We start from the raw sequence: 284952 nt of genomic DNA on the forward strand, positions 1-284952 counted from the left end.
ACATCACTAGTCTAATTAAAATTTTGTTTGTACTGCCTAAAATACATTAAGTGGATGAAGTTCAGGAAAAAAAAGATGTATAGATTCAGGTATGGTAGTAGTTGTCTAAGGCAGAAACAGTTTTTCTGCTTTTGATACACACTGGGATGGAATAAATACTTCAGGGTGAAAATAACATATGGAAGAAGCCTTTCATTCATTCATTCCCCGGCCTTCAGCACATCTCATGGGTTTCATATGATGTAAATCAGTCCAACTTGCAGATGACCAAATACGTTTAGAAAAGGAGGATAAAAGATAGCCCTGAAGCCACTTGGACATGTTTCTGGAGCACACAAGGGTAACTTGAGCTACCAGTTAACATCTCATCCTCTCTTTTTCTTGGTTTTCTACTTAGCTATGTTGCATTGTAAATGTTTAGTTTGGAAAGGGAGGAGCAATGTTTTCTATTGTTCTTTACCTTCTACAAACGCAGCAAACAGCCAAAAGGCAGAATCAAGCGAGTCTACTAAGGGCATATTCCATACCTTCTCACTTTCCTCAGTAGCTAGAGGATAACGTTGAAGTTCAAGTTCTCACTCAGATGTACAGAGGAAGGTGAATGTGAGGTCAGTTTCCACCATGCCAGGAATTGGGAGCAGAGACTCTCAATGGTTCATTGTGGCAGGTGGGTAACCAATGAGCCTTTGAAGTTGACCCAGCAATGTTTTCCCTCTGCTTTCAGGGAGATGAACATTTTGCTCAATTAGAATGGAGGGTTGGAAGTGTCCAGCTGGTCTTATTTGGGTGTCAGAGTCACTGATTTCAAAGCCTTCTTCTCTCACTTGAGGCCCACTTGAGAGTTGAAAGGTATGAATAATATTTTTGATATTTTTGTCTATGGCTCTCTATGTGTTTCTCCCGGAAATAAGACATATTTGCTAAGAAGACCTATAAAGGCCAGAGGCTGAAATTGTGATTGCATTAATGGAAACTGATTAGAGAACTTCCAAATGGCCAAATCTTATTGTGACATTCACTCCTCACGTTGACATTTCCCAAAGAGCTACATGCAGAAAGACTGATAGCAACTGGGAAACACAATGACAATTATTACTTTTCAGAGCTTGGGTGAGAGCATATAGTTCATTCTTAAGGCCTAAGAAAGACACTCCCTCCCACCAGCCCCTCTTCCCCACACACCTCAGCTTCTCCTCAAAATTTGAACTATCTCTATTACAACCCATGGAGTGGAAGCAAGAAATCCAAGAGGAGCACCATCCATGGGCATGGTCTTTTTCCAGTCGATCTGACCATCGGTAAACATGGCCAACCAATACTTTAACTGACCTAACAGAATGGCAAACCATTCTTCCCTAAAGGATGTGGGAGAACCGGAGAGAGGGCGATTGGGAAGTAGGCAGAGAGGCAGAAGCATTTCTTCTCCTGTAACACATTCACTCCCTCTCCATAAAAATGTTCTATTTGAAATCCTATATAGAGAAGTTCATGAAATTGATTTGTCTTCCTTTAGTAAACCCTAAAGTAAAAACCCTTAGAAAAATGATGAAATAAGGTTTAAATATTTAACTATAGGAGAATTTTTAATGTTTCAAAAAATACAATCCTATGGAAAGAAAATTCGATCTGTTATAGCTCTATTTTTTCAAGCAGACTCTTGTAACCCTAGATCTCCTTACATAGACTGTAGGGCTAAATATACACATTAATTAAAAGAGTTTTCAAAGGCTACAGATTTAAAAGAAAGTATAAACTGAAGAAAAGGGATCAAAGAGTAGAAATGTGTTTATGGGAATGACATTAACTTAAGGAAAATGATTCTGAAAGATCAGAGATGGGAGGAGTGCTTCATGGGAACCAGTACAGAACCACAGCCCTGTAAAATCAGTACATTTGGGTAAATGCTCACTGAGTGCCTGAAGAAATAAACTCACAGATGGTGGCCACACTCTACTGGTCCATCAGCTTAGGGCACCTATTAACACATCTGGGCCTGCCAAGCAGAACTTTACAAGATCACTGACCCAAACATATGAAGGAGGTTAATAGTGGGATCTAGCAAAGGTGGCCTCCCCCAGAGTTCTCCAAGCCTGCTGTGTAAGAAATGCCTGCACTGGATAATGTGCAAGTCCAGAAAGTCGATGCATCCGAATTAACTGACTTTCTTTTTACTACTCTAGTGACTTTGGATCACATAAGGAAAGAACATACTTTGCAGTAAGAACCAAAACTCTGACAAAGAGGGCCTTGAATTCCAAGGATTCACAGGGCACTCTAGATGTTAGTTAGATGTTATAAATCATGACTCTATCATAAGAAACGGATCCCTCACATTGGGCTCTGCATCTAAGAGCACAATCTCAGTTGCACAGAGAAATTTCAAACTAAAATTAAACTAAACCGTTACTGAAAAGCTTTCTGTGTGGCTCTCTTTATCTTGCCTGCATTCTGTACTATCTATGTCAACTTCTTCAGATTTTTGTCCAGCTGGTACATTTGTGATAAGTTGGAACAATCTGTGCCATGAAAAGGGAGACTTTTCAAAACACTTTGTCAGAATTGTCCCATATCAGTGAGGAAAGTCTGTTTGTAGGCAGTATGTACAGGAGTGTGTGCGTGTGTGTCTTTAATCAAGACACTCTTTTCAGCAGGAAATTAAAATCTTCTGGGTAATGTGCTCAGAAAATCTATACATACTGAACACATATTTCAATATAAGAATGTTGTTGATGTCTCTCTGGAGCACTTCATTTGACCCCGTCACATAAATCACCTCTGAAATTGCTAGGAATGTAACTGTTTTCAGTCTTTGCAGCATCAGTACCCAGAATCATGTGTAGGTCAACTTCATGACTACCATAAATCTCCTCACAGCAATGGGAGAACCTGCTCTAGCCTTCTCAAGGGCAGAAATGTGGATCTCTAGCTGGTCCTAAGGCTTTTATTCCCATGTTTATCTCCTGGATGATGAATAAAAGGAGATATTCCTTAGAAGGAATGTGGCGATTCCTTAATAGAATTTCAGTATATTTGGCTAAAGCAATTTAAAAAACTACTCTTGCACAACTTTAAATTTGCAATTACTTTAAGAATTTAGATGCTACTGTGCAAATAAATGGAGAGAGGCAAAGGCAGAGAAGAAGTATTTACGTACTCCATTCATTCATTCAGTCAGTCAGTATTTCTAAAGCACTGCAATGTTCACAGAATTACTTGCATCAGCAGGGAGGAGAGTGAGAAGCTGGACTGCAAAGTAGAGCACATGGTCTGGAATACACAAGTCACGTTTTCTCTGATCAGCTGGAAATTATGGTCATTCTCTGCCAAACCATAACCACATTCTTGGGATGGAGAGGAATGCTGGAGCTTCCAAGGTTAACGTGTTAAAGCAGCCTTTTTTCTGGGAACAGCTTTTTGGTTTCCTTGTGTATCCTGGTTGAAACTGCAGGAAGAATTTGAAATGTAGACTAGAAATAATGCACAAAGGAAACTTAGAAATCTCAGAAGGAAGGAGAGATGAGGAAAGATATTGAGAAATCATTGCACTCCTTGCCTCACGGCAAGTCTATATTTATTACAGATTTAAAAAAACGTTATTATTGACTTTTCTTTTGAAATTTTGGGTAGAATGTACAGTGTTTTTGTTTTTTTGTTGTTTTTATCTGAGATGGAGTCTTGCACTGTTGCCAAGGCTTGAGGGCAAGGGCACCATCCAGGCTCACTGCAACCCCCTCTGCCATGTTCCTGCGATTCTCCTGCCTCAGCCTCCTGAGTAGCTGGAATCACAGGCACATATCACCACACTCAGCTAATTTTTTTGCATTGTTTTAGTAGGGACAGCATTTCACTATGTTGGCCAGACTGGCCTTGAACTCTTGACATTGTGATCTGCCTGCCTCGAACTCCCAAAGTGCTGGGATTATGGGCATGAGCCACTGTGCCCAGCCAGTGTTTTTAATTTTTATTTTTGTATTAAAAAATGCAAACATGCAACCTCCTTAGAGAATGTGAACCAGAGTGGGGGAAAATACAAACACAAGTCAGAAAAAAAATGCAGCTATTAAATTTACTATTAGCTGCTTTGCTTTACCTAGATTTTTTGAAAAAAGAAATCTTTAAAAATCATTAAAAAATAAGATTCTAATCAAAAGATGCTAAAAATGACTGAACTCTGGTTTCACTAAAGGAACATTATTATACATTCATTATTTTTCCTACCTTGTAGATTAAAACAGTCTCTCTAAGCCTGTAGCATCTTATTCCTTACAGATTTATAGACTGGACTTGCTTCACTTTTCTTGTCTTTGCAGACTATTTATTTTGAAATAAAAATCAGTTAACTTTCCATTTCAAATGAAACAAAGTAGGCTATGAAAACTGCCATCACTTAGATTTGGATCATAGGTCTCCATGACAGCTTGTACTTCAGAGAAAAGCAAAAGAGCTTCAAAAAGACATCAAGAGTGTGTATGTGGGGAGATGGGAGAAATGGTTAAACATCCTTAAAATTCTCCAAAATTATAAATGATGAGCTCCTGTCCTTTGTAGGGACATGGATGATCTGGAAACCATCATTCTCATCAAACTGATACAAGAACAGAAAGTCAAACACCGCATGTTCTCACTCATAGGCAGGTGTTGAACAATGAGAACACATGGACACAGGTAGGGGAACATCACACACTGGGGTCTGTGGGTGGGGGGACTGGGGAGGGACAGCAGGGGGTAGGGAGGCTGGGGAGGAATAACATAGGGAGAAATGCCAGATAAAGATGATGGGGGGATGAAGGCAGCAAACCACATTGCCATGTAGGTACCTATGCAACAAACCTGCATGATCTGCACATGTACCCCAGAAATTAAGTACAATAAAAAATATATTTTAAAAATGTCTTTAAGCTTTACTATAAAATAAATTAACATGTTTCTAATTTTAGCATTAAATAAGGCTGGTCTATTGAGTAGAACTATTTGCATAATGATGGCAAAAAAAAAATCAAAGTTTTAGGGAAGCAAAATTGATCTGAAATTTAAAATTCTAATTCCTGAGTAGCTTCTGACTAATGTGTCTGAATAAATCAGAGCTGTTCCAGTCTTCTTATTCAACAGTAGAAAAGGAATTATGGAGACTTTGGGAGAAATTTACAATATATCCTTGTGGTTTCTCAAAAATTTTCTTTCAAAATAGTCACATTGAGGGAGGAAGGCGAATATCCCAGTAGCACTGAGAATTTAGCCTGAAGTTGCAGGCTGCAAGCACAGAGTTTTTTTCTTTAAGTTTCCCATTCCTGTTTAATATTTATATGTATTTTGCATAAAATGTTAATCTCCCTTTAAAAATGTTTTACATGACTGGCCAATTATAATAAAATTATGTTGCCACCATATTAGTTAGGCTATAGGCAAAACTACTGTGTATAGCCTAAACTGACCCCAAATATAGTTGGTCAAACAAGATGTTTTATTTCTGTCAAGGGTATGTAGACAGTTGTGTTTTAAACGGACATTTGGGGACCCAGGTTCTTTCTATATTGTTGCTCCCTACCTCTTAAAGCATTAGCATTCTTGTATGCTCAAAGCTGACTCAGCTCAAATCTGGGTTTCAGTTAAGACAAGTCGAGATGAATTATCATTTCCACTCAAAATTCATTAGTAACACTTAATTCCATGGTTGCAGTAGCTGCAAAAGAGGATGGGAAATGTAATTTTTTGTTAGATGCCTGACAAAAACAAGATGTGTTGCTCTCAAAATATATACAACATCCATCCTATGACTTTTTGTGTTCCCTACCAACTACTTTACTCCTCTAGGGATGCTCCAGTTTAGGAAGCACAGTATAAAGCAGGGATCTGCATACTTTTTTTTTCTGTAAAGGGCTAGATTTTAGGTTTTGTGGGCCATATGGTCTCTGCTGCAACTACTTAACTCTGCTGTTGGTCAAAAGCAGCTACAGACTACATGTAAACAAATTTGCACAGCTGTTTATCTGTTGCAGTGTAACAAATCACTACAAAGTTAGAGGTTTAAAATGACATGGTTATCATTCTCACAATTACCATGAGTAGAGTTTGAGCACAGTTGAGTTGGGCCCTTTGTTTTTATTTATTTATTGCATTTCAGGTTTTGGGGTACATGTGAAGAACATACAAGATTGTTGCATAGGTACACACATGGCAGCGTGATTTGCTGCCTTCCTCCCCTTCACCTATATCTGGCATTTCTCCCCATGCAATCTCTCCCTAACTCCCAACCCCCTGCTGTCCCTCCCCTATTTCCCCCCAACAGACCCCAGTGTGTGATGCTCCCCTCCCTGTGTCCATGTGTTCTCATTGTTCAACACCTGCCTATGAGTGAGAATATGCGGTGTTTGATTTTCTGTTCTTGCGTCAGTTTGCTGAGAATGATGGTTTCCAGGTTCCTACAAAGGACACGAACTCATTGTTTTTGATAGCTGCATAATATTCCATGGTGTATATGTTCCACATTTTCCCTGTCCAGTCTATCATCATGGGCATTTGGGTTGGTTCCAGGTCTTTGCTATTGTAAACAGTGCTGCAATGAACATTCGTGTGCATGTGTCCTTATAGTAGAACAATTTATAGTCCTTTGGAATATATACCCAGTAATGGGATTGCTGGGTCAAATGGAATTTCTATTTCTAGGTCCTTGAGGAATCACCACACTGACTTCCACAATGGTTGAACTAATTTACACTCCCACCAACAGTATAAAAGTGTTCCTATTTCTCCACATCCTCTCCAGCATCTGTTGTCTCCAGATTTTTTAATGATCGCCATTCTAACTGACGTGAGATGGTATCTCAATGTAGTTTTGATTTGCATTTCTCTAATGACCAGTGATGATGAGCATTTTTTCATATGTTATTTGGCCTCATCTATGTCTTCTTTTGTAAAGTGTCTGTTCATATCGTTTGCCCACTTTTGAATGGGCTCCTCAGAGGCAACACAACATAGCTACAACCATCCGATCTTTGACAAACCTGACAAAACAAGCAATGGGGAAAGGATTCCCTGTTTAATAAATGGTGTTGGGAAAACTGGCTAGCCATGTGCAAAAAACAGAAACTGGACCCCTTCCTGGCACCTTACACTAAAATTAACTCCAGATGGATTAAAGACTTAAACATAAGACCGAACACCATAAAAACCCTAGAAGAAAATCTAGGCAAACCATTCTGGACATAGGCATAGGCAAGGACTTCATGACCAGAACACCAAAAGCACTGGCAACAAAAGCCAAAATAGACAAATGGGACCTAATCAAACTCCACAGCTTCCGCATGGCAAAAGAAACAGTAATTAGAGTGAATCGGCAACCAACAGAATGGGAAAAAATTTTTGCAGTCTACCCATCTGACGAAGGGCTGATATCCAGAATTTACAAAGAACTAAAACAGATTTACGGGCCCTTTCTTTAGAATCTCACAAGGCTGCAATAAAAGAGTCAGTTGGACTGTGTTCTCCTCTAGAAGCTTAACAGGGTTAAAAAAAAAAAAAAAAAAAAAGAAATCCACTTCCAGACTAATTCAAGGCTGTCTGCAGAATTTATTTCCTTGAGGCTATAAGGCTAAGGGCCTCAATTTCTTGCTGGCTGTTGTTCTCCCTCAGCCCCTACAGGTCACCCTCAGTTCCTTGCCATGTGGCCCTATCCACAGTCTCTCTTATAACATGTTTTCGTTGTTGTTGTTTGTTTTTTTGAGACAGAGTCTCACTCTGTTGCCCAGGCTGGAGTGCAATGGTGTGATCTCGGCTCACTGCAACCTCTGCCTCCCAGGTTCAAGTGATTCTCCTGCCTCAGCTTCCCGAGTATCTGGGATTACAGGCGCATGCCACAACACTCAGCTAATTTTTGAATTTTTAGTAGAGACCATGTTGGTCAGGCCGGTCTTGAACTCCTGACCTTGTGATCTTCCTGCATTGGCCTCCCAAAGTGCTGGGATAACATGGTATTATTTCCTCAAAGCAAAGAAGAAAGAAAGTCTTAAGAGTGAGTTTGGTGGCATGACAGCTGTGTTCCAATAAAACTTTATTTACAAAGACAAGTAGTAGCTCATGTCCATCGTTTGCTCATCCTTGGTACAATGAATAAAGGTAGATGGCATTATTTAAGATAAGAAGAAATCAAAGTTCACTGGGTAGATAAAAAGATTTCTCAGAGCCAAAAAGGTCCATGTGGAAAGGTACTCAAAAAAATATTTTTTCATTCTGGTCCCATAATACATGTCCCTCATTTTCTTAATAAAAAATAAAAGCAGAATTGGCATTGTGTTAGAATCCAGTGATTGTAAAATGGAGTTGTTAGAATGTCAAATAAGTTTAAAGTGAAGGGGCTTCATAGTAAGCTTTCTACAATTTTAACTAATTCAAACTTCACCTGGAAAAATTACAACAGAAAGCCTGGTTATTTTCTTAGTGATTATGAAAATGTCAGCTAATGCTTATTATATGATTGATATTCAAGAATTATGCTAAATGTTTAACACGAATTTCACTTAATCTTCCAAACACTGTTATTTAGATTATTATTCCTATTACAAAGAAAAGTGAACTTTCACAAACTTGCTTCACACACACACACAGACGCACAGCAGAACTAGGATATAATGTTTGCACTGTCCTGAGGAACAGATCATTAAATTTTACTTAATGTGTAATGATATCCTTTGAAGGGTTTTAGGCAGGGAGATGGTATAATTAATAGGATCAATGTTTTTAAAAAATTAGCTCTGTACAAAGACTGGACTGGAGGAGGGCTAGAGTGGAAGCAAGGTGGTCCATGGCAAAGTTGATGGTGGCTTGGACAGATTAGTGCCCTGGAGAAATGTTTGCAATTCATTTTGGTGGTAAAAATGAAAACTTGGTAAGAGAATAGCTCCCTGTCTACCTCTCTAATTATAGTGCACTCCGCTATGCCATTTGTTCACTAAGCTCTAGTCAAACTGATCTTTTGGTTCCTGAAATGCACTAAGCCTTTCCCATCCTTGGAGATGTTGCATGGAATGCTTGTCACTCTGTTCTACTACTGTGCCATCTTAACTCATCATATTGGACTCAGCTCAAATCTCACTCCTCAGAGAATCCTTCCTTGATGCCCCAACAATCTAAGTTTGGTACCATCTTTAATATTTTCTGAATAAAATCCAATTATATTTTGTCCCATATTTGTTCATTTATTCCATATTTACTTTTGACTAACACATTGCATTTCAAGAACTATGTTTATTTTGTCCATCAGTTAACATGGTAACCTAGCATACACAGTTCCTGCCACCGTATTCACCATACTCATCTGTGAATACTTGTTGAATAAATGCATGCGTGACTTTGAAGCCCTTACAATTAAATAATGAGTTACTGCCTCTCATATTTGTTGATTTTTAAAGAGATTTCCTTTTCAATCCTCCTGGAGTTATCAACATGACATATCTCAGCATGTCCCATCTCCAGCCCACTCTAAACCCACACTCTTCCATTGATCCCAGGTTATAAAGAACGCTGAGGGTGAAATGTATAAAAGGAAAAAGGGGCTGCTGAAGGTGGCTTGAGGCAAGTGAGTTCTCATTCACTGTTTGTGGGAGTACAAATTGGTACAATCCTTTGGAGAAACAATTTAGCAATATATATCAAAGGCCTTGAAATAAATGTAAATGTATTTTTGAAAATACACAAATGGTGTGTGTATTTGTATTATATCTGGTTTTTTGTTTGAGATGGGTTTTTGCTCTGCTGTCCATGCTAGAGGGCAGTGGTGTGATCATGGCTCACTATAGCCTCAATTGCCTGGCTCAAGCAGTTCTTCTGCCTCAGCCTCTCAAGTAGCTGGGACCACAGGTGCATGCCACCACACCTGGCCATTTTATTTTATTTTTTTTAGAGACAGGACTCGCTATGTTGCCCATCCTTGTCTCAAACTCCTAGGCTCAAGCAATCTGCCCACCTCAGCCTCCCAAAGTGCTGGATTACAGACATGAGCCACTGCACTCACCAAATGTTTGCAGCATTAGGTAGGTACTTCCAAGAGGTGAGATGGCAAAATGGAACAACTTTCTGTTTTGTTTTAATGGGCAACTACACACATACACACACAAATGACTTTGTAACCTGAATCCCCCAGGATCAGGTGATCCTCCTATCTCAGCCTCCTGAGTAGCTGAGACAACAGGCATGCACCATCAAGCCTTGAAAATTTTTGTATTTTCTGTAGAAATAAAGCTTGCCATGTTGCCCATGCTGTTCTCCAACTCCTGGGCTCAGGTGATCTCCTGCTCCTGCCTCAGCCTCCCAAAGTGTTGAGATGACAGTCATGAGCCACCACACCTGGCCTCGTTTTTTTTAATAATGAAAATCCTATTAAAGATAAAAATAAAAAATAAATCTTACTTTTGACATAGCAACTCTACTTCTAGGAATCTATACCAACATCATGAGAGATGTGGTCTATGGTTTATGTATAATTATATTTATCAGTCAGTTCCTTATGTTCAAAAATTAGAATAATCTACATGTCCCCAAATTTGGAGGATTATTTTGAGAAATACAAAGTATATAAAGTATAGCTCATTCAAATGATGATCTATTTGATATACATTCAAATTATGTTTGGGCAATAATGATAAGAAAAATGCTCATGCTGTGAGGCTACATAGAGCAAAGCATGAAACAGAATTTATGGCATTATTTCGATTTGTTAGGAAAGAAGAAAAAGTGAACAAGAAAGAGAAATGGATAGAAAACAGCTGTAACAAAATCTCTCAAATGGTCATTAAGGGCCATTTCTGGGTGACAGGATTCTGTAAGTTTAGATTAGTTCTTTATGATTTTTTGGTATTTCCTAAATAAAAATAGTCATGATAACTCATAGAGAAGAAATACAAATATAATTTGTAATAGATACAAAATTAGTTCCTTTTTCTAACAAGCAATTCTATTTCTATGCAGTCCTCATGTCACACACTCATCAAAGACATACAGTAAATTTATTTTCCAAGATTGCAGTTCCAGGCTCCACTAATCTCCTCATTCATCTTATTTTTATAAAAAAGTAACATGCACTTAATACTTTTTGAAAATCCCACGTTTTTTGATTTGTGCATCATAACAACAGTAACGTCTTAAGAAAGAAATAGTTATTTTCAACTAAATGTATTTCAGAAATAATTATCTTCTTAGTTGGTATTAGACCTACTTGCCCCTTCTTTCGTGTTTCTGAGTCAGACTTTGTTGAACTAGACTAATGGAAAGAATACTATTTGCCATATTTTTACATACGTTTAGAGATACTCATCAGGGAATATAAAGCTAATTCTTCTAGGGTGCATATAACGAAATACTTTCAGAAAACTTCATTTCTAGCCATATTTAACTTAGATACCTACATTGAGATTTCAGTTTGGCCACTAAACCAATGAAAACTTCTACTTATCTATATGGCTACTGTCAAGAAGGCCTATCCAATTCAATCTGGGATGATGTGTATTTATATGTACATGAGAAAAAGTCTGAAAGGATGTTTACTAGAATGTTCATAGTACCTCTAGGACCTCAGGTAGTTCCCTCTGGGAACTGGCAAAATGGAGGATTTAAAAAGCAGGAGAGATCCTACAAGCCATATGTAAAAACAAATCCCATTAGATTACAAACATGACTTCCAGATAGTCTACCAATGAAAGCTTGAGTTTAAAAACTTTTAAAATTGGCCGGGCACAGTGGCTCACGCCTATAATCCCAGCACTTTGGGAGGCCGAGGTGGGTGGATCACAAGGTCAAGAGATGGAGACCATCCTGGTCAACATGGTGAAACCCCGTCTCTACTAAATATACAAAAAATTAGCTGGGCATGGTGGCGCATGCCTGTAGTTCCAGCTACTCGGGAGGCTGAAGCAGGAGAATTGCTTGAACCCAGGAGGTGGAGGTTGCGGTGAGCCGAGATGGTGCCATTGCATTCCAGCCTGGGTAACGAGTGAAACGCCGTCTCAAAAAAAAAAAACTTTTAAAATCAATCAACTATGGAAAACTGTAATAGTTGTGTTCTGAAATAATCCAAATTCTCACTTCTTCTAACCAATAGCTGACAAATACATGTACAAACAAGTGTGGGTATAAATTCCATATAGTGAATATGTGAGAGACATTTAACAGTTGTAGTACCCAGATACTTCAAATAAGAAATATGCTTCAATTTCAGGAGCTTTCCTTATTTAAATATAGGACATTTCTGAAATCAAATTTCTTCATGTGAAGAGTCATGTTTGAATTTCTTTTTGGAAACAAGATAGATATTTCATCAATAAAAAATTCATTTTTTTACAGGCAACCGTATTTATTTACATACATTCATGGCATAAAATATACTATAAAAGTATAAAATAAAATAATGCATACTTCAACTAATCCTAAGACACAAAAATTTTATTGACAGAAATCAATTAACATATTTAGAGAAAAAGAATATAAAAGATATCTGATTTGAATAATGACACCCATTTAGCACTCATTACAATTATTTTATTCAAGACCTGATTCTGTCTCTGAAAGTATAAAGTGAATCATTACTAATTTGCAGTATAAAGAAAAGCACACAAAAATCTGGACTATTATTAAATCATTAAACTCAGAGAGAAATTGAAGTCGACAGAGAAGCTCAGACTAGAATTAACTGATACCATGCTACTATTTTACAATTTTTCCTATATTATTTCCAAAGCAAAATATACTCATCATATTCAAATAAAAATGCCAAAGTATATTTGATTGTAGGTGGCTATTTTCTTATTTTTATTCATGTAATTACCAAAGCTCTGTATTCTACTAAGGTACACATCTTATCTTGTATCCATGGACCTTCCTTGATACATTATGGTATAATCAAGCAGGTGAAAACTAAGCAGGACAGGCAAGAAAGCAACACTATGACAGTAAAAACAATATGGTATTCACTTTTGCTTCTTTTAAAGTGAAAGTGTTCTTGTTCTTAATAATTACTGTTGGCTCACAGAACTAAAGAAAGCATATTAGAACTTCAGTACTCTTAACAATGATCTCTCTTGGTTGTTATTTGTCTAAGAAGTGATAAGCCATATAATTTACAAAAAGCAAGGCACTGAATCCTTCAGAAAACACAACCTGGCAATCTATCTTCAATGCAAAATAATGAGGTGGCAGGAGCATGATGAAAAAAACAGTCTTCGAAGACATCATGTAAGGGAATCCAGCTGTGCTTGTATAGTCTCTAGCTATTTAGAAAGACAAAAAAAAAAAAAAAAAAGACATTAGTGAAGGAAGTGAAACTCATATCAAGTATTATTTAGAAACATGCAAATAGAAAGGAAAAAATGGCTTTGGTAACTATGAATATTAAATCAATTCACAGAGCAATAAAATTACCACTTAGAATATTTTTCTTTTCGTGAAGAATATTTTTCTTTTATGTGAAGCTATTAGAATTCATGTTTGAAAATTTAAGTTTTCAAATTTTCAGAGAAGACTTCTTAATACTGCTGTTTTAAGTATCTTCAGCTGTTTCAGTTTAAAATATCACTACATGATAATTTTTTAAATGAGACATAAGGTTTTATTGGGGGGCTTACATACTGGGGTGTGAGTACAGTGGTGGTGGGCTTAACAGGATAACCACAGGCATGGTCCAGTGGCAGTGGGCTGGGCAGAAGAACTGCCTACTTGATAAGATTTTAAAGTTGGGGGGTGGAGAGAGTACATTTTCCTTGATTACAAAATCAGTCTTCAGAAAGAAACATGAAATATACTCACAAATAAATCTCTAAAGGCATGTTTCCCTTTACCCTTGGACTCAGATATTAAAGTGTTTGATATTATATATATTTAAAGTATCAGCATGGCTACGAATCACAAAGTTCATTACTTAATGCTTTATATTAAAGCAACAATCCTACTGTTTTAATTAATTTTTTTTTTCTTCCTGATTTAGTTTTTCAGATTCTCTTCATTTCTGCTATGCTTCCTCTTGTGAAACATAAGGTGTTTTAAGGGAAGTTTAAAGAACTTAGTTCCATATTAGGAAATTTAAAAATAAGAATTAATAAAATGAAAAAACAAGATGAAAAAACCCCACATATTAAAAAATTATTTTAAAAATGTAGACCTTCTTATAGAAATCAAACAACTCCTCGTGATTGAATTCCACAAGAACTTTCTCCAGGCTCTGTAAAGAAGAAAAACAACAAAAAGAATGTAGTTGAACTCAATTTACATCACACTTTTTCTCTTCAGCTAACCTTAGAATATGCCATAAGATTGTTATCTGAGTGTTTTTAAAAAATGCTTACCTGCTTTACTCAATCTCATGATTCCTAGAACTCAAAAATGCACTTAATAACACTCTACTTTAGCAAAACGTCTCAACTCTACGAGTCATCTGTCCTTTAAGATGACTCTATAAAAGTTAATAAAGCATATGCCAGTAAGAGAACAATTTCATTATCTAATTTTTTCAAGACAGAGATAATACATGAGATTATATTTCATCTTTCTCAGCAGTCTGTTTGAAATCTAGTAAATATCATTACACAAAGACACTGGAGGCAGTATATCTGATTGAACTCATCCAGCCATTAATGCCTCACATCAGCACAGCTACTGCCTCCAAGCACTAATCTAGCAGTTGTGATCTTAACATGCTGAGTGTTACCTTCTTGAATGTACAGACTCAGCAAAAGTTCACAATTAACACAACAGTTTCAAAGCCAGGACTTAAATACACTCTTTCCTTTCACTTCACGTACATTAGAGAATCCTTTATGGGTGCTACAGATGCTTAGTAATATTGTGTGTGTATGTATGTATGTATGATGCTGTAGTAAAGTATGACATTAAATTCAACCTAACTCAACTCAATCCCATCTACATTTTTGGTTGATTCTGTACACCGAGGAAACAACTCAAACTAGTTGCTAAAGACTACTCAGATGTATTTATTTCAATCGTCCCTCTGGAGAAGTGAAAGTTAATGAGGAGAGAATGCTAAGAACAGGCTAACTGCTCTGATCACACTACTGTAATCTCATGAAATAAAATGGGCATCATGAACTAAAGTAGAAAACTGATGCAAAATTGAGCCACATAATTAATTGCTGTGGTCATTTCCAACATACTATTAATTCTAGTTCCCAGTTTCTATATTCACTCTTGTTTATCTGTTTTAATGACTTCCATTTCTATTTACAAAGCCAACATTTCAAACCAAATTATCTCCAACTAATTCCAGAAGGGTCAATGGGGCTATGTTCAAAAAACACATCTCACTCTTCATGAAGGTAAGTGTACAGGATCAGATTTCCATACTTCTTCATTTTCTCTTATATATCTATCTAAGTACTTAAGATTTAAAATGAATAAAGAAGTACATCTACTTTAAAGCCTATTCCTTTAGGAATGATATAAAACCATGAAGTTTTCATACTGTGTTAGAAAAATTCATTGGCTAATTGTTGCATATCATTAAAGCTCCAAAGATTTAATCAGCATTATCTAGACATACTATATGTCCTCCTAGCAGTTAAGGAAGGATGATGAACCTAGGTTTATCCTAAAGTTCTGAGAAAAGCAAGGCAAGTTCATTACTCTCACCTCCATCCAAAAAGACAGGAGGTAATGAAGGCTGAATCTGTATGTGAACAACTGATTTGATGTTACCCCTAAAGGTAGCAGTCAAGCCAGGTTCTTGTTTTCTATATTTTGCTTTGCTTTGTTTTAAGGTGGTGTTTCCTAAAATGTTACACTGGGGAAAGAGAAGAAATGTAACTTTAAAACACTTCTTAAAAGAACAACAGCTATAGTGGTAGACTAGGAAGCTACAGGCCCTCTTTCTACCACTAAGATACCAAGTTAACAATACATGGATCAGAATACCTCTGTGAGAGCTTTAGAGACCAGTTGAGAGGCTACAGCACCCACACCATTGTAAAACCAAGAAGCAATTCCAATGAAAGTGGCAGGAAATTTCACAATATGCAGTGCATCCGTGCATGCATGTGAAACAGTGGAGCAACCAAGAAGAACCCACCACCTCCCATACCAGAGCTCCTCCCTCAGGACAGAAACCAAAGAATGAACCATACATCCAACATTCTGGCTTTCTGGGAAATTCCCAAGAAACCAATTTCTGCCTCACTTAAAGAAGGGCACCCACAGGCCCAGCACAAGCATTTGGAAGACACTGAAAACAGAGTTGAGAGGCACATTATAGCTGCAGTTCCACAGGCAGGTGCCAGAGGTAGCAACATATGAGAAAACATTTGAGAGGCCCTAGAACTCCCAGGTGGGCTGATTAGTAAAGGTCTTCCCCTGCACAAACCCAGTATGCAAAGACTGGAGGAGGTAGTTGTCTTTCAAAATGGCCAGCAAAAATAAAAAAGCATACAAAACAGTAGGGAAATATGGCCTAATCAAAGGAACAAAGTAAAACTCTGGAAACTTAACCTAAAGAAACAAAGGTCTATAAGCTATCTGACAGAGAATTTAAAATAACTGTTATAGGGATATCAATGAGCTAAAAGAGAGCCAGGAGTGGTTGCTCACATCTGTAATCCCAGCACTTTGGGAGGCGGAGGTGAGTGGATCACTTGAGGTCAGGAGTTTGAGGCCAGCCTGGCCAACATGGTGAAACCCTGCCTCTACTAAAAATACAAAAACTAGCCAGGCATGGTGGTGTGTACCTTTAATCCCAGCTACTTGGAAGGTTGAGGCAGGAGAATCGCTTGAACCCAGGAGGCAGAGGTTGCAGTGAGCCAAGATTGCGCTACTGCACTCCAGCCTGGGTGATAAGTGAGACAGACTGTTTTGAGAGAGAGAGAGAGAGAGAGAGAGAGAGAGAGAGAGAGAGAGACAGAATGAGAATATGAACACAGGCAACTAAATAAAATCAGGAAAATGATATATGAACAATATGAGAACATCAACAAAAACACAGAAACAAACTAAAAAATAACCAAACAGAAATCCTGGAGCTGAAAAATGTAGTCACTGAACTGAAGAGTTTATTAGTGGTATTCAACAACAGACTTAGGCGGAATGAAGAATCAGTGAACTTGCAGACAAGTTATCTAAAATCACTGAGCAGAGGAGAAAAAAGAAGAAATGTGAAGAGATCCTAAGGGATTTAGGACAACATCATTCAGGTCCACATATACATTATGGGTATTCCAGAATGGAAAGTAAGAAGAGAAAAAATAAGAGAGCTTATCTGAAGAAAAATGGCTGAAAAATCCCCCAGTATGAGATCAGAAATGTACATACAGATCAAGAAATTCACGAGGTCAAGATATCGAGACCATCCTGGTCAACATGGTGAAACCCCGTCTCTACTAAAAACACAAAAAAATTAACTGGGCATGGTGGCGTGTGCCTGTAATCCCAGCTACTCAGGAGGCTGAGGCAGGATAATTGCCTGAACCCAGGAGGCGGAGGTTGCGGTGAGCCGAGATCGCACCATTGCACTCCAGCCTGGGTAACAAGAGCAAAACTCAGTCTCAAAAAAAAAAAAGAAATTCAAAGAACTCCAAGTATGAAAATCCAGAAAGAACTGTACTAAGTTATAGTCAAACTGTGTAAAGTCAAAGATAGAAACCTTTTTTTTTTTTTTCAGACAGACTCTCACTCCATCGCCCAGGCTGGAGTGCATGGAATGATCCTGGCTCACTGCAACCTTCACCTCACAGGTTCAAGTGATTCTCCTGCCTCAGCCTCCTGAGTAGCTGGAATTACAGGCATGTGCCACCACACCCAGCTAATTTTTGTATTTTTAGTAGAAAAGGGATTTCACCACGTTGGCCAGCATGGTCTTGACTTCTTGACCTTATGATCTGCCTGCCCTGGCCTCCCAAAGTGCTGGAATTACAGGCATGAGCCAAGATAGAAACTTAGGAGCAGCAAGAGAAAAGTGATTTATCACATATGAGGAAGCTTCCATAAGATTCTCAGCAAATTTCTCAGCAGAAACTTTGAAGGCCAGAAAGGAGTAGGATGATATACTCAAAGTGCTGACAGGAAAACAAAACCAAAACCAAAAACTATTAATCAGGAATACTGTATCAGGCAAAACAGTTCTTCAAAAGTGAAGGATAAATTAAGCCTTTCCCAGATAAAGAAAAGCCATGGGAGTTCATTACCTGGAGCTGCTCTATAAAAAATGCCAAAGGAAGTCCTTTAAGTTGAAATGAAAGGACAGCAGGCAACAAGACAAAGCTGTACAAAAATATAAGATTCTCTAACAAAGGTAAATAAATGGAAAAATACAGTAATAGGTACTACTGTAAATTTAGTATGTGGAATTTAAATGTAACCCCCCCCCAAAAAACCCAAGAATCTATGTTAATGTATATGTAATCTATAGAAATGTAATTTGTAACATCAATAACAAAGGGGGAAGTGGAGCAGTAAAGGAGAAAACTTTTGTATGTGATTAAAGTTACGTTGTTATCAGTTTGAAATAGAATGCTATAACTTTGAGATGTTTTATGGATTTGCAATGGTAACCACAAAGAAAATGTCTATAGAATACAAACAAAAGGAAGTGAGAAAGCATACTACTAGAAAAAATAATCAATGAAACACAAAGGAAGGCAGTGAAGAAGACACAGAAAGCAACTAACAAAATGGCAATAGTAAGTCCTTCTCTATTAGTAATTACTTTAAATGTAAATGGATTAAACTCCCCAATCAAAAGACATAGACTGGTTGACTAGATAAAATAACATATTCCAACTATATACTGTCTACAAGAGACATACTTTAGATCTAACAATATACATAGGCTGAAAGTGAAAGGTTGGAAAAAGATATTCCAAGTAAAGGGTAACAAAAAAGAGCAGAAGTGGCTACAACTAAAATCCGACAAAATATACTTTAAATAAAAAACCATTACAAGACACAAATAAACACATTATATAATAATAAAAGTGCCAATTTACCAGGAAAATATAACAGTTAAAAATATTTATGCAACAAACCTCATAGCTTTGGTGCATAAATACAGTAAGTTCTCACTTAATCTTGTGTATGTTTTTGAAAACTGCAACTTTAAGTAAAATGACAACAAAGCCATTTTTCCCCTCAACATTATGACAAAATGACATTGAACAAAATGATATTCTTCAAAAGCCTGCTGTACATTGTTTTGCTTCAAGATGCAGTTTCCAAGAACCTATCAACAATGTTATATAAGGATTTACTGTATTTATATGAACCTAAACACATGAAACAAACTTCAAAATTGAAGAAATTGACAACCACACCATAATAGTAGGAGACTTCAATATTTCACTTTCAACAATGAACAGAATAAACAGAAAATCAACAAGGAAACAAAATTTGAATAACCCTACAGACCAAGTAGACCTAACAGACATATAAGAACACTTCAATCAAAAATAGTAGAATATACATTGATAAGCACACACAGAACATTCTCCAGGATAAGACCATGCATTAGGCAACAAAATAAATCTTATATTCCAGAAGACTGAAATCATACAAAGCGTCATTGCATGCATGTATTGTATGTGTTCCACTGTAAAATGGAATAAAACTAGAAACCAGTAGCACAAGGAAAAATGGGAAATCTACAAATATGTGGAAACTAAACACATTCTTATACATTCAATGGGCCAAAGAAGTCATAAAGGGAACTGGAACTGGGAAATACCTTAGGACAAATGAAAATACAACATACCAAAATTTTGGGATGCGGTGAAACTAGTGTTAAAGGGTTAAGTTTACAGCTGTAAATGCACAACATAAAATATATATACATCTCAAGTTAACAACCTAACTTTACCCCCAAGAAACTAGGGGAAAAAAAACAAAAACAAAAATAAAAACTAAGGGCAAAGTGAGCAGAAGGAAGAAAATAATAAAGATTACAACAGAGATAAATGACATAGAAAATCAAAAAACAATATAAAATTTGGAAGAAATTAAGTTAGTTTTTTAAAAAGATCAACAAAACTGACAAGCCCTTAGCTAGATTAATTAAGAAAAAAAGAGAAGACACAAATAACTAACATAAAAAATGAAACAGAGGACATTAAAATGGATGTCATAGAAATAAAACAGTTATAAAAGAACACTATAATCAACTGTTTGCTAACAAGTTGGATAACCTAGACAAGATGGATAAATTCCTAGAAACAACCTATTAAGACTAAATCATGAAGAAATAGAAAATATGAACAGATCAATAATGAATAAGGAAATTGAATCAATATTCAAAAACCCCCAACAAAGAAATGCCCAGGACCAGATGGCTTCACTGGAAAATTCTACCAAACACTTAGAATTAACATCCATTGTCCTGAAACTCTTCCAAAAACTTGAAAAAGGGAGGTACTTCCAAGCTCATTCTAATGAGGTCAGTATTACCCTGGTTCCAAAGCCAGAGAAAGACACTACAAGAAAACTATAGACCAATTATCCATGGTAAGTATTGATGTAAAAATCCTCAAGAAAACACTATTAAAGTCAAGAGCACATTAAAAGGCTTATACACCATGGTATAATAAATATCATTATACAAGTGGTATTTATTTCTACAATGCAAGCCCGGTTCACCATAGGAAAATTGAGTAGTGTAATACACTACATTAACAGAATAAAGGTGGAAAAACACATAATCATCTGAATTGATTCAGAAAAGCATCTGACTTACGTCTGTTGAATCATTGCCATTTCTTTTTCAATCCATAATGACTTAGAGAAGACTATGGGGAATATAGCAGTGGTAAGTGTTTCATGTCTATATGAAGACAGTAAATACTCCAGTTTCCCAAGGGGTGGCCCAGGGCAGTTGTTTTTTGGGGTAAAAAGAATGGAGCTTAGAAGTGCAGGTTATAAAGGAAAGGGTGGTAGGCCAAGGATCAATCCCCCACATTATCATGTTTTGACATGCAATCCTGAGGAGTCCAGAAATTTTAAATTTAAATCTCTTTCCAAGATATCATGAACATATCTTATCAAGGAAGGAGTATAGAGCACAATTAAGAGTTTGGTAGCTTTTTGTGAGGCTGAGGTGGGAAGATCACCTGAGATCAAGAGTTCAAGACCAGCCTGACCAACAAGGAAAAACCCCATCTCTACTAACAATACAAAATTAGTCAGGTGCAGTGGCACATGCCTGTAATCCCAGCTACTTGGGAGGCTGAGGCAGGAGAATTGCTTGAACCAGGAAGGTGGAGGTTGCAATGGGCCGAGATCACGCCATTGTACTCCAGCCTGCGTGAAAAGAGCGAAACTCTGTCTCAATTAAAAAAAAAAGAGGTTGGTAGCTTTATTAATGACTTTCACATTTATACATATGATATGGGTTTCCATTTTTACTCTTGCTTCAGGTCTTACAAATATTAGGAATGAGTCAGATCAAAAGCTGCCCTGGAGCCATTGCCTTTTTAGGAGGAAAACACATTCAGCTTTCCTTAGGACTACAACTAGGAAGTCACAAATTTGCTTATAAAACCAGAATTAACTAATTTCATTTTTCACTTGTCATAAAATGTATGGAATGTTTTATCCATTAATTAAGTATATTTTCAAACAATTTATCTTCAGTTTAATGTCTGAACACAAATCAGTGGCAGCCCCCACCCAACAAAGATGTATGAAACGCATTAAGTTCAATGAGAGTTCAATTATTAGTATTTAAAAGGTGTTTCTCCTTGGATTGTCTGGCTCTACATATTTCGTCCTTAATTTTATGTACTTCTGGTCTTTAAGTCAACTCATAGTTCATTGCTATCTTTGTTAAGGGAAGAAGAAGAGAAAATAAAATTAAATTCAGACCTGTCATCTTAGTTATCAGTAGCAACTCTAACAACAGATTTCATGGAGGAAAATGTAGAAACTGCTGGTTAAAGTAGTTTTATAGGCTGAATCTGACAATGTGACAATGTATATAATTATCTATGTGCTTCCTGCCTATCACTGTCATTAGATAATGGAACTTGACTATTTGGCCTTACTTTTTCCTCAGAGTCAGAAAGATAGTCTGGAAAATAAAATGTAACATATTATGTCATACTGAATAAGAAGAGAAATATCTTAATGGCATAAACTACAGCTGTGAGATATGAAAATACATCCTCATCTTGTCATCCATAAACCAAAACTATCTTGAATTAAACCAAAGAAAGAATATCTGTCTAAATACAAATATATACACACACATACATACATACACCCCTTTAGATGGTACTGTGCCTAGTTTTTAAAAACAGCCAAGTGTGGCCATCATGGTGGCTCACCCTTGTAATCCCAGCACTTTGGGAGGCCTAGGTGGGTGGATCACAAGGTCAGGAGTTCAAGACCAGCCTAACCAACAATGGTGAAACCCCATCTCTACTAAAAATACAAAAATTAGCCAGGTACAGTGGTGGCCTGTAATCCCAGCTACTCGGGAGGCTGAGGCAGGAGAATTGCTTGAAACTGGATGGTGGAGGTTGCAGTGAGCTGAGACTGCGCCACTGCACTCCAGCTTGGGAAACAGAGTGAGACTCCACCTCCAAAAAAGAAAAGCCAAGCCAAATGTTTAACAAAAAAGTTAATGACATTACATCTCCATTCTTACAGAAACCAGATACAAGGATACTTTCATAAAATGCAAAATTGGTTTTTAGGTTAAAAGATTTTAAAGAATTAAATTTGCTGATCATCCTTTTTGTTTTCTTTTTTGAGATGGGGTCTTACTCTGTTGCTCAGGCTGGAGTACAATGGTGTAATCACAGTTCACTGTAGCCTCGAACTAACTCCTGGGCACAAATGAACCTCCTTCTCCAGTCTGTAAGCAGCTGGGACTAGAAGTGCACTACTGTGCCTGGTAAGTTATTTTTAATGTTTGTAGAGACAGAGTCTCACTAAATTGCCCAAGCTGGGCTCAAGTGATCTTTCCACCTTGGCCTTCCAAAGTGTTGGGATTACAGACATGAGCCACTGCACCTGGCCTTTGCTGATAATTGTAACAGAAAATCTTTCAAAGGAATATAATAAGTGGATATGTAATAAAATTATTTCTGGAAGGACTTTTTGTTGGTTGTTTAACAGCAGTATCAATGGATACTGCTATTATGCAGTATGACTAATAGGAAACATTTACCAGATTTGGTTAAAAAGTTATTTTGTGATGGCCAGATAGGCCAAGATATCGATATACATACATACACTTCCAGACTAATGAATAATTTTTAAAACATAAAGTTAGTAAATAAGGCAGGGTTTTTTTTTCATTGCTGTTATTGTTTTTGTTGTAGGTACAGAGAATGGTTGTTTTTGTAGGAGGGGTGATAAATTTGTACTGAGTCATCAGCAGGATTGCATGGTTCCTCTTGAGATAAAAGTATTTATATGTAAGATGTTTTGGAGGCTACTGCAAATGACACCTGCTCAAGTGAGAAGAATAAAGCAGTATAACATTTTTCTTAGGCTTCCATTCTTGGTTCTACAGAATCTTCTCTAATCTAACTTCCTGGTTTTCATTTCCACAAAACCTACTATATGCATGTGTTTATTCCTCGTCTATAAGCTGTGAGTTTTGGTTCCGATATGGTTTGAATTGTGTTTTCAAAATTTGTAAGTTGAATTTCTAACCCCTAGTACCTCAGAAAGTGACTTTATTTGGAGATAGAGCTTAGAGGTAATTAAGGTAAAATGTAGTCATGAGGGTGGCCCTCTCATCCAAATGAATGATATCCTTATTAAGAGACAAGGATACACAGTCAAGGTGGCTGAATAGGCACAACTCTGGTGCACAACACCCAGCGAGAGATGCAGAAATGGAGAGATCTCCTAGCTCCAACCGACATACCACGTGTATTTCAACGGGTCTGGTCAGATGGTGAACAAAGCCTAGGCAGGGCAGACTGAGGTGGGGAGGGGTGCCAGAAAGTGTATCTGACCAGTGAGTCTGAGGCTCCCCCTCTGGCACTCTGGTCTAGATACAGCACTTCCTCCAAAGCCTCAGCAATACACAGAACAGGAAATCTTTGCCAATCAAGTGCCGGGAATTACAAGCGCAGAGTTGAATAATAATCCAGGACATTGTCCTGGATTGGCGCACAGATCTTGAGCAAATGCATAAGCCCATAAGCTGGCTGGGAGAGTCTGTGGACTGAGCTATGGCCCCCTCCCAATGCCCGGAGAGAGAGGGAACTGAAAGCAGGAAGACAGACAGAGCAGCTGTGTGGGCCCCTCCCCCATGGCCAGAGAGAAGGAGAGCTGAAAGTGGGGAGACAGACGGTATGGCTGGGTGGGTCCTTACCCTCCCCCACAAACCCCAGAGTGCTGAAGCACTAACTCTGGCAGATTACACGGCCAGTGCCTCAGTCTGAGCTGAACCCTGAATGATCCAGCCCTGTGGAGGAAAGACGCAACCCACCATTAAAGAGGTGGGACTCGGCTTCATATTTTAACAGAAAACACAGGAAGCCTACGTAGCAACAAGATGGTGTTCTTCACCATCTGGAAGCCTCCAGGTCAGCAGAATTGGCGGGCATAACCTCCCAGTGTATACAAAAAAGACACAGGAAGCTTACTGAGTAACCTGAAGGAGTCCCTAGAAACCCAGTAGTGCCTCGACAGGCAGACAAGTGATCTCATCAAGCAGTTCCCTGAGATCAGAGCCAGGCAAATCCACAAAGATGGGAAAAAACCAGCACAGAAAAGATGAAACCATCAAAGACCAGAACACCTCATCTCCTTCAAGGGATCACAACTCCTCAGCAACACGGGAACACAACACGACCGAGAAAGAGTGCGACGAATTGACAGAAACAGGCTTCAGAAGGTGGATAATAAACTTTTCTGAGCTAAAGGAACACATTCTAACTCAATGCATAGAAACCAAAAACCTTGAAAAAAGGTTAGATGAAATGCTAACTAGAATAATCAGCCTAGAGAGGAACATAAACGACTTGATGGAGTTGAAAAACATAGCATGAGAACTATGTGAAGCAAACACAAGTTTTAATAGCCAAATGGATCAAGCAGAAGAAAGGATATCATATTGAAGATCAATTCAATGAAATAAAAAGACAAGGCAAGATGAGAAAAAAGAGTAAAAAGAAATGAACACAGCCTCCAAGAAATATGGGATTATGTGAAAAGACCTAATCTATGCTTGATCAGTGTACCTGAGTATGATGGGGAGCATAAATACAAGCTGGAAAACATGCTCCAGGATATTATCCAGGAGAACTTCCCAAGCCTAGCAAGGCAGTCCAACATTCAAATCCAAGAAATAGAGAACTCCACAAAGATATTCCTCAAGAAGAGAAACCCCAAGGCACATAATTGTCAGATTCACCAGGGTTGAAATGAAGAAAAAAATGCTAAGGGCAGCCAGAAAGTAAGATCAGGTCACCTACAGAGGGAGGCCAATCAGACTAATAGCGGATCTCTCGGCAGAAACCTTACAAGCCAGAAGAGAGTAGGGGCAAATATTTAACATCCTTAAAGAAAAGAACTTTCAACCCAGAATCTCATATCCAGACAAACTAAGCTTCACATGTGAAGAAGAAATAAAATCCTTTATGGACAAGTAATTACTGAGAGATTTTGTCACCACCAGACCTGCCCTACAAAAGCTCCTGAAAGAAACACTAAGCATGGAAAGGGACAAATACCAGCCACTGCAAAAGCACACCAAATGGCAAAAACCAAAAATGCAATCAAGAAAATAAGTCAATGAGTGGGCAAGAAAACTAGCCAGTAACAAAATGGCAGGATCAAATTCACACATATAATATTAACATTGAATGTAAAGGGCCTAATGCCCCAATCAAAAAACACAGACTGGCAAACTGGATAAAACATCAAGACCATTGGTGTGCTGTATTCAGGAAACTCATCTCACATACAAAGACATTCACAGACTCAAAATAAAGGGATAGAAGAAGACTTACCAAGTAAATTGAGAACAAAAAAGAGGAGGGCTTGCAATCCTAGTCTCTGATAAAACAGATTTCAAACCAACAAAGATCAAAAGAAACAAAGAAGGGTATTACATAATGGTAAAAGGATCACTCCAACAAGAAGAGCTAACTATCCTAAATATATATGCATCCAACACAGAAGCACCCAGATACAAAAAGCAAGTCCTTAACCACTGAAAACAAGATTTAGACTCCCACACAATAATAATGGGAGACTTTAACACTCCACTGTCAATATTAGACAGATCAACGAGACAGAAAATTAACAAGGATATCCAGGACTTGAATAGAGAGCTGGACCAAGTGGACCTAATAGACATATACAGAATGCTCCACCCCAAATCCGCAGAATATACATTTTTCTCAGCACCATATTGCACTTACTCTAAAATTGACAACATAATTGGAAGCAAATCACTCCTCAGCAAATGCAAAAGAATGGAAATAATAACAGCCTATCAGACAATAGCGCAATCAGATTAGAACTCAGGATTAAGAAATACACTCAAATCTGCACAACCACTTGGAAACTGAACAGCTTGCTTCTGAGTGTCGACTGGATAAACAACAAAATGAAGGAAGAAATAAAGATGTTCTTCGAAAAGAATCAAAATGAAGATACAACTTAACAGAATCTCTGGGAAAGTGTCAAAGGGAAATTTATAGTAATAAATGCCCATATGAGAAACAAGGAAAGATCTAAAATTGACACCCTATCATCAAAATTGAAAGAACTAGAGGAGGAAGATAAAAAAAAAACTCAAAAGCTAGCAAAAGACAAGAAATAACTAGGATCAGAGCAGAACTGAAGTAGAGACACACAAAAAAAAATTCAAAAAATCAATAGATCCAGGAGCTGGTTTTTTGAAAAAATTAATAAAATAGACCACTAGCCAGGCTAATAAAAAAGGAAAGAGAGAAGAATCTAATAGATGCAATAAAAAAAATAAAGGGGATATTACCACTGATCCCACAGAAATACAAACTACCATCAGAGATTACTACAAACAGCTCAATGCACATGAACCAGTAAACCAGGAAGAAATGGATAAATTCTTGGACACTTGTACTCTACCAAGACTAAACCAGGAGGAAGATGAAACCCGGAATAGACCAATAACGAGGGCTGATGTTGAGGCAGCAATCAATAGCTTATCAACCAAAAAAAGTCCAGATCCAGACGGGTTCACAGCCGAATTCTACCAGATGTACAAAGAGGAGCTGGTTCCATTCCTTCTGAAACTATATCAAACAATACAAAAAGAGGGAATCCTCCCCAACACATTTTATGAGACCAACATCATCCTTATACCAAAACCATGCAGAGACTCAACTAACAAAGAAAACGTCAGGCCAATATCCATGATGAACATTCACACAAAAATCTTCAATAAAATACTGGCAAACTGAATGCAATAGCACATCAAAAAGCTTATTCATCATGATCAAGTAGGCTTCATCCAGGGGATACAAGGCTGGTTCAGCATATGCAAGTTCATAAACGTAATCCATCACATAAATGGAACCAAAGACAAAAACCACATGATTATCTCAATTGATGCAGAGAAGGCCTTCAACAAAATTCAACAGCCTTCATGCTAAAAACTCTCAATAAACTAGATATTGACAGAACATATCATAAAATGATAAAAACTATTTATCACAAACCTACAGCCAATATCATACTGAATGGGCAAACACTGGAAGAATTCTCTTTGAAATCTGGCACTAGACAAGGATGTCCTCTCTCACCACTCCTATTCAATGTAGTATTGGAAGTTCTAGCCAGAGCAATCAGCCAAGAAAAAGAAATAAAGGGTCTTCGATTAGGAAAGGAGGATGTCAAACTGTCTCTATTTGCAGATGACATGATTGTAAATTTAGAAGACCCCACTGTCTCACCCCAGAATCTTCTCAAACTGATAAGCAACTTCAGCAAAGTCTCAGGATACAAAATCAATGTGCAGAAATCACAAGCATCCCTATATACCAATAACAGACAAACAGAGAGCCAAATCAAGAGGAACTCCCATTCACAATTGCTACAAAGAGAATAAAATACCTAGGAATACAACTAACAAAGGATGTAAAGGACCTCTTCAAGGAGAACTACAAACCACTGCTCAATGAAATAAGAGAGGACATAAACAGATGGAGAAACATTCCATGCTCATGTTTAGGAAAAATCAATATTGTGAAAATGGCCATACTGCCCAAAGTAATTTGCAGATTCAATGCTATCCCCCTATCAAGCTATCAATGACCTTCTTCACAGAACTGGAAAAAAACACCTTAAACTTCATATGGAATCACAAGAGAGCCCACATAGCCAAGACAATCCTAAGTATAAAGAACAAAGCTGGAGGCATCATACTACCTGACTTCAAACTATACTACTGGTACCAAAACAGAGACATAGACCAGTGGAACCGTACAGAGGCCTCAGAAGCAACACCACACATCTACAACCATCTGATCTTTGACAAACCTGACAAAAACAAGCAATGGGGAAAGGACTCCATGTTTAATAAATGGTGTTGGGAAAACTGGCTAGCAATGTGCAGAAAGCAGAAACTGGAACCCTTCCTGTCACCTTACACTAAAATTAAAGATTTAAACATAAAACCTAACACCATAAAAACACTAGAAGAAAATGTAGGCAAAACCATCCAGGACATAGCATAGGCAAGGACTTTATGACTACAACACCAAAAGTAATGGCAACAAAAGCCAAGATAGACAAATGGGATCTAATTAAAATTCAGAGCTTCTGTACAGCGAAAGAATCCATCATTAGAGTGAACTGGCAACCAAAAGAATGGGAAAAAATTTTTTCAGTCTACCCATCTGACAAAGGGCTAATATCCAGAATCTACAAATAACTAAAACAGATATATAAAACAAACAAACCCATTCAAAAGTGGGCGAAGGATATGAAAAGACACTTTTCAAAAGAAGACATATATGAGGCCAACAAACATATGAAAAAATGCTCATCATCACTGGTCATCAGAGAAATGCAAATCAAAACCACACTGAGATACCATCTCATGCCAGTTAGAATGGTGATCATTAAAAAATCTGGAGACAACAGATGCTGGAGAGGATGTGGAGAAATAGGAACACTTTTACATAGTTGGAGTGTAAATTAGTTCAACCATTGTGGAAGACAGTGTGGCGATTTCTCAAGGACGTAGAAATAGAAATTCCATTTGACCCAGCAATCCCATTACTGGGTATATACCCAAAGAACTATAAATTGTCCTAGTATAAAGACACATGCACATATATATTCACTGCAGCCCTGTATACAAAAGCAAAGACCTGGATCCAACCTCATCAATGATAGACTGGACAAAGAAAATGTGGCACATATACACCATGAAATACTATGCAGCCATAAAAAATGATGAGTTCATGTCCTCTATAGGGACATGGATGAATCTGGAAACCATCATTCTCAGCCAACTGACAAAAGAACAGAAAACCAAACATTGCATGTTCTCACTCATAGGCAGATGTTGAACAATGAGAACACGTGAATTCAGGGAGAGGAGCATCACACTGTGGGGGCAGTTGGCGGGCTCTAGGGGAGGGACAGCGGGGGGTGGGGAAGAATAACATGGCGAGAAATGCCGCTTATAGTCAGAGGGGGAATAGAGGCAGCAAACTACCTGGTTATATATGCACCTATGCAATAATCCTGCATGACCTGCACATGTACCGCAGAACCTAAAGTTAAAAAAAAAAAAGAGACAAGGATACAGATACATACAAAGGGAAGACCATGCAAAGACATCAGAGAAAGACAACCATTTACAAGCCAAGGAGAGAGGCTTTAGAAAAAGCCACATTGATTTTAGACTTCTAATCTCCAGAATTGTGAAAAAAAAATTTTCTGTTGTTTAAGCTACCTTGTTTATGCTACTTTGTTATGGTCGCCCTAGCAAGCTAATATAAGACCCATCACCTCTTCTGGGATAGATAGAAGAGATCTTTATTATAAGAGCAATGTAATGTCATTAGAGTTTTAGATATGAGTGATATAATCATATTTATATATTTAAGAACTCACTTTGGCTTTTATTTGGAAATGGATTAGAACTGGCTGAACTGTATGTGTAGAAACCATTTTGGAGGCTAACACATGAGTCCAGGCAAGACACAGTGACTTGATCAAATGTGATGGCAGCAGTGACACAAAAAAGTGAAAAATTTTGGGGTAATGTTCAGAGGTAGACAAGACAGCACTTGATGACAGATTTCAATTGGGATGAAGGGCAGTGAAAAAATAAAAGGAGTGAAAAGTGACTCTCAGGTTTCTGGCAGAAGAAGCTGGAGGGATGGAACTGAGATTAGAAACTCTAGAGCAACAGATCTGAAAAAGGAAAGGATCCAAAGTACAGTTTCAGATACAATTAGCTTGATATGTCTGCAAGATTTCCTTGAAAATATGTAAGTATGGAAAGCCAAAAAGGAGATTTAGGTAAGGGATAGATATTTGGGAGTCACTGATATCTTGATGATACTTAAAACCATAAAAATGCATAAAATTACCCAGGAAAAGAATGTATTTTTCCAGATCATATGGGACCAAAAAAAAAAAAGTATGAAAAGAGAGGTAGTCTGAGGCGGAGCCATAAGGAAATTCCAATATCCAGGGTGAGTTGGTGTTCAATAAATGTTGAATATCGCCAGCTTCATTAATGTTTTCTGCATAGTATTTTGAAATGTACAGTGGACATGCATTACATGAATCAAAATAACTCAGTGAGTATACGGGCAATACAACTGGATGGCATATTTTAAAATCCTCCATTTTTCTGTAAAACCCATTGAAGTCACTAATATTGTTAACTAAACATACAGAGACTGGAAGACTTACTCTCTTCTGCTTGAACATACAAGATTACAACTAGGAACTTAAGAAATCCATTACTTATATTGTCTATGCTGATCTCATGCATTAGTACCAAACTCAGACTTTCTGCACCTAATCTAAAAACAATGCAAAGTGAAAATGAAAGTGCAAAGATTAATATGCTGTCAGTTTTTTAAAAGAGAAGAAAGATATATTTATTCACCCATTCCTTTTTATTTTTAATTTGTAATCCTATCTATGAGTACCTGGATAATGTTGCACATAACCATTAGCAAAATTCCCATGGAAATAGAATTTAGTAAGATCTTCAGAAAGGTTTGACTTGATGAAAGCTGACACTAAAAATACCCTCTGTTTTCCCATTAGTTAGGAATTAGGAACACAATACATTTTTCAAGAGAGAAATGCATTAACCTCTTCACAAATTACCCAAGCAGAAATATCCTCTAAATAATACAGATATAAACAGATAAGAATTAAACCAAATTTACGTTGCTTAGCTTTCAACCTCAAATTGGCTATCAGAATTAAAAATGATACAATTATCTTTTCACCTAGAAAATCAGGAGATAGAATATTCCAGTAAAAGAAATACTACTAAATTCTTGGACAAGTTGAATGTGAAAATACTTTGCTGGGTATTTAAAGAGGAAGTTTTCTTTTTAGTTATAGAAATAAAAGGCAGAGATAAAAATGTAAATAATATTTCAAGTCTTACTGAATGAGTTTATATAACAAAACTCATTAGGTGCCATTTACTAAATATGTCTATAGGTATATTCTCTATAACTATATATAATTATAGATGATTGTAAATAAATTCCAGTATCACTATTATTATTTGTTGACAATCTTTACTAAGTATTATTGTTCCAAAACCTAGGGATATAATTTCAGCTCCACCACAGGCTAAACAAACCATGAAACTCTACTCATATGTACAACCGTTAGTCATTTCTGTCATCCACAACATTCAGTCATTCAATAAATATTAAAAGAATAACAATTGCTGTCCAAGAAAAGTGCTCACGATACAAAGATGAATGTGCCATGGCAAGGAAGAGACTCTTCACCAAAGAAAGATCTCTATGTTTGCAGGTTGCTGTTTTTAACTAAGCTGCCAAATATGGGAAGAATTGTACATGAGGCAGTGAGGAAGAAAGGGATTATCTTCTCATCTTTCTAACCCATGAAATCAATATTGGCAACCACAGGTTCAATAACTGATGTCATGATCAGCTCTGACTCAAAGGGCATACCAGCCTGAGAAGGTACAAGCAAATCATCTTAGACAGAGTGAATGAACAAATTTCCACTTTTCTGTGATGCAGCCTGACTACATTATCTCCCAAGATTCTTTTTAATTCTATGATTCAAGAATGCTGAAAAGTACACCTATGTATGCAAGTTAAACTAGTGAATGGAGGTAGGTAGAACCACAAAATGTCAGTAAGAAAACACTTCAGCAATATCCTGGCCCAATCCTCTTATTTAATAGATGAGGAAAATGGTGCCCCTATAGGTGAAATAACTCATAAAATATATAAAAGTGTAACATGTCATTGCTCTTTCCCTGCATTACTGTGGTAACTTGAGGTTGTTATAGTACTTTCACCAGTATATGAAGATGATATATAGGACCTACATCTTAATTAGTTTGCACAATTACTTCCATTCAATAACTCATTCTATACAGAAATATATAAAAGCTTTGCTGAAGGTTAACATTTTGATAAATACAGCTGATGGGATGTCACACTGTCTTACATAATAAGAGGCATAATGCAAGGTTAAAGTCTTCAATTTCTCAAAAATGGTCAAAAAATATAATCAAATCTCTTTGTATCTGTTACACCAATTAGACTAACAAAATTTTCACAGCCACTGTGCACATTTTACAAACGTTAATACAATACCATTGCCAAGTTTAAAAAGTTAGGTTTTGTTAAGGTTAAAATTATAATTCCAAACAAAAAAAGCCCAGTAAATATACTAAATAATGATCATTTTCACCTGAATTTCAGCTGATCTCTGTTGGGAGCTCAAGCCCCGTGATTCCAAAGACTTCATTAAAACATTACACAGTCCAGCATTTCAAAACCTCACAGGAATGTCCCCACTCTTTAAGAAGGGCACTGGGCAAACTGAAATGCTCGAGCTTACATCAAAGTTTTTGAGCTTACAAAAGACAACTGCAACAAATACATGGAATACACCACAAAAGGCATTTTCCCAGTGTTAAATCACTCAAATTATAACTTTATTTTTGAAAAGTATGATTTAGCAAAAGGATTACATATTTAAGAATATAAGCAGCAAAAACAAATTCTAAACTTCTTAGCATGGCGTTCAAGACTTCCAAAATCTGGCCTATGACTCCTACAGACTCATCTCTCAACATCCTTTTAATGCACTGCATGTGCAGGCAGTACGGAAGTATCAGTAGTGTTTTACGTACTGCTCTCTGGGTCTTTGTTCATGCTGTCTCTTGTGTTCTCCTAACAGTGCTTCCAATTACATGCATGTACATTCTGGTGCACAAGCAAACGCGCGCACGCGCGCACGCGCACACACACACACACACACACACACACACAAAGAGGGTGATTCATTTGGCTAGATCTTCTAGTATAGTGCAGTTCACATTATATCATTTTTCCTCTTAAGAAAAAAAGACAAATATGGAAAATATCAGAATAAGTGGATTTTGTCTAAAAGATTTCAATATTTTCCAATTATATTGTAGTATTTGTCCTCAATGATGATAGTAATCTTGTAAATCTTGTGTACTTAGAAAACATATGGGCTAAACAGTACAGTAGTTTAACTCTAGGTGTTTATTCTCTAGATTGCTTAAAAAGTAGCATTTCACACTTGAAAGTCCCCACCTCAAGCTGGTTAAACCAGAAGTTTTTGTGTTTTATACATGTTTAGCTAAAAAATATAACAGTTTTAGCTGTCAACATAACAAACTGTCTTTGACCAGAAACCTTTATTCAGTATAAAAATTCTACAAGAATGTGCATAAAATATTTTCATAAAATGTTTAATTAGATACATTCATTTTGGCTGTTATGACATTTGACTTGTTGTTTACATATTATATTTTCAGTTTGGCTAAAATACTACTTTGCTCTAGTGTAGATAAAATAATATGTTTGGCAGTCATAACATCTCCATATTTTCCTTCCTCTTGAAAACAGAATATACTATGCATGAGAAGATCACAAATGTGGAACCAATCAAACATACCATGGATAGTTAGTATTCATTAACTGCAATTTATTATGTAGGTGCTGATATGTCATTATGATTTTCAGCTTTGGTATTTAAATATTTAGCTATGGATGCTGAATATTATCAGCAAGATAAGAGATTTTGAATATGATTATTTGAAAATTTTCAAACAGTGAGAAACTAGGTTGAAAAGAGCACTGACAGCTAAAAACAATGAAACATTTTCTGTACTAAATACTATAGGTTATGCTATATTTTTCTAAGTATTTATAATTTATTCTAATGATAAGTACTTATCTGATTACTGAAACATTATATTTGTAATAGGTACATTACTTAACTTTTCAAGACATGTGTTACTATCTTGGCTGAGGGATTCTGGGTAAATTACAAATAACAAACTGAAATTCTATTGCTCCAGTGAATAGTTTTAATGATTATGAGCTCAACATTCAAATTTAGGTTTCTCTTTCCTTTATAAAATAAAGGAAAAGATTATACTGTATTAGATTCACAGACAGAAATTTAAATGATGCATGTGTACTTTCAAGAGTTACTATGTATTTGGCATTCTTAATTAAATAACCTAATGTAATTCACAGAGCAAAAGGTAAATAAAAACATATACGGGTTTAATTTTTTTCTATCTTGTGCTGTCACATTAGTCTTCAAGGAAAAGAGGACCAATGTATCACCTAAGTGAGTGTTAATTTGACAATTTAGTTAAATTTACACTTATTGTCAGTGAATGGAAGCTCTGTTTCAGCAAAATAAAGAGGCAAGTTCAGCGTTTACTTCAAGTTATGAAGGGCATTGAGTTTATCATGTAACCGGCAACTGAAAATCTAATGTTAACTGTAGCACAATAATAGGAAATATTCTGTTTTACCTCCAACACTTGTGGAACCAAATTCCTACAGACAGGCAGGTACAATAACTAATTTGATAGAGTATGTGGCTAACTTAAGGCAGTAACTATCCAGAAGAAAATTTAACCTCTAATGATGTCCCAAATACATGACAGATGAAAACTGGAGTTCATTTTTCCACATATATTGGCTCTCTACTAACTTAATTACCTGATTATGATTCACAAAATCTTCTTGGAATCAAGTGAACAAATGATGCATATTCTAAAAAAGTACACAGTTTAAATGAATTGATATATTTCTATAATCCTTAGTATATCTGGAGCTCATAAATAAGGTTTTTATTTTATGTTTGAAATATAATGTCTGTTGTGTACAACTGTGAATTCAACACAGTAACAGCTGATAGTCCAATTTGTACTATGATACCTGAATAAAGGATGGAGCATGGGTTTTATTTGTAACTTAGTAAAAATAACACTGGAGAATTTAACTTACATTTTTTGGCAACAGCTTTATGGAAATATTCAAGTCTCAAACAATTGACCCACTTAAAGTATATAATTCAATAATTTTTAGAATGTTCATACAGTTGTACAACTATCCCAATTAATTTTAGAACATTTTCATCATCCCCAAAAGATAACCTACTCTCCTGTCTTACCCCCTGCTCCCTCCTCTGCAGGTCCTAGGCAACCAGTAATCTTCTTTGTTCTTACAGATTTGCTTACTCTGGAAACCCTATCAATTTTGAATGGAATCATATATGTAGTCTTTTGTGACCAGTTTCATTCATTTACTATAATATTTTCAAGATTTATTCATGTTGTAGTATGTATTAGTATAAATTCTGTTTAGCAAGGTTTGTATCTCAATTTAAGCAACTGAATTATTAAGGTTAGATTTTAAAATATACAATTAAAAAATCATGTATGACATAAACAAATGCTTAAACATAATATATGATAATGCTACTAACATACTTTGATTTTCCTCTGACAATTAAGAAGATATGGCCAGGTGTGGTGGCTCACATCTGTAATTCCAGCATTTTGGGAGGCTGAGGTGGGTGGTTGGTTTTGGAAGACTGAGGTGGGAGTTCGAGACCAAGTCTGGCAAAATGGTAAAACCTTGTCTCTACTAAAAATACAAAAATTAGGCTGGCGTGGTGACAGGAGCCTGTAATTCCAAATCCTCCAGAGGCTGAGGCAGAAGAATTGTTTGAACCTGGGAGGCGGAGGTTGTAGTGAGTTGAGATAGTGCCATTGCACTATAGCCTGGGCAACAAAAGCAAAACTCCACCCCCCACCCTGCCACAAAAAAGATATTTCTGAATCATGCTCACATATTTATATATACTTATTTAAAATTAATTTTTATTTTTTTTTTCTGGCAATGTCTTACTCATACTTTAAGACTCTTCTGAAGTGTTGTCTCCTCTGCAAAACCTTGCCTGATTTCCTCTCCCCCTCCTATCTACTCATTGCTTGCTTTGGTGCTGTACAACACAGTTAGAATACCTCTGTTAGTACTTATCATGATATTTTTACAATGAAGGCTTCCAAAACATAGTGCGTTCCTCGAGGTCAAGGGTAGTACCATATATATATATATACAGAGAATATATATATATTCATTTTACTTCTTTACTTTCCCTCTAAAAGAAGCCAGGATTAAATCAGAATGGGGGATACTTATATTACTTAGAAGTACAGTGATTACGTGTATGCTCATTAACATAATGGCAAAGCAAATCTAGCCATTAGCAGCATATACCTTATGATTTGGGATCAGATGTTCTACATACAACAAAACACCATTGTGAAGTATGACATCTTTACTTCATTAATCTATTCAACTTTCTAATTATATATTTACTTTAACTGATTGCAAATTAAGCCATCAGATATACTCTGGTGCATTGATTTGTACAGAACATATTTTATGGATATTGAGACTAATTTCACTTGTTTTCAACATAGATTTACGAGCAACACACTAGAGTGTTGGGGTTACAGCAGTGATGAAGACAATGCATGCAATCTTTGTTTTCTTTGAGTTTATGAGTCCAACAGAGACAAATAAACCGAGGTCACAAAATAATGTAAGTGCCATAATAGGCAAAGTATAGGGCAAAGAGAATACATACTACACCTATATTCTGGAGTCAATAAAGAATTCCTAGTAGAACTGATATCTAATCTGATACCCAAAATACAAATTATTGGGAAAAAAGCAGGGTGGAAGATATTCATTCCTACCAGCAAAGAGAACATGAAAGGGAAAAGTAGACCAATCTACTAATAATTTAAATTTGTGATGATGGTGGCTTGAATTAGCCTAGAAGCAACAGAATATAACAGAAATACATAGATTTAAGAGCTATTTTGGAGTAGGATCCACAAAACTCTGATTCTTTCAGTGAAAAAAATGAGAATCGAAGATGAAACACAAGCATCTGCCTTGGGCAACTGAAAGATGGGTAGGGGCCATTCACTGAGACAGAATGGGGTTGAGGGAAGTAATCTTGAGGATGAAACTGAGGTTTGGAATTACGAGTTCAGTTTATGACATGTATTCTGAAGTATCTTTGGATAAGCATGTAGAAAAGACCAGCAGGCCATTAGATATACAAACCCAGTATCTGAGTTAGGGATCTGGGCTATAGATTAATACTTAAGAGTACTCAGGAGGGAGAAAAAACAGTCAGAAATCAGAGCTATGGGAACAAAGTACTGCCTAAGGCAATTGTGCCAAGAAGACCAAGAATAAATCCTTAAGGCACACCAATAATTAAGAGACTGCTTGAGAGGTAGGTTAAAACTAGAGGTAGGTCAGGGACACTAAAGAAAGAAAAATTTTTAAGGAGAGAGTGATTACAATGCCAACTGCTCCCAAGAATCCAAATGAGACAAGGACTGGTAAGTTTTTATTTTAGATTCAGTGATGAGAATGTTACTGATACTGGCAAAAGTATTTTGGTGTAATGATGGGGAAAAGCCAAGCCCAGCTGACTAGAGGAATGAGTATACAGTAAGGAAATCAAGTAAATGTAGAGCAGGAATTGATAAACTAGAGTCTGCAGGCCAACTGTGACCTGCTTTCAGTTTTTGGGCCAAAGCTGACCTGCTTTCAGGTTTTATACATAAAGGTTTATTGGAACACAGCCACACTCATTGTTTTATATACTGTCTCAGGCTGCTTTTGTGTTGTAACAGCAGAGCTGTATAGTCTGCAAGTTTTAAATATTTACTATTTGGCTCTTTATAGAAGAAAGTTTGCCAACCTCTATTGTAGACAAATGTCTCAAATTATTAGTTCTATTTACCAAAAGTGACCTAATACGCTTCCATATTTCTCGTGTTTACCATGAGACTTGCCAGTTAGAAAGGCCTGTTGATATATAAGTGGAACTAAGTAAAAATCTGCTATACTGAATACGGTGTAATTGCTCATCTCAAGGTTGAAATTTCAAGCCCTCTTCACTCTCATTTAATATACTGCTGTTTTACAGGAAAGGTTGGTGGCAGTTGCAGAGGCTGTTAGAGCATATCTTTGGGTAAATGAAATACATCACTTAGCTCATAATTACCTCCATTTTATGACATTAATAATGACCGATATCATCTAAAGTTCTCTAAGAGAAAATAAATGCAATTTTAAGATTGATACTTTAAAAAAAGTTAATTGTGCCTTCAAGTTTTCTCTTTTCTATAGTTTATTAATAATAAATGCCTTTTTCAAATGATAACTGTAGTTAGTTTCAAGTATTTTATTTTAATGAATCACTTATTCATATGAATTCAATAAAAAATGTGAGGGTCAGTTTTTAAAACTCCAGTTCATCGACAAAAAGAAGTCAAAGGCTTGGATCAGAAACATCTCAATTGGACTGTTCAGCTTTTGCTTGTTATATGTGGTCTTTGCCTGGAATGACTCACAGCATAACAAAGCTTCACAATGTGGTTTAATGTTTTGTATCTGTTAATGATTAGACAGGCTACATGCCTCTGTAGTTTAGTCATTAATATTAATGAGTTTTCTGACCTAAGCCAAGTTAATAAAACAAACTTTTAAATATCCTGTTTAAAAGTTCTCAATAATAATTTTGAACTTGAAATTGTTTTATAGAATTCTTTTATAAGGCTGGAAAATATACAAAGATTTCAAAGACATTTTCTATCTTGGATGGGGAAAAAAATGACAGAATGGTGAGACCATCTATCAAACATTGCTTTTTGATTACAGGTCACATATGGCTGCTTCAAAATCATAGATTTAATGGAATAGGGAATTAAGACAGATTACGAGGAGGGTTCTTCAAAAAGCTCATGGAAAATGTGTATTATGAAAAAACTATGCATGGATTTCACAATTCTTTTGCACCAAAATATACTAACTTTTCATAATATGCCTGAACAGGACCTAGTTTGAGGCAGTAAGAAGAATAAGATACTCATTTAAAAATAGCCCCTATCAGAGCAAAATTAATTCTTCTAAAAATGAAGCAAGAACAACATCAAATTTATGGTGAACTGTGGGGTGAAATGTGGTGAAATCATTGATGCTTTATAAAGACTTGATGGAGACAATGCCCCAAAAGAAATCAGCAGTTTACAAATGAATAACTTGTTTTAAGAAGGGATGAGACAACATTGAAGATGAAGCCCACAGTGATAGATCATCCACATCCATTTGAGAGGAAAAAAAAATCTTTTTCATGCCCTAAGAGAACTGAAAATTAACAGCAGAAACCAGAGCCAACACCACAGTAATCTCAATTGGTTCAGCTTACACAATTCTGATTGAAAAGTAAGTTGAGGAAACTGTCCACTAGATGGATGCTAAAACTCTTAACACCACCCAGATCAACTGCAGATAAGAACAGAGCTTTCAATGAACATTTAAATGAATGGGATAAAGATTCTGAAGGATTTTGTCCAAGAGGGGTAACAGGATATGTAATATGGCATCACCAGTATGATCCTGAAGACAAAGCACAATCAGAACAATGGCTACCAAGAGATGAAAGTGGTCTAGTGAAGAGCTGAGGTTATGGCAACAGTATTCTGGAATGTTCAAGTCATTTTGCCTACTCGCTTTCTGGGATGCCAAAGAATGATAACATCTGCTTATCATGGAAGTGTTTTGAGAGCATTTGCCAAAGCTTTGGCAGCAAAAGATCTAAGAAAGCTTCACTAGAGTCCTTCATCACTACGACAATGCTCCTGCTCACTCCTCTCATCACACAGGGCCATTTTACAAGAGCTTCAATAGGAAGTCATTAAGCATCCATCTTACAGACCTGATTTGGCTCCTTTGACTTCTTTTTATTTCTTAATCTTAAAAAATCTATAAAGAACACCCATTTTTCTTCAGTTAGTAATGTAAAAAAAGACTGCACTGACATGGTTAAATTCCTCAATTCCAAAAGAACTGAGGGATGGACTAAATGGCTGGTATTATTGCTTACGAAAGTGTCTTGACCTTGATAGAGCCTATTTTGGGAAATAAAATTTGTATCTTTTATTTTTATATTTTAATTCCATTTTACCTTGATCTTTTTTGAGGTACCCTCATATTTCATAGACGACTGAATACAACATGGAAACAGTTTAAATTTGTGTAATCCCTATGGGGTTACTAGTAATTTTTACTCTCATGTTAGATGTGCCTAACAAATATAAAACTGAGAGATTGGTGGTTATGAAAATATAACTCACTTATATCAGAGAGTTGGGAAAAAGTAAATGATTTTGTAAAAGTAGAATATTTGTATGGACCAATGTTATTTCTAGTAGCGTGAAACAATGGCCTAAACGTTTCCTTTTTGACATTTAAGCAAGGGCTGACTTAAATAAAAGTCTGCCAAATCTTGTAGAAGCAGCCAAGGCCTATGCTGCAAATCAGAACACTTCCAAGTAGACATAGGCTCCTTCTAATTGGTCCAGACTAATGTGAAACCAGTATTTTTAGTAACAGAGATTACTAATTCTCTTCTTAAAATATTGATCTTCCATATTGGGAGCTTAGGAGTAAAAACCATATTAGTCATCATGCTCTCAGTTTGGTCATGGTTTAGAATGTTAACCCAATTTGTGGAGAATATTTATACTTATGTAGTAGAAACTAGATTTGAGATAGGAAATAAAAGTATACAAAGTGTATTAAGCAAAATTAGTAATACACCCTAACTTCTACTTGGGAATGCCTATTAAAATGATTATGTGAATTAAATAAAGATAAAGAATTATATAATTGTGTCTGTGTGTGTATGTGTGTGTGTATATATATATATAAAATTTATGTATCATATTTATTTATTTATTTATTTGAGATGGCGTTTCACTCTTGTTGCCCAGGCTGGAATGCAATGGCATGATCTTTACTCACTGCAACCTCGGCCTCCTAGGTACAAGCAATTCTCCTGTCTCAGCCTCCCAAGTAGCTCAGATTACAGGCATGTGCTACTGCACCCAGCTAAGTTTTTTGTATTTAGAAGAGACGGGGTTTTACCACGTTAGTCAGGCTGGTCCGAACTCCTGACAGATGATCCACCTGCCTCGGCCTCCCAAAGTGCTGGGATTATAGAATTGTGCCACTGCACTCAGCCTAATTTATACTTCTTCTTTATATAATGGGAATGATTATATAAAGAAGAAGCTGTATCCTTTTTCTTTCTAGTGCCCATGCCACTACCTAATCTAAAGCATTCATTTTTCAGAAATCAGAATGCTAAATTTGCTGAAATTCCTTTTCTTCAGTGTCTCCATTCCCTAGACCATTCTAAATGCAGATGCCAAATTCAATTTTTCAAATTGCCACTCTCTACAAAAGATAGGCAATATCTTCTCCATAACCAACTGTAAAGTTCTGCCTGTTTTGTCTAGAAGTTAAAGCTTTCTATAAACTGCTGCCAGTCTAATTTTTCCTTTTTCAATTAAGAAATATTTAAAATGTTAAAATTATAGGAACCAATAAATGAATATAACAGATATCTCTGTAACCAACACCTGGATATAACAATGTATTAACTTTTTTGCTTTTGAAAAGCCTAAATAAAGCATCCAGTTAAAGTCTGTCATTCATCCCATCTCTTTCCCTTTAGTAAAGGGATAAAACCTTGGTGTAAATAAAAATGTAAAGCAGGAAATAAGAAACAATTAAGAAAAGACTTAAAAATATAAAAACATAACCCTTCATTACGTCAAGATAAAAGAATACTTTTTAAAAATGCTAACCATTTACTAACCTTAGATCAGGAGGTTTGAAAGTCAGAAAATAATAATAAAAATGGCAATTAATACATCTTTTCCTTTCCTTTCAAATTTGTGACAGAGGTGAAATTAACCTAGTTTCTGGAGATGGAATTAAAATATGCAGAAATGAGGTAAAAAAGTATATACTAATTCTCTCATCCTATATCTTATTCTTCTTAACAAAAGGTAGAGAAGACTGGCAAATCAGAGTCTGGGAAGGGTGCTTTAATAACCTACATGTATGCAAACCAAGATGGCTTACAACCTAAGCAACCAAAACAATTGGCAAAAATCAATGCCTTCTTTTTTCCATTTATGGAAAAGTTGGGGGAAAAGGGAAACTTAAAGAGGCTAAAATATTTGAGATGAATTAGTGTGGTATTTTTTAAAAAAAAGATAAGGGAAAACTATAAAATTTAAAACATACAGTTATACAAATATCATAAAAAGTAACATTACAATGCCTGAAAAAACATACCAAGTAAAAATATGGTTTGGACTAATCCAATTTTTCTAACTTGAACTGCATAATATTTTTTATTTTACTGCCTGAAATCCAAAAGTCAATATAACCTATAAAGTAAAATGTGAAAGTCATAAGGAGAAATCACACTGTATAACGACCTCGGTATAACTTGGTTCATAAGTTGGGGCAGGAAATTACGGGTTTGTGGGTGGCCCCAAATTTCTCCAAGTGGATTAGCTTTCCCCATAAAGGCTAGGGAGAAAATCTTTCCTCTAGAAATACTATAATCAAAAAACCCTATTTCAGTCCTTTGAAATAAAGTGAATAATAAAGTGTATTTTTATACAGGTTTTGTTTATGTCAGTTTTTAATAAACATAAATGTGGGGAAACATTCATGACAGTAAAAACAAATTTTTATTGTGAATGCAACTATCTTTTGTGGTACTTTAAATATTGTCAGGTTATAGAAAGAGACTTAAAGAGTGTAACAGAAGTAGTTCCTGTAGAAAGTAGGTTTACTATTGTTGCATCGACTCAGATCTATTAGTTCAGCTTACAGATAATGTCCTTTAAGACTAGATGTAAAAAATAATCCATAAAATATTTTATAACATTTTCATATGAAATAAATGTTAATCCTTAGCATCTCTGCCAGATTTCAGTTTGGGTAACTGCTTTCTATTGAAATATACCCCTTTAGTTAAAAAGAAAAATATAACAATTTAACCTTTAAAAAATCTATAATTTGGACATATGATTAATACATCAAAGATTATATAAACTTTCAATTTTAAATGAAAACACGAATTATATTCAAAGGTCTACATAAGCATAAATATTTTTCTTTTTCATATAGTCAAATTAACTTTGGGTACTGCATTTACCTCAAAACAATGCCTTTGTTCTCACTGCCCCCTCTAGTGAGGTCTTCCTCTAATTAATTTCACTTGACAAAATCCTGCCCATTCTTTAAGGGTCAGCTACATACTTCTTCCATGAGGCCTTCCCCATTTCCCAAAAGGAATGAAGCTCTCTCTGAGGGTCAGTGTCTTCCATGTTTGATGCAGCACCTAACACATACTGCTTTACACTGCGTTTTTTTTTTTCCTCCTGAATATGTATTATCACTTTTCTTTTTTTCTAGTAGGAATAAAGCTTCTTAAGGGTAGGATCTTGTCTTCATTTTAGTATAGCAAAATGGTTAAGAGTGTGATCTCTGGTGTCAAGCAGTATATGTTTTAAGCCAGTCTTCCCAAATCACTGGCTCTATGACCTTGAGCAAATTATGAAATCTTCTATGGCTCATCTTCTTCATTTGCAACATGGGATAATAATAGCACCTACCTGACAGGGATATGAGAACTTATTGCAAGTGTTTGCAATCACTGTCATCATCATAATTTTTTATGTTCCACATGTACGTAGCCCAGGGCCTTGAATATAATAGACGTTTAATAAATGCTTGTTAATTTGAACTTTTTTGAGTTTTTAAACTAAATGGAAAATAAAGCCATATGGAAAGTGCTGAGTAAGGAAAACAAAAACTCTCTTATGTAATGTTTTAAATAAGCAATAAGTAGATAAACAAATTTAAGCACGTCGAGTTATGTAAATGGCCCAATAAATTACTTTTTGGAAAGTGTGTAACATCACTGCTTAAATATAACCTAAATATGATTACAATTCAGAAAGCTATTCTCATACCTATAGGTTATCTGAGAGGCCCTTTACATAAATAATCAAGGTCAATTTCAACAGTACTATCAGAACTTAATGAAAAATCCTGACTTTTGGGAATGGTGAAAAAAAAAAAAGCCAATATGCAGAATATTATGCTCTAGCAGAGAGACCATGTGGAGAGTTGGCCTCCTTTCCCACATAACATTGCTTAGTATTAAATTGCAATTTCTAGCTTCCTTTAGATGTAATGTCTCTTGAACAAAGACCACCAATAATGCAAAACTGTGTTATTTTGTGAAGTAGACAAAAATGTCTGTAATAGAATGAGGCTCTGAAATTAATTTCACTGGTGACCAAATCCAGAGATTAAGCCATAATAATATCAAAAACACTTTCTCTACTCTTTCTTAATGAACACATAAAAACAAAATGAAATGTTAGCTACTCTGAATATAGGCAGTATCTGAGATTTTTAGGGCATAAATGTATTCATGGTAAGCTATATATGAATGCATATCATTTACATTGAATGGACTTGCTTTAAACATCAAATAATGTTCTGGGCTAAAAGCACTGACCATACTATGCATTACACCTATTTTTCAAGGAGCTCAAGACATTTTGCAAAATCTGACAAAAATGGTATCTGTCTCCATCAAGCTCCTATGGAAAAAAAGGAAGTGAAAAATTAGCAATATGGGATAGTGCTCAGACCTAACAGTCATAAAGGAGATAACAATGCTGAGTCTGTTATGTAAATAGGTGGGCCTCCGGTTTCTGTTTCAAATGAAGCCTTGACTTGACCTTTACATGACTTTGTAGTTAATGTTCTCTCATCATCTGATAAGAGAGGAGACGGAGTTGCAGAAAATAAAATCTTTGCATGCTAAGTGCTACAGTGAATGTAATAGTAATGTCAGGTGCCATGAAATGAATTGTCAAATTATAGACCTAGATTTTAGCGAAGGGATATCCTGACACTGAGCTTTCACTAAGCAGTAATTTTTGTAACTACTAAAGGGAATAAACTAAAATATTTAACACTTCTATGGCTTCATATGTATATTCAAAATTTGACCTAAATTACAGTTTAAGAAACCTGCAGAAGAGAACACTCTTTCTTCCCCTGTACTTTAATCACTAAAAATCCTCTAAGAAGAATGTACACCTGGGAAAGCAGGGCTAGGTGGATCCTATACAGCAAGAGATAGTTGGGAAACAAGACAGTTTGACTTGATTTAGGGGTCACTCCTTTAGTTAAAGGCTCTAAAGCTCTTGCATTTTACACAATAGGTATAAAGGTTCACACTCTGAATAAAGTCTAGCTCTCTTTAACTCTTAATCTTTTCAGGAAGTACAGTCAACAAAAGAGTCAAAACTCTGTAAAATATTTTAAGAGATTTATTCTGAGCCAAATATGAGTGACCATGGCCTGTGACACAGCCCTCAGAAGGTCCTGATAACATGTGCCCAAGGTGGTCAGGGTACAGCTTGTTTTTATATATTTTTAGGGAGGCATGAGACATCAATCAAATACATTTAAGAAATAAGTTGGTTTGGTTCAGAAAGGCAGGACAACTCGGAGTGGGGGCAGGGTCCAGGCTATAGGTAAATTTAAAGATTTTCTGGCTGACGATTGAGTTTATCAGATCTGGGAAAGGAATGTTTAGGTTGAGATAAAGGACTGTGGAGACCAAGTTTTATTGTGCAGAGGAATTTCTTAAAGAGCAGATTTCAAAGAGAGAACAGGTTGTAAAATGTGTCTTACCTAAACTAAAAGGGTGCCAGGCTGTTAGTTGATTATCTCCTGGGTCTGGAAAGAAAGAAAAGAAAACAAAGGAGAAAGGGGATTCTCTATAGGATGTGGATTTTTCCCACAAGAGACTTTGAAGGACAATTTCAAAGTATGGCAAGGAAATGTATTTTGGGGTTAAATATTTTTTCCTCATCTTGTAATGTTATGCCAGAATTAGACTGAAAAATAAGTCATGATACATAGGGTCAAATAAAACCCATTTGATGAGAATTTGTGGTTTGCAGGGCATGACACCCTAGACCCCTTAAGTAGGAATTTGGGCAAGATAAAAAATCAGAGCTTAGTCCTCAGCTCCAATTCAAAAGTATTTTAGTGTTTCACATGTTTTTAAAAAGTCCTCCAACAGCAAAAATATGAACTATTCATTTTCTAAAATACATGTGTATGTAAGAATTGTTTATATATTTGTGAAGAACTTCTACACAACCACAGATATTTTAAATCACGACAGCTAATATCAAACCAAATAACAAACAATTAAAAAATAAGCTTAGCGTGACAACCAATATAAGCCAATTTCAAACAATTTCATGCTTTCCCTTTGTAAGATTAACTATTTCATTATAGTCATTAAAGATATTTCCAAAGAACTGTTTTCAAACTTTATATACTTCTTACAAAAAGAAACAATGATGCCTGATAATATGTACATTGGCCATTTTAAATGTCAGATCGTAACATATTTAATGTAGAAATATTGCCAGATATTGTCCAAATGGGCCTAACTGGTACCTCAAATCATTTTGGGAATGAGTAATGAATTTATAAAAATTGTTTTCATTTTGCTGGTACAAAATACAAAGTCAAAATGCTTAGGCACTGTATTTTCTGCTCACTTCAGAGTAAAAACCCAGGAATACATACACTTAATAGCTAACACTTACAAAATAATTCACTTTTATAATGAGTAGAGTTATACCTTTAAAAATAATTAGCATACTTGAAAAACCCTGGCCCTAAATTCAGTCTTCAACTCTAAGAAAATAATATTTTAATTGATTGTGATGAAATCCAGGCATTTGTCTTGGTATAGTATTAGTAATTAAGAAACCGAAGAATTACGAATAAAACAAAAAACACATAGGCGCATCATCTGTAAATTCTCTTAGGTCTAATTTTGAGCCTTTAATGACTGTTCTCTTTAAAGTTAATTTCAAAAGGCAACACAAAGAAATTGGTGCATAACATTTATTAAACTTCTGTTGAAAACTATATTATTAACTGATAATTCAGCAGTTTTGAGGGATGTAGAAATTTTAACATAACTGGTGAGTGTGGGGCAAAAAATGAAAATATACAAAACCAGATCCAAGCAGAAAAGGATGAGAAGAGACACTGATCAGAATAGTATAGCATCTAAAGAGGAAAACTACCAGTTCCACCTTCTTTCATTATCTGTAAGCGGAAAAAATAATAAAAACTTACCTCAAAGCACTGTGTTAAAAATCATATGAGATATAATGTATTTAGAATAGTCAAGAATACAAAGTACTTAAGAAAAATTAACAAATTATTATTATAAGACTAAAGGGAAAAATATTTCTGAAGTCACACTTAAGAATGGCTATCCCCATCAAGCTACCAATGACCTTCACAGAACTGGAAAAAAACACCTTAAACTTCATATGGAACCAAAACTTCATATGCCTGCATAGCCAAGACAATCCTAAGCAAAAAGAACAAATCTGCAGGCATCATGCTACCTGACTTCAACTACACTACAAGGCTACAGTAATCAAAACAGCATGGTACTGGTACCAAAACAGAGATACAGACCAATGGAACAGAACAGAGGCCTTGGAGGCAACATCACACATCTACAACCATTTGATCTTCGACAAACTTGACAAAAACAAGCAATGGGGAAAGAATTCCCTGTTTAATAAATGGTGTTGGGAACATGTGCAGAAAGCAGAAACTGAACCCCTTCCTGACACCTTACACTAAAATTAACTCCAGATGGATTAAAGACTTAAACAGAAGACCTAACACCATAAGAACCCTAGTAGAAGACCTAGGCAAAACCATTCAGGACATAGGCATAGGCAAGGACTTCATGACTAAAACACCAAAAGCATTGACAACAAAAGCTAAAATAGAAAAATGGAATCTAATTAAACTTCAGAGTTTCTGCACAGCAAAAGAAACTATCATTAGAGTAAACTGGCAACCAACAGAATGGGAAAATTTTTTTTGCAATCTACCCATCTTACAAAGGGCTGATATCCAGAATCTACAAAGAACTCAAACAGATTTACAAGAAAAAAAACAAACAAATCCATTCAAAAGTGGGCAAAGGATATGAACAGACACTTTACAAAAGAAGACATATATGAGGCCAACAAACATTTGAAAAAATGCTCATCATCACTGGTCATTAGAGAAATACAAATCAAAACCACATTGAGATACCATCTCAAGTCAGTTAGAATGGTGATCACTAAAAAATCTTGAGACAACAGATGCTGGAGAGGATGTGGAGAAATAGGAACACTTTTACACTGTTGGTGGGAGTGTAAATTAGTTTAATCATCGTGGAAGATAGTGTGGCGATTTCGCAAGGGTCTAGAAATAGAAATTTCCATTTGACCCAGCAATCCCATTACTGGGTATATATCCAAAGGATTATAAATTGTCCTATTATAAAGACACATGCACATGTATGTTCACTGAGGCACTGTTTACAATAGCAGAGACCTGAAACCAACCCAAATGTCCATTGATGATAGACTGGACAAGGAAAATGTGGCACATATACACCATGCAATACTATGCAGCCATAAAGAACAATGAGTTTGTGTTCTTTGTAGGGACATGGATGAATCTGGAAACCATCATTCTCAGCAAACTGGCACAAGAACAGAAAATCAAACACCGCATGTTCCCACTCATAGGTGGGTGTTGAACAATGAGAACACATGGGCACAGGGAGGAGAGCATCACAAACTGAGGTCTGTCGGTGGGGGACTAGGGGAGGCGCAGCAGGAGGTGGGGAGGTTGGGGAGGGATAACATGCAGAGAAATGCCAGATACAGGTGACAGGGGGATGGAGGCAGCAAAACCCCTTGCCATGTATGTACCTATGCAACAATCCTGCGTGATCTGCACATGTACCCCAGAACCTAAAGTACAATTAAAGAAAAAAAAAAAAGAATGGCTAGCCAGTGGAACCAAAGGTCGAAGAGAGATCCAGAAGACAGAGAACAGAGACAGAAGCACTGAACCTACTGGTAAGATTTTAAAAAGAACAATTTAAGTTGATAAGTGAAGATACAAGTAGACCACTGAAAGTTAGTCTGCTCGATAGGAATGAGGAAGTCTGTACATATACAAAAATATGCAAAATAAAGACAGCAAAATGGATAAAAAGAAGCAGGAGTCAGATGTGTGGGTCATTAATAACCAGAAAGATGTAAAATAAGTGCACTGAAAAATTTCTAGTCATGTTAACATGGTTTTAGCAGTACCTAGCTGCAGGCTGCACTGACTAATTTGATAAAAGAGCTTTACTAAGTTTTGATAAGAATATGCATCTACATTACTCATGCCTTACCAAAAAACAAAAATAAGGAGAATCACCACCACCTGCAACAAGAAAATCCTCCAAAACCCATAGAACTCAGTGTTACCCTAGCAAGATTAGTAAACCTTAAAAGGAATTAGCAATGGTCACGTCTAAAATTTTCAGATTCAGTATCTCCATGAGTACACCTATGATTTCTGATTGCATCCAGCTTCTCTATTCAATAAACAGTGTAAACATTATAATCAACTTCTTTTTCATCAAAACTAGTCATACTTGCAAATTAGGTAGTACTGAGAAATTTAATTCATTATAGTAGTTTTCTTTGTGAAATATGTTTTTCCTCAATTTTGGATGCAGGTACACTTTTAAAAGAAAAGCAACAAATTTCCATAGGCTACTGATGTCTCTCAAGTAGGACTTGGCTTTACTAGAAAAAAGTAAAAGCGAAAAATAAAATCAAATTTGCTAAGTCTTCACAAGGCATACAAAAGCAATCATACAGATTTGTTACTAATTTTCAACATTTACAAAGAGAATATGTTGTTTCACAACTTTTTTCTATTTTTGAATAACAAAGATACAATCCTTATTCCACAAATAAACCCTAACTATATAAATGAAAATCTTTTCTTATTCTCCTTTAAACATCTATTAGCAAACTTTGTTTCAAAATACAATTATGAAAAATATGACAAATTCAAGCCTGGGGTCTAATCTTCAATTCAATTCATTTTCCAAAAATGTAATTAATTAAAATGAAGTTATAAACAAATCTCTGTCCATTCTAGAAGACAGTTAATTTGCTTGTACAGATGAGCTACTGCTTTGCAGGACCATTAATATAACACCTGATTTTCTCTTTTTGCTAAATCTTGCCTAGAGCAAGACAGTGAAGTTCTTTTACAATCTCCATTAAAGTACATAAGGGTTTACTTCTTTAACATTAGTAAGTTAAAATTTACAAGATACTGATATGCCATGGTACTTCTGAAAATAACATGCCTCTAAGTGGGTCAATATTGACTATATCAAAACAATCCATTTGCTACCATGAAATAAAAATATCACCTTACGCAAGTTGTTCTTAAATAGGATGACTAACAATAAGCATTAGCGAAGAAATTTCTCCAAAGTCGGTAGTTTCCACAGGGAAAAATAATGAATTGGAGACAGAGGCTACTGCTAAAAATAAACGCCCTCTATAAATTCATTAAACACCAGCAGCATTCAGCACATTTTTCTCCTTTTAAAATATGTTAAGCCTCCATTAAAATGGTTTCATCATTTATAAGTTTTCTTAATTTCAAAATCTGTATTTTTACATTTTACTTTATGAAAAAAATGGATAGCAAATGAGGACACATTTACCTCTTTCCCTTCCCCTCAAATTCTGATAAAATATATTTCTAAAAAGAAGAAAGAATGATAGTTCAGGAAAATAAGAATACCACTGCAGATGAGAAAATCTGAAGAAGTTCTATAAAAAAATAAATCAGAGGAGATTTTATTAGTTTATAGGCAAAATCAGATTGGAGAAAACTGCAGCTAAAACAAGAAAGCATGTTTCTGCTATAGAGACCCAGAGAAATTCAAAGCTCATGGTCAATAAATAATATAAGCAGGAGTATATTTTCCCAAATGTGATTTCTGACTGTGGAGAGTCCCAGATTAAAGAAACAGAACAATGTGGCAGCCAATTTATGGAAAGGTAGTCCTACACCCAGATGAAAAACTCCTGCAACTGGGATTACCCTGCCCAGCCATACCCACTTATTTTTTCCTACAGTAACTGGATGAAGGCTTCTGTAATGAGAATCTACATACCCTAAAAAGTAAAAAGAGATTCTCATTTGGACTCATAAGTAAATACTCTCCAGTCACCAAGACTGTTCAGTTTAGGATCTCAACTATTCAACAAATAACCCCAAATAACCAAACACTTGAGGAAAAATTAGCAAGAAAGTCACCAAACTTAACATATTTAAGAAATAATACTCAGCAGAAAAAAAGAGAGCAAAATGTTAAATATAATTGTCATTTTCAGTGAGGCTTGAAAAGACAGCACACTGACAAAAAGAACAGATTATTACAAAAAAAGAGTTCTACAAAATTAAAAACATGACTAACAAAATAATGACAATACAAAGCCTTAAAAAATGAACTGAAAAATTAAAGGACCTTGGAGATCAGCCTGGCCAACATGGTGAGATGCTGCATCTACTAAGAACACAAAAATTGGACAGGTGTGGTGGTATGCACCTATAATCCCAGCTACTTAGGAGGCTGAGGTGGGAGAAGCACTTGAACCCAGGAAGCAAAGGTTGCAGTGAGCCACGATTGCACCACTGCATTTCAGCCTAGACGACAGAGAGAGACTGTGTCTCAGGAAAAAAAAAAAAAAAAAAAAAAAGAAAAGACTCAGCTAAAGATCAAATTATTGAGCTAGAAGACAAAAACAAATGATTATTCAGAATCCACTGCAAAATGAGGAAATATAAAATAAAAGAAATGGAAGATAGATCTAGAAGTTCTAGTAGCTACTGACTAAAAGAATAAAACAGAACTGAGTGGAAAAAGAAATCAAAGAAATCAAAGAAATAAAAGAAGAAAATTTCCCTTAGCTAAAGGTAGATTCAGGTTTCAGACAAAAGCAGAGGTGCAGGAAGAGGCAGCTGAGGCAAAGCATTAATAACAGCAACAACACTGATGGCATCCCAGTGTAATATCAAACCCAAAGGATAAAAATTCCAAAATCTTCCAAAGAGAAAGAAAGATGAAGAGATGAAAAAAGGTTATCTACAGTGGTATGAAAATTATATTGATATCAGAATTCTTTTCAGCAATATCAGAAAAGTCAACAGAATAGTATTTTCAAAGATTTAAAGATAAAATTACTTAAACATAGGACTCTATGTCAAGTCTAATTAGCAATAAAGTGAGAGTTAATATACATTTTCAGTCATGCAAAGACAGGCTAGGTTAATACCTTCAGATACAATCTAAGAATTATTAAATGATCAATTCTAGTCAAACAAAAAAAATTCAATAAATGATCAATTCTAGTAAGACACACAAAAAAATCAATCTAGAAAAAAAAGATGTGAAATAAAAGTAACTTGGTGTCCAAAAAGCACTAAACTAAATAATTATTTATGCATAATTATAACAAGAAATAATATAAAATTAAAATACAAAAGTATTTTAGAATAGTAATAGGAAGAAAGAGAGTAAGTGTGCTATAGGTCTTGTCTAGGGGAGGAAAAAATATACTACAAAATCCTAACACGTTGGAAAATAATACCGACATTCAGAGGAGAAAACGTTTTGAATGTGCTCAAAATATAACTTTTATTCTTTATACTAGTAAATGTCCATGAATGGAAAAGAAATCCAATTTATATGCCTTTAGATTAAATATTAATTTGCTTTTCTTCAAATACACTCATATTTGTAGATCAGTATTGATATGCAAACATCATTTACCATTACATTATTCCTGGAGCTGCTGAACTCTCTTTAAAATGAATTAGACAAAAATGATTATAGATAGCCTTGAACATTCTATATTGCACAGAACCAAATAATGAAACTGGGTATGCAAAACTGTGATTCAAAAACCTTCAGTATTAATTATTGGAAAATTACTTCTCCCCAAATTCAGATGACCACAAATCTTTACCTTGTAGGCACATTATACAAAGTGGTCCACATATAAGAATCTTAAAATTTTCTGTAGCTCATGTTTAAATTAAAATCGATCTGAATCCATCATAATATTCTTCCTTTTGATACATTGATATTATTTCTTTCTGAAAAAAATTAACCTAATTTTGAAAAGAGCTGATTGCTTTAAATGTATTTACAAAAACGAGAAGTCTTAAACTAGTACCGTGACTTCAGGTAGAGGGTCCCCTGCTAAGAAAAATTCTGAAGGTCTAAATGAGCCTTACATTTACTGTGTATTCCTATGTACTCATGAAGAGCAACCAACTGTCAAAAAGCTGTTTTATCTTATTGTTTTGCTATAATGCCCTCCTGTGAATTTTCCTTTCATAAATTTCATATGAAAATAAACAAATATTTCTATACTATGGAGCACCTGGAACTGATTAGTAAAGAAGTTGAAAATATTAAGTTAGGAGAAAAACAGAAGCAGCCCATCTTTCTACTCAGGAGACAACAAGCTATATATTTAAAATCTCTGTAAAGGCTCTGTGCAAGACTTAGAAGTTGTGTTTGTAAAGGCTGAGCATCCCTAATCTGAAAATCTGAAATATGAAATGCTCCAAAATCTGAAAGCTTTTGAGCACTGACACGACACTACAAGTAGAAAATTCCATAAGTGACCTCATTTGATGGGTTGCAGTCAAAATCCAGGAACACAGCACATAGCTTATTGAGAATGTCTAGGCTCATCCCTAGAGGACCCATTAGTCCCTCAAATGGTTTCTAATGTTTCTTCTTATCTAAAAAAATAAAATACAGTGTAGAGTAACCTTTTAATAAAAAGAGCACTGTAGGTGGAGTCTGAAAGTCTGTCATTGTTTGTTGTTGCTGTTGTTTAACAGCTCATAAGGTATTCTGGTGATGCTATTATGCCGCTTAGTTACTCTGAACTCTTCACTGTTAAGTACGTAGGTGTGAGTAAGTGTAAGAAAATGGTTATCAGTAGCATACAAATTCAGAGTCAGGAATGTCCGTGATGTCAAACACCACAGAGTATCCACATGGCTAGTTGAGATAGTGATACCTTTGCTTTCTGATGGTTCAATGTATGCACACTTTGTTTAATGCACAAAATTATCTAAAATATTATATAAAATTACCTTCAAGCTATATGTTTACAGAATACATAAAAAGGAGATCAATTTCATGTTGAGACCAAAGTCCCATTCCAACATATCTCATTATGTATATGAAAACATCACAAAATACAAAAAATCCAAAATCCAAAACATTCTGGTTCCAAGAATTTTGGATAAATAATACTCAACCTGTCTATTGTTTCAAATGCCAAAGTAAGACAGAGATAAGAAAAATGCCCGTCCTTTGATCTATTTAAACATAACTCTAAGAATCATTAATCAAGGTTCTTCAGCTCTTAACTGTCATATACATGCAAAGGGAAAGGTAATTTCTATAGCACCCAAAATACAGTGTTACAATCTATTATAGATTAAAACCAACACCTACATTAAAATTCACTATAATCATGTCAATGCTTCTGTCAGACACAGAAAAATAATATTCTTCATATACTCAATAACCCCAAAATGAACTGAAGATGGATACTTCCATTTGAAGTTTCCACAAGATCAGTCCCATTTGGTGATCCAAAATCATTTTGGACAACACCATGGTTAACTCTCATTACACTGTAGATTCTATTCTTCTTCTTAGATATTCATTCAGAATCCAGGCACAGCATTTTCATAAAGTAAAATATTACAGACTTATCACTCTTGGGATAGTTTTTCAAATGCTTTTGGAAATTTTTTACAGAAGGTAATTTTGGTCATGCATTATTTGGGCTAATTTATTTAGCTGAGATTGAATACAGAAAATAGGTCAATATGCCTATCTATGAAATTTTAAGGAAATGAGAAAAATTAAAAGTGGATCTAACTGCAATGTTTCTGAACACTATATTCACTACTAAGTGGTTTAAAGATAAGAATTATGTTCTACTTATTGAGACTAACATCCCTCCAAGTTTTAATAAAATATTATTTATCTCTTACAGGCAAAAAAAATACAACCCAAAAGAGTAAGCATTCATGGGATGTATCTTTTTTGCCTGTAAGATATAAAAAATATATAACTGAATACGTATATTCAGTTAGTATATATGTATACTATTAAATAACAATGTTAACTTATGGTATTATTAAATTCAAACTAATATTATAAAACATAATGACTACCTAATTGTTCCTAAATTATATCCCATCAATATATCAGCAAATGTCTTCAGAGGAAAAAGTAGTTTCTGTAGACTCCTAAGACTGGACTACTACTCTTGAAAATACAGTTTGCTTTAATTTGTGAAAAATCTATATAATGGGGAACAAATAACTTAATGAGCAATAAACTGAAGATAAGAACATAATAGAAATATCAAGCATTTGAAATGACAGCTTCAGAAAACAATGCATGAGCATAATACTAAAACCAAGTTTCACCTATCTTCTTGCCTACTTAGTAGCATTAACTAGGAGCTCTGTGTACATGGGTACCTTTGGACACTGGCAAGCTTCGATTTGGGCAGGAACTTAAGTGAACTGTTAGGAAAACCAGCTGTCAAGCTGCAACCCCACCCCTCCAAAGCCAGAATAATGTAGGCTTGGTTGTGGTCTGTCAAGAGGCACAACAGAAACCTCAGACTTTCCCATACAATTCATTGCTTTCCTTCTGACATCAGACTGGTTTCTAACCTGGGCTGTAGAAGTGAAGCAGGGAAGCCAATTGTCCTAGTTTCAGTTATGGTCCTTTAATTGAGTCTCCTGTTTTGAGCTCTACACCTTCATCCTTGCAGATTCTCAGACCAGAGACTCTCCAGGGTTCAGGCAGGCTGATCAGTTCCCTCCCATTTTCTCTGAGCTGCTTGTTTCATCAGTTAGCTCACTCCAATTTTTCCTTCTCCTAGTAATTTCTTGAAAACATACAAGTGCTTGTAAGTCTCTCTGATTTTCTTTGCTGCATGGATCTATACCTCTATGCACGTGCCTCTATGCCTTCGTTTTAGTGAGGTGCCAGGAGAAATAAAGAGTTACCATGTATGCTCAGTCCTCCATCTTAAATCAAACAGAATTCTTTTTCCCTTTTTAGTCAGACTACTGCATCTGCAGTTGTATATAAAAAGCTTGTCTGTTAACACATAGAACAGCTACCCTTTCTAAGAACTAAATATATAAAAACACCACAGCATTTCAATTTAATACAAATTGTATATGAATTGAAAACTATACCTGAAAGATAACATGTTATTATTACTATACCCAGTGCATAATTATTAAGACCTAATCCATCCAGTGAATCTTTCTGTTTCAGGTTCAAAGGTTTCCTTACAAACTAAAAGATAAAAATGTACTTTCTTCCAGTTATCATATTAATTGAATTAGCTAAAAGATAATGAAAACTAGATGTTTGAAGGAAAAAGTCAGATTTCTTTCAAAAGAGGGAATGAAAAAAAAAATCAACTATGGTAATATATGGAAGTTTGAGGGAACATAAATTATCATTATTCATAAAATGAAATTTGAAAAACATAGTAATACAAAACTGAAACATTCTGGAAATATATTAACTTTATGACAAACATACCACTAAACAAATATGACTGTACGGGACTCATGTGAATCATAGCTAATTTAATCATTATGTTGGCTTTATTACTTTACTATCATTGTCTAATTGTTGGTTCATTTCATAAAATCAGATGTGGACCCAATCTTTTGCCAAGAATTCCCCCCAAAACACAAATACAACAAGAAGCATAAGTCATATAAAGGCAGCTTAAAATCTGTACTATATTGCACACTCAATTTTTACAATTTTAACTGGCTATAGAAAGAGAAAACCATTTTAAAAACTATAGTTTATTAGATAGAAATCCACTGACCATCACATTTGTGCCAGCATTATCTTTCAGAATTCAAATGTTTGTAACCCACAGGGAGTAGATGTGAATGTGGGGGAATTTAGGTCGACTAATCTCATTACTAAATTTTCGAGTCAATTTCAAAATTTCAATACTTTATTAATATTTTAGTACTTTATTACCATTACAAATAAGAATGTCTTTTTATTTAATATCACAGTAACTTCAAAATCATTTCATTGAAACAAATGAGCACTATAAAACTGGATTTTTTGATTTTGCCATGGCCAGGCCATTTGATTTATCCAGATATCCAATAGATGAAAGGTCCAAATACTAATCCACAATAATCACTGAAATAATGTTTGAGGATGTACCTCAATCCTGTCATAAAACAAAAATAAAGAATATTTCAATAAAAGAAAATACTTCTTTGTAACTATTTGTTATCTGAAATGATCCCAGCTGCAGCAGTCCTAACGGTAATGAGAATGTATGATCAAAAATATGACTTTAAAGGAAGAATATGAAGGGTAACCATGCTCTGATGTGAACTAATATGTTTTTCACTAAAACAATACAAATGCCTTAAGACAGTATCATTAACGTTTAACACAGCTTAAAACTATAATAATGGGCACAGTACCATTTACTGTTACTTAATATTCCTTGATTTTAGAAATCTCCAGGACGTTCAAACAAGATATCAGAAACTTATATTAGTTTTGTTTCAAATAATATGCATGGTGTGAATTTGCTTTTTTGCTTTTTTCTGTCTCTGATCTTCCATTTCAATTTTGTCAGTATATTTCTGGATCCAAGAGACAGCAACATATATGAGTTGTTTCATATGATAGATTTTGTTTTTATTTTAGTGTTTTTAAAGTTGGTAGAAAAGTAAAGGAAAACAAGAATATTTGCACAGCCAGGTCATTGTAACTCAACTTTGCCTCTAACAGAACGAACAGAGAGTTGTATGAATAACTGCTATACGGAAGGCCACTGCCAGAAATTGCACAAGTCTTTAGACCAGCACTAACATACTAAAACAAAACAAAATTACAACAAAAACAGAACTGCATAGGCTATTTTGATGCCTAACTAGGGTCTGGCACACCTGGCACAGATCAACACTAAGGACTTTACTTTCTCATATCCTCCTTTACCTTTCCCAAGTCTTTGTTGTAAATAACTTTAATTCTTTCTCTGTCATACAGGTTACCTGCTTTACAAATGCCCAACTCTTAACATTATACTTTTTCTAATTATCTCTAACAGGGCTGCCTTGTATCCATCTGTATCTGAACTGAAACTTTCAATGCTGCGCAAAAGCTACACTTAAGTCAATTTATGTACTCCTAAATTGTAATTAAGAGAAATTCAAGGTCACAGAAGGGTGACTGTTCAAATAAATATTCTGATACGAGCACATGCTGGTTTAGAGCTTAAAGAAAAATGCTTAGTTTTTTTTTTTGGCTTAGCACAGTTGAAGTTTATTTTCTACTGAGAGTAATAAAAGTGGTATTCTTGGTCAATGAATATGATTCTTTTGTTTGCTTAGGTCTTGAAATTTCTGTCAATAATTCTTTGTACAACTTTTATTAAACTTATAGCTATTGCATGATTTTGATATTATAAGTGTTATCTTTTTAACTTTTTTTTTTTGAGATGGAGTTTCGCTCTTGTTACCCAGGCTGGAGTGCAATGGCGCGATCTCGGCTCACTGCAACCTCCCCCTCCTGGGTTCAAGCAATTCTTCTGCCTCAGCCTCCCGAGTAGCTGGGATTACAGGCACGCGCTACCATGCCCAGCTAATTTTTGTATTTTTAGTAGAGACAGGGTTTCACCTTGTTTGACCAGGATGGTCTCGATCTCTTGACCTCGTGATCCACCAGCCTCGGCCTCCCAAAGTGTTGGGATTACAGGCGTGAGCCACTCTTTTTAACTTTTAAGTTCAAGGGTACATGTGTATGTTTGTTACATAGGTAAACTTGTGACATGGGGGTCTGTTGTACTGATTATTTCATTACTCAGATATTAAGCCTAGTACTGATTAGTTATTTTTCCTGATCCTCTCCTTCCTATGCTACACCCTCCAATAGGCCCCAGTGTGTGTTTCCCTCGATGTGCCCATGTGTTCCCATCATTCAGCTCTCACTTTTAAGAAAGAACATGTGGTTTTTGGTTTTCTGTTGCTGCATTAGCTTGCTAAAGATAATGGCCTCCATCCATGTCCCTGCAAAGGACATGATCTTGTTCTTTTTTATGGCAGTATAGCACTCCATGGTGTCTACATACCACATTTTCTTTATCCAGTGACAGGCATTTAGCTTGATTCTCTGTCTTTGCTATTGTGAATAGTGCTGCCATGAACATACACATGTGTCTTCATAATAGAATGGTTTATTAATACATTCTTTGGGTATATACCCAGTAATGAGATTGCTGGGTTGAATGGTATTCCTGCTGTTAGGTCTTCAAGGAATTACCACACTGTCTTCCACAATGGTTCAACCAATTTATACTTCCACCAACAGTGTATTAGTGTTCCCTTTTCTCCACAACCTTACCAACATTTGTTGTTTTTTGACTTTTTAATAATAACCTTTCTGACTGAGATGGGTATCTCTTGTGGCTTTATTTGCATTTCTCTAATGATCAGTGATGTTGTGCTTTTTTTCATATGACTGTTGACCATATGCATATCTTCTTTTGAAAGGTATCTTTTCATGCCCTTTGCCTACTTTTTAATGAGGTTGGTTGTTTCTTCTCTGGAAATTTAAGTTCTATATAGATAATGGATATTAGACCTTCATTGGATGCATAGTCTGCAAAGATTTTCTCCCATTCTTTAGGCTGTTTACTCTATTGATAGCTTTTTTTTTTTTTTTTTTGCTGTACAGAAGCTCTGTAGTTTAATAAGATCCTATTTATCAATTTTTATCTTTGTTGCAATTGCTTTTGATGTCTTCATCATGAAATCATTGCCCATGTCATTGTCCTGCAGGATACTGCCTATGTTGCCTTCCAGGGTTTTTATACTTTTGGATTTTATATTTTAGTCTTTAATCTAACTTGAGTTAATTTTTGTTTATGGTGTAAGGAAAGGGTTCAGTTTCAGTCTTCTGCATATGGCTAGCCAAGAATCCTGGCACTATTTATTTAATAGGAATCCTTTCCCCATTGCTTGCTTTTGTCAGGTTTGTTAAAAATTAGATAGTTGTAGGTATATGGCCTTATTTTTGGGTTCTCTAGTCTGTTCCATTGGTCTATGTGTCTGTTTTTGTACTAGTACCATGCTATTTTGGTTACTGTAGCCCTTTAATATAGTTTGAAGTCAGGTAGCAAGATATCTCCAGCTTTGTTCTTTTTGCTAAAAATTGCTGTGGTTATTCAGTCTTTTTCTTTTGTTTCCGTATGAATTTTAAGATAGTTTTTTTCTAGTTCTGTGAAGAATCTCAATGGGGGCTCAATAGGAATAGCATTGAATCTATAAATTGCTTTGGGAAGTATGGCCATTTTTAATAATATTGATTCTTCTTGTTCATGAGCATGAAATGTTTTTCCATTTGTTTGTCTCATCTCTGATTTCTTTGAGCAGTGTTTCATAGTTTTCCTTGTAGAGATATCTCGCTTCCCTAGTTAGCTATACTCTTAGGTATTTTATTCTTTTTTGTGGCAACTGTGAATGGGAGTGTGTTCCTGATTTGGCTCTTGGACTGACTGTTGTTGATGCATAGAAATGCTAGTGATTTTTGCACACTGATGTTGTATCTTGAGACTCTGCTGAAGTTATCAGCTTAAGAATCTTCTGACTGAGACTATGGGTTTTTCTAGATATAGCATCATGTTATCTGAAAACAGGAATAGTCTGACTTCCTCTCTTCCTATCTGGATGCTCTTTATTTCTTTCTCTTGCCTGTTTGCCCTGGTCAGGACTTCTATGTTGAATAGGAATGATGAGAGTGGGCATCTTGTTTTGTGCCAATTTTCAAGGGGAATGCTTCTAGCTTTTTCTCATTCAGTATGATGTTTGTTGTGGGTTTGTCATGGAAGACTGTCATTATTTTCAAGTATGTTCCTTCAATACCTAGTTTATTGAGAGTCTTAAATATGAAGGGATGCTGAATTTTATCAAATGCCTTTTTTGCATCTATTTAGATAATCATTTGATTTTTGTCTTTAGTTCTGCTTATGTGATGAATCACATTCATTGATTTGCATATGCTAAACCAACCGTGCAGTCCAGAAATAAAGCCTACTTGATGGTGGTGGATAAGCTTTTATTTGCTTTCTGAGACTGAGTTCGGCTCTTGTTGCCCAGGCTGCAGTACAATGCTGCAGTCTCGGCTCACTGCAACCTCTGCCTCCCTGATTCAAGTGATTCCTCTGCCTTGGCCTACTGAGTAGATGGAATCACAGGCATGCACTGCCATGCCCAGCTAATTTTGTATTTTTAGTAGAGATGGGATTTCTCCATGTTGGTCAGGCTAGTTTTGAACTCTGCCAGCCTCAGCCTCCAAAGTGCTGGGATTATAGGGGTGAGCCACTGTGCATGGCTGGTGAAGAAGCTTTTTGATGTGCTGCTAGAATTCTTTGGCTAGTATTTTGTTGAGGACTTTTGTATCAATGTTCATAAAGCATACTGACCTAAGGTGTTCTTTTTTGGTATTATCTCTGCCAGGTTTTGAAATCAGCGTGCTGCTGGCCTCATAGGATGAGTTAGGGAGAAGTTGCTCCTCAATTTTTTTGGGAATAGCTTCAGTAGGAATGGCACCAGCTTTTCTTTGCACACCTGGTAGAATTCAGCTGTGAATCCAACTGGTCCTGGACATTATTGGTTGGTAAGCTATTACTGTCTCAATTTCCAAGCTCAATATTGTCTGTTCAGAGATTCAGTTTCTTCCTGGTTCAGTGTACAGGGAGGTTGGAAGTGTCGAGGAATTTATCCATTGCTTCTAGATGTTCTAGTTTAAGTGCAGAGGTGTTCATGATATACTCTGATGGTTGTTTGTATTTCTGTGAAGTAAGTCATAATTTATTAATTTTTTTTCAAAAAAAACAAGCTCCTAGATTTGTTGATGTTTTGAATGATTTTTCATGTCTCAATCTGCTTCAGTTGTGCTCTGATTTTAGTTATCTGTCTTCTGCTAGTTTGGGGATTTGTTTGCTCTTGGTTCTCTAGTTCTTTTAGTTGTTATGTAAAGTTGTTAACTTGAGATCTTTCTAAATTTTTGATGTGGATAATTAGGCTATACATTTCCCTCTTAATACTGCCTGGGTTGGGTCCAAAGAGTCTGGTATATCGTACCTCTGTTTTCAGTAGTTTCAAATAACTTACTGATTTCTGTTTAGTGTCATTATCTACCTAAAAGTCATTCAGGAGATTATTAAATGTCTATGCAATTGTATGACTCTTTTTTTAAAAATTTTTTTTCTCCATTACTTGTTAAGTGGTAATGGTATAGTAGCATCTTAAAATACCTTACTTTTAATATTCAGCCAGGGAACTTTCTCCTATTCTTTCCCCTTCCTCAGGTATTTCTCCACTGTACTCCCACAGCTCTTGTACAAATCATTACATATATCATTGTATTTTAATTTAATAAACTCATTTGTGTAGTCACTAGACTGGCTTCTTTGCATTATAACCAGAATTTCACATAGATGTTGGTACCTCACAGATTTCTAATACATACCTACTGAATTAAGGAAACATGAATTTATGTTTTACATCATAATGTTAGTGAAAATTTCTTACTGTGTTTATTTCTCACAATAAGTAAACATGAGGTGCATCCTGTAGTTGTGTCCAGTGGAACTTGATTATTGGTACACAGTGATGCCGACAAGTTGTTTGAAAAAAAATATGAAAGAAAGCAGCCTCCTCTTTTACCAGTCCCTTCCTCAAGCATATAATTTTATTTAACAAAACTGGTATCAAAAGCTGTGATATCCATTTCTCCGCACCATCAACAGTTCTTGAAGTTGCCTTGACAAGTAGACTCCTTGAATCAATCCAAATACATGAAGATATATAATGTGTGTGTGCAGACGTCTTTAGTAAAAACAGCTTTTCAGATACTGATTCAACAGTATCTTCCTCCCAGCTTTCCACTGACGTAATGATTTCAGATACACTTTTGAATTGCATCTCAATTGTGGGGAGTGGGGATAGTATTTAGTCTCTGGCTCCTCTTTTTGAATGCTATTTCTGAGACTGCCTTGGAGTGGTTCAAGCCCAGAATAAATGCAGTTTACTGACCATCACTCCATACCCTTAAGATGATTTTGTCAGCTTTTGGAACCTCTCAGATGTTCTAAAATAAGATCAAGCTGATTCTATATCCTACTGTTGTAGGTGTTAGTGCTATCACACTTTGGCAAAATGTTTTTGACTTGAGATAGAATCGTTTACCCGGGGATATCTTGTTAATAAATTTACTGACTACTCACTTGGAATTTCTGATGTAGCAGTTTTTAATAATACAGCTTTTTCATGTCAGCTAGTTTATTTTTAGTTACACTAAACTTTAATTGTTTAAGTACCAAGATACTTGGAGACTCTCATTCTCTGAAGTCTCCATAGTCTGACAGATAGGAATTTGTATGTTTTATATTTTTGACGATTTTCCTCAAAGTCATTATTTCAGAAATTAAAACATCTAAGTTTTCATTTCTGGGGTGGTATTTTCTGGGAGTGGATATAAGACATTCTCCAATTCAGTTTACAAGAGTGAAATTTGAAGTTTCTGTTTTCCCCAACTAGGCTTTCCCTGAACACGTCTGTAATGCAAATTGAGTCAGTCTGATCTCTGAAATCATATATAGTATGTTACATGCTGCAGAATACAGTAGTTACAACTGTACTTTTCTATATTCATAGTGCAGTCAGCATTATAATTTTGAAATATGACAAGTTGTTTTTTTGCTCCATTAGTAGTACTTATTGGACATCACAATCACTTCAGACTGTGCTCTTAATTCCTGTCCAAGTTGGAATTTAATAAAGAAAAATAGGATCAAAAGAAACATTTTAAAAATAAACATTTTAATTAGTATTGAAAATTTAAGCACTTGCATTAGTGTTTTCCCAGATGGAATCCCTCGACTAAATCAAGAGTTTATCTGCTTGTCAACGCCCATCTCAAATGCATTTCCTTTTTGAAGCCTTTCCAGTGAGAATTATTATTTACTTTATTTCTGGACTGCATAGTTGGTTCTTATATTACCTTAATACCATTTTTACCCCTTTATTCTAGTAAAGCATAATATTGTGAGATTAGGCATTTTATGCTACAGAACCCCTTCTCCTCTAAAATCATATCCAGAAAGCTCAACATATTAAAACAATGAACAGACAACTTCTCTGGTTGAAGCAGAAGTAGAAGGGCTGGAATCCTATATAGCTCCTTCTGCCCTCCCCTTTCATTCCCACTGGGTCAAAAGTACCTGTTAGGGATATAGTTCTAGAAACTGCCTATTCAAAATAATATAAGCATTGGAAGTAGGCCACTAGCTATTGAACCTTGAGAAAAACTCAATCTAAACCCTAGTTCCCTTACTTGTAAGATAATAATAATAGTGTAAACCCTTAGGCTTGCTGAGAGGATTTCCTAAGATATGCATGTAACCCTCAGTAAACATTTGTTGAAGCAGTTGAAATTCTCAAAAATCAGAGCTAATTAGTGACAGAGCCAAAACTAAAACCTGACAAAGGCAATTTGTCTACCATATCTTCATACTAACAGGCAACAGATATACATTTATATACCTTAACAAAACTTTAACACTTTTAAATGACTGTTTTTCCTAAATCTTACAGTACAGTTATCTGTTATCTGTTATTATATTAGATATGGTCAGAATCTTCATAATCATTAAGTCTCTCTGTGAAACCTACAGCAGCTATTGGCTGCTGTCACCTTCATAGCTGTTATCTTCATGGTTAAGGAATGTACATCTCCAGATGTTAGTTACCTTAGGAGATAACTCAGGGCCCAATGACTTCAGGTGACATAGGTCTGCCTTTTTGTTTAATGTAACACAGAAACTATTAAGAGTTTTTTCATATGAGTTGAGGGATCCTCTGAGAGGTTAAATTTACTTTACCCAGGCTAACTAAAAGACAAATTAAAGCAGAGTGTGAGAGGATAGAGTTTTAGCATATTAAGAACTAGATAGCGTGAACTTTACTTCTTCACTAAGTAAGTGTTCTTTTTTTTTTTTGAGACCGAGTCTTGCTCTGTCACCAGGCTGGAGTGCAGTGGCACAATCTCACCTCACTGCAACCTCTGCCTCCTGGGTTCAAGCGATTCTTCTGCCTCAGCCTCCCGAGTAGGGACCACAGGCGAGTGCCACCACGCCAGGCTAACTTTTGTATTTTTAGTAGAGATGGGGTTTCATCATGTTGGCCAGGATGGTCTTGATCTCTTGACCTTGTGATCTGCCTGCCTCGGCCTTCCAAAGTGCTAGGATTATAGGCGTGAGCCACCATGCCCGGCCTAAGTAAGTGTTCTTACATATAGTATGTGGCACTTTTTAGTAAAGGTTGTGTCAGTAAGTGAAATTTTTTACTTTGGTACAGAGTATGCCTATTTTATGGTGGCTCAAAAAATTACAGATATGTAGGTATCTGTGGTTTGCCATTTACTTTTAAAAAGTTGTTAGGCTAAAATAAGCTGTTTTGATTTTGCTACAGAGTCTAACCTAATCCTATATCTTCAGTTTTACTTGTAATGGTTGAAACCATTTTAAAGAAATGTCCACCTACAGATAAACTACTTTTTAATATTATAAAGAAGCAATGACTATATCCTTTTTACTGAACATGATACTCAACTTCATGTTCTAATTTCTTTGACTTATGTCTTTTTTCTAACGTACCTCAGGTAGTAGTCCTGAAGTGACCTAAGAATAGAAACCTCTGCTTCATTCCCGTTCTACCCAAGGACCATAAACTAGTCACTTAATCTTACTGGGCCTCAGATTCCTCCTTCTTAAAGTGAGGAATCTGACTAAATACATACAAAAAGTCTGTTCTAACGAAAAGTAGGATCTACCTCACCTTAAAGATGTAGAGGAAAATTAATCTTGTAGTCTGGAATAATTTTTCTTTACATTTTGGGGAGCCAGCAGTTTATAAAGAAAGTGATTACCCAACATATTAGAACAATAGCTATAAGTCTGAAATCACCACTTGGCTTTTAAAATCTTCTCCATTATTTTACCTTTATGTTGAATTAGTCTAGTTGACCCTAAGTAATACCCAGATTTACTGAAGTGTGATGTGTCAGTTGATACTAGTGATTTTTCTTTCTCATTCTTTTTTCCTGATTTCTTGCCTAGGAGACCAAAGGGGGAGAAACTCTTAAAGTGTAACTTTTCAGGTTCTCCATGAAGATCTCATGCAACATGGCTAAGGAACAGTTGTGAAGAACTCCTAACAGCTACATAAAGCCAGCTAGTTTTGGAGAATAAAGACCCCCTAAATGTTTGACTAGAAAATATTTTAAATATGTGAGATGTCACAATTTTATAAGAATTATGTCTTTATGACCAGTTTTCTCAGGAAAAGCTAATTTGTAATTAAAACATTACAATTAATCTTTATGTTTGGGATAGGCAGATTTCAGAGGAGGAGATTGCTGTAATCTCCCTTCTTTCCATTGCCTCCATTCTTTTCTCTTCTCCATTCTGTTTCTTTTGTTCTCCTCATCTCACCTTACCTCTCTTCCCAAATGTTTCTTCACCGTTTTTTGTTATCTCTTCCATTTCCTCCTGTTTTTCCTTATTTATCTGTCTACACTTATGTTCTTACATTTATGTACCTTATTCACTTGCCTTCTGTCTTTCCTTTGTTGAAACTAAAAGAGGACTCACTCTGGCCTCACATAGTGATCTACTATTTTCTCCCTGTCTGTCCTTGTGCTCACTTTTATGAAGCAAAGTTGTTCAAGGGCGTCATTATCTTATGACACCTTAACTCTTCTACTCTGATAATACCACTGGACATTCTGGACTCTATTCTCTTCAGGGGGAGTGAAAAATAAGCTAAACAGTTATAAGTAGATAGTGCCAATCAGCTGAAGAAAAGACAGAGTTTCTGCCTTGCCAATTGTTTAAATAGAGCAAACCTGGAGCAGTTGTCATGTCATGCCTGGCTGTAAACTCTGTGAGAACAGGAGCACCCAATGTAGCACCCTGCTCTTACTAGTAGAACTCATTAATTAATGAAAGGTAACCATAAATCACCTCAAATGCTTAAATAGTTATGGCATGCCTTTTAATTGGTTTGCATACAAATTCTGATCAAATGACAGCTGCTATTGTTTCCACTGTTTTGACCAGCACTTTATGAATCTTCTAAATGTCACGGAAGTTGGCATTACATGCAAAGGCCACTCCAATACAAAGCTAAATGCTAGAATGGTCAGATTTTATTTTCTTCCTGACTTAAAATGTATTGCTCAAAGAGAGGTAAAGCTCATATAAGCCCCATGTGAGCTACTTTTAAGTACAGAATCATGAGCTTTTTACAAATAAAAAAAAAAAAACCCTTTCATCTTCTCCCCTTTTCTTCAATATTCATTGATTATGGCAATTCTAATAACTCTTACAAATGTGTGAATAAATTTATGATGAGGCTTTTTTTGAAGGGAAATCAAAGTTTTGACGGGAGAAATAAAAGCTCATTTAAAAAACATTTGTTACTAATGCCAACAAATTTTGTGAGTTTTGCTGGTTAACCAAGAACGTATAAAAAAATCCACTATGATTCTTGTATAAAAAGTTATTTTAGTAGAGGAATTCTGGTTGAAAGCCATGGTTTAAATTGAGTATAAATTTGCCACTGACAAAAAATATGACTTTGCTGTTCTCTACTCTGTTTAAAGAGAAAACAGATACTAACTTCATTGAGCTCTTCAATAGAAGACACACACTTTAAAAATCAACTTGTTGATGCAGTATATTGCTATTAGAATGCTAGAATTGCTTTAATCTTGGAGAAAAATAAATTTTTGGAAACCTAAATGTACAGGTTTCAAGGAAGTTTAGGATCATCCAAATGGTTAAACAACTGAAGACATTAAACAGATGCATATTTGTAAGTGACACAGATGATTACTGGTTTATGTATTATCCAGTGGTACTATGTCAAAGCCCAGTCTCTCCTTCACAAACCTAGTTCTGTGCTTTGCTGGAATCATTCCCTGGGTGTTTGCCCCACATAGGGAGTATGAGCTGGGGATTTTCATCTTGCTGCCAGTAGAAATAAACTTTTATGTCTTAAGTAGAATTGATATTGTTGAGTATGAACTCCTGGGGAGCCTACATATTTTAAAATTTTCAAAACCAGCTGTAAAATGTTGAAGTATACTATTAGTCCTTCTATAGAATAGAGGGTACTTGCTTAAAAGGTTCTCTGAACAGAAGCTTTAGGTTTGTTGAACAAAACTTAATGGGAATTTAAGCTGGTTTCTAACTATTAATGGATGTAACATTTAGGGAAACATTTCAAAATTATATTAAACCAGTTAAAAGTGGTCAGGATGATATATAATAAAATCATCAAAGATTTGAGAATTGCCCAATCTCCGTTCATTCAAAACTCTTGCCTTTTAACCCATTAATCATGAAAAATTCTGTTTTTGTCATTAAGTACCGAATATATGAGCAGTTTTTCTGTCACCAATTCCATGAACCATCCGACAATTTCCTGATAATGTTTTATTATAGTGGCTACAAATAATTCTAGAAATGGTATTTTATGAAATATCTTGCTAAGAAGCATTGTTTCTTCCAGGAAGTAGCCTTTCATATTGGTCTAAACAGTTCAAGGAGACGGCCTCCTATTGGAACTCGAGGGCATTACTATTTTCAGACCTTGTTTGTGTGTAACATAAGCCAAATTGATTTCCAGATAATATAAATTTATTCAAAACAAAATATTGTAACATTCTGGGAGCAGCTTGCTTTTACTTTTATTAAATTTACGTTTATTACAACTAAGAAAATTGCTTTGAAACAATGACATTCTGACCCCTTACCTTTGTTGTCATTTAAAATCCTTCCCAAAGTGTCTACTGTTATTCTAACTCTTCTCAGTAAGAGTTGATATTAATACAGATCAGAGGATGTAAGATTTAATAACTCTGCTAAACTTGCAAGAAATACAAAATGCATTTATTGCCTTTTATGAGCTTTGCTCATAATTTAACCATAATAATAAAAAGTAGATTAAAGATAATACCTACTCATGTGATTGAAATATTTCCTAAGAGTACGTTAGCTTACAAGTCTGGCCTATTTGTTTTAGAGGCAGGATCTCACTATGTTGCTCAGGCTAGTCTCAAACTTTTGGGATCAAGATCCTCCCACCTCAGCCTCCCAAGTAGCTGGACTATAGAATGTGCCATTGTGCCTGCCAATTTTTTTTCTGTAACATTTATCTATATTTTAAAATCAAAGTTCGGTGTAGTCATTTTTTTTCAAGTTTATGAACTTATGATAGAATGAAACTGAAAATCATGTGATTTGTAAAACTGCAATGTTACATATATACATCCACCAAAGGTAAAGAAGAAAATCCTAAGAGATTCCAAGGAGGGAAAAAAGAGGTTACCAACAAAAGAACGTGAATCAAATTGGAATTCTATTTCTCATCAACAAGACTAAATTCTAGGACACAATGGAGGAAATGTCTTTAAGATTCTACAGGAGAATGATTTAAAAAACCCAAGTCTCTATACCAAGTCACACCACTCATTAAATATGAAAGCAAACAGATAATTCAGACCTTCAAGAACTCTGAAATTGTATCTCCATTATCCTTTTCTGTGGAAGATCTTTGAGGATATACCCCAATTAAATGAGGGAGAAAACTGTAATAGATGAAGAGGTGAGAGCCAAGAAACAGCAAATCGAACCCAGGATTGAAATAGAAAAGTAAATACCTGAAATGCTTAAATGACAGCTTTTCAACTGTTCAAGAAAGCAACTGATCCAACTTGGAACTCAAAATATAACAAGAAACAACATTCCTACAATTTGCAGCCAAAGAGAATTACAGCTTTCATAATTCTGAATCCTGTTGGACCAAACATATTCCTAAAAAGAATTAAGCATTCATTAGCAACCTGTTCTGTTTTTGACTATGTTTTGACTGATGAGCTTCTTATTAGTAGCCCACACTTGTTCTTCTCAATTGTATCAGTTTGTTAAAGTAGGTGCTGGCACATTTCACAAATGGAAAAAATAAGTGGTAAAAGTATATACGAAAGGCACAGATTTGAAATTATATTATACAAATGGTATTTATGTTCTCTTATAAATGCCTCTATATTTGAAGAAGTTCATTAGTAAGATGTATACAGACTAGGTGAGAGTTTTCCAGTAAAATGAAAGGTATCAGACTCTGCAAAGACTGCTCTTACCCAACTCTTTTCTAAGTGGCTGCTTAGCACAGCTGTTGCCCTTTTTTCCTAGCACTCCTGCTGTTGCATGTGAGCTCTTTCCTGTGCTCTGCCACCATTATACTTTAAAAGATCTCTTCACAAAACAGACTCTGAGAATCTTTTAAAATCAGTACTTTTTAAACTTATAGGTGAAATTATCCTATTGGGTATGTTTTTAGAACTAGTACTATTTTTTAGGAAGTTCCTAACTTGATCTGTGTGCAAATTATTTACAGATGAATGCAGTTCCAGCCAAATTACCTTATTTAAATGCGTCATTACTGGACACTTCAATGGCTTCTCCACTTGAATAATGAATTTTACTTTATTTCAAATATATTGCACAACCAGTCTACATCATTCATAATTTACCTGTTTTACTGTATTAAAGTAATCATTTTACTCTTCTTCAAAGCCATATGCATTAGATTATTGCTACCAAGAGAATTTATGTAAACTATGGGTAATTGTTCCTGTCCATGTGACCTTGAGCTCATTCTAAAATTGAATTTTTCTTTACAGAGCTATTCATCACCTTGTTTTTAAACAGACAGCCTTTCAATTGCAAGATTTAAGAGTATGCTCATTATCAAAGCTGCCCAAGTTGATTGGCATAGCTGTCCAATGGCTATCTCTGCCTTTCCTTGATAGTATTTCTATGAGGAATATCACGGTATTACTCTGATGCTGCTAAGAATTTCCCTGACTGCCTTTGTTACTTTGACCTCCACTGTCACCTGATTTCCATAGCAAATGTCCACTTGGACCTTAGTCTTTCTAACTACAATGCCAGTACAGATTTTAGCCTCCTTTCACTTTCTTTCTCTTCCTTCCCCTACTGGGGACCCTGACTCTTCAGACACATTAGCATCACTGATTGAAGATAGTACTATTTTTTATTATTACTCTTTACATCTTCTGTTAATGTAAAAACCTCACCTTTCCAGTTATCAAGGATTCTATCAAGGATTCTTCTAGAATCCTTCTCTCAACATTCTGAGGTTTGATTTTTCTATGTAATCCTCAAATGGATTCCCATCTGAAAACAATAGCTAAAATCCTAACAATGGCTTTACATCATCTGTCCTACTAAAGCCCTCTGATCTCCTCTTCCAATCAATCTCCCTCTTGCTTAACATGCTTCAGTCATACTCTCTCCTTGTTCATGACGACACCAAGCTCACTTTCGTCTCAGGGATTTCTTTACCTGAAATGTTGCTGATTTCTTTACCTGGAATGTTCTGCTTCCAGACGTCTTCATAGTTTATCCTCTCACAGCTTACAAATATTTACTCAAATGTCACCTTATCAGTGAGGCCTTCCTTGACCACCTTATGAAATTACAATTCCCTTCAAAGTTTCAAAGTATATATTTTATTAGACAGCCTGGTTGTTTTACTTCTTTATTGATTGTCTGTGAACCGCCAGTAGAATACAGACTTCACAAGGGTCAAGGACTTTCATAAACTGTTACGTAACAGGTCCCCCTTATCTGTGGGAGATATATTTCAAGTCCCCCAGAGATGCCTGAAACTGCCAATAGCAATGACCCTTACATATACTATGTTTTTTTCTATTATACATACCTGTGATAAAGTTTAATTTGTATATTAAGCACTGTAAGAGATTAACAACTAATAAAACAGAACAATTATAACTATATACTGTCACAAAAGTCATGAGAATATAGTCTTTCTCTCTCGCACATACATTATCTTATTGTACTGTGCTCACCTATTTTCAGATCACAGTTAACCGCAGGTAACTAAAACTGTGATAAGTAAAAACCATGGATAAGGGGGGGACTATCATATCCTAAATACCTAGCATAGTGCCTGGCCCAGTCATAAGCATTCAATAAATATTTGTTGAATGAATAAATATTATAAATGCTACCATGCTCCATATTTTATATAGGCACACTATTTAGATGGAATTTACCAATCCTTTTAAGGGTAAGAGCATAGAATTACAATCAGATTGCCTGGATTTAAATGTCATTTGCATAACCTTGGACACGTACTTAACTTCTTTTTGTCTTATCTTGTATCTCAGAGATTGCTTGAGAATTAAACAAGTTAATATATAAAAGCAATTAAAACAGTACCTGACACACATATGTGCTCTGTAATTTTATGTTTAAGGAATTATGCAACATCAAATTTGTAACATTTTTCAGCTTATTGACCTATGTTTCTTTATCTTTTTATTTTTTTGAGATGGAGTCTTATCTGTTGCACAGGCTGGAGTATAGTGGCACTATCTTGGCTCACTGCAACCTCTGTCTCCCAGCTTCAAGCCATTCTCTTGTCTCTGATGGGATTACAGGAACCTGCTACCACGTCCAACTAATTTTTATGTTTTTGGTAGAGATGGGGTTTCTCCATGTTCCCCAAGCTGGTTGATCTTTATTTCTGAACATTTATGCCGAGGTCCTTTTGAGGTGAAACTGGTACCAACACCATGGATTGAATTTATCCTAGCTCACTTGACCTCCTTTTGATTTTAATCATGATTTTGATATTTCAATTTTTTAAATTGAAATTTAAAAAGTTTTTTAGACCTTATTTTTTTAAGGACAGTGATATTCAGCCTCTTATCTGCCATGTAATACTCATTTTTGAGCCCCCACTTGCAACATCTCAAAGTCCTCTGTTTCTAATCAGAAATTCATAAGGTGGTTTCACCCACTAAGCCAGCAGATAAGTTACAAAAGGCAGCTTACTTGTGGTTGGCAACAAACAACATACCCAAATGTAACTAGGACTTCTGAAATTGATGTAATATGCAATCCTGACATGCTTTTTAGCAACAGAAGCAGGGTTCCTGCCAATTAGAATATGGTAGTAAAGTCTGTGGTTCTTTCCAGCTTCCATGCAAAATTCAGTTCAGTGTGAAGTGGTTCTTCAGCTTGGTGTACTTGAGTACAACTAACTTAGATAACCTCTTTGCCATGGAAGGGGTGTGAAGTAGTATCATTCAGTTCAGCAGCCGTTGTTTTAAAGATACCTTAAACTGTTCTTTAAATATGGAATGACTTTTGTTTTTGTTAAAAACATTACATTTTATATTCTTTATCTGTTATTTTCTGGACTGTCCTGAAGTGACTACTCTAGTAGTCATGTTTGACTGTTATTTCACAATTAGTTTCTTTAAAGACTTTTAGGTAGCCAATACCAGTCATATAAAAGTTAAAATAAATACACTTTTTAATGATGATTTTAAAAGAGCAAAAGCATTTTAGCTATCATACTAAAACAGTGTTACCTTTCCCTTTATATTGTAGGAATCTGAAAGTTAGAAGAAAACTCTGCCCATAGTTTAAGAAAAATAATAAGTTTGTCATCAGACTAAAGCTGCCAAAGTTAGCCTTTGGTCCCCATAGATTTTAGTAAAGTATAGCATTTATACAACTCAATGAGTTATCACAAAATGAACACGCCCATATAACCACTTCTCGCTGAATAAACAACACATTACCTGCATCCTCAGAAGTCCTCTTACTGATCCCTTACCTCTACTATTTTTGTTCTCCAAAGTTAACTACACCTAACTATTCTAATATTATAGATTTTGTATCCTTTTATAAATAGAATGAGTCAGAATGTACTCTTGTTGACTAACATAAAAAAGCTGTATTATTAAAAACTGCTACATCAGAAATTCCAAGTGAGTAGTCAGTAAATTTATTAACAAGATATCCCCGGGTGAATGATTCTATCTCAAGTCAAAAACATTTTGCCAAAGTGTGATAGCACTAACACCTACACCAGTAGGATGTAGAATCAGCTTGATCTTATTTTAGAACATCTGAGAGGTTCTAAAAGCTGACAAAACCATCTTAAGGGTATGGAGTGATGGTCAGTAAACTGCATTTATTCTGGGCTTGAACCACTCCAAGGCAGTCTCAGAAATAACATTCAAAAACAGGAGCCAGAGACTAAATACTATCCCCACTCCCCAGAATTGCGATGCAATTCAACTGTATCTGAAATCATTACGTCAGTGGAAAGCTGGGAGGTAGACACTGTTAAACCAATATCTGAAAAGCTGTTTTTCCTAAAGATGTCTATACACACATATTATATATCTATATATCATGTATTTGGACTGATTCAAGGAGTCTGCTTGTCAAGGCAACTTCAAGAACTGTTGATGGTGTGGAGAAATGGATATCACAGCTTTTGATATCAATTTTCTTATAGAAAATTATATGGTTGAGGTGGGGACTGGTAAAAGAGGAGGCTGCTTTCTTTCATTTTTTTCCTTTTTAAAATAACTTGTCTGCATCACTGGGAATTGATAATGGATTCCCACTGGACACAACTACAAGATGCACCCCATGTTTATTTATTGTGAGAAATAAACACAGTAACAAATTTTCACTAGCATTATGATGTATAACATAAATTCATATTTCCTTAATTCAGTAGGTATTTAATTAGAAATCTATGAGGTACTAACATCTATGTGAAGTCGTGGTTTTAATGGAAAGAAGCCAGTCCAGTGACTAGACAAATATATTTATTAAATTAAAATACAATGATATATGTCATGAGATGTATAAGAGCTATGGGGGTACAGTGAAAAAATACTGAGGAGTGGCAATGAACAGGAGAAAGTTCCTTCACTGAATCTTAAAAGTAAAGTATTTTAACATGCTACTACACCATTACCACTTAACAAGTAATGGAGAAAAAAATTAAAAACAAAAACACAAACAAAAAAACATAGTAAGGCTGCTTGCTACATGGACTCCTTCTACAAAGCTAAGGAGATTACTATGCTCTTTGAGACCTACCTTTTTAATAAACATAATTCAAAATACCTAGACACTGGAAAATACTGCAAAATAGACAGAATGAACCTTTATGATATACAAGGCAAAGAATCAATAGTGAGTAAAACCTAATAAAGTTTATACTCAATGGATTTTTTTTTAGTGTCTCAGGTATGAAATAATCATATATCTAATTAGCATTTTTAGGTAGTCTAAATAAAAGACTATAAATAAATAAAGGATATTTTAAATAAATACCATTTAAATTGCTGGGGTTTTCTTTCATCTGAAATAACCAAAGACCTGAATTAACTCAGGCTATGTTACTTTATGTTGCCACACAAAATTTTACATAAATATATATCTTTTCACTTGCTGGACAAATAAATTGTGCTTTTATTCTGTTGCATGAACAATTATACACTCAATTATATACTGTCATTTTTTGTTTTCTAGCCGTTTCATATATGAACCATTTGTCTTCCAAATTAGATGATGAACTACTTTAGTGCAAAATCATACTGTCTTCTCCTTTTATATCCTTTAGCAGCTAACACAGTGTTGGGCTACAGAACTGCTTAATAATTGCTTGCTGAACTGAACAGTACCCTTCATCTTGCCACTTCTGTTCTCTGAAGTACAGCTGAATAGATGTAATGCTGTAGTCTGTCAAGCCTTTATGCTTTGTCCTGCTTCTTTGCCTATCTTGCCAGAAGAAGGCAAATTTGATCATTATATTTACTCGATCAGTGTGGATCCTGCTAGGATCATCAACAGTGACAATCAATGCCAGTTCAAGTACTAAGTTTTATTACATATGAATATCTGTCCCTATATATTGAACTCAAAATGCTGTATTTGTCTGCCCCTGACTAAAACAAATCATCAATCTCAGATACAAGTTCAATGATTCATCTTTCATTCTATAAACAGGATTAAAAATAGTACAAAGGAAAATTTAAAAATTATGTTTAAAGCAGATAAATTATAATGCTGTCTATGTACTCCCTCTTTTAAACCTAAATATAAAGGCAAATCAGCATTTTTCTAATGTGAAACTCCTCTACTCTAAATTGTAATGTCTATAGGCATATCTTCATTTTACACTATTTTATAAGAAGATAAAATAATCTACCCTAATTCTATCCTGAGCTGGGGGTCAAAAATATGATTCCTACAATAAGTTTTCAAATACAAGAATATGTCTCAATGCATATTTACTACGGTAATTTTTCTTTGCTCATGACAAAAAAAAAATAAGAAAGAGTTACAGCTTGTTTATAATCAGGGCTAAGTTATCACCTAAAACTAAGGAGAGAGTCACAGTGATCCTAAAAGGTCTTATGCTAATAAGCTTGAAAGGAAAAGAATCAGAATCCAGACTTAATTTTCATTTACAATCCTAATATTCATGAAAAAACACAATTTATGCAACCACAAAAGCATGCATTTAAAAATCACAGCAGGACCATATTATTTCTTGAGTTTTAATTGAAACTTTGAAAAGAAAAGCAGTGGCCTATTAAAGGTTCCTTGTCAAATCTATTAATTAAAGCAAATTTCAAACACTGAAACCTACAATTCTGGTTACTGAAATAAAAATTATTACATATGAAAGTGGTAAATGTTATATCTTCTTACTTTAATTTGCCTATATTAATTTAATATTAACATCAAGCTTGTATCACTGGGCAAAATCAACAATGTGAATAAAATTTTATTTTTTTAAACTTTAAATTTTAAAATTCTAGCCTAGAATATAAATGATGTTAGCTATCAAAATAATGGTTTTGTGACTGACAATGCACTCTTTTTCATTACAGTTTTTAAAGAAGAATTAGAAGTGTATTTTTTAACCAAATCACTATAATAACTGTTATTTATTTGGCTTAAAACTCTTATCTATAAGCAAACTTCAGATTTTTTTTCTAATTTAAGGAAAGAAGGAATGAGGCCAAAGTGAATACCTTAAGAAAGAATCATAGTAACTGTATTCACATTTACTGCTGCAATTAAAAAAACCTCCTACCTCATAATCCTGTTTCCTAGAAAAGATTCTAAGCTCCATTGAAATGTATGTGCATTATTTGGATGACATTTTATTCCCTCTTTTGCTTTGTTGACATTTATAACATGACCTAGTTTGGCTAAAATTACCAGGTGAAAAAGTAGCTGCAGTGTGATAAGTGATTTTACCTAGACACAATGTCTGGTTCCCACTGGTATACATACACACCGATGTCCCTGAGTGAGAGAACTAATTCCTTCTTGTCTTTTTCATGATTAAAGGCAGTGATGGTAACTTTTTAACATTCTTTGCTTCTAAGGTGAGAAACTGAAAAGCTGTGTGAATGCCCAGCATTACCAATGAAGTCAGAAAACACAAGGAGAAAAAACATCTTGAAGCTAATACCTTGGAAAATGAAGATAATAGGAATAAAATCACCTAAGTGGGCAGGCTTAGCATTTCTGGACATGTTCCATAACTCCCACAGGTAAGAGTAGACTGGCTATTATCTGTAGCAGAGGAGACAAAACATAAATGTGGAATTTCAAGCAGAGTACTATTTTGTGGCAGGAAGTATAAACTGAACAAACATTCTTTGGAGGTCATGTTAAAGATGTAAAGAAAAAGGGATTTCAAAGATTTTGTGAAAGACAAAAGAAAATCAGAAGAGTATCTAAAATGAACTGATAGAGAATAAAGAGGATGGGTAATCACAATTAAATTACCAGAAAGTTATCAGAATTATGGGTAAGAATAATGTTTGTTCAAAGGAACCCAAGCCCTGTTGACGAGAATGATATTCCATTAACAAGAAACCTAGGTAAGGGCTAAAGGCCTTGAAATAAGAAAAGCTCACCATGAAATCTCTGTTAACAGCAAGCTAAATCCAGTGCTAAAGTAATCATACTTTTTAAGTGATCAACTTAATTTATGGCAAGGATAGTGAACATCAACACAGATAGATACAGATCCTGCTTTACTGCCTACCACCCTGTGAAACCAAAAGGCAAGGGAGGGTGAGAGTGAGGCAGATAAAGAGTATACATTAGAGCAGTAAACTTTTCTACACTTAAGGCCTGGGGCATAAAATAATATGAACGCATATGAAATGAAAGTGAAGTGAGAGAACATCTGAAAAAGAGTGCTTAATATTAGAAACTGTGAAAATCAGCAATCTGACTATATGTAAAGTCTCTGGTAATTCATACTTCCTGCCACTCTAACAGAAAATAGGAATAACCTTGAAATTCCACATTTATATTTTGTCTTCTGTCTCCCAGCTACCACTGTGAGGGTTATGGAACATGTCCAGAAATAATAAGGTCATCCACTTAGGTGATTTCATTTCTATTATCTTTATTTCCCAAGGTACCAGCTTCAGGAATTTGTTTTTTTTCCCTTGTGTTACTACAGGGCTTGTTTTTCTAAGTTGACTGGTGCCTTTTAATTCCAAGTCCTCCAATATTGCTACTAAGTCCAATGCCAAACTATTTTTCAATCAAATGCCTAGATATTTGCAGCGGTGAAGAATAGTGACTTTAAATGTACTATTAGAGATACACATGTAATTAACAGAAACTGAGGAAAGTCTATCAGCTAAAACATAATTTGCTGTTCTTTAAAAAAATAGAAATATAAAATGTAAATATGAACTTACAAACTTGGAAGAGTTTGAGGTGTAAGTTAATGTCTAAAACATCATTTGGGATTACAGGCCAAGCGTGGTGGCTCAGGCCTGTAATCCCAGAACTCTGGGAGGCTGAGGTAGGTGGATCACAAGGTCAGGAGTTTGAGACCTGCCTGACCAACATGGTGAAACCCCGTCTGTCCTAAAAATACAAAAATTAGTCTGGTGTGGTGGCACACACCTGTAATTCCAGTTACTCAGGAGGCTGAGGCAGGAGAATTGCTGGAACCTGGGAGGCAGAGGTTGCAGGGAGCCAAGATAGTGCCACTGCACTCCAGCCTGGGAGTCAGAAAGACTCCTTCTCAAAAAAAAAAAAAAATCATTTAAATTTTATTGAATGCTTAGAAGCCCTTGTTTAAAATGTACTATTTGAAATCAATAGGGATAAGGTACTTAAACTTCCAGTTATGTTGAAAAACTGATGTGGTCATATAAAACCCCAGAGATACCAGTAATAAGACACTAGATCAAAACAAACAAACAAACTAAAGATACTTTAAACTTTCAAAGGCACACTTAAGGCTGAAGAGAGTTTTATTTTGAAAACTGGAAGGGAAAAGAATTGAGAGTTCATACCAAAACTCCATAGCTACAGCTACAAAAAAGGAGAAGAAAAAAATAATATCAGAAGGGCTAAAGATGCTAGAAACCAGAGAGCTGGAAAAACAGCTGAAAATTTAAAGAAAAAATCTTAGCACCAAGCCAATCTCAGAAGGCATGAGACTCAAATTCAGTGCACAAAGTACACAAATTCCTGGCCGATGACAAAATTACACAGAAGCAAGGGAGCCAGGCCTATGAAGCCCAGTGAAAAAGCAGGAAGAGAAAAAACGCCTGGTTTTTAAAATCTGTGGTTCTTTTATTAACTGAGAACTTTCTTCAATCATTTACAGCTTGAGTGGCAGAAAGATGAATTTACACAGGCTTGAGGTGCCAGAGTATACAGCCCAAAGCCAGCATAGCCACTGTCAATTAGGAGGAAATTCTGAGACACAAAGAAACAACAGAGAAGATGAGCATCATCTCTGTCAAAATTTTTGGGCCACCACATTGTGCATGTCCAAGGGGGAACTGCAGGTGTTCAGGCTAACGAAGTAGCAGAGGGAGGGTATAAGCTGTATACCTCACAGAAGACAAAGTTTATGGTTTCAACCCAAGGAAGTTCATTGCCTACAAGAACAAAAAGCCAAGTCCTCAAATGAATATGACAGAATGCAGAATAATTTCATCGTATGTTCCGCAATGTCTAGTTTTCAACCAGAAATTTCTACATACGCAAAAGAACACAAAAAACAAAACAAACAAACAAACAAACAGGAAAGTCTTCAGGAAATTACTGAAGAAAAAATACACTCAATACAAATGACTGGGATCAGATGTTGAATTAAGCAATTCAAAAAAGCTATTATAAATATATTCAAAGAACTGACGAAAAATACGCTATCAGTGAGTGAACACAGAATAAATCTCAAGAGAAAAATAGAAACCCCCCAAAAAAAAGAAAACTCTAGATCTAAAAAAAGTATAGTAAATGAAATAAAATATTTACCAAATGAGTACAGCAAAAAATAATCAGTAAAACTGTATATCGGTTAAGAGAAATTACCCAATCTAAAAATGAGAGAGAGGAAAGACTGAGGTAAAATAATCAGAACATCAGAGACTTGTGATATCACAGGAAATGATCCAATATCTATGTAAGGCGAATCTTAGCAAGACAAGTAATAAAGGAGAAAAAAAATTATAGACATAGTAGATGAAAATCTGATGGAAAACAGTGGGTTATGGTCCAAGAAATTCAATAAAATCTAACCAATATAAACTCAAGGAAAATTTCTCCTAGAAATAAAAGTCAAATTGCTGAAAGCCAAAGAGATAAAAAAACAAATATGTAACAGGACCAGAAAAAAAATACACACTTCCCATAAACAGAAAAATGATAAGTCTGACAGCTGAATTCTCATCAGAAACCAAGACAGCCAGAGGAATTAAAACAATATATTTAATGGCATTTCTTGGTATTTTTAACCAAGAAATGCATTTTTAGGAAGGCCAGCCTCGAATAATGAAAGTAAAATAAGCATATATGTAGAAAAATTGAGGGACTATGTTGCCAGCGGACCTCAATTATAAGAAATGTTAAAAGAAATTCTTCAGTCTGAAGAGAAATGACACTATACGGCAACTCAAAACTATAGAAAACAAGGGTTTGAGTAAATATAAAGAAAATGTAATTTTCCTTTCTTAACATAATTTAAAATTTTATAGATAAATATGACTATTAAAATAAAAGTTATAACAGTATATGAAATATATGTTAATAATGTATTAATATTAACTCATTCATTTTAAGAACTGTGCCACATTAACACAAGATGTTAAAAATAGGAGAAACTGTGGTGGGGGGCAGTTGATAAATGGGAATGCTGTATATTCTTTTCAAATTTTCTGTAAACCTAAAATTCCTCTAAAAATCAGGTCTCCAAAAATTTAATTACTAATATAAGGCAATATAATAGTAACTATATCACTGCTCCAATTTTTGAAGAATAAACAAAATCATTAAAAGCTGCTTTCAACTAGGCAGTAATAGAAGAAAATTTCCTCAAAAGGAATATATGGAAAATCTACGACTAACATCATGCCTTTAACGAAAGACCAGATGTTTTAGGAATAAGGCAAGTATATGTATAACACTTCGATTCAAAGTTGAATGAGAGATTCTAGAATGAGGAATAAGGCAAGAAGAAGAAACTAAAAGCAAAAGCGTTTGAAAAGAACAAGTAAAATGTTTGTATTCTCAGACAACATGATCCTGTATGTAAAAAACCCTAAGGAATCTACACAAAATATTACTAGAACACATAAACACATTTAGCAAGGACACAGGTTATAAGGTCAAAATTAAAAATTAATTGCAGTGAGATAGAGCAAGATAGCAGAATAGAAGGCTACACTGATTGCTCTTCCTGCAAGGATACCAATTTAACAACTATCTACACACAAAGAAACACCTTCATAATAACCAAAAATCAGGTTTGTGCTTACAGTACCTGGTTTTAACTTCATATGGCTAAAAGAGGCTTTGAAGAGGGTAGGAAAGAGTCTTGAATTGCTGACACCAACCCTCCGTCATCCCCTAGGCAGTGACTACGTGTAGTGCAGAGAGATAATCTGTCTGCTTGGGAGAGGGAGAGCACAGGATTGTGAGACATTGCATTAAACTCAATAATACTTTATAGCAGAAAGCAAAACCAGGCTGAACTCAGCTAATGCCCATCCACGGAGGAAGCATCTAGACCAGCCCTAAGCAGAGGGGAATTACCCACTCCCCAGAAGTCAGAACTTGAGTTCCAGCTAGATTCATCACCATGGGCTAAAGTGCTCTGGGGATCTGAGACGGTTTAGCTGTGTCCTCTTCTAAATCTCATCTTGAATTGTAGCTCCCATAATTCCCACATTGTTATAGGAGGGACCTAATGGGAGATAAGTGAACCATAGGTGCAGTTCTCCCCATACTGTTTTCATGTTAGTGAATAAGTTTCATGAGATCTGATGGTTTTATAAGGGGTTTCTCTTTTTACTTGGTTCTCATATTGTCTCATCTGCTGCCACGTAAGATGTGCCCTTCACCTTTCACCATAGTCATCAGGCCTCTCCAGCCACATGGAACTGTGAGCCCATTAAACCTCTTTTTCATTATAAATTACCCAGTCTCAGATATATCTTCATCAGCAGTGTGAAAATGGACTAATATATGATCTAAATAAACCTGAAAGGAGGTCTAGGCCACAAGGACTGCAACTCCTAGGTGAGTCCTAGTGCTGAACTAGGCTCAGAGCCAGTGTCTGGGAAAACATACAAACCACTAAAATACCAGCTAAGGTGGTTAAGAGAGTGCTTGAGTCATCCCTCCCCCCACCTCACACAGCACATCTTGAGGCTCCAAAAGAGACTACTTCCTACTGCTTGAGGAGCAGAGAGGGAGGAGTAAAGAGGACTTTGTCTTGCATCTTCGATACCACATCAGCCACAGTAGGACAGAGTACCAAGTCAGACATGAGGCCTCCTTTCCAGGCCCTTGCTCCTGAACAACATTTCAAGACACACCTTGGGCCAGAAGGGAACCCACTGCCTTGAAGGGAAGAACCCCTACCTGGCAGAACCCATCACTTGCTGACTAAAGAGTCTGGGCCCTGAATAATCAGCAGCGATACCCAGATAGTAGGGGTGAGGCTTGCATGAGACACTCAGAGTTGCTGGCTTTGGGTAAGACTAAGCACATTTACAACTGTAATAGCTATGGGGAAAGACTCCCACTTAAGAAAAGTGAACAGAAAAGTAAAGAAGGCTTTGTCTTGCTGCCTTAGGTACCAGCTCAGCCACAGGATGTTAGAGTACCAAGTGGTTGCTCGGTGTCTCCGTTCCAGGCCTTGGCTCTTAGATGACATTTCTAGGCCTTCCCTGGGTTAGAGCAGAACCACTGCCCAGAAGGGTGAGTCCCAGTCCAGGCAGCATTCATCACAAGCTGAATGAAGAACCTTTGGGTCTTAAGGAAGCATTGGCAGTAGGTAGTCTGGCAGTATTCCCCATGGGCCTGTGGTGGTGGTGGCCATGGGTAAGGCTCCTCTGCCTGTGGAAAGGGAATGGAAAAATGTGAAAGACTATATCTCATGTTTTGACTGCCAGCTCAGCCATAATACAACAGAACACTAAGTAGACTTCTAAGGTTTTACACTATAGTCCTTGGCTCACAAAAGGCACCTCTGGACCCACCTGGGGACTGGGAAAACTTGCTATCCTAAAGGAAAGAACACAAGCCTGGTTAGCTTTGCCAACTTCTACTTAAAGCCCAAGGGTCTTGAGCAAACATAGGCAGTAGCTAGGTAGAGATTACAGCAGGCCTTGGGCAAGACCTAGTGCTGAGCTGGCTTCAGGTCCGAACCAGCACAGTCTTAGTGGTTGTAGCCACAGAAGTGTTTGTGTCACCATATTCAGCTCCAGACAGCTCAGCATAGAGAGAGACACACTCCATTTGTTTACTAGAAAATAAGAGAACAAAACTCTCTGCCTGGTAATCCAGAGAATTCTTCTGAATCTTATCCAAGACCACTAAAGCAGTACCTCTATAAGTCTGCAAGAACCACAGTGTTACTGGGCTTGTGGTGCTCCCTAAGGCACATACAGATTAGATTGCAACACCCAAGTCCTTGGAAATAACCAGAAAGTCTTCCCAAGAAGTACTGGTACAAACAACTCCAGACTGGGAGGACTATAAGGACTCTTCAATGCCCAGCCACAGGTAAACTTTGAATAAGCATGAAGACCATCCAGGAAAACATGATCTCATCAAATGAACTAAATAAGGCACCAGGGACCAATCCTGGAGAAACAGGTACATGATCTTTCAGACAGAGAATAAAATTAGCTTTTTTGAGGAAGCTCAAAGAAATTCAAGATAATACAAAAAAGAAATTCATAACTCTAACAAATATATTTAACAAAGAGACTGAAATAAACTAAAAAGAATCAAGGAGAAATTCTCAAGTTGAAAAATGCAATTGGCATACTAAAAGACTGCATTAGAGTCTTTTAACAGCAGAACTGATCAAACGAAAGAAAGAGTTATCTTGAAGACTGGCTATTAGAAAATACATAGAGGAGACAAAAGAAAAGAGAATAAAAAATAAAGAAACACACCTGCAAGATGTAGAAAACAGTCACAAAAGGGCAAATCTAAGAGTTATTGGCCTTAAGCAGGAGGTTAAAAAAAAAAAGAGAAGGGGAGGGCAGAAAGATTATTCAAAGGGATAATAACAGAGAACTTCCCAACCCTAGAGAAAAATATTAATATCCAAGTACAAGAATGATATAGAACACCAAGCAGATTTAACCCAAAGAAGGCTACTTCAAGTCATTTAATAGTCAAACTCGCAAAGATCAAGGATAAAGTATCCTAAAAGCAGCAAGAGAAAAGAAACAAATAACACAGACTGGAGCTTTGATACTTCTGGCAGAAGATTTTTCACAGGAAACCTTACAGGCCAGGAGAAACTGGCATGACACATTTAAAGTGCTAAAGGGGAAAAAACCCAAAAAACCACATTTACCCTAGCATACTATAACCTGCGAAAATATCCTCCAAATGTGAAAGAAAAATTCCCAAACAATGAGGGATTTCATCAAACACCCGACCTGTCCTACAAGAAATGTATGTTCTTGGCACTTTGGTCAAAAATGAGTTTACTATATGGATTTATCTCTGGGTTCTCTATCATTTTCCATTGTGAAATCCTGTCTCTACTAAAAATACAAAAAATTAGCTGGATGTGGTGGCATGCACCTATAATCCCAGCTACTCGGGAGGCTGAGGCAGAAGAATCGCTTGAACCCGGGAGGCAGAGGTTGCAGTGAGCTGAGATTGTGTCATTGCACTCCACCCTGGGTGACACCGTGAGACTTCATCTCACAAAAAAAAAAGAAGAAGAATATCTCAAAGGTGCTGATGTGCCTTTGGAACAGTTAAAAAAAAATCTCAAAGGAAAACTTAGTATTTCATAATGTTCTAGTTGTTACCAATGGAGCAGTTAAGGATAACTATAATCTACGGTCTAGCAGATTGGAGAGCAAACCGGACCTAGTGATTAATGCTGAATGTGCTGCAAGCTTGGTTCGTTTTTGTTTCTCCCCCTTTCTTCTTCCCTCATTAATTTTCTAAGTTTACAGAGATGGTTTCATTTAGAAGACTGACCCTTTAAAAAGAATTTTTTTAAAGACCCATTCTACAGACTCCCATAGGACAATAGATATCAGCTGTTATTATTTGTTGTTTGTAAGCATTAACTAAAGATGCCACAAATTTAGAAACATAATTTTTCAGTGGATGATTGAGATTTATTAAGTAATTAAGTATATTTGAAAATCTGAAATAATAGAAAATTTGTGTGAAATAGGAATTAGGGAAGCTCTTACAGAGAGCCCATATACCTGTCCTAAGTAAATAACTCTTGGTTTTATCAAGTTGGATAAATTTCTGTAGAAAATTGCATTTTGCTGTCATTGGGAGCATGCTTTGAAATTGTGTGAGAAAAAAACTATTTTTAATTGTGAAAAATAACAAACAAATGTACAAAATAGTATTGATAAAGAGTTTACTATTCAGAGTGGTTGATTTGGAGCAGTGTGAAGAAGAAGAGGCGAGAATGACCCCTGCACTGACCAAAGCTGACTTGCCGCCCCATCCCACGCCCAGCACCTATGTCTCGCTGCCGTTGCGTCACTGCTACCACCATGCCCAAGAAAAGGGCTGAAGGGGACGCTAAAGGAGATAAAGCCAAAATGAAGGACGAACCACAGAGAAGATCCATGAGGCTGTCTCCTAAACCTGCTCCTCCAAAGCCAGAGCCCAAGACTAAAAAGGCACCTGCAAAGAAGGGAGAGAAGGTACCCAAAGGGGAAAAGGGAAAAGCTGATGCTGGCAAGGAAGGGAATAACCCTGCAGAAAATGGAGATGCCAAAACAGACCAGGCACAGAAAGCTGAAGGTGCTGGAGATGCCAAGTGAAGTGTGTGCATTTTTGATAACTGTGTACTTCTGGTGACTGTACAGTTTGAAATACTATTTTTATCAAGTTTTATAAAAATGCAGAATTCAGTTTTAATTTTTTTAAGGCTTTGTTGTCAGCACACAGAACACATCATTGTTTTTTTTTTTTTGCGAGAAGGAACATAATGTCACCAATACAATGTCTCTGAAGCTGGACTGATGTGGGGAAAACACCTTTCCCTTCCAGTTTTGAGAGACTTCCTCTTGGCTCCCAGGAGGAGGGATTCCCTGACTTTGACACACATGGCCACCTTGGCAAAAAAGCCTTGTGGTATGGAAAAACAAATTCATTTTTATGTCCTCTTCTCCCTTTCCGTCTTTCAGCATAGACTTAAGTCCCTTAAGCCCAGACATCTGTTGGGACCTGACCCCCAGTCATTGGTTACCAGTGTGTCAGGCAATCTGGACTTCCCAGTGATGCCACTGAGATGGCACCTGTCAAAAGAGTAGTGGTTCTGTTTCTAGATTGTGGATCTTCAGATAAATTCTGCCATTTTCATTTCACTTTCTGAATGTCAGGGTCGGCTTGTGAAAAGTTGTTAAACAACATGCTAAATGTGAAACGTCAACCCTCACTCTAAACTTTCCCGGTCCGAACATGAGATGAGGACTTCACTGGGTTTTAGAGTGGCTTTCTGATTTTTGGTAGTCCATTGAAGAAGGGAGTTTGAAAGTTGTTGTATACTGTTAACAACTGTCTGCCCATGTCCTGCCTGAAATATCATGTTTATGGAAAGAATCTTTAATAAAGCTGGATACAGTTTGGCTGGGGCAGGGGGAAGAGCAGTTGGACAGCGGAACTAGGGGGACTTTTTTTTCTTCTTTATTCCTGTTTGTATTTTCTAAATCTTCCCTAAGGTTATTTATTACTTTTAGAAGTTAAAAATCCTTTTATAAAAATATGTAAAGTTCTGTTTTCTAATGACTATGTAATAACTATGTCTACTCAAAAGTGTCTTCAAAATGACCTATTTAAAATCTGTGCCCTCAAAATATCCTTCTAAATTCTATCCTTTTTTGAACTAAAAATATAGTGTAACAACCAAAGAACAGGTTAAAAATGTTAACAAAATTGTAATTTAGAATTGATACGATTAATTTACATCCACTTTAGAAGTTTCTATGCTAGATATGTAACATTTGCTGATGACTGTAATGTTTGTAGTATTTCCGGTGAAAATATGGGTCTTATGCAAAAACATAAACTATTATGAACTATTTCTATGAGAACATCAGATTTGTTTTATGTTTCTACTGAAAGCACAAGAACAAACTTTCTAGTCCATTTAAGTATTATATACGTATATATACGTGCTATGTTGATCAGTTTTTCCTATCTTTTGTTAACATACAACTCAATCTTCCTCAATGTGAAACCTGATTAATTTGCTGTCTGTTCTTTTTCCAGTAATTAAAATATGTAATATTTAAAAATATAAATAAAAGAAAAAAGGATTTCCTTAATGTTAAAAATGTAGGCAAAGATACTGGATACTGGGGTTCTTTTAGGATTAAAGCTCTAGCCTGTCTAATTGAAGAAAATTATCAGTGTGGTAATGGTTTGGATTGTTTTACTTCAGAACAACTGTTCCCTTGATATCAAATTCTATAAATGATAAGGCCTTTCATTTCCCACGAATGGCAACTTTAGAAATAGCTTTTCTATTTTGACCTCTATATTAAAAAGGACAAAAAAATTATTTTCCTTCCAGGTATTCAGTACATTTTCCAATATTCATTTCCGAATTTTCTTCATAAAAGCAATGTTATTTTTTTAAAAAGACTCCACATTGATTCTAAATAAATAGGAAATATTAAAAGAATAATGACAATCAAATGAAAAGAGATAATGCTACTTAATTTTAAATTAAGTACTATAGTTATACAAATAATTTTTTTTTTTTGAGATGGGAGTCTTGGTCTGTTGCCCAGGCTGGAGTGCTAAGGCACAATCTTGGCTCACTGCAACCTCTGCTTCCCGGGTTCAAGAAATTCTCCTGCCTCAGCCTCCTGAGTAGCTGGGACTACAGGTGCATGCCACCACGCTCAGCTAATTTTTGCATTTTTAGTAGAGACGGGGTTTCACCATCTTGGCCAGTATGGTCTCGATCTCCTGATCTCGTGATCCATCTGATGATCTTCATAAATTTTTCAAATGTTAGAAAAGCTAGATGTAGCAGTAATGACTCCCTCACTAAATGAATTTTTCCATACTGCATCAATACTAGCTGTAATACTTAAAATATTTTGAAGCATTTTCTTTAATATAAACTTTATAAACTTAATATCTGTATAAAATGTTGACTATACTTTTAATTTCATTTTTTTATATTCCATGACACCCAAATCTGATGTCTATTTGCAGATTCAAACGCTATTTAAAAATGAGGCTGATATCTTAATATGAGAGATAGAAAAAGTATAATTATCATATATCTGTAAAATATATTTTCTCTCAAAAGAAACTAAACAAGTGTGGGTAAAAAACCATATTAATGATTACTTTTTAGGGAAAAAAACACAAACTATTATGAAAAAATGAAAATCCTTCTCTATTTGCATAGAAGGCTGTGACTCAAAGACCTCCAATATCTCAACCAATCTCCAGCCCTATAATTCGTGACTAGTAACAGCCATTTATTGCCTGGTTTTGAAGGTCACACAGAACACCTTGAAGAAACTTCTACATTTTTTAGTTTTCTCATCAAAATGACAATATTATTTCTTAATTCTTCCACTAGTTAAGATCAAATAAGGTAATATGTAAAAGTGCCTGTAACAATTAAACATCCAATGAATGACTGTTTATTCTATTATTTTTATTTATTACCATAATCAATGTGGTTCTTTAAGTGACAGAATAAAAAAATTTTGTTTTCAAAAATTTAATTCCCACATTAGCAAAACAGCTCCACATTTGCTCATTAATCTAGTTGGTAAATTCCATGAGAGTGGATACTGTAATTGTAAAATTACTCATTGCCTAGTTTAAAAACATTAATGAAGATGAGATTATAATTATTATTTACTATTTCTTCCCTTGCTCATTTACAACTCTATGGTTCTACTTTCTAAGAAGTTTGCTTCCCTTAGGCAACATAAAGGTCCAGAAAGCAATAAAGGCTTAAAGACAAAGTTTACTCTCAAGTCCAATTCAAAGAGAATGAAATATTCACAAACACAATAATCAACCTTTGTTTAGGCTACCCTATATAATGTACTACTATTGTCTGAGTTACAGAGTGAATGAGGGTTCTGTATTTTCATAAAAGCAGGTTTTACTAATTATGAAAATTAAAAATTCAAGCCAAAGTTGTTTTAAAATATTCTCTTCCATGAAAAGGACTGAATGTAAAATACAAAAAAATTCCTTTTTGTCCCTTTTAATAACAAATTCAGGTATATAAATAAAATTTCATAAATCATTCACATTTTATCAATCACATTAACCTGGCATTAGTACTAAAATATGAATCACGTAAAAAAGAAATAACACTGTATTATGAAAAGACCACAAATTTTCTGGAAAATTAAAATCAGACTGATAAAAAAATACATGGTATCTATGTTTTTCCAGAAGTATATACAATATAGCAAGGAAATGAGATGGCAAATGGTTACTCAATGTAAAAGACTTCTGAAGAGGTTACAAATCCATTGGTCCTTAACCTTTCATGGGTTACAGACTTTGAAAGTACTCATATATGGGTCACAGAAAAAATGTGTATGCATATATACACAAAATGTGGCAGACAACTTCAGAAGCTTCATAGATCTTCTGAACACAAATCCTATACAGGTTAAGAATCTTCACACAGATCCTTAATATACAGTGATTATTTTCACCATGACCCAGGGGTCCCAGGGTTTATGCTAATCTGTCAAGACCCACATTTGAATCACACCAACAGAAAGCTATAAGACTGATATGAAGTAACAATAACTCAACTAGTCAAGGAGCCTAGTATTCACACCTGTTTAAATCTGGCATCTGTACAACTCATATTAGTGGAAAAATTATTAATTAGTGCTTTAATGGTAATCACTAATATATTCAGAAGGTCTCTGAACTTCTCATAATAAAAAAGGGTAGACTGTTTTTTCATATGCTAGGGCTCTTTGGCAAGTTATATCATAATGCTACTTTAGCAGAAAGCAGGCCTATAAAATATGACAAAACAATAAAGCATATTATCTTTATAGATGGTCATTAACATATTTATTAAATCCCTAACATATTAGCTTCCTATCATTGTGGAATTTACAGAGACAAAAGATAAAGACCCAATCTTCTAAGAGCATTCACTTTTATACACCAGGATTATACCTGAAAATACAGACCCAAAAAACTGCATCATATAAATTTTATTATGGATATCGCAGAACAAGTAATTCTAAGTGTCAGATACATATAGAATATTCCACAGGCTATAATCATTAAAATTCTAACACAGATTTTCTGATAGCCTTCAATGTTTGTACTAAATTATACACCACTATTATATTGAAGCTAACCATTAAAAATCCAGCTAGTTCTCTTAAAGTTGGTCTCATAAAATTGATGAATTCATTATTTAATTTGAATAAAATTTCAAGAGTAATTTCATAAAATAGTGTACAGTTTACATGCTTATTTTAAAATCAGAAGTTCTATACATTTATCGTCCTGGCCTATCTCTTCACTTTAAGGCACATGAACCTCTCTATCCAACCCCCTCACATTCTGAATGCATGCACGCGCGCATACACACACGGCACTTCAGTTGTGTGTATGTCTCCCAGGTTGGAGTACCTTGTCACTGGAACCTCATTTCTGATTCCCCTGGCAGGGCTGCTCTGAAAAAGCCCCAATCCTCAGGCAACTGGAAGGACCACTACTGGCTTGGATATATAGATATATTTACTTCTACACTTCAAAAGATAAAAGGATGCTTGGAGAGAAGATTACTATTTCTATTTTTATAACTTCAGGAGGGAAAAATAAACTTTCTGGCTTTTCAAATTGTACCTATGACTGTATTTTCCCATCAAACCACTGCTACAGATGGTTGTTTCACTCTATGACATTATTTATATTACTCTAAGTTACATTATGAATTAGACCAACTTTTGAAAGCTGGAACAGAAACCCAAAGGGTATTTACCAAGTTGTGTTCAGGGGGAAGAAGTTAGAATTAAAATACTGATGGTAATAGTTTACTTCATATGATGTGTACAGGGCAACATTCTCATTTAATCAGCACAAAGAAGTAGGTATTATTACTTGACACATAAGAAAAACAAGGCTCAGAAAGTCCAGAGCTGGAAGTCAAATGTCATTCTATCTGATCCAAATATGTGCTCTTAGCTATCACATTTCATTGTTTTGTATGTGTGTTTCAAATTTTAAATATCATTGTTTAATATAATCGTTTTTTTTTTTGAGATGGAATCTCATTTTGTCTCCCAGGTTGAGGTACAGTGGTGCGATCTTGTCTCACTGCAATGCCCACCTCCCAGGTTCAAGCGATTCTCCTGCCTCAGCCTCCTGAGTAGCTGGGATTATAGGCGCGTGCCACCACACCTGGTTAATTTTTGTATTTTTAGTGGAGATGGGGTTTCACTATGTTGGTCAGGCTGGTCTTGAACTCCTGACCTCGTGATCCGCCTGCCTAGGCCTCCCAAAGTGCTGGGATTACAGGCCTGAGCCACTGCCTAATATAATCTTATTAATATTTAATAAACAGTTGACTCTGTGTGTGTGTATGTGTGTGTGTGTGCGTGTGTGTGTGTGTGTATGTATGAGAGAGAGAAAGAGAGTGAAAATGTGTGTGTAACAGTGGCAAACAGACATGTATTAAACTTGTTTTGATCTTTGGAATCTATTTAAAATTTTCCACATATTTGAGAAGCAATTAAAAATGCATCTATGTATGTTATTTGAGCATTACTAGATATTTCTTTATACAAATTCATATTAATGTGCTAATAAGTAACAAATATCTATACAGTCATGCACTCCATAATGATGTTTTGGTCAATGATGAACTGCACAGATGATGGCGGTCCCATAAGATTAAAATAAACCGAAATTTCCTATGATCTAGTGATGCTGTAGCCATCGTAATGTGGTAGTGCAATCCGTTACCTTTTCTATGTTTAAATATGCCATTGTCTCATAATTGCCAATAGTGTTCAGCACAGTAATATGCTGTACAGGTTTGCAGCATTGGAGTAACAGGCCATGTGATAGAGCATAGGTGTGTAGTAGGCTATACCATCTAGCTTTGTGTAAGTATACTCTATGATGTTTGCAAAGGGAACGGATTGCCTAACAACACATTTCTTAGAATGTATTCCTGTCATTAAGTGATGCATGACTGTATATACATACATACATATATATACACACATAAACATAATTATACAGAGATATAACCAGCTCTTATTGGTTCTATTTTTCTCTAATATAATAATTCTATTGTGATTTTGTCCAAAATTTAGCAATATTTAATTAACAAAATTTAGCAATATTTCATTAACAATATTTACTCAACAAGCATTGACAAAAAGCTAAAATAGTATTAAATATGATAATAATTTTAAATATTAAATCTCCTTCCTGAATTCTTTTCTTTTAACTATGTGCTATTATTACCTTTCTAGGAAAAGAAGAATATTAGGCAAAGAAAAAAGCTTTTTTTAAAATTACTTGCTTAATTCTATTTTTAATGTACCATGTGAGAGGAAAATAAGTTCTTTATCTACGATGAATGATTGTGAAAAGAAAAATCCTAACACTATAAACACCTGGACAAGATCATATAGTAAGTAAGTAAACACTGGTTTTGTAATAAGGTGGCAGTGATAACGGAAGTAAGACATGGTTGCATTTAGCATATATTCATTCTGAACAGAGATTATAGACTGGATGTGGAATATAAACACAGATCACCACAGACTATTCATGAATGCTGAGTAAGTTTGTAATGTGATCTATTACTTGTCAACAAATACATCCTAATTTATTGAGCAGTTTTCAAAATACTGAACATATTCTATATATTACTTAGATTGTATTTCACAGCTTCCTCTGTTGTCATCCCTACCATCAATGACTTTTAAAATGTAATTATTCATCTTCCTAGGAAAAAGATCTATAAATACACATATAAATACATAAGTATGCCTGTATATGTGTGCTTCTGTGTGTACATATATATACACACATACACACATATATATGTACACACACAAAATTGTGTGTATACACACACACACATTCACACACACATAATTTTAATAGCATAAAATGCTTCAGTTAAAAAAAAAAGGTAATTGCTATGGTTTGGCCCCTCAAAAACTTACGTTGAAATTTAATTACCATTGCAAATGTATTGAGAGGTGGGACCTTTAGGAGGTGATTAGATCATGTGAGTACTACCTTTATGAATGGATGAAGACTGTTATTGCGGGAGTGAGTGAGTTATTAAGGAATAGGGTTAGTTATGAAAGAATAAATTGGCCCCAATTTTTTCTGTTTCCTAAGCACAACTCCTCTTCATGTGATGCCTTCTGCCACGTAATGATGCAGCAAGAAGACCCTTACCAGATGCCAGTATCCTGCTCTCAAGACTCCTCAGCCTTCAGAACTATGGGTCAAATAAATCTCTTTTTACAAATTACCCAATGTGTAGTATTATTATTGCACCAGAATATAAAGAGTAACTATATAAAAAGATTTTAAAAATTAGTATGTCACCATTTCTGTGAATGCGTAGCTAACATATCTTAAAGACGACTGCCAAATAGATCTGTCCAAAAACATTTTAAATATATAAAAACATATCTTTAAGAGATGTGTTGAGAAAGTTAATTGAATATATTTTAACAAGCATGCTATGACCTCAGGTAACACTGCATTCCTTGCTACTAACTGCTATTGAATTTTATATGCTGGCTTTTTTCTTAGTGTTTTAAGACCACTTAACTAGGAGGCAGAAGCATGGATTCAGTTAAGTAGTACCACACATAGTAGCCACATGAATAAACAAATAAGTCTTTTTAACTCTCCTGGTCTATTATTTCCTCTACAAAGTGAGACTAACAGTAATACTTGCAAGGTACTTTTTTAGAACTAAAAATCATACAGAATATTCAGAGATTTTGGTTGCGATTTGCCAAGAAATACTATTTTGAAATCAATATTAACTACAGATTTCCTGCATGAAACTGGCCATTATGTAGTTAGCGGTCAGTTAAAATAATCTTTTCTGTATTAAAACAATGAAACTATTATATTAAGTGCCAAATTTACAAAGCCTGAGTCAGTAACTAGAAAATACCACACTTAATCTCTTGTTTTTATAAAGCACAGGGGAAAGAAAATTAAAATTTACATTTCCACACAGAATTATAAGAAAAAAGTAATTATCTATTAAATTAGTCAAAGTACAGCATAAGATGTGCAAACTACAAACAAAAGAAAAAAAGTTGATCTAATAGTATCACTTTAAAAGGCTTTAGGGTAAGATGAAAAAAATGGAATGGCTATGAAAGAGGAATCAGATTAGTACATCAAGAACAAAGAAAAGTGAGACAGAAACTGGTAAATAAATCAAAAAACAAAACAAAAGTAAAAATTTAGAAAATCACCATTCACAACTAAAGATTTTCCCAATGTTTGATCTATCAAATGAACTACAATTACAATGAATAAACAGTACCTGTATCCCATAAATACACAGACATAACTGTGTAAAAGCTTACGAATAAAAGAGATAACCCTTACAAAGCATTCAACAGTAACTTGTATGCCTCTATATCCAAAAGATAAAATAACAGGAAACCTTTCAGACTTCTCTGTTCTCAATCACAGAGAAAGCTTAGTGAAAAAGCAAAACAAGAAAAAATGTGTGGTCACCTCTATCTCTACTCAATGAAAAAAGAAAGCCTGTGCTCCCCTCCACTGAAATTGCTTTTACATATTTCAATTATCAAATACTAAAGATGCAAGTATCACATAGACCAAGGTAGATTACTATGATCCCTATCTTTCTAAGAACTTAAGATTATAAACAAATAATAAATAACTGAAAGGACGCCAAAGAGTCAGAACTCAAATAAATAATCCACATTAGCAACATCTACAAGGAGAGAATAACTGTTCATTATTGCACAGTGCATAATGAGGAGTCGTGGCTGCTTCACGTATAGGAATAGCTAGCCAGGGGATATTAAATGAGGAAGCTTCCAAGAAATGGTGGAATTACAAGAGCTTTTTTTGGCAGGGGTAAGGGAACAGAGGGTATTCCAAAGGTTATAAAGGACTTGAAAAAGGCTCCAAAAGTGCAATAAAATGTTTACAACTGAATAGAGCTGGTCAAATCCTTTTTACAACATGGTTAGTGATACTAACCTGCATGTTCCCTTTTCTAACATCAGTGTTAAATGTTGTACATGCATTGTTTAACCCATACATTATTTCATTTAAGATAGAGTTATATTTATTTCAGCAAGAAGGAAATGGAAACAAATAATGAAGTGACTTGTTCAATTTCACTAGTAAGCAGTACAACCACAACCAAGAATAGAACCCAGGCACTGCAATTCAGCAGCCCATGTTCTTATCTACTGTCTCTACTAAAATGCAACTCCGTAACAGGAGGAATTATGAAGTCCTCTTATTCCCAGAGATTTACACAATGTCCCACCCATAGTAGCCAAGAGAAAGAATGGGAGGCAATGCTAAAGGTTAAGTGAGATATAGAAAAAATACTGATTTTTGGCTGGCATGGTGGCTCACACCTGTGATCTCAGCACTTTGAGAGGCTGAGGCTGAGGCTGCGACAGTATCCTGGGAGTTAGAGACTGGCCTATATGGTGAAACTTCTTCTCTATTAAAAATACAGAAATTAGCTGGGTTTGGTGGTGGACGCCTGGGGTCCCAGCTACATGGGAGGCTGGGGCGTAAGAATCACTTGAACCTGTCAGTTGGAGGTTACAGTGACCCCAGATGGTGCCACTGCATTCCAGCTTGGGTGACAGAGTGAGACTCTGTCTCAAGAAAAAAAAGAAAAAATACTGAAATACTGACTTTTTTCCCCCCTTCTCAGATACTTCGATGTTCTGTTTTATTCATCAGTTGAGAGAAACTGATGAATAAAAGAGTACATCAATATTATCTTTATACAACTTCTTGAAGGACAAAAAAGAATCTAGAAAGTTAGATCTCTCACAACACTCATGTCCTTCGTTAAGATGGAATCATTCACTTCAGAGGTTCACAACTTGGATATACAGATTCATCTAAACTACTAGTAATAAAATAATATCATATCAATGTAAAACACAGCTATTGGACATTTATAACTCCTAAAAATTAAATGCCTATATGCTCATTTCAAGACCATGGGAGTAAAAAAAAGCAAGTATTCTAGACTGAATGTAATACACATAGTGATATAATTATACTTATTAATAGAGAAATTTGCTGATTCAAATAACTCAATTCCAGAAGAGCAAAAACATATGAAAAGTACTTGAGATTCTCTCATATGTTCAGTAACCTTAGTTCTTAAAAAAAAATAAAAAAGCCTATTAAAATAGCAAAAGAAAAAAAAACTAGATTGTATCTTTAAAGTTTTTTTCACACAACATTTCTATTTACATTTTTTTGGGGAGATGGAGAAAGAAGAACTGTTGCTTCCTCATGTCTACCAGTCCAACAGAATTGGGTTCTCAAAGGAAGTTAGACTTAATATCCCACACTGGCTGGAATATATTGCTGATTTTTAAATCTGCCAAAGAGGTTTGCCTATTGCAGTTTATCTTGCATAAAGTACATATGAATTTTATTTTTATTTCACCAATTATATTCTCCAAGAATATTCTCCTTTCTTTAAATATGTGAACAACTCTCTCCAATTTCTTTCTTTCTTTTTTTTTGAGACGGAGTTTCGCTCTTCTTGCCCAAGCTGGAGTGCAATGACAATCTCTTAGCTCACTGCAACCTCCACCTCCTGGGTCCAAGCAATTCTCCTGCCTCAGCCTCCTGAGTAGCTGAGATTACAGGTGCACACCACCATGCCTGGCTAATTTTCTCTATTTTTGGTAGAAACAGGGTTGCACCATGTTAGCCAGGCTGGTCTTGAACTCCTGACCTCAGGTAATCTGTCTGCCTAGGCCTCCCAAAGTGCTGGGATTACAGGCGTGAGCCACTGCGCCCGGCCACTGTCTCCAATTTCTATGCTTTTCCAGTGCTAGAAATCAATGATAAATGTGCATATGGGTTTGTCGACCCATGAGAAAAAATAGAAACTGCTGTTTCAACTCTAAGACTACTCAATGAAACAAATAAATAAAAATTAAAACAGTTCCACTAGCCTATAATCTATAACAAATTTATAGAAATTTCCTTCGTAAATTTTGTGAAATACACAATCATACCCCACCATAAACTAAATATAGAAGCTCCTTGGGAGCTGATGTCCTGAATGTTTGACTTGAAGATCTTCATTTCAGCAATGAGCTAATAATTTCAGAAAACAATTTTCAGAATTAAGTATCATGAAATTTTATTCAACTTTGTTTCTAAACTGCTCTTTTACTTCCAGACACTATCATACAAATGATACATATAGACTAACAAAGGAGGAAAAAGAATCAGTGGAAATGATTCAAAGTCTTTTAGGGAAATGAACACTGAGAATAATGTAAAACATTTACATAATGTAAATTATGTAACTGAAAGTATCAAGAAAATAAAAATCAAATAGATGTTAAAATGTTAAATTAAAAATACATAGTCTTTAATACTCATGAGGTGAAGCTGAAAGAAACTGTTATAACAACTTATTTCTTAAAAGAAGCCATCTTGACTTCATTTTAAAAATTTTATATTTTTCCAAGGTATGAAATAGAATACTATTTAGAAAGGAACATAGAGATGCACATATGAACATATACACGTGTTATCTATATATGTACACAGAGCTATATGCATATTTGTATTTACACACATATATATAATATGCATATGTGTGTATGTGCGTATGTATATGAGGTATACAACAAATCCTGTAATTAAAAGGCTAGAAAAGTTAGCTAATTAAAAAAAAAAAAACCTAAAAAAAAAAGTTGACTAATAAAACAGATTACTGGAATCTTTCCTTCCAGGTAAAGAATGATTACTGCTTTTAGATGACAGTAAAAATTCAGTAACACCAGATGCTACTATAGGTAGTATACTAATAAAGATTTAATGTACTTTTCTGTTTCAACAACTAAATAGAGAGGGACTGTAGGGAACTGTTTTATATTGCTAGGAAAATCATATAATGGTCAGAAAAGTAAAAATAAATCTCCAAGAAAAATTGTTTGCTTTCATTTGTTTAATAAACGTTTTCACTTATGAGGGGGCCCCACCTCTCATTTAGAATTTAAAATTCTTATTTTAGATATTAATGCCTTCAGAGCTAAGAGGGTTTTGGACAACACAGATGATGACTATCTAGGAAATCTATGTTTAAAGGAATAAAACGAAGAGTGGCCGGAGCTTCGCAGTCATTTTATTAGTCTGATTTAGCAGCATCTAACAGAGATGGCAAATTTTATCATGCACCTTTAACTATCAAATTCACAAAACAAACAGAAGGTTTACCATGGGAGGTAGAGAGTGATCAGACTATATCCTCTAGTTACTCTTCCAGTAAAACAACAGGTGTTGTCTAAAATTGTGATGGGACCTGGGAGCTCATCAGAGAAACTGAGCTCTAGTTGAATGTCTTCTTCAATATCGTATACCACGACCTCCACAGTAAATAAGAGGTTCAAATGCAGACATCCATTGTAATATCAAATATTAATATAAAAATGGAGTATAATGTTAAACTTTGCAACTTAATTATGGTGCTGAATTTGTATTAAGCATATTAAATTTCAATGCATGATTTTGTTTGCATCTTACTACTGATTTTAACATATTTTATAAATTGAAATAAATGGGAAGGGCAGATTTGTGCTTCAGTTACACTTCTGCCTGCAACATAAAATAGAGGAAGATTATACTATTAGCTGTTTCCTCCTCAGAAATGGCAGAGAATGTTCTTTTGTTTGTTTCTTTGCTTGTCTGTTTGTTTTTGAGATGGACTCTCGTCCTGTCACCCAGGCTGGAGTGCAATGGCACAATCTTGGCTCTCTGCAACTTCTGCCTCCTCGGTTCAAGTGATTCTCCTGCCTCATCATCCCGAGTAGCTAGGATTACAGGCATGCGCCACCATGCCCAGATATTTTTTTGTATCTTTACTAGAGACGGGGTTTCACCATGTTGGCCAGGCTGGTCTCCAACTCCTGACTTCCTGATCCACCCACCTCGGCCTCTCAAAGTGCTGGAATTACAAGCGTGAGCCACTGCGCCCAGCCAATCTTTTTAATATTACCATCAGGAACCAGAACTAAATGGATAATTATTAAAGAAGGTTTACAAAAAAAGGAGGTGGGAGAAAGAAAACACCTACACGAATATGATATTAGAAACAATAACTTAAGTCTCGCTGCAATATTTCCCATATGAACCATTCATACAACCTTTCAGAAAAGTGGAATTTAGTGAAATAGAAAGATGATTTAATTGGGAGTCCAAATATTTGGATTTTATTCCCACCTGTGTCACCTGAAGGGTGTGTAACTTTGCATAAGTCAAAAACCTTACTTTGTTTCACAGACTTAAAACCCAGCCACAACTTCTTCTTCTGTAATGCTGCAGCGTAGTCCATGCTAGTCTGTGACATTAAGCTGGGATTTCTGGTTTCTGGCATGTAAGAAATCTGGCATGTAAGAAGCTTGGAAGTCACCATTTCATACAAATAAAAATTTCAACAAACTGAAAAATCAACAGTTCTTTTTGGATCAATAAGAGAAGTCAAGTCACAGAGTAAACCATTACCCCCCAGATTGGAGAGACAGATGTAAATACAGAGAATTATAACTTATTGGAGTAGAAACCGAGAAATAGAAACAACCATGGGAAATAGTGCCAGTATAACAAAACTTAAAACAGCAATTAATTGCTGGAGTCAGTGTGGACAACTGTTAAGAGCTGAAAAATGCAGGAGCACCCAGCCATAAGGAGGATCCTCACTTCTGTTGAGTTTAACCTTCACAAGCTAGATCAGGTTCTCACAGTGAATACTGGAGAAAAATCCACTCATGCTTCCAGCAAAAGAAAGGACACCTCATTTGATAAATACACTGGATCATTCTGTTCTTCTTTCCAAGGTCTGCCCACAGAGGAAATTATTTAAACAGAGCCTAACCTACTGGAGTTCTATCACAGCTTAACTGACTTACAGGAGGCAAAATAGCCAACTCCCGTTGGCACTAGCCTTACAGCTGGGAGAAAGAAAATATCCAACTCCAGCTCACTCTAGCCATCTGTCCAACTGGATCAGGGATAAAAAAACTGAGAAGCACTTGTGAAGTTCACAGTCAAGAGGCACAGGCTTGCTAAAAAACTGATACCTAATCATAGGACAACAGAACACTTCCCTTCCCCCAATATAAAAACACACAGTTTGAAGAGGACAGAGCAAGCATCAGAACCAAACTTGGCTATGGCAGTTGGAATTTTAAGATCAGAAACTTAAAACAATGATGATTAATATGCTAAGGACTCTAAGGGACAATGAAGATAGCAATAACAGATGGGAAGTATAAGCAGAAAGATCTAAGAAAGAACCAAAGGACATGCTAGAGACCAAAAACACTGAACAGAAATCAAGAATGCCTTTGAATGGACAAAATTCAGGAAAGAACTTTTGAGCTTGAAAATATCTCAACAGAAAACTTCAAAACTGAAAAGCAAAGATTAAAAAAAAAAAAACCCAGAGGAAAAGTGAGACAACTACAAAAGGTATAATATATGTGTGAAAAAAATTCTAGAAGAAGAAAGAGAAAAGAACAGAAAAAAATATATAAAGCAATAATGACCAACAATTTTCTCAGATTAATGTTAGATATGAAACCATAGATCCAGGAAACTCAAAGAGCACCAAACAAGATAAATGCCAAAGAAACTACACTTAAGGATATCATATTCAAATTACTGAAAATCAAAGATAAAGACAAATCCTGAAAAATGCCAGAGGGGGAAGAAAAAAAAACACCTTACAGAGGAACAAAGATAATTACATCCAATTTTTCCTCAGAAACAGTGCAAGCAAAAAAAGTGATGGTTACAAAAAGACTATATAGAAAAAACTGAATAAGACCTACTATTTGATAGCACAACAAAAAGACTACAGTCAATAATAATTGTACATTTAAAAATAACCAAAATAATATAATTGGATTATTTGGAACACAAAGGATAAATGCTTGAGGGGATAGATACCCCATTCTCTGTGATTTGATTATTACGCCCTGCATGCCTGTATCAAAATGTTACAAGTACTCCGTAAAGATATACACCTACTATGTACCCACAAAAATTAAAAATACAAAAAGAGTAGAGTACAATAATTTGTGTTGAGGAAAAAGCCCATCAACCTAAAATTCGGTGCCCTTTGAAATTACCCTTTAAAAGTAAAGAAGAAAGCTAGGCATGGTGCCATGTATCTGCAATCCCAGATGTTCAGGAGGACTGCTTGAGGGCAGCAGTTGAAGACCAACCTGAGTAATACAGTGAGACCCTGTTTCTTTTATTTTAAAAAGTGAAGGAGAAATAAATACCCTCTCAGGCAAATAAAAATCAAGAAAATTTTAGGCCAGTGGATCTGCCTCATGAGAAATGCTTTTTAAAGTTCTTTGGAAAGATGTTAAAGTACATAGGTCAGAAACTCAGATCTACATAAAGAGGGAGCATTAGGGAAAGAATACATAATGGTAAAATAACTTTTTCATTCTTAATTGATCTAACAGATCAAAGTCACTATTATTTTGAACAAACAGACTTTTTAGATACAATATCAAAGCTACAATCTGCAAAAGAAAGAAGTGACAAAATGGACTTCATTAAATTAAAAACAAAAAATGTATACTGTGGAAGACACTGTTAAGAGAATAAAAAGACAAGCCAAGGATGACTGGGAGAGAATATCTGCAAATGACATGTCTGATATAAAGGAATGTTATCTTAACTATACAAAGAACTCTTAAAACTCAATAATAAGAAAACAACACAGTTTAAAAGTGAGCCAAAGACATAAACAGATACCTCATCAAAGAAGTTTTATATATTTATTTGTCATAAAAGATTCTGTGCCATTAAATATGGCAAATAAATATATAAAAAAATGCTCCACACCATATGTAGGTAGAGAAATCCAAATTAAAACAAAATGAGAAACTACTACACAGTTTTTTAAAAAGCCAGTATCTAGAATAGGTGACACCACCAAATGCTGGTGAGGATGTGGAGCAACAAGAATCCTCATTTCATTGTTAGTGGAAACGCAAAATGATACAGCCACCTTGGAAGACAGTTTGGCAGCTTCTCACAAAACTAAACATGCTATTACCATACAACCAGCAAACATGTTCCTTGGTACTTATCCAAAGGTGTTGAATATTTAACATGTATATGAAAAATCTGCACATGGCAGGAATAGCAGCTTTATTTATACTTAGCAAAACTTGGAAGCTATCAAGATGTCTTCCAGTAGGTAAATGAATTAATAAACTGTGGTACATTCAGATAAGAGATTATTTAGCACTAAAAATAAATGAGCTATCAATGCATGAAAAGACATGGAGGAACCTTAACTACTAAGTGAAAGAAGCAAATCTGAAAAGACTTCATACTGTGTGATTCCAGCTATATGACATTTCTGAAAAAGCAAAACAGGAGTGTAGAAGACTTTCAGGGTAATAGAAATTACGCTATATGATACTACAATGGTGGATATATTGTCATTATACACCTGTCCAAATCCATAAAATATATAACACCAAAAGTGAACCCTAACATTAACTACAATCTTGGGTGTTAATAGTATACATTGATCTATTGTGACAAATATATCACTCTAATGGGGGACACTGATATAATAGGAAAGGCTATGCATGCATAGGGGAAGGGAATATGTGGGAATATCTCTTAGTTTTACTGTGAACTTAACACTGCCATAAAAAATAAAGTCTATTATTCTCTAATAAAGTATGGTCATTCTATTAAAAATGATTTCCATAACAACCAATTATGTCAATACAATGTTTGTAATTCTTTACAGTATTAAGTGAAGTCAAGAGACTGGCTTCTAAAGGTGAACATCTACAAAAGGCATACAGAAAGGGAAAAACCAAAATATTCTTAAAAATTAAGCTGTCCCTTCTAGGTTTCCTCCTCTTTCTTCCGTTCTAACAATGTTAAGGTCTTTCTCCTTAGGGGTACAATGTACATTCCTGAGGATAACTTGATTTAAGGCTATAAACTGAGGTTTAAAAAAATAATGAAAATTATGTGTTGGGTGTGTATTATTAAAATAATCAAGACTGCATATGTGTAACTGAGAGGAGGAGCAGGGAGGGGACATCTGTGGTTTTCAAGTCTTCCAGGTAATAACCACAAGGAAAACATCCATAGCTCTGGGCTAAACCGACTTGTGAATCCCTGCTTAGTACCTCTACTTCTCCGATTGACTCAATAAATAACCTAGACAAGTCATGTCATCTCCCTGTGCTTCTTTATGTGAACTGGATTCTACTCAAAGGGTAACTGGCTATTTCATAGGGAAGTATACTTCAATCTGCATTTTATTACACTGTCAGAAAGGTGAATAAAGTGGCAGAATCCTTCCATGAATTTTTTACTTCACAGAAAATAAAATTCTGGGGCCAGGCACAGTGGCTCACGCCTGTAATCCCATCACTTAAGGAGGCCGAGGAAGATGGATCGCTTGTGCTCAGGAGTTTGAGAGCAGACTGGGCAACATAGTGAGAACCTGTATTTACAAAAAATAAAATCAAATAAAAAATCAGCCAGGCTTGGTGGAACATGAGTCCCACCTACTTAGGAGGTTGAGGTAGATGGATCACTTGAGCCCAGGAGATAAAGCTTCAGTGAGCAAAGATCATGCCACTGCATTCCAGCCTGGGCAACAGGATGAGATATCTCCAAAAAAAGAAAGAAAGAAAGAAAATGCTGTTTTCAACTCTACTTATAATTTGGCAAGAAATAGAAAAAAAATGTACTGTAATTTAATGTACTGTTTATGTAAAATATTAATACAATGACATTTTGCAAAGTAAAAAATGTTGCCCTATGTGTTAATTTCTTATTAAGTCTTCAAAGCATACTACCACCAAATGGATGGCGAATAATGAAATGAACTTTACAGTCTCTTCCAAAATTCAAGATTCTATGATTGTAACGTAGGCTATGCAAAATTTCATGAGGCAACCCCACATTAAAAAATGCCAAAAGGCTTTACTTTAGAATACATTAAATATTTTAAGTATTTATCTAAGAGAAACACCATGCTCTCTTGATTATATACTTCTAATATAAATTACTGAAAATCTATAAGGAGAAAATACAAAGTTGTTATTTGTATGTAAGCACATTATTGAAATACAGGAATACATATATAGCAATGGTCCTAAGCTTTAGTAAATTATACATCACATTAAAACAATATCCATTTTTTTGTTTTGTTCAGTGTCATCTTAATAAATTTGAAAATTAGTAATATGATGTCCTTTATATATGAAGATAAAGATTCATCATTTAGAATATACATTATTTATTTTTCCAATCATCATATTAGACTTTAAAAAGCCATTCATACACACATATTTAGTATTTCTGTGACTAATGGCATAAGGGATGTTTGAATGTAAGCATGCACGGTGTGCAGCCTTTAACATTTTTCTTAAAAAAAAAAACAGTAGGTAGAGGACTCAAGATGGCGCTGTGAGAACAACCCAGGATTGGAGCTCTTCTCGTTGAATCCGCAAACGGTGAGTCAGAGCGGCATTTCCAGACTGATCTTTGTTGCCCACAGAACGGGGAAACTCCCAAGTATAAAAAAGACACAGGACGCCAGGCAGTAGGTCTGCCTGGCGAAGCCGGCAGCCGGGGCGGCGGCGGCCGGCCCTACCCAGCAATCCCCACAGGGCGCGCTTTTCCGGGTGCCCTGTTGAACCGGCAACCTGAGACTTGAGAGGGCTGGACTTGAGACTGAACGAGACTTGGACAGTAGGCCAGCCGAGGGGATTGCAGGAATTGGGATACCCAGTGGGACGAACAAAACCGCGATTTCAAAGTATCCCCAGCAGACGATCCGAGATGCTCTGTGGGGGAGGGGCGTCCACCACTACCGAGGCAACCCGCCCCAACTGAGATGCACGCCCACTGCTGACGCAGCCAGCCGTTGCCGAGGCAACCCGCCCCAACTGAGATACACGCCCACTGCTGACGCAGCCAGCCGTTGCCAAGGCAACCCGCCCCAACTGAGATACACGCCCATTGCTGACGCAGCCAGCCGTTGCCGAGGCAACCCGTCCCTACTGAGATACACGCCCACTGCTGACGCAGCCTGCCGTTGCTGAGGCAACACGCTACAACGAAGAGACTCCGCCGCAGGGCGTGGCGGAGACCACAGCAGAGCCGGCAGGAACAGCGCGAATCACACAACAGCAGGGCGGAGCCTCGACAGCCAAACAGTGGCTAGTCTGCCTTCTAGCTGGGCAGGACACCTGATTGGACATCCAAAAATAAAGCCCAAACCCCTCAACACAGAGCATTTGAGAAAATAAAAAAAAACAAAAGGGTTTTTTAATGAGCTCTGTTGCAGCAGAATCAAACATAGCAGCCTAACAGCCCTGAATGAACAACAGAGTGCACAGCTCAGCAATTAAACCCCTATAAAGTACAAACTGTCTCCTCAAGCAGCTCCCTGACCCCTCTATATCCAAAAGACTGACATTAGGCAGGCATCATCCTGGGACAAAGAGAGCAGAAAAAGAAACTGGTAGCATCCCTCGCTGTGCCACAGCTACTAGAGGTGCACCCCAGACAAGCAGGGTCTGGAGCGGACCTCAGCAGTCATACAGCGAAGGGGCTAGACTGGTAGAAGGAAAACCAAGCAACAGAAATACTTCATCATCAACATTCTGGGTGTCCACTCAGAGACCCAAACGAAAAGTCAGCAACTACGCAGACGACCAGCGGACAAATCCACAAAGATGGGAAGAAACCAGCGCAAAAAGGAGGAAAACACCCGAAACCAGAACACCTCGCCTCCTAGAAAGGACCAAAACTCCTCACCAGCAAGGGAGCAAAGCTGGACGGAGAATGACTGTGACGAAATGACGGAATTAGACTTCAGAAGATGGATAATGAGAAACTTTTGTGAGCTAAAAGATCATGTATTAAATCAATGCAAAGAAACTAAGAACCTTGAAAAAAGATTTGAAAAAAGATTCGAGGAAATGATAACAAGAATGGATACCTTAGAGAGGAATATGAATGAATTAAAGGAGCTGAAAAACACAATACGAGAACTTCGCGAAGCAAACACAAGTTTCAATAGCCGAATTGACCAAGCAGAAGAAAGAATATCTGAAGTCGAAGACCAACTCAATGAAATAAAACGAGAAACCAAGATCAGAGAAAAAAGCGCAAAAAGGAATGAATAAAGTCTCCAAGAAATGTGGGACTATGTGAAAAGACCTAACCTACGTTTGATAGGTGTACCAGAAGGGGACGAAGAGAATGAATCCAAGCTGGAAAATACTCTTCAGGACATCATCCAGGAAAATTTCCCCCACCTAGCAAGACAAGCCAACACTCAATTGCAGGAAATACAGAGAACACCACAAAGATATTCCGCAAGAAGAGCAACCCCAAGGCACATAATCGTCAGATTCAACAGGGTTGAAATAAAGGAGAGAATACTAAGGGCAGCCAGAGAGAAAGGTCGGGTCACCCACAAAGGGAAGCCCATCAGACTCACAGCAGATCTCTCGGCAGAAACACTACAAGCCAGAAGAGAGTGGGGGCCAATATTCAACATTCTTAAAGAAAATAACTTTCAACCCAGAATTTCATATCCAGCCAAACTGAGCTTCAGAAGTGAAGGAAGAATAAAATCCTTTGCGAACAAGCAAGTACTCAGAGATTTTGTCACCACCAGGCCTGCTTTACAAGAGCTCCTAAAAGAGGCACTACACAAAGAAAGAATCAATCAGTACCAGCCATTCCAAAATCACACTGAATGCTGAAGAGCATCAACATAATGAAGAATCTACAACAACTAACAGGCAAAACAGCCACTTAGCATCAAAATGGCAGTATCAAATTCACACATAACAATATTAACCCTAAATGTAAACGGACTAAATGCACCAATCAAAAGACACAGACTGGCAAATTGGATAAAAATCCAAAACCCATCAGTGTGCTGTATCCAGGAAACCCATCTCACATGCAAGGATACACAAAGGCTCAAAATAAAGGGATGGAGGAAGATTTACCAAGCTAATGGAAAGCAAAAAAAAGCAGCAGTTGCAATTCTCATCTCTGATAAAATAGACTTTAAAGCAACAAAGATCAAAAGAGACAAAGAAGGCCATTACATAATGGTAAAAGGATCGATACAACAAGAAGAGCTAACGATCCTAAACATATATGGACCCAACACAGGAGCACCCAGATACATAAGGCAAGTTCTTCATGACTTACAAAAGGACTTAGACTCCCACACAATAATAGTGGGAGACTTTAACACTCCACTGTCAATACTAGACAGATCAACCAGACAAAAAATCAACAAGGATATCCAGGGCTTGAACTCAGACCTGGAGCAAGCAAACCTGGTGGACATTTACAGAACTCTCCACCCCAAATCCACAGAATACACATTCTTCTCAGCACCACATCACACCTACTCTAAAATTGACCACATAATTGGAAGTAAAGCACTGCTCAACAAATGCAAAACAACTGAAATCATAACAAACAGCCTCTCAGACCATAGTGCAATCAAGTTAGAACTCAGAATTCAGAAACCGACCCAGAACCGCACAGCTTCATGGAAACTGAACAACTGGCTCTTGAATGCTGATTGGGTAAACAACGAAATGAAGGCAGAAATAAAGAAGTTCTTCGAAACCAATGAGAACGAAGACACAACGTGCCAGAACCTCTGGGACACATTTAAAGCAGTCTCTAGAGGAAAGTATACAGCAATAAGTGCCCATATGAGGAGAATGGAGAGATCCAAAATTGACACCCTATCGTCAAAATTGAAAGAGCTAGAGGAGCAAGATCAAAAAAACTCAAAACCCAGCAGAAGACAAGAAATTACTAAGATCAGAGCTGAGCTGAAGGAGATTGAGACACGAAAAACCCTTCAAAAAATCAATAAATCCAAGAGCTGGTTTTTTGAAAAGATCAACAAAATAGACAGACCACTAGCCAGACTGATTAAAAAGAAAAGAGAGAACAACAAAATAGATGCAACAAAAAATGATAAAGGGGAAATCACCACAGATTCCACAGAAATTCAAACCATTATCAGAGAATATTACAAACAACTCTATGCGCATAAACTAGTAAACCTGGAAGAAATGGATAAATTCCTGGACTCCTGTGTCCTCCCAAGCCTAAACCAGGAGGAAGCTGAAACTATGAATAGACCAATAACAAGGTCTGAAGTCGAGGCAGCAATTAAGAGCCTACCTCACAAAAAAAGCCCAGGTCCAGACGGGTTCACAGCCGAATTCTACCAGACACACAAGGAGGAGCTGGTACCGTTCCTTCTAAAACTATTTCAAACAATCCAAAAAGAGGGAATCCTTCCCAAATCATTTTATGAGACCAACATCATCCTGATACCAAAACCCGGCAGAGACCCAACGAGAAAAGAAAACTTCAGGCCAATATCCATGATGAACATAGATGCAAAAATCATCAATAAAATATTGGCAAGCCGATTGCAACAGCAAATCAAAAAACTTATTCATCATTATCAAGTAGGATTCATCCCGGGGATGCAAGGCTGGTTCAACACACGCAAGTCTATCAATGTAATTCACCACATAAACAGAACCAAAAACAAAAACCACATGATTATCTCAATTGACTCAGAGAAGGCATTTGACAAAATTCAACAGCCCTTTATGCTAAAAACCCTCAATAAACTCGGTATCGATGGAACGTATCTCAAAGTAATAAAAGCTGTTTATGACAAACCAACAGCCAATATCATACTGAATGGGCAAAAACTGGAAGCATTCCCTTTGAAATCTGGCACTAGACAAGGATGCCCTCTTTCACCACTCCTATTCAATATAGTACTGGAAGTTCTAGCCACAGCAATCAGGGAAGAAAAAGAAATAAAGGGTATTCAAATAGGAAAGGTGGAAGCCAAATTGTCTCTATTTGCAGACGACATGATAGTATACCTAGAAGACCCCATTGCCTCAGCCCAAAAACTCCTGAAACTGATAAACAACTTCAGCAAAGTCTCAGGATATAAAATCAATGTGCAAAAATCACAAGCATTTGTCTACACCAATAACAGACTTAAAGAAAGCCAAATCAAGAGCGAACTGCCATTCGCAATTGCTACAAAAAGAATAAAATACCTTGGAATACAACTCACAAGGAACGTAAGGGACCTCTTCAAGGAGAACTACAAACCACTGCTCAACGAAATCAGAGAGGACACAAACAGATGGAGAAACATTCCATGTTCATGGTTAGGAAGAATTAATATCGTGAAAATGGCTATACTGCCCAAAGTAATTTACAGAATCAACGCTATCCCCATCAAGCTACCATTGACTTTCTTCACAGAACTGGAAAAAACCACCATGAACTTCATATGGAACCAAAAGAGAGCCCACATAGCCAAGTCAATTCTAAGCAAAAAGAACACACCGGGGGCATCACACTACCGGATTTCAAACTATACTACAAGGCTACAGTAATCAAAACAGCATGGTACTGGTACCAAAACAGAGATATAGACCAATGGAACAGAACAGAGGCACCGGAGGCAACACAACATACATACAACTATACAATCTTTGATAAACCTGACAAAAACAAGCAATGGGGAAAGGATTCCATGTTTAACAAATGGTGTTGGGAAAACTGGCTAGCCATCTGCAGAAAGCAGAAACTGGACCCCTTCCTGACACCTTACACTAAAATTAACTCCAGATGGATTAAAGACTTAAACATAAGACCTGGCACCATAAAAACCCTAGAAGGAAATCTAGGCAAAACTATCCAGGACATAGGAGTAAGCAAGGACTTCATGAACAAAACACCAAAAGCATTGGCAACAAAAGCCAAAATAGACAAATGGGACCTAATGAAACTCCACAGCTTCTGCGCGGCAAAAGAAACAGTCACTAGAGTGGATCGGCAACCAACAGAATGGGAAAAAATTTTCGCAGTCTACCCATCTGACAAAGGGCTGATATCCAGAATTTACAAACAACTCAAGCAGATTTACAGGAAAAAAACAAACAAGCCCATTCAAAAGTGGGCAAAGGATATGAACAGATACTTTACGAAAGAAGACATATATGAGGCCAACAATCATATGAAAAAATGCTCATCGTCACTGGTCATCAGAGAGATGGAAATCAAAACCACATTGAGATACCATCTCACGCCAGTTAGAATGGCGATCATTAAAAAATCTGGAGACAACAGATGCTGGAGAGGATGTGGAGAAAAAGGAACACTTTTACACTGTTGGTGGGAGTGTAAATTAGTTCAACCATTGTGGAAGACGGTGTGGCGATTCCTCAAGGCCTTAGAAATAGAAATTCCATTTGACCCAGCAATCCCATTACTGGGTATATATCCAAAAGACTATAAATCGTTCTACTATAAGGACACATGTACACAAATGTTCATTGCAGCACTGTTTACAATAGCAAAGACCTGGAATCAACCCAAATGCCCATTGATAATAGACTGGATTGGAAAAATGTGGCACATATACACCATGGAATATTATGCAGCAATCAGAAATGATGAGTTCGTGTCGTTTGTAGGGACATGGATGAATCTGAAGAACATCATCCTCAGCAAACTGACACAAGAACAGAAAACGAAACACCGCATATTCTCACTCATAGGTGGGTGATGAAAAATGAGAACACATGGACACAGAAAGGGGAGTACTAAACACTGGGGTCTATTGGGGGGAAAAGGGGAGGGCCAGTGGGAGGGGGAGGTGGGGAGGGATAGCCTGGGGAGAAATGCCAAATGTGGGTGAAGGGGAGAAGAAAAGCAAAGCACACTGCCATGTGTGTACCTACGCAACTGTCTTGCATGCTCTGCTCATGTACCCCAAAACCTATAATCCAATAAAAAATTTAAAAAAACAAAACAAAAAAAACAGTAAAACATCAACTCCATAATCCTGACTCTTTAATATCATGTGATAGTAATTTACATTAACCAAAGCAGGAATCACAGAGTTAACAGATTTGGCTGTTAAGTGTTTTTAAACTTATTTTTCCATAAGTTATTGGGGTACAGGTGGTATTTGGTTACATTAATAAGTTCTTTAGTGGTGATTTGTGAGATTTTGCAGTACCCATCACCCAAGCAGTGTACACTTGCACCATATTTGTAGTCTTTTATCCCTTGTCCCCCACCTCCCTTCCCCCCAAGTCTTCAAAGTCCATTGTATCATTCTAATGCCTCTGCGTCCTCATAGTTTAGCTCCCACATTAACTGTGAGAACACATAATGTTTGGTTTTCCATTTCTGAGTTACTTCACTTAGAATAATAGTCACCAATCTCATCCAGGTCACTGAAAATGCTGTTAATTCATTCCTTTTATGGCTGAGTAGTATTCCACTATGTGTGTGTGTGTATGTGTGTGTGTGTGTGTATATATATATATATATAAGGATACTTGCACCCACTTTATTCACTCATTGACTGATGGGCATTTGGGTTGGTTCCATAATTTTGCAATTGTGAATTGTGCTGCTATAAACATGCTGGTGCAAGTATCTTTTTTAAATAATGGCTTCTTTTCCTCTAGGTAGATACCCAGGAGCAGGATTGCTGGATCAAATGGTAGTTCTACTTTTAGTTCTTTAAGGAATCTCCACAGTTTTCCATAGTGGCAATACTAGTTTACATTCCCACCAGCAGTGTACAAGTGTTCTCTTATCGTTGCATCCATGCCAATATCCACTGTTTTTTGATTATGGCCATTCTTGCAGGAGTAAAGTAGTATTGCATTGTGGTTTTGATTTGCATTTCCCTGATCATTAGTGATAGTGGGCATTTTTTCATATGTTTGTTAGCCTTTCATTATATCTTCTTTTGAGAATTGTCTATTCATGTCCTTAGCCCACTTTTTGACAGGATTGTTTCTTTCTTACTGATGTGTTTGAGTTTTGTTGTAGATTCTGGGTATTAGTCCTTTGTCAGAGATACAGATTGTAAAGAGTTTCTGCCACCCTGTGGGTTGTCTGTTTACTCTGCTGATTGTTCCTTTTGCTGTGCAAAAGCTCTTTAGTTTAATTAGGTCCCAGGTATTTATCTTTGCTTTTATTGCATTTGCCTTTGGGTTTCTGGTCATGAAATCCTTCTCTAGGCCAATGCCTAGAAGGGTTTTCCAATGTTATCTTCTAGAATTTTTATAGTTTCAGGCCTTAGGTTTAAGTCCTTAATGTATCTTGAGTTGAGTTTTGTATGAGGTGCAAGATGAGGATCCAGTTTCATTCTCCTACATGTGACTAGCCAAGTATCCCAGCACCATTTGTAGAAAAGGTTGTCTTTTCCCCACTTTGTTTTTGTTCCCTTTGTCAAAGATCAGTCGGCTGTAAGTATTTGGGTTTATTTCTGGGTTCTCTGCTCTGTTCCATTGGTCTATGTGTCTATTTTTATGCCAGTACCATGCTGTTTTGGTTGACTATGGCCTTGTAGTATAGTTTGAAATCAGGTAGTGTGATGCCTCCAGATTTGTTCTTCTTGCTTACTCTTGCTTTAGCTAGGTGGGCTCTTTTTTGGTTCCATATGAATTTTAGAATTGCTTTTTCTAATTCTGTGAAGAATGATGGTGGTATTTTGATGCAGATTGCACTGAATCTGTAGATTGCTTTTGGCAGTATGGTCATTTTCACAATATTGATTCTACCCATCCACGAGCATGGGATGTGTTTCCATTTGTTTGTGTCATCTATGATTTCTTTCAGCAGTGTTTTCTTGTAGAGGTCTTTTGATTCCTTGGTTAGGTATATTCCTAAGTATTTTATTTTTTGTTATTGTAAAGGAAGTTGAGTTCTTGATTTGATTCTCTACTTGGCTGCTGTTGATGTGTAGAATAGCTATTTATTTGTGTATATTAATCTTGTATCCAGAAACTTTGCTGAATTGTTTTATCAGTTCTAAGAGCTTTCTGGAGGAGACCTTAAAGTTTTCAAGGTAAATGATCATATTGTCAGCAAACAGTGATAGTATGACATCCTCTTTTTTGATTTGGATGCCCTTCCTTTCTTCCTCTTGTCTGATTGCTCTGGCTAGGACTCCCAATACTATAATGAAGAGGAATGGTGAGAGTAGGTATCTTTCTCTTGTTCCAATTCCCAGAGGGAATGCTTTCAACTTTTCCCCATTCAGTATTATGTTGGCTGTGGGTTTGTCATAGATGGCTTTTATTACATTATAGTATGTCCCTTGTATGTCGATTTTGCTAGAGTTTTAATCATAAAGGAAGCTGGATTTTGTGGAATGCTTTTTCTGCATCTACTGAGATAATCATGTGATTTTTGTTTTTAATTCTGCTCATGTAGTGTATCACATTTATTGACTTGTGTATGTTAAGCCATCTCTGCATCCCTGTTATAAAACCCACTTGATCATATTAAAAGGATTACCTTTTTAATATGTTGTTGAATTCAGTTAACTAGTATTTTTTTTTAAAGGCCCTGAATTTCGTGGGGCCTGACTAGAACACTGGAGTATAGGATGAATCAACCAAGAATCTGACCCTCATGCAACTTACTTAGAATCCTAGGCATATTAATTTTTTTTTGAAAGAAAGAGAAAGAGAAAGGGGGAGCGAGAACAGTCTTGCTCTACTGCCCAGGCTGGAATGCAATCTAAAAATAGGTATTAAAAACCTCTTTTATGCTGATAATTGTGCTTAACAGCAGAGACAGGAAGGAATAAGGGGAGAAAATAACAAACAGTCAACCAATATTTCATTTAAGTCTGTGAAATGCTATGCAAATGCTGAAGAGTGATTTACTTCCAATTACATGGTCACTTTCAAAATAGGTATAATGTGATACTAAGAAAAATGTATATTGTGTGGACCTGGGGTGAAGAATTCTATAAATATTCACTGAGTTTACTCGTTTCAGGTCTGAGTTCAAATCATAGATGTCCCTGTTAATTTTCTATCTCGTTGATCTGTCGAATATTAACAATATGGTGTCAGTCTCCCGCTATTATTGTGCAGGAGTCCAAGTCTCTTTATAAGTCATTAAGAACTTGTCTTATGTATCTGGGTGTTCCTATATTGGGTGCATATATATTTATGATCATTGACTCCTGTTGTTGCATTGATCCTTTTACCATTATGTAATGTCCTTCTTTGTTTCTTTTAGTCTTTGTTACTATTAAAGTCTATTTTGTCAAAGATGAAAGTTACAACTCCTGTTTTTGTTTTTGTTTTGCTCTCCATTTGATTGGTAAGTCTTCCACCAACCCTTTGTTTTGAGTCTTTGTATGTCCTTGCTTATGAGATGGATCTGGATACAGCTTACCGATGGGTTTTGACTTTTTATTCAATTTCCCTGTGTTTTTGATTGGGGCATTTAATCCATTTAAATTTAGGATTAATATTGATATTTGTGAGTTTAATATTGTTGTTTAATGCTAGCTGGCTATTTTGCCCATTAGTTGATATAGATTCTTCAATATGGAGATACTCTTTACCTTTTGGTTAGTTTTTGGGATGACTGATACTGGTTGTTCCTTTCTGTGTATAGTGCTTCTTTCAGAAGCTCTTGCAAAGCAGGCCTGATGGTGATGAAATCTCTGAGTGCTTGCTTGTTTGTGAAAAATTTTATTTTTCCTTTATTTATGAAGCTTAGTTTGCCTGGATATGAGATTCTGGGTTGAAAATTCTTTTCCTTGAGGATATTGAATATTGACCTCTTCTAGTTTGTAGGGTTTCTGCTGAGAGATCTGCTGTGAGTCTGACAGGCTTCCCTTTATAGGTAACCTGACCTTTCTCTCTAGCTGCCCTTAGAATTTTCTCCTTTATTTCAACCCTGGTGAATCTAACGATTATGTGTCTTGGAGTTGCTCTACTTGAGGAATATCTTTGTGGTGTTCTCTGTATTACCTGGAGTTGAGTATTGTCCTGCCTTACTAGGTTGGGAAAGTTTTCCTGAATAATATCCTGAAGAATATTTTCCAGCTTGGATTCATTCTCTTCATGACATTCAGGTACACCTATCAAATGTAAATTAGGTCTTTTCACATAGTCCCATATTTCTTGGAGACTTTGCTCATTCCTTTTTACTCTTTCTTCTCTAAACTTGTCTTCTCGTTTCATTTCATTAAGTTGGTCTTCGACCTCTGATATCCTTTCTTCTGCTTGATCAATTCGACTGTTAAAACCTGTGCATACTTCACAGAGTTCTTGTATTATTCGATTTCATTAATTCACTTATATTCCTCTCTAAATTGTCTATTCTTGTTAGGATTTCATCAAACCTTTTATCGAGGTTCTTAGTTTCTTTACGTTGGGCTAGAACATGTTCTTTTAACTCAGAGAAGTTTCTTATTATCCACCTTTTGAAGCCTAATTCTGTTAATGGAATGCACTCATTCTCCATCAGGCCTTGTTCCCTTGTTGATGAGGAACTGTGATCCCCTGTAGAGGGAGAGGCATTCTGATTTTGGGTATTCTCAGCCTTTTTACACTGGTTTCTTCTCGTCATTGTAAATTTATCCACCTGTCATCTTTGTAATTACTGGCTTTCAAATTAGTTCTCTGAGTGGATGTCCAACCTGTTGATTCCCAGTGCTGGAATGTGAGCAACCCACTGCACTGGCTGAAACGGCAGCATTAAGATTCATGGTGCTTTTCTGCCTGGGAATCTCCGGTCTGGCTTCCTTCTTGAGTCCCATTTTCAATCAGCTGAGTAGGTGACTCTGCCTTCCCAAAGCGCCACACATCGACCAAAAGGGGACCCAGTCCTGTTTACTCTGCACCAAGAACTGCCATGCCGGCCACAAGAATCATGCTGGCGACCCATGGGGCTCCTCCGCTGGGAATCTCCTGGTCCATGAGCAACAAAAATTCGTCTGAAAGTGTGGCATCCTCTCGTTCTCTGTGCTTTCACTGGGAGCTACAATCCTGAGCTGCTGGTGATCAGCCATCTTGGATCTCTCTCAGCTAGTATTTTGTTAAAGATTTTAGCATTTATGTTCATCAAGGATATCGGTCTGTAGTTTTCTTTTTTGGTCATGTCCTTTCCTGGTTTTGGTATTAGGGTGATGCTATTTCATGGAATTAATTAGGAAGGGCTACTTATTTCTCTATCTTGTGGAATAGTATCAAAAAGATTAGTATCAATTCTTTGAATATCTGGTAGAATTCTGTTGTGAATCCATCTGGCCTTAGACTTTTCTTGTGGTAATTTTTAAAATTACCATTTCAATCCCATTGTTTCTTATTGGTCTGTTCAGGGTATCCAATTCTTGCTGATTTAAGCAGCTAAGAAAGTTGTATCATTACAAGAATTTATCCATCTCTTCTTGGTTTTCTAGTTTATGTGCGTAAAGATGTTCACAGTAGCCTTGAATGATCTTTGTATTTCAGTGGTGTTAGCTGTAATATCTCCTGTTTTGTTTCTTAGTGAGGTTATTTGGATTTTCTCTCTTCTTTTCTTGGTTAATCCTGCAAATGATCTATCAATTTTATTTATCTTTTCAAAGAAACAGCTTTTTGTTTCATTTATCTTTTGCATTGCGTTTGTTTCAATTTCATTTAGTTCTATTCTAACCCTGGTTGTTTCCTTTCTTCTGCTGGGTTTGAGTTTGATTTGTTCTTGTTTCTCCAGTTCCTTGAGGTGTAACCTTAGAGTGTTGGTTTGTGCTCTTTCAATCTTCTTGATTTAGGGGTTTAGGGCTATGAGCTTTCCTTTTAGTACTGCCATTGCTGTATCCCAGAGGTCTTCATACATTGTATCTATCAAAAACGCATGCATTGAATGAAGACACCATCCCAAACAGGCTTTGTGTGAGCAACATGGCTGTTTATTCACCTGGGTGCAGGTAGGCTAAGGCCAAAAAGGGCATTAGCAAAGGGCAGTGGGATAGGAGTTGGTTTTATAGGTTTGGGGTTGGCAATGGAAAGTTACAGAGCAAGATCAGTTACAGTGGTTGGGGTAGGGGCAAGGAGTATACATTACCATAAGTTTAGTTACAATGGTGGGTGGGATAAGAGTAGTTAAAATGGTGGGGTAGGGTGAGGGGTAGTCACATTATCATAATAACAGTTAAGATGGCAGGGTGGGGTGAGAGGCTTGTGAAGGGACACTTTGCTGGGCGATTAGGGACAATGGCAAACATAGGTGGGGGGTGGGAGACAATCAGTGGAGGCAAGCAGGACTTCAGACTTTCAGGCTCCAGGCTTGCATATGGAGACCTGACAGTGTCATTATTGTCATTCAGTTCAAAGAATTTTTTAATTGCCATCTTGATTTCATTTTTGACCCAGTGCTCATTTAGGAGCAGGCTATTTACTTTCCATTTACTGGCATGGTTCTGAAGCTTCCTTTTGGAGCTGATTTCCAGTTTTATTCCACTGTAGTCTGAGAGAGTGCTTGATAGAATTTTCAATATTTTCTTAAATTTGTTGAGGCTTGTTTTATGGTCTATCATATGGTCTATCTTGGAGAAAGTTCCATGTGCTGTTGAATAGAATGCATACTCTGTGGTTGTTGGATAAAATGTTCCATATGTATCTGTTAAGTCCATTTGTTCCAAGGTATAGTTTAAATCCATTGTTTCTTTGTTGACTTTCTGTCTTGATGACCTGTCTAGTGCTGTCAGTGGAGTACTGAAGTCCACCACTACTACTGTGTTGCTGTCTATCTCATTTCTTAGGGCTATTAGTAATTGTTTTATAAATTTGGGAGCTCCAGTGTTAGGTGCATACATGGTTAGGATTGTGATATTTTCCTGTTGGATAAAGCCTTTTACCATTATATAATGTCCTTCTTTGTTTCTTTTAACTGCTGTTGCTTTAAAGTTTGTCTGATATAAGAATAGCTTAACCTGCTTGCTTCCTTTCGTGACCATTTGCATGAAATGCCTTTTTCCAACCCTTTACTTTATATGAGTTCTCATATGTTAGGTGAGTCTCTTGAAGGCAGTCGGTTGGTGAGATCTTATCCATTCTGTGGTTCTGTTTCTTTTAAGTGGAACATTAAAAGGCCATTAACATTCAATGTCAGTACTAAAATGTGAGGTACCATTGCATTCATTGTGCTCTTTGTTGCTTATATACTTTTGTTTTTGTTTTTGCATTTTGGTTTTATAGGTCCTGTGTTATTTATGCTTCAAAGAGGTTCTGTTTTGATGTGTTTCCAGATTTGTTTCCAGATTTAGAGCTCCTTTCAGCAGTTCTTGTAGTGGTGGCTTGGTAATGGCGAATCCTCTCAGCATTCATTTTTCCAAAAAAGACTGTATTTTTCCCTCATATATGATGCTTAGTTTTGCTGGATACAAAATTCTTGGATGACAATTGTTTTTCTGAGGAGGCTGAAGATAGGGTCCCAATCCCCTCTAGCTTGTAGGGCTTCTGCTGAGAAATCTGCTGTTAATTCGATAGGTTTTCCTTTATGAGTCACCTTGTGCTTCTGTCTCACAACTCTTAAGATTCTTTCTTTCATCTTAACTTTGGATGACCTGATGGATAAAGTGCCATGATCTTTTTGTGAGAATTTCCCAGGTGTTCTTTGTGCTTCTTATAGTTGAATGTCTAGGTTTCCAGCAAGGCCGGAGAAGAAGTTTTCATGGATTATTCCCCCAAATATGTTTTCCAAGCTTTTAGAATTCTATTCTACCTCAGGAACAGTGATTATTCTTAGGTTTGGTAATTTAACATAATCCCAGACTTCTTGGAGGCTTTGTTCACATTTTCTTATTCCTTTTTCTTTGTTGGATTGGGTTAAGTTGAAGACCTTATTTTTGAGCTCTGAATTTCTTTCTTATACTTGTTCAATTCTATTGCTGAGACTTTCCAGAGCATTTCACATTTCTAAGTTTGTCCAAAGTTTCCTGAATTTTTGATTGTTTTTCTTTAAGGTATCTATTTCTTTGAACATTTCTCCCTTCACTTCCTGTATTGTTTTGGATTTCCTTGCATTGGGCTTTTCCTTTCTCTGGTGCCTCCCTGATTAGCTTAGTAACTCACCTCCTAAATTCTTTTTCAGGTAAATCAGGGCTTTCTTCTTGGTTTGGATCCATTGCTGGTGAACTAGTGTGATTTTTTGGGGGGGTGTTAAAGAGCCTTGTTTTGTCATATCACCAGAGTTGGTTTTCTGATTCCTTCTCATTTAGGTAGGCTCTGTCAGAAGGAAAGTCTAGGGCTAAAGGCTATTGTTCAGATTCTTTTGTCCCACAGGGTGTTACCTTGATACTCTCCCCATTTTCTTATGGATGTAATTTCCTGTAAGCCAAACTGCAGTGTTTACTGCCACTCTTCTGGGTCTAGTCACCCAGTGAGTCTACTCGGCTCTGGGCTGGTACTGGGGGTTATCTGCACAGAGTCCTGTGATGTGAACTGTCTATAGGTCTCTCTTCTGTGGATACCATTACCTGTTCCAGGAGGTGGTCGGGGGGAGGTGTGCAGTAAACTCTGTGAGGGTTCTTAGCTTTGGTGCTTTAATGCTCTATTTCAGGTGGCACTTTTCAGAGAGCATCAGCTATAGCAGTATAGAAAGGGACCAGTGGTAGGCAGGGCCCTAGAACTCCCAAGATTATATGCCCTTTGTCTTCTGCTACCAGGGTGGGAAGGGAAGGACCATCTGGTGGGGGTAGGGTTAGATGTGTCTGAGCTCAGACTCTCCTTTGGTGGGTCTTGCTGAGGTTGCTGTTGGGGATGAGGGTGAAATTCTCAGGTCACTAGAGTTGTGTACCTAGGAGGATTATGATTGCCTCTGCTGATTCATGCAGTTATCAGGGAAGTGGGGGAAAAGCCAGCGGTCACAGGCCTCAGCCAGCTCTTACACAAACTGAAGGTCCAGTCTCACTCCCATCATGCCCCCACCAATATCCCCAAGTCTGTTTCCAGGTAATGGGCGAGATGGGCTTGAAAACTTGCCCCAGGCTACCCACCTTCCAGCTGCAAAAGAAAAGGAGTTGGTTCTTCCCCCTCCTATTGAGTCTGCACACCATATTTATGCCCTCCCTGAGTTCTGGTCAGGAGGATTCTCACTCCATTCAAACTGTTACAAAGTTCAGCTAGAGATTTGCTTCTCCCTGTGGAGTTTTATACCCTGCTCCTCTGTCTGCCCTCCAGATGGATCCCTTTGGTGCCAGGCAGGAACAACCTGCTTTGGACTCAGTGAGCTCCAGGGGCCTTTCTGCTGCGTCCTCTACCCCTGTATTTCACTTGGCTCTCTAAATTTACTCAGCTCCAGGTAAAGTCAGAAACCTTCCCACAAACAGACCTTCAGTTTCTCTAGTGAGGGTGTGTGTTTGGGAGAGGAGTGTCTGCCTTTCCTAATTCCACAGTTGGGGAACTCACAGTATTTGGGGTGTTTCCTGGGTCCTGCAGTAACAGTTCGCTTCCTTTAGATGATCTGTGGGTCCTCCATTGCTGGTTTGTTCTTGCAGTCAATGTGGAGTTAAAATTAACAATACGAGCCTCCACAGGCTGCTCTGTCTGGAGCTGCAATCTAGTCCTGCCTCCCATCTGCCATGATCTCACAAGAGCAAGTTTTTTAATACTAAAAGTAATATTATAGCTCTGTAAGTCTAAATAATGTCATGATTATTTATCCATGAACTTATTCTCATTGATAACGTTTACAGGTAGTAAATAATTTTTTCAAATATGTATCAATACAATTATTCTAAATTCTCTGAATATGAATAGCTTTTAAAATGTTTATCTGTATTGTATATTACTAATAGGAACAAGGACAATAGACTGACTTTCCCACCATCTATGTGGCTATGTACTTTTATCTTGGCATGTCTGTATAGCTTTCATTGAGATCAGTTTTCATAATGAATAGTCTCAAATTTGGGGGAATTCATTGCATATTATAACATTTCTTAATATTGACTCAATCAGCCTACCACTCTAAAGGGTCACAAATTATAACAGGACTTTTAAAGTGAAGTGCTAAGTATCTGAATGCAAAAACTAAATGAAAAGGCTTGAAATTTCATTTGTAGCTTAATTAATCCAAGTTAAGCAGACCCCCCAAGCAAGCCACATGATCGTTATGCAACTTTGTATAGCAGTCAGCAGCCCCTGCAAATATACTTTATTTTGATAGAATCTACTTTGGTTCTGTTTATTATTAAACAGATTCTGACCCTCACTTACTTGACTGCCTGTCCCTCACAAGAAGAACTATATATAATTTTTAACAAACACACACATAGGCAAATCTCATTGAAGAATGCATTACATTACAAAAATATATTTTCTTTAGGTTGAAAAAAACTCAAACCAATTTCCCCACAGAACTAATGTTATAAGCAGTAGTAAGATTTCCAGACTAGTTTATAAAATTTTACATCTTTATTTAATGTGTTCTCAGTTGAACAACAGAACTTAATTCTAGGTAGTTGGGGGACCATCAGGAACAGGCATAGCAAAAGGGCAGCGTTTATTATTACTGTTATTAGTACCAGCAGTAATAATACCAGCCACCACTTATAGAACACCCATCATGTGTTAAGGATTATAATAAATACTTTACCTAGTTGGCTTCCTTTAATTTCCATAACTACTCTATGAGATAGAGTAGTTTTTTCATTTTATTATTGTTTTCATTTTATAGGTTAAAAAATGGGCTTTAAAAAACACTAAGTGACTTGGCTAAGGTCACATAGATCAGAAGTCATAGAGTCCCAGGACTCACACTTAGGTCCCCATAACTTCCAAAGTCCATGCTGCCTACCACTTTGCTACACTGCCAGGCTTCAAAATACCAACTTTCCTTCTCACAGCCAAAATTCCCAACCCTTCAATAAAAGCGATCCCAGCTACATAATAGGAGAAACCATTCTGATCTCATTTACACTAGATATAAATAATCTTGCCAGAAGTAGTGTTTTCATCATCTAAAAAGAAGGCAAGATAAACTCAACTGAATTCAATTATGGTATATTAGGTAGTGAAACAAAAGTAAGGAGAACAGCTTGCAATGGAAACAAGATCAGCCCTACTTAAGAAGACATCTATACCTGTCTGACTGCATCTTTTCTTTTTCAGAAATACCACTACACCATTCAATGTGATTCTGAGAGATTTATTAATCATGTGGCCTTCCTGCCACAAACTCAAGTAGTCATGAGAACCAAGTGGGGCCACTACATTTTCCCCCCTGCAAATTATACCATTGGGAAAAACAACAGTCACTCATACTTATTTGAAATCTGGAACTATAAGAATGATACACATGTGCACATAGGCAGTCCATGGAGAGACCCTGTTCAGAGAATAAAGCCAACACAGAGGAAAACGAAACTGAAGGATGCAGAGACCAAACTGTGTGGTGCTAGAACCTCTGGATTCTGTCATGGCTGAGGCTAGGGATTCACTTCTTATTTCATCACAGCTATTTGAGTCAATCAATTTCCCATTTTGATAAAGTTAATCTGCGTTAGGTCTCTGGTGCCAGATCTCAAAAGAGCCTTCATTTAGAAAACTCTTGATGTCATATTTTCTAGGCAGTGCTTTTGGAAGTTCTATGTCCATTTCAACACTCACAGACATGGTACAAGCAAGAGGGAAAATGAAGAAAATTCCAATTTCAGATCAGGAATGACTAGTGAATGCTAAATAGAAGCATATACAAATGGTGTTGGCAAAGTTAAAGAAAGTATTGATAAATATATTTTCCTACTTAGAATATATACCAAAATCTGAAAGTAGCATGATTCTCTCATCTATACACTCATATTTTCATTCATGATGTTTGACAGAAAATCACAACGCTATAATGTTATATAAGGCATAAAATTATATAAGGCAACAGGTGTAAAATGTAGAAAAGTGTTTATCACAAATAAAATACACAGTTCCAGCAAATTTGATATGTTTAATTTGACTTTTAAAAATACCTATTTTACATGACTTAAATATTCACTTAAAAGTGTTTGTTTCCCAACTTATACTCTATCAATTTAAATCATTCTGAAAGTAAACATATAGCTATCAAAGTTTTATAGAACTTAAGGTTTGACTTTTCATTCTTATCTTTCTGGATTAGTATTTCTCCTTAAAGTTATTAGTTGCTTTCTATATTAATAATATTTCAGGTACAAAAGTTATATGTAACTAAGACATAAATAAGAGTTGTTCCTCAAAACATGGTAGCAATCCCTTACAATCCCAACTTAAGGTGATTTAGCATTTATATTCCAAAGAACTCTCAGTTGCTAATGACAGAAAACCTAATCCAAACCGGTGTAAGCAAAAAGGCAGTATAATGGGTCATGGGGCTGAAACTACAGGATTAGAAATAGGCTTACAAATCGCTATATATTTATCAAACTATAAAATACAGTAGCAATTTCTGTACATATGTGTACCATTTAGTTGTACTTAAATGCACAATTATTTTGTATATAAATAAAATTCTACAAAATGAATATACTGTCACTGCTATCTGTTCTTCCACATATTAATCAAATATTTTAGCTGCATATTTAGCTTTCAAACAGTTCCTAATTATAAGTTTCATAACACTTTCGACTAGGTATATATTTTGGCCTCAAAATATACCATCAGGACTCAGTTTCTCTCCCTCTATCCTCTCAGTCCTATTTTCTGATATTCTGGGCTTCTTCTCAGCTCCATGTGATGTGTGAGGCTGTGGTGCTTGAATCTGTTACAGCTATCTTCCAGTGGAGGTATCCTGATATATGCTCATACAATTTCAAACAATCACTTTGCTGAAGGAGTAGTGTGCTGACTGCTTAGGGATAGGTCACACACATCATCTCTGAGTTGGTGGAGGTAGCCTTACTCTAAGAGCAGGAAAGGGATAGATTCACAAAAGAAAAATCAAGGTATTTTTTTCAGAAGATCAGGAGTACATGCCCAGTACAAATTATTTCCTTTCATAATAAAGATAATATTAGTAAACAGTAACAACTAAAAGTATGCTTTAAAGTTTTCATTTTGCTAAAATACATAAATAATTTCTTGAAAATAGTACTATTCATTAGATTTTCATTACTGTTTTCCTCTGATGCTATGACTTAAATAATGAAAACTTTTATTTCCCCTCTCTTAAATTCCTTTTGAAGTGTTAACTGAAATTAAGGGTTTTGGCAGCTGTGGCTATAAAAAAGTAATAAGATATTTTCAAACAGTTAGAGATTAAGACCAATTTTTCTAAGAGAACTGTACTAGTCCAAGTTCTTGGTCACAAAAAATAGAAGTGATTTCTTGTTAAGCAGGAAAGGATTTGATGGCACAAAAAATGATGAAGCTATAGAAACAGACTTGGAAATAAGATGGCACTAAAGAAGGTTATGAAGCCAGAACTGCAACCAAAATGATGCTGAAAAGAAAGCCTAGGAAGCCTCTGCTGAGAATGTGGTACTACCACCACTGCTGGTACCAGTATATCCACTGGTACGAGACAACAGATGCTGCTCTAGCCACAAGAAGACTAAATTCTAAATTATACCTACTACTTTGCATCACTTTTCCTAGATGTGAAGTCTCATACAGAGATTTCCAACTGGTTGATGGAAACTCTGTCACAGGAGGTCATATGCCCCAAACTCTTGCTGTCACAAGAGTTATGAGAGGAACTATCTGCCCCACTTTGGCATCCACAGAGGGAGGTAGAACCTAAGGCACTCAGAATAAACCCTTACATACAATGAGCCATCAATAATTTTTCTATTCTTGTAAAACACTGTTTAAGGAATTAGGTAGCAAATATTGTTTTCACAATGGTATTATGTGACTTATAGCACAATCTTTATTAATAAGAAACACATGGGCCAGGTGCAGTAGCTCATGCCTGTAATCCCAGAACTTTGGGAGGACAAGGTAGGTGAATTGCTTGAGCTTACTAGTTCAAGACTAGACTGGGCAACATGGAGAAACCCCCTCTACAAAAAATACAAAAATCAGTCTAGTATGATGGTGTGCACCTGTAGCCTCCTCTACTTGGAAGGCTGAGGTGGGAGGATTGCTTAAACCTGGTAGTTGAACCAAGACCATGCCACTGCACTCCAGCCTGGATGACAGAACCAGACCTTGTCTCCAAAAAAAGGGAAGGAAGGAAGGAAGGAAGGAAGGAAGGAAGGAAGGAAGGAAGGAAGGAAGGAAGGAGGGAAGGAGGGAAGGAGGGAAGGAGGGAAGGAGGGAAGGAGGGAAGGAGGGAAGGAGGGAAGGAGGGAAGGAGGGAAGGAGGGAAGGAGGGAAGGAGGGAAGGAGGGAAGGAAGGAAGGAAGGAAGGAAGGAAGGAAGGAAGGAAGGAAGGAAGGAGGAAGGAAGGGAGGGAGGGAGGGAGGTGAGTAGAGGGAGGGAGGGAGGGAGGGAGGAAGCAAGGAAGGAAAGGAAAGGAGGAGGGAGGGAAGGAAGGAGGGAGGGATTGACCACATGCTTCAGTAGCCTATATACTAAAATTGGAACTTCATATGGAACCAAAGACTTCCTGAACCAACTTCCCTGAAGACACAGGGAAGATTAGCATGGCCCCCGCACAAATTTGTGAAGTGTTTCATTAAAAAAAGAAACACAAGAAAGATATTTCTAATATCACACAATTGTTGGTGGAATAGAGGCAAAAATGGATTACTCTAAATCAACCTTTTTGGCTCTAATTATAGCAAAAAACTTCCATCCCCACCACACCCAGTGTATTCTGCCTGTAGAACATACTTTAAGTCAAGTGGGCTTAACAAGGCAAAAACAATAAACCTAACAGGTAATCACAGCTTGTTCCTTAGGAGTTTATCACAACAGGTCATGGACAAGTTGTTTCGCTCTCCACCATGAGTACTAATTGGTCAAATAAAATCAGTCACTTACTACAAAGTAGGTACCAATGTTTATCTAGGTTAGTTTCCATTATAGCTACTGGAAACCTAATAGAGTAAATCTTCTGTTGTAAACTGACATAATTATGCTTTAGGTCACCCCTAAAGATTTCTGCCCAGATCTGAATCTATATACTTGAAAAAGAAAAACTGTCACTTGGTTCCTATATTACACTAAACTATTTCTGTTATTATAGGGTAAAGTCCCTTATTACTCGCTTTGGAATTCCACCCAAGACATATGGCTGTAAGTTCAATAAAATAAAGTATAAGATGTAAAGAAAATATTTTAAAAAACACGGTTTACAACACAAAGTTGTTTGAATTAAAGTATAAAAACTTGGAATCCAGCAATTTTATTTATAAAAATGTTTGGTTTTTTTAAAAGAAGAATCTAATTACTATACTATGCTTTCTCAACTCAGTTAAACACAAACTATATTCATTTCCAATTTTTTGTTCGATATTTAAATTAGAATAGCTTATAAATATACATAAGTGTTAATACATGAAGTAATTTAGAAATAATTTAATCTACTTTGTAGCAGTAGTCTAAATAATTCTTTGTACAGCTATATATAGATAGGTTGCTGCATATTTTTTTACATGAATAAAGAAGCTGTGCAATTAATATAAAAGTTACTTTTAATCACTAAAATATCTTTAGAAAAAGAAATTCTAATACTATTTACTAATCCATCAAATACAGTAGAAATTTCTAAACATATGCATACAATTATATTTAAATTCATATGTGATTACTATTTTGCACATGAAAAAAATTTACAAAACACACTACCACTGCTATCTGTTCCTTTGTATGTTCATTGATTTATCACATATTTTAGCTAAACATGTAGCTTTCAGATAGTTCCTAATTTTAAGTTTCATAACATTTCATTTATTCCACAGCATTAGGAGCTGAAATGGGTCTAATATATTCAGGAAGAAAACAGAAATTCTGGGGTCTCTTTTGAACACATTTTCCTATACTGTTTTCAAAGCTTTTGTTTTGCTTTTTAGAAACTTGACTCATTTGTCTATTTTTTTTTAACTTTAGGATATACATGAAGTCATACTCAATAAATAATGTAATTTGATTAAAAGTGCTGTAAGAAACAAAATACTCAGCTTCCTAATATTTGAAATTAAAAAATTTTTTACACACATATATTTTATTGCACTTTAGATTCTGGGGTACATGTGCAAAACATACAGGACTATTGCATAGGTACATACACAGCAATATGGTTTACTACCTCCATATCCCTGTCACCTATATCTGGAGAAATCTCCCCATATTATTCCTCCCCAACCTCCTCACTTCCTGCTGTCCCTCCCCTAGCCCCTGCAACAGACCCCAGGGTGTGATGCTCCCCTTCTTGTGTCCGTATTCTCACTGTTCAACACCTACCTATGATGAGAACATGCAGAGTTTGTTTTTCTGTTCTTGTGTCAGTTTGCTGAGAATGATGTTTCCAGATTCAGCCATGTCCCTACAAAGGACACAAACTCATCGTTTTTTATGGCTGCATAGTATTCCATGGTATATATGTGCCACATTTTCCTCGTCCAGTCTATCATTGATGGGCATTTGAGTTAGTTCCAGGTCTTTGCTATTGTAAACAGTGGCACAACAAACATTTGTGTGCATGTGTCTTTATAATAGAATTTATAATCCTTTGGGTATACACCCAGTAATGGGATTGCTAGGTCAAATGGAATTTCTATGTCTAGATCCTTGAGGAATCGCCACACTGTCTTCCACAATGGTTGAACTAATTTACACTCCCACCAACAGTGTAAAAGTGTTCCTATTTCTCCACATCCTCTCCAGCATCTGTTGTCTCCAGAGTTTTTAATGTTCGCCATTCTGACTGGCGTGAGTTTGTATCTCAATGTGGTTTTGATTTGCATTTCTCTAATGACCAGTGATGATGAGCATTTTTTCATATGTTTGTTGGCCTCATATACGTCTTCTTTTGAAAAGTGTCTGTTTATGTGCATCGGCCACTTTTGAATGGGTTTGTTTGTTTTTTTCTTGTAAATCTCTTTCAGTTCTTTGTAGATTCTGGATATTAGCTCTTTGTCAGATGGGTAGATTGCAAATATTTTTCCCATTCTGTTGGTTGCCAGTTCACTCTAATGATTGTTTCTTTTGCTGTACAGAAACTCTGGAGTTTAATTAGATCCCATTTGTCTATTTTGGCTTTTGTTGCCATTACTTTTGGTGTTTTAGTAATGAAGTCCTTGCCGATGCCTATGTCCTGAATGGTTTTGCCTAGGTTTTCTTCTAGGGTTTTTATGGTGGTAGGTCTTATGTTTAAGTCTTTAATCCATCTGGAATTAATTTTGGTGTAAGATGTCAGAAAGGGGTCCAGTTTCTGCTTTCTGTACATGACTAGCCAGTTTTCACAACACCATTTATTAAACAGGGAATCCTTTCCCCATTGCTTGTTTTTGTCAGGTTTGTCAAATATCAGATGGTTGTAGATGAGTGGCATTGCCTCTGAGGCCTTTGTTCTGTTCCACTTGTCTATATCTCTGTTTTGGTACCAGTACCATGCTGTTTTGATTACTGTAGCCTTGTAGTATAGTTTGAAGTCAGGTAGTGTGATGCCTCCAGCTTTGTTCTTTTTGCTTAGAATTACCTTGGCTATGCGGGCTCTCTTTTGGTTCCATGTTAAGTTTAAGGTGGTTTTTTCCAGTTCTGTGAAGAGGGTCATAGGTAGCTTGATGGGGACAGCATTATATCTATAAATTACTTTGGGCAGTATGGCCATTTTCACAATATTGATTCTTCCTAAGCATGAGCATGGAATGTTTTTCCATCTGATTGTGTCCTCTCTTATTTCCTTGAGCAGTGGTTTGTAGTTCTCCTTGAAGAGGTCCTTTACATACTTTGTTAGTTGTATTCCTAGGTATTTTATTCTCTTTGTAGCAATTGTGAATGGCAGTTCATTCTTGATTTGTCTCTCTTTAAGTCTGTTATTGGTGCACCGGAATGGTTTTGATTTCTGCACATTGATTTTGTACCCTGAGACTTTGCTGAAGTTGCTTATCAGTTTAGGGAGATTTTGAGCTGAGACAATGGGGTCTTCTAAATATACAATCACATGATGTGCAAATAGAGACAATTTGACTTCCTCCTTTCCTAATTGAATACCCTTTATTTCTTTTTCTTGCCTGATTACTCTAACTACAACTTTTAATACTATATTGAATATGAGTGGTGAGAGAGGGCGACAAGTGGTGTCCTTGTCTAGCGACAGATTTCAAAGGGAATGCTTCTAGTTTTTGCCCATTCAGTATGATATTGGCTGTGGATTTTTCGTAAATTGCTTTTAGTATTTTGAGATATATTCTGTCGATACCTAGTTTACTGAGAGTTTTTAGCATAAAGGGCTGTTGAATTTTGTGGAAGGCCTTATTACATATTTTTACTATTTGTATAGCAAAAAGCAGAGGACAATAAAGGAAAGTATATATGCTGTGCAACTATGATCCACTACTGGCTACAGTGCTTAATAACTCTAGTGGAATAACTAATAGTTTTTCTTCACTTAAAATTCATTATGCTGCTAAGGAAAAGAAACTCTAATAAGGCCAAGGACACAATTGATGCACTGAACTGGGAAAGACTAAAGTTGTTAATTTATTCAGTCATTTCTTTGACAAATATTTTTTGAACTTCCTTCAAGTAACCAGTCTTATAACCAGTGGGATCCCTACTCTCTAGAAGACAACATTAAAAGGCATAGAGAGAATGATAAACAAATTATTACAAATGTGACGAAGGCTGTGAAGAGAAGGTATAAATAAACCAGGAGAACTCAGCCAGTTCAGGTCAAGGTAAACCTCCTTTAGAAGATGACATCTGATAACTGATCAGTTAGGTGGGAGGAGTTGAGGAAAGCAGAGAGTGTTTGCCAGTTAAAGGATGGAACCTGCAAAAACCCAGAGAAGAAGATTATTAACTATATTCATGAAATTTAAAAAAGTGTTTATAGTTAGAAAGGAGAGATAGAATTGTGTAAATATAACGTCAGGGATATGAGACTATCAGAAGGTAATGAGAAAGCTGTTAAGTACTAAGTAGGGAAGTGAAACAAATTTACAAAAGCAGTTTGGATTATGGGAGCAGAAGCTATCCTGAAATGGGCTAAAGACCATGAAAATAAACAATTCGTTTAAAAAATTTGATGGTGGGGTGAGAAAGGGAGTTGCAGCTGAAACAACAAGTTGATTAATTTGTTACTTTCATTTGATTCTTGGATTTATTTGTACATGTTTAAATGTTGACAGTGAAAAGCCTACAGGGAGAAGAAGGTGGAGGAAAGAAAAATTCCTCAGATGATTAAAAAGGGTGGAACCCACACCTCAGGAAATTATAGGTAATCATTAACCCAATGTGTTATTTTCTCCAAAAGTGCTTGATGGCAGTAAAGTCAGGTAAGATTTATCCAGGGTCATAATACTTGTCGGTTGATATAAAGATGACTAACGGGAAAAGATTTTGCAGACACTGAAATGAGAGTAAAGTGATTGGAGTCTATGATAGATAAGATAATGCAAATAGTAAGGGTCTAATAAAGAGATCTTAATGTAGTCAGATAGGAGGAAGTAATCAGAGGCAAGATGTCTGGATTTGTTATTTCACAGTTGGAAAATCTGTAATGAAGGCTCCAAACATGGTTCTTTGTGGGTAGAGCTCAACACGAGAGCTAAGGAGGTCAAGGAATTTTTCCACCAGGAATGCCCTCTTTGCATAGGACCATTGTCCTTTTGTTATGTTGTGTTCTCTGAGAAATCCATGCAATAAGACAGAATGCAATTCCTCCCTACCCCATCCTAACTCCACCCATTCCCACAAATTTTAAAATACCAAGGAGAAAAAGCAGGGTGGAATCCGAGAAAAAGGTAAACCAAGAAATAGAATGCTTGACCCTGCTTTTGGTTTTTCAAGCCTTTTTGTAATACACAGACCCCTTTGTTTAATCAGTATCTTACACGAAATACAAATGGTAAAACAGAAAAGTACAGCTGCTCTGCTAGAAGTAGGACCTGAGGTTTTGTTAAATGCCTCTTGTCCTTGTCCTTCCCACTTGCTTATATCTAGAAGACACCTAGGACCTCAGAGCACAACTGACCATTTTTGTTCAAGCCGAACAAAAAAGTAAAAATTCTATGCTTTCTTAAGACTACACATCCTAGTTTAGATCACTGTAGATCACATAAGTTAAGACAATGTAAGGAGCTATGGGCACAAAACTCTAACAAATAATGAAGAAACTTTACTTGTATCTCCCTTTCTATACTTAGCAGTAGGACTTTTTCATCTTTGGGAAGAAACCTGTATGTGCCAAAACTTTTATCAGACATTTTGTATAACTGCCTTCTATTCTTTTAAAATTCTTGTCAGGAAGTTATATTATTCTCAACTGCAAAAAGTTAAGGCCCAGAGAGGTCAAGTAACTTGCCCACAGTCACAAAGTTAATAAGTTAACAAGTCAGAATTCAAAGCTGATTTCAGAGCCCCAATGTCGATTATATCACATTGCCTCCAAGATTCAAGAATTTAACAATGTATCTTTATATATAAACTCTTCTGGCTAAAAGCCCATAAAATGTTTTTTCATACATATTATTAAAAACAGCTCAACCTTAGAGAATTATCATGTAACTGTTTTAGATTAATAGGGCATAACATGGGCATTCCAACAGATCTCTGCTGAATCTGCTTTCTTTTGGTAAATAACAACTCCACTGCTACTGCAGTAAAAGTTGATGTTGCTTTTTTCGGCTTGGTGGTCATTATATCTTAACTCTACACCTACATAATTGATGAGATTGTACCCTAGGAGTCAATGTAAACCAATATTATCAACCCAGAAAGGCTGGGTAGAGAGGAAATTGCACCTACTAAAAATATGTCTATAAAAGTAACAAAAGTCATGGAAACAAATATTTGAAGAAAATAGTCACTGAATAAGAGGATCATAAGAAAAAGAAGACCAAATCAATTCAACATATTGTAAAGCTCATTTTAATCAAAACCTTCAGAAAAAAGAAAATAAAGGTCAGATACATAGTTAAGAAAAATAAAGAAAATGTAAATACATAATTGGGGGCAAATATAAAAGGACTGACATGCTGGATTAAAAAAAGAGAGAACTAAGGACCACATAGAAATGTCTGTCCTTTTTCTACGTGTTATTATAGTAATGAATACATCTATTGGTCTTACAGAAACCATGTGAGATCGATAAAACTTCTTTCACTAGTCATTAATACTATTTTCCTCCCTCAATATTACTTCAATCCTTCATGGTTACCATCATACTGACTTTCAAAGTTGATAAAACCAATATAATTTTTATCAAGTCATTCTGCTCAAGAAATCTACAAAAGCATTGAGGTGCCTACTCCATAAAAAACTACCTGATTTGCAAGGACCTCTTCAATCCAGGCCCAGGTTACTAACTGAAATTAATTCCTACTGTGTACCTTCTACTCTTATTAGGCCACTCCCTATGCTCTGTGCCAGATCTTCTAAGCTTTCTTTTGTTCCTTCCATTATGGAACAGCTCTTCTCACCACCACCTACCAGTAACGTCTCATTTCTTCTATATGCCTCAAATCAAGCCCATTCCACACAGACTTATGGGTATTTACAAATGGAAAGAGTACCAGGTCAAAGTCAGGAAACCTGGGTTCTTAGTCTGGTTATGACATTATCCAGTAGTGTAACTCTGGGCAGACTTTTGATTTAAACAGCTAGTCCAAACTTTTGTTTCCTCATCAATAAAATGAGATATTTAATTAGATTATCTCTAAAATCTGTTTTAAAATTATTTAACTCCCAGAACACTTATAGTCTTAATACTTTATCACTTAATTGTACATTAAAGGTTTTATGTGTATTGAATCTTATTTACTAGGTTATATATAAACTTCCTGAAGATAAAAGTTACATAGTGTGTTTTACATTTTTGCAAACTCAGCAAGGTATGACACAGTGCTTGATAACATAAGGGTTCTCTTTCAGCTGTTTTATTTTAGCTATGGAATCACAAAATTACATGGGTAAACACTGGGCCAGAAGCATGATGTACTGCATTTTAAAACATGCATATTTTGTATTCCTTGAACAAATGAGTATATTTTGTATTCCTTGAAAAACTGAACATCTGAAATCCCTAAGCCTCTGGTTCAGGTATATTACTGAATAACATGTATCTAATGCAACTGAATAATTAAGGTATATTTTATTAACATTTTAAAATGGAAGATGTTTATATGAAAACATTCTAGTGGCTATCTGCATCAACTATAGCTAACCACTTTTGAAAATAAATCAGGGCATTAACCTTTATGCTAAAACTTTTTATAAACCAACTTTCCTTAATGCTACAGAAAAGCAGAGTCAACTGACTGCAAAAGGCTCATCTAGGCCAGAAAGTAAACTTGGCCAGAGATGGTATTATCTCCTTGTACTATAATTTTAAGTGCTTCTTAGGAATTAGAATGATGAATGTTTCCAGGGACAGGAGTTCAAACAGGGGGCATCATCCCCCTTATTATAGTTATGCACAAATTATTAAAATTATAAATATTTACATATATGTACATATGCACACCCAAGATACATTTTTGGTGCCTTCAGGGATTTTATTGTACTTTAATATGTGTTAATTTTATAGTAATTTTATAGTAACGCCAAATATGTAACACAATCACCTACTTTAGAACAATTTTATGAAGTAAGTTTTGTTTGAGACTTAAATCTTACTAATTAATCAGAGAATCCTAGAGGTGGGAAAAACTTAGAAGCACAGGTCTAACACAATGTTTGTTACATAGTAGGGGCTCAATAAATAAATATTTATCTAAGTGATCTTGTAATAGTAGTGAGGACAAAGGAAGACAATCCAAAATGAAGTGGTTTTTATTCCAACTCCATCATTCATTTAAGCAGTCGGCTCATTTTCACCTTACTTTCCTTATCTCTAACTTGCTTTATCTATCATGCAGAAATATCTAAACATTAGGAAAATGAAGAAATTACAGAAATAAGGCTTTATTTCTTTTACAGGCATAAAACACAGGGCCCAAATAACTCTCTTGTATGTATCATTCTGATCCCTATCTTTTTAAGTTAGGGTAGACGCTCATCTTATCTGAGTAAAAGAATATCAAAGCCAAGAATGCAGGTTTATTTGTTCAGATAACAAACATTTATTAAGCACCCACTATGTGCTGTGTAAATTCCAAGACAAAAGAAATGAATAGAAAACAAAACTCAGTACAAAGCGGGATGAGAGATACATAAACAAATGAAAGCATGTTCAAAGTGAAAATGGTCAGTTAGCAGTGAGGAAGGTTTGGGCAAACAAAGAAACCCTAGGTGGCATATAAGTTTTAGAAGATTGATAGATATTTCCAGATGCAAAGTTAAGGGAGAAGAGAAGGACAAAATATGCAAAGAAGAAAATGATGCTTGAAAATCTTCGGAAAATTGAATAAGGTTCCTAGGATGACTATGGGACAGTGGGATGAAAAGAAACTAACAGAATATAGGCAGAGATATGACCCTTCAAAGTCACATTATTCTGCAGTGGGGGATCACTAAGACATTTTAAAGCAGTAAGTATCATATCAGACTTTGTTTTATAAAAATGACACTAGATTGGGAGAGGAGGATTCTGAAGGCAAGATAAATTAGGAGAATTATACATCCCTTAGAATAGAGATAATAAAAGCTTCAGTTAAAGCAATCAAGATGAAAAGATATTAATGGAAAAAACATTTACATTTACATGTATTTTAAATACATGAAGACTAGAAGAGAGAGAAAAATATTGCACTTTCTTTTCTCAAAACTCATTCAAAATGTCCCAGCTTATTTCTGGTCCACCCAATACCATCAACCCCTTCCAATTTTCCCATTTCCATCCTTTTGTCCATTGGATCCCTGTCTTGATCATCTTTCTGAGGCTCTCCCAACACAACAGTTCATGTTCTAGAATATGCCACCAGTCAATGGCACTGTAACTACCTTTGCAAGCCCATCCAGGAGCCTCAGCTTGACTGTGACCCCAGAAGATTGTTTCCTGCTTACCTAGCAACATCAGACCAACTCTGGCCCCAGCAGACTATACCTTCTCTAACAAGGTCTGAACTCCGACTTTGGGGAAGGACCCTCTTCCAAGCTGTTCCTTCCTTAAATATTCTCCTCCTTCAGGCCTAGTATGTTTGTTATAGTTCTCTTTACACTTTTATAGTTACTAACATATCATAGCTTCATAATTCTTTATATTAAACTTTCCTTGTTTAAAATTACTTTGTGATTTGTCTCATTAGATTCAGAGAGATATTGACAATCATAAGAAATAAACAACTTACAATATTTATGGTGTGAGAATAAAAACATGAGAACCAATAACTAAGAAATTTTTTTAAAAGTAATGAAAAAATGAAAGTAAACCACCCATTAAGAGTCTCATAGGAGAATAAGACAGGGTCTCACTCTGTCCCCCAGGCTGCAGTGCAGTAACGTGGTCATGGCTCACTGTAGCCTCCATCTCCTGGGCTCAAGTGGTCCTCTCACCTCAACCTCCTGAGTAGCTGGGACTACAGGCACACAACATCACACTTGGCTAATTTTTGTATTTTTTTGTAGAAACAGGATTTGCCACGTTTCCCAGGCTGGTCTCCAATTCTTGGGCTCAAGTGATCCTCCTGCCTTGGTTTCCCAAAATGCTGGAAATACAGGTGTAAACCACCATGTCAACTTATTCATGTAACTTACTGGGTAACTATTATATGTACACCCATTAAGACTACTTATAGAACCTCAATATCAGAAAGTGGAATTTAAGACTTTAAAGTAAGAATTTTATATACATGATAAAGTAAAACATTAGGAAAATACCATTAACAACATGAGCTTAAGGACTTTAAAATGAAGACGTACAAAATTAAAGAACTTGGAATAATAGTGGCAAACCCGCATGTCAGTCGATGTTAGATTAAATGTTTCAGATTCGATTCTATGTAAAAGCCTAGAGCAGAAAGGCCAGGCATGGTGGCTCACACCTGTAATCCCAACACTTTGGGAGGCCAAGGTGGGCAGATCACTTGAAGCCAGGAATTCGAGTACAGGAATCTGAGTCCAGTCGAGTGGCCAACACAGTGAAACCCCGTCTCTACTAAAAATAGAAAAAATTATTTTGACATGGTAGTAGATGCCTGTAATCCAGCTACTTGGGAGGCTGAGACATGAGAATCACTTGAACCCTGTAGATGGAGGTTGCAGTGAGTCAAGATGGTGCCACTGCACTCCAGCCTGGGAGACAGAGAGAATCTGTCTCAAAAAAACAAACAAGCAAGCAAATAAACAAGCAAACCAACCAACCAACTAACAAACAGTGAATAAGTCCAGAAAGCCAACAAGGTCAACATGAGATTCAAGCTCAGAACTTTTTTTTTTTTTCTAAATTGTGGTACAATATACATAAAATTTACCAAATTAACCATTTTTAAGTATACAGTTCTGTGGCATCAGGTACATTCATATTGTTGTGCAACCATCACCACTATCCATCTCAACATTTTCATCTTCTTTAACTGAAGCTGTTTTTCCATTAAACAATAACTCTATTCCTTATTCTCCCTGGCCTCTAGCAACTACCATTCTACTTTCTGTCTCTATGAATTTGACTACTCTGTGTAACTCATAAAATAAAATCATACAACATTTGTCCTTTTGTGACTGGCTTATTTTACTTAGCATAATGTCTTCAAGTTTCATCCATGTTCCGGCATATGCCAGAATTTCATTCTTTTTTAAGAATGAAGAATATCACATTGCACGCATACATCGTATTTTGTTTATCCATGCATCTGCCAATGCATAACTGGTTTGCCTCCACCTTTTGGCTATTGTGAATTCTGCTGCTACAAACATGGGTGTATAAATATCTGAGTCCTTGCTATTCTTTTGAGTACACATCCAGAAGTAGCAATGCTGGGTCATATGGTAATTCTATGTATAACTTTTTTATGAAATGCCATATTGTTTTCCAGAGTGCCTATCCCATTTTATATTCATTCCCACCAGCAATGTACAAGGATACCCATTATTCTTTTCAGGCTGCCATTTAAGAAACACCCATTATGTGATATAAGGACATCTACTTAAAACCATATATTTGTTCAACTTATTCATGGTAACTTACTATTACAGCCCACTGAACAGAAGCAGTTGTTTTAAAGCCACTGCCCTTATGAAATCTGTATTTTAGTGAGATAATACAGACACAAAAATAAGAAACAACATATATATATATCATATAATAAATACAACTGAGGCAAATAAAACAAGGTAAAGAGATAAAATAGGGGAATGTTTTAAATGAGGTGGTGAGAAAATTCCACTCTGAATGTGGCATTTAGAAAGACCCTCAGGAAGTAAAGGAAATAGTTATGAGAGACCACAAAAAGCTCTGTTACCGAGCAAACTGGTTCTCCACATTTCTTAGTCAGCAAGCTATATTATATCTGCCATAAGATACAATTATTTAAAAGAAAAGTTAATCTACCTTTTTAAATCACTTAAAGGAGTGTCAAACTCTACTAAACATTAAGAAGTTGACTGTTTCTTTACAGAGAAGTTAAAATGGGACACATTAATAGACTTAAAGGACAATTGTTAGCTCTGATTAAAAATTGAGTAAGAGTGGCTACTACCTAGAGAAAAACCAAAAACGGTCAGGAAGACTTCTGTAAAAACCGCTATTGTCAAGTTATCCAGGTAAACTTTGGAGTTACCTCTAATAACTCACTTTATCTCACACTTTCTATCTAACAAACAAATCCTACCATCTTTACCTTAAAAGTATTCTGGAATTCCCCTTTCACTACCTCCATCATGATCATGATCATTCCGGTGTAAACCACTACCATCTCTTGACTGAATGGTTATCCTACAAATTGATTATCTATCCATTATATCATTGCTCCCTTGCAATCTGTTTTCTGTACAGTAGCTATAATGATCCTTGTAGACGATAATTCAGATCATGTATCTTTTCTGCTCAAAATCCTTTTTGGGGAAAATTCAAAGTCCTTCAAAGTCTTTACCAAGGTCTGTAAGGCAATACAGAATTCCATGTCCTCCACACTCATTATTACTCTCACCTTATCATCTGAACCTCTCTTCCCACTAGCCTCCTCCTGGGAATACAGCAAACACACTTCCATCTCAGGGCCTTTGCACCTGGTGTTCCTGCTTACTGTATTGTTTTTCCTTAAGACATGTACATGTCTTTTGGGTATCCAGTTAGATATTATCTTACCAGGAAGAAAAGCCTTCCCTGACTACCCTGTCTAAAATAGTACCTCAACTGGTCTCCATCTCCATAACCTATTTAATTTTTCTTCATACTGCTTATCACAACCTGATAGACTATACACTTATTCAATCAATATTGTTTTTCCACTTATTAGAATGAATGCTCTGGCTGGGCGCAGTGGCTCACGCCTGTAATCCCAGCACTTTGGGAGGCTGAGGCGGGTGGATCACAAGGTCAAGAGATCGAGACCATCCTGGTCAACATGGTGAAACCCCGTCTCTACTAAAAATACAAAAAATTAGCTGGGCATGGTGGCGCATGCCTGTAATCCCAGCTACTCAGGAGGCTGAGGCAGGAGAATTGCCTGAACCCAGGAGGCGGAGGCTGTGGTGAGCCGAGATCGCGCCATTGCACTACAGCCTGGGTAACAAGAGCGAAATTCCGTCTCAAAAAAAAAAAAAAGAATAAATGCTCTAAGAGAAAAAGGACTTTGCTTTGATTAATGCTGTATCTCCAATTCTTAAAAGTACACGGCACATGGCAAACTTTCAATAGAGGTCTGTTGAATAAAGCAATGAATTTGTATTACTGTGTTATGATTGTCCTTATTCCAAAAAACGAAAACAAAACAAAACAAAAACCCAAAAACAATTGGAGAAAACATGGATCAACAAGCAAGGTGATACCCAATGCTTTGGCTTCTGCAGTTAGTATGTGCAATTCTATTTGTATTTCTACAATGTATCTGGAGAAGGTGGATAATTAATGAAACTATAACTCCTCTACTGAAAACAAAGAACAGACCATAACTTTTGGAATGACTTTAGATCATAGCTGGAGAGGTAAAACTTAAGCTATCAAAAGTGGAGCTCAAATACTAAGTACTTCTCATTATAGAGGATGAAAATTAGTATTTTTTTTAAAAAGAAGCTATTCATAATGTGATGACTGAAAATAAAAACTAGCTCTTTAAATATAAGTATATTTATACTAACTATGTAAATTAAATTCCATGATCCAGTTCACCAAAACAAAGTGGAAAGTAAAAATGTTGAAAGTCAGGAAATTCCAAAGTTTACACTTCTACTCTAATATTAACTTGCTTAAATTGGCTTCTATAACATTTTAAAGGTATATACTTAACAGGAAAATTGAATATAACTACACTAATAGAAATAATGTTGATATATCATTGCTAGAGGAAGTATAACTTAGGAATTTCCTGATTTCTAAGAACCGGTATTTAATGCCAAGGTATTAACACAAATTTTTTCATTTGTAAACTACTTTAAAAATGGAATAAATAAGGAACAAGAGGCAGCTGTTAGATTAATTGAGATTATATGACTTTGCCTTAACCTTAATATTTACTATTTTCATTATATATTAAGATAACATACATATAAAAGAAAGGGTTATATGTATTAATTACATTATAAATCTCCATACTCTATGCTGCCATTATTTTAAGCAGTTTAAATTTTACACACTCTATATGAGCAAAAGTTAAAGATTTGTTTATGTTACATGAAATTATTAAAGACATCCTCTTATATTAAGTCAATTCTTCTATGTCAAATTTTTGTAAAAATAGCAACACTGAAATTTCAACATTTTCTTTTTAAAAAAATTTTATTAAAAAGCCTGGAGAGTTCACGTTCCAACATCTGACTACCTCAGATAAGTAAAGGTTAGTAATATTTTAATTTTAACCTACATCTATGCATAGCCAGGATTCAGAAGCCCTGTGCTCCTCTTCTCTATGCCTCCTAGCCTGGTTCAGGGCTGTGGCTCTAAAAGATACCCTTTTAGGGGCATGACTTTGCAATACAACATTGTGAGTAAATCTTTTCAAACAGGAACTCAGCTCTGTTTTCTAAAGTATCTGACTAAAACTCTGTAGGACTGAAGACAAACCACTGAAATATTTCCTACCTAGGGCAGATACCACAAAGCAATAGTCAGTCAGGGCAAATGCTCCAGATTTGAGGGAGCTCCTATAATTCTGTAGAATCAAAATCTAAAGGTCACTTGTAATTCAGGGTAGCACATTTTGAAGCAAAGAGGCAGCATCAATATTCCTACAAAACACAGTTAGCATCATCATAGTATTTTTCTTTATATAATCTTTCACTCCCTCTGAGTCCTCCTTTTCTCCTTTTCATCCCTGAAGCAGTGTAAATAATAGCTTTCCCACTCCTTTAATAATCCAAAGCTTTTCTTTACTTTCCTCTCCTACCTCCCTCCAAATTTAGATATTAAATAAAATCCTCTTTCTATAAAAATACCAGCTGGTAAGGCAATATTGGAGGTTTCCTCAACATTCCATGCAGTTTACCATATGTACTATATAAAGTTGCTGGGCTGAAAGATATATTTTTCCAGTCTTAAGGTTATTCTTCTGTAGGCTCTAGACATACCACTAAGCAAAATCTTATTTTGGACATCAACCACTAGCAGCTGAGTTTAAATACCATAATTCACAAAACAAAGCACAGCATTTCTGGTTTTTTTTTTTTAAATATATATATATACTTTAAGTTCTGGGATACCTGAGAAGAATGTGCACGTCTGTTACGTAAGTATAAACATGCCATGGTGGTTTGCTGTAACCATCAACCCATCATCTACTTTAGGTATTTTTCCTAATGCTATCCCTCCCCTAGTCCCCCAACCCTGACAGGCGCTGGTGTGTGATGTTCCCCTCCCTGTGTCCATGTGTTCTCATTGTTCAACCCCAACTTATGAGTGAGAACATGCAGTGTTTGCTTTTCTGTTCCTGTGTTAGTTTGCTGAGAATGATGGTTTCCAGTTTCATCCATGTCTCTGCAAAAGACAAGAACTCATCCTTTTTTATAGCTGCACAGTATTCCATGATATTTATTTGATACATTTTCTTTATCCAGTCTATCACTGATGGGCATTTGGGTTAGTTCCAAGCCTTTGTATTGGGAATAGTGATGCAATAAACATATATGTTAGCTCTTGTTGCTTGATCCCTTTACCGTTACATAATACACTTCTTTGTCTTTTCTTATCTTTGTTGGTTTAAAGTCTGTTTTATCAGAGACTAGAACTGCAACCCCTGCTTTCTTTTGCCTTCCATTTGCTTAGTAAGTCTTCCTCCATCCCTTTATCTTGAGCCTATGTGTGTCTTTGCATGTGAAATGGGTCTCCTGAATACAGCACACAGATGGGTCTTGACTCTATCCAATTTGCCAGTCTGTGTCTTTTAATTGGGACATTTAGCCCATTTACATTTAAGATTAATATTGTTATGTGTGAATTTGATCCTGTCATGATGCTAGCTGGTTATTTTGCCTGTTACTTGATGCAGTTTCTTCATAGTGTCAATGGTCTTTACAATTTGGTACGTTTTTGTAGTGGCTGGTACCAGTTTTTCCTTTCCATATTTAGTGCTTCCTTCAGGAGCTCTTGTAAGGCAGACCTGGTGGTGACACAATCCCTCATCATTTGCTTGTCTGTAAAGGTTTTTATTTCTCCTTCACTTATGGAGCTTACTTTGGCTGGATATGAAATTCTGGGTTGAAAATTCTTCTAAGAATGTGGAATACTGGCCCCCACTAGGGTTTCTGCAGAGCGATCTGCTGTTAGTCTTTTGGGCTTCCCTTTGCAGGTAATCTGACCTTTCTCTCTGACTGCCTTTAACATTTTCTCCTTCATTTCCACCTTGGTGAATCTAACGATTATAAGTCCTGGGGTTGCTCTTCTCAAGGAGTGTCTTTGTGGTGTTCTCTCAATTTCTTGAATTTCAGTTGTTGGCCCATCTTGCTAGGTTGGGGAAGTTCTCCTGGATAATATCCTGAAGAGGGTTTTCCAACTTGGTTCCATTCTCCCCGTCACTTTCAGGTACACCAATCAAATGTAGGTTTAGTGTTTTCACGTAGTCTCATATTTCTTGGAGGCTTTATTTGTTCTTTTTCATTCTTTTTTCTCTAATCTTGTCTTCACAGTTTATTCCATTAAGTTGATTATCAATCTTTGATATCCTTCTTCCACTTGATCGATTCAGCTATTGATACTTGTGTATGCTTCACGAAGTTCTCATGCTGTTTTTAGCTCCATCAGGTTATTTATGTTCTTCTCTAAACTGGTTATTCTAGTTAGCCCTTCTAATCTTTTTTTCAAGGTTCTTAGCTTCCTTGCACTGGGTTAGAATATGCTCTTTTAGCTCAGAGGAGTTTGTTATTATCCATCTTCTGAAGCCTACTTCTGTCAATTTTCAAACTCATTCTCCATCAGTTTTGTTCCCTTGCTGGCAAGAAGTTGTGATTCTTTGGAGAAGAGGCGCTCTGGTTTTCAGAATTTTCAGGCTTTTTGCACTGCTTTTTCCTCATCTTCATGGGCTTATCTACCTTTGGTCTTTAATGTTTGTGACCTTCACATGGGGTTTCTGAATTGACGTCCTTTTTGTTGATGTTGATGTTGATGCTAATCCTTTCTGTTTGTTAGTCTTCCTTCTAACAGTAAGGCCCCTCTTCTGCAGGTCTGCTGGGCTGGAGGTCCACTCCAGACCTTGTTAGCCTGGGTATCACCATCAGAGGCTGCAGAACAGCAAAGACTGCTGCCTGTTCCTTCCTCTGGAAGCTTAGTCCCATAAAGGCACCCACCAGATGCCAGCCAGAGCTCTCCGGTATGAGGTGTCTGTCGATCCCTGCTGGGAGGTATCTCCCAGTCAAGAGGCATGGGAGTCAGAGACCCACTTGAGGAGGCAGTCTGTCCCTTAGCAGAGCGTGAGCGTTAGAAGCACAGTATTTCAATTTATCTACATGAGATGGTGCAAATAAAACTTGTGTGAACTTCCCCTAGAGTGCTTGCCTGTGAAGAATTACAATTATCCTGAAAAAAAAAATGAATGTGTTTGGTTATTTAGAGTCTTACACACTTGTAATTAGAAGATCTGGGTTCAAGTCATTAGCTCTGCACATAATAATAAAAGCAATATTGTACATCTTCATAAAAATAACTAATATTTGCATTTTATAGTTCAAAATGCATTTTCCCTTAAACAATTATGATCAATAACAACATTAAGGAACAACTGTTATTATTGCCATTTTACAGAGAAATAGACTAGATTTAGACATGCCGAGGACTAAAACTACAGAATTATTTAAATGTGCTATCTCATTTAGCCACAGAATGTCTAGGTATCCCACAGGTGATGCAGGACAGTTCAGGATGACACTCTTAGGGAGTGTGCCACCATAGCTGACCCAACTCAATATATGTCCCCAAATGTGATTTGACCAAAAAAGCATAAGATGAACCACCTGTCGGGGCAGATACAGGGTAATCAAGTATTATAAGCTGAATTCTTGTAACCCCCAAATTCATGTTATAGCCCTAAACGACAATGTGGCTGCATTTGAAGATGGGGACTCTAGGAAGTACTTAAGGTTAAATTAGGTCACAAGGGTACAGCACTGATCTGTTAGAATAAGTGCCTTTATAAGAAGAGACACCAACTCTCTAAAGACTAGATTAGAAAATAAGATAAGAAAAAAGAAAAAAAAGCCCAGACATGGTAACTCACACCTATAATCCCAGCACTTTGGGAGGCCAAGGCAGGCGAATCACCTGAGGTTGAGAGCTCAAGACCAGCTTGACCAACATGGAGAAACCCTGCCTCTACTAAAAATAATACAAAATTAGCCCGGTGTAGTGGTGCATGCCTGTAATCACAGCTACTTGGGAGGCTAGGGCAGGAGAATCACTTGAACTCGGGAGGCAGAGATTGTGGTAAGCCGAGATTCCACCATTGCACTCCAGCCTGGACCACAGGAACAAAACTCCATCTCAAAAAAAAAAGAAAAAAAAGGAAAAGAAGAAAAAAATTAAGTAAAAAGAAAGAAGAAACACCAGAGTGCTCACTCTCTTCCAGCCCCCACCCCTCCACACACATACACACACACACACACACACACACACACACACGAAAGGTCATGTGAGGACAAGGAAGACAGGCATCTACAAGCCAGAAAGCCCTTACCAGAAACTAAATTTGCCAGGACCATGATTATAAACTTCCCTGCAAAACTGCGAGAAACAGATGTCTGTTTTTTAACCCACCCACCCTGTGATATATTGTTTTGCAAGCCCTAGCAGACTAATATACCAAGTACATAAGATGTACATGATGGCTAATTATTAATTTATAATGAGAAATTACAATTACCAGAAATACTCCTTTTCAGAGCTGGTCTTGGAGCAAAGCGTGAAAGCCAGGAGAACTTGAAAAAGAGGATATTTTAAATAGCCTGAAGTATGCTTTTCACCATAGGCACTCCCTCTTCAATAAAACCAGATAATTCAGACTTCTCTCATTTTAATTCCCTTTCATTGTTCACTACTTCTCATCCTAGTCTCAGACATTCTCTTTGGGCCTCAACAGCATTAGGACATGTCAGAAACTTGAGAGGGATACACACTTTCTTTAAATATGTTTTTTAAAAATAAGAAAATTAGAAAAGCTATAAGCTATAGACTGAGATCAATACTAACTTAATCACTGACTTTTCATATCTTGGTCATGATTTATTCAGTGTAGATCCAAGTCTTTATGGGTGCTTTACTCTAGTCTCCAAGGACTTCGGACAAATTCCAGAACTCAGGCTATACCTCCTTTTCATCCTACTTGCCAACAGCACATTATAGCCTATTAAGTGCTTGTATGTAAAATATCATATTTGAGCTGTACAACACACACCCCCTAAGAACATTATAAATTTTCCCCCAAAATTATGCAACTAACTCTTAGTAAGTGGTGAAACCTAGATCCACACTCTTAACTATTTCAGATATCATTATGGGTAAATAGATGAAGTAACTTCTAACCCAGAATTTCCTTGAAATAAAGATATATGTGGTCACTGGTAAACTACAAGTAAGCTTTTATAATAAGTGTTTTAAAAGCTCATTATAAAATGGACAGTTACTATTTTTGCTTAATATTTTTATTTCATTAGCAGTAATGGCTTCAACACCTGACAACACAGACATGCTCACTGAGACTTTTCTAAACTGATGAAAAATTAATCATAGAATTATCTAAAGCTTTGTGTGAACAACTGTCAATCACCTATACTTATTTGGAGGTAGTGGAAAAATTAATCAGAAATACAAAATAGAAATTAATCCAGAGGGTTAGTTTTTACATTTTTGGGACAATCTCACTGTGTCACCCAGTGAGATTGAGCTGGAGTACAATGGCCTTATCTCAGCTCACTGCAACCTCCACCTCCTGGGTTCAAGCAATTTTCCTGCCTCAGTCTCCTAGGTAGCTGGGATTACAGGTACATGCCACCACATCCAGCTATTTTTTTTTTTTTTTGTATTCATACAAAATTTTAGTAGAGATGGAGTTTCACCATGTTTGCCAAGCTGGTCTCCAACTCCTGACCTCAAGTGATCTGCCCACCTTGGCCTTCCAAAGTGCTAGGATTACAGACATGAGCCACCACACCTGGCCTCAGAGTGTTATATTGGTTAAAGAAAATAGTTATTAAGAAAAATAGTTATTTCTATCACCCCTTTGTAGCTAAACCTGTAACTTCAATGGGAAAGGGTAGAAAATATGTTTATTTACTAATAAGCAAGTCAACCAAAAACATACATACATTTCACACAAATGGAAACTGGGTGGTTTTCCCTTGAACATCATTTAATTTAAAAACGTAAAAGAGACATATAATTTCATTTTTTCTCAAAAGCATAGAAAGTATTCTAAACAAAAAAATGGTTTAGAAAGAAGACATTGTAACTTGGAGCTTTATATTATAATAACAAAAAAGTAATCTCTTACAAATTCAAGAATGGCATACCATAAAATTAATCCTACATACTGTAAACTATTCACAGAATCATCAAGATAGTTTCCTTGTATTGATTTTTTTGTTTCAGCTTTTTTTTTTTCTTTTTTTTTTGAGACAGAGTTTTGCTATTGTTGTCCAGGTTGTCTTGGCTCATTGCAACCTCCACCTCCTGGGTTCAAGCAATTTCCTGCCTCAGCCTCCCAAGTAGCTGGGATTACAGGATCCCACCACCAGGCATGGCTAATTTTTTGTATTTTTTTTTTTTTTTTTTTTTTTTAGTAGAGATGGGCTTTCAACATGTTTGCCAGGCTGGTCTCAAACTCCTGATCTGAGGTTATCCACCTGCCTCAGCCTCTCGAAGTGCTGGAATTATAGGCGTGAGCTACCTACCATGCCTGGCCCTGGTTTATCTTTTTTTAAATTATAAGACCTTTTCGGCCAGGTGCGGTGGCTCAAGCCTGTAATCCCAGCACTTTGGGAGGCCGAGAAGGGTGGATCACGAGGTCAAGAGATCGAGACCATCCTGGTCAACATGGTGAAACCCCGTCTCTACTAATACAAAAAATTAGCTGGGCATGGTGGTGCGTGCCTGTAATCCCAGCTACTCAGGAGGCTGAGGCAGGAGAATTGCCTGAACCCAGGAGGCGGAGGTTGCGGTGAGCCGAGATCACGCCATTGCACTCCAGCCTGGGTAACAAGAGCGAAACTCCGTCTCAAAACAAAAAAAAGACCTATTTTTTTAATTACAAAGATGCTTTTAAAAATCTAAGATCCAGCTAGTAGATACTAAGAAATATATTTTACTTTTCTATATTAAAAGTATTTGTATATATCTAATGCTAAATTATCTAAAAATTACTCACTCTAGTAAAATAATTATTATTTCCTTTAGCTTAGGTCTTTAAGTCAAGACTCTTCTTATTTGAACCTCTAAAGAAGTAGTAAGGAGCCCCACAGGTGGCAGAGAGGTTTCTAGAAACAGAGAGGAGTATAAGTAGGACAAATTCTTAACAATGCCTGGCTCCTTCACTCCCATTCACCCAATAAGAGCTGCTCCATTTTTGTCAGATATATATTAGGACTCTGAATATCTGAAAAATTTTTAAAAGAGTGCTGTATCTAAAATGGTTCCAAAACAGCTAGTCTGAAGTAGACACTAAAAGGTGTTCTATGCAATAATCAAACACTGATGGACACATTTACCACTATCTCTCTAAAACACTTAGATTTCTCAACTTAATCTCACAAAATTGACCAAACAGCATACAAACTGTCCCGATGGACAGCAAAGTATACACTTTCATTGTTCATTACAGTGTTAATCTATAATTTAATGTTTTCAACCAAATTAGTTCTAAATTGGTAAATTCAATTACAGGGAATGATAAATGTACATAATCCACTCAGCTTGGCAGGGACTTGGCTACAGCGCATGCCCAATATATACACTCTTTCTTAGAGCAAATACATTTACCAAAAGCTACTGGGTCAGTTCATAACCTATCCTGGTATCTTGGTAGCTAAGGATAGAGACAATAATTACTAGAGATTATAGCCCATGTCTAATGAAATTTTACAAACATCACACACACTATATATACGTGATATCTATCTATATATCTACATATATAGATATATCACTTATCTATATGTGCTATTAAGTAGCAGCAGTCTTTTTCAAAGCCCTACTATTTACCATCAGTATTAATTTTAAAAAACAAAATGATACTAACATAAAAAACTACCTGAAAATAAGAAACAAGCCTTCTCGGGGGGGGTGGTTAAAAAAAAGCCTTATACTAATATTTTCAACACAGAATAGCACAGGTTCTCCAACTGACAAATGAGAACAACCGTTCTGAATCACACTGCTTCCTGTAAGAGAGAGGCAGAACACAGAACCTGAAACGTTCTCCTACATCTGCTTCCTAATTTCATTACAAAGGTGATGAGAATATATGTTGCCTTAACTAAAGCCATGGGTTTTCTGAAATTTTTTTATATGCCAAGGTTCTGATGACCAAGAAAATTACAGAGGCTTTAAAAATAAGGAAGTTTCTGGTATCAGTAGATTGTTCATTTTCAATACAGGTATTACTTTGTACTTTCACAGAGAACAGTGCTTCCTTAGGCTTTTTCTTCAAATAAAACCTTTAGATCTGATACAATCAAAAAAGTTGTTAAACGAATATAGATCCATTACCTTGTACCTGAGAGAGGCATCCATCTTCAGTTGCATTCCTATCTTTATAGCTTTATCTACCACATTTAATTAAAAAGAGCAAGGATTTTGTCTTCATCATGTTTTAATACAGCATCTGATATTAGGATGCTAAGTTACTATGAGACGGTCAAAATACATTAGATTTAGCTCATTGCCAAATCCTAGAAAAAAATTCATTAACAAATGAATTTGAGCTAAATTTTCAGAGTAAATTTCTATTTTTAAAAAACTCATAGTTCCTCACAATGGTAACCTACAGTAAAAGTCATAACAATTCTGAAACACGTATATCTAAATACTTATTACAGTCTTTCCCATATCTCTTTCTAGTCTCTCCTTTACCTGTTAGGTGGAAAACAGGTTCAAGGGTCTAGCTAAGGAATCAAATAGGCAGAAAACAAGCCCTTGTTTGCTATCGCACTGCACTTGAAATGGACCTCTATAATCCACTACCATTTATAAGCAACTCACATATCAATATCACATTAGGTACTTTACTACCTCCAATTCCTGGTCCATAACTATTCCATCCTCAATTGTCCTCAAATATCTTAAGAATGAAGTAGGCTCACTAAAAACCTAAAGTTTCTAAATGATCACTTGGACATAAAGTTCACAGTTTTATGAAATAACATTCAGGTCAACATATTTGGCAAATTCTTTCTTTTAGGTGTTAAATAGTATCCTAATTTATATATTACACTTTACATGGTACAGTGAATAGTATCCTGGTTGATTTACTATACATTACATAGGAGAGTATAGTGACTAATCTTTACATGGTATAGTTATCTCAACTGTTCAAAGAGTTTAAAAATTAAAATAAACACTTGATTTTGGCATTGACTCCTTTTAAAGTCATAATACAATGTTATTGAAACAATCTACTGATATTGTAAATGACATGCTTTCTGTTTTTTAAAAAGCCACTAGAGAAGTGAATTAAGCATTTTTCCATGGAATACATTTAAATTTCAATTTTAATAAATTTAGTCATTGTGTATACTCTTCCTTTTACCCAGACCATGAATTCCTTTTTTTTCACTTACTTTTTAGGGCCTAATTCAAATGTGTTTTCCTCTGTGGAGTATTCTCTCTATGGGTCTAGACAATATCAAGCCCATGCATCCGTGCACTCACCCTGTACTTGGAATAAACCTCCACAGTTCATTATCATGTATAAGCATCTAGCGTTTCAGACATCGTTTTAGGTGCTTAACATATTTCCCAACTAACTGCACTGCATACAAGACTTTTTCTCCCACATCGCTAAGTCTGTCCAGAACAGGAACCTTAATATCCTTTTTATCTGCTCAGCACCTAGCTCAGAACTTGGATCAGGAGTGACAGGAAGGACACTGCAATTATTTGTAATGTATGGTCAGGGAAGGCCTCTCTCTGATACTTGAGTAGAGACCTAATAAAAAGGAAACAGCAATCCATGTGGATATCTAGGGAAGAAGCATTCTAGAAGAAGAAATGAAAAGTGCATAGGCCATTAGTCAAGAGCATTTTGGAGTGTCAGTAAAAACAAGGCAACTTCTATGTTATAACAGAGTGGAGGCGCTGCAGGGGAACAGTAACAGGTGCAATCAAATAGGCAGCATGAGTTTAGACCATGTAGGTCTTACAGGTCACCCTAAGGGCTTTGGGTTTTACTTTGAGTTATAAGTTTTTGGGTTTTACTTTGAGTTTTCTCTGTAAAATACACAAAGCAAATAAATAATCTGAATTACATTTTAAAAGTATGACTATTATGAGAAGAACACACTATAGAAGACAAAGGTAAAAGCAGAGACTATAGTCACAGATGACAGATTCATGTCAAATGTAAATGATTAGGCACAGGAGAAATAAAATTTCCTGGACTTCATTTATGAACATGGTGACCTAGACCCTCTAGTCCCTGTGATGACTGCAAAAGATGTTAACACCTGTTACTCATCAAGCACAACAAAATTGTCAATAAATCAGTCTGACCTCAGGAAAAAAACAACTGTTTGCAAGGCAAATGACACTTCATTTACAAAGGTTTTTATACAATTCTTAAAGCTTTAGATGTGGATCCTCAAACACATCAGATTAATGAAAGGCACAACTACAAAGACAGAAATGAATTAGTCTTTCAGGAATAGGAGACTTTCACACTAAGGATTAACTAGAAAAACTTGAGAAAATATAATTTAAAATGAAAATTTTAAAACATTTGCTGGCCAGGCATGGTGGTCCATTCCTATAATCCTAGCACTTAGGGAGGCTGAGGCCAGTGGATTGCTTGAGCCTAGGAGATCAAGGCTGCAGTTAGCTATGATCACGTCACTGCACTTCAGCCTGGGGGAGAAAGTAAAGGAACGGAGAGTAAGAGAAGGGAGGAAGGAGAGAAGAAAGGAGGGAGAGAAGGGAGAGAGAGGAGGGAGGGAGAGAGAGGAAGAGGAGGGCAGGAGGATGGGGGGGAGGGGATTATTATTATTAACATGAAGAAAAAGGAAACCACAAATAGTAATCCTCAGACAGACCTTTTGAAATATAATAAACTTATACTTCTCAAAAGCTGGAGGACCTCAATTTGTTAAGATAATTGACTTCTAAATTTCTTCTTATATTAATAAATATATATTAAATTTAATGGTTTAAAATAAAGAAAAATTAAATAGATAACTAACGCTACTAATATAAAGGTAAACTCCTATTGTCTGAAGCAGTGTAAGTAAATCCTACAAGAGCAGAAACTGTGGGAGACAGTCATATCTGAATATAAATCTAATTAAAATAATTTGGCTGAGAGCAATAAAATCAATCAACATATCTGAAGGGGAAAAAATAACCATGTTGGAATTCTCCAAATTAGGCACTCATTAAACTAATATAGTCACATTCCTCCCTTTGTCAATTTAAATATTAGCACCTGTCATCTATACTATCCTCCCCTTTTCTCACCAGAATACACAGGATGTCTGTTTATTTACAAATTTTTACAAAAATATATTTAACAAATATAGAATATATATTTAAGAACCTTTTCTTTCTCCTTCCAGGCTCTGATGCTATAAATCAATAGAAAATAGAAATAGACCAGAGACTTTCTTAATGAAAATAGTACTGTTTCTAAATTGAAAGAAACGAGAGAATCTGAAGATTCTGATAGCATATATAAGCAAAATGTAAGAAGGAAAAAGCACAAACCACCCAAACTATCAGTTAATAGAAGCTTCATATTTATGTGAGTTTAACTATGATTCACTTATATTAAATCAACTATAAACTTTGCAACAAGAAATAGAATAACTGCAGACAATTAAGTCCACAATTCCGCTGAAAAAGTGTTAAGCCCTGGAGTGCATGTGAGATGGTAAAGGTGAACCTGCTGTTTCCTCAGTCAGTGCATGCCAAGGTCTTGTGTGTTTCCAGGATCTCATGTGTGCTAAAGATACCAATGTTAAAAGATACATACATGTGTTCTGAATGTTTAAGTAAAGAAATAGCAATAGTTCCAACAAAACTGCTAAAGAAAAATAACACAGCTGTCATGGACTTAATTAAAAATGTTATACTGGCTTCCTCCTTTCCTATTTGAATACCCTTTACTTCTTTTTCTTGCCTGATTGCTCTGGCTAGAACTTCCAGTACTATATTGAATAGGAGTGGTGAGAGACGGCATCCTTGCCTAGTGCCAGATTTCAAAGGGAATGCTTCCAGTTTTTGCCCATTCAGTGTGATATTGGCTGCTGGTTTGTTGTAATAGCTTTTATTATTTTGAGATACGTGCCGTCAATACCGAGTTTATTTAGAGTTTTAGCATAAAGGGCTGTTGAATTTTGTCAAAGGCCTTCTCTGTATCAATTGAGATAATCATGTGGTTTTTGTCTTTGGTTCTGCTTACGTGGTGAACTATGTTTATAGACTTGCATATGTTGAACCAGCCTTGCATCCCTGGGAATACTGGACCCCTTCCTGACACCTTACACTAAAATTAACTACAGATGGATTAAAGACTTAAACAAAAGACCTAACACCATAAAAACCCTAGAAGAAAATCTAGGCAAAACCATTCAGGACATAGGAGTAGGCAAGGACTTCATGACCAAAACACCAAAAGCATTGGCAACAAAAGCCAAAATAGACAAATGGGACCTAATCAAACTCCACAGCTTCTGCATGGCAAAAGAAACAGTCATTAGAGTGAATCGGCAAACAACAGAATGGGAAAAAATTTTTGCAGTTTACCCATCTGACAAAGGGCTGATATCCAGAATTTACAAATAACTATAACAGATTTACAAGAAAAAAAACAAGCCCATTCAAAAGTGGGTGAAGGATATGAACAGACACTTTACAAAAGAAGACATACATGAGGCCAACAATCATATGAAAAAATGCTCATCATCACTGGTCATTAGAGAAATGCAAATCAAAACTACATTGAGATACCATCTCACGCCAGTTAGAATGGTGATCATTAAAAAAATCTGGAGACAACAGATGCTGGAGAGGATGTGGAGAAATAGGAACACTTTTACACTGTTGGTGGGAGTGTAAATTAGTTCAACCATTGTGGAAGACAGTGTAGCGATTCCTCAAGGACCTAGAAATAGAAATTCCATTTGACCCAGCAATCCCATTACTGGGTATATATCCAAAGGATTATAAATCATTCTACTATAAGGACACATGCATACGAATGTTCATTGCAGCACTGTTTACAATAGCAAAGACCTAGAACCAACCCAAATGCCCATCGATGATAGATTGGACAGGGAAAATGTGGCACAGATACACCATGGAATATTATGCAGCCATCAAAAACGATGAGTTTGTGTCCTTTGTAGGGACATGAATGTACCTAGAAACCATCATTCTCAGCAAACTGACACAAGAACAGAAAATCAAACACTGCATGTTCTCACTCATAGGCGGGTGTTAAACAATGAGAACACATGGACACAGGGAGGGGAGCACTACACACTGAGGTCTGTTGGGGGGAAATAGGAGAGGGACAGCGGGGGGGTGGGGAGTTGGGGAGAGATACCATGGGTAGAAATGCCAGATATAGGTGAAGGGGAGGAAGGCAGCAAATCACACTGCCATGTGTGTACCTACGGAACAAACTTGCATGTTCTTCACATGTACCCCAAAACCTAAAATGCAATTAAAAAAAAAAAAAGAAATGTTATATTGGGATCCAGTGTGGTACTTTCCTAAGGAACTCCCTCTTCCTCTCAAGAATAGCCTTGTCTCTGAGATTATCACCGTTTACACTAAAGTGAGATCCAAAATGCCATCCCTCCATAAAATGAGATCCTACTGTATACTAAAAAAAAAAATAAAGGGCTATCATTTCTTTTAAAGTTTATATGCAAAAAGAAAAGAAAAGTTTTGTGGTCAAGGCTGCCAGAGATGAAGATTATGGAAAACCATGCGTGACGAATAAAGGTTGCCTTTGTATACAGCTTTGGGCCAACCTGCTATACAAATCACTTAATGTGTATTAATTATAAACTAAGTCTTACCTAAACTATCTGAAAGAATTTTTATATCAGAGCTCCAAAGATTACCTGAAACTACTAGTAAACCAAAATTCCTCAACAGGAATATCAAAAATGAAAAGCACCCAGGAGAACAGCACTCTCAGAAAGGTCATGTTTGTCCTCCATCAACTAACACAACTGACTGGTGGCCACATATTGCACTGCTCAGAAAATGGTGCAACTCACCGCTATAAACTTTTGAGATCACTAACAATAAACTACCCAGTACAAATTTCAAGTTATAAATTAAATATGAACATTTTCTATATCTGATCAGTAATCAGACAATGGAAGAGAAAACTAGATTAAAAAGAAAAGTAACAAAATATTTTAAAATTTCTTTTTCTTTCCATTTCTCAGTGAAATTATGCTTCCCAAGTCTAACTCACACTCTGGCACTGACAGTATATAATATGTTTACACTCTACAAAGCAGGTAAGTAACAATGCGGCTTGAGGTTAGGTGGCTGGGAACTCACATCTCCTCAGACACTGCCTGACTGCCCCAAGGGCATATGAAGTCAATCAGTATCTCAGCTAACTTCTTGCCTACTTGTATTGTGGTTGAACAACTAAACTCTGAATAAAATCCAGTTACAGATTCTATTTTATGCCCCCAAATTATCTGATTCTCTAGTACGATAAGTGCTCCATCACCCAGAAAGCCCCACCAGAAAAAAAAAAAAAAAGGAAAAATTCCTAACTCAACCCTTTATCAAGGTCATTCTCTCAGTCATCACATTTGGCAAATGGAAATAAATCACCTACTCTGAGGAGAGCTTCATGGCTATCAGAACAAAATGTTTAAGAGCAAAACAGAGATTATGAGAACAGGGTTTAGTAGAGATGACATGGATCACACTTAAACAAGTGGCAAAGCAATCATCATGGAAGCAAAGTGGCTACTTTATTAAGCTGCAAATTATTTTCAGCCCTCTGAGCCAATAAAAGTAACTCACTGGTTAATAATTGCAAAGGTCCAATGAGAAAAAAAAAATAAAAGCCCACAGAACAATACCTGGCACATATTAATTGGTCAATAAAGTCTATCTCTTATCATTATTGTCTTGATCATTTGAATATGGTGGTATCAGGTATAGTGAGTGATTACTGTGTGCTCTACAGCTACCAACACCCTCAGCTTTGATCACCTCCATCCAGGTTGCAGGAGAAACAATGAAATAGCTCAGCCACTTGTAAATTTTATATAATATTATGAAGAAACTAGATATCCCCTCAGCCTCCAAATGAGTCCTGACTCACACTTACTTTACGATAGAAAATGTCCTCATGAGAAAGGCTTACATTTTTTCAGGAATAACTATTAATTAGACTCCATTTCAATTTGTATTTTTAAACTTGTCCTGTGTCTTAGCCTATATAAGAGCTGTCCATCTCCAAAGATTACTGCTTTTAGGAAACATACAGCCAAAATATATAGAATAGGTAGCACTATTTTATTCATAAAGGCCATTTATGTGTACCATTGAAAAGATGCACAAATATGCTATTATGCGGCAGCAGTGTTATTAGTCACTACCATGCCAATCTAAAATACCTGAGTGGGGAGCTATTATGCAACTTCTGTATAGCTGGAAACAAAATACTCACAAAGCTATCTATAAATTGTTGTACTGATCTGTTTATAGCAAAAAAAAAAAAAGATTTCACGAATTTAAATAGATCAATTAAACTATTTAAGGTGCATGGTTATAATTTTCCTATTTTCTTGTACTTTAGAATCAGATGAGGTCCACACATAATACAATCAGTCAAAAAGTAGTGAAAATAACCAAATTAAAATGGGGCTGAAAATTGGACCATCATTGACATGAAGGAGAAAAACTTCTGGTTTCTAATTTTAAAAAAAGACCATGTTGTAACTAGCGCATATTTTTAAAAGATGATTTCTTCTTTTATTCCAAAATTGACAAATAATACTACCACTCACTTCCTCTTTTAACCAAAAATAATGATTATTTTATGCCTGCCTCAATGGAGGGTTTTGAGGTTATTTGTAGACTTTTGAGTCCTATAGCTGAAAGCTACTAAGTAAATACAAAGTATTAAAATTGAGGATGATAATACAGAGCAAAATTTTTGATCTACATTTACAGTTGGCATATTGCCATACTACCCCTGTGGATTTCTTCTTTCACAGCTCACACTCGATGAAAGGTCACTGTGAAAAAAATCCCACAGGGAGGGAGTTCAAGTAATCTACAATAGAATGTTAGTAATTATGGAAGTGGTATTCTTCCTCTATATTCATTTGAGACTCATTTCTACTAAAGAGAAAAGGAACCATGATTTGTTTAAAATGATGGCTACAGACAACTCAGTCTCAATTCTATAGCCAGGTTACAAAGCAGATTACTGTACTACTGCACAGTTTTTTTCAAAGAACAAATTATTATACAAGCCACCAAGCCAGTATTCAACTATTCTCCAAGATAATATATTCGGAAAAATTATTTTCCAGAGTAACTCATGTTCCTAATATAATAAACTATAGCACTGCAAATTCAAATATAACTAACATTAACATTAGTCACTTACTATGTGAGAACCATTATAATAGGCATTTCACAAACATTATTTTATTTAACTCTATCAATAACCCTATGAGGCAAGTATTACCAACATATTTTCAAATTGGAGAATATGCCACAGGAAATTTCCCACAGTCTAAGAATTTAAATTCAGCCTTCTCACTTCAAGTCCAGTGTTCCCTCCATTATGTCAGATTAAGTTCTCATCTAGCTGTGCCAATAATCAACTTACACATCATTTAACCTCACTGGGACTGAATTTTCTCATCAGTAAACTTAAAGGGTTGATTTATTTCTAGGAGGGTGTGTGTCTTTATAAAATGTACCATTTTAATCATTTTAAAGTGTACAATTTAGTAGCTTCCAATACAACCACAATGCTATCTAATTCCAGAACACTTTACCACACCAAGAAGAAACTCATACCCATTAAGGTCAGCTCTCCATTCGTTTCTTCTCCCAGACGCTGCAATTACAAATTTCTATGGATTTGCCTAACCTGGATTTTTCATATAAATAAATTCATATAATAAGTAACCTTTTGTGTCTGGCTTCTATTACATGGCATAACATTTTCAAGGTTCATCCACATTATAACACATATCAGTACATCAATCCTTTTTACAGCTCAGTAACATCCCATTCTATGTATATAAAACACTTTGTTTATCCATTCATTCACTGATAGACACTTGGGCTTGCTATGATCAGAATGTATTCCTTAAAATTTATATTTTGAAACATAATCACCAACATAACAGTGTTAAAAGGTAGGACCTTCAAGGGGTGATTAAGTTATGAAGACAAAACGCTCATGGAAGCGATTAAGGCACTTTAAAAAGCTTGAAGGAATGGGTGTGCTTGCTCTCTCTTCTCTTCTATTATGTAAAGACACAGCAAGAAGGCCCTCACCAGACACTGAATGCCAGTCCCTACATCTTGAAATTTTCAGCCTCCAGTACTGTAAGAGATAAATATCTGTTCCTTATAAATTACCTAGTCTCAGATATCTTGTTATAGTAGCACAAATGTATTGATACAGGGTTATTTCCATCTTCTAGCTATGAATAGTTCTGCTATAAGTATTTGTGTACATGTTCATGTTTGAGCCTTTGTTTTTAATTCTTTTGGGTATATACCTAGGAGTGGAATTGCAGAGCCTATGGTAATTCTATGTTTAAATTTTGGAGGAACCACCAAACTGTTTTCCACAGGAGCTGCAACATTTTATGTTCCCACCACTAATTATGAAGGTCCCAATTTGTCCACATCCTTACCAACACTTATTTTCCTTATTTGAAAAAAATTATAGCCATGCTAGTGGGTATGAAATATTGTGGTTCTGATTTTCATTGCCCTAATGACTAACGATGTTGACCATCTTTTCATGTTTACTGGCCAACTGAATATCTTCTTTGGAAAAATGTCTATTCGAATCTTTTGCTCATTTTAAAAATTACGTTGCTGGCCAGGCACAATGTCTGGCACTTAGTGACCACCCGTAATCCTGGCACTTAGAGAAGCCTAGGTGGGAAGATAGCTTGAGCCCGGAAGTTCAAGATCAGCCTGGACAACAAAGTCAGATCCCATCTTTACCAAAAACAATTTTTGTAATTAGTCAGGCCTGGTGACAGGTGCCTGTAGTCCCAGCTCTACTGAGGCAGGAGGGTCACTTGAGTCTAGAAGGCTGAGGCTGCAGTGAGCTATGACCGTGCCACTGTACTCCAGTGACAGGGCAACTCTTCTCAAAAAATATTGATAAATAAAATAAAGAAAGAAAATTAGGGTTTTGCGTGTGTTTTTGCTGTTGAGTTATAAGAGTTCTTTATTTACTCTAAATACAAATCCCATAATATGATTTATGTAATTTAAAAATGTTTTCTCCCATTCTTCAGGTTGTCCTTCCAATTTCTTGACGATATCCTTTGATACACAAAAGATTTCGATTTAAATGAAGTCCACTTTATCTTTTCTCTTTTGTTACTCATGCTTTTAGTGTCATATTAAGAATTCATTGGCAGAAAAAAAAAAGAATCCATTGACAAACACACATAAAATCCCTTTTGGCTAAAAATTCCACAACCCTTTGCTCATTCCATAAATAAAGTTGTACCTGGACAATTCTCGTCATTTTACTGTTGAGAACAGTGAAGGTATTATGTTGAGATATTTACTGTACTGCTCTTACCAAGGAAGTAGCAGCACGTTAAATATGGATAAAATTACCCCTTTATAATGGATGGGGTGGAACTTCTTTAAGTTTGAAAGAAACTTCATATCTACTCTATTATAAAGAAGAAACCAAGAGGGGGAAAGAGAAAGAAAGGAGGAAAGGGGCGGAGCAAAATCTCATGGTTTAGGAACCTCAAGAATTAAGAAACACCCACACAGTTTTAAGACATTCTAAACTGTATGTCTAAACATGTTAATCCCTGAAAAGGAAGTCTCACAGCCACAAAAATCAAATAATTTGGCAATTACTAGAATTCCAACAGGATTTACATGAATAGCATTTCTAAAATCTGATTCCATCACTTTAGTCAACATGTTAGTATCTAGTATTTTAAATATGGCTTTAAAGGAAAATGTGCTACTGAAAACTATTTGAAGAAATTAATTATATTTACTAAAAAAAGAAATAAGAAATGGAACATACAAACAACAGAATCCTATGTAGTCATTTAAAATGATGTTGCTGAGTAGAAGCTCATTTACTGACAATAAAAGATGTTGTTTACAATTTAATGCTTTATGAGGAAAGAAAACTAGTTTACAATGGACAGATTTGGAAAGATATATACTAATTAAATATGTCACTCAAAGTGATTACCTCTAGGTAGAATTGTAGGTGAATTTTCTTACATTTTCTGATTTTCCCTCAATGTAAATTACTTGTGTAATTCACAAGTATAAAAGAATTTTTAAAAAGGTAAAATCAAGATTCTTTAAACATGAAATTTATAAACAAGAATTTCTTTCTACATACTCATTTACTATTACATCTTCAACCAGTATATAATTTGTGAAATACCTGTTTTAGTTAACAATCCACAACAATCACAACAAATATATAGTTTCACTGATGTCATAATAGCAGTTACTGACTATATGCAAAATTTATATAAATTCCAAATAGTCAACCAATTTTTAAAAGCTTAAAATATGATATATTTCTACTTCATTGATTATACTTAAGAATCAAACATTTATGAAACAAGCAAGTTAAAAGAGTTTGTAAAAAATTTGATTATATTAATCCTGTCTGTCTCTTTTTTGTGCTGATAGCAAAGGGTGGGATAGTCGGTGAGATAAAGGATAACACTGCTTCATCAACCCTGTTTCTATCCCTTTGTTCATCTACGACCCTAGTTATGGTATATCCCTACTGCCTTATGAATATCATTCTCCAACATATGATAAAATAACTACAATTGACTGTTCTCTTTCAGCAGATCCTCAAATATATCCAGATACAGACCAAAAACACAGAACTGATGGTGCTGAGTTGATGCTAAATACCCAAAAAGAAAATACACAAACCAGACTCATAATCAGTAGGCATCTTAGGATAGCCACATTTCCAAATAAGTCCAGTGATGTAAGACTTGAGGATCTGATTAAATCCTTAAAGCACTTTAGTTTTTTAATATATGGACAAGACATTTCCGAAAGGTTGCAGTTTTGGATCAAAAGTATTAGGGACAGTTGAGAAACTGTGAAAAACAAAAATAAAGAGAAGATTTTATATAAAAACTTAATAGAAGAATCTTCCCTTTCCCAATACCATCAAAACAGCCAAAAGTGTCCAACAATTTGTTCTGAGAAATATAGTTACCATTATTCTTCCTCTTCATGTAAGTTTAACTTCCATTAAATAATTATCATATAAAAGAAAGAAAAAAATCTGAAAAAACTATAATCTTCACAATCCATTAAAGACATATTTAAGTATTCACACAGTAACTAACACTGTAAACATGCTTAAAATCTTATTTAAACTATGCCAGGAAAAAAAAGTGTTTGTCGACTCCTTTTATTGCCAAAATAATTGGGACTAGATTCAATATTCAATAATGCAATTTATTCATAAGAAAACTTAATCTAGACATCTTTACCTTGTCTTGAAGGCAAAATTTATAATAATCCCCTCAAAATCAGAACACTAGATTCAGAAGAGCAATTCAGAAAATCACCACTGATGTTTAAAAGCTAATAATTCAAACAACATATAAAAATTTCACATGAAATTAATACTCCACTATTTCCAGCGGTTGCTGGGTATATTATCAACTAAGGAAGCAAGAGATCAAGGAGTAGCCACTGGACACATGTTGGGAACTCCTAGGATACAGAATAAATCTTCATATAATTAGACCACTGCAGTTTCCAAGCTGATGCAGGGTAAAGGTTCAGAAGAGATCAGCTTTCAAGTTTTACAGGTATCCACTTCTTTGTCTTAAAGGATAAACTGTATACCTGATCAAGCCACAAAGATCTGAACATTCAAATTAAAAGTCCCTGAGCGATCCTGGAAAATAATGCATATATGTGAGGCTCCTTTACAAACCTCTAGGGAAGCTGTATTAGTCCATTTCCATACCACTTTTAAGAACTGTCCAAGACTGGGTAATTTATAAAGGAAAGAGATTTAATTGACTCACAGTTCAGCATGGCTGGGAGGCCTCAGGAAACTCACAATCATGGCAGAAGGTGAAGGGGAAGCAAGGCACCTTCTTCTCAAGATGGCAGGAAGGAGAAGTGCCAAACAAGCGGGGAAGAGCCCCTCATAAAACTATCAGATCTCCTGAGAACTCACTATCACAAGAACAGCATGGGGGAACCACCCCCATGATTCAGTTGCCTCCACCTGGTCTCTCACTTGTTATGTGGGGACTATGGTGATTGTGAGGATTATAATTCAAGATGAGATCCGGGTGGGGACACAAAGCCTAACCGTATCAGAGACTATGGCTAGGTTCCAGCTATATTTCTAGATAGTTTCTCCCTCTCCATCACTGACCACCCTGCCCCCAAACACACATAACCAATATCCTCACTTTCCACCTGGCCCAATTTAGATTCCAGGGTCAGTTACTAAAATTTACTCTTTTGTAGACATAGGCACATCTCTTTTTCTTATCCCCTTTCACTGGAAACACCTCATAAAGATAAAACTGTGATTAAACCCAGTTATCCACCTACTCCACATGTGCACCTGAGCAATTAAAAATAGATGAAGAAAAATATACAGCCTGCTAACAGTTCTTCTCTCAAATTCATGATCACATATCACAACTGGGAAATCAGCACTGTGTAGTAACAGTAAAATACCCTAAAATATCTAGTTTGTTCATATGTCCAATATCCAAGATTAACTATTTCACACTTTGTTCTCTGTCCTCAAACCTATTAGGACTGCCCCATTCTCCCAACCTCATGAATGCAGCGTTGAGAAAACAGAAGCAATCAGACCATTAAACTTTATCTTTCCACCATCAAAACCACCTACCTTGACCCATACTCTTTTTCTCTACTGAAAACAAATTAAATGTTCCCACTCCAATCAGTCCAACTTTTCCATTCAGAGATGCTCTAAATCTCACACCTCACTTTCTCAAGAAGTGTATTAATATATCCCTCTCCATTCTGCATCATTTTCTTCCCCCATGGATCTGTAGAATCTGCATACAAACCTCCTCTAATATCTCCAGTTACTGAATCCACATTCCCCTACATCAACTGTCCTATTTCCCTACTTTTTGAAAGAGTTACCTGTATCATTGTTTCCACTTTCTCACCTCATATTCTTTACTCAGTTTATCTCAATCAGGTTTCCTTCTCCTCCTCTCTATTGTTATTGAAATCATTATTGTCTAGGTTATCAGAGAAGTCCACTTTACGAAATCCGACAGTCACATGTCTGTTCTTCTCTTTTCTGACCTCTCAAATAGCATTCAATACTGCCCTTCATCTTGAAATATTTTCTTCTCCTTTCCCACAAAGTGATCACCAATGATCTCCATGTCACTAAATTCATTTTTTAACACTATATAGTGATTATAAGCTCAGGCTATGGAGTCAGACAGACCTGGGTTCAAATTATGACACCATCACTTTCTAGTATCCAATTTAAAGAAAGATGCTTAATCACTGAGTCTTAGTTTCTTGATCTACTTAACAGGAAAATACTAGCACCTACTTCATGGCTGTGAGAAGTATCTTCTTTCTCTGCCCCTACTTCCCTCTAATTTTACTTAGTAGCAACATGTGACATGATTCACCCCTAACAAATGCTCTCTTCCTTTGGTGTTTGGCTGTTCCCTTCCAATCACTCATAAGCTCCTCCGATTCTACTTGCCGTTTAAATGTTAGCATTCATGGAGTTCTATATCTTCTAAGTAATTTCTTCCATTCTCATGCCTGAAATTATAATCTCAATGATTTCCAAACCTCAATGTCTAGTCTACAATTTTCTCCCATGTCTCAGGCTACAAACCTAACAATCTCCACCTGGATATCTCAGGTACCTTAATATTTAAAATGCTCAAAAGATAAACCTCTGTCCTCTTTCATATGCTTTTTTCTCCATCTGAAAACTCCTCTGCCTGTCAGTTTCTAATTCCTTGCTATTGGTTTCCATTTACTTCCTCCTTTGTACTAGTCATCAAACTTATATTTACTGGCTTAACAAATGTATTTCCTACTGGCCCATAAACTCCATGATAGAAAATAAAACCTGCCTATATCACGAATACTTTGCCTAGCAACTCATATGTGTAAATGTTTAAAAAATATTGCATGAACTGAATTCAAGATGTTTAAAAAGTTACTGCATAAATATTTGCTTTATTGAATTTAGCATTTTACTTGTCCAGATGTCTAATTCATTAATACTTTTATGTCAAAATATTTATGTCATTCATTTACATTATTGTCATTTCTAATACATGAAAATACATCAAATGAAATTTAAAGGTTCTTCTAAACATATTCTGTTTTTAAAATTCTACAATTATCAACTGCCTCTGGATTTCAGAGACTACAGGATTCAGAAGTTAGAAAAGACAAGTGAAGACAGTATTTGCTTCCTTACTGAGGAATCACACAAATTTTTAAAAAAAGAATTTTAGTAAAACAATGATGTTTTAATTCTGAATTGCCTAAAATGTTTGGAGTATTTTTAACAGAGATTTTCTCCTCCAAGTCTCTATTATCATTTTCTCCACATAGATACCAACCTCTAATGGTGTATTAATATTGTGTATTTTCACTCATCAAAGTTAAGTAGCATCTGAAACAATATTTTTGTTAGCTTATAAAGTCTCATTATGGATAAATGCAGACTTTCCATTTGACAGCCTGAAATATGAAAAAAAAAAACTACACACACACACACCCACAAACATGGAGGAGCTTTGCTTTACATTATGCAGGAGTTATATACATATGATTTGTATCAATATACTTGACTACATAATACTGTCTTTTAAAAAGTCATGTTGACCACAACCCGCCCCCCACAAAAATATATTAACTAGAGGGAAAACATTTCTGTATTTGCTCTTATTTAGAAAACATAAAACCTTGAAAGATAATTTCACTGAGAAATTGATCACAATGAAAAAGGATACAAAACAAACTAAGAATCAGAAAACTAGAGCCATAAAACCTTAAAAATATTTAAATAAATTTGATTCCAAAGAAGCAGGTTTTGTTTTCAACGTATCTTGGCAATTATCTAACAAATAAGAATTATTTCTATTTTTTCTAACTGCTTAAGTATTTGATCAGACTGCTTCTACATGTTCTATAATAAAATAAAATACACATAACAAAAGCTTGTTTAATTTGTACATTAATGTAATACAAATGTTTAAAAGAGAGAGCACTATAATATTACAAAAATATATGGGATTTTTACTGGTCTCCTAAAATCCAAGGTAATTAATTGCCTAGTTATTAAAGAACCTATTTTTGAAATAGCAGCATTACAACCTTCTCCAGAAGTTATGAAATCCTCTGAATGCAACCTTTGCATTTCTGTGTGTATTCCCCAAAATGATTTTGGAAAGCCATTTATCAAACTATAGAAGATGTTTTGTTTTATTTTGGTTTATACCCTTTCACACAGTAATCATCCTCTGAGGAATAACCCTAAATCGTAAGAAGGCTTCATTCATTAATTCATTAATTCATAATGCATAAATGTTTACTGAGCATCTAAGTATATATACACAAAGATGTTTATTACAACATAACAGGAAATTACTAGAAACAAACCCAGTATTTGACAGAAGAAAAATTAAGAAATCCTAGTATGTCTGTCATAGCCATAATATAGTCATTTAAAATATATTAATGATGAATATGAAATAATATGAAAAATGATTTGTTATAGCATTAAGGGAAAAAAGGCAGAATATAAACTCAAACAAGTTATATGATCAGATTCTGGGGAAAAAAGTTTGTATTAAATAAACACTGAAATAAAATAAACAGATTGCCTGCATCTTCGTGGTAAGTCTAGCCAGTTTTCCTTCCAAATTTCTATAATTTTTAAGTTTTCTACAATAAACACATACAGCTTTGGTAACAGAAAAATGAATCACAATGATTTTATAACAAAGGCAAGCAACATTAAAAAATCATTTCACTTAAGAGAGGACAATAAAATTATTCCTGTTTACAGATGACACATCCTGTATGTTAAAAAAAAAAAAACCCTTAAAATGCCACAAAAAGTAAAACAACAAAAAACAAACAAATGAAAAAGAACAAATTCAGTAAAGTAGGATTCACCTTACAAAATCACCATACAAAAATCAGATGCATTTCTTCACAAAAATAATAATCTAGCTGAAAAAGAAACCAAGAAAACAATCCTATTTATGTGCTCCCACTTTCCCAGCCACCACTCCTCTTTCCAGCCCCTTCCTACTATACCATTGCTAAGAGAGTAAAAAGAATAAAATGCCTAGAAATAAATACAACCAAGGAAGTGAAAGATCTGAAAACTATAAAACACGAATTAAAGAAATTGAAGATGACAGAATTAAGTAGTAAGATATCCCATGTTCATGGATTGGAAGAATTAATATTGTTAAAATGCCCATACTGCCTAAAGCAATATACAGATTCAGTGCAATCCTATTAAAATTCCAATGGCATTTTTCACAGAAATAGAGAAAAAAAATTCTAAAATTTGCAGGGAATCAAAAAAAGACCCTGAATAACCAAAATCATCTTGACAAGGTAAAATAAAGTTAGAGGTATCACACTTCTTAATTTTAAATTACATTTCAAAATTATAGTAACCAAAACAGTATGATACTGGCATAAAGCCAGACACATACACAAAAGGAATACTACAGAGAGCCCAGAAATAACCCAAGTATGCACGTTCAATTAATTTTTGACAAGGCCACCAAGAAGATGCAATAACTAAAGAATTGTCTCTTTAATAAATGGTGCTGGGAAAACTGAATATCCATGTGCAAAACAATGAAACTGGACTTTTACACCATACACAAAAATCAATCTCAAAAGAGATAAAAGACCTAAACATAAGATCTGAAACCACAAAACTCCTAGAAGAAAGCACAGAGAAAAAGCTCCTTGACGTTGGTCGTAGTCATATTTTGAATTATCACACCAAAAGCTTGAGATATAAAAGCAAAAAATAAACAAGTAGAACTACATCAAACTAAAAGCTCCTGTACAGCAGAGGAAACCATCCACAACAAATACAGCCTATGGACTGGAAGAAAAATTGCAAACCATGTATCTGATAAGGGGTTATTATTCAACATGTATAAGGAACTCACACAATTCAATTAGCAAAATAATAATAACTTGATTCTAAAAGGGAAAAGGACCTAAATAGACATTTCTCCAAAGAAGACATAAGAATGGCCAGCAGATATATGAAAAGATGTTCAGTATCACTAACCATTAGGAAAATGCAAACAAAACCAAAATGAAATATTATCTCACACTTGTTAGAACAACTATTATCAAAAACACAACAGATAACAAATGCTGGTTAGAATGTGGAGAAAAGGGAACCCTTCTACACTGATGGTGGAAACATAAATTAGTATAGCCATTAAGGAAAACAGTTTGAAGGTTCCTCAAAAAATTAAAACTAGAACTACCAGGAATCTCCTGCTTGGTATATATCCAAAGAAAATGAATCCAGTATATTGAGATATCTGCAGGCCCATGTTTGTTGTAGCATTATTCATAACAGCCAAGATATGGAAACAACATCCTAAGTATCTATCGATAGATAAATTGTGATATGTGTATGTGTCCATATGTGTGCACATATATATATATGTACATATACGTATATATGATGCCCAAACACACACACAAAGAAATATAATTCAACCTTGAAACAGGATATACTGCCATTCGGAACGACATGGATGAATCTGGAGGACATTATGCTATGTGAAATAAGACAGACATAGAAAAATACTGCATGATCTCACTTATATGTAGAATTTTAAAAAACTGCCTAGTTGAACAGTGGTTATCAGAGACAAGGAGAGGGAGAAAACGGGGAGAAGCACGTCAATGCATATAAACTTGCAGTTACACAGGATAAATAAGTCTAAAGATCTGATGTACATCATGAGGACTATAGTTATGTACTGTAAAGTAATATTTTTCCGGGAAAATAGATACTAGGTGCTTTTATCGTACACACAAAAAAGCTAATTATGGCAGGTGATGGATGGGTTAATTTTTGTAATGGCAGCAATCATTTTACTATGCATATTTATAACAAAATAACAAGTTGTATACCTTAAATATATACAATTTAAAAAGCCACTCAACAATGTTAAACATGTGAGAGGATACTTTTTTTTATATTTGAATTACATCCTATCAGTTGAATTATCTTCTTTGTATGTCTAAGGGTGAGAAAGTATCCTTTAGTGTGATTTATTCTAATAAAGATATGATATGGGATACCTCAACAACAACAAAAGGAAAATTCAGACCAATTCATGTACATAGCTGTGAAGGTCCTTCCAAATTAGTCAATACTAACAACACCTTTAAAATGAAAATATTTTAAATTTCTACAAGAATTCATGATTTGAATAGCATACATATTTTTCTCTGAGAAACTTGTCTTAAATAGATCTGAGGACATCTTTTCTTTTCACCTGATATAGCTTATTTGCTCACAAGACATCAACATCATTGATTTCATGTAGCCCTTACAATAGTATTTGTTAATAAAGGCAGCCTCTGTTGAACTGACACCATTTATAACTTTACTCACTACATAAGAGTAAATGGTGTTTCTAATTGACTAAAAATGTAAAATTGTTTTGACTTAAATCAAATAAAGAGAAAAGAGAAAAATTAAATCTAGAATCCCTGTAACTACAACCCTATGAAGAAAACAGCAACATTACATTTTAGAATAGCTTTCAACACCTTGAAACATATATACACATTACAAGATCAGCAGCTAAATTATTACATAAACAAAATGATATAGCATCCTACTGATGAACTAGAACTCAAATGAAATTGCCTGGATTCAAATCCTAGTTCTACTGTTTACTAGCTGTAAAACATGGGAATATTATTTAACTTCTCTGTGCTTCCATTTGTCCATTTATCAATAAAATATGAATAAGAAATCATGCCTGGAAGAAATGTTTTAAATATAAAAGGAGGTGATACCATGTGTAACACAGAGTAAACACTTTAAAAAAAGGACTTTTGCCCAATTTTTCACACTAAACAAAATATGTCATGTATTTTGGAAATAAGAATGAAGAACTCTTAGTAAGAAAACTGGTATTAAGAGTCCCAAATTCATTCAAAATCGTAATTACCTCTATATAAAGTACTTACTGCAACCTGTTTATCTAATTTAACAGTGAGATAAATAAAATTCTACTGTCAAGGTCATTTTACCTCAGTTGTTACAAAAGAAAAAAAAAGAAACATAAGGATCCTTTCTCATAAGATACACAAATAAAACGTGGAATCCCTGTATTAATAAAATAGGTTTGTCTTCAACAGTAAATTTACTGGGGGAAAAATGTACTAAAGTTAAGAGAAAATTTTAAGTATTTTAAGATATTCAAAGTTCAAGTGCTGGTGTCAGTCAAAATATCATTTGTTACAAATGACATCATTGCTCTCTACACAAAGAACTTTCATCTGACTACAATTGGCCTAGAACTAGATACATCACAAACTAATAGAGCCATGGACTATTTTCTTTTTTCTCAGAAAGAAATTAATACAAGTGACAGAATGTAACAAAAAAGTCAATAATGTAAAAGCTTTTAATATATTTTATTTTGGCAAATGATCATATACAAATTTAAAAAGCCAAATCATGATGATTTCATTTATTTGTTCTATACATATGTGATTAATAAGCATTAACTTTGTTTATGGAAATAAGAGAACTCTATTGTTCTATACAGATTAGAAATGTAAACACTTAGCATTTCCTTGAACTACTGACTTCACAAATTATGCCAGTGTTATTTCAAATAACACTGTGAAGGCCAGAAAAGGTTAGACAGGCAAAGCACTCTACTGCCCCCTAATGAAATAAACTTTAAAAATAATTTGGAAAACTTTTCGAGATTATCTGTGAACAGGAAAATAATCTCACTTTGTTCAACACAGTAGACAAACACTAAGACAATTAACCAAAAACAACTAGAATGAATATCAAAATACTGCAGGAAAGCTACAATCACCCAGTTTTTTGTGATAAAATTAGTAGAAAAACAGGAAAGGCTTGAGACAGAAATGTTCTAAGAAAGAAGACCACAGTCACACAGTGTTATCCAGTGTGATAGCAATTACAAATTCACTGCAGGCTACATTTTTCATGTGTATGTTGGAAGTGAAAAAGAAGAAAAGGAGCTCCTTATAAACCACACTCTTCAGTGAATTACAGTAAGTTTTCAGTTCAACAGCTCAAAAGTAAACACCACCAAAACACTCCCTCACAATCTAGTGACTCTAATCCTCACAGTTGTTTAATATATGTATATTTTCAGGATAACAACCCTGTAAAATACACATATATGAGAACTGTACCCAATGCTTCCTGTTTTATACAAACACTAATTTCATAAGTATGACAGTTTTCTACTTTAAGATACTTTATATCATAAACTAAGCACTAATCCCTTTTAATCTTTCTTTTTATAAAAGCTCTCCTTTCCTTTAATAAACTTGTTTTCTAAAACATGCTCTATACCCTCATTCTTTTTACTTAATATTCCAACCTGTGAAGAATTCTCATCTCAGAACAAAGTAAATATTTGAGAGAAAAGTAGTTTATGGTCCTTAATAACAGCAGTTACATAAAAATCAACATAAGGAATAAGATGAAGAGAACAATGAACAGGATGCCAAGTCATAAAAACAAGAAGATAAACATCATTCTCAGCAAACTGACACAAGAACAGAAAATCAAACACCGCATGTTCTCACTCATAGGCGGGTGTTGAACAATGAGAACACATGGACACAGGGAGGGGAGCATCGCACACTAGGGTCTGCCGGGGGAAACCAGGGGAGGGAGAGCGGTGGGTAGGGAGTTGGGGAGGGATAACATGGGGAGAAATGCCAGATACAGGTGGTGGGGAGGAAGGCAGCAAACCACCTTGTCATATATGTACCTATGCAACAATCTTGCATATTCTTGACATGCACCCCAAAACCTAAAACGCAATAAAATATATATAAATTAAAAAAACAAGATGATAAACAAAGGAAAGAGCAATAAATCCAGGCAGCAGTTCGTTAAGGAAAACAGGTATAGTAGTTAACTGTTCCTTTACAGCTAGGGCACACCATATCACTTGGAGATGGTATGTTTTTGCCCAGGTGGTGGTAGCTCTATACTTCATTATGTGTCTATTGTTTAGGAGATACGACACACAGGCACTAAATGTGTACAATGCTATAAAAGAGAAAGGCAATAAAAAGAAGTCACTTAATGAAAGGAAAGTATCCTTTATGTATGTGTGCTTCTGCTCTTCTTCCTCAGTGTATTTGTTAATTAAAATGGTGCTCTAGCTCTGCAAGTTATAAGGTTAATCAATGTGCATATATACATCTATTCAAATTTTCAAAATACGAACACATAGAAAAATACAAATGTACTCAAGCTCATATTTCAAATGAATCAGATTTCACATCTAGATATTCACATCTTTCCTGAATAATCTGAATGTCTTATTTACATGGCAGTCTTACTTGAAGCATTATTCTTTTATTCCTACAGCCTAAAAATATAACAGACACATAGGCATACTTTGAAGATATAAGAAAGATGCTAGAAGGACTTGGGAAAGGACTTTGGAAATGCTTCCAAAGTCAAGCGTTGCAGAAGTCATGATGCTTAAAGCATATCCAAGATATGTGGTCAAAATAGTATACTTCCAAAGTATAAAATGCTTTTAGCTACACAGACTTAACATTAGGTAGTGATGAAAAACAAAACAAAGGAAGTATACAGCTACTTGGAATGTGCATGTATGTATGTATTTTCATTCCAGTATACCCTACTGAGTTCCAGATCATTATCCTATACCTAAAGGAATACCTTACTCAGTTCATGGAAGAAAAAAAAAAGAGACTTTCCAAGCTCTTTTTCCTCTCCCTTATTTCCTGTAAGCATACATATGAAAAATATAATCAAGAAAAAAGGGGGAGGGAATGCAAGGAATGAGGGAAGACATAATAATTTCATTAGGAAATAAACCGAGAACTTTGAATTAAAACAAATGGATTTATTTTAGCAAAAAATAAAAAGTTTTATTGATGTTGATGATAGCCAGCATTTATGTAGCACATGCTGTAATACTAGGCACTGGACTAAACACTTTACATATACTAGGTATTCAGTCTTCATAAAAATTGTGTGGATGGATACTATTACCTATATTTTACAGATAAAGAAACTGAGAATCAAGGATTAAGTAATTTGCCCAAGGTTACACTACACTAAACTGCAGAGCACACAGTAGTCCCCCCACCTCCCCTGTGGGGATACATTCCAACACTCCCAGTGGAGGCCTAAAACCATGAATAGTACTGAACCCTATATATGCTGTTTTTTCCCATATATACAAACCTATGATAAAGTTAAATTTATAAATAAGGCACTATAAGAGATTAACAACAGTCATAATAAAATAGAACAACAACAACAACATAGTGTAATAAAGTTATGTGAACATGGTCTCTTTCTCTCATCTTACTGTACTGTACTCACTATTTCAAACGGCAGTTGACCCCAGGTAACTGAAACTACAGAAGGTAAAACTGCTGATAACAGGAAACCACTAGACATACTGTGTAACAGCTTGACTCTAACCACTAAGTTCATGTTACTTTCCAGTGAAAATGTGTGAAACAAAATGATACTTTTGAAAGATTGTAATAAACTAATAAATTCTATCTAAGACTCAAGTCAATTGCACAGAATTTTATAGTAATATAACCTGGGCTAGGCACTTGTTAAAGACGCCAGAAATGTGGCTAATATATGAAAGTTTTAACAAAAAAGGAATAATATTTGCATCTTTCAATTCCTATTAGAAACATCTCTTCCACTATTATCACATTCGGCCACTGTAATCTCCTTCCTCAGATCTTCCCTACTACCTCACTCTCAATTTTATTTTGTCTTAAGATGAGATAGCCTTATCTACTTAGGAGGAAAAAGTCACTCCTTCTCTTCTATCTTAAAAGATAATCAATTACAATATAAAATATGATTAAAAGCTCTTGTCATATCTGAAAGATATATTTCCCTATATGCCACATATGAAAAACTATTTTATAGCAATGCTTTGATCTTTAATAATCATGTTCAAGTTGTTTTGAAATTAATAATAAAGTAAAAAGCACCATGTGGTGTAAAAAATCTATTTCTCAAAAGCTGGGACTTAAATACATGCAGGCATACTACACACGCACACAAAATAAAAATACAATTAAGGACCACAAACAATATTTGCTCTACTACATATATTCAGCTTCAAACATGAAACACTCAGCAATACCCACAAATACCTAAAACATTAAAATTGTAATTCTGTATGGTCCTCACCAACTTTTTTTACTATAGAATTTAAAAGAAGACATTATGAAATATTTTTGTAAGAAAGGTACCTTGCAAGATAAGCTATTTCTTGAGATAGGTAAGTAATAGTGATATTTAAATCTGACATCAGTATCTGTCAAAAAAGATACATTTATTAATAATTGTTTAACTCAACTATGTTTAAATTTTAAATCCAGAGAGCAAAGACTGCTAAGAATAAAAAGGGTAAGTAAGAAAAAAGGGTAAGTCCTAACAAACAAAATAAATTGTTTTAAGGGCATGTCATTTCTTACCTTTGAATCTTCATTGTTCACTCCGAGTTGTAATACAGCTTGAGGAGATTTTAGTTTTGCTTGAGCAGAGTGAGCCATCTGAAGGTTAAGCTGCCATCCAACCGTCTCTAGCTTTAAAAGACAGGTGCAGATTGGAATCAGATGGTAAGGAAGGAAGAAAACAGTCAACTTTAAGCAAATCTCCACTCAGCAGGAATGTATACGGATAGCCTGGGCTTCAGAGAAAGTCAGTTCCAGGGCTCCTTTAACCTGCATATTCTGCGAATTCTCCCTTTGGACTTATTAGATTGGCCTCAAGCCCCACCTGTCAAATTTAACAACAAAAGTCTTCTTTAAATATACTCTATTCTAAAAATAAAAAATTCTAATACCAAGCAATGAAATATGCTAAAAGAGCCGATGATTTTAAAATATTAAATAGTAAATTACTATTTTTAAATAGTATTTTTTAAACTAATGATTTTTAAATAGTTACAAATTTCAACCAGTAAACAGCATAAATAGGTGAAAAGCATTTTAATGAATTCCCATTATCTTTCAAAAATCTTTACATTAGGTACTATACAGGTAAGATTTGCTTTTTTTCTTTAATTTAGAGGGAAACTAAAGTATTCTGATAGTAAGACATTCACACCTTTAGATACAATGAATTTAAGTAGGCAGAGAATTGATATCTATTACCCAGCAAATGTTATCCAACAGACTATCATATTTTCCAAGTTACTCTTACTATCATTCCCAGTTATGAAAGAAACTAATCAGAACATTTCCTTTGAATTTATTAATTAACACAACAGCAAAATTTTAATCAAGACAAAAATAGTAAAGGAAGACTAACGCAGAGTTAACTTTTCTTATAAATTATTAAGGAGCATAGATGTGGCTTTATGCTGAACTTGACAGTTTATTGGTGCTTCCAGCATCAGAAGTATAAGGTTTTAGATTTAATTTCCTGTAAATCTCAAGCATCAATATTTAGGGAAGTTTTGTGAAATGCAGTTGTCATATGCCTCTGACAACATGACCCTAATAATAGATTTAGTAAAACTACCTTAGCAATACTGGGTAAGAATGGCAGGCTCACAACAATTTTTCCTTGACTAGAATACTAATCACTTAATTTGAAAGACTGTTCAACAGTTAGAATCACAGCAGTGACTAAAAGCCAAGTTGGAAAGAGAGCAATGAAAGTATTATCTATTTGAGAGAGGATGTGATGAGAAAATAAAGATACAGTTCTGTTCTTTCTGGCACTAAACCTTTTAGAGGTTATGGGTAAAAAAGGAGATGTTGTAGAGATATAATCTATAACATCTCTATAATACCTAATAAAAAATCAATTTAATGGTACACGTTAAGTAAGGATTCTTTACATACTGATAAAAACACTGATTATGGTAAGCATAGTCTCTGATACCAGCCTGCCACTATTATCAAAAGTCACAAGCAATAGACCCTCCAATGAAACACGAATAAATACCATAACCATTCCCATACATAAAAAAGCATTTGCATACATGTTGTCTTAATTGAAAAGCATATTCTAGGTATTCACATGGATCTGTAGGATGTTGCATTTACCTTATTTAATTGATTCTATCCCTCTACAGTAGGCACTTAACATAACTAATGAAGAGAAATATTAAGTGAATAAATTAAAACACACAACCTACTGGGATCAGGCCCTGATATTAACTAGTGTAGGCTTAGGCTCTGCATAGAGATGATGCAGACAAATTAAAAAGAACTCTAAATTTGAAGCCTATGCTTTGGTTCATGCTTAAGCTATCACTAGCTATGTGACCCTGGCTCTCAATTTCCTCATATAAAATGGAAATAAATCTATCTGAACTACCTATGTTTCTGGGTTACTGATAATATCAAATAACATGCACACTCAAAGGATTTGGGAAACTATACAGTATTATAAATATAAGGCATTTTGGTCACCTAATTTGTTCTATAGTATCTTCCAAACATTTTTCAAATATTTTCCAAAATTCATGACTCATCTCATCATCCACATATTCTCAGACTACAACAATGGTCTTCTAACTGGGCTACCTGCCCCCTATAGAACCACATCTCATCATCCCATTTCCCTTCTGAAAATTCTCCAATAGCTCCTTTCTACCTACAAAATAAAATCCAAATTCAAGTTCTAAGTCTAATATACAAAACCCCTCAGGATGTCATAACTACTTTTCCAGTCCTATGTTCTAAAACACATTACTAATTATCTGTAATTTAGACACACTAAACCAAATAAGATTCCCAGAACACACTATGCTGTTTCACATGTCTATTCTTTGGCTCCAATGTCACCTCCTCTGTGATTTTTCTCCTTTCCCTTCCCTCTGCAGTCTGCTACTCTGTTCCCTGAACACTCTGCATCTTTCTCTATTAACATTTAGATCAGTGTATTGTAATAATTTGCCTACATGTCTATCTCCTCAGAGTAGACTGTTATCTCCATTAGGAGACGGCTGGAATCTTATTCACGTTTATATCTTTGTGACCTACAACAGCCTCTGACAAAGTCAACCCTAAAGATTCTTCTCAAACAAGTGATCAATCACATAACATATACAAACTTTCAAGAAAAAGTATTCACAAGAAAATGAATGCCTGAAAGGGGAAGAAAAAAGCTGTATTTCCACTCAGATATGGCTTTGGTAGGAGGCGGGATTGCAACCTATACAGCTAACATTTGGTTGGTTCTTCACATATACAAACATACACACACACACACACACACACACCCCTCCCACTTGTCACACATACAATATTATCTGCAGACCTGAGCTTATCCAGAAATCCTTTTTATAATGAGTAAACATTACCCTAGCTTTCATTTGGTTTGCTCAGTGGCAGCTGAGTGTGGGCTGTGAAGTTCCATACTAATTGACCTTAAGCAAGTTACACATTCACCTCTTTGAGCCTCCGTTCCCTCATCTGCAAAATGGAGACAATAAAACCTGCCTCACTAAGTTGTAAAGGGTTAAATGGTACATTGTCAAATATTGAGGTAGTGGCGCCTCCTTTCCCAATTTCTCCAATTAAGTGTTCTGTCCAATCTGTATATTCTCTCCCCAACTAGATATGTGTATATTTATAATATGGCTATGAGTTAGCCTTCTTTGCTGGTATTATAAATTATCTTTTGAAAATACAACTTAAAATATATATCACAAAAGTACTGTGTGATACTATACTTATCAAGTATTCTGATTTTAAAACTATAAGCCAAATTATATATTTTAAACATATTTACAATGTTCTACTTATTATATTCATTTTAGAAAATTATTAAAAAGCCATATGACAAAAATATACAACTCTAATTTTAAAAGTTACTAACTAGAGATAGGTACACAATGGCCAGCCTGCAAACCTCATGTTAATCAAGACTTTGTTACTTATTCACAAAACTACTTAGCCAAGTGGCCAGAAGAAAGGACAAACTGGAGTCATCACTTAAATATTTTGGATCACAGACTATTTAATAACTGAATGAAGAATATAGAAATTCATCTCAGAATGATGTATACACGTTCATCTAATTTGGATAATTGCATCCAGTTTTGAAAGACTCATGTACTACTCACTCCCTAAGTCGAACCAAGTAAATAACTTCTAGATTAGAGTTTCTTTGGCCTCAACTAACAGTAAGAATGACTGACATAACAAATGTCCAGAAGACAGAGAAGTAGGATCAATAAATTAATAAACCGCATTCTCAGTCGCTGGGTAGCAGAAAACTAATAAGTAAACTGTGTCACTACTTGTCTTGCTTTATTTTCTTAGGGCTTTTTGCCATCTATCATAAAATATACAGTATTTATTTGTTTGTTGACTATCATAAAATATACAGTATTTATTTGTTTGTTGACTACCACCTAAAATTCTAAACTTCTCGAGGATAAAGGTTTTTGTCCTTTTTATCATTGCTATATCCAGAGCACTTAGAATAATGCCAGCATACAGTAGGCACATTCTATATCTATCTGTAGAATTGAATTGAAATAAATTCAAGCATATGCACAAGGAAAGTAATTTTTAAAAGAGTCATGAATAAAAGCAATCATGGATTGGCTTTCTTAATTTCCAGAGCCTTTTCTATTAAATTTTGTGATTGAGATATATTTGTCCCATGGTCACAAGACAGAGCAATAAAAAAAAATAAAACTGCTGACTTCATAAGTGTTTGTGCATACAAACACCCACACAAGAAGTTTCACAGAAAATAATCAGTACTCAGAAAGCTTAAATGAAGAGAAAACATGGAAAGGATAACTAGTATTATAAAACTAATACCTTATAGATACATAAAGCAATTTAAAAACCTCTCTTTTCAATGAAAACAGAAGAAAAACAAAACTAACACCCCTGTGAGACAGATAACACTTATTATGCCCATTTTACAGATCAAAAACATAAAATAAATGTAAACAATTGGTAAATTGGGATAAAGAATATATCGGGCTTCCTTATATCATTATTGCAACTTTTCTGTAAGTTTAAAATTATATCAAAATCAAAAGTTACAAGAAATTCAGTCAAGTAAGAATCATCAGTACACACTGAATCAAAGTGGAGAAAGTCTCATGTGGAGCTATATGTTTACATAGTCACAAAGTATCTATCCCCAATTGCTCTCTACTTATAAAAGAAAAGAGTAGTTATACAGTGGAGAAAATCACCTTACCCAGGAGATCAAAATTAACATCATCAAAAAGTGGCTAATGAACATCAAAGTACCAATAGGTGTGATATTCTGCAAAAGTCACAATGTCACTTACACAGTATTCTAACCAAAAAATCAAAATCTAAATCTGATTATGAAGAAACAAAAGAAAAATAAAAATTGAAGAATACCCCATAAAACAAGTGGCATATATACTTCAGAAATATCAATATCCTAAAAGCTAAGGAAATAAGTAATTCCTTACATTGTTTAGAATACATTATTATATTATTTGCCAGGTCTATAGTAGGCATTGGTGATATAAACAAGACACGGTTACTCTTCCAAGGTGAAAATCTTATATTATTTAATTATTCCTGAGACTCATAACCAAGCAAATAAGACAGTCACCATATTTTAGTTACATGTGAAATAACAAAATCCAGTATAGATCTTTGCCTTAAGTTAGCTAATTATATTTGCTTCTATTTAAAATAACACTCTATCCTGTGTACAACATACTATTTCTAACTTTTAAACTGAGAGATATGCAACTCTTTCTTTCACTTGAACACTTAGGGCCACAATAGGGTTACTAACTGGCCTAATTTCAAAACTGTGTCTCAGAGAATAGGGAAGCCCAAAGAAAGAGAGAGAGAGGGCCGGGTGCGGTGGCTCACGCCTGTAATCCCAGCACTTTGGGAGGCCAAGGCGGGTAGATCACGAGGTCAAGAGATTGAGACCATCCTGGTCAACATGGTGAAATCCCATCTCTACTAAACGTACAAAAAATTAGCTGGCCATGGTTGCATGCGCCTGTAGTCCCAACTACTCAGGAGGCTAAGGCAGGAGAATTGCTTGAACCCAGGAGGCGGAGGTTGCAGTGAGCCAAGATCGCGCCATTGCACTCCAGCCTGGATAACAAGAGCGAAACTCTGTCTCAAAAATAAGAAAGAGAGAGAGACAGAGGAATGGAGCAATCAGAACACCCACATTTATCAAATAAGTTTATCATCTTATATGGGCATGGTCTGTGGCATCCCAAAACAATCCCAATAGAAACATCAAAGAAAACTGGTCACAGATCACCATAACAGATGTAAAAGTAGTAAAAAGTCTGAAATATTCCAAGAATTACCAAAATGTGACATGGAGACATGAGGTGAGGTGGTCACAAGCCTTTGATTTGTAAAAAATACAATATCAGCAAAGTGATATAAAACAATGTATGCCTACATATGCCACTATGTCTTCCTAAGAAATGCAAAAATTAGAAAGTTGATTAAACGTTTTAATAAAAGAACATGAAATTACCTATTTATAAGGTTAAGCTAAATCTTGCTCCAAAAACTTTTTATTGACCTCCTTGACTTCTTCCTATACACACTATTGATTACAGAGAATTCTCAACTTATAAAACAGTGTGTTCTGTATCAAGTTTGCATCTAAAAAAAAAAAAACAATCCTTCCATTAACTGTTGGGATTCACTCAGGGTGGTCGGCAAAATATTAAGGAAAATATTAGGGAAAGTTATAAGATAGTTTCAAACCTTTTGTAAGGCTGAAAGGTTTTCATAACTTGTAATAATGGAATAGGTTGAAGGAGGCCCGCTCTTACCTTAGAGCATTAGGTCATAGCCTAAAGATTAGGGATACTAGAAGGTTCCCCAGTTAAGTCTGTTGACACCTCTTTCCTTTGTCTCTACTCTAATTAGCTTGTTTACTCATGTAAACTTTGTGCCAGGTGGTCCCCTCAGGAGGAGGTCAACCACGGATTACCTGTTAATGGCATTTGCTCTGGGCCCTGGAACAAACCTTTTATCATTCGTAAAACCACTCTTTTAACCATGTTAATTATCCATAAGCGTGTTGACTTAGATCCTCTGCTATTAAATCTATGCTGAACAAATGCAGGGAGGAACAGCCAGTGAGGGGTTGGGTAGCTGCAATCACCCACTGAGAGCAACTGATGACCTCCCTAGAGCAACTGATGACCTCCCTAGCCCACTTCTTCACTGTACTCTGTGTTTGAGAGTTTTTATTCATCCATTGCGGAGTCAGGGTTTGCAGGACAAAGTCCTGCAGGTGGTGATTAATGTCTCAGGTGGTGACTCTGATAGGACCATCATCACAATTAACATCTAAAAACTCTTAACAAATACAAAAAAAAAAAACTATATGAGGGCTCTATACAGAAAAAAGGCCAACTAATTTTGGAGAATCAAAACATAATGCAAGACAGCAAGATACCAAGAATTGAAACATAATACCATGATACCAAGTTACCCATGTTTTGTGACTTTGCCCTAAGTAGTCACAGTTACTGATAACCAAGCCAGTAGTATGGGAGACAACCACAAATATGAGCTTGCCATCTTTCTGGGTGAGGGAACCAGAAAAAGGAGCATAGGACAACAAGAACCTCCAGAAAGTGAGAGGAATCTCAGTAAGAGATGGAGGAACCCTCAAATTCTGTTTTTAATTTCAGCCCAGGTGTCTGAATGACTCCTATATTACAAAGACAAGTGGAAAACAAAAAGCAGCTTGCAGCTAAGACTTAAAGTACTGAAGGGAGATTTAAGTCACCACTCACAAAGGAATGGGAGATTGCAGTTTAAGTCACACGAAGTTTACTGCCCTAAAAGAAAAACATCAGAGCAAAATAACAAAATCAAGAAAAGGGCCACGCACAGTTGTTACAGGTACATGAGCAAGGTAGGAAAGGGGTCTCCCCCACCCACTAGGAATGCCAGGTAACGGTTTGACAAATATTCCATTGTCTCTCTAAAAGTAATAAATTGGCAGCTGGCCCCAGGGAGAGGCCATTTCCTGATGGTTCTCACCTGTTGCACTGGTGTTAAGTAAATGCAGAGACATCAAGAAGAAGTAACTTCCTGGGCATGTCCATCAAGAGACAAAATGGCAGAGTATGACCTTCTAAGGGACATACCACCAGAAAAGGGAAAAAAGCCTCAGATGAGGATACATACAACTTCCTGAACACACTACACATGCTCACCTCCCAAGGGTAAGGAGGGAACTGCATATGCATGCAGCGCAGCCTAAAGGAAGAATCATGGGAAAGGGGTCAGCCTGTAAAGTCCTAGGATAACAGTTAAACATCGCATTTATTCTTCAAGTTGCCCACTTTGATCTCTTCCAAGTGTAAATTTCCTCTTTTTTCCTGCTCTAAAACTTTTTAAATAAACTTCCATTACTACACTGAAACTTGTCTTGCTCTCTTTTTCTGCCTTATATACCTCGGTCAAATGCTTTCTTCTGAGGAGGCAAGAAGTGAGTTTGCTGCAGACCCAACACAGTCACCAGCAGTAACTCGGATACCTTCCAAATGTAACTTAGTGGCTCCTCCCTGTAATCCTAGCACTTTGGGAGGCTGGAATGAGAGGATCACTTGACCTCAGGAATTCAAGACCAGCCTGAGCAACATAGTGAAACTCCATCACTACAGAAAAATAGGAAAAATTAGCCAGGCATGGTGAGACATACCTGTAGCCCCATCTACTCAACAGGCTGAAGTGGAAGGATCACTTGAGCCCAAAAGTTGGAGGATGCAGTCAGCCATGATCACACAACTGCACTCCAGGCTGGGTAAGAAGAGAGGCCCTGTCGCAGGAAAAAAAAAAAAAATCAAGAATGTAATATCCGTAATATTCATGCTGTCTAGAATATAATACAAAATTAACCAACATATGAAAAGCCAGACAAATGTAATCTAGCCTCAAAAGAAAACATAATCAACAAGTGCCAACCCCAATATAATCTACTGAAATTTTCAGACAAGGATTGTATAGCAGCTATTATAACTATATCCACTCAAGTAAATGAAAATGTTCATAAAAGAAGAAAAGACAGAAAATCCTGGCAGTAAAATAAAAATTATGAAAGAAAAATAAAAATTTTAGAATTGAAAAATACAATACCTTAAATATATAATTCATCAGGTTAGTTTAATAGAAAAATAACAAGACAGAAGATTCAATAAACTTGAAAATAAATAAAATGAAGCCCTTCAAGAAAAAAATGGAGAGAAAAAGTTATTTTTCTTAAATACAAAGAATCTCAAAAAACTTTGGGATAATTTTAAAAGATCAAAAATATGGGCAAATACAGTCCCAGAATGAGAGAAAATAAATAGTGGAGAAGAAAAATATTTCAGGAAAAAATGACATAAAACATCTCAAATACAGTGAAAAACATAAATTTACACATTTAAGAAGCTCAGAAAACCCCAATCATAGTAAATTGAAAGAAACTCCAATTGGAAGGCAAAAAGAAAAATACTTAAAAACACCAAGAGAAAAATGAGACATACCACACAAAACTCATGTGAATTACTATGAAGTTCTCTTCAGAAACAATGGAATAAGAAAGATAATGAAACTATTATCTTTAGAGCTCTAGAAGAAAACATCAAACCAGATTTCAATATCCCATATAAATATCTTCAAAAATAAAAGTGAAATACATATACTTTCAGGTAAGTAAAAACAAGAGAATTTTGTTGCCATTAGACAATATGAGAAGATACAAAAAAGAGTATTTTTCAGGTTTACAGGAAATAAGGCCAAAGGGAAATTTAGATCTTTAGGAATGAGTAAAGACCATTCAAAGTGCTAAATACATAGGTAAATACAAAATGTATTTTTCCTCTTAATTTAACAGACATGACTTAAAATTTAAAAAATCCTCACAACATCTTATGAGGTTTATAATGCATGCATATATTATAGTGTGTGTGTGTATGTGTGTGTGTATGCACACATGTGCATGACAGAATGCATTCTATATGTATTTACATATGCACATACATGACAACAGAATCAAAAGGTTGTGCAACGGAAGTACTCTCTGAAACAATCACTAAAATATAATGCAGAGATATAAACTGAAAGCCAATAGATAAAATTATTTTTTTAAAAAAACAAATAACTCGAAGACAAAAATAGGAGCGGGAAAGAGCAGAACAAAATACTGAGGAAGACAGACAGAAAACAAATAATGAAACTGTATACCTAAATCTATCCACATCAATAATCATATTAAACATTAATAGCATCTAAAGGTCCCAAAGAAAAGACAGAAACTGCCAGATTGGATTTAACAACACAAGACACAACTGCATGCAGTCAGAGATTTATCTTAAATATGATGACATAGTGTCAAAGTAAACGGATGAGAAAAAAATATACCATGCAAACGATAAGCATAAGAATGCCATACTGGCTATATCATATATATGAGATAAAACAGACATCAAGTCAAAGAGAATTCTTAAAGAGCTTATCAGGAAGGCATAATAACCAAACACTTGTGTCTTACAACCCACAAAGAAAAAATTGATAGAATTATAAAACAGAGTATGCTTCAAATGTCAGTATATAGGCTATCTGGGTCTCATAATACGACTTCCAATGGTTGGAGGATGTAAGGAAAATGGATGTGCTTTAGTCAAGAATAGGCCAAGGCAGACATCCAGCCTAGCATGACTCAGCGAGTTTGGAGTGCAGGCACACAATTCTGCTCATGATGTAACCTGTTTGTATTAGCTCATATCTGGTTCTGAGTCACTGCTCTCTGTAAAGACTGTTAACTGCCCTGCTGCCACTGGCTCATGGTAGGTGAAGAGGGAGAGAGTAAAGCTGCTGACGTGAATAGGGCTGCTGCTCCTACAGCATGCATAATAAGCCGGAGCTGTCTACCTTGCAGGCAGACAGTGGGGTACCAGGAAAGGGCAGGTGCACCAGGGAGTGAGGCTGTAGCCATGGGGGCCGCAGGAGCCACAAAGCTGGCTGCTGAGAAGGGCTGCAGCCGGAGCAGGCAGCCAAGACAAAGGCTGATGGAGAGAGAGAGAGAATAATAAAGCCATATATTCCACCTGCCTATAGTCCCCAAGTGTTCTTTCAGCTACCCACTACCCATCCATCCACTTCCCTCAGACCTCAGCTTGGGCTGGAACCTGACATCTGGTGTGACAGAAGAGAAATGATAAAAAGTACAAATTATCATTTTTCCACCTATACAAATTTTTTAAAAAACATCTATTATTTTCTTTAATATTGATAATAGATGGGAAAGGAAGATTATTTAAAGACAGGAAAGGGGCCAGACCCAGTGGCTCACACATGTAATCTCAGCACTTTGGGAGTCCGAGGCAGGAAGATCACTTGATGCAAGGAGTTCAAGACCAGCCTGAGCAATGCAGCAAGACACCATTTCTACAAAAAACAAAATAATTAGCTGGGCATGGAGGCATGCACCTATAATCTTAGCTACTCAGAAGGCTGAAGCAGGAGGACTGAATCAGCTGAGGTGGTTGAAGCTGTAATGAGCCATGTTCATGCCACTGTACTCCTGCCTGGGCAACACAGTGAGATCTTGTTTCTTAAAAAAGAAGAAGAAGGAGGCCAAACACAGTAGGTTGCACTAGCACTTTGGTAGACTGAGGTGTAACAATCACCTGAGGCCAGCAGTCCAAGGCCAAACTGAGCAATACAGCAAGACCCCACTTCTACAAATTAAAAAAATTAGCCAGGCATAGTGATAGGGACCTGTAGTCTCAGCAAGACGGGAGGCTGAGTGAGGTAGGAGGACTACTTGGGCCCATTAATTCAAGGCTGCAGTGAGCTATGATTGTGCCACCATGCTCCAGCCTGGGTGACAAGCAAGCCCCTATCTTGAAACAAGAAAAAAAAAAAAAAAAAGGAAGAAAGGGGTATCTTAATAAGCATGAAGATTTTCAAAGAACATTGCAAAGATAGAGGTTAACAAGACTTAATGCTTTAGGACACATTTTTTGTAGACATGTTTTTGGGCAAGCCTAAACTGCCTTTTTTAAATGACAGCTTCAGAGATGGGGCAAACATCAGGGAATAGGAATCATAATCTCAAGTATTGTATAACCTCTTCTTTAATCATCTTAGGCTGATTTTCATATCTAGGTTTTGAATTCTGAATGTGAACTTACTCAACATTTTTGTAGTTTTTTTTGTGAAATCTCTGAGCCTCCATCATAAGATCATTGTTTTTTAATCAGTTAAATATGTATTTAAATTTCAGGCCAACTACTCCTAGTTTCATGTTATTGAGAAAACTAATCTTTCTAATCTGGGGTTTATTGACATTGGGTAAAATAGAGGAAACCTAATTTAGTGACTACATTGAGTTTTTGTGGGTTTAAGAGGATAATATGTAAAAGTAACAGCACATCATCTGACCAACAGATTCAAAATACATGTTACTTTCCAGTTCCCCCTTTCCCTTTAAATCAACATAAATTATTTCCACAGTAATATTGTGCAGTCTCTTTAAAGACTTTTACAGAACTGTAAACAAGTGAAGCAATACCTCTTCATGTTTTCCTAATTTATTTCATGGCAGGTTTTCCTCTTGTGTAAAACTGTAACTGAAATTAGATCCTCAAAAGTACTTTAGGGTAGAAACTTCTCCCCCTCCTGTGTATTCAATTCCAGGATTCAGTTCTGGACATACAGAAAGCTTTATATGACTTTATCTTAAATGCCATTAATACAACAAATCTCCGATATCTATAACTATGTTCTAGCCTCATTCTTTCAATGCATTAGCATATGCTCTGATTCCTGGCATGGAACCCGTTTCCCTTCTTCACGTGTGTGCTTTTTTTTTTTAACTTTTAAATAACACACTTCTTTGTCTGCAAGTGTGCTACATAAGTTTGTTTTGGATATACCTCTTGTGTAAAGCCCAGAAGTGGCTGTTTTTTATGATTCATTGTCCAAGGAATTTTCTTTAGGTGATTTGCTCATTTCTATTCATTGTTATAAAGATGTCTGATCGTTGCTCTGAATGATTTTATGTTACATTTTCTGCTTTTATTACTACTTAAATCTCATTGTATGATCTGCCTATTGTATATGTATGTTATTTTTGATACACATACAGAGTGTGTTCTCTGACCACAATGGTATCAAACTACAAATCAATACCAGAAAGAGAACATGAATATCTCCAACAGCTGAAAGATCAACAACACATTTTAAAATAATCCATTTGTCAAAGAGGTCTTAAGGAAAATAAAAATATACATTCAACTCATAGAAAATGAATACACACTGTATCAAAATTTGTGGGTTACAGCTAAAGCAATGCTGAGAGGGAAACTAAGAGCACCAAATATTTACATTTGATAAAATGGGAGAGGAAGATTGTTTAAAGACGGAAAAGGGGTCAGGCACAGTGGCTCACATATGTAATCTTAGCACTTTGGGAGCTCAAATTTCCACCATGATCCAAGTTTCCACCTCAAGAACCACAGTGAAAAAATGAAACTCAACTGACCTCACATACTTATATAAAAAATTAATTCAAAAGGGATCATGAACATAAATAAAAACATAAAATTATACAATTTTTTTTATAAATAAAGAGTTCCAGAAAATCTAGGCATAGGCAAAGAATTCTTAGATGACACCAAAAGCATAATATATAAAAGCAAAATGTAATAAATAGGTCTTCACCAAAATGAAATTTCTACTTTGCAAAAGACCCTATTAAGAAGATAGAAGTCAACCTACAGCCTAGGAGAAAATATTTCCAAACCACATATCCAACAAAGGATTAGTATCTAAAATACATAAAGAACTCCAAAACTCAACATCAAAAAAAAAAAAAACCAATAAATCAAATTAGAGAATGTACAAGACATAAGGAGACATTTCACTAAATAGGACATGTAAATTGTAAACGAGCACAAGATAAAGTGTTTAATGTCAGTAGTCATCTGAGAAACACTAATTAAAACCACAATAATATATTACTATACACCTTATCAGAACAGTTAAAATAAAAAATAGTGACAACACAAATGGTGGCAAGCATGTAGAGAAAATGAAGCCCTCAAATGGTGCTGGTGAGATTTCAAAATGATATAGCCACTCTGGAAAATGGTACTTTCTTATCAAACTAAATTTACAACTACCACATGACCCAGAAATTTGTACTCCTAAGCATCTATTCCACAGATATAAAAACTTATGCTCACATAATAACCTATATACAAATGTTTATAACAACTTCATTTGTAATAGCCAACAATTGGAAATAATTCAAATGTCCTTCCAAGGTTTAATGCTTACACAAACTATTTTATACTTTTTTTTAATTTTTACATTGTTGATTTAAAAAAAATATTTCCATAGGTTTTTGGGGAACAGGCGGTAGGTATTTGGTTACATGAGTAAGTAATTTCATGATTATTTAATTTTGGTGCATCCATCACCTGAGCAATATACACTGAACCCAACTGGCAGTTTGTAGTCTTTTATCCCTCACCCCTCTACTCTTTCCCCCTGAGTCCCGAAAATCCATTGTATCTTTCTTATGCCTTTGCATCCTCATAGCTTAGCTCACTTACAAGGTAGAACATAAGATGTTTAGTTTTCCATTCTTGAGTTACTTCACTTGTAATAATAGTCTCCAAACCCATGGAAGTTGCTGCAAATGCCAGTAATTCATTCCTTTTTATGGCTGAGAAGTGTTCCATCATACACACACACACACACACACAAACACACACACACACACACACCAGTTTCTTTATCTAGAGGTTGATTCATGGGAATTTGGGCTGGTTCCACAGTTTTGCAATTCCAAATTGTACTGCTGTAAACATGCACGTACAAGTACCATTTTTGTATAAGGACTTCTTTTCCTCTGGGTAATCAGTAGTGGGAGTGCTGAATCAAATGGTAGTTCTACTTTCAGTTATTTTTGTTTGTTTTGAGACAGTGTCTCACTCTGCCACCAGGCTGGAGTGCAGTGGTGCAATGTTGGCTCACTGCAACCTCCACCTCCTGGAGTCAAGCGATTCTCCTGTCTTACCTCCTGAGTAGCTGGGACTACAGACACATGTCACCAGACCCAGCTAAATTTTGTATTTTTAGTAGAGACATTATTTCACCATGTTAGCCAGGATGGTCTTGATCTCTTGACCTCGTGATCCACCTGTCTCGGCCTCCCAAAGTGCTAGGATTACAGGCATGAGCCACTGCGCCTCGCCTACTTTTAGTTCTTTAAGGAATCTCTAAACTGTTTTCCATAGTGGCTATTAGTTTACATTCCCACCAGCAGTGTAGAAGTGTTCCCTTTTCACCAAATCCATGCCAACATCTACTATTTTTTAAATTTTTTTTGGTAATAGCCATTCTTGCAAGAGTAAGATAGTACTGCTTTGTGGTTTTGATTTGCATTTCCCTGATCATTTGCGACGTTGAGCATTTTTTGTGTGTTTGTTGGCCATTTGCACATCTTCTCTTGACAATTGTCTATTTATGTCCTTAGCCTACATTTTTATGAGATTTTTTGGTTTTTTTTTTTTCCTTGCTAATTTGTTTGAGTTCCTTGTAGATTCTGGCTATTAGTCAGTCATTTGTCAGATGTATAGATTGTGAAGATTTTCTCCTACTCTGTGGGTTGTCCTTTTATTCTGACTGTTCCTTTTGCTGTGCGAAAGCTCCTTAGTTTAAGGAGCTTTAATTAAGTCTCACTTATTTATCTTTGTTTTTGTTGCATTTGCTTTTGGGTTGTCTCGAAGTCTTTGCCTAAGACAATGTCTAGAAGAGTTTTTCCAATGTTATTTCTAAATTTTTATAGTTTCAGGTCTTAAGTCCTTGACACATCTTGAGTTTATTTTTGCATAAGGTGAGAGATGAGGATCTAGTTTCATTCTCCTACATGTGGCTTACTAATTATGCTAGCAACATTTGTTGAAAAGGGTGTTCTTTCCCCACTTTATGTTTTTGTTTACTTTGTCAAAGATCAGTTGGCTGTATTTGAGTTTATTTCTGGGTTCTCTATTCTGTTCTACTGGTCTATGTGCCTATTTTTATACCAGTACCATGCTGTTTTGGTGACTATGAACCTATAGCATAGTTTGAAATCAGGTAACATGATGCCTCCATATTTGTTCTTTTTGCTTAGTCTTGCTTTGGCTATACAGGCTCTTTATTCATTCCATGTGAATTTTAGGATTGTTTTTCTAATTCTAAAGAATGATGGTGGTATTTTCATCATTCTAAAGAATAATGGTAGTATTTTGATGGGAATTGTGTTGAATTTCTACACTGCTTTTGTGAGTATGGTTATTTTCAAAATATTGATTCTACCAATCCATCAGTATGGGATGTGTTTCCATTTGTTTGTGTTGTCTATGATTTCTTCCAGCAGTGTTTTGTTCCTTTCCTTGTAGAGGTCTTTCACCTCCATGGTTAGGTATATTTGTTAAGTATTTATTTTATTTATTTATTTTTTTTTGCAGCTATTGTAAAAGGGTTTGAGTTCTTGATTTGATTCTCACCTTGGTCGTTATGTATAGCAGAGCTACTGATTTGTGTACAGTAATTTTGGATCCTAAAACTTTGCTGAATTCATTTATCAGTTCTAGGAGCTTTCTGGAGGAGTCTTTAGGGTTTTCTAGGTATATAATCATATCATTAGCAAACAGTGACTGACTTCCTCTTTACTAATTTGAATGCCCATTGTTTCTTTCCCTTGTTTGATTGCTTTGACTAGGACTTCCAGTACTACATTAAGTAGAAGTGCCGAGAGTGGGCATCCTTGTTGTGCTGCAATTCTCAGAGGAAATGCTGGCAACTTTTCCCCATTCAGTATGCTGCTGGCTGTAGGTTGGTCATAGATGGCTTTTATTACATTGAGGTATGTCCCTGTATGCTGATTTTGCTGACAATTTTAATCATAAAGAGATGCTGGATTTTGTCAAATGCTTTTTCTGCATCTTTTGAGATAACCATGCTATATTTGTTTTGAATTATGTTTATGTGGTATACCTCATTTACTGACATGTGTATGTTAAACCATCCTTTCATTCCTGGTATGAAATCCACTTGATTATGGTGGATTATTTTTTTGACATGCTGTTGGATTTGGCTAGCTAGTATTTTGTCAAGTATTTTTACATCTTTGTTCATCAGGAATATTGGTCTGTAGTGGTTTTTGTTGTTGTTATGTCCCTTCCTGGTTTCAGTATTAAGATGATACTGGCTTCATAGAATGATTTCAGGAAGATTCTTTCTTTCTCTATCTTGTGGAATAGTGTCAATAGGATTGGTACCAATTCTTCTTTGACTGTCTGGTAGAATTCAGTTGTGAATCTACTGGATCCTGGACTTTTGTTGTTGTTGTTGGTAATTTTCTTTTATTATCATTTCCGTCTTGCTGCTTGTTATTGGTCTGTTCAGATTTCTAATTTTTCCCAATTTAAGCAGCTAAGAGGGTTGTATCTTTCCTGGAATTTACCCATCTCCTCTAGGTTTTCTAGTTTACCCACATGAAGGTGTTCATAGCAGCCTTGAATGATCTTCTGAATTTCTGCGGTGTCAGTCGTAATATCTTCTGTTTTGTTTCTAATTGAGCTTATTTGGATCTTCTTCTTTTCTTGGTTAATCTTGCTAATGGTCTATCCATTTTATTTATCTTTTTAAAGAACCAGCTTTTTGCTTCATTTTCTTTTGTATTGTTTTGTTTCACTCTGATCTTGGTTATTTCCTTTCTTCTGCTGGGTTTGGAATTAGTTTGTTCTTGTTTCTCTAGTTGCTTGAGGTATGACCTTAGATTGTCTATTTGTGCTCTTTCAGACTTTCTGATGTAGGCATTTAAGGCTATGAACTTTCCTGTTAGCACAGCCTTTGCTGTATCCCAGAGGTTTTGATAGGTTGTATCACTACTATCATTCAGTTCGAAGAATTTTTAAATTTCTATCTAGATTTCATTGTTGACCCAATTATCATTCAGGAGCAGGTTATTTAATTTCCATGTTATTTGCATGGTTTTGAAGGTTCCCTTTGGATTTGATTTCCAGCTTTATTCCACTGTGAATAAAGTACCTGATATAAATCCAATTATTTAGAATTTATTGAGACTTATTTTGTGACCTATTATATGGTCTATCTTGGAGAAAGTTCCATGTGCTGATGAATAGAATGTATATTCTACAGTTGTTGGGTAGAATGTTCTGTAAATAACTAAGTCCATTTGTTCCAGGGTATAGTTTAAATCCATTGTTTCTTTGTTGACTCTCTTGATGACGTGCCTCATGCTATCAGTGGAATATTAAAGTCTCCCGCTATTACTGTATTGCTCTCTATCACATTTCTTAGGTAAAATAGTAATTGTTTTATAAATTTGGAAGCTCCGGTGTTAGGTGCATATATATTTGGGATTCTGGTACTTTCCTGTTGGACAAGGTATTTTATCATTACATAACGTCCCTTTTTGTCTTGCTGCTTTAAAGTTTATTTTGTCTGATATAAGAATAGCTACTCTTGCTTGCTTTTGGTGTCCATCTGCATGGAATGTCCTTTTCCACCCCTTTACTTTAAGTTTATGGGAGTTTTTATGTGCTAGGTGAGTCTCTTAAAGACAGCAGATACTTGGTTGGTGAGTTCTTATCCATTCTGCAGCTTTGTATCTTTTAAGTGGAGGAGCATTTAGGCCATTTACATTCAATGTTAGTATTAAGATGTGAGGTACTATTCCATTCATTGTGCTATTTGTTGCCTGCATACTGTTTTTTAAATTGCATTTTTGTTTTGTAGATCCTGTGAAATTTATGCTTTAAAGAGGTTGTATTTTGATGTGTTTTCGGGATTTGTTGCAAGATTTAGAGCTCCTTTTAGCAGTTCTTGTAGTGCTGGCTTGGTAGTGATGAAATCTCTCAGCATTTGTTTGTCTGCGTGTTTGAAGCTTAGCTTCACTGGATATAAAATTCTTGGCTGCTAATTGTTGTTTAAGAAGACTTAAAATAGGCCCTAATCCTCTCTAGCTTGTAGGGTTTCTGCTAAGAAATCTGCTGTTAATCTGATAAATTTCCCCTTAAAGGTTACCTGGTGCTTTTGCCTCACAGCTCTTAAGATTCTTTTGTCTTTAGATAACCTGATGACAATGTGTCTAGTTGATGGCTTTTTTGTGATGAATTTCCCAGGTGTCTTCCTCAGGAACACCAATTAGGTTTGGTCACTTAACATAATCCCAAACTTCTTGGATGCTTTGTTCATTTTTACTATTTCTTTTTCTTTGTCCTTGTTGGATTGGGTTAAATAAAAAACCTTGTCTTCGAGCTCTGAGGTTCCTTCTTTTATTTGTTCAATTCTTTTTTTTTTTGAGACGGAGTTTCACTCTTGCTACCCAGGCGTGCAATGGCGCGATCACGGCTCTCCGCAACCTCCACCTCCTGGGTTCAGGCAATTCTCCTGCCTCAGCCTCCTGAGCAGCTGGGATTACAGGCACGTGCCACCATGCCCAGCTAATTTTTTGTATTTACAGTAGAGACGGGGTTTCACCATGTTGACCAGGATGGTCTCGATCTCTTGACCTCATGATCCATTCGCCTGGGCCTCCCAAAGTGCTGGGATTACAGGCTTGAGCCACCGCGCCCGGCATACTTGTTCAATTCTATTGCAGAGACGTTCCAGAACATTTTGTTTTTACTAAGTGTATCCTTTATTTCCTGAAGTTGTGACTTTTTATTTATGCTATCTATTTCACTGAAGATTTCTCCCCTCACTTCTTCTATCTTTTTTTAAAATTTCCTTAAATTAGACTTCACTTTTCTCTGGCACCTCGATTGGCTTAATAATTGATCAATTCTGGTTCTTTCTTATTTGGGTAGACTATGTCAGAGGGAAGATCTGGGGCTCAAGGCTTCTGTTCAGATTCTTTTGCCCCAGAGTGTGTCCTCTTTGTGTAGTACTCTCCCCCTTTTCCAAGGCATGTGGCTTCCTGAGAGCTGAGCTATAGTGATTCTTGTATCTCTTCTGGATCTAGCCACCCAGCAGAACTCAGAGGCTCAGGGCTGGTACTGGGGGTTGTCTGCACAGAGTCCTGTGGTGTGAACCATCTTCAAGTCTCTCAGCTGTGGATACCAGCACCTGCTCCAGTGGAGATAGCAGGGGAGTGAAATGAACTCTGGGAGTCCTTAGGTTTGGTTGTCTAATGCACCATTTTTGTGCTGGCTGGCTTCTTGCCAGGAGGTGTCACTTTTAAGAGAGCATCAGCGTGGTAGTTTAGGGAGGATCATGCAGTGGGCCAGGCCCTAGAACTCCCAAGAGAATATGCCCTTTGTCTTCAGCCACCAGGTTGGGTGCGGAAAGATCATGAGGTAGAGACAGAGTTAGGCATGTCTGAGCTCTGGCCGTCCTTAGGCAGGGCTTGCTGTGGCTGTGGTGGGAGATGGGGTTAGGGTTCCCAGATCAACAGAGTTATGTTCCCAGGAGGATTATGGCTGCCTCTACTGTATCATTCAGGTTGTCAAGGAAGTGGGGGAATGCTGGCAGTTACAGAACTCTTCCCAGCTCCCACACAAACCAAAAGGCTCGTCTCATTCTCACCATGCCCCACCAAGAACATGGAGTTTGTTTCCAGGCAGTGGGCAATCAAGGCTGATAATTTGCTCCAGGCTACCAGCCTTCAGCTGGGAATGTAAGCAGGGTGTTCTTAAGCCTACACATTAGATTACAGCACTTCCCAAGTTTGGCCAGGAGACTTTGCATTTGGTTGAAATTGTTACAAAGTTCAGCTGGAGGTTTCCTTCTCCCTGAGGCCTTTTACCAGTTTCTCTGGCAGCCCTCCCAAGAACCTCTGTGAGATAAGTCAGAAATGGCTTCGCTAGGGACCCAGAGAGACCACAGGGCTTTTCCCGCTGCTGCTTCTACCCCTGTATTTCGCTCACCTCTCTAATTTGACTCAGCTCCAGGTAAGGTCAAATCCTTCCAGACCTTCTGGTTCCCCAATGAGGGTGTGTATTTGGTGGCTGACGATCCCCAACTTTCTACACTTGGGCACTCATGGTATTTGGGCTATTTCTTGGGTCCTGCAGGAACACTACGCTTCCTTCAGAGAGTCTGTGAATTCTCTCAGCTTTCCTAGTATATTACTGGGGCAGTAGTTCTGTAGCAAAAGTCAGTGTGAGTCTCCACATGATTCTCTGTCCATCTGAGTGGGAACTGCAATCTAGTCTGCCTCCAAATCACCATTTTCCCTGAATCTCTAAGCAAACTATTTATAGCCATGCACCACAATACTACTTAGCAATAAAAATGAATGAACTACTGATATACATAATAGCCAAAATAAATCTCCAGAGAATTACTATGAGTGAAAAAAGTCAATCCCAGAACATTACATATTGCATGATTCCATTTATATAACATATTTAAAATGAAAAAATTATAGATATGAAGAATAGATTAGTGGTTGCCTGAGGGGCATGGAGTAGGTAGGGGGGAAAGTAGGTGTGGCCATAAAAAGGCAACGTAAGAGGCCAGGCACGATGGCTCATGCCTGTAATCCCAGCATTTTGGGAGGCAGAGGTGGGTGGATCGCCTGAGGTCAGGAGTTTGAGACTAGCCTGACCAATGGTAGTGAAACCCTGTCTCTACTAAAAATACAAAAGATTAGCCAGGTGTGGTAACAGACACCTGTAATCCCAGCTACCCGGGAGGCTGAGGCAAAAGAATCACTTGAATTCAGGAGGTGGAGGTTGCGATGAGCACCATTGCACTCCAGCCTGGGCAATAACAGCGAGACTCTGTCTCAAAAAAAAACAAAGGCAACGTAAGAGACCCATGTGGTGGTGCAAATGTTCTATATCTTGAGTGTATGAATGTCAATGTCCTGGTTGACCATAGTGAGACAAGATGTAACCACTGGGTAAACCAGGTAAAGGGTAAATGGGATCTCTGTATTAATTCTTACAACTGTGTATAAATCTTTAATCATATCCCTAAAAAGGCTAAATGTTTTAAAGAGGGAGCATGAAGAAAAGGAGAATGAAGAACATTAATAAATATAAATAATTACAAAGAAAACTTGGTAAGTTCATATTGACATCCCATTCTTAGGTGTATGACTCTGACAATTAAAGCAAATCCTCCTCTACAAAGTCCCTATAATTCTAGCTGTCTTTTCCATATTTTTTGTTTCCTAAAATTGTATGTATAGAATGAAGCATAAGAACTTTTTCTAAATCTTTCAGGAAAGAAGGGCATATTTCAAGTCAATGTAATCTGCTTTGTACAGTTAGCTCTTTGAAGTATTTCTTACTGCAAACCTGTATCACCAAGAAAATAATACCTGTTGGGAATATCAACTTAGAATCTGTTAGAAATCATATTTATGATTTCTCAATAATTCATATACATCTGTATATATAATTAAGCCTTTGTTTAAAATAATAGATTGAGAGTAACTTTATATTTGTCTAAAATAAAGATTTTTCCATTCTTTCCACGGTGTTATATGAAGACTAATTTCCTAAGGAATGAAAATTTGCAAAAGGAAACAAGATGACACCACCAAGTTCGGAGTACATGTCATTGGAAACAACATTCTATATACCAGAGCAAAATATCGTAGTACAGATGATCACACCTCAGTTTTGCATCTTATTCTCTTTGGAAATAAAATGATATAGAATATAAGAAAGATATTTATAATCACCTAAAATAGGTTCATTAATCAAGTGAGCAAAGTTTTAAAAATGTTACTTGGAAGCCCTCCAAGAGATCCCAAATGTTATCCCCATTTTTAGGCTGACATTGTGCCACTCACAAAGTTGCATTCTAAAAGTATACTTGTTTGAAAGTCAGAACAAATTTGCAAACAGAATAACATTATAAGTGGTGATTAAATCACCAATGGATTTAATAGGATGCAGGTAGTTCTCTGCTTTTGTATACAGTAGATTCCGAAACAGAGGAATGTCTAAAACTCAAAAAATAATAAAACACATTCTAATACCCCTCATTCAATAGCTAAAAGCAAATTACACCATGACATTAAGACAAATTTTCAATTTTCAGCATTTTATGTATGTGGTTTTCTTAAATATTATATATATCAGTCTTAAAGTGACAAGCATTCAATTTGAGAAAAGCCTGTTTTCAGGATACTAAGGATTCTTACCTCTATGTAAACTGTATTAAGTTTATGAAACCTATACTTATCAGTAGAATGACACTTTCATCTTAGTTTTCTATTAATTTTTTAAAGATGGCAAAATGATATAAAGATTACATCTACCATCACTGCAGTATGTAGCTAGCAATGCTGTTAATGTTAAAGTTTCAACTGCAAGAAACAGAGAAGGCCATACTTAAAAATGTTTCATTAGTTAGCTGATGAATGGAGGCTTACATTTAGCAAACTAAAATAAGTTTAGAGGTATGGATGAACAATAACCACCCGTGTAAATAAACTCACTCTCAGTTCATTGCCTCTACCTCTTTTTACCTGAAGTTATTGAAATAAAGGTGCCACCTACCCTGTCCATCAAGGGACTTAAGAGAGTGAGAGAACAGAAGCTTAACACTGAGATTCACCCAAAAGCCAATGAGATACCAGTAGCTGAAAAGTTGGTCACATTAAAGCCAAAGACCTGACATCTATAACCTGGACACCTCTACAAGTTTAGAAACCCCTTTCATCCTTGTCACAGCTATACACAATGCTGTTCATCATAGAGATATCAGTATATCGTTCTGGACTGATAATCGTTACTATCACTTCCTACTGTTTATTAGATACCAACTCTCTGGCATTACCTTCTCAATGCTGTTATTCTTCTAAGAATTAATAATTCAACTTACTGAGCACCTCCTCTGCCCTAGGCACTATTTTAGGCTGGTGGTTATATCAGCAGAAATACCTATCTTCATGCAGTTGACATTCCAGTGGGCCAAAAAAGACATCAAAGATAAATGAGAAACAATATAGTTGGTACTAAGAGCTACAGAGGAAAACAGAAACATAGTGGGGTTAAAAAGTCATGAAGAGAGTTTGTAATTTTTTTTAAAGTGGCCAGAAATGACCTCATTGAGAAACCAGCAAAAGTGAATAAAAATCTAAAAAAGGTAAGAGAGTAAACCCTAGCTTTCTAGGATGAGACCATTCCAGCCAGAGGAAACTGCAAATGCAAAGGCCTTAAATCAAGCTGGCATGACAATAAGAAAGAGGGCAGTAAGACTAGAACAGAGTGATCAAGAGGCCGAATAGTAAAAGACAAGTTAATAAAATCTTTTAGGTCACTTAAGGCCATATAAGACTTTACAGGCCACTGAAAAACCTTTGGGTTAATAAAAGTGCAATGAGAAGTCAACAGAAGACTGCAGGCAGAAAAATGACATCATTTCACTTAGGTCTCAACAGGACCAGTTTGACTACTATAATGAGAATAAAGTAAAGGGAGGCAAGGATAGAAGCAGAGAGATCAGCTAGAAAGCGATTACAAAAATCCAGGGGAGAAATCATGTTAGTCTGATCCAAGGGTAGATATCACTGGAAGTGCTGAGAAAATGTCAGATTTTCTCAATATATTTTGAGAACTATGTGGATGAAACAGATATATACTAACTGAAATAGAGCATCAATAATGACTACAAAGGCTTTTGGCCTGAGCAAATGAAAAAATAATTTTTTAAAAAAAATTTGGAGTTACCATTAACTGGGATAGAAAAGCTACAAGAACAGTTTTAAGAAAAAAAATCCAAAGCTCAGTTTATTTTTCTAGTATTGTTTGAGATGCCTACTAGACATCCAATGAAGTTATCAAGTAGGCAGGCCCAAGATAAAAAAAAAAAAAAAAAAAGAAAGAATAATTTAAAGACTAAAGGAAGCCCACATGAGATTACCAAGAAAGTACATATAGACAGAAAAAAAGAAGACAACGAATTGAGTCCTGGCATACTGCAAACCTTAGAGATTGCAGAAATGAGGAGAAAGTAGCAAATGTGACTAAAAGCAGCTCCCAGAAAGGAGAAACAATCCAGAAGAGTATGGACTTGACTTTCATACTATCATAGATGCTGGGGAGACAAAAACAAGCCTATAATTTCTGCCCAAAAGCTCTAAGTCTAATGGCAAAGATAAACAGGTAAGAAAATGACTTTGATATAATATGCCATCATGTATGTAGAAAATCCCAAGTAATCTGCACAAAAGCTACTTAACACTAATAGGTGATTTCAGGAAGCTTATGGCAAGAAGTTTAATATGAAAAATCAACACTATTTCAATATACTAGAAATAAACTGGAGAATATACAAAATGTAATTCCATCTATAGTAACAACCAGAGTCATACAAATACACAGGGATAAATTTAACAAAATTTATGCAAGTTATAAATGCAAGTCATGAAAAAACAACACTATTGCTAGAAGAACGAAGAAATCTATAAACTGAGAGATATATCATGTTCATAAATCTGAAACCTCAACTGACATACTATAAGATGTCAGTTCTTCCTAAAGTGATCAACAGATATAGGACAATCCCAATTAAATTCCCAGCATTTTTTAAAAAATAGAAACTGTCAGGCTGATTTTAAAATTTAAATAGAAATGCAATAACCTAAAAGAGCCAAAGCAATTAAAAAAAAAAGTTAGAGAAGTTACACTATCTAACTTCGATACAGCAATTACGTGGTATTGGCAAAAGGACAGACATACAGATACACCAATTGATTTCAACAAAGGTGAAGAACTAAATAATGCTAGAACTGGAAATATGTATAGAATACGACCTCTAGCTCACAGCAAACACAAAAACTAACTCAAAAGTAAACATAAATGCTATAAAACTATCATACTTCTACAGAAAAGAAATCTTTGTGATCTTGGAATAAGCAGAGATTTCAGTTAGATCCGTAAAGTCTAAACCATAAAAAAAAAAAAAGAAAATGAATTCACCAAAATTTAAAAATTCTGTTCTTCAAAAGTAACCATGAAGGAAAAGAAAAGGCATACCAAAAACGAATACAATATTCAGTATAAATATTTGCTGATAAATATAAGAATGGGTAAAAATTTGAACAGAATTCACTAAAGATGCTATACAATGGCCAATAAACACATAAAAGAAATTCAACAACCTTAGTTATAATGAAAATTAAAATCATGACATACCAGTATACACCCATTAGAATAGCTAAAATGAAAAAGACTGTCAATACCAAGTGTTAGCCAGGATAACAGAAGGACAGGTTATAATATAAAATGGTATAAAGCACCTTGGAAAACTATCCTGCAACTCAGCTAATCAACTCCTAAGTATTTATCTTAGAGGAATGAAAGTATAGGGCCATATAAAAACATATACATAAACATATATAAAAACATACAAAACATATATATATACGTTTTAATCACAAATATTAATTAGGTTTATTCATAATAGCCAAAACCTAGAAACAGCCCAGAAATCCACAAACAGGTGAAATGGGTAAGCAAATTGAGGTATACATCCATATGGTAGAATACTACTATGTAGTAAAAAAGAACAAATTACTAATACAAGTAACAAAATGGATCAGTCTCAAAATCATTATAATCAGTGAACCAAGCCAGACATATACGAAAAGTATATCTGTAAGATTCCATTTATATAAAATCCTAGGGAATGCCATCTACAGTGAGAGAATGTAGATCAGGGATTGCTTGGGGCCAGGTTAGGGCAGCAAGGGACTGAAAAGAAAAATGGAGCTTTTGAGGATAATGAAAATAATCTGCAACTTTTTAAAATTATGTTTTAAAATTTATAGTTTTGGGGGTAAAGGAAATATTTGCTTAGATGATTAAGTTCTTTAGTGGTGACTTCTGAGATTTTAGTACACCCATCACCCAAGCAGTGTACACTGTACCCAATATGTAGTCTTGATCCCTCCCCCTCCTCCCAACCTTGCCCGCCAAATCCATTATATCATTCTTATGCTAACACAACCTCATAGCTTACCTCCCAATTATAAGGGAGAACACAAGGTATTTGGTTTTCCATTCCTGAATTACTTCATTTGGAATAATGGCCTCCAGTTCCATTCAAGCTGCTGCAAAAGACAACTCATTCCTTTTTATGGTTGAATAGTATTCCATAGTGTATACATACCACAGTTTTTTTATTCACTTGCTTGTTGATGGGCACTTAGGCTGATTCCCTATCTTTGCAGTTGCAAATCATGCTGCTATAAACATAATGTTCTACATCTTGATTACCATGGTGATCTCATGGACATACATCTATCAAATTCATGGAACCATGCAATTTAAAACAATACAGTGTAGTATACTATGCAAATTGTAATTTTAAAACATTAATTTTTAAAGATACAAGGCAGGCACAGTGACTAACAGTGGTAATCATGGAAGGCTGAGGCAGGATGATCAACTGCTTGAGGCCAAGAGTTTAAGACCATCCTGGACAAAATAGCAAGACACTATCTCCATGAAAAGGTTTTTAAAAAATTATCCAGGCATGACAGTATACATCTGTAGTCCTAGTTACCTGGGAAACTGAGGCAGGAGTATTACTTGAGCCTAGGAGTTTAAGGCTACAGTAAGCTATGATCACACCACAAGCCACTGCACACTCCAGCCTGAGTGACTGAGCAAAACCCTGTCTCTGAAGAAAAGAGAACAAACAAACAAAAAAAGATGCCAGGGTCAGGAACTCAGAGATGACTGGTATACAATATAGAACCTATATTACACAGATGTGAATATATTACCATATCTTACCCCCTAGTGTGCCTACTTTCATAAGACATATTGTACAAATCTCTAACAGGGCTACTTATTAGGCAGCCTCCAGAAGACCTCAGGAGTCTGCTGCCCTCTACAAAAATCCAAAAGTGACTAAGCCAACACATTCATTTTGGCACTCTATACTTTAAATTTGGCTGCTACATCAAATCATAAGAAGTGCAAATGCCTTATTACAAACACAATTCAGGGATATTCCCTAATCAATATCCTCAAGTTTAGACACCAATAAAGTCAGCCTAGTCTCACTGTTAGGGAGACAAGGAACTTAATTATATCCCTTGGCCCACAGACTTGACCAAAGTACCAAATCATGACTGTCCTTCACATTCAGGTTGGAAGGAATTGAGGGGAATCATCAATGTTTTTTTTTTCTTTTCAACTTGTTTGTCACCTCTGCAAACCAAGAATATATGAAGATAATAGCACAAGTTTCAGGACACTGAAATGTCATTCAACAAATGTTCTCACAATTGGCAACACTCTGAAAAAGTATATCAACTCTATTTAACAAATGCCCATCTTGAATACTGTGACATAATAAGAGTAATTCTGCTAACAGCACAGTTCCCTGGCATTAACGAAATCTTCATTCAATTTGTTAATGGTTCTGGTTTCAGCCAATTACTTATGAAGCGGAGAAATACATTCTGTTTCAAATAAGACTGATTAAGGGTCTCTTAGATCTAAAGCTCTTTAAATTGATTTCTGCATCAAAAGCTAAGTCCATCACCTTTTTTTTTCCTGGAGAATTTCCATCTGTTTCAAGCTAAAGCAATTCTTTCTATATTTTCACTTTTAAAGAAGAAATGTTTTAAATGACTAAAATCTAGTACTCTAGCAAAATTCAAGAGCCATAAAATAAATGAACCACAAAATGACTTAAAGTACAACCAAAAATGAAAACACAAAAGAATATTAGGAAATACAAAATGCAGTTCATAGCCTCCTCCTTTTATTGCTCTTTTCTCTATCAGTAAATAGAAATATCCCTCTTCATAAGAATATTGAGTAGAGTGAACTTAAAACAGCACAGTTTTTTTTTTTGAGATGGAGTTACGCTCTTGTTACCCAGGCTGGAGTGCAATGGCGTGATCTCGGTTCACCACAACCTCCGCCCCCTGGGTTCAGGCAATTCTCCTGCCTCAGCCTCCTGAGTAGCTGGGATTACAGGCACGCGCCACCGTGCCCAGCTAATTTTTTATAATTTTTAGTAGAGACGGGGTTTCACCATGTTGACCAGGATGGTCTCGATCTGTCGACCTCGTGATCCACCTGCCTCGGCCTCCCAAAGTGCTGGGATTACAGGCTTGAGCCACCACGCCCGGCCAAAACAGCACAGTTTTTAAGGCAGGGATACTGTGCATATATCTATTCAACAGATATTTACTGACATTCTACTATCTCCCAAAGACCAAAAGTAGTGAAAAATAACAGCAGTAAAGAGACAAAAATTCTTGCCCTTGAGGAGCTTATATTCTAGTGGTAGAGACATAAAAAAAGTAAATAAGCAAAATATATAGCAGGCCAGAAGAAAAATATTATAAAGAAAAGTAAGATAATAAAATGCCACAGAGAAGGTGGCACTATCAGGGAAAGATTCACTGATAAATGTCACATTTAAATAAATAAAATGTCACCTGAAGAAAGAAAGCAAGCCAGCCCTATGAACATCTAGGGGAACTTTCAAAGTAAAGAGATTAAAGGTATTTAAAAAGTTAGATAAAGGATGTTAAAAGGAGAAGGTCAACAATATAGATTGTGGGCTGAGGACACAATAGATCATGTGGTTCCTTAAAGACAACTGTAAGAACTCCAACTTCTACAATAAGTAACATGGAAAGCCTAAAATGGAAATGGAGTGGAGTGGATAAAATAAGACACATGTTAAATGAATCACTTTTAGAGTTCTTAGTCTAGTAATGGTTGGGAAATACCACTAAGCTCATTGAAGATAAAAGTTTATAATCTCTATACAAAATTTTTTTTTAAATATCAATTTGAATGCATTAAGAATGACTAAAATTAAGCTGGGTGTGTGGCTCACACCTGTAATCCCAGCACTTTGAGAGGCTGAGGCAGGCAGATCACTTGAGGTCAGGAGTTCAAGACCAGCCTGGCCAACCTGGCAAAACCCAACCTCTACTAAAAATACAAAAAAATTAGCCAGGGGTGGTGGTGCATGCTTGTAATCCCAACTACTCAGGAGGCTGAAAATAAACAAGAATCGCTTGAACCCAGGAGGTGGAGGTTGCAGTAAGCAGAGACTGTCACTGCACACTCCAGCCTGGGAAACAGAGCAAGACGCCATCTCAAAAAAAAACAAACAAAAAAGAATGACTAAAATCAGGCAAAAGTTAAAGAAAATTTGACTCTTATACAAAGGAAACCACTCAAGGTGGGATTCACACATAAATGACTTTTCCCAGTCCATGTAGCAGGGAGTGACTAAAACTCAAATAGAAAGTCTCAGACTTTTTGGCCTAAAGGGCCAGCAATCCCCATTACTAGATATTTACCCAAGGGAAATGAAAATATAATATCCATAAAATGACTTGAACACAAATGCTCATAGCAATCTCACTCATATTAGCCAGAAACTGTAAATAACCCAAATGTATATGAACAGAAATACAGATAAACAAACTGTGATATTTTCATACAATGGGATGCCACTTAGCAATAAAAGAATTACTAATAAATGTAATAATATGAATGAATCAAAAAATTATTTTGAATTACATTAGTCAGATACATATTATATGAGTCCATTACATTAAATCCAAGAGCAGAGAAAACTAATCTATGGTGACAGAAATAAAAAAGTGAGGATGAGGGTGAAAGGAATTGACTGAGACTGGGCACTTTCCTGCTGATGAAGATTTTCTATATTTTGTTATGTATCATGATTAAATGTGTGTATATAACTTCTGAAACCCATCAAGCCGAACGCTTAAAATCTCTGCATTTTACTGCAGGTAAAATTTTCAGTAAAAAGCAGTAAAGAGAATACATAGCAGCATTTAAAACTCACAACCAAGTATAGTCAGTTAATTTAAACATACAGAAAACTATGCCTTTTGTTACTAAAGTAACAAAAAAGGCAGAAATTTGAATTGTATGTGAATATAATTACAACAAAATACCCTTACTATAAACAAGGACAATCATGTTCAGAAGTATTTAAATCTTGAGGAAGCTCTCAGATAAGTATTCACAGTCATATATTGTTTCAAGCTTTAGCTGCACAAAGTATGCTTTTTCTGTCCTCTTTAGGATGAAGCCATTCAACCATCTATAGAATGCCAAAAGAAATGAAATAAAATTAAAAGAAATAATAAAACAAGAGAACATAAGTTTTTAAAGTAACAATTTCTAATTTCTTATACTCCACATAAAAGATAGGTATTCAACAATTAATGAAACAACTAGTTGCTAACAGTTAACAATAAAGTCAATCTTAGAATGGCTTAAAGGGAATTTTTTAATGTTATTTTAATGTTAATTATTTTTGGACTATTGTCTATCCATTTTTAAATGTAGATTTCTCAAGAATCAGTAAGAAAACACAAAGTTTCGCTACATGATACTTTATATTATGAAAAAAATCTGCCACATACTTGGTGAAGTAAAGAACATTCTTAGCAGGAGAAAATCATATTAAACACATTTTAAAATTTGAACCAGACAAACTATTGAATTTATATTTTAAAACCCCCTAACAAAACCATAAGTGCATTTTAAGAAAAGGAGTCAATAAATGCATCTTTAAAAGAGTAAGCTACTCAGAAGTGCTTAAAATATGACTTGCATATATGTCCCATAATCTTATTTGTAAAAATATTTTAGAAAATACATACAAAAGAACTCAAGTCATTTCCTTTAGGTATCTCCCAGAAAAGATATATTGCTGTTAAAAACATTTGACATGTCAGTTTTTACATTTAGTATGGTAGAAATACATGTAAAAGAGCTCTAACAGAATTTCGAGAATAAAACACAGCATTCAATTTCTGTCTGAAAAGAATTCACGATTTAATAAATGTTATGACTACGTGGGTAATATAAGAAAAAATCAAGCAGAAAACCCTGTTAGAAGAACATTGCTAACAGTCAATACCGATTCAAGAGGAAATAATAAAAATTATAATAATGTAACAAATACTTACAATGTAAATGTTTGAAGAGGAAACACAGGCTTTCCACAGAAAAGCAAAGAGAAACTCCAAAATCAAGAGAGGAGGAGAACAAACAGCTTGTATAGACAGGGCAGTATGCAATATGGGAGAAGGTAACTGAGTGTCTCTCTGTGGTCCAGTTTCCTACTGGAGAATCAATTGTATAATCCAGACCACGGGAGTGTATCTTGAGCCTCCCAAACCTTGAATCTGACTTGGGAAGCAGCCAGGAGAGTGTATGAAGGAACTGCTACAGGAAACTAGCACACCCTGGGTTCCATGCCCTCCCTGAGACTGAAGCAACTATAGTAAGATGCCATTCTCAATACTAGGGCTTAACAAATTGTGTGGCCTGGGAATCTATGGCACCAGTCCTGAGCATCAGAGTAACTTGGTCTGTGGTTTGTTGAACTTGGGCCTGTGTAGGAAATGGGATTCCACAACAAAGACTGAAAAGCAAGCATGACATAAACTCTAGCTCCCAGCATGGGAGCTAAGCAACACCCAGGATGTGAACAGAATAGGAGCCGCCAAAGCAGTTTGGTCCTGACCTGGGCAGGGCTGAGTTATGAGATAGGTGAGAGTTGCCCAGTCTGACTAAACTACAGGATCGGCTAGGATAGGGAAGAGCAAGGATAGGGGAGGAAGCCCCACCAGCACTGGGCCATGAGAGGGACACAGATCCCCCACTTACCAGCCAAGGCTGTAACCACTGGGACCATTAGCACAACTGACCATTAGCACAGCAGTACTTTAGCAAGGGTATTGTCACCCCTCATACAAGCATTTCACAGGACAAGCCCAGGCTTTCCCAATCCAGTTCTCCCCAGCTTTGCCCCACTCTCTGAGACACAATGTAGGATCCAGGCTTCAGTCCAGCCCACTGCCTGAGACACCCAAGCACTTCTCCCAGGAAACAGAGGTTGGGCATAAAACCCCTGCCATCTATCTGCAAGTGCCACCCAGCCTGGAGAACAGCCCACACAGCCAAATGCAATCACTCCCAACACAAGGGCATTGGGGAGAGTATCTCACCACCACTGCAGCCACCATCACTAAGGCCACCCAGCAGCTCAAGAGCTCATGAGCCCCCTCATTTGCCCAGTACACTGCTACCACAACTGGTATTCAAGAGAGCCACCCAGAGCCCCAATAATCAGCCTGCATAGAACTGCCAACAAAAGTGCCAACATATACTGCCCCAGATATAGACTTGCTTAGACAACCACTGCTACCACTGAAACCTAAAGAAGGACCTATCAGGCATTCCAGTCCCTAGCAAAACTTCACCACAGTCTTCCATCAAAACCTACACCCTAACACACAAAGCAATCCACAGATACCAATAACAATATTTACAGCCAAGAAAATCAGACTATTAAACACTGCACACACTCAGAAGTAAAAACAAGTGGCCGTACCCAACCAACATCATAGTCGTATACATAGCAACAAAGTCCACTCCCAACAAAAATCAAGTTCAAAAAAAAAAAGAAAAAGCAATTCGTTATTCTAGATGTGCTGGAATGAACATAAAAACACAAGAAACATGAAAACACATAGCAATATGACACCATCAAAGGGACACAATAATTCTCCAACAATAGAGCAGAACCAAAAAGAAATCCTTATAATCCCAGTTCAAAATTTTGATTTAAAATAAGTCCAATGAGATATAAGAGAAACATGAAAATACAAAGAAATCAGAAAATCAATTCAGAATATGAATGAGAATTTACCAAATTGACAGATGTCTTAAAAAAATTCTGGAACTAAAAAACTGACTGAAGGAGATACAAAATACATGGAAACTCCAATAATAGACTAGACCAAGCAGAAGAAAAGATTTCGGAATGTGAAGACAGGTCTTTTCAGATAGCATGGTCTGACAAAAATTTTAAAAATAAGAAAAAATGAACAAAACTTTCCAGATGTTTGGGACTACATAAACCAACTGAACTTATGAATTACTGGTATTCCCAAAGGGAAAGAAACTTCAAAAATCTTTAACAAAATAATAGATTAAAAAACTCCCAAGGCCAGCAAGAGATACAGACCTACAGATACAGGAGGCTCCATGATCTGCAGGAAAATACAATGTTAAAGGGACTTCAATACAGTATACTATAATGAGTGCCTAATGTCAAAGTGAAAGAACAAATTCTAAAATCACAAGAAAAGTATCATCTATAAAACAAAGTCCATCAAACTAATGGCAGACTACAGAGCAGAAACCTTATATGCTAGGAAAAATGAGATGATATAATCAAAGTGTGAAAGAAAATGACTGTCAGCCAAGAATTATATATCCAGGCAGTATTAAGCTTCATAAATAAAGGAAAAATAGTCTTTCCCAGACAATCAAATACTAAGGAATTCATGAAAACTAGACCAGTCCTACAAGAAATGCTCAAGAGTCCTAAACTTTGAAGAGATAGGACAGTATCTATCATCATGAAAACACACAAAAGTATAAAATACACTAGTAAAAAAATCATACAAAGAAGGAAAAGAATCAAATGAAACCACTACAGAATTCCAATAAACCATAAAGACAGACAACAAAAAAACCAAAAGTTTATAAAATGATGAAAAACCAATATGACAGGAACAAAACCTCACATACTACCTCAAATATAAATGGATCAAATGTTCTACTAAAAAATATATACTGGCTAATGAATTAAAAAATCAACTATATGTTATTTATAAGAAACCTACCTTATCTGTGAAGACACATAGACTAAAAGTAAAGGGGTAGAAAAACATATTGGCAAAAGCCCAAAGCAAGCAGAGGTAGCTATATTTATCTCACATAACACATACTTAAAAATAAAAATAGTAAAAAACAATAAAGAAGGTCATTATCAGCCAAGAGTTCTACATCCAGAAATATCAAGCTCCATATATGAAGTTGAAATATTCTTTCTTTCCTGGACAATAGAATACTGAGAGAATTTGTCAAAACTAGACCCATTCTATAAGAAATGTTCAAAGGAGTCCTAAACTTGGAAGAGACAGGGCAATCCCATCAGGAAAACAAAGTATAAAACCTGATATTAAAGGTCTCAGTTCTACAAGAGGTCCATGTACCCAAACTTTGAGCACTAATAAAACAAATATTCCTAGACCTAAGAAAGACAGACAGAAAAACAATAATAATAGGGGACATCAACATTCCACTCACGGCATCAGACAAATCACTGAGACAACAAAATCAACAAACATTGGGCTTAAATTGGACCTTAGACCTAACACATATTGATAGAACATTCTATATAACAACTGCAGAATAAATATTCTTCTCATCAACACATGGGATATTCTTCAATATAGATCATATGTTATGCCACAAAACAAGCCTCAACAAATTTTAAAAATCAAATCATTTCAAGTATTGTCTCAGACCACAGTAGAATAAAACCAAAACCAAGAAATCAATACCAAGAAGAACTTTGGAAACTATACAAACACAGAAAAATTAAACAATATGCTCCTGAATGACCTTTGGATCAATGAAGAAATTAAGATGAGAATTTAAAAATTTTATGAAACAAATGAAATTGGAAATACAACATATGAAATCCTGTAGGATACAGCAAAACCAGTGCTAAGAAGGAAGTCTGAAGCAAAACCTACATCAAAAAAGCAGAAAGACTACAAATTAACAACCTAACAATATACCTAAAGGAACAAGAAAAGCAAGAACAAACCAAACACAAAATCAGCAGAAGTAAAGAAGTAACATGGATCAGAGCAAAACTAAATGAGAGAACAACAAAAAAAATTAATTAATGAAACGAAAAGCTGGTTCTTTAAAAAGATAAACAAAATTGATAAACTACCAGCAAGAATAACGAGAAGAAAGAAGATCCAAATATAATCAGAAATCAAAATGGAGACATTACAAATGATATGAGAAAAACTCAAAGATTGTCAGAGGGTATTATGAACAACTATATATTCATAAACTAGAAAACTTGGAGGAAACAGATAAATTCCTGGAAACATAAAACCTGATATAGTTTGGATGTGTGTACCTGTCCAAATCTCATATTGAAATGTAATCCCCAATGTTGGAAGTGGGGCCTGAGGGGAGATAATTGGATCATGGATGGCAGGTTTCTCATGAATGGTTAGCACCATCCCTCTTGATACTGTCCTCACAATAGTGAATTCTCTTGAGATCTGGTGGTTTAAAAGTATTTAGCACCTCCTGCCTCCTTCCCTTGCTCCTGCTCTGGCCATGTGACGGGACTGTTCCCCCTTCACCTTTTGCCCTAATTGTTCGTTTCTCGAGGTGTCCCCAGAAGCCAAGCAGATGCTAGCATCATACTTCCCATATAGCCTGCAGAACCATGAGCCAATTAAACCTCTTTTCTTTATACATTACCCAGTCACAGGTATTTCTGTATAGCAATATAAGAACAGACTAATACACAACCTCCCAAGATTGAACAAAGAAGAAATAGAAATGCTGAACAGACCAATAATGAGTAGTGAGATTAAATCAGTAATAAAATCTCCCCCCACACAAAAAACAGGACCAGATGGAGTCACAGCTCAATTCTGCCAAAAATGCAAGAACTAATACCAATTCTTGTGAAACTGTTCCAAAAAATTGTAATGAGGGAAAGGAATTCTTCCTAATTCTCCAGTATCATTCCAATACCAAAACCAGAAAAGGATACTACAAATAAAGAAAACTAAAGACCAATATCCCTGATGAACATAGACCCAAAAATCCTCAACAAAATACTAGGAATCTAAATCCAACAGCATATTAAAAAGATAATACACCACAATCGAGTGGGCTTTATTCCAGGGATGTAAGAGTGGTTCGAAATACACAAGTCAATAAATGTGATTAATCATATAAAAAGAATGAAGGAGAAAAACTATATGATCTAATCAATAGACTGAAAATAGCATTTGACAAAATTCAGTGCCCCTTCATGATATAAACTCTCAACAAACAGGCATAGAAGAAATATGCATCAAAATCATAAATGCCATATATGACAAGCCCCCAGCCAACATCATACTTAACAGGGAAAAGTTGAAAACATTTCCTCTAAAACCTTGGACAAGACAAGGATGCCCATTTTCACTACTCATATTTAACATAGTACTGGAAGTCCTAGCCACAGCCATCAAGCAAGAGATAAAAGGCTTCTAAATTGGAACAGAGGAAGTAAAATTATTCCTGTTTGCTAAAGATATGGTCTTATATCTAAGAAAACCTAAAGATTCATTAAAAACTCTTAGATTCAATAAATGAATTTAGTAAAGTTGCACAATACAAAATACAATGTCTGTTATTAGATTATCTTATTTAAGCATTTCAGACTTTCAAATAGTATAGTAGCTATCCTATGATATACCCAGAATTACAAAAAGGTAATTTCCAGCATTCTCAATGGAACAATGTACAATTAATTAGGTCTTTATTTGCATATTTCATATAACAAATGATTAACTTGTTTCTTAAATAGAAGCTTATGTAATACAAGTCTGGGGAAAATATTACTTTTAAAAACAAACTTTCATCATGAAGACACTAAAAAGTAACTTACTATTAGAAGCAGAAAACAAAAATATTTTTCACTGTTATGACTACTGATGTGCAAGGAAACAGAAGGACCATATAAAGTGTAGGAAAAATATAAATAGAGAGCAGGCTACTATTAAAAAGCAAGATTTTTTTAAAATGAAAATGGCTTTAAAAAGAATTACAGGGAAACAAATGGAAAACTTAAAATCTGTACAAGATATAGGAAAAAACAGAATTAAAAATGATAAAAAATGAAGCAATGACATAGAAGACACTTGAGAGAAGTAAGAATACAGAATTTTTTAAAAAGGCAAGTTGAGAAGCAAAAACAATAAAGGGACATTTTCTAATGTCATACTTAATGACAAGAGCCTGAATGCTTTTACTTTAAAGTTGGGAACAGACAAGAATATTCAGACTTACCACTCCTATTCAGCATCGTATTGAAAGTCCTAGTCAGTAAAATAAAGCAAGAAAAATAAAGGCTGTACAGATTGAAAAGCAAGAAATAAAACTGTCTTTATTCACATACGATGTGAGTCTACAAGGGAAATCACAAGAAACCTATAAAAAAGCTGCCAAAACTAATTAGTGAATTACCAAGGTTATAGGAAAGTATAGAAAGAGGTCAGTACAGAAAAAGCTATTGTATTTCTACATACTAGCAATAAGCCATTGGGAAACAAAATTTGAAAAATAGTACAAGAGCTCAACAATGAAAAAAACAAAAAAAGGAAAAATACTTAAGGTCCAAACCTAACAAAATATGTGCAGGATTGGTATGCTGAAAACAAAAGATACTGGTAAAAGAAATCAAAGAAGACCTAGATAAATGAAGAGATACACTCAATACTTGTTAATTAGTGATTTCTCAATAACGTTATCTACAAATCACCCATCAATACCACAGCAGGATTTTTTACAGACATACAAAAGCTGATTTTCAAATGTATACAAAAAGGCAAAGAAACTAGGATTGCCAAAACAGTTATTAAAAAAAAAAGAAGAAATAAGTCAGTGGGCTCATAATATCTGATTTTAAGACTTACTATTAAGCTATAATTATGAAGGCAGTATGATATTGGCATAGACAAATAGGTCAATAAAATCAAAGAGATAACCCATAAAAAGACTCACACAAAAATATCAAATAATTTTAGACAAACACATGGTAATTCCATGACAAAAGGATAATTTTAACGACAAATCACCTTGGAGTAAATGAACATCCATACATAGACAAAATGAACTTTGAACTGCACTGTCATACGAAATTAACTTTATATGGATTTTAGATCTAAACATAAAATGTAAATATGTACAACATTTAGAAGAAAACAAAAGAGAAAATATTTGTGTCATGGATTAGGCTACAAAGTCTTAGAGAGAAAATCGGAACCAGGATCATGAAAAGAGAAAAAAAGAATAAAACAGATTTCACCAAAGTTAATGGTTTTGTTCTGGGAAAGACTCTGTTAAGATAACGAAAAGGAAAGCTACAGGAGAAAATATTTGCAAATAGTACATCTCACAAATGACTTCTAGAGAACATACAGGTGCTCCTTGACTTACAATGGGGTTATGCCCCAATTAATCTATTGTAAGTTAAAATATAATAATTCACAAATGCATTTGATACACTTAACCTACCAAACATCACAGCTTAGCCTAGCCGACCACAGACATGTTCAGTATACTTACATTGGCCTACAGTTAAGCAAAATCATCTAACACAAAGTCTATTTTGTTAATGAATACATAGTATTTATGTACATTTATGAGATATGTGTGATATTTTCTTATACGCATAGACTGTGTAATGATCATGTCAGGGTATTTAAGATATTCACCACCACGAGCATTTAACATTTGTGTATGTTCAGAACATTTCACTTCCTCACTTCTAGCTATTTTGAAATGACCAATACATTGACGTCAACTATAAGCACCATACTAAACTATCAAACATTAAATTTATTACTTCTAACTATATGTCTGTACTCATTAACCAACTTCTATTCATCCACCCTCTGACCTCACAGCCCATGCACACACTACATCCTCTCGGTCTCTGATGACTACCATTCTACTCTCTACCTCCATGACATCAACTTGTTTAGTTTCCACATAGGAGTGAGTGCACGTTATATCTGTCTGTGTCTAGCTTACTTCACTTAAGATAATGACCTCTAGTTCTGTCCATGTTGCTGGAAACGACATTTCATTCTCTTCTATGGTTATTATTCCAGTGTGTAATTATACCAAATTTTCTTTATTCATTCATCCACTGATGAACACTTAGGTTGATTTCTCATCTTTGTTATTGTGAACAGTGTTGCAAGAAACACGGGTACAAATATTTCTTTGCTATACTTATTTCCTTACCTTTGAATATATACCAAGTAAGTGGAATTACTGGGTTGTATGGTAGTTCTATTTTTAGTTTTTTGAGAAATCTCCACACTGCTTTTCCCAAATGGCTATACTAATTTACACTGCCACCAAAATCATATGAGTTCCCTTTCCTCTGCAGCCTCACTAGCATCTGTTAATTTTTTCTCTTTTTAATAATAGCCATTCTAACTGCGGTAAGATGATATTGCATCTTTGGTTTTAATTTGCATTTTGGTTTTAATTTGCATCTTGGTTTTAATCTGAATTTCCCTGATAATTAGTGATGTCAAGCATTTTTTCACATACCTATTAGCCATTTATATATATCATCTTTCAAGAAGCATCTGTCTAGATCCTTTGTCCACATTTTAATGGGATTAGTTACTTTGCAGTTGAGGTGTTTAAGTTCTTCGTATGTTCTGGATATTAGTTACTTATTAAGTAAACAATTTGCAAATATTTTCTCCCATTTTACAAGCTGTCTCTTCACTGTTGTCTCCTCTAATATACAGAATATTTTTAGTTTAATATAGTTCCATTTATCTATTTTGGAGAGTTTTTAATTGATGTTTTACAAATGTCAGCCATGACATTTTTGCCTAGACAAATGTCCTGGAATGTTTTTCCTGTTTTCTTCTAATATTTTAATAGTTGTGGGTCTTATGTTTAAGGCTTTAATCCATTTTGAGTTGATTTTTTGTATGGTGAGAGAGAAGGGTCATTTCATTCTTCTGCATATGTATCCAGTTTCCCTAGTACCATTTATTAAAGGGGGGGTGTCCTTTCCCCACTGTATGCTCTTGGCACCTTTGCAATAAATCAGTTGGCTATAAATACACGGGTTTACTTCTGGGTATTTTATATTCTTCCATTGCTATATATATCTGCTTTTATACCAACACCATGCTATTCCCATGAAGTCAGGGAATATGATGCCTCCAGCTCTGTTCTTTTTGCTTAGCATTGCTTTGGCTATTTGGGTTCCTTTTTGGTTTCATACAAATTTTAAGATTATTCTGTTCTGACAAGGACTAAATTCTTAAAATGCAGCCGTGCTGCAGCTGCCTAAGACTCAGGGGGTGCAAGGAACCCAGAAAGAGCACCCTTTCTAGAGCAATGCCATTGCATGGACTTGATGGAGCTCCCTATGCCAGTCTTGGGGTTCATAGGGGTCAAGAACTCTCCCATGGTTAGGATTACAGGAGTCTGCAGCAAGAATGTGGACAGTTAGGGATCTCTCAGTTACCCCAACTCTGCACTGGGGAGCCTCTCCAGGCTTCTGGTTGATCCTAACAAGGCTGTCCACCTCTCCTTCCTCTCCTCAGGTGTTTCCAGCCACTTCTCTGTTGAACACTAACATTCTCCTTTAGATGCTTTATTTGAACTGTGGTTATGTACTCACTATTTTGGTTCTTCTTTGTGGAGAAGTGTCCTGTGCCTCTAGACAGCCATCTTGAAAAGCTTCCCAAAAAGAAATCTTATGCACCACATATCACTAGCCCAGAAAGAGATCAAAAGTAAAAGTATGTCAAAACTGCAATAGTTTCATACCACCATAAAATCAAAACGTAAGTCAGGGACAATATTTTGACTTTACAATGGTATGAAAGTAATATGCATTCAGTAGAAACTATACTTCATATTTTGAATTCTGTATTTTCCTAGGCTAGCAGTATGTACAATATTCTCTTATGATGCTGGGCAATGGCAGCAAGCTATAGCTTCCAGTCAGCCATGTGATCACAAGGGTAAACAATTGATTCTCTTCTATGTTTTTGACTTAGGATATTTTCAATTTGCAACAGGTTTATCAGGATGTAAGGTCACTATAAATTGAGGAGCATCTGTGTTTCTTTTGCCTGACTCTACCTCTCAACAAAATACTCTAAATACCTCTCAAGAAAATCACTTTAAAAACTCTTCAGGTATAATAATTTATGCCAAACATTACTGAAAAACATATTTAAAATAGCATGTTCTATACCTTATAGGGAGCCAGAATTCTCTGCCTGAACTTTTCAACTGTTTCTTGACCCATAGTAGACCACGTATTGACAAATGCTTCAGCTTTGTCTTGTCTAAGGTGAATGTTCTCTAATTGCTGCTGCAAAGTGGCTGGCTTCACATTGTGATATACTGCCTATTAAAAAGAAAAAAAAATTATTTATGTCCATCATCTTCATACAGAAACCTTAAACTATAATAAATACAAAATTATTTTTAAATTACTTAAGTCAAAAGAATACTTCATAATCCTATTACAGACATTTTTGGTTATTTTACAAATAATAAAACACATAACCAAGGGCTTGAAGAGTCAGGATTAAATGGCCTACATTATTCAAGCTGATTTTTTTTTTTCATTTTTGCCTGTGCTTTAAGTAATCCTAAATCCACTTAATAACCAAAAAACTTTTTCTTTGCTTTAGCTAGGTAAATTGTATCCTAATTAAAATTTCACTTAATCATCTCAAAGAAGTATACAACAGTTTTGTTTCCCACCTAACAAATTTTTTCCAAGAAGCACTTTCTCGAAATTACCTTATCTACCAACTTCCTACGTAATATATAATTAAAAGTTGTAAAAAATTTTAACAGTGATATCTGTTCCATTTCTTACATTATTCTGGAACACCATGCAATGCTGTCCTACTCAATGATCCCTTTCTTCTACTGAAAATCCACCAAAAATTAGAACCACATTAATCTTTGTGATCTATAATGTGTCCAAGGCTGTAGTAGATGCCTGGCAGCTTGTCCTCCTAATATGTTCATTAAAATGCTCATTAAGCTACAAAACTATTTAAACTTTTATTTCACAAGTATTATTTTTAATCAACCAACAGGAATTTATGAGGATCTATTTTAAGCCCACCAATGTGGTAGGCTTACATAAGATACACAAAAAAATATAATCCTGCCCCCCACAAATTAGAATCTAGTGAAGGAGACATAACTAACATATATGAACTACTAAAAGACTAACAATGTGCTCTACTGTGATGAGCCAAGGATTTTTAAAAATTCAAATAAAGGCAGACTGGAAGTATAAGGGGTCACAGCTGAAGTATAGAAGATGAACTTTGAATAGGAGCTTAAATAATGAAGCAAATTTAGATAAGAAAAAGGGATGCAGAATGACAGCTTAGTAGCACATAATATGACAATATTTCTTTTCTAAATGTCTTACTTACCATCCTAGTCAATACAGCCCCCAAATCATGTAATAGCTTAAGTAAAATACATCCATTTTTCCAATTATACCAAGCACCAATGAATTAAAATCTTTTAAGTTTCTCAAATCAATGAAGTCTCTATTCATGTTTTCAAATACTTTATAATATTCAAATATTTTAACATTGAAATTCTTAACTAAAACATATTTACAGCTTCCATCTTGTATACTTTTCAATTAAAAAAACCCAGAATGTTATAGATATCCTAACAATACAAATATGTAGTAAACAAAACATGGTTAGAAAATTTGATGCAATAAAAATACCTGTTCTAAAATAAATGATATTGTTTCAAGAACTAGGTGAAGATCTTGCTTCTCCAGAGAAAATGCTGCTTGAAGTTTTTCTTCCTCTTCTTCACTGAAACTGCTCTCAGCCTATAATACAAATAGCAATCTATCACATTAGCACATATTTAGGCATTCAAAATTCATACTTGACAGAAGATTCATTTATTCATATATGAGATAAGAACGTTAAAGGAAAATACATGGTGAAAAGAAATTAATATGCATGTAAATTTATAAAATGTATGATGTTCATTTCTAGTCCTTTGTAAACAAAATAAATTGGATTAAACAAATATCTTGTGGTGACTCAGGTCACAATTCTGAGCAACAGATCCCTGTGCTAAAACACAGATGATTTTTAACTTCAGCAAAATGAAATCTCAGACTTCTGTGCTTTTATGTTTCTTGTGTCTGATTTTCATAATTATTCCATTTCATTTGAAGATCAGCAGATATTTCTTTAAGCTGCCTACATGCCCCATGATAGCACCTTCATCTCCCAGTTTGCTATTTCTAATATGCCATGGTCAGGAACCCAGAGAGCTGACCTCTCAGAACTAGATATACAGCACGGTTACCTCAACAGCCTTTGTATGAGGGCCTCAAAGTCTCCTATGGAGCAAAGTAAATGAGTTGTTTTAATACATGAGTTGTGACAGTTATTTTTAAAGTGCAAAGGTCACAAATGTTTATTTCTAACTTCCAAGCTATGGAAGGCAGTTTATCTGACTTCCATCATCATTTCCCAATGCAAACTGTTGGCATGGTGGATGGGACAAGTCTTCGTGCAGAACTGCCCTAAATAATGCAAAACATTTTTAAAGTCCCTGGACATTACATACCAGTAGCACCCTTCAGACATTGTAATGAACAAACAAAATCTTCATGTATTTGTACATGCCAGGATGAGCCAGGAAGATGGTCAGTTCAAAGAGGACTCCCCGATCATTAATCAGGTGCATATGACCACATTCTATGCCTAAGCTATCTTAGTTCCCTCATGTTGATTCCTACTCAGGATTCCAAGGAACCAGTCTGGACAAAAATATATCTTCTGCCCATAAGCAGATTAAACTTAGTAAAATAAAAGTACCGGTAGAGAAGCAACAAAATCCCTAAACCTCTTTATCATTTGCCTGCCTCAGGTTTCACTATTCTAAGAATTCAGTCTCAAGACAAAGACCAACTTGATGGAATCAGAGTACAGAAAAGAAAATTGGCAGATCCTGAAATTCACTGCAAACTTGACTGAAGGGCCCTTCTCAAAATAGAAGCCCCTCTCGAAGAGCATCCCCTGAAACTGTACAGGAAAAAACAATTTACACCTTTCCTGAACATTTTCTTAGCAGGCTAGTATGCACATACATATGTTTCTTTATTTAAAAGTCCCTGGACATTAGATGCCAGCAGGACCAGTAACTTCAATTTTCAACAATCACCTCTTTTCCTCTCCACTCCCCTACCTCTGATGACAAAGGATTCAAGTCCTTCCACACAATGCTTCAGCCACTCAGTGAACTCTAAGATAGATACTAATCACAACTCCAGACATGACTGAGAGAGTCAAAGACAAACTAAACATCACAATTTTCCATGTATGTGTTCCATTCTCTCTCAGTATGAAGAACAAAAGATGTGTAGAAGAGTTTCTTGTCCCATATCGTTACACATAAGAAAGTACCCACCAGCTCAAGAAATAAAGCAGAATATCTGTATCACCCACATCATTTACTTTTGGGCTGATTTATGAAATGTTCCATACTCTTTCCTGAGGTTTCTTGTAATAAGGGATGATGGAATCATGGAGTCAAGTTGCCTTACTAGCTAGCTGTGCGACCTTCGGAAAATTACTTAACTGATCTCTACCTTGATTACCACAGAGATAAAATGAAGATGACCAGAGATGACCACAGTACCTACTTCTTCAAGTTGCCATAAGGATTGGATGAATTAGTAACACAAAGCCATTAGTACCACACCAGTCAAAAAGAAAGCAATGTAACTTTACGAATAGTAAATACCATAGAATGTTGCTGCTTTAATGTGGTTCCTCCCTTCTCTCCATCTGTATCACAAAATCCTTAGAAATAAGAATATATTAAAGAAGACCTATGTTTGTTTTATGTTTCCTATGGCAAGGAAAATAATTAACTCCAAGAATATTTATTGAGTGCCAACTATACCAGTAGTAATCTATTAGGAATGGAAAATATAAAGATGAATAAGACATAATCCTCAAGATATTTAAAACCAGAGGAAGATAGATTAATAAATAGGTCTAGGGATGTGGTTGCCTTCTAATCATGAAACAAATACTTACGATGCAGTACTAAAATCAGGAGAGAATGAATTAAGAGCACAGAAGAAAGAACAAACTGCTGAGACTGTGACTGTGAAATCCTTGAAAGATGAACAGGTTACTCAGTAAAGAAGGGAAGAAGGACATTTATAGGTTAAGGAAAGAGTTTATGCATAGACACACTGCTGAAAAAGTTCATGGCACGTTGTAGTAAACAGGCACCATCCAGTGTAACTGGAGCAATTACAACATGAGGAGAATGCAGATTGCAGCCACATTATAATGGGACTTGTACACAAGGTTTTTAAGCTTTCCCGGGGGGGGGGTGGTGGGCAATGAATAGTCACTGATAGCTTTGCACACTGTAAAAAATATAATCCATCTTTGTTTTTGGGAAAAAAAATTTAGAAAGTAATTTACATATTATTATGAAGCAGTAGGAAACAAGAAAACTATAGGCAGGGAAACCAGCTTGAAGGGAACTACTGCCATCTAAAAAACAAATAACAAGGAATTGAACTAGAATTGTGAGAACTTGGATGTGAAAGACACTTCATAGGGAAAAGCCATGGTTTTGAGGCTGGCTCTTGGCCAAGAAAAAGAAGAGGAGAGAGTAGAGTCTTGGTTTTCATTGGATGGTGATACCTGGCACTACAAAGAGCAATTGGTGGGTGCTCCATAAATATGTCTGATGGAATTAAATTTTTATAGCCCAATAAAGAAATTAACTTGGAGTAAGCCAGGTAGAGAATAACTAAGCATCCACATGTCCAAAACAACCATACCTTTAAAATAAAAGTGAAAGAGGAACAAAATTAAGGGAAAGATTAAATACTAGATGATAGAACATACCAGAATTATTTTGCAGGGGAAAAATGAAACCAAGACATCAGAATTTTTCCCTAAAGTATACCTATAGAACATTAGTCCCAAAATATATACCATAATAAAACAGATTCAAGGCCAAACACATTTGGAAAATATTACATGCTATAATCACCCTCAAATACGTACTCTAAAAAGTTCCATAATTTAAAAAAATTTAACTGTATTGAAGACAGAGTTTCTCAAACTTTTGACATTAAACATTACCAAATCTCCCACAGAACCAGTGTCCCTAAAAACATATTGAAGAACACTATACTTTGCAAAAAATTCTCCAAATAATCAGACTTTCAATTAAATCAGAAAGAAGATTTCAAGGTATGGAAACAAAAATACAAACCTTCAGGTGAAGCTTTTGAAGAATCCGAGTAAGCAACCGTGGAAATCTTCCTATATCTATCTCATTTATCAGTGACACTGCTTTCTTCATGCTAAAGAAAATAATAATAACAGTTTAAAAATGCGTTTTCCAAGTTGAACTATACTTTCTGCAGCTGTCTGTAAGTTTTCATTCCAACAACTCTGATTGCTGTATGGTAAATCTGAGTGAAATAAAGAAAAACAGATGACAGCCAGCAAAATAGGCAGGGCAATCTGAATGTTTCCAAAAAGATGCCCCCAAAATTACTTCTGCTGAAAAGGTCCATTTGGCAAATTTTCTCTTTGTTTTGGGCAAACCAAACTACTAGGGAAAGCTTGTACTCTGCAGAGGAAGGACATTAATTTAGTAGAGTGTTTATGTAGCCACTTAATCCAAAAATGGAACTCTGAAAGGCGTAGGAAGAGAGGAACAGCAATTAAGGCAATTACACCAAAAACATAAAGAATACTGCAAGGCAAATAACTTTTCAAATACTATATACAAAATCATTTGGGGTCACTAAGCACACAGTTATTTTAAAACTGTTTTAATTGTAATAATCAATTTTATTTATTTTTGAGATAGGGTCTCGGCTCTGTGGCCCAGGCTGAAGTGCAGTGGTGCAACCTCGGCTCACTATAGCCTCTGCCTCCTGGGTTCTAGGGATTCTCAGGCCTCAGCCTCTCAAGTAGCTGGCACTACATGCACACACCACAGCGCTAGCTAATTTTTTTGTAGAGATAGGGTTTCGCCCTGTTGCCCAGACCGGTCTCAAAACCCTGAGCTCAAGCGATCAGTCCTGCGCTAGCTCATGCCTGTAATCCCAGCACTTTTTAAGGCCGGGGCGGGCCGATCACCTGAGGTCAGGAGCTCGAGATCAGCCTGGCCAACATCGTGAAACCCCATCTTTACTTACTAAATATACCAAAAAAAATTAGGTGTGGTGGCAGGTGCCTGTAATTCCAGCTAACTGAAAGGCTGAGGGAGGAGAATCGCTTGAACCGGGGAGGAGGAGGCTGCAGTGAGCTGAGATTGTGAGATTGCACTAATGCACTCCAGCCTGGGCAACACAAGGGGAAAATCCGTCTAAAAACGAGAGAGAGAGAGAGGAGGGAGAGAGAGAGGAGAGAGAGAGAGAAAGAAAGAGAGAGAGAGAGAGAGAGAGAGCGAGAGCGAGCGCCCAGCCCGCCTCAGCTTCCCAAAATGCTGGGATTATAGGCAGGAGCCACAGTACCCGGGTCTGCAATAATCAACTTTAAATGATGTGATGAGAACAATTCTATACTGCACCATATTGGATACAGTTTACTGATATAGCAGTGTTTCCCAAGACATTGATTGGTATGAGGAAATAAACTGGCCATCAGAACAAAAGTGAGGCAGACAAATAGGGTCTGGAGGTTGGGAACATAAGGCTGATTCACACGTCAGTTATGACAGGAAATATCCTCTCCATAGGGTGTAGGCGGAGTAAATGACTTTGTAAATTTACTTCATCCTCCTCATTTACCTAGGGAGTACACCAGGTAACCAAGGGAATCCTCCAGAGGATATTTAAACTCCCCAAAATTCTGTAGGTCCCTACAGCCCATATGCTCGGGCAACTCCCACACTGTGGAGTGTAGTTTCATTTTCAATAAATTTCTTCTTTCTTTCCTCGCTTTGTTTGCGTGTCTTCTCTAATTCTTTGTTCAAGATTGCAAGAACCAGGACACCCTCCACTGGTAACAAAAGGAATCCAGGAAAAACTTTAAAATAACAACTCTTTTCTTCTAGAAGATTTCTGCCCAATCAAAGCACAAAGAAATTTCTTCTGAACACTATTTTGCCTATAAAGTTCAGTTCTTTTTCTGTATCCACACACCACCTGCACTATTACTTATTTTTTTAACAAATTGAGGTTTTTTTTTTAAATTTAAATAATGTTAAAGGGGAACTTTACATCACCACCATGGATAACCAATTTTATTTACCATAAGAAGAAATTAACCAAAAATTTGTTTAAAATGGAAACAAAAGCAAATGCTACCAAAGCGAAGCTAAAGCTATATGTTGTTACCAACCAAAAATTCGGGGCCTGAGCCCTATTTGATCCTGATTTAAAAGGGGTATTAACACGTGTTGGCTATTAAAGACCTTCCAGCACCAGCGTGAGCCTTTCTCACGAGATGGTCTGAACGAGAACTGAAATCGGAAACGGAATATCGTTCCACGTAATTAGGCAGCCCTCAAGACAGCGCCCGGGAACTTGTTACCAAACTCCGCGAACAGTGACGCATACCATACGCTTGCAGACCACACGCTTCCGTACAGACCTCAGCTGCCAGGCGCACTGTGAACCCCACACGTGGACCACCGTGACCGTAGACGCGCTACACGGCCCCACGCACTCCGCGGACCCCGCGTCGCGACCTCGGTAGCCGACCCCACAAGACCCGGCCCCACACGGCGCCCAGGCGGTAGGCAGCCAGGACAGACTTGCGCGACCCCGATCCGCTCCTTCCCGGCCGCGACTACAGCAAAAGCTTAGAGGGTCAGCTACCTGGGGCTCTCCCGTAGGATCAGCGCCGCCGGTACCGCCATCCTCACAGCTTTCTTGCACTGCCGCCGTCTGTCAGCTGCGCCAAGCCCAGCCAATGGCGACCGCGGCGGACGGAAAGCCGGAAGGTCCAAGCCGCGCAGGGGCCTCTGTAGGAGTCTAGGACTTCTGCGGCCCAGGAGACCGTCCCGCAATTCTGGAGGTCGGAGACGGCGACCTAGTTGTCCTCCCGACACTCCAGTCCTGTTAGAGTTCAGTCTGTGCATATATATATCTATGTTTCTATATTATATATGTATGTACATACCTGGATAGGTGGTGTGTATGTGTGTATTTGAGAGGGCAGGTTTAAGCAAGTCTATGTACAGACCTGGATAGATGATATGTGTGTGGCTGTGTGTGTGCATGTGTATATTATTATTTTTAAATAGGGCAAGTTTTAGCAAGCCCGTGTGTACATACTTGGTTAGGCGGTGTGTGCACGTATGTGCGTATTTTTTTAATAGGGCAGATTTAAATGAGCCCGAGTGTACATACTTGGTTAGGGGGTGTGTGTGTGTGTGTGTGTGTGTGTGTGTGTGTGTGTGTGTTTTCCAGCGTTTAGTCCGCGGAGAGGTTGAGCGCGCTTTCCCCGCCCCCAGCCTACCTAGGAAGCGGAACATCACTTCTCAGGAGAGGTAGTGCCTCCAATTTCACCCTAAGCATTGTGCCATGAACTCCTCCTGTATCTGCTTCTACAGGGCTTGTAGTATGTACGTTCAATTCCTTCAACAACATTCAATGAATGAGCGCCTACTGTGTACCAAGCACTGTGCTAGCCACTGGAGATTTAAAAAGGACAAAATTTCTGCTCTCAGGGTTTGCCAGCAGTTTAAATGGACAAGTATTTGTTGCACCCTTCTTTAGAGTCTGCCACTGCAGTGCAGGGGAGTTGAATCGCTGCAGTGAGTGATGTTAAGGACCTCATCCAAGACAGGGAGACCAGCATGTTTGCATAAATACCTTGGTCTGCCTTTGAGAAAAACATGAGCGTTAAAAGAATTCAGATGTAGGAGCAGTGAAAGGCATTAGAGGTAAGATCAGGAAAAGCTTCCTGGGGCAGGTGGCAAATGCAGTGGGTCTGTAGAAGTGTGAAGGGTGGAGGCGGTGTGTTTCAGGGCAGTGGAGTAGAAGGACGGTTTGAATGACTTTTGAAGAACAGGAATATAGGCAGAAAAAGCCTTTAATGACTGGTTGTGGTTATGTGCATTTAATCTGGAGAGAAATTGGGTAGCCATTAAATGTTTTTTTCTATCCATTAAATGTTTTGAAGCAAAGAAATTTTGCAATGGGAGTTGGTTTTTTGAAGGATGCTGTCAGCAGAATGATGATTAGAATGGAAAGAGGTAAGCAGGAGAGCTACCTGGAAACTATTGCAATAATCTATGGAATGCAATAAAATCCTGTGGTACTAAAAAGGCATTGGAGAATTAAAAGATAGTGGATGGTTTAGTTACATTTTAGAAGTAGAATATTCAAGAGCTGGCAAAAAACTGAATTTAATTTTCCTTTCTAATTATGTTTTACTTAAATTATTATTTAAATTAGTGTTCCTGGAGCAGCCCAAGAACAACCTAACTGAAAGGAGAAGCCAGATTGCAAATTAAATATGAAAAATCTTCACATGGATAATTGAGTCAATTATACAGTGTGCTGAACACATACAAATACATTTAGTTCCACAACACTCTACACAGCCCTCAATGTATGCATATCTGAAAAAGATGTATGTGAATCTATATAAATTATAGATCTCTGATCCAAACACAGATGACCTCACCTGCAACTTTAGAAGGGTCCCAATTCCCTCATTCTTTGAATCATTTCCCTTTTGTCTTGATCGATTGCCTGTAGTAGAACCACTAACCAACTGAAACTGTTTCAAATCCCTCATGAAGTTCACCTTCCATTTGATTGTTTTAAAAATATGTAGCTGGAATTTTGAGCAAAAGAGCATCAGGGTGGCTCAAATCCCAAATCCATGTAACCTTGAACAAAGTACTTAACCTCACCAAGTTTCTCGTTCCTGATCTGTAAAATGGGGATAAGAATAATGTCTGCTCCCCTGGATTAAATAATGTGATATGTATGTAAAAGAAACACCCTACCCTCCTTAGAAAACAAAACACAGACCTCTAAGGTTTTCACAAGAGCAAGTCTCCAGTAGACACAGAGGCCACTCACTCTTAATTCTCTTAAATTTTAATGATGGGCTGATTACTTATTACCACTTGTTTCTGTAAAGACACGATGCTGTGAATAGTTTCACACTTCAAACGACAACCTCACCCAAGATATTTCTGCATTTTCTGGAGTATATGCACATATGTCCATGAAAAGTTCTTTTAGTTGTCTGCCTGTTGTCACCTGCTATAAAATGGGAAATGTACCTCCTGGAGACCGAATTCCATAACCATTCTTAATCCTTACCCCCTAAATCTGTTAGCCCATATTCATGATGGATCCAGAGACCAGGTCTGCTGCACCTGATCCATTATGGTGTTGCATGCCTCAAAATTTTTGAATATACTTGTCTTCATTGGCAACTTTTTTAAAAAAATACTTTAAGTTCTTGGATACATGTGCAGAACATGTAGGTTTGTTACATAGGTATACACCTGCTGTGGTGGTTTGTTGCACCCATCAACCTATTGTCTACATTAGGTATTTCTCCTAATGCTATCCCTCCCCTAGCTCCCCACCCCCTGACAGGACCCAGTGTGTGATGTTCCCCTCCCTGTGCCCGTATGTTCTCAATGTTCAACTCCTACTTATGAATGAGAACATGTGTTGTATGGTTTTGGTTTCTGTGTTAGTTTGCTGAGAATGATGGTTTCTAGCTTCATCTATGTCTTTGCAAAGGACATTAACTCATTCCTTTTTATGACTGCATAGTATTCCATGGTGTTCCACATTTTCTTTATCCAGTCTGTCATTGATGGGCATTTGGCTTGGTTCCAAGTATTTGCTATTATAAATAGTGCTGCAGTAAACATACGTGTGCATGTGTTTTTATAGTGGAATGTTTTATAATCCTTTGGGTATATACCAGCAATGGGATTGCTGGGTCAAATGATATTTCTGGTTCTAGATCCTTGAGGAATCTCCACACTGTCTTCCACAATGGTTGAACGAATTTACACTCCCACCAACAATGTAAAAGCATTCACATTTCTCCATATCCTCTTCAGCATCTGTTGTTTCCTGACTTTAATGATCATCATTCCAACTGACATGAGATGGTATCTCATTGTGGTTTTCATTTGCATTTCTCTAATGAGCAGTGATGATGAGCTTTTTTTCATGTTTGTTTGCTGCATAAATATTTTCTTTTAAGAAATATCTGTTCATATCCTTCACCAACTTTTTGAAGGGGTTCTTTGTTTTTTTTTCTTGTAAATTTGTTTAAGTTCCATGTAGATTCTGGATATTAGTCCTTGGTCGGACAGATAGATTGCAGAAATTTTCATCCATTCTATAGGTTGCCTATTCAATCTGATGACAGTTTCTTTTGCTGTGCAGAAGCTCTTTAGATTAATTAGATCCCATTTGTCGATTTTGACTTTCGTTGCCATTGGATTTGGTGTTTCGTCATGAAGTCCTTGCCCATGCCTATGTCCTAGATGGTATTGCCTAGGTTTCCTTCTAGGGGTTTTATGGTTTTCGGTCTTTAATCCATCTTGAGTTAATTTTTGTATAAGGTGTAAGGAAGGGGTCCAGTTTGAGTTTTCTGAATATGGCTAGTCCATTTTCCCAATACCATTTATTAAATAGGGAATCCTTTACCCATTGCTTATTTCTGTCAGGTTTGTCAAAGATCAGATGGTTGTAGATGTGTGGTGTTATTTCTGAGGCCTCTATTTTGTTCATTTGGTCTATATATCTGTTTTGGTACCAGTACCATGCTGTTTGGGTTACTGTAGCCTTGTAGTATAGTTTGAAGTCAGGTAGTGTGATGCCTCCAGCTTTGTTCCTTTTGCTTACAATTGTCTTGGCTATATGGGCTCTTTCTTGGTTCCATATGAAATTTAAAGTAGATTTTTTCTGATTCTGTGAAGAGTCAATGGTAGCTTGATGGGAATGGCATTGAATCTATAAATTACTTTGGGCAGTATGGCCAGTTTTACAACATTGATTCTTCCCAACCATGAGCATGGAATGTTTTTCCATTTGTGTGTGCCCTCTCTTATTGCCTTGAGCACAGGTTTGTAGTTCTCCTTGAAAAGATTCTTCACATGTCTCATAAGTTTTATTCCTAGGTATTTTATTTTCTCTGTAGCAGTTGTAAATGGGAGTTTGCTCATGATTTGGCTCTCTGTCTGTCTGTTATTGGTATATATGAATGCTTATAATTTTTGCACACCGATTTTATATCCTGAGACTTTGCTGAATTTGTTTATCAGCTTAGGAGTTTTAGGGCTGGGACGATGGGGGTCTTCTAAATATACAATCATGTCATCTGCAAACAGAGACAATTTGACTTTCTCTCTTCCAATTTGAATACTCCTTTTTTCTTTATTATGCCTGATTGCCCTGGCCAGAATTTCTAATACTGTGTTGAAAAGGAGTGGTGAGAGAGGTCATTCTTCTCTTGTGCTGGTTTTCAAAGGGAATGCCTCCAGCTTTTGCCCATTAAGTATGATATTGACTGGGGGTTTGTCATAAATAGCTTTTATTATTTTGAGGTACATTCCATCAATACCTAGTTTATTGAGTGTTTTTAACATGAAGGGGTGTTGAATTTTATCAAAGATCTTTCTGCACCTATTGAGATAATTGTGGGTTTTGTGATTGGTTCTGTTTATGTGACAGATTATGTTTATTGATTGGCATATGTTGAGCCAGCCTTGCATCCCAGGGATGAAGCTGACTTGATCATAGTGGATAACCTTTCTAATGTGCTGCTGGATTCAGTTTGTAGTATTTTATTGAGAATTTTCACATCAATGTTCATCAGGGATATTGGCCTGAAATTTTCTTTTGTTGTGTTTCTGCCAGGTTTTGGTATCAGGATGATGCTGGCCTCATAAAATGAGTTAGGGAGGAATCCCTCTCTTTATAGTGTTTGAATTTGTTTTAGAAGGAATGGTACCAGCTCCTCTTTGCACCTCTGTTAGAAATCGGCTGTGAATCTGTCTGATCCTGGACTTGGTTGGTAGTCTATTAATTACTCCTTCAATTTCAGAATTTGCTATTGGTCTATTCAGGGATTTGACTTCTTCCTGGTTTAGTCTTGGGAGGGTGTATGTGTCCAGGAATGTATCCATTTCTTGTAGATTTTCTAGTTTATTTGCATAGAGGTATTTATAGTATTCTCTGATGATAGCTTGTATTTCTGTGGGATCAGTGGTGATATCCCCTTTATTGCTTTTTATTGTATCTATTTGATTCTCCTCCCTTTTCTTTTTTATTAGTCTGGCCAGCAGTCTATCTATTTTGTTAATCTTTTTAAGAAGCCAGCTCCTGGATTCACTGATTTTTTTTGAAGGATTTTTTACATCTCTGTTTTCCTCAGTTCTGCTCTAATCTTAGTTATTTCTTGTCTTCTGCTTGCTTTTACTTGCTCTTGCTTCTCTAGTTCTTTTTATTGTGATATTACAGCGTCAATTTTAGATCTTTTTCCCTTTCTCCTGTGCATATTTAGCACTATAAATTTACCTCTAACCACTGCTTTAGCTGTGTCCCAGAGATTTTGGTACATTGTGTCTTTGTTCTCATTGGCTCAAATAACTTATTTATTTCTGCCTTAATTTTGTTATTTTTCCTGTAGTCATTCAGGAGCAGGTTGTTCAGTTTCCATGTAGTTGTGCGGTTTTGAGTGAGTTTCTTAATCCTGAGTTCTAATTTGATTGCACTGTGGTCAGAGAGACTGTTATGATTTCCATTTTGTTGCATTTGCTGAGGAGTGTTTTACTTCCAATTATATGATCAATTTTAGAATAAGGGTGATGTGGTGCTGAGAAGAATGTATATTCTGTTGATTTGAGGTGTAGTGTTCTGTAGACATTTGTTAGGTCTTGTTCCAGAGCTGAGTTCAAGTCCTAAATATCCTTGTTAAATTTCTGTCTTGTTGATCTGTCTAATACTGATAGTTGGGTGTGTTAAAGTCTTCCACTATTATTGTGTGGGAGTCTGAGTCTCTTTTCTTTGTAGGTCTCTAAGAACTTGTTTTATGAATATGGGTGCTCCTCTATTGGGTGCATATATATTTAGGATAGCTCTTCTTGTTGCATTGATTTCTTTACCATTACATAATGCCCTTCTTTGTCTTTTTAAATCTTTTTTGGTTTAAAGTCTGTTTTATCAGAGACTAGGATTGTAACCCCTCCTTTTTTTTTTTTTTTTTTTTTTGCTCTCCAGTTGCTTGGTAAATCTTCCTCCATCCCCTTATTTCGAGCCTGTGTGTGTCTTTGCACAAGAGATGGGTCTCCTGAATACAGCACACTGATGGGTCTTTTCTCTTTGTTCAGTTTGTTAGTCTGTGTCTTTTAATTGGGACATTTAGCCCATTTACATTTAAGGTTAATATTGTTATATTTGAATTTATCCTGTCATATGATGCTGGTAGGTTATTTTGCTCATTAGTTGATGCAGTTTCCTCATAGTATCAATGGTCTTTACCTTTTGGTATGTTTTTCTAGTGGCTGGTATGAGTTTTTCCTTTCCATATTTAGCTCCTTCAGGAGCTCTTATAAGGCGGGCCTGGTGGTGAAAAAAATCCCTCAACATTTGCTTGTCTATAAAGGTTTTTATTTCTCCTTCACTTATGAAGCTTAGTTTGGCTTGATATGAAATTCTAGGTTGAAAATTATTTAGGAATGTCGAATATTGGCCCCCATTTTCTTCTGGCTTGTAGGGTTTCTGCAGAGAGATCCAGTGTTAGTCTGATGGGCTTCCCTTTGTGGGTAACCTGACCTTTCTCTATGGCTGCCCTCGACATAAGGCTGAATCTGAAAATTACGTATCTTGGGGTTTCTCTTCTTGAGGAGTATCTTTGTGTTGTTCTCTGTATTTCCTGAATTTAAATGTAGTCCTGTCTTGCTAAGTTGGGGAAGTTCTCCTGGATAATATCCTGAAGTGTGTTTTCCAACTTGCTCCCATTCTCCCTGTCACTTTCAGTCACTCTATAATTGAAACTTAGGTTTGGTCTTTTCATATAGTCCCATATTTCTTGGATGCTTTGTTCTTTCCTTTTCATTCTTTTTTCTCTAATCTTGTCTTCATGCTTTATTTCATTAAGTTGATCCTCAATCTCTGATACCCTTTCTTCTGCTTGATTGATTTGGATACTGATAGTTGTGTATGCTTCACAAAGTTCTTGTGCTGTGTTTTGAAGCTCCATCAGGTCATTTGTGTTCTTCTCTGAACTGGTAATTCTAGTTAGCAGTTCCTGTAACCTTTTATCAAGGTTCTTAGCTTCCTTGCACTGGGTTAGAACATGCTCCTTTAGCTCGAAGGAATTTGTTACTTCTCACCTTCTGAAGCCTACTTCTGTCAATTCATCCAACTCATTCTCTGTCTAGTTTTGTTCCCTTCCTGGTGAGGAGTTGTGATCCTTTGAAGGAGAAGAGGGGTTCTGGTTTTTGGGATTTTCAGCCTCTTCATAGATTTATTTACCTTTGCTCTTTGATTTTGGTGACCTTCAGATGGGGTTTTTCATAGGCATCCTTTTTTTGATGTTGATGCTATTGCTTTCTGTCTGTTAGTTTTCTGTATAACAGTCACGCCCCTCTGCTGCAGGTCTGCTGGAGTTTGCTGGAGGTCCACTCCAGACCCTGTTTGCCTGGGTATTACCAGCAGAGGCTGCAGAACAGCAAAGATTTCTGTCTACCCCTCTCTCTGGAAGGTTCGATCCAGAGGGGTACCCATCCGACACCAGCCCAAGCTCTCCTGTATGAGGTGTCTGTTGACCCCTGCTGGGAGGTGTCTCCCAGTCAGGAGGTATGAGGGTCAGGGACCCACTTAAGGAGGCATCTGTCCCTTAGCAGAGCTCAAGTGCTGTGCTGGGAGTTTAGCTGCTCTCTTCAGTGCCAGCAGGCAGAAACCTTTAAGTTCGCTGAAGCTGCACCCAGTCACCTCTTCTCCCAGGTGCTCTGTCCCAGGGAGATGGGAATTTTATCTATAAGCCCCAGACTGGGGCTGCTGCCTTTCTTTCAGAGTTACCCTGCCCAGAGAGGAGGAATCTACAGAGGCAGTCTGGCTACAGCAGCTTTGCTGAGCTGTGGTGGGTTCTGCACCTGTTCAAACTTAACAGCTTTGTTTACACTGTGAGGGGAAAACTGCCTACTCAAGCCTCAGTAATGGTGGGCACCCCTCCCCCCACCAAGCTGGAACATCCTAGGTCAACTTCAGACTGCTGCACTGGCAGTGAGAATTTCAAGCCAATGGACCTTAGCTTGTTGGGCTCTGTGGGGTAGGATCTGCTGAGCAAGACCACTCAGCTCCCTGGCTTCAACCCCTTTTCCAAAGGAGTGAACGGATCTGTCTCACTAGCATTCCAGGTGCCACTGGGGTATGAAAAAAATTCCTGCAGCTAGCTCAGTGTCTACCCAGATGGCTGCCCAGATTTGTGCTTGAAACCCAGGACCCTGGTGGTATAGGCACCTGAGGGAATCTCCTGGTCTGTGGGTTGCGAAGACCATGGGAAAAGGATGGTATCTGGGCTGGATGGCACAGTCCCTCACAGCATAGTCTCTTACGGCTTCCATTGGCTAGGGGAGGGAGTTCCCTAACCCTTTGCACTTCCCAGGTGTATTGATGCCTCACCCTGCTTCTGACCATTCTTTGTGGGCTGTACCTACTATCTAACCAGTCCCAATGAGATGAACTGGGTACCTCCGTTGGAAATGCAGAAATCACTCAACTTCTGCATTGGTCTGGCTGGGAGCTGCAGACCAAAATTGTTCCTATTCAGCCATCTTGCCAGCTGAGTAACATATCTATTGCAAACTTTTATGAAGTCCACCTTTTATTACATTCTGTATTAGCCTGACCTTACTTGAAAACAATCCTAGTTTGATTGTTGAAGCACTTGAAAACATGCTTCATTGGGGACTATAATTGCAAGGGAGTAGGAATGTGGGCAAAGGGAAACTAAGGAAAGGTAGGAAGAAAGTAAATACAAGATGACATGTTGTCAACTGGTTACAGCTTCAAAACCTAGCTTATTTCTCAGTACTCTGGGATATTTTCAGAGGCCATTCAGAATCACTGTGTCTTGGAACAACATGGGGTGGGAGTGGAAGAAAGAAATTGTCTGCGAACTCTTTCCAATTTTTTCTCTCTTCATCAAAATTTGTCCTATAACTCACTGCTCCTATATTTCTAGGATGTGTCACCTGGTGCCTCTAGGCAGCCCCACTGGAAAAATCAGAGCTTCTATAGGTCTGGTAGAATAGGAACTGAGTCCTGAAGCTATAGCCAAAGAAGAAGCCATGATTCAATCCCAGCCCCTAGCCCCTTCTCAGCCCCCCTCCCTCTGCCCTGCCAAGGGTGGCAGTGAGTGACAGGGGCTTTAAACCATGGGAACTGCTTCCAGGGGCCATATTGTCAGGAAAGTGGAGCAACATGCTTAAGCCTTGGAAACAAGTGGGCCTGAACTTATTTGGGGAGGGACGTAACTTAGAAGACATAACTCCTTTAGTGGAGTCTCAAAACAAGAGTTGCTTGGACCCTAGGTGCTTCAGTCTTTATTGTGCAGCTTTTTCAATTCATATTCACCTAGTTGTTTCCTCAAAGTACATCACGGTACAACTTGGAGTAATGCCTGGTGTCAGCCCTCCCTATATCCTGGAAGCTAATACTTCGCTCTGAGTGTGAGCTTTGTCCTGTTTGAAAAGTCTCCTTTGTGGTCTCTGCCTGTACTGTGCACTCACCTTCTCCCCATCAGGCATGATTTATATTTTTCACACCCAGTGAAGTAAAGCCAAGGTCTGGGATGTTTTTCTTCCAGAAGTCTCCCCCAACCCTAAGGAAACTCTGAAGAAACCAAGGAAACTCACCCAAATCTATCCTTCAACACTGCAGTTTCAAATGCAAATGATTATCTTTGGAGGAAGGGTAACACCTACTCACCCACTGCAATAGTGTCCCCAGAAACCTAGGCCAGCTGAAATTATCTTTCAAGTAAGTTTTTGATATATATTCTCAAATGGGGGGATGCAGGCATTTTATTATGTACCCCAGATTGTTCTAGCAAAGGGTTGACCACTATGTGACACAGTTTCTTAACATTTTGAACGTCTGAAGTCCTACAACTCATCCTGAGTTCATAAAATGCATCTAGCAAAGAGGCACACAAAGGCAGGAGACTAAAACAATCTGAGTTTGTTTTAGTTTCCTTTAGTTTCCATGCCTGACTGCCAGACTATGAAACACAAACTTCATCCTCAACAGCTTTGTCACATTCACCTGCAAATGCTGTTGGCCCAGTTTTCCTCTTTCCCACCGCGCACTGCACACAATCCTCTCCCTCTCCTCACCGTCACATACATGCAGTTTGTAGCCCTGTTTTTAGCTCTGCAGTCAGCACTTGCCTCATAGGTGTGAGAGAATCATTTGAAGTGTAACTGAAGAACAGCCTTCTAGATGACAAACATGTAATTGTTCATTTCACATTTCCTCCCCAGAGTCCCAGGGGGATAAAATTTTTAAATTACATGTTTTTATTTATGAGTTAGTTATGTGAATGTTCCTGCTTAATGTGATACACATAAGGAATAAAGAATGCTTGATCGTAATCTTTTCTCTGAATATTTGCATAACAGGCTGTACTGTAGAAAGAAGCAAGAAACAGAAAGAGAATAGTGTCCAAGTTGTAGGTCACATTTTCCCATAACAAACAATATTTATGTTCACCCACCCTTAACCAAATGGAACGTGGGGAAGAGGATGAGAAGGAAACATTTATTAAAATGTAGCAAAAATACACATTATAATATATGCACAGATTTTCTTCCTAATATATTCTCAAACTTAAAGTTGAAAACCATCTCAAATTATCACTCGTCCATTTTCATTTGCACCTAGTTTCCCCCATCCTACCTCCTGGAGGCCTGTGCCATTAACAGGACTGATATTTACACATAGGATGTGTGAAGGATTGGCTGCTTTCTTCAGTAATTTTCACCAGTGAACACCATTTGAAAAGAATTGGTGGACATGTCAGAGTGAGGCAAGATTACAGACTGCCTTTTACCCAATGGCTAGTAAAAAATAAAATAAAAAATAGTAAACACCATAAATAGACAACATGAAAAAGAAATCAACTCTTTAACAGCAAACAAAGAAGCATAAGTTAACACTGCACTTAAAAAATGATCTGATGAGAAAAGAAACAGAACTTCTGCCTTAACTAAGCTGGATCCTAAGGTCCCCAACTTGCTGAAACTGTGTTACAAGAAGGTGGCCACAAAACCATGAGAGTTCTCTTTATATCCTCCAACTTGGAGAAGAGCAGAATTGGAAATATATAGTCAGCCAGGAAGAAGTCATGGAAAATCCCTGGAGAATATAAATGTCTGAGGCCAATGCAGGACTAGTGGAGTTGAGAGGAAGCTCCAGGGTTTACTCTTTTGATGTGTCTGAGTGAGGGAAAAAGTAGAGCAATAAAGGCAGAAAAAAAATTACATCTAATTATTGAAAATGATGCATAGGAAGCTATGAAATTTGGAGATTAAAGAGAAAATAATAAAAAAAATAAGATATCTGGGCAAAAATCCAGTTGAAAAGATTACATTGAAGCTACAGTGAAAACAGCCTTTTCTCACCCTCCCTGCCTTAATGTCAACACTGGCTGAAACCCACAGGCACTCTAATTCTTTCTCTATACTCAGTGGAAATGAAAGAATGAAATGGAGCAGTAAAAACCAGCCCTGACTCAGGAAGAATCAGAGGTTCTGGGACTCCACAATTAAAGGACTGATCCAAAGGCTGGAGAATACCCACTCAGCTGTTGGACATGCCCATACCAATCAAGTGAATCTTGATACAGGACAGTTGACAAAATCTCAGAGCTAAGAAAGTAAAAACTAAATCCACTAACAAATGCTACCCTCAACCCTAAGCTTTTATTAAAGAGTAAATAGAATGCAATATTGAGCCATCAAACTAACATAGATGGAAAGACAAATTGATCTCACATTAAAAAGAACCACGAAGACTTATCAGAGAAAATAGAGGTCTGGGCAGAGCTGTCCATGCTCACAAGTAGGATAGGAAGAAATGGCATGACAATTGTGTAATCCTACAGGAAAATATGTAAAAGAAAGGTATACACACAAAAAACAGATTAAAAATTCCACATGAATGCTTCTTGAGATAGAACTTAATAATGAAATTAATTCACAGAAACAAGAGCTAAAAGACAACTTAACAAAACATCAAAATTAGATGTAAAGCACAGAAACCAAAGAAAGTCAGGACTAAAAACACCATTTCCTATCATGTAAATTAGAAACTGCAAGGAAAAGACTATACCCAAATTTAAATTGAGTTATGGACAGAGAGGAGGGGCTATTCATAGTGAATGCAAAAAATGAGACAAACACAAAGTAAATCCTAATAACAAAAGCCAACCTAAAGATTACTGTGTCTCCAAGGCAAGGAAACCAACCAGTAGACACAAAAATACTTTCAAATGCGACTCCATTTTTTATGTTCGCTGACAGATTTCAAGCCCCACCACTCCCTCTTCCCCTTCTGTCCCACTTGGGCAAAATATTAAAGAAGCCCAGCTGTTTCCTTCTCTAGCATTGGTGGGAAATTCAAACCACATAAGCCCCTCACTGCACTGGGAAAGGAACCAATCACTGTAAAGCCCCAGGCCAGTGGGCCTTCCCTACTGTCTTAAGCCATTTTGGTTTTGCTTGGGAGTCTGCTCTGCTCTCCCCAAAAACCTCATTACATAAGCACTAAATCTTGTTATATACCTCCCTGCTGCATGAATGGCATCATCAATCTAGACACCTGCATCAGTCTGTTTTCACACTGCTGATGAAGACATACCCAAGACTGGGCAATTTATAAAAGAAAGAGGTTTAATGGACTTACAGTTCCACATGGCTGGGGAGGCCTCACAATCATGATGCAAAGCAAAAGGCATGTCTCACACAACAGCAGACGAGAAATGAATGAGCTAAGCAAAAGGGATTTCCCCTTATAAAACCATCAGATCTTGTGAGACTTACCCACTACCGTGAAAACAGTGTGGGGGAACCTCACCGATGATTTAATTATCTCCCACTCGGTCCCTCCCACAATGTGAGGGAATTATGGGACCTACAATTCAAGGTGAGACTTGGGTAGGGACACGGCCAAATCATATAAACACTTAATCAAATTTGGGGTAGAAAGTCCATTTGCCTCTGTAGGATGATCAAAACAAATATTTAATAGAAGATGATTTCTCTGTAATGTTAGAAAAACTGAATGTACAGTCTAATGAAAGAGCAAATTATTTTTTGGAAAAACAAATTCTGATAAAATTATCAAATTCCATTTCTTCAGGTGGCAAGGTAAGAAAAAGCATGTCACTTACAAGAGTAAAATAATCAACAACTTTCAGACTTCTTTATAGCAATGTCTACAAAGTATTGAGAAAAGTGTATCATGCCCAGCCAATAGCTATTCAATATTAAAGCAAAAGTCAGATCTTATTAAACATGAATGCATTCAGTTTTCATGGGCTCTTTTTGTAAAAACTAATAGTTGAGAACAAGCCAACCAAGATATTAATGAAAATAAAGAACTCAGGAGTAGAGATGCTGTGGAGTGTAATGAACATTAAATCTATATAAAACTAAAACTTAGTTAATTGATGAAATTAAGTAGAAATAATGTTTGATAATATAGAATCAACATATAGCTTAGAGAACTAATATTTAAATGAACAAAATTTGGTGGAATAAAGTTTTAAGAGTACTTATCTCTTTATCTTTCATAGCAAATGCTATGAATCAAAGGCTCTCTTAAATGAAATACATCAGTACCCCATAAGTATCTGCATGTACTATGTCCCAACAAAATTTTTAAAAATTAATTAAAACAAATGAAATACATTATTTAAAAAATAAACTGACTATAACATCTTTAAAATTTTCCATAATATCTTTTTAAAAATTTGCAGAGGTGGCTATCTAGGGAGCTGTAGTCTGAATGTGGCTCATGAGCTGTAGAATTCTGTGCTTCGTCATTTTGTTTAACCTGCTCAGTGTTGACATAGACAGTGTAACCAGAGAGATTTTTATTTTGAAAACAATAGAAGCAACTTAATTTCTATAGTTTGCTGCATGAATCATATTGTCACTATGCCTAAAAGCATTTGAGTTTGTGACTGCATCTTAGAGGAATGTTTTAGGAACAAACATCTCTTTGTTAAGGAAACAACTCTCTAATATAGTGCAATTTCTTTAGTTTCTTCTTTTTCTTTTTTCTACTTAATAAAATCATTTCTATATATCTGTATCACATATATTAGCTATATAGCATATAGATGGAGATCTAGATATAAATATGCATAGAATGATTACTAGTATTATGTTTGAATTATGCCCACAATTATTTCAGGCTAGTGAGATCTTCTGTAAGTTTTAACCTTACCTGTATTACTTAAATTTCCAATGATGAGGATTAATTATTTTTACCATCAGTTACTATTCAAAAGATCATGAAGACAAAGATAATTAGTTCTGTGTCCAGGATATTTTATATTAGGTACTAAAATAGTTCACATGCCAAGAAAAATTCTTTGGATAATTTTTACATTAATATCATTCTTATGGTAATTTGTAAATAATCCTAATTTATTATTATCCAAATACACTTAAGATTTTTGTTAAAGTAAAAGTCTAAAGTAAGTTATTAATATTATTGCATTTGGGAAAAAGGCAAACATATCTCTTCAATGTAACTGTCTTTCATTTACACAAGATATTAAAAGGCTTTTTCTTTACCATTTGCTTAGATTAGTAAATTAACAAGATGGGTGCAGTAACTTTCCTTCAGGATCAGGGTCAGCATGGCATTGCTAAAGACAAAGTGGTGCTTCTATCAAGCCAAACAGCTCGAGAGGTTCTAATCTGCCCCTTAGAGCCACAGGTAAGTACAGATTATTTGAATGACTCTACCTAGTCTCCTCATTGTTCCAGCATGCCATACCTATTCTCAGTTCTGTGTCTAGTTTTGTAGTCTCTTCTTTGTAATATACTCTCCTAACACTTCCTACCTCTCCAAAAAGGAATATGTAGAGGTATTTGGGTTGTTCCAATGCCTTACAAATGTTAACTGATATATAACAGGAATCACAGTCTCACACAATGATGAATTATCCACCCAAAGTGCCAATAGCATCTGTGTGGAGAAACCAAACCTTCAAGACTTCAAAATCCAACTCAGTTCACACTTTGTAAAATGTACACCATCAACTCGCCTTCTTCTGTGGACCTGAAGAGGGTTTCTTATATCTTTGCAAGGAGTTCTATATGATTGCCTTTCATCATTACCCAACTGTTGTAAGGACATAGATCCATCCTTAGACTTCGTCAGAGACCTCATCATGTCCAGAATCATATGGGCGCCTGATAGATAAAATAAAACTATTTCAAACCCGTTTACAGGAAAGATTTAACATCTCAGTTGGACAGCCAATTTCGTTAAATGGTATGTCTAAGGGTACAGAAATCTGTGAACACTAGGCTCAACGAGAAATAGTGTGTATCCCTAAATACATAACTTTTTTTGATTCCGTGATTTACTCTACTTTGAAATTAGTAAGTTTTATTGAGACCTTGAAAAATGAGTTGAAATACTGTATTTTTATAACTGTCTTTTCACATTCACAATACTTTAATGTTTCAACAAACTATGTAAAAAATACTCTGTTCTAAATGTGTCTATAAAATGTTCTTTTGATTCTGTCATGACTTTTCCTTATATTTGTATGACAGAATTTGTTCATCAAGGTCAACTTGGTAACTACATAATTGTGGAACTTTTAATTTGAGGTTTAACTTCAATTTGAAAGCTTGTTAACTCAATCATACCTAGTGCCCCAGTCTTGGTTTCTAATATCTTTCTCCAATAAGAGGAACTTGGACTTGTTGGAGAAATGGCTGATTCTAGGACTGGGGCAGTAAGTACAAAATGAGCCTGGGACATCTTATAGTTCAGAAAGTAAGGAAGTGCAAGAAAAATAAAATAAAATTTTAAAACTCACCATGATTCAGATATGTTAAAGGACCATAGAATCCAACTGGAAAAAAAAAAACTCCTAATTGCTTAAAACCAAAGAATAAAATAAATATCCACAAGTCCACGCTGATATAAACAAATAATTGAATAAATTATTCCATTATTTAAACAATTGAATAACTATTGAATAAATAAATGGGAGAGAAGACAAAATTTCCTGCATAAAGTTGCAAATAATTCATGTAAATACCCTGCCCTAAAGACAGGAAAGCATAACTCTCCACTCCTTAATTATAGGCTGCACATAGTGACTTCTTTCCAAAGAGCGCGGTTTGTAAGGGTGATGGGGATAGAGTCGCTTTACAGTGAAGAACCTGACAAACAGCACCTCAACCAGAGGATCGAGCCTAACATTATCAGTGGTGAAGCATACTCTTGGTATGGTGTCATGAAAATGGCAATTGGTCTTTGTGTCTTCTAAAAACCCATAACTCTGGTTTGATTATGAGAAAGACATCAGACAAATTCCAATTTGGGGACATTCTACAAAATACTTGACTAGGAGTTCTCAAAACTGTCAAGGTCATCAAAAACAAGAAAAGCCCAAGAAACTGTCACAGTTTAGAAGTCTAAAAGGACATGATGACTACATGTAATGTGGTATTTTGAATGGGATCTGGGAACAGGAAAAGGGCATTAGGCAATAACTAAGAAATCCGGATAAAGTATGCACTTTTGTTAACAATAATTTCTTACTGTTGGTTCCTTCATTGTAACAAACATGCCATACTCATCTGTCAGTAATATGGGAAATTTGGTGTGGGGACTATGGCCACTTTTTACAGTCTTCACAATTCTTCTGTTTCTAAAACAGTGATTTTTCTTAGAACCGATTAACTATTTTCAACTTTTTAAATTATGAAAGGATTACTGCTGTCAAAATGACACTTTTAAAACTTAGAAGCATTATCACTATTATGCTTTCTCATAGCACAGATGGGTCACGGGAACCATGATGAGTGCTGTGCCGCCCAACGCCTCCCTTTGGAGGAAAGATGTATTCCCATAGCTGTGGTGAAGGGTGCTGGCTGACACTGCTGAGCTGTCAGTACTGTTCAGGAATTGCCTCACTTAAAGAGTACCACTTAGACCAAGGCCACATCTACTTCTCAGTGCAGTCTGTATCTGACTGGTAATATTTAACAACCAGATCTTTGAACGAGAGAAAAACAAATGCCCTAATTTGTAGCATTTACCAGTTTCTATAGTGTTGATGTTTCTACTGTAGCTCATATCAAGCTACCACGTATGATCAACAAATGCCCATTGGGGAAGAGATGCATACAGTCACCTCCCAAGCTGGAATGAGCCAGCCTAGTACACCACTGTTTCCTTTTGATATCAACTTGGGACAACACTGAAGAGCCATTTCAAATTCACAGCCCCTGGGGGCCCAGCTGAGGGCTTATTATGACTGCATTGCAGCTCAATCTCTCCCTCTGCCTAACCCTGCTTCCTTTCCATCCCTTCTAAGCATTCAACTCACCAGCACTTAACTTCCTGCATGTGAATCTCATCTCAGATTCTGCCTCCTGAGGAATCTAATATGCAACAGGGATTTCTTGCTGGACAAACTAACCAAGAAGATTATTACTCAATGGTTGCTTAAAGTACTTGAAGACTTATAAAACTGTCCTGGTACCTCTTCTTTCCGAGCCCAAGCTTTTCTGCATTTTCTTAGATCTGGTGGGCCCTTTTTTTGGCTTAAATTACCCAGAACTGTTTGCAGTTGAAAGATCCTAGCTAACATAACCAATAAGCATATGGTCATATGATCATGAAGAGCCAACCAAGAGTGAGAGTGCAAAGATACAGAAAATAAAGAGATGATAATGTTTGATACAGTGCTGTTCTAAAGAACCCAGGGAAATGAGATCCATCCCAATTGACTGTCTTTGGACAAGAGAGAAACTTGTTTCACTGAAACTACAGGAATGGAGGCAAAAAAAAAAGGTATGGATAGAAATTCTTACTAGGATTGGGGGCAGGAGAAAGAATCAGAATGTCAAAGTTATGTATTGGATGGCCTCTATCATTTCCAAGAAAGTGGCGACATTGAGGAGAGGATAAAGAAGTTGGGAGTTAAAGAGGCCAAAAGTTTAAATAGCTGCTTTGGAAAATGGCTGAAGAGTTGGTTGGACTGAGGGAGGCATTGTTAGGGCAATATGGAATGGCATCAGCCTATATATCTGGGTACCTTCACCACAGACAGCTTGAGAAAGATATAGAAGGAGTCAGGCCTTTTATCAAAAACATTTTCTAAACTTTATTTATTGTGCTAAATGTATCCTTTTTAAAAGTTATGTTATAATAGTTATAATGTTAAAGGTTTTTAAGTATAAATTTGAAAAATTAAATTGAATATAAATAGTGCCAGGCATGGTGGCTCACATCCGTAATCCCAGGGCTTCGGGGGACCACTTCACGCCAGGCATTAGAGACCAGCCTGGGCAACATAGCACTCAAGCCCTCATCTCTTAAAAAATTAAAGAAAATTAAAAGTTAACCAGGCATGGTGGCTGTCATCTGTAATCCAGCTACTCGGAAGGCTAAGGCAGGAGGATCATTTGAGCCCAGGAGTTTGAGGTTACAGTGAGCTATGATTGTGCCACTGCACTCCAGCCTGGGCAATAAAGTGAGACCCTAACTTTTGAAAAAAGAAATAAAATTTTGAGAAAGTCATCTTTCATTCCAAATAAAAGAAAAACCTCATTGTAACCAGCCTTAAATAATCTTTTTTCAAAAAATTCCAAATCCATTTGAAAAATAGTGGTCTTGGTTTTGTTCTGTGTAAAACCTAAAGTACATATAAATGGCCAGCAGAGGGAGCCAAACCATGCATGTATTTCTTTTCTAGCTCGTTTTTAGGAAAGTGGATTATTAAAAATTACAAAGTGTAAATAACCCTTATCATTCAAGAATATATGCAAAAATTAAAGAAATCATATAGTTTAGTGCTATTCTATGCCAAGTGCTGTACAGAAAATTCAAAGCTAGAATGGGATTCTAAATCTGAAGCAACTAAAAATGCATTCTTTGCTCTCTCTCACTCACTTTTCTGGGTTTTTTGTTTTGGTTTGGTTTTGATTTTTTTTTTCTTTTTTCTCTAGGACTTTTTTTATAGTAACTCCTAAAAAGCAAAGTAGTTTTTATTCTGTTGAAGTGGAAACATATTATGAGTTGTATGGACACTTTTTCACTTCCTATAGCTGGGAACATAATTGTTACCAGTGTGTTGAAAAGAAAAGGGAGGGCCTTAGCTCACACTTCTTAAATCAGGCCCTCACTATCTCTCAGGAAACAGAAGGAACAAATTTTGGTGGAAATTTGTTGAAAACAATTTGCCACAACTACACATCCATGTCTCTATTTTCTGGGTAATACCTGCGTTAGTTAGGGTGTTTTGTTTATAAGGAAGAGAATTCAACTCTGACCAACTCTGGCTAGCTAAGAGGGGAAAATAATTTACTGAAAGAATGCTGGTTAGTATTGTCCTTTCAATAATTTATAAATAAAATTTGGGGGAAATGATTAACATTTAAAAGTGACAATGAGTATATTTCATATAACTTCACTTTCACAAATTTGTAAATTTATATAAAATAGGTAACTTCTAGACAAATATATATTATGTAATATGTAATACATAAGAAAAATAAAACAATATATTTTTAAGTGAATGTATTATTAAAAACCTTCCTGTTAAATAAGGAGAGAGAGAGAGAAAACAAAAAAAAATTCCTTCAAGTCGAACTGGCCTCACTGGCAAGTTCCAGTAAACATGTGAGGATGAAGTTTCATCTGAAACAAAGACTTCTAGAGAAAAGAAAGTGTTACCATCTCCTTTTATGAGGCGAACATCACCTTGACATTCAAGCCCAACAAAGACTTCCATTTGCAGAAAAATGGAATAGACATGCTTTTTTCTATTCTCACTACATACAGCTACAGACTGGACATTATGAATAAAACAAATATGACTCTGAAAGGCAGAGAGAAGGAGGCAGACTGGCCAGGGACCTGGGACACAGGAATGACAGCAGTCAGTACCCTGGGTTTCTTTTTACTTCACACATCCTTGCAGGTATGAAGACTAGGTAATGGCGATGTCAGCAGTCCAGATGTGCCAATGGGCACAGATGGAAAAAGCCCCTAAAACCTTGGTTTCTATAGCCAGAGAACCAAGAAAAAGGCAGCCCAGCAAGACAGAAAAGTTTTAAACAGTAACCCCTCTGTTCCACAAACAATCACAGAAAAAAACTGTGCTCTCCCTCCCACCAGGAAAGGCTCAATGGGGAACTTGGACTTCGATCCTGGCCAGGCTGTAAGTAGGTACCCCAACAATGGGACGCATACTCACCAACACACATCATAACTCAACCTCTGAAAGCTAAAAACAAAAATTTCAAAGCAACCAGAAAGAAACAATGCATTACCTATGGGAAAAAACAATTCAAAGGACAGATTTCTCTTCAGAAACATTGGAGGCTAGAAGAAAGTAGCAAAAAATGTTTTAAATAAGATCCCTAAGATCAAGAACAAGGTAAGGCTGTTTGTTTCCACCACTGCCATGAGAGTAACGGGAGGTCTTGCCAGACTAATAATGAAAGAAATGGACAGAAAAGGCATACACATTAGAAAAAAGAAATAAAACTGTCCCTATTTGCAGGTGATGAATTCCAGCTATGTAGAAGATGCCAAAAAAAAAATTACAGGGTTTTTAGTTTTTGTTGTAATCTATGAGCAGCCTTCTAAAAACTAATAAGGGAGTTGAACAAAGTTGTAGTATACAAGATCAACATGCAAAAATCAATTTTATTTCTACATACTATCAATAAACACTGACATTTATAATACTATTTACAATTGTCCAGAAAAATGAAACATATGGTCGTAAATCTAACAAAATATATATAAGACTTGTAAGCCAAAAACTATGAAATGATAATGGAAAAAATCCATAATGGAATGTGGATGGAATATAATGGAATAAATAAACAAAGAAACATGCCATGTTTATGAACTGGAAAACTCAAGGTAACAGATGTCAATTCTTCGTAAATTGATACCCAGATTTAACACATTCCTATTAAAATGCTAGCAAGATTTTTTTGTGGATATAGACAAGATTAATCTAAAATGTATATGGAAAAGTAAATGAACTATATTAGTTAAAATGATGTTTAAAGAAAAAAATGGGAGGAATTATTTTACCTAATTTTAAAACTTACAGTTGACCCTTGAACAGATTTGAACTGCCTAGGTCCACATATACACAGATTTTCTTCTGCCTCAGCTGCCCCTAAGACAGAGAGACCAACCCCTTCTCTCCATTCTCCACCTCAGCCTACTCAATGTGATGATGAGGATAAAGACCTTTATGGTGATCCACTTAGACTTAATGAATAGTAAATATATTTCCTCTTCATTATGATTTGGTAACATTTTCTTTTCTTTAGCTTACTTTATTGTAAGAATACAGTGTGTAAATATATAACATATAAAATATGCATTGGTACCCGTAACCTCTGCATTGTTCAAGGGTCAACTGTGTTATATATCTGCCATCACATAGACTATGTGGACTATCTCAGAGGAATAGATGTGTAAATCAGTGTAACAGCCCAGAGAACCCAGAAATAGCCCAGCACGGGTATGGCCACCTGACTTTTTACAAAGGTGCAAAAGCAATTCAATGGAGGAAGGATAGTCTTTACAACAAATAGTGCGGAAACAGTTGGATATCTGTGGCAAAAAGGAAACTCGACCTAAACCTCACATCTCACATTTCATACAAAAATTAACTCAAAATGGATCACATAAAACCTTTGGAATATAAGAGAAAATCTTTGGTTAAAAAAAGACTTGGATAAGAGTTCTTAGACATGACACCAAAAGCACAATCCATAAAAAACAAAAAAGTATAAATTAAACTTCACCAGAATTAAAACTTTTGCTCTGTGAAAGACCTTATTAGGAGAATGAAAACAGAAGCTGTAGAGAGAAAAATGTTTGCAAACATGTATCTGTCAAAGAAATTGTAGCTAGAATATATAAAAATTTCTCAAAACACAGTATTAAAAAATCAAATAATCTGGATAGAAAATGGGCAAAAGATATGAAGAAACATTTCATTAGAATTACATTCAGATAGCAAATAAACACATGAAAATATCAGCCATTAAGGGAAATGCAAATTAAGACCACAATGAGATGTCATGACTTACCTATCAGAATGGTTACAATAAAAATAGTTAACACTACCAATTGATGGTGAGGATTAGAGAAAGTGTCCTTCATACATTGCTGCTGGGAATGCAAAAGGGTACAGCCACCCTTGAAAACATTTTGGCAGTTTCCTAGAAAACCAAACCTACAACTAACCATATGACCCAGCAATCACACACTTAGGAATGTGTATTGAGTGTCAAGCCTGGTCCTTTTCCAGTGTTCCCTGACTCAGTGAGTGGCCATACCATCCGTTTGAGGATGGAAACCAGGAAAGTGGGAGACTCCTGTGGCTTCTATCTTCCTCACCCCACATATCTCTTTTATCACAAAGTCCTTTTGTTTGTTTTCCTCACTGCAGCCAGAGGGGTCTTTTAAAAATGCGACTATGATTGTGTCATTCACTGCCACCCCCTGGCTTAAAGCACTTCAATGGTTTCTTGTTGTTTTTTGGACACGTAACAACACCAACAAAAATTTTTTTTATACAGGGTGTCACTCTGTTGCCCAGACTGGAGTATAGTAGCATGAACATGCCTCATTGCAGCCTTGACCTCCCGGGCTCAAACGATCTTCCCACCTCAGCCTCCTGAGTAGCTGGGACTACAGGCACACACCATCACATCCAGTAATTTTTTTTAGTTTTATTTTTGGTAGAGACAAGGTCTCTTGCTATGTTGCCCAGGCTGGTCTCAAAATTCTGGGCTCAAGTGATCCTCCCACCTCAGCCTCCCAAAGTGCCAGGATTACAGGTGTGAGCCACCAAGCTTGGCCTCAACTTCGTTAATGTGCCTGATGTAAGTACTCTGCTCTGCAGAGGCTTCTCATACTTTCCCTTCCACCCACCCAGGCTTCTTCTAGTGTCTGGAACATGCTCTACCCTCTCCTGACACAGACCTTTAAACAGGCTCTTAACTCTGCCAAAACATTCTCCCCCAGCCCCATCTTTTTCTCGGCAACTTTTTCTCACTTTCCAAACCCCAGAACTGTGACCACTCCTTTAGGGAAGACTTACGTGACCACCCAGACTATGTCAAGATGTCCTTAATAACTCCTCTTACCCATTACTCTTTTCACACTCATTTGTGTCATATTATTATTCTATCTCTCTCTTCCCCAACTATTCTGTAAAGTCCGTAAGGGTAGAAACCATGTTTGAGGTTAACACCTCAAACCTAGTAAAGTGTCTGGCATATAAGAGGTGCTTGGTAAATGAATGAATAAATGAATGATGGGTCACTAAGTAGTGTATCTATTAAGTGCTCTATGCTATTGAATATACTATAGAAGGAAAAACAATTAACTCAGTCACTAATCTCACTGAATTTATTGTATGTGACCTAAGCTTTGGCCAACTTAAAAAGAATATACAGACAACAATACAATAGTGAGGGAAAAAAATGACCTGTTAAAACTACAAATTATAAACACAAAAGAAATAGGTTTCAAATTGAATATAAGTCTTAAATAATACATTGCTTCTTAGACATGAATATTAATGATGAGTCATTTCCCTTCCACAGAGTAAAGAAAAATACTGTGGAAAAAGCAGAATTTTAGGAATCTGTGAATATAAAAAAGAATATTCTAAGTCCAGGATTAAAATACAGGTTCCGAAAGAAAAAGTAGCACAAAAACTCTGTATGTTAGATCATATATATGGACTGTTGTCCTAAGTAACCTCAAAACTAACTTATGCTATTATAGACGTCACAGAGAATGAAGGAAAAAAGAAAAAGTAGACAGTGGAAAGATACATAGGGATTTTTAAAAAGTATTTTATACAAGAATATAAACCAATCTAAAGCCCACAATGTCTAATACATAGAAAATATCAGCAAATGCTGGACAATCAAGAAATCTACACATCAAATGGCACCTTTCTGCAGGACCACTTTGCTCTACAACTCTAGGGGGCATAATTGGCATTGTACAACTGTCCATGTAAAAGGCACCTCTGGACTTAAACAAATGTCCCTGCATAGCCAAACACTGAAGTTGCATGTATAAATGTTTAAAAATGTCCAAACCATTCATTGCCCAGCTACTGTCTATGACATCCACAGAATATCCAAGAGAGCATTGTTCACTTTTATAAAAATAGAAGTTAAATGATTTTTCTGTGAGTTAGCATCTGAATGTCTATACCTGCAGTGAATCCAAGATGTTGTCTTGGGTGGGGGTATTTGGAAGGGGAAGTACAGAAGGATTATCTCAGACAGTGTACTCTTACAAATTACACTCAAAGTTGTCACACAAATTGACGTGATACGGCATTCTAGTCCAAAATCCTTGTATAAATGTGCACAGGATAATTTGTCTAAATCCTTCAGTATGTACTGGTTTAATTTCCTTTTGTAAAATAGGTTTCCTTCCATTTTATACATATTCATGAAGACATGCCATCAGCATTGAAAGATACTCAAGCAGAAAAAGTCCTATCACACTGACAAGACAATTTCCTTGGTAATGTAATCAGATAGTACAGCTGCATTCCTTGTTAATCTGAATTTAGTTCAGATAGCTAAAGAGCTTTATTCACTTCATAATAAAAATTATACATTTACAAAATATGTTTCTGATGATTCACATAAATTTATTTTTGTAATAATTATTTATTGCAAGAGTCTTTTAAAAATACATTGAAATGGCATTAGATCAAGATGAAATAACCTGATTTCGAAAAGTATACTTCATCAAATGCTTTACTAGGCTTCCATAATAGCAGTATTAAGGTGTCTGCTTAGTAATTATGCAATTTTTGACCTTATTTTATTTTTTGTCTTACCTGGAAATTTTACTGACATAATTTTTCAACACACTTTTTAAGCCAGATCATTTTAAACCAGATTCCTTTATCTAATCCTTAAGACTGAATGACAAGAGGAGACAGAAGGGAAGGAGGGCTTTAATGCTAATTTGTTTAGGGTTATTTTTTAGCATGAAAATTGGACAACTGATGATATAGAGGGGTGTTTTTCAGATGTATCAGATCATGAGACTTAACTTGGATGTTTGTTTAAAATTATGGAATCCCAGGTCTCATTCCTACAGTTTCAGATTCCTACGGTTTGAGATGGGTCTTAGGAATATGAACTATATTCAAAGCACTTAATAGCACAATGTAGGAAATACATGGCATCATTGAAAGAACTCTGACCTAGTCTTGAGTGTTCAAAACACCAGGGTTGCCAGTTTTTCTGTGTGTCCTTAACTGAGCCATTTAATTTCACTGGGTCTAAATTTCCTCAGTTGCAAAGGAAAAAAAACCAACCAAAACAAAAAGGGCTTAGCCTTATAAGTCCACAAACCCCACGAAGACAGGAGCCAGGCAGATTTTGTTCACTGTCTGATCCCCTGCACCTAGCCTGCTGCCTGTCACAGAGCAGCCTCTCTGTTAGTACTTGACTAATTCACTATATGGATGAGCTACAAGGTTCTTTTTGGCTCTAACATTATATGATTCTAAAATAAAGAAGTAATAAATTCATTTGGTCTGCCAATTACAAAATAATAATTACTCTCAAAATAAAACAAGGTATAAATGGAAAAAGGCCCTACTCATTTATACTGGTTTCCGAGCTGCACGTTCCTGGTGAACATTTCAAAGGATGTGACTTGGGTAATTTGATTTTATGTCTTCCTTACTGGGCTGTGACAGTCAAAGGTAATGCAATTCATTTCCATCTTAACATAATGTTTCGTTCACAATGTATGGTCAGTAAAAGTAAGTGGAATCTGGAAAACCCAGTAAATTCTATGGAGAATGATGGCAAAGAATGTAAGTGCTCTTACTCCCTGGACAGGTGTACTATAGTCACACCATTAATTTTAGGGCTTTTGTTATTTTAGTCCTAAAACATACATCAAGCAACAAATCCAGAATTGTCAGAGATGTTCCCTGGCACAAGTAGATTGTGAAGAAGTGAGTATTAAAAACTAAGAAGGAAAAATAAATCCTGAAAACTATTTTTAAGGCTAGGCATGGTTGCTCATGCCGCTAATCCCAGCACTTTGGGAGGCAAGGCGGGCAGATCACATGAGATAGGAGTTTGAGACCAGCCTGGCCAACATGGTGAAACTCCATCTCTACTAAAAATACAAAAATTAACCAGATATGGTGGTGCAAGTCTGTAATCCAGCTACTCGGGAGGCTGAGGCACGATAATCACTTTAACCCCGGAGGTGGAGGTTGCAGTGAACTAAGACCACACTACCGCACTGCAACCTGGGTGACAGAGGGAAACTCCGTCTCAAAAAAAGTGACCCACAACAACAAAAACCCTCTATAATATTTCAAATTTATTTTAAAACTAATGTTCTTATTTACTTTTAAATTTTTATTACATTACTTTAAATACTTCTAGCTTTGTGCAGTGGCAGTATCACAGTCAATGAGGTTTAAATCCTTCCTTATATTATGTATCTAAAGTAATTTAGAGAAGTGGTTCTCAAGTGTGGTCCCCACATCAGTGGCATCAACATCACCTGACAATGTGGAACAGATTATTGAGCCCTGTCTAGATTCTTAGTGTGGGGCCACAAAAATCTGTTTTGTTTTGTTTTGAGATGGAGTCTCGCTCTGTAGCTCAGGCTGGATTGCAATGGTGTGATCTTGGCTCACTGCAACCTCTGCTTCCTGAGTTCAAGAGATTCTCCTGCCTCAGCCTCCTGAGTAGCTGGGATTATAGGCGTGCGACACCACACCCAGCTAATTTTTTCATTTTTAGTAGAGATGGAGTTTCACCAGGTTGGTCAGGATGCTCTCAAACTCCTGACCTCATGATCTGCCCGCCTCGGCCTTCCAAAGTGCTGGGACTACAGGTGCGAGCTACAGCCTGGCCAAAAACCTGTTTTGACAAGTCCTCCAGGAAATTCTCATGAATGAGAGCCACTGACTTAGGGTTAAAAAAAGACTGTTATAAAAACATGACTGCAAAGAAAGCTGAATTCAACTTTTTTTATACCTCTGACAATGTATCAGAATTGAAAAGACCATATCATGTATGTAGTCAATTCTTATCAATATACTCAATTAGCAAACATACATAAATCATTTTTGTGGAATTTAAGTTTCCTCTCTATGAAAAAAATACTGTTCCTGAAAACAAAAATATGTAAATTCCTGGCTTTTAGGATATTAGATTCCTAACTTCTCAATTTTACAAATAAAATACAAATTTTTAATGATTACAAACACTGCCAAGCATTACTAAACATCATTTGAATGATATTAAAACATGAAAAATAAAACATGAAGCTATGAGTATGCAGTGCAAAGTCACAAGGGGTTTTTTTTTTTTTTAATCCAAATGGCAAGTGTGGTTTACAACTCGTGATACATAAGATTCTAAGGATAACTAGATATTATAAATTTAAGATTCTGTGTTCTATGTAAGAAAAGCTCTCAGCTATAGAGTTTTGAAACTCTTAAAGCTACATTTTCTCAGATATCAGGAAAGAGGAAGAGTTTTACTTGGAAGGCAGAGTAGAGATGAGGGTGCTGATGAGAAATGTTGATCCCTCCATTGTCACATTTTTTTGGGAGCAAGTTAAGGAACTCGAAAATTGCTGAGACAGGTAAGAAGGCTACAGAATTAATGCCTATTCTACATGGTTCTGGGGCTTGACAGAACATGAGTCTTCAGTATGTTTTTTCAATATTTCCCCCAAGCCCTAAAATTCACCCAAGAGAAAGAGGTCGACTTAAACATGTAAGAAGAAACAAATCAGTCCATCTGCAAGAGCACTTAGTCAGGAACATTAAATGGCAGTGAGCTGATGACCTCTCCAGACTCGGTGACAATGTCATCGTAAACCCAACGTCGGTTGCAGCGGCACTCAGGCCCACACTTGTTGGAGTTACACTTGGGGCATGGGTAGAAGCAGCCCAGGCAGTTTTTCTCTAGACAGTCGCACAGGTCAACGTCATTACAGATGAGCCTTCCACTTTTGTTGTACTTCCTCATTACACTACAAAGGAAAAGCAAGACATTAACATGACAGTGCAATCATCCTCGATATTGAGAATAAATTAGTGTACAATAAACATCATACACATGACCGTTTTACCCTGAGCCAGAACTCCAGAGATGACCAGAATACTCCAGAATATTCTATGGCAGTGATGTCATGGAAAATCTGTCAATATGAGATCAAGCAACTTCCAGTGCAGCTAGGTTTGTCATCAAGAATAACATTTCATTTGTCCAGCATTGCTGGGAAATGCAGCAATCTAAGAAAATTATGAGAAACAGCTAACGAAAGCTTCCTACTACAAATGCTCAAAAGTTTTCTTTAAAATATTACCATTCTTGATGGATTTTTACCTAACAAATTGTACTTTTTTATTTATTTATTTTATTTTTGAACCAGAGTTTTGCTTGTGTGGTCCAGGCTGGAGTACAATGGTACAATCTTGGCTCATGACAACCTCTGCCTCCTGGGTTCAAGAGACTCTCCTGCCTCAGCTTCCCTAGTAGCTGAGATTACAGGCATGCACCACCATGCCCGGCTAATCTTTGTATTTTTAGTAGAGATGGGATTTCTCCATGTTGGTCAGTCTGGTCTGGAACTCCCGACTTCAGCTGATCCACTTGCCTAGGCTTCCCAAAGAGCTGGGATTACAGGCGTGAGCCACCGTGCCCGGAAAAGCACTATGCCGAATGCAACTACCACAGTTTTGTTACCGAAAATTAGAACTATCGGTTACTACACCATAATCATTTAAAGAAAGAAAAGCGCCTTTGGCTAACAGTCTCTAAGCGCCACTTCTTCTGTTCTTTTCTAATTCTGCTTTTTTTTTTCTTTTTTTTTTTGAGACGGAGTTTCGCTCTTGTTACCCAGGCTGGAGTGCAATGGCGCAATCTCGGCTCACCGCAACCTCCGCCTCCTGGGTTCAGGCAATTCTCCTGCCTCAGCCTCCCGAGTAGCTGGGATTATAGGCACGCACCACCGTGCCCAGCTAATTTTTTGTATTTTTAGTAGAGACGGGGTTTCACCATGTTGACCAGGATGGTCCCGATCTGCTGACCTCGTGATCCACCCGCCTCGGCCTCCCAAAGTGCTGGGATTACAGGCTTGAGCCACCGCGCCCGGCCTTTTCTTTTTTTTTTATTGCATTTTAGGTTTTGGGGTACATGTGCAGAGCATGCAATACAGTTGCACAGGTACACAGATGGCAGTGTGTTCTGTTTGCTTTCACCCCTTCACCCACATTTAGCGTTTCTCCCCAGGCTATCCCTCCCCACCTCCCCCTCACACTGGCCCTCCCCTCTTCCCCTCAGTAGACCCCAGTGTTTAGTACTCCCCTTTCTGTGTCCATGTGTTCTCATTTTTCATCACCCGCCTATGAGTGAGAATATGCGGTGTTTCATTTTCTGTTCTTGTGTCAGTTTGCTGAGAATGATGTTCTCCAGATTCATCCATGTCCCTACAAACGACACGAACTCATCATTTCTGATTGCTGCATAATATTCCATGGTGTATATGTGCCACATTTTCCCAATCCAGTCTATCATCAATGGGCGTTTGGGTTGATTCCATGTCTTTGCTATTGTAAACAGTGCTGCAATGAACATTCGTGTGCATGTGTCCTTATAGTAGAATGATTTATAGTCCTTTGGGTATATACCCAGTAATGGGATTGCTGGGTCAAATGGAATTTCTATTTCTAAGGCCTTGAGGAATCACCACACTGTCTTCCACAATGGTTGGACTAATTTACACTCCCACCAACAGTGTAAAAGTGTTCCTTTTTCTTCACATCCTCTCCAGTATCTGTTGTCTCCAGATTTTTTAATGATCGCCATTCTAACTGGCGTGAGATGGTATCTCAATGTGGTTTTGATTTGCATCTCTCTGATACCAGTGACGATGAGCATTTTTTCATATGATTGTTGGCCTCATATATGTCTTCTTTCGTAAAGTGTCTTTTCATATCCTTTGCCCACTTTTGAATGGGCTTGTTTTTTTCTTGTAAATCTGTTTGAGTTCTTTGTAAATTCTGGATAGCAGCCCTTTGTCAGATGGGTAAACTGCAAAAATTTTTTCCCATTCTGTTGGTTGCCGATTCACTCTAGTGACTGTTTCTTTTGCCGTGCAGAAGCTGTGGAGTTTGATTAGGTCCCATTTGTCTAATTTGGCTTTTGTTGCCAATGCTTTTGGTGTTTTGTTCATGAAGTCCTTGCCTACTCCTATGTCCTGGATAGTTTTGCCTAGATTTCCTTCTAGGGTTTTTATGGTGCCAGGTCTTATGTTTAAGTCTTTAATCCATCTGGAGTTAATTTTAGTGTAAGGTGTGAGGAAGGGGTCCAGTTTCTGCTTTCTGCACATGGCTAGCCAGTTTTCCCAACACCATTTGTTAAATAGGGAATCCTTTCCCCATTGCTTGTTTTTGTCAGGTTTATCAAAGATTGTATAGTTGTAGATATGTTGTGTTGCCTCCGGTGCCTCTGTTTTGTTCCATTGGTCTATATCTCTGTTTTGGTACCAGTACCATGCTGTTTTGATTACTGTAGCCTTGTAGTATAGTTTGAAATCTGGTAGTGTGATGCGCCCCGCTGTGTTCTTTTTGCTTAGAATTGATTTGGCTATGCGGGCTCTCTTTTGATTCCATATGAAGTTCATGGTGGTTTTTTCCAGTTCTGTGAAGAAAGTCAATGGTAGCTTGATGGGGATAGCATTGATTCTGTAAATTACTTTGGGCAGTATAGCCATTTTCACGATATTAATTCTTCCTAACCATGAACATGGAATGTTTCTCCATCTGTTTGTGTCCTCTCTGATTTCGTTGAGCAGTGGCTTGTAGTTCTCCTTGAAGAGGTCTCTTACGTTCCTTGTGAGTTGTATTACAAGGTATTTCATTCTTTTTGTAGTAATTGTGAATGGCAGTTCGTTCTTGATTTGGCTTTCTTTAAGTCTGTTATTGGTGTAGACGAATGCTTGTGATTTTTGCACATTGATTTTATATCCTGAGACTTTGCTGAAGTTGCTTATCAGTTTCAGGAGTTTTTGGGCTGAGGTGATGGGGTCTTCTAGGTATGCTATCATGTCGTCTGCAAATAGAGACAATTTGGCTTCCACCTTTCCTATTTGAATACCCTTTATTTCTTTTTCTTGCCTGATTGCTCTGGCTAGAACTTCCAGTACTATATTGAATAGGAGTGGTGAGAGAGGGCATCCTTGTCTAGTGCCGGATTTCAAAGGGAATGCTTCCAGTTTTTGCCCATTCAGTATGTTATTGGCTGTTGGTTTGTCATAAACAGCTTTTATTATTTTGAGATACGTTCCATCGATACAGAGTTTATTGAGGGTTTTTAGCATAAAGGGCTGTTGTATTTGGTCAAATGCCTTCTCTGCATCAATTGAGATAATCATGTGGTTTTTGTTTTTGGTTCTGTTTATGTGGCGAATTACGTTTATAGACTTGCGTATGTTGAACCAGCCTTGCATCCCTGGGATGAATCCTACTTGATCGTGATGAATAAGTTTTTTGATTTGCTGTTGCAATCGGCTTGCCAATATTTTATTGAAGATTTTTGCATCTATGTTCATCATGGATATTGGCCGGATGTTTTCTTTTCTCGTTGGGTCTCTGCCGGGTTTTGGTATCAGGATGATGTTGGTCTCATAAAATGATTTGGGAAGGATTCCCTCTTTTTGGATTATTTGGAATAGTTTTAGAAGGAATGGTACCAGCTCCTCTTTGTGTGTCTGGTAGAATTCGGCTGTGAACCCGTCTGGACCTGGGCTTTTTTTGTGTGGTAGGCTCTTAATTGCTGCCTCGACTTCTGCCCTTGTTATTGGTCTATTCATAGTTTCAGCTTCCTCCTGGTTTAGGCTTGGGAGGACACAGGAGTCCAGGAATTTATCCATTTCTTCCAGGTTTACTAGTTTATGTGCATAGAGTTGTTTGTAATATTCTCTGATGATGGTTTGAATTTCTGTGGAGTCTGTGGTGATTTCTCCTTTATCATTTTTTATTGTATCTATTTGGTTATTATCTCTTTTATTTTTAATCAGTCTGGCTAGTGGTCTGTCTATTTTGTTGATCTTTTCAAAAAACCAGCTCTTGGATTTATTGATTTTTTTGGAGGGTTTTTCGTGTCTCAATCTCCTTCAGTTCAGCTCTGATCTTAGTTATTTCTTGTCTTCTGCTGGGTTTTGAGTTTTTTTGATCTTTCTCCTCTAGCTCTTTCAATTTTGACGATAGGGTGTCAATTTTGGATCTCTCCATTCTCCTCATATGGGCACTTATTGCTATATACTTTCCTCTAGAGACTGCTTTAAATGTGTCCCAGAGATTCTGGCATGTTGTATCTTCGTTCTCATTGGTTTCGAAGAACTTCTTTATTTCTGCCTTCATTTCATTGTTTACCCAGTCAGCATTCAAGAGCCAGTTGTTCAGTTTCCATGAAGCTGTGCGGTTCATGGAATTGCAACTCCTGCTTTTTTTTGCTCTCCATTTGCTTGGTAGATCTTCCTCCATCCCTTTATTTTGAGCCTTTGTGTATCCTTGCATGTAAGATGGGTTTCCTGGATACAGCACACCAGTGGGTTTTGGCTTTTTATCCAATTTGCCAGTCTGTGTCTTTTGATTGGTGCATTTGGTCCATTTACATTTAGGGTTAATATTGTTATGTGTGAATCTGATACTGCCATTTTGATGCTAGCTGGCTGTTTTGCCCGTTAGTTGTTGTAGATTCTTCATTATGTTGATGCTCTTTAGCATTTAGTGTGATTTTGGAATGGCTGGTACTGGTTGTCCCTTTGTATGTGTAGTGCCTCTTTCAGGAGCTCTTGTAAAGCAGGCCTGCTGGTGACAAACTCTCTGAGTACTTGCTTGTTCGCAAAGGATTTTATTTTTCCTTCACTTCTGAAGCTCAGTTTGGATGGATATGAAATTCTGGGTTGAAAGTTCTTTTCTTTAAGGATGTTGAATATTGGCCCCCACTCTCTTCTGGCTTGTAGTGTTTCTGCCGAGAGATCTGCTATGAGTCTGATGGGCTTCCCTTTGTGGGTGACCCGACCTTTCTCTCTGGCTGCCCTTAGTATTTTCTCCTTTATTTCAACCTTGTTGAATCTGACGATTATGTGCCTTGGGGTTGCTCTTCTTGCAGAATATCTTTTTGGTGTTCTCTGTATTTCCTGCATTTGAGTGTTGGCCTGTCTTGCTAGGTGGGGGAAATTTTCCTGGATGATGTCCTGAAGAGTATTTTCTAGCTTGGATTCATCCTCTTCGTCACATTCTGGTACACCCATCAAACGTAGTTAGGTCTCTTCTCATAGTCCCACATTTCTTGGAGACTTTGTTCATTCCTTTTTGTGCTTTTTTCTCTCATCTTGGTTTCTTGTGTTATTTCATTGAGTTGATCTTCGACTTCTGGTATTCTTTCTTCTGCTTGGTCAATTCAGCTGTTGAAACTTGTGTATGCTTCGCGAAGTTCTCGTATTGTGTTTTTTAGCTCCTTTAATTCATTCATATTCCTCTCTAAGTTATCCATTCTTGTTTTCATTTCTTCGAATCTTTTTTCAAGGTTCTTAGTTTCTTTGCATTGATTTAAAACATGTTCTTTTAGCTCACAAAAGTTTCTCATTATCCACCTTCTGAAGTCTAATTCCGCCATTTCGTCATAGTCATTCTCCGTCCAGCTTTGTTCCCTTGCCTTTGAGGAGTTTTGGTCCTTTCTAGGAGGCGAGGTGTTCTGGTCTCGGGTGTTTTCCTCCTTTTTGTGCTGGTTTCTTCCCATCTTTGTGGATTTATCCACTTGTTGTCTGTGTAGTTGCTGACTTTTCGATTGGGTATCTGAGTGGACGCCCAGATTGTTGATGATGAAGTATTTCTGTTACTTGGTTTTCCTTCTACTAGTCTAGCCCTTCCACTGTACGACTGCTGAGGTCCACTGCAGGCCCTGCTTGTCTGGGGTGCACCTATAGCAGCTGCAGAACAGTGAGGGATGCTACCAGTTTCTTTTTCTGCTATCTTTGTCCCAGAATGATGCCTGCCAAATGTCAGTCTTTTGGATATAGAGGGGTCAGGGAGCTGCTTGAGGAGACAGTCTGTACTTTATAGGAGCTCAAGCGCTGAGCTGTGAACTCTGTTGTTCATTCAGGGCTGTTAGGCTGCTACGTTTAATTCTGCTGCAGCAGAACTTATAAACAAACCCTTTTTTTCTCAGATGCTCTGTCTCGGGGCGGGGGGGGGTTTGGGGCTTTCTTTGTGAGTGTCTGTTGTGCTGTCCTGCCCAGCTAGGAGGCAGTCTAGTCACTATTTGCCTGCTGAGGCTCCACCCTGCTGGTGTGAGGTTCGCCCTGTTGCTGCAGGCTCTGCCCTACTGCTGCAGTCTCTGCCCTGCTGCCACGGGCTACGTCCTGCGGCGGAGTCTCTCTGTTGTAGTGGGTTGCCTTGGCAACGGCAGGCTGTGTCAGCAATGGGCGTGTACCTCAGTAGGGGCGGATTGCCTCGGTAATGGTGGACGCCCCTCCCCCACGGAGCTGAACCGTCCTGGGTTCAGCTGTGCCCACAGGGAACCTCTCCACCCGGAGTGTTTGGAATCGCCGTTTTGTTTGTCCCACTGCGCTACCCCAAACGCTGTTTCCCTGGAATCTCCTTGCCTGGCTCACTGTCCAAGTCCCATTCAGTCTCAAGTTCAGCCCTCTCAAGTCTCAGATTGCCGGTTCAACAGGGCACCCGGACCAGTGCTCTTTGTGCGGAGCACTGTGTAGCGCCGGATACTGATTTTTTAAATTATAAATAACTTCTACTTTATGATGTGTCTTTTAGTGTTTTTACAGAGTTTTAATGGGCAAATTAATTTTAATACAGTCAAGTTTATCTTCTTCCTTTATAGTTTGCTTAGTTTGTACTTACAATGTACTAACAATCATTGTACTTAATGATAGTCCTGTGCCCATTTAATATCCTGAATCCAATCTTATAGTTATATTATTTGTCCTTCTAATGATACATCTTTGTTACTTTTAAATCATCTTTCCTACTAAAGCCAGATCTCTATTATAGGGGTATGGAAGGAAGCCTTTTTAAAAAATTGATTTGGGATTATAGCCTTTTTTTCTATTTCTTAAGGTTCTTAACTTCCAGACACATGGGTGCTATTATACTCCAGAAGATATATTTTTAAATAATAAAAAGAGGGAAACTTCAATTACTTTGCTTTGACAAGGAGAACTCATGCATTTCATAATCCCACAGATCAAATATAATAAGTCAGAATCTTACTTGTATGTTGTAGAAAGGTACTCATTCATCTTTGACATCCGGGCTTTCTTTTTCTGCTGCCTTGTTTCAGGATTAAAGTCTGCTACCTGTGGTCCAGGGTTTTGAAATGCCAAGCATTTTAACTGCCGCTCTATTTGTTGCTATTAAACAAATAAAATGTGTTAGTAGTAAGAACAGATAGTTTTACCTGTTTTACATTTTCTCAAAGTGAACTTTCTGTAACTTTCACCATAATGGCATGAAAGTATATATGTTTTACACAAAGAAATAAACAGTTTAATCTAATTAAGTTTCAAAAGATGGTGTAAATTTTCTCAAGTTGGACCATTCTTTCTGAATAAAGAAATAGTATAACACTTATAAAATAAAAATGTAAAAAACAACCAAGGGGAATAGAAGAATTCTGTTTAAAACTGAAAAATGCCACTCATCTTTTCAAATGTGATGGGAATGCACATCAGAATTAGCATTTGATGTGGGTAAGACAAGGGAGTAGAGGCTCTTCCTTAGCTGAAGAAGGCCATGTAGTGTCTCAAACTGCAGTGAGAACCCAAAGTAGATACAGCACTCTCCTTCAGTGCCCTGGGATGCATTTCACTTTAGACTGGCCTCTATATGAGGCTCCAATCCAGAATGCAGCTGCCTGAAGCCTCGATTCTCAGTCAAAGCCAGATTGGAACAAGAGAAATATTGGTAGGATGACTTTCTAGGACAAAGGGAGACATTTTCAAAAGTCTCTGGAGACTTTTTTTATTTTGTTGAGACAGGGTCTTGCTCTGTCACCCAGGCTGGAGTGTTGTGGTGTAATCATGGCTCACTGCAGCCTCCATCTCCCAGGCTCAAGTGATCCTCCCACATAGCTGGGACTACAGGCCCACACCACCATGCTTGGCTAATTTTTGTGTATAGATGCAGTAGAGATGGGGTTTCACCACTTAAGCCTGGCCTTGAATTCCTGGGCTCAAGTGATTCACCATCTACTTTGGCCTCCCAGAGTGCTGGGATCACGGGTGTGAGCCACTGAAATTAGAAATTAGATGGGGCCTGAGCTGAGAGACAATTAGAAATTAAATGGGGCCTGGGCTGGAAGACAAATAACAAAGTGTTTCAATCAAATATTGTACTGATAACTTATTTTGAATATGTGGCACATGTCATGAGGGAAGAAAATGCTCTTTTGAAGGACTGTAGAAGGAAATGATCTCAGAATCACAAAAACATACAAGCTGACATATACATGAAATACTCCACCTGAAAAAAAAGTGAACCTTTCAATGTAGGAATTTCAATGTAACAAATTAGTAACAACAAAATCTCATGGGCTTTTCTGCAGTTTATCTAGTTTAATAAGAGTCTAGTCAGTCTAAAATAATATAATGTTTCTTTTAAATTTTATCTTGGTGTGTATATATGAGTTTGTTTCATAAACTTAGCTTTATGAAACTGTTCTACATTAGGTATGGTTATGAAATATATACAACTTAGTACCATGATGACTATTCTAAGCAGCATAGCAAGAGGTTAAGGACAGAGACACAGGGTCATCCACCTGTGCTCAAGCCTTGGCTCTGCCACTTACTAGTGGTGTGTCTTGAGCAAATTCCTACGTCTCTAGACCCCAGTTTCTTCCTTTGTAAAATTGAGTTATCAATAATATGGTGTGATAAGGATTAGCTGAGCTAACATACACAGTTTTAGAACCATAACATGACATAATAAGAACAAAATCAAAGTTCATTAAATAAAAACATTTGTAAATATTCTCCACAAAGAGCAGAATTTTATTGTATAAAACACTGGGCTAAAAATCAGGGTACACAGGAGGTGGAAAGGAGATAGGTGAGGCGAGAGCAGCCTGCAGTGAGCAGTGGGGCAGAGGGAAAGCTCTATCAGCCTGGCGGGCAGAGCTCCTCCCTGTGACATCCTGTGTGGGCCCACCTTCCCACCCACGTCCATAGGTGCCTCAGAGATCCTTGAGGGGACACTCCCCAGTAGCATGGTATCATAAAATCTATGTGCCATACCCGTTGTTTCTGTCCAATTTGACAGTTCTCAGGAAAATTATGATCTGTATGTCCCTCTTGAATGGAATTGTTTTTCTCTGATTGTTCACTCATTTTTGATCACTAAAAAAGTAATTGGAAAAAGTAAAACATATTAATATCATCTATCCCCAGTAACTTCATCTTGTGATTCTTTTCTACCCTCCCTCCATGTCTCACTTTTTTCAAAGCCAGACTGCACCTGTACTCCCAGTACTTTTTCTCCCACTCACTCTTAAACCTTGCATCTGACTCCCCCAGACCACTCTACTGAGGCTCTCCTCTGCCAGGGCTTCCAGGAGAAAAGCAGTTGTACCTTTGACAATCCTTAGCACCACAGACCTCTCTTAAGGCAGATTAAGAAGACTCTGAGTTTTTAGAACTCCACTCTTTCTTCTTTACACACACTCTATTGAAAGAAAACATATGATATGTTAATGCCATACATACCCAATAATGTGAAAACCTCACCCAGTCCCATGGTTTCAGCTGACACTTCTTCATATATCATTCCCACAGTGACCCCCAAAAGCCCTCACCTCCTAAGTTTTCCGATAAATTTTTAACACAACTTGTGCTAAATGGTTATCAGTTTTTCATAACACTCCTCTGCTAAAATGCCTGTAACTTACTTCTTCTAAATTAATTCAATAGTATATATATATATATATATATATATATAGTGTGTGTGTGTGTGTGTGTGTGTGTGTGTGTGTGTGTGTGAACACAAGATGCTAATCATGAGTGACAGTCCAGGGGCTGGTCTGCAGTGTTCTATCACAAAAGACCACTCTCCAGAGAAGACTTCCACAAGCCCTACTGTTTTCCCTGACTCTCATCAACTACCAACACTGACTGCATGCAGGGTGCTATTTCCACCAAAGGAAACAGAATTAGCACCACCTCCCTGCTGACCAATTGGAAATTCCATTTCTATCACTGGGAAATCTCCAAATTGCTCTCCACAGTGGCTGGACTAATTTACATTCTCACCAACAGTGTATAAGTATGCATCACAAATACTATGCAGCCATAAAAATAACTAAATCATCTTTTTGCAGCAATATGGATGCAGCTGGAAGCTGTTATCTGAAGTGAACTAACACGGAAACAGAAAACAAATATTGCATGTTCTTACTTATGTGGGAGCTAAACACTGGCTACATAAGTGGACAGCTAAACATGGACAGAAAGATGGCAACAACAGACACTGGGGGCTACTTGGGTGAGGGGAAATGGGTTGAAAAACTCCCTATTGGATATAATGCTTGTTACCTAGGTGCATTATCCTCCTGTAACACACCTGCATATGTATTCCCTGTGTCTAAAATAAAACTTGAAAGTAAAGAAATAAAATATTCACATTAAAAAAAATTATCTTTATATTTTGCCTTATAAAACTCAAACAGTAGTGCTTAGGAAAAGTAAATAACAGCTATTTAAAATGCATGTATTCATAAGAATATATATATAATCACATTAAAGCCTCAACGGTGAATTTAATTTTGTTTATCTTGACTTTTCAGTCTTTGCATTTGCTGTCATAATTTCTACTGCCATTATTTTGGAGAATGCTAATTTACTTCTTTGTGCATATTAAGTAAATACTTAGAGCTGTGAAAAAATGTAATTATAATAACTATTATTTCTAATGTTTGGAAAATACAGTGGCACTGCCATAAAGACTTGCATGTGGTGTTTTATAGCACTGCTGGAACTTTTCATGCCCCCTCATAGCCAACTTATATCTCTTGTATGGTCATTCAAATTATTTGTTGACTTAACATATTAGGAATAAAAGAAACGATACATTTAAAAGATGGCAAGGGCAAGAAAGGCAAGGGCTGAAAAACTACCTACTGGGTACTTAGCTCTCTACCAAGATGATGAGTTCCATCATACGCCAAACCTCAGTATCATGTAATATACTTCTGTAACAAACCTGCACAGGTCCCACCTGATTCTAAAGTAAAAGTTGAAAAGCAAAGAAAAATTTATTAATTTCATTTAAATAATTGCACTTTGTCTAGATCGGTTTTTGCTTTGATACCCTCACATGCAATGTCAGACCTGATCAGCCAAACATTCCTATGAATAATTTTGCAACTTGTATAAGTTAAAAATCATGTGGAGCTCTTTTAAAAATCACTAATTTTCTTCTGAATCTCAGACCTACTGTGGTTGTAATTTGCAGGAAAGAATCTTGGTATTCTGCATAATTAATAAGCTCTCTAGATGAACCTTATAGTTAGGCAATTAAAGGAAATACTAGGGTAGAAAAAGTAGGTATAATTTTCTCTATGCAGTCATTCCATCTGATGATAAACTACTGTCTGTATAGATGGTCCCTGACTTCAGATGGTTTGACTTAGAACTTTTTAACTTTATGATGGTGCAAAAGCATGCTCCTTGATTTGTCATGGGCTACGTCCATATAAACCCATTGTAAATTGAAAATATCATATGCCAAAAATGCACTTTCTACTTAAAAATATTTTGGGTTTATCAGTACATAATCCAATAATAAATAGAGGAACATTGTATTTTCTCCCCCTTCTCCACACCATAATTAATTTAATGCATTCTAGCCCCATTAATATTCCAAAATCAGAAATCTTTTTATCTCATGCCTATTAAAATACTTTAATGACTTGACTCCTCTCTGCCAATAATTTCCCACAGCCCTGGTATATCAGTGAAGGTTCATTGTAGCTGTCTCTAACCTATATAGGCCCATCTTCTGTCATGCCTACACTTGGACCAAAGCTACCCAATCCCAGTATTCCTATTAACCTCCCAATTCTTACCTAACTGACTCTATTTTAAACTCTGGTTCTGCTCTCTCCTCTAAGAAGCCCTTTCTGATCCACTAAGATCCTTTTCTTTCTTGGGCTCTGTTTGGAGCTTCTTAAATACAATTTCCAAAAAGGGGCCCCATATCCTCTAGCTTCCTCATGTAGCAAATTTTCCTCCTCATGGGAATAGATGTGGCCATTAGACTACGAGCATCTTTGCAAGCAAGAACTTATCCTGAAAAGGTATTAGACTCAACTGCACTGGAAAAAATGAATATCTCATGATGCCTGATGTACCTCTTTTTAAATCTTTAGTGAAATGTAGGCCTCCACAAATAAGTTAGGAGCAAAACTTGCTTCTTTGTATTCCAAATAAAACAAAAAGAAATTCTAATAAAATTTCACCAGGGACTGAAATTGTCATTGGATTTTATTACAAGCTCCAAATATCTGTCCCAGGAAAAGTAGCAAAAACTTTCAGAACTCCCCCCAATTTTTCTCTTGCTGGGTATGCCCAAGAGAGGAATTCCTAACCAGAGAGAGTACTGGGAGTTCTTGAACTTGAATGAGTAAAAAGTACATATTCATTTTCATTCATCTCTAACTGAAAGTCTTCTGTTTCCTCTATTATAATGTAACACTAACAAGCCACAGTGGTATTAGCAGTACTTGTGATTTTGTTGACTATGAAAACACAGACTTTCATAACCCACTAGGGCTGCTGTAGATGTCAAAGTTTTACTTATCTTCATCACTTCTTCAAGATAATAGTAGCTCTTACACATGTTACCAGATCATGTTTGATGTGTTAATAATTGGGCACATATACTACTGTCACAATATTTTGATAAATATTTCAGTATAATTGGTTTCCTTTCTTAACTTACAAGTTTTACTTTATACAATTAAAATTAACATTCTGAGAAATGGTCCATAGATATCACTGTCTGCCAAAGGAATCCGTGACACAAAAATAAAATTAAGAACTGCCAAAAGGCAGGGAGAACCTACTGCCAGCATCTCCACTGATGATGGTGATGAGAAACAACAGTTCCCAGCTCAGGATCATTCAAACAATAGAACATGCTCATCTTCAAGCAGGCTGAAAGCAATATGTATGCTAAGTTATTACATTTAATGGGGATATAAAAAGTGTGAAATCAAGTTAATAAACTGTTTTGTCCTGACATTATATTAGATTGTCTATGAAAGAGACATAAAGTCTCCTAACACAAAGAGAAGAGGTTCCCCAAGCATCAGACTCCTAGAGCAAAGCTAGTCAAAGTGTGGTCTGAAGATGAGGCAACAGTTTAGTACCAGTATGGGGAAAGAAAACAGGCTTGGGTCAGAATAGAAATCAACTGCTTCAGCAAGCACGTTGGGTAGTGTTGGGGTTTTAAAGGCAATATGTCAAAAAGAAGGCCTCAGAAACAAAAGTTTCTCTGACTGACTTCTGCCCTCTTATCTCTCAGTCCCATTCTCTTCTGAGGCTGGCCATAGAAACTAGAATCCCTCTTCCCCAAGGTGGGTTAGAGAAACCAGCATCCTTTTTCCTTAAGGCCAGCCATAAAACCTTAAAATATTACTCTAACTTAAAATACTAATGGATTAAAATATTACTCTAACTTAAAATACTAATGGATTAAAATATTACTCTAACTTTTCCTCCACCCTGTCTGTGTAAAAACTGATCATAAAGAAATCATTAACATCTGACCTACCTTGTTTCTGTAGGTCATAAGACCCATTCCAGAGAGGGTCCTGACTTATATCCAGAAGGAAGGAACACATGCTCAGAGAGGCCAGGAAGAATGAAGAGAGATAGGACTTCCTGGGTTTCGCCACCCAGTCTATTAGCATTAGATCATGCATTTTTTTCAATCATAGTTTTACACAGCTGTCTATACCTTGTTGAGCCTAAGCATTAAAATGTTCTGTATTTTATAACTGCGGAAACTGAGGCTCAGAAAGTTCATTTGAGTCACAAATATACTAATAGGCTGCATGAGTTTGGATCCCAGATTTATCTGACCCCCAATACTATGCTCTTTTAAGGATATAACACTGCTCCAAGATTTATTTTCTTGGTGAAGCATCTCTAAACAGAAGTCTGGGGAAGGAATAGGAAAGGATGTACTTTAAATAATCTCAAGTTTTCCTCCTTCAGATCTTCTTCAGTAACACAACACTCAAAGGGCATACTAGGAAAATTTGTCTGTTTGGGGCACATAAACCACATCTGACTTCAGGATTGGATTCTGAAGAAAGTCACTATATTAGTCTTCTCAGGCTGCTGTAACAAAATATCACAAACTGAGTGGCCTAAACAACAGACATTTATTTCTCATAGCTTTAGAGGCTGGGATGTCCAAGATCAAGGTACCAACTGAGTCAACTTTTGGTCAGGCTCTGTTTCTGGCTTGCAGGCTGCCTGCTTCTTGCTAAGTCCTCATGGCCTTTTCTTGGTGTGCACACAGAGAAAAAGAGACTGTTTTCCTCTTCTTACAAGATCGGCAATTCTATCAGATTAGGCCAAACCCTAGGACCTAATTTAACCTTAATGACCTCTGTAAGGCCCTGTCTCTAAATATAGTCATGTTGGAATTCAGGCTTCAACTCTGAATTTGGAGAGGACACAATTAAGTCCACAGCAGTCATATATAAATGAAATTACCCTTGAAAAATCCCTTCAGAAAGTGCTACATTGAAATAGTCAACACAGCCAGGCATTTCTTTAGCATTGGAACAGATTATTATTCCTTAGGGCAGCATCAGATGAAGCAGCTAGCTTATACATAGGAGCTATGATGGCTGAATTATCCATGATGGATATTTGATGTTTACTTTTAAGCCTCAGAATCTCATACCCTGGCAAGGTGCTTATCCTACAGAGGGCTCAGGAGCCACATTCCCTGAGGGAATAGTACCAGATCCATGCCTCTATCTTCACACTCACTCTGAGGCACAGGTCACTGAGGCAAAATGACTCATACGTTAATCACTTCTGTTTATGTGGATGCCTTGGCAGGTAGAGTTGAATTTACATTAAGTTGATTGTGTGTTGCATAGGGTAGAATGAGTATTTTTCCATCATTACCCCCATGGACACTAGCAAATTATCAAAGCAAGAAAAGTTCCTTTTAAATTCTAGCCTAAAAGTTGGTCTCTGTTTTTACTCATAGCAGATAATTCTATTTATTCAGGGACATTATCTGCAAGATATCTCTTGGAATATATTTGGAAGCAAAAGATACACACACATATATACAAGACAAGAGAGTCTGCTATTTTAATCTCATTCTGTCTCTAGTCAGAATTCCTATACTTGCTAAATTTATGGGTCGCTGAGATAATTGACAGGTGAGTCAATCCGACCAGGGGCATATCTCGTAAAGAGAAAGGACTCCTGTGCAGGTGGTCAATTACGTTATTCCATTGCTGCCATCTCCAAGCTGTTTCAGCTGTTTTCAAAACCACAAAACAGTAACCTCTAAAAAACCTCCACTGCTATTTGTCCATAAGAAGTAAAACCGATTTAAGCCTTTGAGAGTATTGTTAGATAATCAGTGTTAATTCTCTAAGAGCAACTTTATCTACAATATCCACAGATTCCTAGAGATACTTTTGTAGTTGTATTTTCCTACACATACACACACACACTTCTGTGGCTCAATATAAAACAATGTGAAAACACATACAGTATGTTTAAAGTAATTTGAAAGTGCACTCAGCAGAGAATTTCATCATCTGTGGAACACACTGCCACCACATAGTTGCTATTGCTAACGCTACATATGCTACAACCTGGCATCACTTTAAAATCAACTCCCTTAAACGACCTGTCTGGGTCACTGACAGATCAGCATCTAAAAGATCCTCTCTACTACAACTTATTTGTACTACGGATCTCTTAAATTATACATTCAAATTATTTCTTGCAATTTTAAGGTTTGTAAAAAACCAAACCTGTCTGTTTACCCTCCTCCACCAATGGAGAGTGGAGAAGGATGAAAACTCTTTCATGAGACCGGAATACTGTGCCATTTTCAGCATTATCTTGGTAAATAGAGTCAGCATTTTCCTGATAAATACCCTTCAAAAGCACTTCATCTCAAATATTTAAGTGTGGCAGTTATTTCTTCCAAATCCCAACAGCCCTATTATGCTCATTTCTTAGTTTCTATTTTTATTTCAGCCCACACTGCAATAAAGGAACTCCAATTATCTTTCACTCCTAAGTATGACACATAAATATAGCAATATATATTCAGAGTCTACATGATATGGCTTGTTTTGCCTCTTCCTTCTCTACCAGCCTCAGAGGGCATCGGGTTTAGGAAGCATCATTTGTAAAGGAGTGCCTTTCAAATGATGAAGTTTCACAGTTCCATTACTCCCTGCTTCTTATTGTGAGTTGCCTTGTAAAGACAAACTAGAAAGGTGGTAAAGAGAAAGTACACATACCTTTAAATTGGATGAAAAAGAAGGAAAGAATACTGGAAGGAAAGAGAAACTGTACTGCCTTTTTTCCTTTGTTTTCTTGAGAAACCATAGAACCCTCAAGGGAAAATGAGAAGGCCTCAAAGGTGCTTCTACAGTTTAATGCTTGTATAATAACGGCTGGGATGAGGGAAGGTAGATAATGAAGGAGGGGATGGATGTAAATGTTAACAACTCACTCTTCCACCATGACTGTTCTAAAATCATATGAAATCAGATTATGAGAGTTCACCTTCCCTCCCATCTTCCATTCACAATAATCAGTTAATCCAGGGTTATGATTTTACTCTACTGTTCAGTCTCATATCTCAACTTCAAAAGTTTAACTAATATTAATATCAAATTGTTCCCTTGGCTATTTTGTACTTCAGTGTAAATAGCACTAATAGCACTATCTTTCTATCAATCATCTATCTATATATATATGTATATACACATACATATATATGTATAATGTTTTCTTAAATATTAAAATCATTTAAGAAAAAGCTGTTTTCTCATGAGAAAACTAAACCATGTTTATAAACTGTGTCTACGACATGTATTAATCTCTAAATTACCACCCTGTAAACATTGTCCTCTGCCACCAGGGTTTGGATATTGTTGTGAGTCATTAAAACTCACTTCACTGGCAGGTTAATACGTGCTCTGTTCATTTGTGAATTATAGGGTAAAAACTGCCATTTTATTACTAATTACTTTTACTGCAAAGAACAAGGAAAGGAAACAAAATCTTCAATTTTAAGAGCTTGCAAACCACCTGGCAATAATGGAAAATCCTAAGGTGGTTCCAGAATAAACATACTTGACCTGAACTTTTATGTATTAAGCCACTGCTATATTTTTGAGATTACACAGCAAATTTTGCGTAATTAAAACTGTGTTTCATCTTCCCAGTTCCAGACTGATAAAATTTAAAGCTGGTAAAAATCCTACCAGACTTTTCCACAGTCAATCACTTCCTACAAAATAAATTCTTTGGCCAATGTTTGGCTTTGCTTTTAGACAATTAGCAGGTGAAGGGAGTCTTTGCTGATGCTACCACACACAGTATTACAGTAACAATGTAATACGGGCCCGGCGCGGTGGCTCACACCTGTAATCCCAGCACTTTGGGAGGCCGAGGCGGGTGGATCACGAGGTCAACAGATCGAGACCATCCTGGTCAACATGGTGAAACCTCGTCTCTACTACTAAAAATACAAAAAAATTAGCTGGGCATGGTGGCGCGTGCCTGTAATCCCAGCTACTCAGGATGCTGAGGCAGGAGAATTGCCTGAACCCAGGAGGCGGAGGTTGCAGTGAGCCGAGATCACGCCATTGCACTCCAGCCTGGGTAACAAGAGCAAAACTCCGTCTCAAAAAAAAAAGTAATATAACAAACACATCAAGGGCGGAGGGCAAAGGTGGTAATGCTCTTAAAACTAGACAGAGGGAAATTTTCTAAAAGATAAGAATTGTAACAAACCTTGAAAAGTCCCTACTGAAAGGTTTTTTTTTTAAATTAAAGTGACAAGAAATTACAGTGCACCACAGCATTGAACATTACTTCATTTCTCCAATTTAAATAAGAAAATAAGTCATACAAAATAATTATCCTGTATTATTTACAAGTTTATCAAGCAACATTTAGTATCATTTTTGAAACAATGGTTTAACTGGTAAATCTTCAGGAGAACTTTATATCACTTTTTAAAAGGTAATTTCCTTTTAAAAGACTGAAAAGTATTTTTCAAAGGTAATAATACCTCACTCAACTTGCAAGTCCAGAAATTATTGAACTTCTGACATGACTTTTGCTATAAAATTGTATTTGTTCATCTTCAGATATTCTCAGGTTTCCTAGAAAATAAGTTGAATGTAATATAAAATTGATTGCTTTTTCAAATGAAGAATTCACATACTAAAACACTCCCCAGTTTCCTTTTAAGTGCTCAGAAAGTAAAAATCTTCATGTTTATAGGTAATATCAGGTTGGTGCAAAAGTAATTGCAGTTTTTGTCATTACTTTCAATGGCAAAATCGCAATTACTTTTGCACCAAGCTAATAATGTATTTTGTCATTTGTTAGCTATCTGTATATTAATTTGGAATATGCTCTGTACTTAAAAGCGACACTACTCATAAGCTTATTCATTGCAGCATTGTTTTTAGTTGTGAAATATTGGAATGCCCATATTTTTCAACCTCAGGAGTGGTTGAAAAAACTATGGTATATCCACATGTACCATAAACATGTAGTACTATACAGCTCTAAAAAAAAAAAGAATAAGGGAGATTTCTATGGAATTATATAAGACAATTTCCGAAATGCATTGTTAAATGAAAAAAGCAGAGTACAAACAGTATTTATAGGATACTATCCTTCATGTAAGGAAGAAGAGGGTATAAGGAAATTCTTGCTGTAGCCAAGTAATTTTAATAAACCCTATATGATGTAGGGTGTAGCTTATGGAATAATTAAAAAGTTGCTAGCTTCGGGAGTTATGAGCATCCCAGGAGGGGCTAAAGTAGGAAACTCTCTAGCTTTATCTTCTGAAAGCTGTTAGCATCTTTCTTAGCAAGCTCTCACTGGGCTGCTCCAATCCTCTAATTGAAAGGCCCCAAGAAGAATAACCCTTATTGTCTAGGTGCTATTACTTCTGGTTCGCTGTGGTTACTGTTTTATCAAGGTGTTGTTCTACTGTGAAGGTAATGAGTTGTATTTTTGACAAGGTATACTTGCTTTTTTTTTTTTCTCAGACAGAGTATCGCTTTGTTGCCCGGAGTGGAGTGCAGTGGAGCGATCTCAGCTCACTGCAACCTCTGCCTCCTGGGTTCAAGCGATTCTCCCACCTCAGCCTCCCGAGTAGCTGGGATTACAAGCACCTGCCACCATGCCTGGCTATTTTTTTTTTTTTTTTTTCGTATTTTTAGTAGAAATTGGGTTTCACCATGTTGGTCAGGCTGGTCTCGAACTCCTGACCTCGTGATCCACCTGCCTTGGCCTCCCAAAGTGCTGGGATTATAGGCATGAGCCACCATGCCTGGTGAAAGGCAGACTTTCTAGTGGGAGTCATCATGGGAGTCCAGAAGTAGAATGCGCTGATATAGAATACTACAAACCTGAGCCAGGACCAGTGGCTCCATCACTCGATGTGCTCAAGGGTATCTATCCACATTGCCCTTCAAATCATTCACCCAGCAGCATTTATTAAATACTTTTTATCAGCCAGACTCTGTGCCAATGATAAAAAGACAAGACACGGTTTCTCTCTTCAAAGTGCTCACAGGTCTAAAAGAAGAAGATATGTAATCAAATAAGCACAAGATGTTCATCACAAGTACTCAAGGCACTGAGGAGTCTGGAGGGGCAGAGGGAGTGGAGGGACTAGTGTGCTGTCCCTGGGAATCAAGGTGTCAAGAAAGACTCTGGTGGGACATTGTGGCTCCCACCTGTAATCTCAGCACTTTGGGAGGCCAAGGTGGGAGGATTGCCTGCACCTGGGCATTCGAGACCAGCCTAGACAACATGGTGAGACCCCAGTCTTGCTAAAAATAAAAAAAAAATTAGCCGAGCATGGTGGCTCATGCCTATAATCCCAGCTACTCACCGGGCCAAGGCAGGAGGATCACTTGAGCCTAGGAAGTTGAGGCTTCAGGGAGCCGTGATTGAGTCACTACATTCCAGCTTGGGTGACAGAGTGAGACCCTGTCTCAAAAATTTGTTTTAAAAAAAGACTCACTAGAAAAGGTGCCAATTGGTGAATACTGAAAACTGCACAGGGAAAACTCAGGTAAAGAGGGAGGGGGAGGACATTCTAAGTGACTGGAGCTGCTGTGAGCAAGAGCTTAATTTTGGAGAAATCTACAGATTTCAGATGGTTCTAGTGGGGGTGTCAGGGGTTGTCTAGGCTACAACATGGCTAAACTGCAAAGTGCACTCCTGTAGCCTCTGTGTGTGTATATAGACTCCAATGAGTATCATTCCCAGTGAAAAAAATGGAGTGGCTAGCAGGCAAATGAAATAAAATCAACAGAGAGGACAGTAAGCAGAGTTATGCAATTTCAGGGCCTCCAGCAGCTCCATTTTGGAAAATCAATAAAACAATTTTAAAAACAAAGAAACAAAAACAAAACAAAAAACAGAATAAAAACAACTTCAATGTTTTTCCAAACTTCCTTGTAGAACTGGTATGCCTTATATGCCAGTAAATACATATATTTTTATATATAGAAAAATAATAATAAAGCAGCGAAAGTATTCTGTATGATATTTCAGTGGTGGAGATATGTCGTTATACATTTGCCAAACGCCATAGAATAGAATGTATTAGACAAAGAACAAATCCTAATATAAACTGTGAACTTTAGTTAATGATAATGTATCAATATTGGCTCACAAATTATAACAAATGTACCATACTAATATTTCCCTGATATTAATAATCAGGGAAACTGTTGGGGGATAGCAAAAAAATATATGAGAACTCTGTACTTTTTTTCAATTTTTCTATAAAACTAAGACCTCTGTAAAAAACATTCTATTGTGTTTTTTGATGCATAGAATAAAATTTTTTTACACAATTTCTAATTTGGAACAGAGTAGGTAAGTGGATATAATATTCCGTTTGTTTTACATTAAAATAATTAAATTATTTTACTTGTTTTGCTATTATATTACTATTAGTTTTAACACAACTATTATGCTAATATTGTATTACTAATTTGATTTACTAAAGTCATAGTACACTTATTATTTCGTGCACTACGCCCCAGTCTTACATTTTGTGTAATCACACATTTTGTGCTTGCTGTACCTAAATGTGCTAGTATTCTCTTTTTCAGAAATGCCCTCCCATCACTCTTTAATCACTCCTTTAATGCCTTCCCTTCACTCCTGTTATATACCAAATGGCTATAACAGAAATTACATATAGCCATTTGGTATATACCAAAGGCTTTAAAATAGACATTATCTTTGACCCAGCAATTCCTCTTTGGAAAACATTCTAAGGAAAGATAAAGATCTTTGCAAAAATTTAGCTACAAGAGTAAATCTTGTATTAATTGCTAAGTGTCGAGTTGCTAAGTTGGGAAAGTAAAAAGTTTAGCAACAACTTAATTATCAAAACAAAATAATGTAATATGATGTCATTAAAATAATATTGTGAAATATATTTATTCACAAGAAGAGAGATTAATACACATCATTGTTACAAAAGAAGATCTGAGAATGTAGAGAGTTTTAAAATTTGTGAGACAGGTTAGCAAATCATATATATATATATATATATATATATATATATATATATATATATATATTTTTTTTTTTTTTTTACGATCCCACTATGTGGGGGGGGATTCCAGAGAGCTGGAAATCCCAATCATATTTTTCTAGGAATGCAACCATTTCTTCTAAGTTTTCAACCTTATTGGCAATAAATTTGTTCATAATATCATCATGTTATCATTGATGTCTGCACCGTCTGAAATTATCTAATGTACTCATAATACTGTTTATTTGTACCTTTTCTCTCAGAGATTTCTCATCTCAAAGAACTAAGTTTTAACATTCTTGTTTTTTTCTATGTCATATTCTTCTAAAAGCTTTGGGTATATTTTGATGATCTATTGTTTTAAGATGTATGTTTAGCTCATTAGTTTTCGTCCTTTTTTTCTCTTAATGTAAACATTTCGGGATGTAAATCTCTTTAGGTTCTTCCCTGACTGCCCAGCTTTGTATCATCTCTCCTTTTATCATATCTCTATCTTTGATTGGATCACTTGTTTCAAAGAAGAAAAATGTTTTTGTTCCATGGAAAATTTTTTTTTTGGTCTTTTTTTTTCTGCTTGATGGTATATTTGCTCTTTTATGTGTCCCTTACCAGCTATTTGATTTTTCTGGTGCCTTTGCAGAGATCCCTTTCTGGTTCTTTCTGTTTAATCTGTGATCTTTGCATGAAGGCATCCTTTCCAAGACAGTTATTTGTTGAAGGATGACAGGAGGAGAGCCTGGGGTCAGGAGTGGATGAGCTTAAGAGAGCAAGTGGTTAGGTGTGTTGACTTGGTAGTTTTCCCACCAAACTCTGTTCAGGACATGATCCTCCGTCCCAGGCTCACATCCCCTCCTGGGGCACAACTGAGTCTAAGATGTTTCCTGTTCTCTTACAGAACAAGACCAGTAACTGCAGAGCTGACTACCACCCATCTTATTCCCCCACCCTGCCACTAGACAGCAAGGGTGGTTTGTCTGTGCATTTCCTCATTCTGCTCCATTTCCTCTGCCACCCCTGGGCCCCAGGTACTGACTAAAAGCCTGTCTAGGGCTTATAATTCCAAACAAAGGTTATAGGTTTGGCCTCTCAGGGTGAGCCACTTAATTTTGGAAGTTTCTGCCTCCCGTTAAAGATCCACGGAAACATATTTGCTCTCAGATATCTTTTACAACTGGGCCCAAATTTTGTTTTATTTAGAAGTAGTTAGACACAGATTGTGTTTTTCAGAATGTGCTCTATTTTCTCGGTACATTGAATTTTCATCTTTTTCACCCCCAGCCTCCCCACCCCATGCTTCCCAGACCAACTTTTAACCTAACCTAGTTTCCCTGCCTGAAGTCCTTTAAATCTCCACACTTCACTGCTGAAGTTATTCTCCTTAAAATTCTTGTCTGCATTGTGTGACTTTCCTCTTCCTAAAACTTTGTAGTATTTTGGGGTCCTCAGCATGATATTTTAGGCCTTCCATGACATGACCTAATTTTACCTTCCCAGCCTCCTTGTCACTGCATCCTTCCATTAGCCTGACACTAAATTCTAGCTAGAGTGCCAGACTGTTCCCACTTCCAGGACCCACTTACACTTTCCCCAGTATATGTCTAAAATCACCATTGCCCAGGTAGAATAAGCATTGCCCAGTTAGAATAAGCACCTCTGTTTCTATGTTTCCAAGCTTGTTCATAGTTATTTACGCACTTGTCTCCCCTATCAGACTTCTCCCACTTCAAGGCAAGATCTATATGACTGCTTCATTTCTATAGCATCTGCCACAGCAACTAGCACATTGGTACTCATGCATACCCATACCTAATAGAAAGGATCATGTCACATTTTTCACTGTGAATAGTAACTTAGTGACCTGTTTCCTAGGAGTCTAAGCAATATAAGTCATTTTTTTCCAGATTCTAACCCACTCTGCCATCCCTACCTCTCCTACCTGACCCTGTTAAATTGGAGCATAAGGTTCCCACTTTGCATGACAGGCAACGCAAGCCTTAAGATTCACAAACACAACAGTGACTGACAGCAGTTCCTCTCCATGAACCTTACATGTGCAATGCATCCCCTCTTCTTGCTCTTGCTATAACCTACATCAATGCAGTGTTGATCTCAAATTGGTGTTAAAAGCCACAAACTAAAACCAAACAAAGCATACTCTTGTGTACAGGTAAGAAAACAGTTATATATTAATAGTAGGTATCTCTGGATTTTGGTTTTATACTTTATGATTTCTTATGTTTACATATTTCCAATAAGCATATACTTCACAATTTTTAAAGTTATTAATACTTTAAAAATACTTCTAAGAAAAATATAGCACTCTCTTGTATGTGTGAAATAAATATGGTCAGCAGATGGCACAAAACCCCTAATCCAGAATTAAAACAGTTTCAAAAAAAACCAAAAAACAAAACTCTTGCTACTTGAAGAATGCCACGTGAAGGACATGTATCTTAGTGACCAGGAATCAGCCAAAGTGGACACTGCTTCCAGAACCGTTGTCTCCACTATGTATGATTTTTTTAAAATCTCTGCTACAGTCAAAGATGAGTCATTTCAGAAGTAAGGAAGGGGCCTCTGTAATATACAGGATGTGTGGGGACCTGCAGAGGCTGCCGGGCAAGATGGACTTTGCAGAACATTCTCAAAAAGTGGACAAGCTGTGTGTCAATGCAGTGTCACATCTGAAGAGGGCTTTGGAGACCATATAGTCCACGTATTTTCAAACATTTTTTTAATCATTTTTTTTCCTAAATAAACTTCAACCTATGAAACCAACAAAAGTGAATCTAACCTAATTAAAGCAGAGGATGGAATAGGAGGCACGAGCCAAGTTGGGCCTTCTCTTTGTTCCAGCGTGGATCCACCCCTCATAGCTGACATAGTTAAGAACTGGCTATACTTAATCAACATTTATGGAAATCACAAAATACTTTCAAGAGGTCCCTAGAGAAAACCCCTAATGCAGTGGTTTCATTTTACTGCTGAGAAAAGGCATGCTCAGAGGAGGAGAGTTGCAAATTAAAAATGGAAAAACATATAAAAAGCAAAAACAAAAGCCTTAATTGCCTTGAAAGGAAACATCAATAAGAACATTCAAAATGCATCAATAAACTTCATGCTGATGTTTAAACAAATTTGACATCTGAAACAGGAATTTTATGATATATTAAATTTCTGATATTTTAAACTTTAGATTCACTTAAATCTGTTTTATGGTTATATATAGTTTATGGAAATCATAGGAAACAGCATTCCAGCTAATGTGAGGCTTCTTGAGAAATGTAAGCGTATTTCTGGGTTATAATTTACCAATAAAGTTTATTTATATCAATAAAACATCGTTAGGTTGTAATTCCTGCACAATCTATAATTTTTCAATGTAATTATAAATCCAAACGAATAGTGACTTGACAGCATGAAGCTAGTCATTTTAGAGCTTTTGTAAGCCCATAAAAATATATCTAGATAATGTTTGCAAAGTAGATGCAACAATATATTTAAATGCATTTATCTAAAGTTTCTTTTTAGAACAAGTCCAAATTTAACTATTCTCATAATAATTAGCTTAGAAATTTTCCTTTCTTTTTTTCTTTTTTTTTTCGAGACGGAGTTTCGCTCTTGTTACACAGGCGCGATCTCGGCTCACCGCAACCTCCGCCTCCTGGGTTCAGGCAATTCTCCTGCCTCAGCCTCCTGAGTAGCTGGGATTACAGGCACGTGCCACCATGCCCAGCTAATTTTTTGCATTTTTAGTAGAGACGGGACACCCATTTCTATATGAAGCACTGCCTGTTATTTTCAGGAGCTTCCCACTTGACACTGTATTATTTCTGGTCTACGGAAGATGTATGTGTTTTAAGCGCTTTTAAGCCAGGCGTGGTGGCTTACGCCTGCAATCCCAGCCCTTTGGGAGGCTGAGGGTGGCGGATCACCTGAGGTCAGGAGCTCACGGTCAGCCTGACCAACAAGGAGAAACCCCGTCTCTATTAACAATACAAAATCAGCCGGGCGTGGTGGCACGCGCCTATAATTCCAGCTACGCCGGAGGCTGAGGTAGGAGAATTGGTTGAACCCAAGAGACAGAGGTTTCTGTGAGCCGAGATCACGCCATTGCACTCCAGGCTGGGCAACAAGAGTGAAACTCCGTCTCAAAAAAAAAAGGGAGGGGGCGCTTTCAGAGAGGGTTCTCAGAGTGTAATAGTATCTTAACCATGTCCTAAATTAATAAATAAAAGGAAAACCCAAAGGTGAATGGAATGTAACAACAGAAAGCAGGGGTCTTAATTTCTAGCTTCTGCTTCTGCTGGCACCGCGACCTTAAGCCCCCATATCCCCACTTGTTGAAATCGGAACAATTACACTGACCTGAGTTGGTTAGTAGGCCATTGTCTCTCAGTTCCAAAACCACCTTTTAATGCTCTGCTTTGTGATGTTAGGACTGGGACTATGTAAACCACATTTTAGCTTTGCCAGCTTTGCCAACAGGGGTGTCGACGGACTTGGAAGGTTGCTTGCTCCTTCCTGTTTACTACCTATTTACTTCCGGTTTCTATTGTATTGCCTGAGCAATGGTTTTTCTTTCCGGCGGCGGCTGTGGGATTCCAGTTCTCAGGATTCTTCCCTCCTTCTCCCAGACCCAGCTTATTGTGTTCCCCGTAGAGATACCAGCAGCAGCTAGCCAGAGCGTCCTCCTCAGAGGTCTGAGTTCAGTTCCAAGAGCCTTTCCTCTGAGTTTTTGAGGCATCAGCCCCAGTCAAGCTGACCCTCTTCCCAAGGTCTGGATCCGAGCTGGGCGGCGCCCTGTCTCTGAGCTTCTGAAGTAGCCACACCAGCTTCTAGGTTCTAATAACTCCTCCTATGTGACCCCCGCACCACGAGTGCTAGCTGTTTCTCATAGTTCCTGTCTCGATGTTATCTCAGCGTTACTCTTTTGTCTTTTTGGTTCTCGGATACCAATTCCTTATAATCAGTTCCCTCGATCAGAAAACCGATTTGGTTTCTGATTTCCTAACTGGATTGTGACCAACTTTAGATAATCCTAGGAAATAGATTCTTAAGATAAGATTCTGAGCTTAGGCTTGATCATGGCTTTGGCGTTGAATACACTGCTGACTCCCAGTAGCCCCACGATTAATCAGTAATCACCTGTGGTTGATTACAAATGAAGTACCTACTGAAGCCAGTGCCTTCAGGATCAACTGGCTGCTTTGCTTAACCACTGTGAGGATCATGTGGTGAGATAGCTACTTCTGTGTGCACTGCAGTGCTTATGAGATGAAAATGACCAGCTTGAGACATGGTCAGAAAACCAGAAAACTTCTAAGGCAGCTGTAAAACAGTCTCTTAAGTTTTGTAGCTGCTCTGCGGGATAAATCATTACAATTCAAGTTGAATTCACAGCCTTGCCAAAGCTCGGGTTTGAGCATTCGAACATTGGTTGGGAAGGAGAGATCCTGAGATTTGGAATAAGGACATCTGGGTGAAATCAAACAAAACAGAAAATCTTATGTCATCTAAAGTTACATGCTAGTAGCTTTCACCTTCGCCCATTGTTCCCCAGTTCTGGGGCTGAAAACTACTTCCTGACCTATAAGGAGGGGTTCTTCTTTTGCTTTTTCACTTCTCTAATACTTGTTTAATAAATCCTTAACATTAAAATCTCTGCTAAAACAAGCAAACAAAAATTCGTCTGATATCTGTTTTTCTAACTGAAGCCTACTGGACACATTGCCTCATAAGGGTATTTTGAGGCTGAGACAAGACATATATACAGCACATAATTCAGTATGGTATATCACCCACAGAGGACACTCAGCAGGTAGTAGAATTTTTCTGCTGACTACATCTCTTCCCTACTTCATTGTGCTACTTCTAGTTGAGCAGGTCAAAACTTCTCTCTGAACTTATTTATAAAAGGAGGTGACATTTCTCTAAAATTTGGGATATGTGTTGGGGGAAATGAAGGAAAATATCAACCTTATGAAGAAATGAATAATAATTCATTTCTAGTGCTACTGCTAGTACTCTCACCCTACTTCCCTCTCACAGGAGTTCATAAATACTGAGGCCACCCTCTAGTGCTAGGTGATCAGAAAGGTCTCCTGCTCACTATTGACAAGTCAAAGGAACACTTTCTGGAAGAAACCAGAGCTGTATTCTGTTATGGGGCATTCTCAGGACAATCTCCTAAATGAACCCTCAGAGCGCTGGCATCACTAAGGATTGTCCCTACCCATAGAAACTGATGGGACTAACCGCCTATGTTGATCTCAAGTAAGACATGCTAACGCTAAAGAACTATTCTCAAAAACAAGGTGATCATTACACAGAGGAGGATAGAAAACTCAAAACGCTTACAAACCCCATGCTTAGAGCCCCTTTAATCCTCTGGTGTGTATCTATGAATCCTGAGGATCTAGGACTCATCACGTCATCAAAATAGTCTACCTTCGGTAGAAGCCTGAGAACAGAGAAGCTTCATCTCCTTGCTTGGCATTGTTTGTGAGAAAAAGCAAAGAAGCTTTTACATCCTGCTATTTCTTTCCCATGGCAATCAAAAGAATTAAAATGCAGTTCGGCCAAGGACTGAGTTTAAAGTGCTTAAATGCACACTATTCCTATAAACATATACTCTATTATAAATACACATACACAGTTTTTTTCTCACAAAATAAACTTTTTAGCAAACAAAATAAGTTATACCATACTTTTCAGAATATAGCTTGGGTAGAAAGTGTTTCTATTAAAAAGCCTGCGACTATAGGCTAGGCTCAGTGGCACACACCTGTAATCCCAGCATTTTGGGAGGTCGAGGTGGGTGAATCACAAGGTCAAGAGATTGAGACCATCCTGGCCAACATGATGAAACCCTATCTCTACTAAAAATACAGAAATTAGCTGGGTGTGGTGGCAGGCGCCTGTAACCCCAGCTATGTAGGAGGCTGAGGCAGGAAAATCACTTGAACCTCGAAGGTGGAGTTTACAGTGAGCTGAGATCACGCCATTATAATCCAGCTTTGGGGACAGAGTGATACTCCATCTCAAAAAGAAAAAAAAGGAAAAAAAGCCTGCAACTTATTATTTTGAAAATCCTGATCCAAGGACCTACGTTTTTAAAATAGAGTGGATAATATCTACCTGTATTTTTCATTCTGCACCACTAAATTCCACTTAGGATTTTGAAGGCATGGGGTAGCACCCAAATCAAAATAATTTTTTTCTAATTCATCTAGTTAGATTTTCTTCAATGAAAAAATTACAGGTGATCTTAATTTATGATGAAGTTATGTCCCCATAAATCTATAGTAAGTTTAAAATACATTTAATGCATCAAACATCATATCTCAGCATAGTGTACCTCAAATGTTCTAAGAACACTTGCATTAGCCTCCAGTTGGGCAACATCATCTAACACAAACCCTGTTTTATAAGAAAATATTGAATATCGCATGTAATTTATGGAATACTACACTGAAAGTGAAAAAAACAATAGCTCTGTAGGTACTCAAAGTATGGTTACTATTGAATTTGTATCACTTTTGCACCACTGTAAAGTAAAAAAATAGTAACTCAAACCATGGTAAGTCAGGGATTGTCTATAGTGAAAGGAGGTGGTAATACATACCTAGCAGAGAGTTGTTATTTCACTTCTACTAAATCAAGATAGCAACAATCAAGAATGCATAGCTATAGGCTGGGTGTGGTGGCTCACATCTGTAATTCCAGCACTTTGGGAGACCGAGAGGGGTGAATCGCTCGAGCCCAAGAGCTTGAGACCAGCCTGGGCAAGATGGCGAAACCTCATCTCAACTAAAAATCCGAAAAATTAGCCTGGCATGGTGGTGCAGGCGTGTAATCCAGCTACTCAGGAGGCTGGGGTGGGAGAATCATCTGAACCCAGGAAGTCAAGGCTATGATGAGCGAAGATGACACCACTGCACTCCAGGCTGGGTGACAGAGTGAGATCCTGTTTCAAAAACACAAAAACAAATACAAACAACAACAACAAACCCAGAAGACATAGCTATGTATCTGGAATTATATACTACATTCCAAGGTCCCAGTGGATGTCTGAAACCATGGATAGTGTCGTACTCTATAGACACTACAGTTTTTCCTGTACATATGTACTTATTATAAAGTTAATGTATAAATTAGGCACAGTAAGAAATTAACAACAGTAACTAACAGTAAAATAAAACAATTATAACAATATATTGTAATTTAAAATATACAAATACGGTATCTTTCTCTTTCAAAATATCTTATTGTACTGTACTCACCCTTCTTGTGATGATGTAAAATGACGACGTGATGGGATGAAGTGAGGGCAATAACACAGGCATTGTGACGTAGGTGGAAAATTCCAGAAGTAAACAACTCATAAGTTTCAAATGGTGCACTATTGTGAGTAGTGTGATGAAATCTCTCACCCTCCTGCCTTGGTCCACTGGATGGCAATGAGTCACTGCGTAGAGCTATTAGAGCAACTGTGGCAGTATTGCAATGCTTGTGTTCAAGTGACCCTTATTGTACTTTATAATGGCCCCAAAACACAGGGTAGTGATGTAAGATTTTCGAACTATAGTTGGCTCTGAGTAACTGAAACTGTGGAAAATGAAACGGGGGCAAAGGGAAAACTACTGTACTTCTAGCCGTATACTGTTTCTCACCAGTTATATAAAATGGTAATATATTATTAGCCATTACTGTAGCATGCATTAAGTCAGGTTGTTCGCATAGTAATTTCAAGTTACATGATTCACCCATGTATATGTAAAGATCTTCCCAAAAGTCTTAGTGAAATTGTAAGATTTAATACTTTTGGGAGGATAAACGCTACAAATTTTTATATAAAAGTTTCAAACAAACTTTATTTAAAAGCGTAATGACTTACATATATTTTACATTTATATAGCTTTGTTAATTTTGAATAATACTTTATAAAATTTTTAGTTTTTAGTCCCTCTGGTTGAAGATGGGAAATGTTGACTGAAACAAGAAATTAAGTCTTTTCGGACAACTTGCATTTCCAACTTGGGTTTATTAAAATGCTTAGTAAATAACCAGGATTGTGGCTGTGGCCATTACCAAATTTGAAAGAAAAAAGTGGCTTGAAATGAAAGTGCATTGCAGTTCCAGTAACAAATAACTTTTTTATTTAAGTTTACTTTATTCAGAAACTTAAAGTTGGAGTTACCATAAAAATATTTTTTTCCTGAATCAATAGGTTATTGTTACAACCAAAAAAATTTTCTACATAAATACAACAAACCATCAAAGTTGAGAAATTAACAATGCATCTAATCTTCAGACTCCACCCAAGTTTTGCCAATTGTCCCAGTAACATTAGTCTTTTATGGAGAAAGGAACCAGCTCAGACCATACATTACATTTAGTTGTCACGTCTCTAAGCTCCTCCAGTCTGGAATGGATCCTCTGTCTTTCCTTGACTTTCACGACTTTAAGAGTTTTGGGTATTACTTTTGTGGCATGTCCCTCAATTTGTTTTTTCTTCATTATTTGATTCATGTTATATATATTTGTTAGAAGTATTACAAGAGTAACACTGTAGTTTTGTCATTTCATCCTATTAAATGGAATAAAATTTCTATTTAACCCACTGCAATGGAATGTCATTGAAAATGACCACTTGATTAATGTGACATCTGCGAGACTTTTCCACTGTAAATTACTCATTTTGCTTTCATTATTCAATAGTACTTTCTGGGAAATTACTTTGGAATTATGTAAATACCCTTCCTTATCAAATTTTTAATTGGTTCATTATTTAGCTCATGATTATTTTATTCCCTTACTGCCTTTATTATTATGATGCCCAAAATTTTGCAGATTTGGCCAGTGGTGTTCCCTTCAAGCTGGCTTTTGTGCCCATTTGGTATGTTCCCATTATTTTTTTAGTACTTTCTTGCTTTTTGCTTCAAAAGATGTTCCACTTTTAATTGTCCCTTTCCTTTCCTGTCCTGGCCCTAAAATCAGACATTTTTTCAAGGAACCTTGGTTTTTTCAGTGGAGAATGGCATCTAGAAGCCAAGATATGGGCAAAAGCTGTGCTCATTATTAGGGTTGTCTTAGTTTGAGCTGCCATAACAAAATACCATAGACTGGGTGGTCTAAGAAATTAATATTAATTTCTCACAGTTCTGGAGGCCCGATAACAAGGGGCCGGCAGCTTGGGTTCCTGGTGAGAGTTCTCCTCCTGGCTTGTAGGCAGCTGCCTCCTCTGTGTTCACATGCTGTTTTTGGTGCACACATATGGAGGTAGAGAAAATGGTCTGGTGTCTGTTCCTCTTCCTGCAAGGGCACTTATCACATCATATGGGTTCCAACCTTAAGACCTCATCTAAACCTAATTACCTCCCAAAGTCCTCACCTCCAAATACTATTATTAGAGCTTCAACATATGAATTGTTGGGGGATACATTCAGTCCATAACTGTCAGTTCCTGCTGCCACTCCCTCTCAGAGGAAAGCTAGTGTCTAAATCCATTAGGTTGGTACAAAAGTAATTGCAGGTTTTGCCATTACTTTTACTCTTTCTTTATATAAATAGAGATAGATATAGATGATGTAGATATAGCTATATCAGGCTGCTGTAAAAGTAATTGTGGTTTTTGCCATTAAAAGTAATGGTGAAAAACGATATTTATATACAGATAAAGAGCAAAATATATCTATACTTATTATAGCTATTTATTGTATTCTTTACAGATACTTACAATTCTATCTAGATATTGAAAACCATGAGTGCACACAAATACTTCCAACTCCATACCAGAACACTTCTTTCTTGTTCCCTCTATTTGAATCCCTGTAACTCCCTTCTCCAACAGTGAGAAGCCTGGTTCCTATTATTATGGATATATTTTCTTGTTTGACTCATAACCCCATGGTGACCCACCTCTTATATCTGCCTCTCCCCCTCCCCATGAGGATGCCCTCCTTACCCTCCCCATGTTCTGATACCTCATACTAGGCCACCTTCCAACATATGAATGTCCTCCTTACCCCACAAGGACTTGAACTGCCCATTCTGGGTTACACCCCCCACATTAGATGCCCTTCTCACCCTTTCTGGGCTCTAAGTCACCATGTCATAACCCCTTCCCCCATCGTGTGGTAACCCTACTCACCCTCTCTGGGTTCTGACATTCCACTGTGTTCTTCCCTCCTCTGTGTGGATTCTTCCTTTACTCCCCCTTCACTCCACTCAAACTCTTAGGCCCCACTTCAGGTCATGGACCACCACGGCTCCCCCTCAGTTCCCAGTGGTTCACATGCCTACCTTGTTCTCTTTCACCTCTAGGACTGACTTATTTATGAAGAAAAGGGAAGAGGAAGAGTCCAAATAATTCCTAAATATGTGTGTTGTAGAGATGACCTTTGCTAAATCCTGTTGAATTAGAAGAATGAGCCAAAGACAACATTTGTATGGTTTCAAATGCTGCTAATTTTGCTATACATCACTCTTCATGTGGGGGAGGCAGTTATATTTACTCGTAAACACCCCTTAAGGCTTTGCTTTGAACATGGTAATCCTGCTAGAGTTTGGATGAGAAAAAGATAGC

The 284952-nt window shown here is 36.5% G+C and overlaps 2 protein-coding genes and 1 pseudogene across 11 annotated transcripts; 1 reads left to right on the forward strand and 2 right to left on the reverse strand.

The window, feature by feature from the left end:
- Positions 1–12319: 12319 nt before the first annotated feature.
- Positions 12320–223086, reverse strand: COMMD10 (COMM domain containing 10). 8 transcript variants are annotated; one of them, XM_078365026.1, is made up of 7 exons: positions 223016–223086; positions 220453–220543; positions 216905–217015; positions 215387–215542; positions 173987–174097; positions 14141–14200; positions 12320–13249 (listed from the first exon to the last, which is right to left on the reverse strand). In XM_078365026.1, the coding sequence occupies exons 1-7, from the start codon at positions 223054–223056 to the stop codon at positions 13130–13132; spliced, it is 690 nt and encodes a 229-aa protein (XP_078221152.1). In that variant the 5' UTR covers positions 223057–223086; the 3' UTR covers positions 12320–13129. The 8 variants fall into 8 exon arrangements, with proteins under 8 accessions (XP_078221152.1, XP_002744729.3, XP_078221153.1 ...); XM_002744683.7 differs by having other exon boundaries at positions 12320–13253; XM_078365027.1 differs by lacking the exon at positions 173987–174097.
- LOC118151412 (non-histone chromosomal protein HMG-17 pseudogene) lies at positions 86530–90667 on the forward strand (annotated as a pseudogene). The gene has a single exon (XR_013532131.1). The product of XR_013532131.1 is annotated as a non-histone chromosomal protein HMG-17 pseudogene (transcript).
- A 23672-nt stretch (positions 223087–246758) lies between the features above and the next one.
- ARL14EPL (ARF like GTPase 14 effector protein like) lies at positions 246759–277965 on the reverse strand. 2 transcript variants are annotated; one of them, XM_008991652.5, is made up of 5 exons: positions 277731–277965; positions 261126–261218; positions 260792–260893; positions 258768–258907; positions 246759–251500 (listed from the first exon to the last, which is right to left on the reverse strand). In XM_008991652.5, the coding sequence occupies exons 3-5, from the start codon at positions 260882–260884 to the stop codon at positions 251278–251280; spliced, it is 456 nt and encodes a 151-aa protein (XP_008989900.1). In that variant the 5' UTR covers positions 260885–260893; positions 261126–261218; positions 277731–277965; the 3' UTR covers positions 246759–251277. The 2 variants fall into 2 exon arrangements, with proteins under 2 accessions (XP_008989900.1, XP_035146944.1); XM_035291053.3 differs by lacking the exon at positions 277731–277965 and adding an exon at positions 264616–264702.
- Positions 277966–284952: the final 6987 nt, after the last annotated feature.

The sequence above is a fragment of the Callithrix jacchus genome, chromosome 2 (genome assembly GCF_049354715.1).
Source record: "Callithrix jacchus isolate 240 chromosome 2, calJac240_pri, whole genome shotgun sequence".
Classification (NCBI taxonomy): domain Eukaryota; kingdom Metazoa; phylum Chordata; class Mammalia; order Primates; family Cebidae; genus Callithrix; species Callithrix jacchus.

Coding starts and splice junctions, on each gene's coding strand:
- COMMD10 (XM_078365026.1), bottom strand. CDS start 223,056: ATGGCGGTACCGGCGGCGCTGATCCTACGGGAGAGCCCCAG. Junction 220,544..223,015: donor ATCCTACGGGAGAGCCCCAG/GTAGCTGACCCT, acceptor TATTTTCTTTAG/CATGAAGAAAGCAGTGTCAC. Junction 174,098..215,386: donor GAATTCTGGCTCCCTATAAG/GTATAGAACATG, acceptor TGTCTTTTAAAG/CTAGAGACGGTTGGATGGCA.
- ARL14EPL (XM_008991652.5), bottom strand. CDS start 260,884: ATGAGTGAACAATCAGAGAAAAACAATTCCATTCAAGAGGGACATACA. Junction 258,908..260,791: donor AAATTGGACAGAAACAACGG/GTATGGCACATA, acceptor TTTGTTTAATAG/CAACAAATAGAGCGGCAGTT. Junction 251,501..258,767: donor TACCTTTCTACAACATACAA/GTAAGATTCTGA, acceptor TTTCCTTTGTAG/TGTAATGAGGAAGTACAACA.